Source organism: Dasypus novemcinctus, chromosome 15, assembly GCF_030445035.2.
Source record: "Dasypus novemcinctus isolate mDasNov1 chromosome 15, mDasNov1.1.hap2, whole genome shotgun sequence".
Classification (NCBI taxonomy): Eukaryota; Metazoa; Chordata; class Mammalia; order Cingulata; family Dasypodidae; genus Dasypus; species Dasypus novemcinctus.
The window spans coordinates 98,820,653-99,067,691 of NC_080687.1; the positions used below are offsets into that span (position 1 = coordinate 98,820,653).

Genomic DNA, 247,039 nt, shown 5'->3' on the forward strand with positions numbered 1-247,039 from the left:
GTGTTTCATTCGCTCTGCAGGACATAAGTTCTCCAGTCCTCACTTGACCTAACCTTATAGCACTGTTTTGTTGACCACAATCTCTAGGTCTAGTTCAATGATGTTCTTGAATTAGGCCTTCTTCTCCTTCAAGGTGGCTGTTCCTCCTCCTTCTACCTGTACATGTAGGTATGCCCAAAGCATGCCTTCTTTAAATGCAGGTGGGTTTTTTTAGCACCGTTTATTGGGATCCATTCTAGAATAAAGGAATCAAAATCTCCCGGGGTGAATCACAGGATTCTCCATTTTAAAAAAGCTCCTAAGCAGGAAGTCGGATCAAACAGCTATGGAGAAGACACTCAATTTATGCACACTCTGATTAAGCCTACTTTTAAACAATATACAGTTATGCTTCAGTCACTCAGAGACCTGCTTTTCAGCAATTTTAATTGTCTGGAAGAAGGCCACATCTGGAAGTTAATGAAAGGAAGGATCTCTCCCAGGGAAAGACCATTTGATAGTAAACTGCAATGAAAATATTTCAAGATACCCCTTGCTATATAGCCAGCATCCCTTTTACTGAGTGGGAGAAAAGGAACTGCTCGTTAGCTAACTGTTGATATCAACATCCAAGGACCATGTCCATTGGAGCCACAGAGGAATGGAGCAGAGAAAGGAGAGAAGAGAAAAAGTCAAACAATAAAGGAGAAAGAAGGAGGGAAAGAGCGGAGTGGAGGAAGAGGCGAGGAGATGAGCAGCAGCGACAGGAAGCAATGACAGATATTAGAAAAGGTGAGGAGAACATTCCAGAGACAAAAGAGAGCACCAAAGTGGGGACTCAACAAGTCCCTGGGACTTGTGCGTCTAACCACCGGGTCGCATTCCACGGTCAGTCATCAACAAAAGGTTCCTTTAACCATTGTCCACCTTTAAAGGATTTCTATAAAAGGGTGAGCATTTTAAAGTCTATTTCAAAAGGCAACACAATCAATCATTGAAATCAAGCCAGAGCATGGCTTTTGGTCACATCCATCACCGTTTGGGGAAGGACAGCTGCTGTGTAGGACCCCCTCCCCCTCCAGTCCCAGGCTCTGCCCCTTCCCCAAGTCTTGGGATGGCAACCGCACGAGAGGAGCAGCCCGCGCCTGACGGTAGCATTGTCACAGCGCCCCCAGTCGACTGAGGACTGAGGACCGAGGACCGCGGATCGAGGAAAGCTCTGCTGCGTTCCCGTGTGAGGCTGTTGAAAATTAAGGTAACGGCTTTCCACGCGATTTGACTGGCGTAGAGACCAAGAAACGCGCCTTCCCACCTCCTCCGTTTGGAACTGAAGCAACTATCCGCTCTTGCTAGAGAGCCCGGGCTCCCACTGTTTGGGATTGAAAACACCCAAGCCCACTGGAGTTTTGGTTTCCTTTTCTTTGGGGAGTGTCTCTAGAAGCACCTGCTGGCGTTCGGTCCCGGTGCTTTGGGGAAAGAGGCCGAGGTGTGTCTCTGAGGGGGCGGGGGGGGCTTTTACAAAATGGATTGAGAATTATGTGGGTAGCCTGAGGAACGCCAGTGAACTCCCCGTTTTCTGCCGCGCCTACGGAGAGAGCCCGGAGCGCGGGGAAAGCTGGGGGTGCGGCCCGGGGCGGGCGTGCACGGCCCTCCCGCGTCTCCCGCTCCCCGGCAGCCGCCGCCGGGGGAGCGGGCGGGGGTCGAGGCGGCGCGGGCCGGGGGCGCCGTCGGCGGGGCTCGCGCAGCCGCACTCGGCTCGCCGACGCCGGCTCCTCCTCCCGGCTCCGTAGTAAGCATGGCGGCGGCGGCGTTCGTGGTCCCTCGGGTGAAACAGAAAGCGGGAGCTGCGCGGAGAGGGAGCGAAGAGCGGGGCTGAGGCGGCGCCGTCACTGCCGAGGAGCAGCCCCAACAGTCCCTGCGCCGGCGGCCCCGAGCGCCGGCCTCGCCGCTGAGGTGGAAGAAGCCCCCTCAGGAGCCCACCGGGCGCCCAGCAGGGTGGCCGCCGCAGTCCGCCCCGGAGCGGCGTGGCTCGGAGGTGAGGAGGGGCGGGCGAGACCGCGCTGTCCCGCCCCGGGGCCGGCGGCGGGGAAACCGTTAGGCCGGGTCTGCGCGACCCGGGCGCCGGAGGGCGAGGGCGCCGAGCGGGTCGGCCCCGTCGAGGGGCTCGGCCCGGCCCCTCAGGGCGCGCGGGGCGCCGGCCCCGCCAACTTTCCGGGCACCTGCCGCCGCCGCTGCCGGGCGGGGAAGGGCTTGCGGGGGCGGCGGCGCGGGGGGCGGGGGGGGGGGGGCTGGCGGCCTTCCCCCCTCGGCGCTCCAGTCGTCGCCCCTCCGCGTCCCCGGCGCCGTCCGCAGAGGACGGAGCCCTCTCGAGGCGGCGGCGTCCGGGGCGGGGGGCCCGACGGCCGGCGCCGAACTTGAACGCTCGTCTGAAGTTTCCCCCGCCCCTCGTGGGGTTAAAACCTCGAAAACCCGCCCTTCTGCGCTGGCTGCCGTTCGGCCGCGCCAGGACCTGGCGGCTCCCGCGCCCGGGCGGGTCCACCACCTGTTGGCTCCAGGAGGTCGCGTTGAGGGGGGCCCCGCGCTCGCCCGGGCCTCTGAACTTTCGACACGGCTCGGGGAGGACGGCGCGTGTTAGGTAAAGGGACCGGAGTAGCTAACGGGGTCGGAACGCTGCGAGCCCCACGGCGGCTGTGCTAATTCCCGTCGTCGTTAGTCGTCCTTTTAGGACTGTTAGCTTGCAAAGCCGGGAGAGAGCTGGCCGGGGAGGGAGAGGGGGGCGGGCGCGGGGGGCGTGTGTGTAATGGTGGCTGGCGGAGCTGGGAACCGGGAATTAGAGTTGCTGTTTTTTTTTGAGGGAGATTTTTATAGACGTGGCGGTGGACCCCTCTGATCCCGTATTCGCCAGGGATGACAGGCTACGATGGGGGTGGGGGTTCCAGGATAATCTTCCTGTCCGTGGTCCCTGTGGACTTGTACAGCCGAGCAAGCTCGTGATTTTGCGTCTTGCTGTTGTCTGTTTTTAGTTCTCGAAACCAAAGTTTGGGCGTGTGTTTCTGTATTACAAGAATGAAATACTGACAGTTGAACTTTGAAGTCTTTTCTGTAATATTTTATAACCCATGCTGTCACCAGCACCAGTGCTAAGCATATGCCACTCGGGAGTTTGAGCCATATGTTAGGCAGAAACTAATTGAGTTTTGTGGCTACGATGTTGTTATTGGGATAAATATTTAGTGTTTGTGTATTTGCTAAATCTGTCATTCGTCCCATCGTGTGCATTTTGCTTAAGCCCACTAAAAAAATTCCAAGAGAAATGAATCGCCCTTCCTTTTTGATATTTTCTTGGTTGAATTAATTTTCCTCAGGTAGTGAAATAAGGTTGCGGCTGAGACAGACAGTGGACTTAACAGAAAATAATGATAGACTTTTAATAACTATAAAATATAACAGTTTAGTTCTTAGCTTTTCAGCCCACTAATACTATAAATATATAAAATAAATAATACTTATCAGTAATAAAACCAATTAGTCAGAAGGGATGATGACAGGAAAAGAATTTTTAGCCCTACCACATTAAGTTTTACTATTTTTTTCTTCTTTCCCTTCATAGATTATCTCACTTTTCTCTGTGTAGGTTAGTGGTGGGATTTTTTTTTTTTTTTTTATTCACTTACTGGCTAATTTTAGCCACCTGTGTGCTTCTGAATCAATTCCCTCTTTTTTCCTTTTCCCTTGTATCTGAATCCTCCACATCATTGAATGTTTAGGAAGAAATAAACTCCTGGTTAATAGTGACCTAAGCATAATAGGAGTAATTTGTGACTTTCAAATTAATGACATGCCTTTGGAAAAACAGATTCCAGGATTATTTTCTTTTGGTGACATCTGTGTGATCACTTTCAGGTTATGTGTGAATAATTGGGAGCTGATGTGGTTTTTTTTGTTTTTTGTTCTACCATGCATTTAATGATTACTTTTTACTTATAAAATAATATGAAGCATATTTTATTATTAAGAAACAATTTCTCCCTCTTTGGCCAGCCAGGCAGGTGAAACCTGAAAGACTATGAAACTCCCCCCACAAAAAGAGGGGATGCATTATTAATATTCTCATCGTTATCTTTGTATCTTTACTTAGGTAAAGAACACTTAATTTATAATTTGTCCATTTTTTAGTTTAGATTCAAGGATAACATTTATGCTTGTTTAAAATATGTGTAATTTTTTATACATTCATGCATACAGGTGTTGTGTGCCTTGCGTTTTGCCTATATTTTAAAAATATGCTGAAGTAAAAGGGTTGTTTTGTTAATGTTCTTAGTGCATTTTTTCCATTAAATTGAGTCAAGATGGTGTTTTTGAAAGTGATAAAGGATTATGCACATGATTTCCACTTTTATTAGTTAGGTAATAAAAAATAAGTGGTTAGGGAGCCTGTGTAGCTCAGTGGTTGAGCACCTGCTTCCCATGTACGAGGTCCTGGGTTTAATCCCTGGTACCTCCTAAAAATAAATAACATTTTTAAAAAGTAGTTCCTTTTTAGCAAACTCTAACAGACTTCTGCAAAGTCACAATATTGTAAATCCAAAGATTTGGAATACTGTGCATGACTTCTGTTGAGCTTTTTAGTTCAGTTTATCACATTGTAGGGAAAAAAAGACCTCATATGTATCAGTTTCAAGAGCTACTTGTTAAAAGGAAATTAATAGCCAATAATGGTGAAAAGCACTTTTTTAAACATGTATTGTGAGCTTTTATAAATATCCTAATGTTTTGGTCTCATTTTGTTTGAGCGTATTATTCACTGGTCTCTTTTAAATCTCTTGGTCCTTATTTTCTCTATCGTCCCATTATTATGGTTTTGCTATATATACTTAAAAAAAGATTTATTTATTTATTTATTTCTCTCCCCTTCCCACCCCCATCCTCGTTGTCTGTTCTGTGTCTATTCGCTGCGTGTTCTTTGTCCACTTCTATCCTTTCAGCGGCACCGGGAATCTGTGTTTCTTTTTGTTGTGTCATCTTGCTGTGTCAGCTCTCCGTGTGTGGGGCACTATTCTTGGGCAGGCTGCACTTTCTTTCGCGCTGGGCGGCTCTCCTTACGGGGCGCATTCCTTGCGCGTGGGACTGCCCTACGCAGGGGACACCCCTACGCATCAGCACTGCGCATGGGCCAGCTCCACATGGGTCAAGGAGGCCCGGGGTTGAACCGTGGACCTCCCATGTGGTAGACTGACGTCCTATCCACTGGGCCAAGTCTGCTTCCCTTATATATACTTTTTAAGTTTGCCATGTAGCCTGTGGTCTTGCATCAAGTTCCTTTATGGGTTTCGTCCTTTGATATTTCTAATCATTTTATCACCCATTACCAGTCCACAGACTATTTTTTCCCCAAGATTGAGATGTGCTTGAGAGATCACATGTGTGCAGAGGGTGATGAAATGCTATTAAAGTAGGGATACAAAAGCATTGTGATTTCTTTTTCTATCAAGTAATTTATAAGCTAGTTGGGGATTCTAGACTAACACAGGAAATCATTAACGAAAGTATAAAATGCTATTATTTGTGTGGTACGTACTGTAATTTAAAGAAAAGTGAGACCAGTGAGAGCTAGAACATTTGGAAGGCCTTTGGAGGGAAATAGGATTTGAAGTTTAAGAAGGATTTTGAGAGCAAAGAGAAAGATAGTCCAAAAGAGACTGACACCCAGAGTTGAAAGTAGTAGCAAGGAGACCAATCTGAGAGAACCCAAAGACAAGTATTGGGAGGAAAGAAAAGAAGGGTAGGTAGAAATTTTGATTAAGCCCCAGAACATGGTCAGAAGAGTAATAGGCAGGGCTGGACGAGACAGTTTTGCTGTATGTGGGTGGATAAACCCATCACTAAAAGAACTATATGTATCTGCTTTGACATATTAATAGCTTAAGCTTTATGTATAAGGGATAATTTTTATATTTGCTTATTTTCTATACATTAGGTCAGCAGTCAGCAAAGTTTTCCTGTAAAGTGCCAGATAGTAAATATTTTGGCTTCGCAGGTCACTTAGAGTCTCTGTGGAATATTCTTTTGTGTTTGTCTTTTTACAGTCCTTTAAAAATATAAAAAAAACATTCTTAGCTCAAGGGCCAAACAAAAACCGGCAGGCTATGGGCTCGATTTGGCCAGCAAGCTTAGTTTCCTTACTCCTGGCTAATAATTGACTAGGTAATTGTCCATATAGCACATATTGTGAAGCATCTTAAATCATTTGTTTGTATGGTTGTTTGGTATGTTTTTTGTTAAAACATCATCCCCCACCCCCTGGAATATAGTAAAAATAAACTATGCAGAAATGACTACTGTTTTAATTATTTTGTGGCCAAACCTCTAGTAACCTTGACAGCTTAGAATAGGTTTCAGAACTAGGAAATGAAAGAAGAAAAAACCTTTGAGCCAGGCCTTTAGTGCAGTGAAAATAGCTACACAGTGACTTGATTTAGAATTTGTATAAGGTTAAGTATATCATCTGCCTCTGTGGTTTTACATTTTTTTAAAACCACTTCTTGCATTTTAAAAACCTTGGTTAGGGTGCTGGTAACCTATGAGTGACAACAGGCAGTAGGAAACCTTGTTTTGTAAAGTAGTCTAGGGTAAGTTAGTGAAGGGACAAACAGTTGGACACCCCTTAATAACTCCAGAAGAGTCACTGTATTATTGAATAGTCTGCTGGCTGGTGTTGCATTGATGAGCTTGAGTTATCAAGAAAAGGCTGTATCATGTGCAGTATGCACATTAAGGCAGAGAAGAAAGACTTAAAAATCTCTTTTAAAATATTTCCACTAAGATAGTTTAAAGATAGTTCATGGTAAGTAAAAGGGCAGGTATTAGTTATTTGAAAACTTCGTTTACATGAAACATCTCTTTGAAGTTTCTAGATTTATAGATTTTTTTCCTAAGGTCATTCTATTTATTTCCTTCAGAGGATTAAGTTTGCAATTCATATACCATCACCAGGTAGATAGTGGTGACTTTAGGTTATGGCTGCATCAATCACTTGGCTAGGGTTACTCTTTATTTTGGGTCACCATCAAGAGAACAAGAATATAGCATAAAAGCATTCTGTCATTCAGCAGGAATTATTAAATATGTTTTGTATATCAGAGATAGTATTGGTGCTGGAAAAGTAAAGATGTGTAACATGGGGAATTGCCTGGATAGAATGATATTTCTTCTGCTAACGTTAAACCAAACAAAATATAAAACTTGAGAACATTTGTACTTTTATTTACTGCTAGCATTCTCCATATTTTTTAGATGCATGTACTGTCTTAAGTTTTAAGGCAGTACACCTTCCCAGACTATTTTTCAGCCATCATAAATTATCACCTAATAAAATTATGGCTTGAAAATTCTTGCTTTAAGGAGAAATTAACAATTTATCCTCCTCCCCTTTAATAATTAAAGTGTCAGTGCTTGAAACAGGTTCTCCATTCCAGCTGTTTCAATTTCCTTGATAGGTGAAAAAGTACCTTAGGTGGTGACTCAAAAATCTAGATCTTGGTTCTAGCTTCACCACATATTTTTAGCTATATGATCTTGGGTTAGGTATTTTCAGTTTTCCAATCCTTAAAATGGAGGATAATTACTATCTTCTTTTCCTCACCAAAATACTGAGAGTAACCAAAGAGCCAGGGAACCATGAAAGTAGTGTGCCATATAAGTGCTTACACTAATACTACTATATTGAAAGCAATAGCAGATTATTATTATTGTTGTTGTTGTTGTTTAAATAAACCAGGAACCATGAATTCAAGTTTTATCCTCCAAAATTCCATAAACTTAGTAGGCTTCTAGTAAACATTTAGTTTACTTAAAAATTCAAAATGCTTTCTTGGTGAAGATAATCTATTAAAAGCTTTCCTTCCATTTTTATTAATAATATTTTCAAATGTAGTCCCTATCCGTGCTTCTGTCCCTTTTTGCAATGGAATATTTCCATTCCAGGCAACTTCAGCTGTTCTTTCCAAACTGGAGTAATAATGTTCCAAGAGTGAATTACTTTTCCCTTTTTCAAGGGAAAGACTCTTTCTGTATCTATAGTAATCAATTCTACTTCTTGAACTCCGATTGGCTTTTAGGCCCTGTACTTTACTGTTTTTCAAATCCTATGCAACATTGCCACATAGGTGGTGGTATTCTCATTTTACAGGCTGAGGAAACTTCCACTCCTGACTGACTTCCCATTTCATTCTTCCTCCGTCTCACGCATTTTTTAAAAATACTTTAATTAGAAAAGTTGTAGATTTTTCAGAAAAATCATGTAAAAAATAGTGTCCCCGTATACCCCACTGTTGCTGACACTTTGCATTAGTGTGGCACCTTTGTTAATACTGATTAAAGAATATTAAACTTGTACTCTTAACTATAGTCCATAGTTTGCATTAGGTACATTTTTTCCCATGTGCCCACCCTATTATTAACACCTTGTATTTGTGCAGTACATTTCTTATAATTTATGAAAGAACATTTTTATATTTGCACTGTTAATTGTACTCCATCATTTACATTAGGGTTCATTGTGTTACACGGTCCTAAGTTTTCTCTTTCAATTTTTATTCTAGTATAATATATATACAGCTTAAAATTTCTCCTCTTAACCACATTCATATATATAATTCATTGCTATTAATTACATTCACAGTAATGTGCTACCATCACCAGCATCCATTTCCAAAACTTTATAATCAACCTAAATAGAAATTCTGTACAAATTAAGCATTAACTCTCCATTCTCTAGCCCCAGTCCAGCCCCTGATAACCTATATTCTAGTTTTCTAACCCCATGAATTTACTTACTTTAGTTAGTTTATAAGAGTGAGCTCGTACAATATTGTGCTTCTGTGTCTGGCTTATTTCAGTCACTATGATATCTTCAGGGCTTATTATTATAATATATCTGGACTTCATTCCTTTTTATGACTAATATTCCAGTGTACCTATATACCACATTTTGTTTATCCATTCATTGGTTGATGGCCACTTGGGCTCTGTCCATCTTTTGGCAATTGTAAATAATGTTGCTATGAACATCGGTGTGCAAATATCTGTTTAAGCTCTCACTTTCATTTCTTTTGGTTATATACCTAGTAGAGGGATCTGGGGTCGTATGGTAATTCTATACTTATTTGTCTGAGGAACCGTCTTCCACAGTGGCTGTACTATTCAAATTCCCATCAGCATTGAGTGAGTATTCCTATTTCTCCATATCCAGTCCCAACACTTTTTTAAAAAATAATAGCCATTTTAGTGGGCATGAAATGGTATGGTTTTGATAGGCATTTTCCTAATAGCTATATATATACATATATATGCCATAGATGTGAGGGTCTATTTCTGAACTCCCAGTATGATTCCACTAACTGAATATCTATCTTTATGCTAGTACTATGCTGTTTTAATACCTGTAGCTTTGTAATACACTTTAAAGTTGTGGAGTGTCAGACCTTTAATTTTGTTCTTCTTTTTCAAGATGTTTTTGTCCTTTGGGGGCCTCTTATCCTTCCAAATAAATATGATAATTGGATTTTCCATTTATGCAAAGTAGGCTGTTGGAATTTTGATTGGGATTGTGTTGAATCTGTAAATCAATTTGGGTAGAATTGAATCTTAATGATATTTAGTCTTCTGTATGAACATAGAATGTTTCTCCGTCTATTCAAGTCTTATCTGTTTTTTTTTTTTTAGGAGTGCTTTATCATTTTCCTGTTTACAAGTCCTTTACATCCTAATTTATTTCTTTTTCTTGCCTGACTGCCCTGACTAGAGCTCCATTACAATGTGGAATAACAGTGGTGACAGTGGGCATCCCTGTCTTGTTCTAGATCTTAGGGGGAAAGTTTTCAGTCTTTCACCTTTATGTATGATGTTAGGTGTGGATTTTTCATATATGCCTTTATCATGTTGAGGAAGTTTCCTTCTATTCCTGGTTTTCTAAGTGTTTTTTGTTTTTGTTTTTTTTTTAAGATTTATTTACTTATTTCTTCCCACCCCCTCATTGTTTGCAATTGCTGTGTCTATCTGTGTGCTGGTTGTCTTCTTTTTTTTTTTTTTAGGAGGCACTGGGACCTGAACCTGCGACCTCCTCTGTGGGAGGGAGTCACCTAATCATTTGAGCCACCTCTGCTCCTTGCTTTGTTGATCTCTCATTTATGTTTTCCTCCATGTGTATCTTGTTGAGTCAGCTTGCTGTCTTACTCCTCGTCTTTAGGAGGCATCAGGAACTGAACCCAGACCTCCCATGTCGTAGGCAGAAGCTCAGTCACTTGAGCCATATCTGCTTTCCTTTTAAGTGTTTTTATCAAGAAGAGATATGGATTTTGCCAAATGCATTTTCTGTGTCATTTGTTTTTTCCCCTTTTGTTTATGTGGTGTGTTACCTAAGTTGATCTTTAATGAACTGTCCATAGGACAGTTTACATATGGAACCACTTGATCATGATATATAATTCTTTTAATGTGCTGTTGGATTTGATTTGTTAGTATTTTGTTGAGGATTTTTGCATTTATATTCATAAGAGAAATTGGTCTGTAGTATCTTTATCTGGCTTTGGTGTTAGTGTGATGTTGGCCTCATAGGATGAGTAAGGCAGTGTTCCCTCCTCTTCAACTTTTTGGGAAGAGTTTGAGGAGGGTTACTGTTAATTCTTTTTGGAATGACTACTAGAATTCACCTGTGAAGCCATCTGGTTCTGGGCTTTTCTTTGTTGGGAAGTTTTAGATGACTGACTCAATCTCTTTACTTGTAATTGGTCTGTTGAAATCTATTTCTAGTGTCGGTGTAGGCTATTCCTGTGTTTCTAGGAATTTGTCCATTTCATCTGGGTTTTCTAATTTGTTGGCATACGGTCATGCATAGTGTCCTCCTATGATCCTTTATATTTCTGTGGGGTCACTAGTAATATCCCCCTCTCATTTCTGATTTTTTCTCTCTTTCTCTGCCTTCTCTCTCTCTCTGTCTCTCCCTTCATCATTCTAGCTAAGGGTTTCTCAATTTATTGATCTTTTTATTTTTTTTTAAAGATTTATTTATTTATTTCTCTCCCCTTCCCCTCTACCCCAGTTGTCTGTGTCTGTTTTGCTGCATCTTCTTCTTTGTCCGCTCTGTTGTCAGCGGCACTGGACTCTGTGTTTCTTTTTGTTGCATCATCTTGTTGTGTCAGCTCTCTGTGTGTGCAGCACCATTCCTGGGCAGGCTGCACTTTTCTTTCACGCTGGGCGGCTCTCCTTAAGGGGCGCATTCCTTGCGCGTGGGTCTCCCCTATGCAGGGGACACCCCTGCGTGGCATGACACTCCTTGTGCACATCAGCACTGCGCATGGGCCAGCTGCACACGGGTCATGGAGGCCCGGGGTTTGAACCGCGGACCTCCCATGTGGTAGACGGACGCCCTAACCACTGGGCCAAGTCCACCGCCTATTGATCTTTGTAAAGAAGCAATTTTTTAAAAATTCTTTTTGTTTTTGTTTTTGTTTTTGTTTTCAGTTATTTCTGCTCTAATCTTTGTTATTTCTTTCCTTCTGTTTGGTTTGGTATTAGTTTGGTGTTCTTTTTCTAGATCCCCTGGGTGTGCAATTAGATCTTTGATTTTATCTCCTTCTTTTTAATGTAAAGGTTTAGGGCTATAAATTTTCCTGTCAGCACTGCCTTTGTTGCCTCCTGTAAGTTTTGATATGTTATGTTCTTGTTTTCATTCATCTAGAGATATTTATTGATTTCCCATGCAATTTCTTTGACCCACTGAATAAGAGTTAATAAGACTGTGTTACTTAACTTCCATGTGTTTGTGACTTTTCCATTTCTCTGCCTGTTACTAATTTCCAGCTTCATTTCATTATGGTTAGAGAAGATGCATTGTATAATTTCAGTCTTTTTAATTTATTGAGACTTTTTTTGTGACCCAACATGTGATCTAGCCTAGAAAATGAACCATGAGCACTTAAGAAGAATGTATACCCTCCTGTTTTGGGGTACGACATATTGTTTGTTAATTCTAGTTCATTTATTATATTATTCAAGTTCTCTGTTTCCTTATTGATTTTCTGCCTGCATCAGGGGTTCTTAACCTTTTTTGTTCCACAGACCCCCTTTGCCAGTCAAGTGAAATGAATACTACTGTAATTTGTTTATTGCATACATTCATAAGTGAAGGAAATGCTAGATTTCAGATAGAGGTTAGAAAAAATAAAGATAATAGGTTGATATTTTTTTTTTCATTTCAAGCTCATGGACTCCCTGAAATCATTAAGGGGTCCGTGGACCCCTGGGTAAGAACCCCTGGTCTAGACCATCTGTCTACTGATGAGAATAGTATGTTGAAGTCTGCAACCATTATTTTAGAGGTGTCTATTTCTCCCATCAGTTTTGCCAGTGTTTACCTCATATATTTTGGGGCACTGTTGTTAGGTACATAAATATTTATGATTGTTATTTCTTCTTGGTGGGTTGCCCCTTTATTAATATCTACTGTCTTCTTTGTCTCTTAAAATAGCTTGAATTAAAGTCAATTTTGTTCCAAAACTAGTAGTTATGCCACCTCTTTTTTGGTTACTATTTCCATGGAATATCTCTTTCAGTCCTTTCACTTTCAACCTGTTTGTGTCTTTGGTCTAAGGTAAGTATCTTCTGGTCTAAGATGAATCTCTTATAAACAACCCATAGTTGGATCATGCTTTTTATCTGTTCTGCCAATCTGTGTCTTTTGAGTGTAGCATTTAACCATTAATATTCAACATTGTTATTGTAAAGGCAGTACTTCAGCCATTTTGTCCTTTGATTTATATGTCATATCTTTTTTTTTCTTCTTTATTGTAATCACCTTTTCTGTATAGTTGATGTTTTGTGATGTATCTGACTGATCCTTTTCTCATTTATGTTTCTGCATATTTTTTAATACTTCCTTTTTGGTTACCCTGGGTTTATATTACATGGCCTACATCTGTGACTTACTAATTTGAAATGATGCCTTCTTAGCTTCAATAGCATAGATGTTCTCTGCTCCCATATCCATCTATTTACCCTCTTTATGTTGTTTTTATCCCACTTTACTACTTTATGTTTTGCATGTCCATTGTCAGGAAATATGAAACTCTTCCTAATTTTTGAAGGGTATTTTGCTGGAGAAAGAATTTTTGGCAGCCACTTTTTCTCTCGTAGTACTTTAAATATGTCATACCACTGCCTTCTTGCCTCCTTGGTTTCTGAGAAATTGGCATTTAGTCTTATTGAAGATGCCTTCTACTTGATGAATCACTTTTCTCTTGTTGCTTTCAGAATTCTTTCTTTATCTTTGGCATTTGACATTCTGATTAGTGTGTGTCTCAGTGTAGTTTTTATTCTGTTTAGAGTATGCTGTACTTCTTGGGCATGTATATTTATATCTTTCTTAGAGTTGGGAAATTTTCTGCCGTTATTTCCTCAAGTATATTTTTCTGTTCTCTTTCCCTTCTCTTCTCCTTCTCGAACACCCGTGATGCATATGTTTGTGTGCTTCATGCTGTCACTCAAATCCCTGAGACACTGCTTAATTTTTTTCTGTTCTTTTCTTCATCTGTTCTATGACTGTAAGATTTTGATTGTCCTGGCTTCTAGTTCACTTATTCTTTCTTCTGCCTATTCAAATCTGCTGTTTTTCATGCTTCTACTGGTTTTTTTTTATCCCCATAACTTCTTTTATGTTTCTTTTTTATGCTCACACACAATCTTCTTAATATCCTTTAGGTTTGTATCAATATTTTCCTTCATCACCTTTGAATTGATTTAGGGGATTTGTTTGAAATTCTTTGATTAGTTATTCCAAATTCTGTGCTGCGTGTGAAGTTTTAATTTGTTCCCTTGACTGTCTGCCTGTTTCTTAGTATGTCTTATAATTTTTTGCTGATGTCTGGGTACCTGATTGTCTTAATGAATCAACACTGAAGATCAGTTTCTCCCTTATTGTTGACTGGCTTTGTGTTAAGGTTCTTTGATACTTGATTCCCCTTATTCTAGACCTTTGGAGTAACCCACGTTGTTTCACTTCTAGGAGAAAGCTTCCTGCTCTGGGTATCTTGATCATTTTTTATTGTTTTTTTCATGGAAATTTATTCCCAGCTCCTGTGATTTGTTTAAATTCTTGCCCTCACTCAGTGTCCCTTTTCCCTACACTTTTCAATTCTGGGAACTGTTGTTTATAGCAGTTCAGCTCAAAAAACCCCACCCCACCTTTTTTTTTTTTTTTTTTTTTTTTTAAATCTGTGAGGCTTTTCTGCCTCCCTTTTCTTCTCCAGTAAGGTATCCAGCCTCAGGGAACCTGGTCAAGGTCAATCCAGAATGTTGTGAAACTCCAGAAAAGCTGTTTTGCATTTAAGTGTTCCAGCCAGGGACCTGGGTTGAGTGTGTACCCCTCTTGCCACAAGTTCTGCCATGGTCTTTCTCTTTCTTTGTGCCACCCTGGGGGGCCCTTTTGTATGCAGCACAATTTAGGGGCTTATATTCTGCCCTGAGTTTCTGCACACTTAGGTTGCTGCACCTGGATATGCATGGAATTCTAACTTGCTACTGTTGAGTGGTTCTGTAGTCAGCATCTGGGACTGGGAGGACCTGTGCTACACCAGCCCGCCTCCAGGAGACTAAGCTGTGCTGGACAGAAAGAGGGGAAGGGTTCTGAACTGGTGGGTCCAGCATTGAAATTTCCTACCTAATTTTGGAGACTATTTTCTTTTTCTTCAATTCAGCTTTTGTGGAGTCCTTCTCTGGTCTCTACCATCCTCCCAAGTTCTAAGCGAGTGGAATTTGTCCTTTTATTAGCTGCTTTTCTGGGGATACTTTTTCAAGGAATGTCTTATGTCACAATGTTAATGACATCTCTCCTCTGCTTCATTTTTGAGATTTCTTATGTGTTGCTGGAAACACAAAGTAGATATGATGTTAACTTTGAGAAAAACCTTTGTGTAAAGTTATCTAACTTTGATTAATTTATATAGAGGCTGATTAACACACACTATCAGAAATGTCTGAAAGGAACTATTTTTTTCTTTCCTTCTCAGATTTTAACATCTGTTTGAAGAGAATTGTTTAAAAGGTAAAAAGATTTCTTTACTATACAATTCACCAAGAGAGATTCTGTAATTAATGTGCCAACAGCCACATTAATTTGGGAGGGGAAATAAATTCTTTCTTCTCTGGGGTTTCTAAATAGATGTTTACATTTTAAAGCACTTTTAACACTTCTTAAAAAAATAATTATAGTATGTGTTTTGTTTACAAGAATAGATGCCATATACTGCAGCTACTTCTATTGAAATCTAGCCTGAAGCAGTAGTCATTTCATTTACCTCAAATTGTTTTTTCTCAAGGTTTGCTTAACTAGAAAGAAAAGCTGGGGAGCAGATGTGGCTCAAGTGGTTGAGCACCTGCTTCCCACATGGTAGTCCTGGGTTCAGTGCCTCCTAAAAACAAACAGCAAGGAGACAAATGAAAAACCCAACTCAGGAGCTGAAGTGGCTCAGTGGTTGATTGCCGGCTTCTTGAATACAAGGTCCTGGATTCAAGTCGCTCCCTGGTATCTCAAACAAACAAAACAATAACAAAAAAAAGAAAAGAAAAGAAAAGAAAAACCACAACTTAAAATTTGTGATTTTGCTGTGTTTATTTTTTTTTCTAGAATTTTGGTTTTCTTAGGATAGACACTCTAAATTATGACTTTGTTCTTAAGACCTGAGTTTTTCCTTGTGATATTTTCATTTGCAATATATATATATATATATATACACACTTTTTTAAGAAAACATTTTTATATAATAGTTTATGAAGTACTTTTTTCTTCTTAGTATTTTTTAGGACCAGAGATTTGCTATATTTCAGATCAGTAATTAGTATTCCTCAAAGTCTGTGCTATCCTACCAGTTTTACTTATTTTTTCCTGTTATGTGAGCCTTACTACAATTGACCTAATGTGTATGCTAGACTAGTGTTGGGGAAAATGAAGGGGTAACTGTCCCTTTAACCTATTCCTCAGGCTGCTTCCCGCCTAATATTACAAAAGCATGAATTAATTCAAACATGACCCTGTTTTAGAAATCAAAATCACACCACATTTCCTGCTGTATCAATTCTCTACTGCTTCTCTTTGAGTGTCCATTCTCTGTTGATACCCTGTGAATAATAAGAATAAGCTCTGAATAATGGAAGAAATATTTATCACTCAGATTATTTGCAGTTGATATGATTGCTTATTTAGAAAATCAAGGATCACTAACTTAAAAAATGATTGGATTGAAAAGAGCTTTCAGTAAGCTGGCTGGCTATAATATAAACTTAGAAAAATCACACAAGCAGTAATCAACTATGAAATGCTAAAAGAAAAACTTCCCATTCATAGTAGCAGCCAAAACTATAAAATACTTAAGAAATAAATTTTTAAAATGTAACAACTATGTAAAGAAAGCTACAAGAAGAACTGAATGGATAGAGGTATACTATTAATATATTCCTGAATTTGACACCTTAATACCATAAAAATGGCAGTTCTCACCAAATTAGCTGATAAAGTCACTATAATCCTAAGGAGAAATTAAATGGGATTTTAAAAAATGGAATGTGACAAAACCGATTTTCAAATTTTAAGGGGAAATGCACAAGCGTGGTTGAGTAAATTTGGGGGAAAAAGTATAACAAAGGAGAACTTATCTGTCAAAGATCAAAACAGACTTTAAAATTACAACCGTTAAAATACTAAGAATTTGGAGTAGGAATAGGAATGTTAATCAGAGGAAAAGAATAAAATATTTAGAAGGAGATTCACAAATATAAAGAATTTATTATATTGTTAATTAATGAGTTATGGTTAATGGAAGAGCTAGTCGATAAATGATGAAAGGACAATTGTCTGTCCGCTTGGGATAACAATACCAAAAAGCAATTCCATTTATAAAAAGCATCTAAAAGAATAACATATCTAGGAACAAGTTTAACCAAATGATGCAAAAATGTGCACTGAAAACTGCAAAGCACTGCTAAGAGAAATTAAAGAAGACCTGAATAAATGAAAGACATTCCATGTTCATAGATAAGAAGACTTATATTAAGATGTCGGATTTACCCAAAGTGACATGCAGTTTCAATGCAATCGCTATCAAAATTACAGCAGTCTTTTTTTTCAGAAATGGAAAAATCAATCCTTAAATTCCTGTGAAATTTCAAGTGGTTCCAAATAGCCAAAACAATCTTGACAAAGAAGCACAAAGTTGGAGAACTCACATTTTCCAATTTCAAAACTTCCAACTAAGCTACAGTAATCACAATAGTGTGTTACTGGCATAAGTGTAGACATATAGAGCAATGGAATAGAATGGAGAGTCCAGAAATAAGCCTACATATTCTGGCAAGTTGATTTTCAACAAGGGTGCCTAGTACATTCAATAGGGAAATAATCCCTTCAATAAATGGTACTGGGAATACTGGATATCCACATGCAAAAGAATTAAAATTGATCCCTAGCTCCCAACATATAGAAAAATTAACACAAAATGGATCAACTGCCCAAACATAAGAGTTGAAACCATAAAACTCATCGTATAAAATACAAGGGAATATCTTCTGGACGTTGTATTAGGGATTCTTGAATATGACACCAAAAACACAATCAACAAAGGAAAAGTAGATAAATTGGACTTCATCAAAATTAAAAACTTGGGAGCAGATGTGCCTCAAGTGGTTGAGCTTCCCACATGGGAGGTTCCAGGTTTGGTTCCTGGTGCCTCCTGAAAACAAAAAACAAACAAGCAAACAAATGAAAAAACCAAATCAGAGGAACTTATAATGGCTCAGTGGTTGAGTGCCGGCTTCCCACATATGAGGCAACATATAGAATGGGAGAAAATAGTTGGAAATCACTTATCTGATAAGAAATTTAATACCCAGAATATATAAAGAACTCCTGCAGCTCAACAACAAAAAACAAAGGCAAACAACCTTAATAAAAATTGGGCATGGAAGTGGATATAGCTCAACTGATAGAGCGTCTACCTAACATATAAGAGGTCCAGGTTTCAAACCCTGGGCCCACACGCAATACTGCCATGAGCAAGGAGTGCCGTGCCACTTGGGAGTGTCCGCTACATAGGGGAGCCCCATGTGCAAGGAGCGCGCCCTGCAAGGAGAGCCGCCCCACGCGAAAAAAGCGCAGCTCACCCAGGAGAAGCAGTGCCACGCACACCCCACGGAGCACTGACGCAGCAAGATGATGCAACAAAAAGAGATACAGATTACCGGTGCTGCGGAGAATGCAAGCAGACACAGAAGAACAACAGTGAATGTACACAAGAGAGCAGACAGTGGGGTGGGGAAGAGAAATAAAATAAATCTTTAAAAAAAAATTGGGCAAAGCACTTGAAAAACATTTCTCTAAAGATGATAAAACAAATGGCTGTTAGCACATGAAAAGATACTGAACATAATTAGCCATTAAGGAAATGCGCATCAAACCATAGTGAGATAGCACTTCATCCCTACTAGGATGGCTATTTTTTTATTTTATTTTATTGAAGTATATCACCCACACATAAACATACATAGTAAGTGTATAAAATAGTTGTGAACTTACAAAACATTTATAGCATCATACAGGACTGTCATAACTCACCTGACCACCACTAACTTGCATTGTTTTAAACCTTTTTAACTAATGATTAAAGAGCATTGTCAAAATATTACTGCTAAACAAAGTATTTTTCCCCTAACTGATCCTATTATTATCTTTATATCATATATATATGAACATACATAAATAAGTGTATAGTAAAAGTTGTGAACTTGCAAAGCAAACATGTATCGCATAATACAGGGACCGATATATCAACCCTCCACCAATAGTTGCATTGTCATGAGATGTTTGTTACAAATTATGAAGGAATATTGTGAAAATCTTATTACTAATCATAGTCCTTATCTTAGATTTGGTGTATTTTTCCCTCAACCCACCCTATTATTATTTTTTAAATATATTTTTTTATGACAAAAATTGTAAACTTATAAAACAATCATGCACGTGCAGAATTCCCAAACAACACCCCTCCATCAACACACCACAATGTGATGTGTCATTTGGTACAGGTAACATAATATCATCTGATGGTTACCATGTCCTTAGTGTACATTTGGTTCACATTTTCCATATTACCTCAGTATCAACACAGTATGTCTTTCGCATCCATGCAAGAATATTATATTATACTACTAACCACAGTCCATAGGTAATTCCAGCTGTATTTTTCCCATGCTTCTTAACATTCCCAACATCCTGCAGGAGTGATACACATTTGCTCTAGCTAACAAAGGACACTCTTGCATCTGTACCATCAACCACAATTCTCATCCACCTCTTGGTTTACTGTGCTCTCCAGTTCCTAGATTATGCTCTAGCATTCTGTTGGCATTTACATAACTAGATTTTCAGTCACATCCCGCCTCATAAACCAGCTGTTACTATGTGTTATCTTCCACTCCATACATTTCCACACCTTTACAGTAAAGCTAATTAAAACTTCTACATACATTAAACATTAGTTGTCCACTCAGTCCTCTTCTTATCTCCTTTAATAATCTACCACCTATCACCAGATCTTGAAGATATTTTCCAATAATTTATTCTAGAAGTTTCATGGTTCTTTTATTTTTAGTTTATGGGTCCATTTTGAGTCAATTTTTGGATAAGGTGTGAAATAGGGATCCTCTTTCCTTCTTTCAGCTATGGATATCCAGTTTCTTCAGCACCATTTGTTGAATTGAACAAATTGAATCTATATATCAATTTGAGTAGAATTGACATCTTAATGATATTTATTTATTTGGGCTTTTTTTTTCTCCTTTATTTTCTTTTTAAATGTTACATTAAAAAAATATGAGGTCCCCATGTACCCCTCACCCCACTCCTCCCACATCAACAACCTCCTTCCGTCATCATGAGACATTTCACTGTACCTTGTGAATACATTTTGGAGCACTGCTGCACCACATGGACAGCAGTCTGCATTGTATTCTACACTCTCCCCCAATCCACCCAGTTGGCCATGGCAGGACACACAGTGTCCAGCATCTGTCCCTGCAGCACCATCCAGGACAACTCCAAGTCCTGAAAAAGCCCCCACATTGTATCTCTTCTTCCCTCTTCCTACCATCAGCAGCTGCTGTGGCCACCTTCTCCACATTAATGCTATTTTTTTCCATTACTAATCACAATAGTTCCCCAGCAGAACACCAGTAAGTCCAATCTAATCCATACTCTATTCCACCATCCTGTGGACTCTGGGATGGTTATGCCCAGTCCCCTCTCCATCAAGAGGGGGCTTAGATTCCACATGGATGATGGATGCAATTCTCCTGCTTGCAGTGTAGGCACTCTTGGCTCCCTGGTGTGATGATTGACCTTCTTCACCTCCCTGTTAGCTGGCTGGGGTAAGTCCAATAAACCAGAGGATAGGAGTTGCAAGTCTGCTGAGGCTCAGGGCCTGGCTGTCATATGGACAGTCCAGAGATTCAGGTCCCCTGAGGATATACCAATCCCAATTCCAGCCACAGTTCCGGTAAAAATAACAGGAGAGGCATGTGTAGAAAGGTCATATATCTGGGCAGCGGACTTGGCCCAGTGGTTAGGGTGTCTGTCTACCACACGGGAGATCCACAGTTCAAACCCCGGGCCTCCTTGACCCACGTGGAGCTGGCCCACACACGGTGCTGATGCGCTCAAGGAGTGCCGTGCCATGCAGGGGTGTCCTCGCATAGGTGAGCCCCACACGCAAGGAGTGAGCCCCATAAGAAGAGCCGCCCAGCGTGAAAGAAAGTGCAGCCTGCCTAGGAATGATGCCGCACACACGGAGAGCTGATACAACAAGATGATGCAACAAAAAGAACACAGATTCCCGTGCCACTGACGACAACAGAAGTGGACAAAGAAGAACACGCAGCAGATAGACACAGAGAACAGACAAGGGGCGGGGGGCGGGGGGAAGGGAAGAGAAATAAATCTTTTTTTTAAAAAAAAAAAGAAAGGTCATATCTGAGTCCAACTCCATCACACTCAGAAACACAAACTCCAAAGTAGGGTCTGCTGACATGGCACTGAACTCCAGAGTCATCTGTCATGACCATAGAACCTGTGGGTCTCCGTAGCCCTCAGGAGAATGAGTACCTGGGTATCTGTCTACTTTGGCTGTCTCTGGTACCCTGCTGAGGTGTGTGTAAGCATTACCCCTCTGATGACCTCCCGACTCTTTTTTGGAGACTCATAGCCATATAAACTCTTTTGTCCTTTCCATTTCCCCCTTTTATCCAAAGTCAAAAAGCAGTTTTTAACACCTGATATTACATGTAGGTTGAGATATTCTGCTGGTCTGAGTTGACCCTTTTATTACAGGTCTTTTCCTAGTTACATCATCACCTGGTGCTTGGTAGTAATCCCTCGGTGCCAGGGAGGCTCATCCCCAGGAGTCATGTCCCATGCTGGGAGGAAGGTAGTGCATTTACATGCTGAGTTTGGCTTAGAGAGTAGCCACATTTGAGCAACATGGGGGCTCTCAGGAGGTAACTCTTAGGGACCCTGCAGCTCTTGGCCTAGTTCATATTTCAGGCACACAGGCTCATAATCATAGCCATCAGTATCAAGGGCCCATTGTTGGACCATCCGTCTTTATTGGTCTTTGCCATTGCACTTGGGGATTGTTGCTGTTCCATTGGGGAATGTGGTAGAGCTCCCTCGGCTAGGAACTCAGCACTCCCTCAGTTGTCATTTTTAACTGAAACCACTATGAAAATACCTAATATTTTTATGTACCCTGTATATATGCCTTGGAGAACTCCCTCCCAACCATGTGTCCCCTATCAATAACACCCCACATCAGTGTTCCTCCCCTGCCATAGTCGAACCTCTCTGTAGTCTGAAACTTCTTTAAAAATGACACCTAATGTATTGCCAGGTTCCATTAATAGTAAAATAGAATTCAGTGATGGGTTTAAAGGTTAGATATAGAATACATATTAATTTAGAAAAATTAAATAAAGGAAAAATAAATTGGGGTATCAAAAAATGAAAAGAATGAAAAAGCTTTGACATTTTGCCTTTCATCACTGCTATAAGTGTTGCCCTGTATGTACAGTGGCAAGGCAATTTTTTCCATTTCTTCCTGTGTTTACATCCTTTTTTTTTCTTTTTGTAATTAAGTTTGTCTTCACATAAGTTTTAGATCACAGTAATTCACATATACAATATATGGTACTCCCACATATCCAACATTAAACCCTTTGTCCCTTCCCAAACAGTGATCTTTTTACATGTTCATATTATATTTGCTGCAGCTGATATGCAGATATTGAAACAATAGCTTTCAAACATGGTTCCATTTGGGTTTACATCATGGTTTATATTTTATACTATACAATTTTCTAAACTTTTAGTTATCGTATGTTTTACATTATGGTTTACATTTTAGCCTATAGACTTTTATACATTTTTGTTGTATTTTAACATGTTCTATATCCATCATTGCATGATCTTGTAGAGCACTTCCTTTGTCCCACAGTTACACTGATTCCATCTATTCAATACCTCTTTCCCCCTCACCTCAGGGCCCACTGTGACAATCAATCTTCATTACCTGAAGGACCCTATTCAGAGATACTTGCAACAATGTTGAGGGCTTGACATATTCAACTGCCCTAACCCATTGAGAGCCACCAATTCTCTCGAGAGATACAGTTCCCTCTGTTTGAGAACATCAGTCCTCCCCAGGATGTGGGTATACCTTTACTCTCATTGTATGGGTCTCCACCCAGTGATAAAACCCACTATGACAAAATGAGCACTCACTCCCTAGAAACTTGCCCGGTGTCAGATGCACCCCCTTAAGTATCTTAAACAGGTAACCTTCCGTATTATATTTTCTAAAGAGTTTTCTCTACATTATAATTTCAGCCACATACCTGACAATCTCCTATGTTCAAATGGTCCCCCCCATTCTCCCCCCAATTTCTTGGGCCATCTGGCCCATCCTCCCATCCCTAGCCCCCCCCCCAAGCCCACAAAGCCCCACCCAAAGGTATCCCTATGCCCCCATTTTACCCCTTCCCTGTACAGATACCTCCAGCTTATCATAGATAATCACCCATGTAGGTGTCAGCTTGCAACCTTCCTATACCCTCCATTTACCTTTAAGCCTGTCATCCAGTCTGTAGCTCTCTGAGACAGCTTGATTTACTTATTTCATATGAGAGAGGACATGTAGTATTTGTCCTTCAATGCCTGGGTTGCTTCACTCAACATAAGATTCTCAAGATTCATCCATGTTATCACATGTGTTTGTACTGTATTTGTTCTTACAGCTGAGTAGTATTTCATTGTATGTATATACCATATTTTATTTATCCATTCATCTGTTGATGGTCATTTGGATTGATTCCCAACTTTTGGCAATAGTGAACAATGCTGCTATGAACATTGGTGTGCATATATCGGTTTGTGTCCTTGTTTTCAGTTCTGCTGGGTATATACCCAGCAGTGGAATTGCTGGGTCATATGGCAAATCTGTGGTTAGTTTTTTGAGAATCCGCCAAACTGTCCTCCAGAATGGTTGGATCCTTCTGCATTCCCATCAGCAGTGAATGAGTGTTCCCATTCCTCCACATCCTCTCCAACGCTTGTAGTCTTCTGAATTTTTGATAGCTGCCAGTCTTATGGGAGTAAGATGGTATTTCATTGTTTTGATTTGCATTTTCCTAATAGCTAGTGATTTTGAGCATTTTTTCATGTGTTTTTTAGCCATTTGTATTTCTTTTTTGGAGAAGTGTCTGTTCAGATCTTTTCCCCATTTTTTTAAATGGGCTGTTTGTCTTTTTATTTTCGAGATGTAGAAGTTCTTTATATATGCAGGATATAAGTCTCCTATCAGATAAATGATTACCAAAGGTTTTCTCCCATTGTGTAGGCTCTCTTTTCACTTTCTTGACAAACTCCTTTGAGGTGCAGAAGGCTTTAATTTTGGGGAAGTCCCATTTATTTATTCTTTTGTTGCTCGTGCTTTTGGTGTGAAGTTCATGAAGCGGTTCCTATTACAAGGTCCTGTAGATGCTTCCCTACATTGTTTTCCAAGGTCTTTACGGTCTTGGCTCTTATATTTAGGTCTTTGATCCATCTTGAGTTGATTTTTGTATAAGGTGTGAGTTGGTAATCCTCTTTCATTCTTTTACATATGAATATCCAGTTCTCCAGGCACCATTTGTTGAAGAGGCCATTCTCTCCCAGTTGAAAGGGTTTGGTGACCTTGTCGAATACCAAATAGCTGTATATATGAGCATCTATATCAGAACTCGCAATTTGGTTCCATTGGTCAGTGTGTCTATCCTTGTGCCAATACAGCACATGCTGTTTTCACTGCTGTAGCTTTGTAGTATGTTTTGAAGTCAGGTAGTGTGATTCCTCCAATTTCGTTTTTCTTTTTCAATATGTCTTTGGCTATTTGGGGCCTCTTTCCTTTCCAAATAAATTTAATAGTTTCTCTAGATCATTTAAGAATGCTGTGTTGATTTTTATTGGGATTGCATTGAATGTGTAGATCAGTTTTGGTAGGATAGACATCTTAATAATATTTAGTCTTCCTATCCATGAACAGGGAATATTCTTCCATTTATTTAGGTCTTCTTCTTTGATTTCCTTGAACAGTGTTGTGTAGTTTTCTGTGTATAAGTCTTTCACATCTTTAAATTTATTCCTAGGTATTTCATTTTTTTATTTACTAGTGTAAATGTTATTTGTTTTTTTATTTCCTCCTCAGATTGCTCATTACTGTTGTACAGAAATTCTACTGATTTTTGCGCATTGATCTTGTAACCTGAGACTTTACTGAACTCATAAGTTCTAGAAGCTTTGTTGTAGACTTCTCAGGGTTTTGTATGTATTAGGATCATATCATCTGCAAGTAGTGAAATTTTGACTTCTTCCTTTCCAGTTTGGATGCCTTTTATGTCTGGTTCTTGCCTCAGTGCTCGAGCAGATACTTCTAAGACTATGTTAAATAGAAGGGATGATAGTGGGTAACCTTGTCTTGTTCCTAATCTTAAAGGGAAAGATTTTAGGATTTCACCATTGTAAATGATGTTAGCTGTGGGTTTTTTCATATGTACTCTTTATCATGTTCAGAAAGTTTCCTTCTATTCCAATCTTTTGCAGTGTTTTTATCAAGAAAGGGTGCTGTATTTTATCAAATGCTTTTTCTGCATCTATAGATATGATCATGTGGTTTTTTCCCTTCAATCTGTTTATATGGTGTATTACATTAATTGATTTTCTTATGTTGAACCATCCTTACATACCAGGAATGAATCCCACTTGATCATGATGTATAATTCATTTAATGTGTTGTTGAATACAATTAGCAAGTATTTTGTTAAGGATTTTCATGTCTAGGTTCATTAGAGAGATTGGTCTGTACTTTTCTTGTAGTGTCTTTGTTTGGCTTTGGTATTAGAGTAATGTTGGCATCATAGAATGAGTTAGGCAGTATTCCTTCTGTTTCAATTTTTTGGAAGAGTTTAAGCAAAATTGCTGTTATTTCTTTCCAGAATGTTTGGTAGAATTCACCTGTGAAGCCATTTGGCCCAGGGCTCTTCTTAGTTGGGAGGTTTTTAATGACTGATTCTATATCTTTACTTGTGATTGGTTTGTTGAGATCATCAATTTCTTCTTTTGTCAATGTAGGCTGCTTATGTGTTTCTAGGAATTTGTCCATTTCCTCTAAATTGTGTTTCTTGATGGAATACTTTTTTTTCAAAGTATCATCTTATGGTAGTCTTTATTTCAGTGGGGTCAGTGGTGATATCACCCTTCTCATTTCTTATTTTGTGTATTTGCATCTTCCCTCTTCTTTTCTTTGTTAGTCTACCTAAGGGTTTGTCAATTTTATTGATCTCAAAGAACCAGCTCTTTATTTTTTTGAGGGCTTTCCTATTTTCTGTTTCATTCTGCTCTGATCTTTGTTATTTCTTTCTTCTTTCTTTGGGGTTAGTTGTTGTTGTTTGGTTTTTTTTCTTTTTTTTTTTTTTACCAATTCTTCCAATTATGCAGTTCTTCAATTTTTGCTCTTCTTTTTTGATGTATGAATTTATGGCTGTGAATTTCCCTGTCAGTACAGCTTTTGCTGCATCCCATAAGTTTTGATATTTTGTGTTGTCATTTTCATTAGTTTCAAGGTAGTTACTGATTTCCTTTGAGATTTCCTCCTTGACCCACTGTTTTTCTAAGAGTGTATAGTTCAACTTCCAAATCATGTTGCCAAATCTGGGTCTCTGGCCCTTGCAGATTTCCATCTTCATTCCATTGTGGTCAGAGAAATTATTTTGTATGATTTCGATCTTTCTGAATTCATTGAAACTTTTTGTATGGCCTAGCATGTGGTCTATCTTGGAGAATGATCCATGTGCACTTAACAAGAATGTATATCCTGCTGTATTTGGGTATAATGTTCTGTATATATCTATCAGGTCCAGCTCCTCTAATATATTGTTCAAAGTCTTTGTTTCTTTATTCATTCTCTTTTGAGATGTACTGTCCAAAGTTGATAGTGGTGTATTAAAGTCCCCCACAGTAACTGTAGAGGCATCTATTCCTTCACTTAGTTTTTCCAGTGTTTACCTCATGTATTTGGAGGCACCCTTGTTAGGAGCATAAATGTTTATGATTGTTCTTTCTTTTTGAAAGATTTCACAAATATGTAGTGTCCATCTTTGTCTCTTACAATTGTTTTACCTATTTTGTCTGATATTAATCTGATTTGTCTGATATTAATATAGCTGCTCAGGAAGCGGACTTAGCCCAGTGGTTAGGGCGTCCGTCTACCACATGGGAGGTCCGCGGTTCAAATCCTGGGCCTCCTTGACCCCTGTGCAGCTAGCCCATGAGCAGTGCTGATGCGAGCAAGGAATGCCATGCCATGCAGGGGTGCCCCCGCGTAGGGGAGTCCCACGCACAAGGAGCGCATCCTGTGAGGAGAGCCGCCCAGTGCGAAAGCAAGTTCAGCCTGTCCAGGAATGGCGCTGCACACACAGAGAGCTGATGCGGCAAGGTGACGCAACAAGAAAAAAAAGAAACACAGATTCCCATGCCGCTGACAACAGTAGAAGCAGACAAAAAGAACACACAGCAAATAGACACGGAGAACAGACAACTGGGGCGGGGAGGGGAGAGAAAAAGTAATAATAACAAATTAATGAATTTAAAAATATATATATAGCTGCTCCTGCCCTTTTTTGGTTATTGTTTGCTTGTAAGATTATTTTCCAGCTATTCACTTTCAACCTCCTTGAATCCCTGGATCTAAGATGTGTTTCTTGTAGACAGCATATAGATGGGTCATATTTCCTTATCCAGTCTTCCAGTCTGAGTCTCTTGACAGGTGAGTTTAATCCATTGACATTCAGTGTTACTACTTTCAAGGAATTACTTATATTAGCCGTATTTTTTTGGATTTGTGTTTGTCATATTTTGTTTTTTTTTTTCTGTTTTTGCCTTTTTAGTTGCTCTTACACTCCTCTCCAACTCTGTCTCTTGTTTTTTCCTTTCTTCCTGCAGAACTCCCTTTAGTATTTCTTGAAGGGCAGGATTTTTGTTGGCATATTCTCTTAGTTTCTGTTTATTTGTGAATATTTTGAACTCTCCATCATTTTTGAATGCTAACTGTGCTGGATAGAGTATTCTCGGTCAGTTATTTTTTTGTTTTAGTACCTTGACTATGTCATACCACTGCCTTCTTGCCTCCATGGTTTTAGATGAGAAATCAGCACTTAATCTTATGGAGCCTCCTTTGTATGTGATGGTTCTCTTTTCTCTTGCTGCTTTTAGTATATTCTCTTTGTCTTGAGCATTGGGTAATTTGACAAGTATATGTCTTGGGGTGGGCCTGTTGGGATTTATGCTCTTTGGGGTGCATCGTGCTTTCTGGACATGTACATCCATCTCCCTCAATAGGTTTGGGAAGTTTTCAACCATTATTTCCTCCAACACCCATTCTGTTCCCTTTCCCTTCTCTTCTCCTCCTGGGATGCCTATAATGCATATGTTTGTGCATTGCATTGTCATTCAGGTCCCTATGTCCCTGCTGATTTTTTCTATCTGTTCTACTATCTGTTTGATAGATGTTCTGTCTTCTACATCACTAATTCTTTCCTCTCCCTCTTTGAGTCTGCTGTTATTTACTGACAGTATATTTTTGATTTCTTGAATTGTGCTGTTCATTACCATCGTATCCATTATCTTTTTGTGTATGATCGCAATTTCTTCTGTATTCTTTTGAAGTGTTTTCTTCATGTTTTTAATCTCTTCCTTCACTTCATCACATTGGTCCCTAATATATGTTTTGAGAACTTTAATTACTTGTTGATGTTCTGCTCTTCTTCCTGGTTTTTAGTTCTCTGGATTGGGGCATGTTTTCCTGATTATTGATTTGGTATGTAGTTTTTTGTTGCTGTCTGGTCATCATTTTATCTTGACGGGTTTAATCAGTTGGTTAGCTTCTTTGTCTAGTTTGGGGTTTTATTAATTGTTGTTTTTGCATGCGTGTTAAGTCCTCTCTTTGTCACTTTGTTCTTCTTATTCTATTTCCTTGTTGCCTAAGTTCACTTGAAGGAAAATATTAGGGCCAGAGAAAGCAAAAAGAGTAAGAAAAGAAAATAAATAATAGTAGTATTGATAGTAAATATTAATAGAGGAACCATGTGAGATCTAGGGGAATGGATATTAGACTCACGTAAGGTATGTGAAGTTATAATAGTAAGAACAGCAGAGTACGTATAATGACACAGTAAACTGAATATGGGGAGGAATATAGTGTGAATTAAAAGGCCAATGTGTTCAGGAGAGGGAAAGAGAAAAGAAAGGACAATCATATAAAGAGTGAATATAAGACAGAAAACAGAACAAAGGTATTAGAAATAAAAAGTGAGAAAAATAGGGGGTCAAACAAAGAGAGGTGTAATGTAAGAGAAACAATAAATGATGGAGGATAGAAAGTTGTAGAGGAAAGGGGATAGTGTTGGTGGCTAAAATCAATACACACACAGAAGAGAAAATGGAGGATGAGGAAATATAGCAAATGTGAAGCACTCCCTCCAGCACCTAATGTAAAAAAAAAATTAAAAAGAAGAGAAAGAGAAAAATCAAAGGGATGGGGGTGGGGGGGGAAGCAGGCAAGAAAAGGAAATAAGAAAGAAAGAAAAAAGGGCCTTGGGGGGATAAAGAGGAAGGAAAAATAAGACAAACCAACAAAACACCAGACAAAGTTTCAAGCAGGGAATCCTCTTGGCAGTTAAATAAAACGCTTAGGAATTTGATGTTCCCCCTTTCTCCCTTCCTCCCTTCCCTCTCTCCCAGGGCAACAGGAAGGCTGCCTGAGAGGCCTGGTAGGAGATTCAAGTGGGTCCTTGTTGAACCAACTCAGCACAGAAAACAATGACAATTTCCAGAGAGAGAGCATCCACACCTCACCAGGAATCCCAAGTATGCTATTGGAAGCTTGGAAAGCAGCTCCTACAGTCCCTCTCCCTTATGTGTGCTACCAGAGGGCTAGTTGATTTTCTGACTCCACCTTCTCCCAGACCAAGTTTCCTATCCCAGGCTATTTACATAACTTGGGCTTTCTCAGCAGATTTGCCACTCCTTTCCTCTCAGGCTCTCCCCAGGCCAGCTGGTATGCTCCTCCAGGTGCAAAAAAAAGGGAGGGGGGGCCAACCAGAAAGTTGAACTCACATTCACCTGACCCCTTTTCTGTACCTCCCACTGAATCCCTCCCACTCAAGGAGTCACTCCAAAACTGGAGGGCTGGGGCAATCCCGGACTTCCGGGAGCACTGGACTCGGGAAAGGGAAGTCCAGGACACTGCAGACTCAGGGTATGTAGCTCTGTGGAATGCGGGCTAGGGGATTTAGGGGACACGGACCTGGGGACCACGCAAATGGGGTCATGGGGCCTGGGAATGCTGCCGTACAACCGAGAGTTCTCAGGGAACACTGTGGCCACCAGTGTCCCGCCTCCCCACAGCTTCCGACCTCTCTGCTTGTAACCCACAGTTCTATCTTTAGCAAGCACTACTTCTGTCACAGTCTCTCCAAAGCGATGTTCATACACCTCCTGCCTTGCAAGCCCCTGAAACGGCCTGCTCCAGCAAGACTCCAACTCCACTCGGCAGCTGCTTACAAGAGAGACTGTGAGGTGTGCTCACTCAGACGCCATCTTGCCCCTCCTCTCTTAATGATTTAGTCCTCCAATCCATGAGCATGGAATGTTTCTCCAATTATTTAGGGCTTTTTTGATTTAACATTCAGTTGCCATTTTCTGAATATAAGTGCACTATATCGTTGGTTAAGTTTATTCTTGACTATTTGAGTTTTATCTGTCATATTTTATTTTCACCACTCTTTTGACACTTTCAGTTACTTTTTTTGATATAACCTTTATTTCTAGACTCTCTTCCAGGCCCCTCTCTCCTGTCTTTTCATTTCAGGCTCTCACACACCCTTTAGTATTGTCTGAAAATCTGGTCTCTTGCTTAGAAATTCTCTCAGTTTCTGCTTATCTGTGAATATTCTAATTTCACCCTCCTTTTTGAAAGTAAGTCTTGCTGGATATAAGATTCTTGGCTGGAAGTTACTCTCTTGTAGTATCTTAAATATATCAGACCACTGTCTTCTTGCCTCCATGGTTTCTGGTAAGAAATCACTTAATCTTACTGGATATCCCTTATATATTATGCATTGCTTTTCTCTTGCTGCTCTCAAAATTCTCTCTCTGTCTTTGGCATTTGATATTCTGATGAGTATGTGTCTCGGAGTTGGTCTGTTTGGAGCTTTTCAGATGGAAGTATGTTGTGCTTCTTGGACAGGGATATCTATGTCCTTCAATAGGGTTGGGAAATTTTCTGCCATTATTTCTTCACATTTCCCTTCTGCCCCTTTTCCCTTCTCCTTCTGGGACACACATGACATGTAGTTTGCATGCCTTTTGCTGTCGTTTAGTTCCCTGAGACCTTGTTTAATTTTTTCCATTCTTCATCTGTTCTTTTGTATGTTCACTTTCAGAGGCCATTTCTTCAAGATAACCAATCCTTCCTTTTGCCTCCTCAAATCTGCTGTTATATGATTCCAGTGTTTTTTAAGTTTCATCGATTGCACCTTTCATTCCTATAAGGTCTGCTATTTTTCTATGTATGCTTTCAAATTCTTCTTTGTGCTCATCCAACATCTTCTTAATATCCTTAATCTCTTTAGCCATCTCATTGAATTTATTAAGGAGATTCGTTTGAACATCTATGATTAGTTGTCTCAACTCCTTTTTGTCATCTGGAGGCTTACCTTCTTCCTTTAATTGGGCCATAGCTTCCTGTTTCTTGGTGTGGATTGTAATTTTTTGTTGGTGTCTTGGCATCTGGCTTACTAGAATATTTTTTCTGGGTGTAGTTTTTCTCTTTAGTTTAGGGCTTCCTGTCCTTTCTCCCTTGCTGGTTGTACAGTAGGACCCAAGCATGTAGTTAGTGGTGTAAGCTGTGGAGGCTCAAGCTGCCCTCATTGCGCCAGGGACCAGTGAAGCTTTTTGCAATATTCTCCTTTGCCTGGGGTAGGGACAGAGTCACAGCTATGTGGAATAATCCACGTGCAGGCCTAGGCTGTAGTTGCGCAGAGAGATTGATGAAGCTTTACATCCCTTTCTCCCCTGCCTGGGGCAGTGATGGAGTTGCAGGTATGGGCAGCAATCTATGCGGTGCAGGTCCAAGATGACTGCAGTTGCCCTCGTAGGCTTCTGATTTTCAGTCTCTACTAACCAAAGCCCTCTGTAGTTACCTGGATAGGCCGGTTCAGGGCTCCTCAGCCTCCTCCATGCCAGAGGAGGAGCTGAAGCCTAGGCTAGGGCTGCAGGCTGATCTTTGTGAAAGAAACTGGTTCCTGCTGACACTGAGAGTTTCAGTCAGCCCGGCTTCCCTTCAGGCTGGGGGCAGAGTCAGAATGGCGGCTACTGGCCACTTTCTGACTTGGACTGGTTCTTACCCCAGCTCTTCCGAGGGTTATCTCTTTGCCAGCCAAGTCTACCAATCGGTAGCTGAAATTGTCAGCCAACTGTCTCCTCCTCCCCTATTTCTAGGAAATAGAGGTTCCAATTCCAGCCACAGAATGACTCCTGGGGCGGTTTGTGTCGCCAGAATAGGGTAATCACTAGCCTCCGCGGCTTGGCTGGTAATTTCCTGGAGAGGCTGGCGCAGGTCCCCGCAGCTTCCTCCCTGCTGGATGTGGCACTAGGGCCTAGGCTAGAGTTGCAGTATGATCTGGATGGGAAGAAGCCAGTCCCCACCAGCACTGGGATCCTCAGTCTGTCCCACTTCCCCTCGTACCAGGCGCGGAGTTAAGATAGTGGCTCCCGGCCTCTTTCTGACCTGGACAGGCTCAAATCTTAGCTGTTCTCAGGATCGTACTGTATCCTGCTGAATTTCCTCATCAGTAGCTGAAATTGGTGGCCAACCGTCTCTTCCTCCCACATTTTGGGGAAGTGGAGCTTTCAATTCCAGCCGCGGAACAACTCCCGAGGCAGCTTGTTCCTCCAGTGGAGGATGTGCACTGGCCTCCGTGGCATGGAGCCTCTACTTAGGAGTCTTCTCTGCAGATGGGCAGCCTCCTCCTTCCACTCCTTCAAGGATGTTGCAGGATACTCTTCTGGTCTCCTGGAGCCCCCAAACAGTTGCTTCAGCTAGCTCCAGAGAGCTCTGGGTATTTTCTAACTGCCATGCAGCAGGAGCTGCCTCTGGGAGCTCATTACTCCGCCACCATCTTGCTGGTTCCCCTGGATGGCTTTTTTTTTTTAATGAAATGTAACAACTGTTGGCAAGAATGTAGAGAAATTGGAAAACTCTTGCATTGCTAGTAGGAATGTAAAACAGTATAGCCACTGTGGAAAGTAATTTGGCAGTTCTTCAAAAAGTTAACATGGATTTACCATATGACCCAACAATTCCACTTGGAGGTATGTATCCAAAAGAATAGGGACTCAAATAAATACTTGTATAGCCATGTTCCTGACAGAATTATTCACAATTGCCAAAAGATGAAAGCAACCCAAGTGTCCATCAACTGATGGATGGGTAAACAAAATGAACATATATACATACAATGGAATATTATTTAGCTGTGAAAAGGAATGGTGTCCTGGTGCATGTTATAGCATTGCTGAACCATGAAGACAGTATGTCGATAAAATGAGGCAGACACAAAAAAATAAATATTGTATGATCATATGATCTCACTGAAATGAAATAATTAGAATAAGCTAATTCATAGAGTCAGAAACTAGAATACAAGTTTCCAGGGACTAGGAGCAGGGGGAGTATGGGGAATTATTGCTTAATGGATACAGAGTTTCTTTTTGGAGTATTTGAAAAGTTTTGATAGTGGATGGTGGTGAATGTAGTGCAATGTTGTAAATGTAATTAATACCACTGATTTGTATACTTGAAAGGGGTTAAAATTAGAAATTTTATGTTAAATGTATGTTACCACAAAAAAAAGTAAAAAATGCAGGCAGTAGACTGGGATAAAATATGTTACTTGCTAGACACAGTTACTATCCAGAAAATATAATATATGCCTTTAAATCAATATGAAAAAGCCAACCCATTGAAAATGGTAAATTAAAAAATCAGGAAATCATACAAGTGGAAACAGAAAGCCTGTAAAACTTTGTAGAGATACTCAACCAGAGAAAGGAAACAACTTTTTTAAAAATTTACTTATAAAATTGGCAAAAACTAATAGTAAATGTTGAATTTGAAAATATACCTCATAAATTATTGAACAGAGTATATTATATGGTTGTTCCTTGAAGAGAGACATATATGAAGGAAAATGGAATTGTTCTTCATTAGAATAGTTAAATTATGGTATATCTTTTTCAGTGGACTATTAAGCAGCGAGTAAAAAGCAGATCTAGATGTACTTTTTTAAGTTTAAGCAGCTACAACTTGTGATGTACCAAAAAAACACCAAGAGGGTCTTGGATTTGACAGTTGTGATTGGTCCTTATTAGGATTAACCAACTATGCCTTCTACTTGGCCAACCTTGAGTTATGTCTCTGTTCCATGTGTAATTTTTCAGTTTTAGTGTAGTATAGTATTGGATCTGAAGCCATATTACAGTGGGTTAAAGACTTGAGAAGTACAGACTAATTATTCTCAACTTTTGTAATTATGCTTACCAACAAAGACTATTTTAGTTCTGTTTGTTTTCTGAGTTTCTAATAAAAGCAGTTTTTTTTCCCTCAAATGTTAATAATTATGGGTGTTTTTCAAATCCCGGATGCTTGGATATTTTGGCCCCTCCTCCCTTTTCATATTACAATCTAATAGTTTAAGGAAGTTAGTGGTCAGGAGACATGTCAGCAGATTGAGAGGAAGAGTAAAGGGAAGGACGATTTTTATAAAGTGGTTTGGGAGAAGATGAACCTATTGGAAACAATTTTTTGCTCAGCATAGGAGTAAAAAGAAAAACTGGTTATCTGAGAAAAAAACACTTTAAAATATTGGCTTATACAGATAAACTATCTTGTGGAAAATACAGAAATGTTTCTTGATTTTCTTATGATATAAAATCCTCTGTTTGGAAGAAATTAGACATGTGTTAAGTATGGTGACATTAGAATAATACAGTGGCTTTCACACAAAAATTACCACCTTTCTGTTGTGAACCTAGATGCCAAAATATTACTGTGGGTAGAAAATATTCAGAAACTTTTGGTTTAGTTTAGTTTTCAGTCCACTGTCCAAGTCACTCCGAAGACATAATCAAAAGTTTGAAATTCTAAAAAAGCAAATAATCTAAAACACATAAACCAGTACTTCTAAAAAAGACAATAAAATATTTATATATGAAAATAGAGTTGTCTCAGGTGTGATTAATTAACATTGCCCTCTAATGGTGATCCAAGTGCTGTGAAGACAGCACGCAGCTAGTGCAATACAATAGGCTTTAGGAAGATGTCATTGAAAAAAAATCTGCTGGCCTTACGTGCACACAATTAGTCCTTTAAGAGATTGTGATTCATTTCTTGGAAACAATTCCTGCTTTGTTTCCATAGTTACCTGTCTGTGAAAGTATCATTGTAATTTTTCAAGATTGCTTTTGAAGTCCATTTTAACCGTATTTTCATGTTGTTATTAAGGTATAGTTTCTGGGAAACGGACTTTGGCCCAGTGGTTAGGGCGTCCGTCTACCATATGGGAGGTCCGCGGTTCAAACCCCGGGCCTCCTTGACCCATGTGGAGCTGGCCATGCGCAGTGCTGATGCGCGCAAGGAGTGCCGTGCCACGCAAGGGTGTCCCCCACGTGGGGAGCCCCACGCACAAGGAGTGCACCCGTGAGGAAAGCCGCCCAGCGTGAAAAGAAAGTGCAGCCTGCCCAGGAATGGCGCCTCCCACACTTCCCGTGCCGCTGACGACAACAGAAGCGGACAAAGAAACAAGACGCAGCAAATAGACACCAAGAACAGACAACCAGGGGAGGGGGGGAATTAAATAAATAAATCTTTAAAAAAAAAAAAAAAGGTATAGTTTCTCAGTGGGGGAAATGTTTAGTTAAATTAGTTTATGTTAAGATTATCTGACTAAGGAGGATAATGACAGTGGCTCTCAAGCCCCCTTCTCCCTCTTTTTTTAACCTCTGCTCACTTGGGATAAAAAATGAGTCCAGCCTACCTTACTGGTTAGCCCTCTTGCCTTTTCAGTGGACAAGGAATTAAAGAATAAGATTTTAAAAGTTATAGTAAGTTTGTTGCTATAGTAAGTTATATATTGTTGCTTACCTTATGAGAGTGTGAATATGTGTGTGTGTATACACTTTTATTGGTTTTAGCATGGTGAATTGCAGATAATTGAATGTTTTTTTAACCTTAAAAAAAGTTGTTTTCATATGGTTCAACCTATTACAGTACCAAAGTATGCCAAATCCGCACTGCCCTATATATAAAAGTTACTGCATTTACCATGAAAATATGTTAAAGAGCAGAAATTCATAAACAGCACATCACAAACGAAATGTCACCATACATGCCAAATTTGAAGGTTTTATAAATATACTTGTTTTAGCAACAGAGGTAATTAGCCAAAAATTTTGTGACTGCATATATGCACCATTGTACTCATAATTATATCCTCCCTGAAAACTAAATTCAATGTGGCAATTAATGATAAAGCTAAATATGTAGTAATTTATAACTTAAAGTTTTGTAGTTATTTGTAATTAAAAACTTTCAGGCTTGAAACTGACCACTTTAAAACATACAAAAACCAAGTTAGAACTAATGATCAAAGATAAACTATACTTCCTCCAACTTTTGGGAATCCTAACAATCTGTGTTGCATGGTAACCAAATGTCATAGGGAAATCCTGAAGTTAAGGCCCAGAAAACTCAAGAAATGTATTAATTTCAGTTTATGGGTAACAAGTTTTATTGGCAAGTAAGAACTCACTCCACTGTTAGCTAATAAGAAACCCTTAATCTTACACAGAAATAAAAGTCTAAGGTGAATCTTGAATTAAAATAACAGTTTTAAAGCATAGCCATTTGGGTCCTCCTGATAAATACATTCACCTGTCTGCTGCCCAGTGGGTAAATTAAAATTTATGTGTAGCAAATTGAAGTTACTGTCAAGTTGTAATAGGGATTGGATTTTCCCTTTTGCCTGAAACTATTCAAAATGTAGACGGAATATGTGAAACAATGGCATTAAAGACATTAAAGAATGAAAGAGAGAAAACAGGCAAGGCAAATCCTATGATTGGCCCAGATTACTGCCTGAAGAAAGTTTTTAGGGTTCAGCACAGGGAGGTGAACCCAGTAGACTGAATTGAGGGAGATAGACCTGGCAGTCCAGGGAAACCAAGGTGACTAAACTTTAGGGGATAAAATACCAGAGGAGAGAGCTGCACAGAAAAAGAAAGATGTGGAGAGGCTGCCCTTTTGAGTGTTCTGAAAAGGATACCCTTTGAATATGAAGCACAGTACTGATAATTACTTGTATGTGAGAAAATTACCTAAGGCTGGGAAAGTGCTACCTTAAAGGATTACATAGAACAGTGTCCAGAGCTCTCACAAAGCTAGAAAGAGAGCCTGTTCCCACTAGCCCGACTTAGAAAACCTTGTAATTTGTAGAGTACTCTGGAATGTCTTACTTCAGAAGTGGATGAATATTAATCCTAGACTAAATGTAATTCTGATCTTACCTAAAAATTTAAAAGCAAGAACCAGAAGGATAAAACTATTTCTAAGTAATACAGTCACATCCCAGAACAAAACTCAAGAATATCTTTAGGAATACAAATATCCTATAGCCAACAAGGTACACTTTATTATGTTTGACATTCAGTCAAAATTATCAGACCTGCCTATGAGCAGAAAAGTTCAAACCATAATGAGAAAAAACATTTACTTAGAATGGACCCATGATGAATGAATTAATGACATTAAAGTACTTATGGTTGTATTCTCTATGTGTAGAAGCTATAAGGAAGACTGAATATGTTAAGTACAGATATAGAAGACAGGAAAAAGACCCAAATCAAGCTTCTATATTAAAATCACAATTTCATAGACTTAAAAATAAAACACTGGATGGGATTAACAGCAATTAGATATTACTGAAGAAAAGGTTAATGGGCATGAAGACAGCAATAGAAACTATCCAAAATGAAACACAGAGAAAAGAGAACTTTTAAAAAGGTGAATACAGCATCATTGAGCTGTGGGACTACTTCAGGTGGCCAGATACACTTGTAATTATAGATCCCAAAGGAGAGAGAAGGGGGACTGAAAAAATATTTGAAGAAATAATGGCCAAAATTTTTCCAAATTTGATTAAAATCAACTATAAGCCAGTGCCTTGCACTCTATAACCTTGTGGTGATGGTAGTTTGGTGAGTTGCTGAGGAGGCAAGAAGCTGGGCTGTGGGAGCATCATGGTCTCCTCTGCAGCTATAGCTGCGGAACCACCTCACCAACTGCTACTTGCTGGTCCAGGAGGTGCTGAAACATGCCTGAATTTAGATAAATCTAATTATAGCTCCTTCTCAGGAACAAGGCCTTGAAGTACCCAGTGGTCCTTGGTAACTTATTTAAGTGTCAGATTGAGCTCAACAGGAAAGTACTCGCAGATCTAGCCATCTGTGAACCAAAGACTTTTACATCTTTGGCTGCTTTAGCTAAAAGGACACTTGAGGAAGGATTTGCTCTTGCCTTAGGTGATGGGAAGAAGCCAGGTGTATTTTCCCACGTGGTGTACTACCACTGAAGGCAACTCCCCTTTGCTGCTGGGAGACAATCCCCTGATAAGTGTATCAATTAAAATAGGAACAAAAGAAAAATTCAGTCAACAGTTTGCAAGTTTCATTTACAACTGTGTTTATTTATATTTCATTAATAGGCATTTTAAAAGTCCCTTATTAATAGACATTTTAAAAAGACAGATTCCAAGAATGACCTTATATAGATTGCTAAAGTAAGGCTTGTATGGTATTCAGCAAAAACAGTCACGTAACTATTAACCCACAGTTCCAGGAAGCTCAGAAAGCGTAAGAAATATGAATAAAACTGAACCAAGGCATATAATAATCAAATTGGTTAAAATAAGTGATAAAGAGAAAAACATTAAAGTCATCAAAAGGAAAATTGTACAAAGCCGAGGGTGATAGATTTCTCATCAAAAACAGTGTGCAGAGTGATATCTTTAAAGTGCCAAAAGAAAAAAAAATAGCTGTCAACTTAGAATTCTTTACAAACTGAGAATCTTTCAGAAATAAAGGCAAAGTAGGTATTTTTTCAAACATACAAAAGCTGAAAGACTTCACCATCAGACCTGTATTTAAAGACATATTAAAGAAGAGTTCTTCAAGAAACAGGAGAATTAAACCATATGGAATCTAGGAGCTACACAAAGGAATAGAGATCACAGGAAATGGTAACCTCATGGGTAAATACATGATATTTTTCTTATTATTTTAATATCTTTAAAATACAATTGAGTCATGCAAAATAATAGCGGTTGTGGGGTTTTATAACATGTAAAAATAAAATATGACAGTAGTATAGGGGGCTGAAAGGGGAGACCTTGGAGCTATAAGGTTGTAAGGTTCTGCTACTTATATTAAAATTGTATGGTTTTACCTGAAGGTATACTCTGATAGGTTAAAGAACGTGTACTTTAAACTCTAAAACAGTCACTAAAGTAACGCAACAAAGAATTATAGCCTTAAAGCCAACAAAAATAAAATGGAATAATAAAGTAGATTAAGAGGAAAAGGGAACAGAGAGCAGATGGTACAAATAGAAAACGAATAGCAAGATGGTAGGCTTAAATACAACCATATCTTTTATAACATTACATGTAAATGGTCTACACACTAGAATTAAAAGGCAGAGATTGTTGGATTCGATTAAAAAAATCAAAAGACCCAAGCCTATCACATTTAAATATAAATGTGTTAACAAATAAGTTAAAAAATAAAGGGTGAAAAATATACACCATGCTGACACTATCCAGAAGAAATATGGGCTTGGTATATTAGATCAGCAGTTAGATTTCAGAGCAAAGAATATTCCTAGGGTTAAAGGTGTTCATGTTATAATCATAAAGGGACAGATTCATCAGGAGAACATAAGAATACTAAATTTCTGTATATCTAATAAAAGGGCTTTAAAATGCTTGCTAGAACTGCAAAGAAATAGATGTTCAATTTTAGTGGAGTTCCAATACCCCTTTCTCAAACATTTTGACAGAACAAATAGACTTTGTAAACCTAAAACTATAAAATTTCTTGAAGAAAGCATAGGAGAAAATCTTTGTGACCTTGAATTAGGTAAACAGTACCAGAGGCACCACCCATAAAATACATTGATAAATTGGATTTCATTGTAAGTAAAACTTCTCTTCAAAAGACTGGTGAAAGAATGTAGACAAGCCACAGAGAGGCTTTACCTAAGTAAAGTTTTAAAAATTAAGTAGCTCTACATCGTGCTTGATACATATTTGTTTAATACCTTTAACTCATTACTCTCCCAAGAACTTTTGGGGGGAAAATTTTTTTAAGCTATAGAAAATAGCAGTTTCATTCTGAGAGGATAATTGATTTGAATCTTAGTATATTGATTTGGCTGAAATATCATAGGCCTTATTAATCTTGGTTACTTTACAAATCTTTTTTTCTTTTTATGACAAGTTTTTATCTATTTCTTGTTGAAGAAAAAGAATGTATTATTCACATTTGTAATGGGGCGTTTCAGAATGAGGTATACCTTACTGACATCTTTATCATCAGTTAATAATTATAAAAGGATTAGTTTAATCTTAGATCTGTATAGTTCTGGGACTAGCTGCCTCAGTCTAACCTATGAACCTGTTAGAAATTACAGTTATTGAGCCCTACTCCACACCCATTAAATCAGAAACTCTGATGCGGGCCCACCACTCTGTGTTTAGTAAACTCTGGACATGATTCTGATTGTGCCGAAGTTTGAAAACCCTGATCTTAGAGTGACAATGTGACTTTAGATAATGGTAATGGTAGAATTCAATTTAAAAATTCTCCTATGATTTGATATAACAAAATGTAAAGGTTAGTTGTACCTGTGTGATCTAGTTAATGTCAGTTCGAAGGACAGACACAAATTACTGGTTTTTAAAATGTCTTATTATTGAAGTCATAACAATCAAATACTTACCGGTGACATTATGTGCTATCCTGGATTTGTTTCAAAATAATACACATGGGAAAAATAAGAGGTCTGTATAGATGAAACTAGACTGGCTATGAGTTGAAATGGTGAAAGCTGAGTAATGAATACATGGACATTATACTGTCATGTCTACTTTGGTGTATGTTTGAATTTTTCCATAATCAAAAGTTTAAGAAAGATATTTTAACAAGTTAAAATGAATTTTACAGCATGATCTGAGAACCTAACCACCATTTATAACATGTTTCTATCCGAAAATGTTTTCTAAGTATTTCTGACTTCTAATGAAATGTTCCAAGGCAGCTAGTTTAGGCCTACCTGTTCTTTTGTTTTTAACTTAATACTCTTAGTTGAAGTATTTTCTTACACCAGATATGTACCAGTATTTGTTTTGTACTTGCACTGACAAGAGAAATTAAAAAGTGGACATTGGAGAGAGAAAGGAAAACAAGGAGCAAAACCAGTATATTGAATGTTGGAGTTGTCTTAATTTTTTTCTGTTTGATATCAGTCATTTAAAATCTCTTTACCATCCTTTTTTATCTTCTCTTTCTTTCTCTATGAATGTAAGTATTAAAAGAAAAAGCACAACTGTCTTTTATGTCTTCATCAAAGTTCACAATATGTGGAAATATAAGGGGAACTGAAATAGTACACTTTAATTAATTACATATGTGTTTCAGAGCCATTTTCCTAAGATGCAAGAGGATAATTGAAAGAATTCATTTTGGAAAAAAATATGAAGTTAGTCTATTTTTGTTCTTATTGTTAAATAATAAATAATTGTTTTAGATTTCTTATAAGAAGTCTAGGATGATTTTGCAGACTGATTCCCATCATCTGAGGAGATTTACACTACAAGTGATATAAATTGCCTTTTCTTCTCAACATAGTCATCTCAAATTTAGAATTTTAAATAACCAAAAATTAAAAGTAAAACAGAGGTCTCAGTTGGAAAAATACTTATCAGAATATTAGTTCATGAGATTAATTAGTCGTTTCAATAAAGTCAAAGTTCAAGCAAAATTTATTGAAATTTCCCTGGAAAGGGTATTTAGATGGTTGATAAGTTAGCCAGCTGTTACTCTGTTTTAGGACTGTTAATTTGGGGTGGGGGGGAGGAGAGTTAAGCAATTTTTTTTTATAGCAGGGGTTCTTAACCTTTTTAGTTCCACAGATCCCTTTGCCAGTGAGGTGAAACCACAGACCCCTTACTAAGTCAACACTGTACTGTGTATTATTTAATACATATATCACACTTGGACCAACACGTCACTACAAGAATAATGTGGTTTTTTAAAAATTTTAGTTCAAGCTCACGGATGCCTTGTTAAGAACCCGTTTTATAGCCATCCTTACCTGGTGGCCACTCTGTTAGCGGGGCTGAGCAGGGATTCCAAGTGCTGTTTTTGGTTTTCCTAATGAGACAGAACTGCTAGTTGTGTTCAGCTCTGTGGACACAAAGGGAACTGAGGAGCCTAGTGTGTAGCAAGATATGTGCTTCACAAGTTCTAGGGGTCCAGGTCATGTGAAAGGATAAAAGATTAGAAGCTCAATGATGTGAGCTTCTAAAAGAAATAGGACCAGAGTGTAATCCCTACATCTCAAGCACTTAGCAGGTCCTTTGTTCAACCACCAATGCATTCCTCCCTGCTTCCGCCTTACTGCCCTTGTATGTATGTATGTATGTATTTAATTAGAGAAGTTGTAGGTTTACAGAAAAATCATGGATAAAATACAGATTATAATTCAGTGGTGCTAATTACATTCACAGTGTTGTACCATCCTCACCATCCATTACCAGAACTTTGCTATTACACCAAACAGAAACTCTATACAAGTTAAGCATTAATTTCTCATTTGTGACCCCCACCTCAGTCCCTGGGAACTTGTATTTTAGTTGCTGACTCTTGTGGATTTGCTTATCCTAATTACTTCATATTAAATGAGATCATACAATGTTTTTCCTTTTGTGTCTGACTTATTTCACTCAACATAATGTCTTCAGGGTTCATTTATGTTGCAGCATATACCAGAACTTCATTCCTTTTTACAGCTGAAAAATATCCCATTGTATGTATATACCATATTTTGTTTATCCATTCACCCATTGATAGACACTTGGGTTGCTTCCATCTTTTGGCATTGGTTAATAATGCTGCTGTGAACATGAGTGTACAAGTGTCTATTCAAGTCCCTGCTTTCAATTCTTTTGGTTATATACCTAGACTGGGGTTTCTGAATCATATGGCGGTAATTCTATACTTAACTTTCAGAGTAACTGCCAAACTCATCTCTACTTTTGCATACCTGAGATAAATCCCACCTAATCATGGTGTATAATTCTTATAATGTGCTGTTGGATTCTGTTTGCTTGGAATTTAATGAGGGTTTTTGCATCTATATTCATAAGGGATATTGGTCTGTAGTTTTCTTGTGGTATCTTTATCTAGCTTTGGTATTAGGGTGACATTGGCTTCATAGAATCAGGAAATGTTCATCAACTTTTTGGAAGAGTTTGAGCAGAATTGGTATTAATTCTTCTTGGATTGTTTGGTAAAATTCACCAATGGAGCTGTCTGGTCCTGGGCTTTTCTCTGTTGGGAGATTTTTGATGAATGATCCAGTTTCTTGTTTTTGGTCTGTTGAGGTCATCTCTCTTTTTAGAGTCACTGAAGGTAGTTTGTTTCTAGGAATTTTCCCATTTTATCTAGGTTTTATAATTTGTTGGCTATATGTTCACAGTATGCTCTTATAATCCTTTTTTATTTCTATGGGGTTGATAGTAATGTCATCCTTTTAATTTCTAATTTTTATTATTTGCATCCTCTCTTTTTCTTTTTCAGTCTAGCTAAAGGTTAGTTGATTTTATTGGTCTTTTCAAAGAACCAACTTTTGGTATCCTTTATCCTCTCTGTTGTTGTTTTTAATTCTTTATTTCATTTATCTGTGCTCTAATCTTTATTTTTTCTTTAAGATGTATTTAATTTATTTTTCCCCTGCCGCTCATTGTTTGTGCTTGCTGTCTGCTCTGTTGTGTGCTCTCTGTTTCTGCTTGTCTTTTTTTTTCTTTCCAGGAGGCATTGGTACCCGAACCCGGGACCTCCCATGAGGGAGGGAGGTACACAATCACTTAATCTGTTCTAATCCTTATTTCCTTTCTTCTGCTCACTTTGGATTTATTTTGTTCTTTTTCTAGATCCTTCAGGTAAGAGTTCGATCTCTGATTTGAGATCTTTCTTCCTTTTCAATGTAAGCATTTAGAGCTAAAAATTTCTCTCTAAGCACTACCTTTTCTGACTCCCCTAAGTTTTGATTCATTGTGTTTTCATTTTCATTCACCTCAAGATATTTCTTAATTTCCCTTATGATTTCTTCTTTCATCGATTGTTTGTTCAGAGTACCTTGTTTAATTTCCACGTATTTGTTGCTTTTCCACTTCTTCATCTGTTACTGACCTCTGGCTTTATTCCGTTGTGGTCAGAGACAATAACACATTGTATGAGTCAATATTTTTTTATTGAGACTTGTTTTGTGACCTATCATACAGTCTGTCCTTGAAAATGACACATGTGCACTGGAGAAGAATATATTTCCTGCTGCTATTGGGTCAAGTGTTCTATAAATGTCTATTAGATCTACTCGGTTTATAGTATAATTCAAGTTTTCTTTTTTCTTATTGACCTTCTGTGTAGATGTTCTATCCATTATTGAAAGTAGCATAATGTTAAACTATTTCCCCCTTTAAATCCTTCAATATTTGTTTCATATATTTTCAGGCTCTGCCATTAGTTGCATATGTATTTATAATTATGTGTTCTATTGAATTGACCCTTACCAAAGGGTCAGTATGTAGTCACTTTCTTTGTCTCTTGTAACAGTTTTTTACTTTTAATCTATTTTATCTGATATTAGTTTAACTACCCCAGATGTCTTTTGGTTACTATTTGCATGGTATATTTTTGTTTCCATCCTTTTCCTTATAGCCCAGCCTCCTTTGTCTTTGTATTTAAGGTGGGTCTCTTGTAAACATCATATAGTTCAGTCATGCTTTTTTATCCTTCTGCCAAGCTCTGCATTTTGACTGAAGAATTCAATGCATTTACTTTTAAAGTTACTACTGATAATGCAGAACTTTCTTCTGCCATTTTGCTGTTTGGTCTTTGTAAATCTCAGGCCATGTTTGTCCCTCAGTTCTTCTTCTGTTTATGCCTGCTTTTATATTTATTAGATTTTTTGTAGTATACCACTTTGAGTCCCTTCACATTTCCTTTTGTATATAGTTTTTAGGTATTTCTTTGTGGTTACCATGTGGTTTAAATTTAACATCCTGAATTTGTAACAATCATGTTTTGATCCCTACTTAATTTCAGTAGCATACTCAAAGATTGTTGCTATACTTCTCCATGCTCCTACCTTTTTGTTATACTTGTTACAAATAATATACTTTTACATTATACATCCAAAGACATCAGTTTATCATTTACTTTTTATATATTTTATGTTTTCAAAATTGTAAAATGTAAGGCTGGGAAAAATAGCAATACAATTTTATTTACAATTATCTCTGTGATTGCCTTTACCAGGGGTCTTTATTTGATCCACTGTGTAGTGCCCCTTCCTTTTAGTCTGAAGAACTCCCTTTAGCATTGCTTATAGGGCAGATAGAGTAATGACAAACTCCCTCAGCTTTGGTTTATCTAAGAATGTCTCAGTCTCTCCGTCAGTTTTGAAATGACAGAGAGTCTCATTGGATATATAAAATTCTTGATTGGCAGTTGTTTTTCTGCATTTTAAATATTTTGTCCCAGTGTGTTCTTGTTTCCATGATTTTTAATGAGAAATTGGCACTTAATCATATTGGACTCCCTTGTACACAATCCATTGCTTTTCTCTTGCAGCTTTCAGACCTTTTTCAACAGTTTGACTGTTAGGTGTATGTGTGTATTTCTCTTTGAATTTATCCTATTTAGTGGTCCTTGATTATTTATGTCCAAGTTTTTTCCTAAATTTGGAATGTTTTCTGCCATTATTTCTTTGAATATTCCTTCTGCCCCTTCTTCACAGTGAGTATATTAGTATGATTGATTATGTCCTATAGGTCTCTATGGCTCTGTTCACTTTTTTCCCATCCTTTTATTTTTTTCTTCCCGTTTCCATCCTAAATCATTTCAATTGTCTTGTCTTCATGTTCATTGACTTATTTGCCAGCTTCAATCTGCTGTTCAAATCTTTTAGGGGATTTTTTATTTCATTACTATGGTTTTCAACTCTGGAATTTGTTTGGCTCCTTTTAAAAATTTCTCTATTGAGATTCTCACATTTTCATGATATCCTTCTTTCTCTGTGTTCTCCTTTATCTCCTTGAGCATATTAAAGATCATTTTAAAAAAATCTTTGTCCAGTATGTCCAGAGTCTGGTCTTCTTTATTAATAATTTATTAATTTTATCTTGTTCCTTTGAATGGGCCATCATTTCCTGTTTCTTTGTGTGTCTTAATCAGTTGTTACACATTGTACATTTTAGTAATTTTAAAGTGTTAGCTCTGGGATTTAGTCCTTACAGTCTCTGTTCTTTAAGTTTGTATCCAGGTAGATATGACTGACATTTCCTTTAGTGCCAGGAACCAACAAAAACTAACTAATGCAAAAGATATTTTTCACTGTCTTTGCAAATTGGCTATGTTTTTGGCTGTTGCTCTTTCAGAGTTTAGCCCCCTGTCAAGGCAAAATTCAAGTGCAATATCCCCTCTACTCCAGATGAAATAGACCCTTCCCCCCCACTCACAGGTGCTACTGTTATATGGCTTAAAGCCTTTACTCTTTCACCCCAGGGTTCTTTAATTGTTTCTAACATTGTTCTGTGTCGGCAAGCTGCTTCTGCCTGCTGGGCAAAATCTGACTGGATGAGCTGGAGGTGAGTTCCCTGGTTCATTCTTACAGGCTGCTGCGGGGTAGACTGGCACTGGCATACAGATACTTCATTGTGTAAATAGGGGCTACTCTCCCTCCGGAACAGGGCCAGGGGCCACCAAGGGTGCCACAAGCTTCTCCACCTCTTCCACCTCTTTTAAACCTGAATTTTCTAGATTCAGCACTCAAGAATCACTTACTTTGACCCTTTAACTGTTTCCTCAGTTTTGAGGAAGGTGGTTCTGCCAGTTTTTGCTAGCTGTTCAAAGATTCTTGGGGAGAACAGCTTCCTGGAGCATCAGAAGCTGACATCTTTGTCAACCAGAAGTCTGACGGTTAATTTTTAAATCAATATTTTGTTAATATATGCAAGTGGTTTAGCTATATCCACATTACAGAACAATTTGGGAAATAGAGAATATAACCCCACCATCTTTATGTAATTGCTACTATAATTTTAATAAATTTTTTACCAAAATTATTTTTTCAAAATGTATTTTTAAATAATAGCTAAATTCTACATTTGAATGTGGTATAGTATGTTTGGGCAGTAGCTACCAGCTACATGTCGTATTTACATATAAATTAATTGAAGTTAAATTAAAAAGTTCCTCCTGTGCTCTAACCACACTTCAAGTGCTCATTAGCCATGTGTGGCTAGTGGCTACCATATTAGATAGCAATATAGACTACTTCCATCACTGCAGAAAGTTCTATTAGACAGTGCTATGTTAGAGAATACTGGGATATAAGGTTAACTATGGGATCTTGAAAATCATACAGAAGAATTTAGATGTGTAGTAGAAAAAGAGATGAAATGTTTTAAGCAGGACATTCACATAATTAATACATTTTAAGAATAATCTGGGCTTAGCATTAAAATGTAATCGAGGAAGAGTAGGAAATTTGGATGGAAAGCAATTGAAATAATTCTGCCCTGAAGTCATTAATTCCTAGACCGGTCTGTGGGATGAAATAGATGAATAGACATCTTAAAAGAAAAATTAACAAAATGTGATGATTGACAGAATTGTGCAAGGAAAGTAGTCCTTTGCCAGTACTGCAGTAAACCTGGGTATCTGCCTTCTTCTGAAAATTCCAGGTTTGGGCAGGTCAGAAATCAAGGAATACATAAATAATGCAGTAAAAACAAACTATAATTTCGGATACCAATCCAGTAGAAGGATAGCAGGTGCAAAATACAAGGAGCACATGGCACAGAGACCGCTCCTTTCAGAAAGCCTTTTCTAAGATAACAACCTCTTTGCCTGGAGGCATTTCTAGGGCCTTTGAGCCTAGACAGAATTATAGTAACTAATAGTGACTAAATATGCTGATGGAATTGGGTTTCAGATTTAGCAAGGATGTTGTTTTTTATATTTTTTTAGATTTATTTTTATTTATCTCCCCCCCCCCCCCCGCCCCAGTTGTCTGCTCTCTGTATCCGTTTGCTGCATGTTGTTCTTTTTGTCCACTTCTGTTTTTGTCAGTGGCACGGGAATCTGTGTTTCTTTTTGTTGCATCATCTTGCAGTGTCAGCTCTCCATGTGTGCGGCGCCATTCCTGGGTAGGGGCAGGCTACACTTTCTTTCACGCTAGGCGGCTCTCCTTACGGGGAGCACTCCTTGCACAGTGGGGCTCCCCTACATGGGGGGCACCCCTGCGTGGCACCGCACTCCTTACGCGCATCAGCAGTGGGCATGGGCCACCTCCACACAGGTCAAAGAGGCCCAGGGTTTGAACCACGAACCTCCCATGTGGTAGGTGGACACCCTATCCATTGAGCCAAGTCCGCTTCCCAGGATGTTAAGGACAGAAAATTATACCCAGTTAGTACAATTTAAAGGAAGCCTGGGATTCTTTTTTATTTTAGTTTGGAATTTTTTTAAAAAATTTTAATATTTTTTTAATTATCTTTTTTTAAAGATATATGGATCACACAAAATGTTACAAGAAAAAATATGAGATTCCCATACACCCTACTCACCCCACTTCTCCCACATCAACAACTTCTTTCATAAGTGTGGTACATTAATTGCATTTGGTATTTTTTGGAGCATTGCTACACAGCATGGATTATAGTTTATGTTGTAGTTTACATTCTCTCCCAGTCCATTCAGTGGGTTATGGCAGGATGTATAATGTTCTGCATCTGTCTCTGCAATATCATTGAGGACAACTCCAAGTCCCAAAAATGCCTTAATATCACCCCTCTTTTTCCCTCTCCCTGTCTTCAGCAACTCCTGTGGCCACTGTCTCCACATCAATGATATAATTTCTTCCATTGCTGGAGTCACAATATTTCTATAGTAGAATACTATATAGAGAATACTGTATAGTAAGTCCACTCTAATCCATATTTTATTCCTCCATCCTGAAGACACTGGGATGGTGATGTGCACTCCACCTCTAAATCAAGAGGGGGCTTAGATCCCACTTGGCTGATGGATGGAATTCTCCTGCTTGCAAATGGACGTTTTCGTACCTGTATTTAAAATGTTATGGAAATTACTATAATTATGTTGATTTAATGTATCTATAATGGGAAAAAAAACTTTTAAACGAGCATGTTAACTGCTACTTTGAAACAAAATTCAAACACTTGTTCTTTCAGAAAGGCTTGTGTAGTATGATAAGTCTAAAATATTTTATACTTTTTAAAAATGAAAGCAAATACTATGCTTTTATAATTTGCCAGAAGATTAAAATTTTAAGGGACCCAGTGAATACTTTTGATCTATTTTAATGTTTGTCTTCTCTAATGAAATCGGTACTTTCAAAGGGATTTCCCTTTTCCTAGTATTCATTGCTCCCCACTTCCTTCCAAGTTTTCCCCAGCTATTCCTGCATCAGAAGTTCCAATATTTTCCTTTCTAGTATGTGTTAGGTAATAGATTTGACTTTTTTGTTTTCTGGAGACTGACCTTGTCACATAACCTTGATTTAGTAATTTATATTAATACTGCAGTAGGAGTATTACTGAATAATTATAGGAGTAATACTGAGGGAGGGTGGATGTAAATAGGCTACTAGTTCTTAGTGAATTAACTGTCTAACCATGAAGTTTTATGATGCAATTTAATGCTACTATAAAAATAAAAGTATTAAGTTCCATCAATTTTTGTTTCCAAAGAGTTGCATATCAGAACATAATTTCCAAACTGGAAACTGTTCATTCTTTTCTTTAGGAAGCTGTTTTTCTGCCTTTTACAAACATGATACTATTTCATTCTCCCTGCCCCCACCATGGCTCCCTCATCTGTTTGCTTGTTATTTTTGCTCATTGGTTGTGCTCATTTTTGTCTTCTTCTTCCTCATTGTCTGTTTTTTCTTTTAGAGGCACCAGGATCCAAACACGAGACCTCCCATGTGGGAGGCAGGCACTCAATTGCTTGAGCCACTTCTGCTCCATGTAATTTCATTTCTATTGAGTATTTGGGAGTTAAAGTGAAGTAGACATCACATATTTTCTTTCCCTCCTCACCCCCACTAATATATTTTAAATCTTGTTTCTTAGAGTTAACAGACCCTGGTTATAGTTATAGCCCAGGGTTCAGATTTCTTTGGGGAATGAATTGTGTGGGATGGGGAAGTGAACAGTTAGTTTTAATAATGTCCAGATAGGGAAGCGGACTTGGCCCAGTGGTTTGGGCATCCGTCTACCACATGGGAGGTCTGTGGTTCAAACCTGGGCCTCCTTGACCCGTGTGGAGCTGGCCCATGTGCAGTGCTGATGCGCGCAAGGAGTGCCCTGCCACGCAGGGGTGTCCCCCGCATAGGGAAGCCCCACGTGCAAGGAGTGTGCCCCATAAGGAGAGCTGTGCCCAGCACGAGAGAAAGTGCAGGTTGCCCAGGAATGGCGTTGCACACACAGAGAGCTGACACAACAAGATGATGGAACAAAAAGAAACACAGATTCCCATGCTCCTGACAACAACGGAAACGGACAAAGAAGATGCAGCAAATAGACACAGAAAACAGACAACTGGGGTGGGGATAAGGGGAGAGAAATAAATATATCAATCAATCAATAAATAAATCTTCAAAAAAAATAAATAAATAATGTCCAGATAGTTTTGAGATTATTAGGTAAGAAAAATAGGGAGGTGAGATAAACCTACTTACTCAATCTGGACACATTCCCCTCACATACATACTTTAAATATTGGATATTTTAAGAATTCAGCTTTTGTTTTTAAACATACACATAGCCTGCTTGATGCCGATAATTCTTAATCGTATTAAGGTATGTTTCTTTTTATCCTTTCTGTGGGAAATTAGTTTCGTGTGGTTAGAGTTGGTGTGATACCCATGGGGGAGATGGGGCTAAAGGTAAATTAGTTATAAAGGTAGACTGGGGCAAAATCTGGAAGGCCTTGGATATTACCGAGTTTGGATCTTATTTCCAGGCAAAGAATTTAAGTAGAGAATAAACGGTATCAGATTGATGCTTTGTGAAGATGTGACAATGTAAAAGACTAGAAAAGGAGTAAGTTTGGAGCCAGGGAAGCAGATAGTTTGGCAGAGACCTGTCATGTGTGCCTACATACAGCTCATTGAGCACACTATGCCTTCCCACAGAACCAGGAACCAGTATCACAGTCCTTTAAACTTAGTACTTTCAGAAACTACTACTTATAAATCAGACTGGGCATTTGAGACAAAACATATTTGCTATCTTGGCCCCAAGTAATGAGGTCCTATATCTGGTACTGGAAGTGAAAGTAGAAGATACATGAAAGGGAAGGGACATTTCACTGTTAAGATTTCCAGAAATTAAATGCCAAGGTCAGCCTAGGTCCTTGAGTGACTCTGCAAAGTAGAGCTACCTATCCCGGAGTCTCACCCCCACCCCACCCCACCTCCTTGACTTCGTTGGAATCGGAATTTGAGTGAGAAATAAGGTTGATTGTTATCACAGTATAGCCTCACTTGTAGTTTATTGCAGGATGTGCAAAATGATAAGCATGATAAAGCATGATAGCATATTGTTTAGCAGTGCCTGTAGGATGTCAATGAGATGTTTAATAAAAGAAAACCCAGTTAATAGCCACTGTGGTTGTACTTTCTTTGTTACTAAAATTTAAGTAAATGAACCTTGATATCTTTATTCTTTCTTTTATTTTTTTTGTTTCATTTATCTCAAGATCCTTGTCCTCTTGGAGTTTACATTCCTTTTGGAAGAAGACATAAAAGCATTAAACATAATACAAAAATAAATTTTTTAAAAAACACTCTTGTGGGGAGATGTTGGTACAGGTGTGATTTATTTATTAAATAATACATAGTATAGTGTGGGCTTAGTAAGGGGTCAGTGGTTTTCACTTGACTGGCAAAGAGGTCCATGGAACAAAAAGGTTAAGAACCCCTGGTTTAGGGCCTTTGATTGTACGTCAGTGAGGCGTGACCCAGGTTAGGGCTCTGCCCTCTTGATGGGATCTTTTATAAACTGAGAACTGAAAGAAAAAGAGACAGAGCAAGAGAGTTGCCATTTTTATCTTGCCAGTATAGGAAGGACTCCAGGATCACCTGCTATGACAGAAAGACAAACCCCAAGATGCTAGGCTCATGGAGCAACTCAAAGCTTAAGACATGAGCCCTGCCATGGGCTTGATGACCCACAGCTGGGCTCAGGGAGAAAGCAGCCTGGAGAAAAAGACTGCCGTTTTGCCTTGCCACATGGCATGAATCCAGGACCCGCCAGCAGCCAGTCTTTGATGAGAAAGCATCTGTGATGTTGCCTTGTTTTGGACATTTTCACAGCCTCAGAACTGTGAGCTTTTACCCTAGTAAATTCTCTTTATACAAGCAGTCAATTTCTGGTATAATTGCATTGGCAGCCTTAGCAAACTAAGATAGGGTCCACATCTCAGAGAGGAAGTATTTTGATACCGTTTATCAAGATGAGTTTTCTCTTCAGGAACCCAATAGGTAGATTTGTTGTGATTGTGATGTGTAGGAAGGCATGAGTCTAGAAGCCAACAAGGATAAGTAGGTATAATCTGGCTCACTATCCCTCCAGTGACATATTAGAGGAACTTGTGCTACCCATCCCAACGACTTTGTCCCTGTGCATTTAGAGGCCCCAGTTCCCAGAGGAGTGGGCCATTTCCACTAGAGGACATAATAAAAGTCTTATTTAAATTTAAACTATGGCTGCTATCTGGTCATATAGAGGCTTCATGTGCCAAGACCTGCTAGTAAAGGAATCAACATCTTGGCAAGGTAACTGAGCCTAACATCAGCATATTATAGAGCTATTTTTATAAAAATGGTGGCAAGAGAGAATAAATTTGACACTCGGTTAATTATTGAGACTTCTCTGATTACCTCCTCCCAGTTTTTTTTCTTTATTTTTAAAGTTTTAAATTACATAAATGTTACATTGAAAATACAGGAGATTCCCATATATATGATCTAACCCCTCCTTCTTCCACACTTCCCCCATTAAAAACTTCTTTTATTAGTATGGTATATATGTCACAATTGATGAACACTATTGAAGTATTGCTACTAAGTATGTTCTATACTTTATATAAACTGTCTTTGCGGTATCCATCATTGCAGTATCATGCAGAATGATTCCAGTGTCTCAAAAATGCCCCATGTTACACCTGTTCTTCCCTATCCCTCCCCTCAGAATCTCTGACAACCACTGTCTTTGTATCAGTGTTACAAGTACTTCCATTACCAGGAAAATAAGTCTACTTTAGTCCATAGTAACATTCCCTTCTTTTATGTTTGTTTGTTTCTCTATCTTGAGGATTTTGGCGTGGTATATTAGTCAGCTGAAGGGCCGCTGATACAAAATACCAGAAATGGGTTGGTTTTTATAAAGGGTATTTATTTAGGGTAGGTGCTTACAGATACATTACTTTCCTTACCAAAGTCTCTTTCTATGTGTTGGAGCAAGATGGCTGCCAACGTCTGTGAGGGTTCAGGCTTCCTGGGTTCCTCTCTTCCCAGGTCATCTTCTCTCTGGGTTTAGGGTTCCTTTCTTCCCAGGGCTCTCTTCTTTCCAGGCTCAGGGTTTCTCTCTTCCCAGGGCTCCTGCTTCAGCATCAAACTCCAACATCGAAACTCCCCCACTCTGTCCTTTGCCATGTCTTTTAGCTGAGTCCCCGCCCCTTGGTGGGTGGGGACTCAATGCCCTACTGACACAAGAGGTTTACATGATTACTTAATTAAGGAAACCTATGAATCCAGTATAATGTCATATACCCAGAGGAAAAGATCAATTTAACAGACATAATCCAATATTTCTTTTTGGAATTCATCAATAATATCAAACTGCTATAGGTGGTGATGCCCACTTTGCTTCAGATTAAGAGGGGGCTTAGATCCCATGGGGCACATGGATGGAACTGTCTTGCTTTGCAGCTGTAGATACTCTCTGCTTCTTGGGATGGGTGTTGTCCATCATCATGCTTTTGTTAATCATACTGGGTAAGTCTTATGAACCAGAGAGGAGATGTTGGCTGCATTACTGCTGAAATTCAGGGCTCACCCAGCATATCACAACCAGAAGATTTGAGTCTCTGGCACATGTATTTACTGGTTATAGTGCTAATTATAGGTTCAAATAAATGGGACAGAAGAACCATGTATAGGGAGATTATAAATGAGTCTAACTCTGATATATTGGGGGAGATGGGCTATTATATATTCCAAGGTAAGGCCCACTGATGTGGTGTCAGTTTCCTGGGTTTGTCCGCCCTGCCTGTAGTGTCTAGATGTCTCTAGAGCCCCCCAGGAGCACCCCTGCTTTAATGAGATCCTCCTGAGACCTGCATGATCTCCTGACTCACTTTGAAATCTCTTAGCCATAAACTCTTTTGCATTTAATATTTCCCCCTTTTGGTCTAGGTATTTCCTCTAATGCATCTTAGTTGGCACTTGGTATCAGTTCCTCAGTGCCAGGAAGGCTGATCTCCAGGAGTCACATTCCACATCAGGGGGAAGACAATAAATTTATATGCTGAGTTTGGCTTAGAAAGAGGCCACATTTTAGCAGCAAGGAGCCCCTCAAAAGGTAATTCTTAAGCAATATGTATTACCAGGCCAAGGTTTAATTTCACAAGAACAAGGTTCTTAAGTTACAAGCATCAGTATCAAAGACCTGGCACATTGGTCCATCCTCTTTTGCTAGGCTCTGCCCATGTACACCAGAGATTCTTGCCACTCTGTAAGAGAATGTAGCAGAACTCACCAGGATGGGGCTTCAGTATTCCATTAGTTATTCTCTGGGTCTCCACCTCCCAAGACAACATCCCATGACCACATTAACACACACTCCAATCAAAAGACACAGAGTGGCAGAATGTATAAGGAAATATGACCCATCTATATATTGTCTATAAGAAACTCGGCTTAGACCCAGGGGCACAAGGAGGTTGCAAGTGAATGGTTGGAAAATGATTTTACATGGATACAATAACCAAAAAAAAAAAGTAGGAGTCACTAGTGTCAAATAAATTATGGCAGCGGACTTGGCCCAGTGGTTAGGGCGTCCACCTACCGCATGGGAGGTCCGCAGTTCAAACCCTGGACCTCCTTGACCCGTGTGGAGCTGGCCCACGTGCAGTGCTGATGCACGCAAGGAGTGCCATGCTACCCAGGGGTGTCCCCCGCGTAGGGGAGCCCCACGCTCAAGGAGTGCGCCCCGTAAGGAGAGCCACCCAGCGCGAAAGAAAGTGCAGCCTGCCCAGGAATGGCACTGCACACACAGAGAGCTGACACAACAAGATGACGCAACAACAACAACAAAAAGAACAGAGATTCCCATGCCGCTGACAACAGAAGCGGACAAAGACGATGCAGCAAATAGACACGGAGAACAGACAACCGGGGTTGGGGGGAGGGGAGAGAAATAAATAAATAAATCTTTTTTAAAAATGTACTATCAAAAAAAGAATAAATATGTATGTTTAAAAAAACAAAATAGACTTTAAATGCAAAACTATTGTTAAGAGACAAAGAAGGACACTATATATTAATAAAAGGGTATTCTATCAAGAAGAAAGAACAATCATAACATTTATGCCTCTAATCAAGGTACCCCTTGGCAAACGTTGGAAAAAACCAAAGGGAGAAACAGATGTCACTACAATTATAGGAGGGGCTTTAATACACAGTTATCACCATTAGAACATCTTGACAGGGTTAATAAAGAAACAGAGACCTTGAATAATTAGTTAGAGGATCTGGATCTGATTTCAGGTTTTAAATTCATTGAAGTTTGTTTTATGACCCAAGATGTGGTCTGTCTTGATGAATTTTCTTTCCATGGGTGCCTGAGAGAATATGTATTCTGTTGTTGTTGGGTGGAGTGTTCTGTATCAGTCATTCCCTATTGGTTATGTGAGTAAATCCTTGCAGATTTTCTGTCTAGTGGTTCTATCAGTTAAGACAAAGGGGTTGGTCACCAACTGTGATTGTGGAATTGTCTATTTTTACTTTCAGTTACATCAGCTTTTGCTTCATATATTTGGAAGCTCTATTGTTTTGTGTATATACATTTAGAATTCTATCTTTTGGTGGATTGGCATTTTTATTATTTCGTAATTTTATTTTGATTAATTGAATAGTATGTCTTTTTCCATCCTTTTACTTTCAATCTACTTATATAATATTCGAAATGAGTTTCTTTTAGATAGTATGTCATTGGATTATGTTTGTTTAACCATTCTGTAAATCTGTTTTAGTTGCTTTGTTTAGACCATTTACCTTTATTGTAATTATTGATGTTTGCCATTTTATTTTATATTTCCTGTTTGTTCCCTCTGTTTTTCATTCCTCTGTTTCCCTACTTCTGTCTTCCTGTGAGGTCCTTGAACATTTTTCAGGATTCTATTTTGATTTTGTTTTTGTGGTCTTTTCAGTGGTTGCTCTAAATATTAAATTATACATATGTGACTTATCACAAACTACTGGTTTGTGGTTTTTTTTTACCAGTTCCAGTGAAATATAGAAACCTCATATCTATTCAATTCCTTTTGTCCCCCCCCCATTTTATAATATTATTGTTTTAAATACTTTCTCTGTATATTTTGAGAACCGCATCAGAAAGTGTTGCAGTTTTGCCTCAATTTCAAATGCAATTTCAAAAATACAAGAGGAAAGGGTATGTATTTTTATACTTTCTGTTTTGTTTTTTTTTTTTTTTTATTTTTTTATTGACTTTGTAATAATATTACATTAAAAATATATATGTGAGGTCCCATTCAACCCCACCCCCCCACCCCCCCTCTCCCCCCCCCCCAACAACACTCGTTCCCATCATCATGACACATCCATTGGATTTGGTAAGTACATCTTTGGGCACCTCTGCACCTCATATACATTGGTTCACATCATGGCCCATACTCTCCTCTATTCCATCAAGTGGGCCCTGTGAGGATTTACAATGTCCGGTGATTACCTCTGAAGCACCATCCAGGGCAGCTCCATGTCCCGAAGACGCCTCTACCTCTCATCTCTTCCTGCCTTTCCCCATACCCTTTGTCCATTATGTCCACTTTTCCCAATCCAATGCCACCTCTTCTATGTGGACATTGGATTGGTTGTGTCCATTGCACCTCTATGTCAAGAGGAGGGTCAGATTCCACCTGGATGCTGGATGCAATCCTCCCATTTTCAGTTGTAATCACTCTAGGCTCCATGGTGTGGTGGTTGTCCTTCTTCAACTCCATCTTAGCTGAGTGTGGTAAGTCCAATAAATCAGATTGTAGGTGCTGGAGTCTGTTGAGGCTCAAGATCTGGCTATCACATTGTCAGTCCAGAGATTCAAATCCCCTAAATATATCTTAAACCCCAACATTAACTGCACCTCCAGCACATTAGCATGAAAGTCTTATGAAGGGAGATCCCATCTGAGTCCAGATTCATCACACATAAACACCATTTCCAAAGAGGGGCCATCTGCCCTGGTAGTTAACCCCATCGGCCATGACCATAACTCCCATGGGTCTCTTTAGCCCTCAAAGGAACCAATATCTGGGGGTTGTATCTGCTTTATCTGTCTCTCTGACTCTGCTCAGTTGTGCATGAGGGCAAACCTTCTGCCAGCCTCCAGACTCTTTTTTAGAAACTCGTAGCCATATAAACTCATTTCTCCTTTCCATTTCCCCCTTACTTTAGGTCAAACAGCATTTTAAAGTCATGGTATTTTATGTAGGCATGGATATTCTGCTGATCCGCATTGAACCTTCCGTATAAGGTCATTTTCCAGTTGCATCATCAGTTGGTAGTTGATAGTGGTCCCTCGTTGCCAGGGAGGCTCATCCCCGGAAAAAAATAGGATGTGGAATTTTTTCAAGTCAACATTCTTTATCTAAGTTCTTTATCTAACTTTATCCAAGTTCTTTATCTATCCTTTAAACTCATCGCTATATGCCATTCCCTAGTAAGGGACCATGACATTATATTGGGCTTCAAATTTCGGGGAGTTCTGGATCACAGAGTGTTTCAACAATGGCAATGGAGGGATACTGGTATGGGATACCAATGACAGGTGATATATGACTGACAGGGAGCTGTACAGAACATATGTCCAGGGTGCATGGTAATGTTTGGATATACTCATAGTGGCAACAATTAAAAACCACAGTAGGGGGGGTACTGGGTTCCTGGCCAGTGGTGCTCTGTCGTGGTCCCTAGGGGAGTAGCGACAGTCTCCCAGGTACAGTGGTGGGGACCGGGAGGGAGTGAGGGTTCAACAGTGAGCCCCAGATGCTAATGACTATGCTTGTGAGCTGATAAACCCAAAATAAGAACAAGGCCTAGAGCAACTTTGTGCCTGGGAATTTCCTTCTGTCAGCCTTCATGTTACTCAAATGTGGCCAGTCTCGAAGCCAAACTCAGCATGTAAACTTTCTGTTTTTTTGATGTTCCAAATTTTTGCCTGTATCATTCCCTTCTGTTTGCAGGGATTTTTGTAAGCATTTGTTTTGGAGTAGGTCTGCTGGTGGCAAATTCCCTGAGTTTTCCTTCATCTGAGAATGTTTTCATTTTACCTTCGATGTGGGCTATGGGTGGAAGGCTGTTTATCTCTCCGTAGATAACCTAAGCTGTCTGTGTCCTGACTTGTGGGTGTGGGATGGAAAGAGGCTGTAGTCCTACCCTTGGTGACCGTGGCAACAACTCCAGTCCTGGGAAACAGTTTATCAATGCAAACTCTATAAACTTTAAATATTCAGGGAAAATGCAAACCAAATGTGCTAAAAGCTTATCTAGAATATATGAAGTCCATGCTAAAAGCTTATCTAGGATGTGGAAAATATATGCTAATTCAAGCCTATTGAGCACTGAAACAAAAGAACCATTTCGCCCTTCCTCTCTATATAAAAAGAACTCAAAATTCTTGTTGGGGCTCAGGTTTGAAACAGAAAACTCCCGAGTCTGGCTGGCCATCAGTAAATCATTTTTTCCTTCTCAAAATCATTCCTGAGTCCTGGCCTTTCTATACACAAATAATTAAACCTCTCTCAACTTCTACAACACCTTCATGCCTAAGAATATCTTCATCTGATATAGGATTCTGGTTGACAGTTCTTTTCTTTCAGTGCTTGAAAATGTTGTGTCACTTCCTTCTGAGCTATAGGGTTTCTGATGAGAAATCCACTGCCATTTTAATTGCTATCCTATATAAGTAATGTATCATTCTCTCTCGCTGCTTTTAAGTTTTTTTATGTGTATTTAGTTTTCAGAAGTTTGATTATGATGTGCTTTGATCTGCATTTCTTTTGTCCTTTGCCCAATTTGGGACATATTCAGCCTTTATTTCTTTGAGTATTCTTTCAGCATTACACTTTTTCTTTTCTCTTTCTAGGACTCCAGGGACACAAATTTTATTTTATTTTTTTTTTATTTATTTTTTTAAAGGTACCAGGGATTGAATCCAGGACCTCATACTTGGGAAGCAGGTGCTAAACCACTTAAGCAACATCTGCTCCCCTAGCTCTTTTGTTAATGTCCCACAGGAAGCCCTGTTCATTTTTTAAAAATACAAACAGATTTTATTGGTACATATTAATAAAGCATACAGTTCATCCAAACGGTGCAGTCAATTGTATTTGGTATAATCATATAGTTGTGCAATCATCACTTCAATCATTATTAGAGCACTTTCATTATTTCCATAATAAAATACAAACTAGAAAACTCTTCACCTCTCAATCTCGTTTCCTCTGCTCCAGTCCTGTTCTTTTTTCTTTTAGTTTTTTTTCTTTCACTTGCTCAGAAAGATATTTCTATGTTAAATTTCACTGATACTCTTTCCTTAGTCGTCTCTCTTCTGCTAATGGGCTCATCTATGAGCTTTTAAAAATTTTATGATTATCTTTCCAGTTCTAAAATTTCTACTTGGTACTCCTTTATATTTATTATTTCTTTGCTGAGACTTTTTATTTTTTCACTTTTAAGTGTACTTGTAATTTTCATTGAAGCATTTTTAGAATGGTTGCTATAAAATCTTTGTCAGATAATTCCAGCATCTGTCTAATCTCAACATTGGTGTCTCTTGTTGCCTGAAGTGAGACCAGTCAGTATGGTTGTTTTTCTCTATCACATTCAGAAGCAGGGCTGCAGGTGCAATGTAAGTGCAAAGTTTAAGCAGGGTTGTGGTTTTACCAAACAAATTCAGTGAAGGTAGAGAAAGAGCAAAGGAATCTTTATATGCAAAGAGAGTAAAGACTTCTTTGGGGATAGTGTTGAGAAACTGGGAAAGGTGGCACAATTAATGAAATTTATGTCTTCATAAATTTCTTCATAAATGACTCACTGGAGTCATTGTACTAAAGGAAGTGGGCACTTTGGTTATTACAAAGTAGAATGGTTGAAGTTAAGATTTAGAAAATTCCCACATGGTCAGGAATATAACATGAGCGTAAGAGGCCAAGGATGGAGGACAAGATTGTTGGAGAAGATAAGGTAGCAGGGTATTAGAATATTATGTATCAACTAAAAATTATGACAGTAGTGGTTCTTGAGACAATGACAGTAAGCCAGGAACTAAAATTAAAATTTTCTAAGAATGAGGATAAGTGATAGAGTTTAGCAGAGGACTATAACAAGAGACATTCATGAGTGTTGTAATTTGAGGACATGGGATTCAAAGCTGGATTTCTGGGAGAAGTGTGGGAGAATGTTATGGAAGTGACAACAAGGAACCAGGGGTCACCTATTCCATCAGAGATATAAGGACTATGGGGGGCTCAGAAATACAGGGACTATGGGAGGGGAAAAAACAAAAAAAAAACTACCACTTAAAATATCTTCAGGGAAAGCAGTGGTTTAGGGGGGGTCAGATCTCTGTTAAATTAAGAAAGTGAAAGGCCATTTAGAGAATGGCTGAGCAACTTTCTCCCAATATATTTGATATCTTAGCGGAAATTACCTTAAGTGTCCTATACTTATTAAATAAATTGAAACAATAATTTAAAATCTTACCACACACACAGAAACACAAAAACAAGTTCCAGAATGATTTTTTTTTTTAGTGAGTTAAACAAAAACTTGAAGGAACAGAACATTCCAGTGTTACACTAAGTCCTCTAAAGAAAAATAGGGGGATGCTCTCTAATACATTTTATAAAAGGGTAGTATGAGACATGACTAGGTTGATTTAAATTGAAAATAAGTGCAAGAATTCTAGCCAAGTATTATCAAATTATATCCAGCAATATGTCAAAAAGATCATAGCAACTTGGGTTTATCCATAGAGTTAAAGAGGGGTTTAATATTAGAAAATCCTTAAGTATAAGTAACCAAATTAACAGATAAGAGAGGAGAAAAAGAACATTATCATCTCAAATGCAGAAAAATTTTTTGATAAAATTGAACACCCATTCATGATTGTAAAAATCCCTAATAGACCAGCAATAGAAGGAAACTTTGCTAACCTGACAAAAGATAGCTCCAAAAACCTGTATCAAGCATCATTTTAACTTTTTAAAAATAATTTTATTGAAAAAGTTTAATATACACAGAAAAGTACATAAATATCAGTGTTCACCTCAGTGAATAATCCATTAGTAATTACCATGTAACAACCACCTAGGTCAAGATAGAGCACTACCAGTACCCAAGAGACTGCTTTCATGTCCCATCCCCATCCTCAGTCTCTTTGTTTTCTTCCTTCCCAAAGGTAACTGGTCTTTTAATTTTTAACACCATAGATTTTTTTAAATCTGGTTTTGCCCTTTTAAAAAGAAAAATGTGCAGTATATATTCTTTTGTGTCTTTATTGTATTTGTGAAATTTATCCATGTTGTTTCTGAAGCCAGATTCCTCTAGGTTCTTGGCTATGTTGCATAAAAGAATTTAAGGACATGCTGGTTTAGTTAGGCCAGTTGTTTACTCAAGAAAATGGGGGAAGAGAACAGAAATGAGAGAAAATAACAGATTATGCATCCCAAGGTGTAGGTGTGGGCTGCTCCTGGCAGAGAGAGAGAGATTTTGTTTGTGTGGTTACTTTTTAAGCCATTTATTGTTCCTCCCCTTGCTAATGTTCAGGGGAGGGGTCTTAGCTGTTTGCTGTTCTGATTGATTACACCACCCATCAGTTCCTCAGGGGACCCAGTGATGAGGCCCCTAAAGGATATCCGGGGCTTCCCTTGACCCCAGATGAACTCTTGTTCCAAATGGAGTTCTCATGTCCGGGTTCTCACGGGGTTCTTCCAGCAGCCTTCCTTCTGGTGGGGTCTTTCTCTCGGGGTTTCCAGGCAGGGTTCCATAGCCACATGTTTTGCCGCCATGTTTTTCTGCCAGGTTTTCGACTTGTCTTCCCATTCCCTAAACTAGCCTGCCTCTGTTTCCTGTATCAGTAGTTCATTCATTTTTATAGGTGTTTAGTAATAATGAATTAGCCACAGTTCATTAAACCTTTACTGCCAAGGGACTTATACGTTATGTTTTAGTTTGTTAAGGGCTGCCAGTGCAAAAATACCAGAAATGTGTTGCCTTTTATAATGGGGATTTATGAGGGTAAAAGCTCACGGTTCCAAGGCTGTGAAAATGTGGGAAGGCAAAATGGTGGCTCTCAGTCGGGCCTCTGCTTTCTCCTCCAGCTCCTTTCTCTATAAGCTCAGCTCTGGGCAATCAAGCAAATGGCAGGGCTCCTCTCTTCAGCTTTGAGCTGCTAATGGTCTAGCCTTAGGGGCCTCTTTCCATGACTCTGTGCTCTGATGATTTAGAACACACACAGCCTGTGACCTCTGGAACCTCTCTCAGCCTTTTGGAGCTTCTTTGTCTTTCTGGAAATGGAGGTGATCCTAGAGTCCTTTCTCACATGGTGGGTAAAAATGGCAGCCCTCTTGCTCTGCTTTCAGTTCTCAGTTTATATAAGACCCAACAAGAGGGCAGAGACATCACCCCTCACTGAATTAGTCCACTCAGAGGCCCTAAATCGGTCTAATCAAAGGTGATCTAATTAAAAGATCCCTTAAATGAATCTAATGCAATCAAAGGGCACGACACCCACAGAAATGGCTTAGTTTAAGAACATGATCTTTTCTGGAATTCACAAAAAAACTTCAAACTGTCACAGGTTGTTTACAGTTTTGGACTATTAATGAAAAATTCTGCTAAGAACTTTGTTTTGGTATACATGTGCATGCCTTTCTTTTTGGAATATACCAGGAGTCTAATAGCTGGATCGTAACTGGATCATAGGGAATGTATATATGTTCAACTTTAGTAGATAATAAACTGTTTTCCAAAGTAATTTTATGAGTTTTCTTTCACTTCTACCCCATATGAGTGTGCCAGGTGCTCCATTGCCTCATTAACACTTGATAATGTCAGTCTGTTTCATTTTATTATGCTAGTCAGTTTGTAGTGATATGTTAATTTCCTTTTGCCTAATGATTAATGAGATTGGGAATCTTCTCATATCTTTACTGGCCTTTTGAATTCATACTTTTGTGAAGAGCCTATTCAAATACCTTCTCCATATTTCTACTGGCTGTCTTTTTTTTTTTCAAATCAAGTTGTAGGAGGCCTTTATATATTCTAAATAGGTACTCTTTTTCATTTATGTTGTTGCAAAGATCTTCTCCCAATCTGGCTTGCCTTTTTCATTCTCTTAAAGGGTTTTAAAAATGAATAGTAGTTTTTCATTTAGTGAAGTTCAATTTATCATTTATGTCCACATACACTATCATTTAAGAAGTATGTTTTATACCCTAGAGATCTTTCTCTGTTCCAAGGTTATTAAGATATTCTTCTGTGTTATCTTCTAGAAGCTTTTTTGTTTTACCTTTTACTTAGAGATCTGCAGTCTATCTGGCAGTCATTTTTTTAAAGCATTGTTTATTTTGGTGTAATTTTAGAGTAAGAGAAAATTTGTAAGAATACCGCAAGGATTTCTAGGTATTTTTCACCCAGATTCTCCAAATGTTAATATTTTACTTTATTATTACTACTTAGATAGTTGAACATTGATATCCTTATGAATATAAATAAACTGATATTCTGAAGTCAACTTTTACTTGTGTTCAAAATTCAGGAATTTGCAGGTCAGTATTTAAACCATTGGTAACTTAAAATATTGGTCATGGTAGGAGTATTTACTCATATAAACATTATTTTAAGTCATGGGACTATTAAATAATATAGTGTTCCATACTGTGATCATAAATATAAAATCTTGAAGTAACTACTACCATATTGAATATTTTTAAAAATCATGTAGCAGTTTTTACATATTAAATAAAAAGTTATTTTGATTAAGTCAACTTGTATGAGTGTATCTGCAAAGATTCAAGATTCAAAAATAAATGACTTGAATTTAATCTCTTATAAAAGTTAAATATCTTGACACTTACTACTGAATAGTAGAATACTGCAGACATCCAAAAATGTTTTTTTACCTTCCAGTGTAGATTTGATAACAATTTTTGATTGTTCTCATTTGTGCTCTTTGCTGACATGTAATTTTGACATTGTTTTTGGTAGACTAATGGTGCTTACACCTAGTCTTTAACTTTTCTTTTTATATAAGTGATACTATGTCTACAGTTAAAGATTTTTAAATAAATGTATGTGTTGCTTTGTTGTAAAATAGATGTCATGTAGAAAAGAATAATAAAGCTAGAATAGAGTGGCTAATATCAATGCTTAAAACTTAAAGCAAGAAGATTCTTATCCTAATCTTGAACAAATTTTCCTACCATTTTTCTTTGTCTGAGAAATCAGTGAAAAATCATAATTCTTCTTATGTAGTCCCTAGAGATTGATGGGGAGATTGGGTCTTTGTAATCACCTCTGCTCATGAAAAAAAAAAATCAGTGATATAGTTGCCTCACTCAGTTGTTTTTTAGTGTTTAGCTAAAGTAATCCATAAACTAAATGTGTTTTTTTTTTGTATAGAAATGTATTGGAAAGTAATATAAATAGAGGCTGCTGATAATCTTAGAGTGTACTGTCTGCACTGACAAAACAAGTGGTTAGGTTGTAAGAAATAAACCTGGAAAAGGTCGAGAGTATTGTGGAATTTCCATTGACAGCACCTATTGAGGTTAAAGACTGAAACTTACCTTGAATGTTGTATTGTATTTTAATATATTTTAAGGATATATATACAAATGGCTGTATATATTTTTGTTTTTCAGAGTTGGAGGATTATCCAGTATATTAATGTCTTATTGATAATGGCAGAACATCCACCACTGCTGGATACAACTCAGATTTTAAGTAGTGATATATCTCTTCTATCTGCTCCTATTGTAAGTGCAGATGGAACACAACAGGTAAGGAAATTGAAATACATATTTCCTTGTATCTGGAACAATGTATTTATTTCAGAACAATGCAAATTTGAAAGTAGAACCAAACTTCACGATAGTGTGTTCTTATTTATTTGTGTTTTTAAACTCCAGCTCTAAATGTTTTGGTTTTATAAGATGATAAAATTAATGAGACTTTTTCAGAGTAGCTTCTAAATATCTTAATAATTAATGGTCACATTGTCTTGGGTGTGTATTTCATTGCCACTGAAGTTATTTTTGTCTTAGTTTAGACAAACAATGGATTAGTCCCTGAATGTTTTTTTTTTAACTTAAGTTTATCCTTGTATTCTAATGATTTTATTCATTACTTCGAAATACAATGAAATCATAACTCCAGTGATAAAATGACTGCCTATATTACATAATAATAATGCTGTATATCCTTTTTCTTCCCACTCTATTCTGCTCACCAGATTCCCCCCTCCCAAAATTAAAAATTTGTTTCTCTGGTAACATTGCCTCATCATTCCCCCAGAAATCCTAAAGGAATGGGAATAATGAACTTTCAGAAGTACCTGTTATGTGCCAGGCAATGTCCTAAATTCTCAAAACTACCCTTTACATAGTTAATCACATAGGTGAATAAACAAAGAATAAGGGCATAATAAATAATAATGAAGAGGAAAAGGAGCATTTAACAAATATTGTGCTAAGAATTTATTTATTTTAAGTTTTATTTTTTATTTATTTCTATCCCTTCCACCCCCAGATGTCTGCTCTCTCTGTCCATTCGCTTTGTATTCCTGTTTCCGCTTGTATTCTTAGCGGCAGCACCAGGAATCTGTGTCTCTTTTTTGTTGCATCATCTTGCTGTGTCAGCTCTCTCTGTGTGCGGCACCACTCCTGGGCAAGCTGCATTTTTTTTTGCGCGGGGCGGCTCTCCTTGCAGGGCGCACTCCTTGCACTTGTGGCTCGCCTATGCAGGGGATACCTCTGTGTGGCACGGCATTCCTTGCGCACACAGCACTGCGCATGAGCCAGCTCACCACACAGGTCAGGAGTCCCTGGGTTTGAACCCTGGACCTCCTGTGTGGTAGGCGGACACTCTATCAGTTGAGCCAAATCCGCTTCCTTGTATGATCTCTTTTAATTCTTTTGACAATCCTATAAGATAGGTACACCTGTCCCTATAATGCAGATGAAACAAAAATTTCAGAAAAGCTAGATAATTTGCTTAAGATCACACAAAGTGTGTACTCCTATATATTACTCATACTGCCTCCTTGGGAAACTAAGCAAAACACTAGTCATATTTTGCTATCTCCCTGATTGATGTAATTATAACCAGCTGTCTATGTTTTACCACTACAGTAAAGTCAATGGTAACTAAAGTCCATAAAGTCCATTATTACAGTTAGCCCAGTGCTTCCTTGAAACACTGTTACCTGGGCACAGTTACCTGGCCGAGTTGATACAATAGCCTAATCATCATACTGGCCTCAAGTTGTTTCTAGACTAATGCATAAAAGAATATATTAAGCATTTAATTACAGTACATTGATATAGTTGTTACAGTTGTATACTCTGTTAAGGGGAATACAACAGGCAGAAAGTAAGACCAGGTTGCCTTTTTAAGTCTTCTTCTCTTTTCCCTGCAAAAGGAAATTCTGTTGGCAAAATCTTGAACTCTTGAGGGTGTCCTGGCAAGAATATAGCAGCAGTGGTATGGATCAATAAAGAGCAAGGAGCTGGCAATAGAAAAATCTTCTAGAGCAATATTTGATGGATTAGGTGGGGTCATTGGGTCTAGAGGAAAGAATTTTAGATAGGGTTTGAGAAAAAGAGGTTTCAGGAGTTGAAGGAAAGCCTTGAATTCTAATAGCGGAATGCCTTGTAGTTTGATAGGGAGAGAGATAAAGATTAGTGGAAAAAACACTGGTCTTGGTTGATAGATTTGGATGTCCTAAGAAAAGTTATTCACCTTCTCTGAGCGTTTCTGCTTCTCTATAGTACGGAGAGTGGCTGTAACTATCACAGTGAAATGAGAATGAGGGGGATCAGTCAATGTTTACTGAATCTGAATTGAAACCCTCAATAAATGTTTGAAAGACTGAAGAACTCTATAGCTATTTCTATATCAGTAGTTACAGTAAGCAGTGGATCAGAAAACTAGCAGATAGTTATGAAGAATACATTCTAAAATGTAAACATAAGAAAGAGGACCAGTAGCTCTAATAGAATGTAAGCAACTGAACAGAGGTAGATAACAACTAGAGGTAAAGGTTAGTAACAGACTTAACAACAGGCATTCCATTGTCTCAAGTCAGGAACTTTTTGATATGTTAATAATGTATAATTTGAGAAATATTAAGAAGGTAGAGTTGACAGGAATTGGTGAAACAATTTGGTGGAACAAAAGAGAGAGGAGATAAAAATTTCCCCAGTCTTTATATATATACTTTTTAAATTTTTTTAAAAAAGATGCTTAGATAACATAAATGTTACCTAAAAGAATAGGAGATTCCCGTATGCCCCACTCCCTACTCCTTCCACATTTTCCCACGTTAAGAGCATCCTTCATTAGTGTGAAGCATTTGTTACAATTGATGAACACATTATGGAGCATTGCCACTAAGCATGGATTATAGTTTACATTGTAGTTTTATGTTCTCTCCTGCACAATTTTGTAAGTTATGACAAGATATGTAATGCCTATATCTGTCAAATATTTGAATGGATGGTGTGCCAAATGCCAAGGTAAGTCTTATTTGTCAGAATAGGCAAGGTTATGTTGTGGTAACAGTCTGTAAATCTCAATATTTTGCCAAAAATTTATTGCTCATACCATATGTCCATCACAGGTCAGCTGTGGCTCTGCTCTGCATTATATTATTTGAGACCAGGCTGACAGAGCAGACTCCACATATAATGTTCTTGGTAGGGTGTCAGAGATCATGGCGAACTACATTTCACTGACCAAAGTCAGTCATATGGCCCAGCCTCTCACCACTGGGCTGGGGGAGGATTATGTTACCCTAGGGAGACAGAGAAAATATCTAGGAAAATAATACAGTCTTCTACAATAAGAAAAACAGAAGAAGTTGCAAGTTTGGGGTTTGAGTATGGGAGGAGTTCAGTTGAATTTGAGGTGTTTGGGATATGTAAATACAGATAATAAAAATAATAGCTACCATTTGAGCACTTGTTATGTATCAAATACTGAGTCAAGCCCTTTATGTGCATTATCTCATTTAATCTTTATAACTGTCCTGTGAGGTAGAATTAATATTCCCATTTTATAAAAAGTAAAAATTAGAAAGGTATTATATTATTTTATTACTAGATTGGTAGCATAGCTTCTAAAAACAGAAAAACGAGGATTTTAAAACCAAGTCTGTAAGATCATACATCATGCACTTAATCAGTATGATAGATAAATGAATGGGATTAGTGTTCAGAAGAAAGATCTGACTTGAGCCACAGACATGAAGTTATTAGAGTTCCCTTCACAGGAATGGAGGAGGTAGTTTGTACCAAGGGAGTTCTGATTGGGGTTGAGGGTGGGTGTTAGAAATTTCTGAGAGAACACTCTAGTTTGTAGGTTATACTGCCCTGAATTGTGAACAGTTCTACCAAGTGGTGTTGAAAAATAATTCACTTACTCATCCTGTAAATCAGTTGTTACCATTTCTGAATTGCTTTACTAATGTCAACTGAATAATAATTTATCTAGAACCAAGTGTTTTCAAATACTGAACTTAAATTTAACTTTCTTTATTACTCCAAAGTGAATTAAACCGAGGTTCAGAAGACCTAGATTCTAATCTTAACTCTGCCACTTGATGTATAACCTTGGGTAAACCACCTAAATGTGAGCTTTATTTAGTTTTTCCATCTGTAAAACTGTGAAAATGGACTATTTTCTCTGTATTCCCATCCAGTTTTGTAATTCTATTATCTTACCAAGTTAATTTTTTTTTTCTCTTCAAAAGATACCCAGATTCCCCCACTTTGTTTACATTTCCACAGTTGGTATCCTATAAATCCTCATTACTTTAATGGTTGGTGGGGTACATAGATAATCAGTTCTTCTTTTGGTGTGTCCCACTCCATTCCACTTAATTATATAGTTAGCCAGAATAATTTTCCTCAAGGGTTATTTGCTTGATTTCAGTGATCTAATTTTAAAATTGCATTAACTACCTCTTGCTTTTACCACAAATCCAAAACATAGAATATAACATTCAAAGCCTTTATCAGGTACCCTGTCTGTAATGTTTAATCTCATATCTTTACTTTTTAATTATAAAATATTTCAAGTATACAGAAAGTAGAGAGTATCATATCCATCATTTTCCAAAATCAGCAGAATTATAATGTTGCAAAATTTCTCATATGCTTTCTTGAAAAAGAAATATAAATTTATAGATCATTTCCTCTTAAGTTGAATATCTCTTTAATATTCCTTGTTTTAATATTCTTGATGGACATGCTTTTATATACCCATTATTTTTTTTTATGGTTAATTTTTTCTTTAAGATTATTTATTTATTTCTCTCTCCTTCCCCCTACCCCCACCCCCACGCCCAACAGAGTGCCACTATATGGTATTCCATTATTCTCTTGTATTAGTCACCAAAGTCTGTCCATTTCCCTGCTTTGGGACATTTATATTGTTTCCAGGTTTCTCATTATTATAAAATGCTGCAATATATATGTGTGCCCTTGTATGCACCTATAAGAATTTCTGATGGATATTCATTAGATTTGGGTTATACACATTTTTAGCTTTATTAAATATTGTCAGATATTTAATAAATACAGTTATATCAGCAGTGTGTGAGGGATCACATTGCTTCACAGCCCCATTACATTGTCAGGTTTCTTAATTTTTACTAAATGTAAAACTATCTTTGTTGAGATTTTAATTTGCATTTTTCTCCCTCAAAATATACCTCCAAACTTCTTTCCTTCCCAGACCTTTAATTAGTCTCATGAATCATCCCAAGAAGATTGGGCATGTTATGTATGGATGCTTCGTGACCAACTTTGCAGCTAACATAAAATTATTTCTGTATACCACAGGCAGTCATTAATGCACTAGTTTCTGGACTATATAGGCATATAGAGTATTAAGTGGTCAATTACATGTTTACAAACACATATGAGATACTGTAAAGAATAGCTATTTTATTCAGACATTACCTAAGAGGAAGGCATAATAACTATTTGGGAACTAATTGTATCTAAACAATCTGATACTAATTGTATCTAAACAATCTGATAGTTTATGGTTTGTCACATAGTCGTGATTCCTACGTATCTCTGTGGAGTAGGCACAAGGAAGATATTTAAAATATTGAAGAATGTATCAACGGTGGCAATAAAATATTTTTATAATTACATTTTTAGTCCGAGAAAATGGGAGTAAATATGAAATACTACTACTGATTATTAAACATCAATTTAAATGAATTAGCTAATTTTAAACTCCTCAAACCCAAGTATTTCCAAAGTTGTGTCCAAAAATAACTATTAAGAAGATGGCTCTTCCCTTCCCTCCCTCACATGCACAAAAAACTTAGAAAATGTTTTTATACCTTCATTCTTTGAAATTTATTTTCATTCACACAAGAGTTGGATGAATATTCCTTCTTAAGTTCAAAGAGTACATGCATACATACACCATAATAACTAAAATTAAAATCTGACAATTCCAAATGATGGTTTGACTGTAGAGCAACTGCCAACACATAGTGCTTATGGGACTGTAAAACCTTTTTGGCAGTATGTGTGGAAAAATAATCTTACTTTAAGGAAAGGCAGCAAATATTTGGGGAAGGTAATACAGTCTTCTGCAATAAGGAAGACAGAAGTAGTACCAAGTACCAAGAGCTTGAGGAAGTAATAAAGAAGTTAAGTGAATTTGAGGTGTTTGGCAGATGTATAATTAGAGATAATAAAAATTAATAGCAGCTACCTTTTGAACAAATATATTCCTTATGACTCATGCAGTTCCCCTGTAGGTATACTCAAGAGAAATGAATGCACATATACAACAAAAGCCATGTACAAAAATGTTCTTGAAGAATAGTCAAAAACTGGAAACTCAAATTTCTGTCAACAGATACAGAAATTAAGGTATATTCATACAGTAGACTGTTAGGTAGCAAAGATTATGATATGGGCAGATACCTGAATATCTCACACATATAATGTTGAGCCAAAAAAAAATCTAGATGGAAAACAATACATATTGTATGATTCTATTTATATAAAGTTCAAAAGCTGGCAAACTAATTTTTAGTTTGAGGAAGAGGTACCTCTTTGGAGGGAAGGGAACTTAGGATGAAGATATAAGGGAGGAGTCTTCTAGGAGTGCTGGTCAACCTCTAGTTCTTGTCCTGGGGGCAATAATTAGAAAGGTTATGTTCACTTTATTTTCTTACTGAGCTGTACAATAATGATTTGTGTGCTTTTCTGATGTACTTGAATAAAAACATTTTTAAAAGTTAAACAGTTCAGATAAAGTAAAAATTCCTTTTTATACCTCTTACCCACCATCCCTCTCTCCTCAGAACCACCACTATTATCAGTTTGGTATACATCTGTTCGGGTCTTTTTTTTTCTGTGATATGTGTGTGTTTACATTTGGAATTACATGGTGGTATTTTTTTTTTCTTTTTCTAATTTCTAGGAGTGTTTTTAATTGCAAAAGGAATAAATTTCATATGATTAAAAGTCATTCAAACAGTAAGAAGGTATATAATGAAATGTAAACCTTTTTTTTTTTCTGGCATCAGTCCCTGTTTAGAGTTTCTTGTATATTTTTCTGTCATGTGTGTGTGTATTTTCCATTTTCAAAGTGTTCTTTTTTTTTTTTTTTTAAATCACACCAATACACAATTGCAGGAAACAGATTTATGAGCATTTTATTTGGTGGTAAGGAGGTATACAATATAGCATTATGAACATATTATCACCATAGTTTATTGGTGAAAGGGGTTGTTAAAAAAGTTAGAAGCAAAACTCACCCTCTGTTTATGAAGACATGTATACAGTTTGTGGCAAAAAAAATTTTTGCTTAATTTTAAAATCTTATAACACAAAAAAGTTGTGAGAAAAATCATCTTTGTAAAGGAGCCTCCTTTTCATTTAATAGCTCTTATTGCAGAAGTTTATCAGAATCACTTTATATTAATAGAATTTTCAAGTCTCTGTGGGTAATTTTTAGGTTGATGGTATTATTTAGTGTGGCTTACAAGTTATTACTTCTTTATTTCTTCAACCCAAAATGTATTTCTTAAAAGTTAACAATTTCTACAGGAGCTGACTAACTGCAGTTACCTACTAATCAGACAGGAATTATTCTCACTATAGAATATATAGGAAGTAATGGAATTTCTCTTCCTGATCTTGCAAGATATGACACTGAAAGCACAAGTGAGAAAAGAAAAAATTAAATAAATTGGACATCCTCAAAGTTGAAAAACTTTTGTATTTCAAAGGATACTATCAAGAAAGTGAAAGACCACCTGCAGAATGGGAGAAAATTTTGCAAATTATTTATCTGATGAAACTTGTATCCAGCATATATTTTTGAAAAAAGAACTCCTACAACTCAACTGTAAAAAAGACAACCCAATTTAAAAATGGGCACAGGACTTGAATAAACATTTCTTCAAAGAAGGTGGACAAATAGCTAGTAAATAAGTCTATGAAAACATGGTTAGACATCATTAGTCATTAGGTAAATGCAAATCAAAACTGCAGTGAAATACCACTTCATACGCACAAGGATAGCTAGAATCAAAAGACAGTAACAAGTGCTGGCCACTCTGTGGAGAAACTGGAATCCTTATACATCACTAATGGGAGTGTAAAATGGTGCAACTGCTTTGGAAAACAATTTTGCAATTCCTCAAAAAGTTAAACATAGTTATAAAACCCAGCAGTTCTATTCCTGGGTATATACCAAAAGAACTGAAAGCATGTCTACCCAAAAACTTGTACATAAATGTTCATAGTAACATTATTTGTAGTAGCCAAAAAGTGAAAAGAACCCAGATATCCATCAACTGATGGATAAACAAATATGATATATCCTTACAATGGAATTTTGTGCAACCTTTAAAAAGGAATGAAATAATGTTTGTTATATACTACGATGTGGGTAGACCTTGAGTTAAAGAAGCAGATATAAAAGGCAGCATGTTTATGATTCCATTTATATAAAATGTCCAGAATAGGAAATACATAGGAACAGAAATTACAATCACTTTTGCCCAGGGGCTGGTGGGAGGGGGAAATGGGGTGTCTTTCAGGAGTGATAAAAATGTTCTGAAATTAGTGTTGATTGTTGTACAATTCTGTATATATATGGAAAACCACTCAATTGTATACTTTAAAAGAGCTAATTTTATGGTATATGAATTATACCCTTATTTAAGTATATTTTATATGAACAGTGAATTAGTATTTTAAACTCAATATTAAAATGAACAAAGTAGGGAAACGGACTTGGCCCAGTGGTTAGGGCATCCGTCTACCACAGGGGAGGTCCGCGGTTTAAACCCCAGGCCTCCTTAACCCGTGTGGAGCTAGCCCATGTGCAGTGCTGATGCGCGCAAGGAGTGCCCTGCCACGCAGGGTTGTCCCCCGCGTAGGGGAGCCCCACACGAAGGAGTGCACCCCGTAAGGAGAGACACCCAGCGCAAAAGAAAGTGCAGCCTGCCCAGGAATGGCACCGCCCACACTTCCCGTGCCGCTGATGACAACAGAAGCGGACAAAGAAACAAGATGCAGCACATAGACACAGAGAACAGACAACCGGGGGCGGGGGGAATTAAATAAATAAATAAATCTTTAATAAAATAAAATAAAATGAACAAAGTAAATGATGAGAATGAAAATGCTTTGTTAACATTAAGTAAAACACAACTTTAAGTTGGGGATATTGCAATCATCCCCTCGAGTAATCTTAATACCTTAGACTTATTTTGAGTGCCAGAATGAAAGAAAAGAAAAGTGGTTGAAAATGTATATATTGGTGTTTCACTTAATACTTCAAAAATACTGTTGGGCAAATATTATTTCCATTCTAATAAAGACACTAACATACACAGAGTGAAGTAATTTGCTTAAAATTACACACCTATTAAGTGGAAAAGTAGGATTTGAACATAGAATTGTCTGACTCCAAATCCATAATTTTTCTATGTCACAGTGCTTTTATCTCTGTAAGCAATTACTAAGACATATGAGCCTAAAGAGAAAAGAAAAATTCATAGTATTTTCTAATTGTTCCTTTTCTATCTTTGTATTTGTTTTAATTGGGTATAATTGTCTCTCTAGAGAAGGAAAGAGCAACATTTGTCTGATTCATTGCTGTCCTTAACTCTTCAAACAGTGCCTGGGATATAGCTACTCAGATATTCTTTATCAAATAAATGGATTAAATTGGGGGATGGTTGACAGATCTCATTTTTATATCAGTACGCTGGTACCAAACATATATTCTTACTTCACTTCACAAAAATTATTATCCTTCATGGATTTAAACAAAAAATTCGTTAGTTAAAAAATTGTCCTTTTATTTATAAACATTAATCTCTATCAGCACTTCAGCTAAAATATATCAGGCAGTTTATCTACAGATTGATAGAACCTAGCCAAGTGCAGATAAAGCTTGATTCATAGTTCTTATAGTCAAGTAAATTCAGTAATACTTTAATTTATAAATAATTCAGACTTGTTCATCAATTGGTAGTATATTCAAAGGAAATGAATACACCAATATGGTAGCTAGAAGCTACCATGTTGGATAGTGCAAATGTAAAAAGTTTTCTTCACCACAGTAAGTTCTTTCAGATAGCAGTGGTTTAGAAGCCAGAGGAAAAGATTTAGTAGCCAATTAGAGATAGACAGTAGTTAATTCAAGTATTTTTTCAACTTCTGTTTTGTAAATGTACTGATTTAGTTTCTGTACCTCTTGCCTTGGGATCCAGCAAGGGACTAAACAGACCCAACCCTGTCAGTCTACATCTCTAGTGACCAGGACTGGTTGTTGAGGACACAGAAGTGATTTGTCTTATTTCGTACCCAGGAAAACAGAAGGGACTGCCAGCAGGGGTTGAAGAGCAATTAAACTTGAAGGCTTTTAGCCTCCAGGTAGAATCCTCTACCATGTTGATCCAGTCTTGTTGAAGGGAATATATTCCAACCAGGTTTTGAACTGAGAAGGCTGTAGAGGAGCACCATCTGCTGGCTAGCCAAGGACATGCATGAGAGAAAATTAATAAGTCTTTTTCCGGCCTTTATAGCCTCCCTCCTCAAGGCTTTTGAAGCAGGACAGTAACCCATGACTGGGTTCAGGGCCAGATTTGAGCAACAAACAGGGATAAGCTTAAAGAACCAGAACAGGTTGAACCAAGAATCAAAGAACAGCAGTAACACACAGTCCTCCACCACTAAAATCCCTATGAAAGACAAATGAGCATCAGAGTAAACTCACCATCATAATCAGATGCCTAGACATCAGAAAAAAATTACAAGACATGCTAAAAAATGAAAGAAATGGCCCAAGCAAAGGAATATATCAAAGCCCCAGAGGAGACAGGATTTGAGACAGCTAATCAGTGAGATTCGTACAAACTTCCAAAGTCAAATTAAGGAGTTGAAAGACAGTATGGCTAAAGAGATAAAGGACATCAAGTGAGCACAAGGAAGAATTTGAAAACCTAAATAGAAAAATAACAGAGCTCATGGGAATGAAGGACATGATAGGTAAGATAAAAAACACATTAGAGGCATACAACAGCAGACTTAATGATAGAAGAAAGGAATGATATAGAAGACAGACCAGCTGAAATAGAAAAGAACAGAGAGAAAAGAATGGAAAAAATTGAGCAGGGGCTCAGGGAGTTGAATGATAACACAAAACACAAATAATACATGTCATGGAAGTTCCAAAAGGAAAAGAGAAGGGAAAAGGTGTAGGAAGAGTATTTGAGGCTGAAAATGTCCCAACTTGCATGAAAGAAATGAACTTTAACATCTCCGAGAAGCTCCGCGTACCCCATTCTGAATAAATCCAAATAGAACTACTACAAGACACACTACTCAGTGTTGAACGTCAGTGGTAAAGAGAAAATTCTCAGAACAACAAGGGAGATACAAACTATCACATACAAAAAATGTCCCGTAAGACTTAGAGCATATTTCTCATCAGAAACCATGGAGGCGAGAAGACAGTTGTATGATGCAGTTAAGATACTGAAAGAGAAAAACTCCCAGCAGATAATTCTTTATCCATGAAAATTGTCCTTCAGATGTAAAGGTAAGCTTAAAATAATCACAATAAAACAAGAAAGTTCATAAAAAAGAATCTGCCTTTGCAGGAAATATTAAAGGGACCCTTACAGCTCAAAAGAAAAAGACAGAAAAGGCTTAGAGTGTGGAACCCAAGAATAGCAGAAAGGATAACCAAAAGAGTAAAAAGACAGCTGAAAATAAGATAAGACATGTGAAAACCAAAGGATAAAATGGTGGAAGTAAATAATCCATATATAGTAATATCATAAATGTGAATGGGTTAAACTCTCCATTCAAATGACACAGACTGACAGAATGAACAGGAGCCATCGGTGTGCTGCCTACAAGAGAAATCACCTTAAACTGAGGGATACACAGTGGCTGAAAGTGAAAGGTTGGAAAGAAACACTCCATGCAAACAGTAACCAAAAAAGAGCAGAGGTAGCTATACTGATATCAGACAAGACAGACTTCAAATGCAAAAAGATGCAGGAGGCCATTATATATTAATAAAAGAGACAAGCCACCAGGAAGAAATAACAGACATAAATATATATGTACCTAACCAGGGTATCCCAAAATATATGAAGCAAACTCTGGCAAAACTAAAGGGAGAAATAGACATTTCTACAGTAACAGTTGGAGACTTCAACATACCACTCACATCATTAGATAAAACAGCTAGACAGAAGATCAGCAGATCAATAAGGAAACAGAGAACTTGAACAATATGATAAACGAGGTAGACATAATAGACATATACAAATGTTGCACCCAAACTCAGCAGGTTAGACATTCTTCTTAAGTGCTCCTGGATCTTCCTCCAGGATAGATCACATGCTCAGTCACAATGCAGGTCTCAATAAATATAAAAGACTGAGCTTACACAAAGCACACTCTCAGATCATAATGGAATGAAACCAGAAATAAATAAGACAGGAAAGAGGAAAATTTGCAAATGTGTAGAGACTGAACAACACACTGCTAAACAGTGGGTCCAAGAAGAAAATATAAGTGAATTCTGTAAGTGTATTGAAGTGAATGAAAACAAGAGCATAACTTAGTAAAACTTGGGATACAGTTAAAGTAGTGCTGAGAGGGAAGTAAACGCCACCTATATTAGAGAAGTAGAAAGAGCTAAAATCAAAGATTTAACTGAACAACTAGAGAAACTAGAAAAAGAACAGCAAACCATTCCCAAAGCAATCAGAAGGAAAATAATAAAAGAGCAGAAATAAATGAAATTGAGAACAAAACAAAAAAATAGAGAAAATCAACAAAACCAAAAGCTGACAAACTCTTAACTAGAATAATAAAAAAGACACGTAAATAAATAAAATCAGAAATGAAGGGGAGGGGGGTTACTGCTAATCTCACAGAAATAGAAAGGATAATACGAGGATATTATGAGAAACTAGAGAACCTAGATGAAATGGATAAATTCCTAGAATCACACAAACAGCTTACACTGATGCTATAAGAAATATAAGAACTTACCAAACCATTCACATTTAAAGAGATTGAACCAGTCATTGAAAAACCTCTCAACAAAGTAAAGTCGAGGACCAGATGGCTTCACAGGTGAATTCTACCAAGCATTTTGAGAAGAATTAATACCAATTCTGTTTAAACTCTCCCAAAAAATTGAAGAGGAGGGAAAATTACCCACCACATTTTATGAAGCCAATGTCATTCTAATACCAAAGTCAGAAAATGATACTATAAGAAAAGAAAATTTCAGACCAATCTCTCTAATGAACATAGACGCAAATATTCTCAACAAAATAACCTACAGCAGAAGGGCAGGGGAGGGGTGTATGCGGATGTGTTCATATTTCCATTTGATGCTAACATCAGCGTTTGAGCATCTCTTGGCTATACTGTAGGAAAACATTGTTAATTCAATAGAAACATGTTCTTGCTAATAATTCAGTATAGATCTGATAATGAATTTTCTTAAAAGCATTATACTTATTGTACCCTCTTGCTTTATGTCTCACTTTAAATTGAGCATTATTAAGGGAGCACAGTATTTGTAATTCTGCCAGTATCTATAGAGGCCTGTTGCTATTTTTGTCTTAATAAATTTTTGTCCCCAAGAAAGGAATACATTTTTTTCCCCTGAGATGGTGTCATATATTCTTGGTCATCACAATACCTCTGGCTTTGGGGCTGTGAATTGGTAAATATTCATGATGTGTGAAAAAGCATGATACATTCTGTGAGACCTTGACTAGATAAAAATGTATGCTCCATTGTGTATATAGACACACAGGACCTAAAGGTTATGTCAAACTAAACTGCTTGTGATTCTGGATGACTTTTGTGTTCTTTGATTCTTGTGATTTTCAGTTTTCTATATTGCACAATTAAAAGCTTGAAAAAAAATAAATGTTACTTTAAAAACCTTCAAAATAAAAATACCTACAAACAGAATCCAACAGTATATCAAAAGAATTATGCACCACTACTAAGTGGGATGTATTCCTGGTATGCAAGGTGGTTCAACATAAGAAAATCAATTGATGTAACACACTACATTGACAAATTGAAGGGAGAAACCCACATGATCATCTCAATCATTGCAAAAAAGGCACTCGACAAAATCCAGCATCCTTTCCTAATAATGAAATATAGGAATAGAAGGAAAATTCCTCAATATAATAAAGGGCATGTATGAAAAACCCACAGCCAGTATCATTCTCAACGGGGAAAGGTTGAAAGCTTTCCCTCTAAGATCAGGAACAAGACCAGAATGCCAAGTGTCACCACTGTTATTCAACATTGTGCTAGAAATTGTAGCTAGGGCAGTTACACAAGGGGGAAAAAAATACAGGAAAAGAAAAAGTAAAGCTCTCTCAATTCACAGATGACATGATCTTATATTTTAAAAATTCTGAAATGTCTATGACAGAGCTCCTTGAACTAGTAAATGAGTTAAGCAAAGTAGCAGGTTACAAGGTCAGCACACAAAACTCAATAATGTTTCTGTATACTACTATTGAACAAATCTGAGGAGGAATTCAGGAAAAAACTATTTACAAAAGCACCAAAAGACTCAAATACCTGGGAATCAATTTAACCAAGGAAATACAGGACCTATATGCAGGAAACTACAAAACAATGTTAAAGAAATCAGTGAAGACCTAAACAAATGGAAAGACAGTCCGTGTTCATGGATTGGAAAACTTAAATATAGTGAAGATGTCAATCCTACCCAAACTGATTTATAGAGTCAGTGCAATGTCAATCAAAATTCCAACAGCCTACTTTGCAGAAATAGAAAAGGCAATTACCAAATTTATTTAGAAGGGAAAGTACACCCAAATAGCCAAAAAACATTCTTTAAAAAAAAAAAAAAGCCATATAGGAAGAATTGCACTGCCTAACCTTAAAACATATTACGAAGCTACAGTGGTCAAAACAGCATGGTATTGGCATAAAAAAGACACATCGATCAGTGGAATAGAATTGAGAGTCCAGAAATAAACTCTCACCTCTATGGCCAACTGGTTTTCAACAAACCTACCAAGTCCATGTTAACGGGACAAGAGAGTCTCTTCAACAAATGGTGTTTGGAGAACTGGATGTCCATAAGCAAGAGAATGAGAGAGAACCCCTATCTCACTCCCTACACGAGAATCAACTCAAAATGGATCGAGGGCCAAAATATAAAAGCTGGAACCCTAAAACTACTAGAAGAAAATTTAGGGAAGCATCTTAAAGATCTTATGATACGTGGTGGTTCCTTGGAACTTAAACCCAAAGCATGGGCAACAAAAAAAAAATAGGATGATGGGACCTCCTCAAAATTAAACACTTTTGCACCTCAGAGGACTTTGTCAAAAGGATGAAAAGGCAGCCAACTTGATGGGAGAAAATATTTGGAAATCACATGTCTGATAAGCGTTCAATATCCGTGATTTATAAAGATATTTTACAACTCAGTAAAAATAAAAATAACCTGATTAAATAATGGGCAAAAGGCTTGAATAGACACTGTTCCAAAGAAGAAAAACAAATGGCAAAAAAACATGAAAAAAGTGTTCACCATCATTAGCAATTAGGGAAATGCAAATCAAAGCTACAATGCAATATTATTTCACACTTATTAGAATGGTAACTATTAAAGTGACAGAGAACAAGTGTTGGAGAGGATGTGGAGAGATAGGAACACTTATTCACTGTTGGTGGAAATGTAGAGTGGTACAGCCACTGTGGAGGACTGTTTGGCATTCCCTAAATAAGTTTGTTGTTTTGTTTTGTTTGTTTTTTTGAGATTTATTTTATTTATTTCTCTCCCCTCCTCCCCCCACTGTCTGTTCTCTGTGTCCATTCGCTGTGTGTTCTTCTGTGTCCGCTTGTATTATCAGGCAGTACTGGGAAACTGCATCTCTTTTTTGCTGCGTCATCTTGCTGTGTCAGCTCTCCATCTGTGTGGTGCCATTCCTGGGAGGGCTGCACTTTTTTTTTGCAGGGCGCAGTCCTTGCACATGGGGCTTCCCTACACGGGGACGCCCCTGCATGGCTTGGCACTCCTTGCCCGCAGCAGCACTATGCATGGATCAGCTCACCACATGGGTCAGGAGGCCCTGGGTATAGAACCCTGGACCCTCCATATGGTAGGGTCTCTATCAGTTGAGCCACATACACTTCCCCTCTAAATAAGTTGACTATAGATTTGCACATGACCTGGTAATACCACAATTGGATATATACCCAAAAGAACTAAGAGCAGTGATACATACAGACATCTGCATAACAATGTTCATAGCAGTGTTATTCACATTTGCCAGATGAAGGGGAAAACCCAAGTGTCCATCCACTGATGAATGGATAAACAAACTGTGGTGTATACACACTGTAGTATATTATGCAGCTGTAAGAAGAAATGAAGTCATAAAGCATCTGACAACAGGGATGAACCTGGAGGACATGTTGAGTGAAGCAAGCCAGATGCAAAAGGACAAATACTGTATGATTGAGCCATTATGACCTAAATATATTGTATAATCTCATGGAGTTCAAAAACTTGTTATAAAATTTTTTGTGGTGATGAATACACGGCATTGTGATTATACTAAGTCATTGTTTGTAAACTTTGTATAGATTAATGTTATGTGAATGTAGCTCAATAAAACTTCTTTTAAATAAATAAGCAAGAATAGCCAGAAATAGCAGCTATGTACAGCATGGGAAGCATAGAGATATTGAGAGGTGATGAATTTTTTTTCTGTTTATTGTTTTTTATTATTATTGTAATAACAAAAATGCTCTAAGAAATGATTAAAGTGATGAATGTACAGCTATGTGATTATGCCATATACCATTGATTGTACAGTTTGGATGGCTTGTTTGCTTTTTTAATATCTATCAGTAAAATTAATTTATTTAAATGAAAAAACAATGAGAACTGATAATATAGGAGCTACATGTACATATAGTGCTTACCATATGCCAGTCACTGTTCCAAGAACTTCATGTATGTTAAATCATTTAATCACAGCAACTGCATGAGTACTGAATTAACTCGAAGGCCTTCAACCTTGGGTTGGGGAATTACGTTGCTAAAGATACATTATTATCAACTCTTACTTAGAACTGCAAGATCCAAAAGATTTTTCCCTTTTATTATTGTTATCAACCTCTTTAAGTTGACACCCTCAAACAAGCACAAGTAACAGTTGGATAAAACCAAGCTGGGGATTGGGGGGAGATTAGGCATTACAGATAGTTTTGTTTATGTGCTTTCTGTAATTTTAGGATAGCCAAGACTAATCCATTTGTAACTATTAGAAGGCATGAGTGAAGGCTTTTGAATTTTGGCTTGATCTTTCTCTACCTACTGAATCCTCTGCTTTGTTCTCCTCAGACTTAATGTCACATTGAAGAATATAAATTATATATCCTTTGTGGAGGGGAGAGGAGGGGAGGATAGAGAGGAGAAAATTAAATTATCTCTGTAAAATTGATGCCATACTTAAATTTTTATCCTTTTTTTTTTTTTTTTAAGGTACTGGGGTCGGGGATTGAACCCAGAATCTTGTATGTAGGAAGCCAGCATTCAACCACTGAGCCACATTGGCTCCGCTGAGTTGGGGTTTTTGTTTTGTTTTTAGGAGGCCCTGGGAACCGAACCAGAGACCTCCCATGTAGGAAGCAGGCGCCCAACTGCTTGAGCCACATCTCTCCCCTTTTGTATTTTCTTGAATAGTGATTTTTAGATTTTTTCCAAAACTATAGGTGAATGTTTTTTAGAATTAAGACATTCTTATGTATTTTTAAATTAAGTGAATATTATATAAATATCCCTCAGAGAAAGCAATTTGAACTGTTAGAATTTTGTAGACGTAAACTGTAAAATTACTTCCTAAATTAAAAAGGTAAAATTGTGTAACTGTACAGAACAAATTACTTATAATTACTTGTGGGCTTTTTTCTATTTTTTCCTTTAGAGATTATAAAATATTAGTACCGCCTTATCACTTTTACTGAACTCTTTAGGACTTAGTAGTACTTTTTGAGCAGTTAATAAGCCCATGGTTTTCCTGATGGCCATCTTGGCAGCTTATGAGTAATTGCATTCAAAAAAATGATTGTTTCCCTAGGATCCACCTTACAGGAAAAATACCAGCCCCTGTACCCTTAAGGGAGGAACCTAAATATATATACAGTATTTTGAAAAAGTCCCAAAGTGGCTCTAAGACATCTTCTCTTCCATCTGGTGCACATTTTCTCATCTCATTCATGTTAGTGGTGCTGTGGGGCAGGTGTAAGTTTGTTATTTTTCTCATTCTCATTTGTAAGGAATTTAGACTGACAGCAGTTAAGTAAAGGTGAAGCTGGAAACCAAGAAATTATATATCATTTTTATAATATAAAAATAAATACAACCAAGTTATATTTAACTCTGAATAGTAGCAGTTGAAAATTAGATAGTAAGGTATAATTTGTATGTAGCTATACCTATGTTTTTTAAATACTACTCAATGCTGTATTCCCTTTAAAATATATGCAAATGTTATTAATAAATGATTATGCCTTGACTTTTAGATCAAATTCATTTGTATAGACAAAGCATAAATAACTAAATATTGGCACTTTTTTCCGGTAATTTGCTCTGTTTAGAGGCTTCCTATATCAGGCTTGCTTATATATGGTTATCTGTACCTCCTTGTCCTTCTCTTCCTCACTCCAGGGACCTTTTTCTGCTTTCCTGGTTTTTGTGGAATTTATTTTCTTCCATAAGTAATTTTATATTTGATCCTCTTAAGTTTTATCTGTTTTCTTCTTTAACTTCTCCAAGCTATTGTAAGTCTCTTTATTATTATTTATTAAGGATTTTAGCATTAAATTTTAGTTAGATTTTTCTAGTCTTCATTAATGTATTTGCTAGGTATATTTATATAGCTTATCAGTAACCTTTTTCATAGTTATATCACCTTTTTTTGTGTTTTTTAATATAACATTTCTCTATAAATATTTCCATATATTATTATAGCCCACTTGTAAGAATAATTTTTAAAATCTATGTAGTATGCTATTTTATCATAAATGCCAATCTGCCCGTTGGTGGAAGCCACCTTACACAAAACATGTTTCAAGCATGTGCTTATCTGTTATTCAGGAAGTTAATGTAAATACTAGTAGTGCTGAATAAGTGCAGAACACACATAAAATGTCCACTATCTCCAAATATCTGTTTTCATAGTGTTTGAAGTTGAACCATTGGTAGATATTCAGATACTATTTTAATCAACTGTCTACTGAACCATAACTTGAACCAAGGCTTAAAAATCCCTAGCACAACAAGGGAAAATTGCCTCTTTATCAATGGCATGAGTTGAGCAAGGTCTTCAACATGCCACCAGAGCTGTTGCTAAGGATGTGAAAATGGAAAGAAAACTGAGTACAGAGATATATTTGATTATTTGTATAAATAGTGTAATGAATCAGTCAAATCTGACCTCAGATACTTTAAAGGGACTAAGGTTGGAAGATAGTGCATTTGGCATTATGTACAAACTCGAGCGTGGTCACTTGTTCCTGTGAAATTTGAAGATGTTAAATTTAGTTTTAGAAGGTCCAATAAAGTACTACATAATCTATCTGTGATACTGTAAAAGTAAAATGTGCTCCATGATATACCCCTATGCTAACAGAGGCATCATTGATAAAAATCATAACTGATGGTTAATTTACAAAGGTCTATCATCTGTCACACTTCTGAGAATTATTTTGTTTACAGATTTCTGTGTCACTAAATTAGATAATATATCAAGATGCTCTACTGATGCATCTGTGACTATGTTGGGAACAGTTTTCTGGCATGTATAACACAAGTAAAATATTCTGTCATTTGTAGTTCTTTGCTCCCTTCTTCTCTCACATTGTCTTATTGTTATGATGAAATAATGGAACATTCGATAACATTTGTGGCAGATGAATGTAAAATGGCATAAGAATCCAGATAGTTTGAAGATACATGCATTGGTCATTTTGGAGTATGCCAAAAATCTGTTGATTGTTTGCCAAAAACTGATCAGTGGGCTTAGAATTCAGATGAGCACCTTTATTACAGGGTAGCCCTGGTTTGATCAGTAATGTTGGCAACAGTGCAATGATTCTTAGCCATGCATACCTCTATACATGTTTATTTCCTCAATTAGGTCTTTAAAAAAATAATTCTTAATTGGTATTACTCTGTAGCATAATTTGAATCCTGTAATGTTCCTTCTTCTGCCATGTCATGATGGCAGAGATTTTTGTCTATTTTGCTTACTACTTTTCCCCCATTATCTAGAACAGAGCTATTACATGTAATAAGACCTTAATAAATGTTTGTTGAATGAATTTAAGTGGATGAACAAATGAATGGATTAATTCCACATACCTCCCACTCCTCAGCGTTCAGCTGTTTATTCCTTGAAGAACATTTTTTAAACACCTATTATGAGCTAGACTCTAATAGAGTATAGAGATTCAAGTTCTTTGCTTTCAGGGAGCTTATGTTCAAAGTGTAAATTACTTAATTAACAGTTTATCAGATAAGTGAACAAAATAATTTTGGATAGTGAGAAGTGCTAGGCAAGAAAACAGATTGATGTAATAGAATGTGAGAAATATCTACACCCTGGAATTAGATGGTCAGAGAATTCTGAGGCTATGACATTTGAGATGCCCAAATGATGAGCCAGCCATATAGCTGATCTTGGGAGATGAGCCATACTTTAAATATTCCCCTAAATAAAACACATGTAGAAAAATAAATTCCTAGATTCTATAAGATGTATATAGTCCTCCAAGGTTTGAGTATCTCCTTGGGGAAAAAAATTCCCAGACTGGAAAAAATAATTACTTTTTTCCTCTCTTGGTTATATTTCACTTTCATTCATGTTACAGCCATTGTACCATTCTCCAGCATTTCTTTGTTCTGTGATTCATTATTTCTACTCATTTCCTTTTACTTTAGATCTGCCTTTTCTCACTTAGTAGAACACTTAATACATTTTCCAACTTTTCTGTAATAGCATTTAAAGGGTGACATTTTTGATTAGTATAATTTTGCCTGCATCAAGGTTTTAATCGTTTGGTTACAGTTCACTCTGATTGTTTTCTGTTTTTTATTATGGTTTCTCTCTTAGTTGAAAATTGCTGAAACTTTTGATATTTTTAAGATTTTAAAAATTTATTTCTAACTTAATTATATATAGAAACATAATATTCTCTAAATTTTGTGAGAATTGATCAATGATGTCATATGGTCATTTCTTGTAATTTTTTGTTTCAATTCCATCTGTGATTTAAAAGAACAATACAGTCTAGTTGTTAGGTGCAAGATTCTTTACACAGCCATTAGATCAAGTTTATTAGTAGTTTTGTTCAGATATTCTGTATTCTTGTGTTTTTGTCGATTTGTCTTTTAATTATTGAGAAAGATAATTATCCTATTTATAATAGGAAATTTGGAATTTTCCCCTGGTAATACTTTTTAAAGGATCCAATCTGATTTTCTCTTTTTAATAGGCAGGCTTAGTCTATTTCTATTATTTTATTAATATAGTTGGATTTATTTCTACCAATCTGTTTTATGCTTTCTGTTCGCCCTCCTTTTCTGTGTTCATTTTTCTTCTTTCAACTTCCTTTGAAATGAATGTTCTGTTAGTGCTAAACTCTGAATCTTTGTCTGAAATATTTTTATTTCACTCTTTTTTGAATGACAGTTTAGAAATCTGGGTATAAATTTCTAGCTTGATGTTACTGTCTTTTTTTAAATTTTATTTATTTATTTATTTCTCTCCCCTTCTTCACCCCCCTCCCAGTTGTCTGCTCTCTGTATCCATTTGCTGTATGTTCTTCTGTGTCCGCTTCTGTCAGCGGCACCCAGAATCTGGGTCTCATTTTTTGGTGTTTTTGTTGCATCATCTTGCTCCATCACCTCTCCGTGTATGCAGTGCCATTCCCGGGCAGGCTGCACTTTAACGCTGGGCGGCTCTCCTTACGGGGCACACGCCTTGTGTGTGGGGCTCCCCTACACGGGGACACCCCTGCGTGGCAGAGCACTCCTTGCGTGCATCAGCACTGCGCATGGACCAGCTCCACATGAGTCAAGGAGGCCCAGGGTTTGAACCGCAGACCTCCCATGTGGTAGGTGGATGCCCTATCCACTGGGCCAAGTCCGCTTTCCCAGTTACTGTCTCTTCAGACTTTCAAAATAGTTGTATACTGTATTCTACTGTTGCGGTTGAGAAATTTGCTGTTATTTTGTTATTCCTTTTAAGTAATGTATATTTTCCCCTCTGGATGCTTTTAACATCTTTGTTTCTGATGTTGTACAGTTGTACTATGGTGTGTGTAAGAGTGGATTTTGATATCTTTATTCAACAAATGACTTGTACTTCCTGATTTTGATCATCTGTGTCATTAGTCACTCTAGGAAATTCTCAGCCATTATGTCTTTAAAAGTATTTCTTTTTCCCAGTCTTTGTTTCTTCTTCCTCATGTAACTCCTTTTATATGTATTTTGGGCCTTCTAACTCTATCTTCCTTATCACTTATCTTCCTTTTTATATTTTATATCTCTTTTAACTTTCTATATAGCATTTTAGTATTTTTCTATGATTTTTTCCATTTTTCTCCATCAGTATGTAATATGTTGCTTAAGTAGTCTCTTGTCTTTGTTTAATTTCAATGATCACCTTTTTCATTTCAAGCAATTTTTAGTCAGTCTTCCTACAAGTTTGTTTTAAGATGATTTATTTTATTTCGCTCCCTTCCCCCCGCCCTCTGCCCACCGTTGTCTGCTCTCTCTGTCCATTTGCTGTGTGTTCTTCTGCGTCTGCTTGCATTATCTGGCGGAAAGGGGAAACCGCGTCTCTCTTCTGTTGCGTCTTCTTGCTGTGTAAGCTCTCCGTATATGCTGTGCCACTCCTGGGCAGGCTGTGCTTTTTTCATGTGGGTGGCTCTCCTTGCAGGGTGCACTCCTTGCACATAGGGCACCCCTACACAGGGGCGACTCTGCGTGGCACGGCACTCCTTGTGCACAGCAGCACTGCATGTAGGCCAGCTCACCACACGGGTCATGAGGCCCTGGGGATCAAACCCTGGACCCTCCATATGATAGACGGATGATCTATCAGTTGAGCCTCGTCCACTTCCCTGTTTGGTTTGTTTTTATAGTTTATTTTCTCATATCTTAAAACATTTTAAAATTTTAAGCATCTTTATTTTATTGTTACTATCTGATAATTTTGTTATCTGGGTTCTTAGGAGTCAAATCCTACTATCTTTTTTTTTTCTGCTTATTGATTTATGGTAGGTTAATTCTTTGTGTTTTATATTTTGGGGCTGTATATTCATTGTCACAAATGGGATTTCTTAATCCTAAAAATCTGTGGAATTTCTTAAAAGCCTGGTTTAATGGTTTGTCTGTACAAAGATATTTGTATTTGCTTTTGCCAGATACTCAGTTTGTATTAGCCAGAAACTAACCCGTTGAATCCCTAGGCTATGTGGGTAATATAAATTTAATCTCAGACCCATTTGAAGGTGTTCTTGAATCTTGCAAGAGACTTTTTTTCACAAGCAGAGGCATTGAGAATTCCTTTTCTCCTTCACTGAGGGTAGAAATTTTCTAATGTACTCTTTATTTTGAATGTATAGTTTTCAGAGGATCTGGCTTTACAGGGAACATCTTTGTGTAAACTCACTGCATTATTTGGGACCATTGGCCTTATCTCCTATTCCCTAATGACTTTTGAAATCCCCAAACTCTTTGGTTACCAAAACCATCAATACCCCTTTTACGCCAGATAAACTCTTAGCTTCTGCTTGATGCTCTCATTTTTTTCATTTCCTCTTTGTTCTTAACCCTTACTTATTTGCAGGCTGATCTATAAATTTTTAAGTGTTTATTTTCTTATATGCTGCATTTTTGTGGGGGTTTTTTTTGTAGTGGGGTAATTTGTATGCTATTTAATATATGTATGTTACCAGAAATAGAAGTCCCCAAATAGCTAACATATGTTAAAACATTTGTAATATTAGATTAATTTTCTGCAATCTTATTTATTGTACTAATGGATTTTGTAATACGATTTTGTTTTTTACCAGCAGTGGCCTAAATATATATATTATCTTAGGTTTGAAGAATTAAAACAGATTATTAAAAGCAGTGACTAGTCTATTCCGTTTTGTTTTTGTTAACCAGCACACTTCTGATTAACAGCTCTCTCTGTTATCTGCAAAATAAAAAGGAAACAGGGCTTTCGATAAAATAATCTTTTTCCTAAATATAAGTATCTGCTGACTTTTCCAGGATTTATCTGTCAATGAATTGTCTATGCTTTCACTTAACTCTCTTGTCAAGCTGTTAATATTTTATTTCACCCCATTCTGGTTATTGTAACAATCTTTGACCTGGTTGCTTTGTTCTTCCTATGATTATCATTTTCCCATTTTTTCATTCTGCTGCCAGAGTGGTCTTTGAAAATTGAATTTTCACCTAGCTCCTAGATCTTGGTTTCTAAATACCATTCCCCCCAAAATGAACCAAGGTAAGTACAAAGTGAGTCTGGAACTATTTGTCATGTCAGAAAGTAAGGGAAGTACTCACAGACTGATAGGGACATGTTAGAAGGACAAAGGGGCCAGCCTGAAGGGCTTCCACTAGCCAAACCTGTATACAGTTTTAACATCTGAACTGTGACTGCGCATCATGACAAATGGCAGATCAAGGAACTCCAAGAATCAGACCTTCCACTATAGAAACCATTAAGCTTGTAAAACTTGACAGAACAGAATGAACATTTTTGGAACTCTAGATTTAATAAATATTTTAGAGCCCAGGTTAGAAGTTAATGAAGAAACAAGAGGCTAAAATTTGGTGTTTAAGGAACTCTGTAAGGCCCCTGTCTGACTACTGAGATTAAGAGACTTCAGGAGCCCCACATGACAAGGAATATAATCTTTATAAAAATAGTTTGGGAAAGTCACTAACCAGGCTGCTGAAACCCTCAGCAACAACAGCAAGCCTTGGCAAGGAGAAAGAATCTGATTTCCAGAGTTACCACATTGGATTATTCAAAATGTCCAGTTTTCAACAAGAAATTACAAAACATATAAAGAAATGGGAAATTATGGCCCATTCACAGGAAACAAGAAATTGCTAGAAATTGTCTTTGAAGAAGCCTACATGTTGGACTTACTAGACAAACTTTACATTAACTTTCTTAATTATGGTCAAAAAGGTAAAGGAACATTCTACTGGGATAGATTATATGTTAGGTTATCAAAGTGTCTCAGTAAACTTAAAAAGATTGAAATCATACAAAGTATCTAACCTGACCACAATGGAATAATAAAGCTAGTTGAGATGAACCAAAATGAAAGCATAACATAGCAAAATGTATGGGTAGCAGCAAAAGCTGTGTTCAGAAAACTATATAGCTGTAAAAGCCTATATGAGATACCAAATCAGTAACCTAGCTTTACACCTTAAGGAACTAGAAAAAGAAGAGCAAATTAAACCTAAAACTAGGAGAAGGAAGGTAGAAAAATAAATACTGGAGCAGAGATAATTAGAGGGATTCAACAAAACCGAAAGTTCATTCTTAGAAAAGATCAACAAAATTGAAAAATCTTTTTCCAAACAAGAAAAAAAGTGAAGATGCAAATAACTAAAATCAGAAATGGAAGTGGGGTATTACTGCCTAATTTACAAAAATAAAAGGAGTTGTGAGAGCATACTGTGAGCAATTGTATGGCAATAAAATAACCTAGATGAAATAGGAAAATTTAAAAAACACACGAACTACCTACACTGACACAGAAGAAATAGGAACTCTCAAGAGATCTATAATTAAGTAAATATATTGAATCAAAAACCTCTCATCTCACTGTCATGGACCCTAGGGGAGCAGCGGCAGTCCCCCAGGTGCAACGGCAAGAACCAGGAAGGAAGGAGGACCCAACAGTGGGCTCCTGATACTTATGGTTATGCTTTTGAGCCTATACACCTGCAATAAGAATAAGGCCTAGAGTAGCACTGTGCCTGGGAGTTTCCTCCTGACAGCCTTCATGTTACTCAAATGTGGCCACTCTCACAGCCAAACCCAGCATGTAGATGCAGTGCATTCCCCCCAGTGAGGGACATGACACCCGGGGATGAGCCTCCCTGGCACCGAGGGATCACTACCACATATCAACTGAAGATGCAACTAGAAAAGGACCTTGAATTAAAGGTTCAACATGGATCAGCAGAATATCCCTGTCTACATATAATAACATGACTTCAAAATGCTGTTTGACCTAATGTAAGGGGGAAATGGAAAGGAGAAATGAGAATATAAGGCTATGAGTCTCTAAAAAAGAGTCTGGAGGTTGTCATAAGGAATGCCCTTATGCATAACTGAGCAGAGTCTGAGAGACAGATAAAGTAGATACAACCCCAGATATTGGTTCTTTTGAGGGATAAAGAGACCCACGGGTCCTATGGTCATGGCAGATGGGGTTCACTGCCATGGCAGATGGCCCTTCTTTGGAGCTGGTGTTTCTGAGTGATGGAATTGGACTCAGAGGGGATCTCTTTTCACAAGACTTGCATGCTACTTTAATGGAATTGTAGTTGGTGCTGGGGTTTTAGATATATTTAGGGGTTTTGAATCTCTGGACTGATAATATGACACCCAGGCCCAGAGCCTCAACAGACTTCAGCTCCTACACTTTGATTTATTGGACTTACCCCACTCAGCTAACATCGAGTTGAAGAAGGTCCCACCACATCATGGAGCCTAGAGTGTCTACAACTGAAAGCAGGAGGAGTGCATCCTGTATCCATGTGGAATCTAAGCCCCCACTTGACATAGATGTGCAATGGACACAACCAATCCAATGTCCACAGAGAAAACGTGGAATGGGTGTGGGAAGGGTAGCCATGGTGGCTGCTGGGTTTGGGGAATGGGAGGAAGAGATGAGATGTGGAGGCGTTTTCGGGACGAGGAGATGTCCTGGGTGGTGCTTCACGGACAATTACGGGACATTGTAGATCCCCCCAGGGCCCACTGGATGGAACATGGGAGAGTGTGGGCTATGATGTGGACCATTGACTAGGGGTGCAGTGATGCTCAGAGATGTACTTACCAGGTGCAATGGATGTGTCACAATGATGGGAGAGAGTGTTGCGGTGGGGGGAGTGGGGGGTGGGGGCGGTGGGGTTGAATGGGACCTCATATTTTTTTAATGTAATTTTTTAAAATAAATAAATAATTAAAATAAAAAATAAATTAAAAAAAAAAACCTCTCATCAAAGAAAAGTCCAGGAGTAGATGGCTTCACTGGTGAATTTTACCAAACATTAGAAAAAAACTAATACCAATCCTTCTCAAGCCCTTGTAGAATAGAAGTGGAAATGTACAATTCAGGTACCAAAACCAGACAAAGATATGACAAGAAAGGAAAACTACAACCAATGCCCCTTATAAATATAGATGTTTCCTCAGCAAACACTAGCAAATTGAATGCAACAGCATATTAAAAGGATTATATACCTTATGGTGGTGGGATTTACACTAAGAATGCAAGAATGTCGTCAGTGTAATGTTACCTTTATAGAACAAAGATAAAAAGACACAGAATTATCTCAATTGGTGTAAACTAGGCATTTGACAAAATCCAGCACCCTTTCATGATAAAAACACTTGGCAAACTAAGAATAGAAGGGGACTTCCTCCGCATGATAAAGGGTATTTGTTTAAAAAGAAATGCACAGCTAATGTTATAGTTAATGGCAAAAGCCTGAAAGGTTCCCCCTAAGATCAGGAACAAGGTAAGTAGCTTTCACTATTGCTAATTAAATTTGTACTGGAAAGTCTAGCCAGAGCAATGAGACGAAAAGAAATTTACTTTAGAAATGTAGAAGTAAAATTATCTCTATTTGTAGATAACATATATATTGAAAACCCCCAAAATCTACAAAATGCCTACCAATTCAGCAAAATTTCCAGCCCCACAACATAAAGACAAAAACTCTGTTTCTATACAATAGTAATGAAAAAATCTAAAAAGGAAATTTAGAAAACAATTCCATTTACAACAACATCCAAAAGAATGAAATACCTAGGAATAGATTTATCCAAGGAGATATAAGATTTAAATGCACACGGAAAACCATACAATGTTGTTGAACTAAACTAAAGAAACCAAAATAAATGGAAAGTCCTCTCGTTCATTGATCGTAAAGAAGTCAGTATTGCCTAAAGTGATGTATAGATTCAGTGCAATTCCTATAGAAATTTATCTTTTTTTTTTGCAGAAATAACCAATTTTCAAATTTACATGGAATTGCAAGAGGCCTCAAATAGCCAAAATAATTTTGTAAAAGAAGAACAAAGTAAGAGAACTCATATTCCTGATTTCAAAATTTACCAAAAAACAACAGCAAACAAAACAGTGTGGTAATGGCATAAGGATAAACATATAAACCAATGCAGTAGAATTGGCAGTCTAGAGATAAATTCTCACAGCTGTGGTCAGTTGATTTTCAACAAGGGTGCCAGACCATTCAATGGGAAATTAGTCTTTTCAACAAGTGGTACTAAGACAACTCCATATATACTTGAAAAAGAATGAAATTGAACCCCTACCTCCCATTATATACATAAATTAAAAGCCAAAATCAGGGAAGTGAACTTGGCCCAATGGTTAGGGCGTCCACCTACCACATGGGAGGTCTGTGGTTCAAACCCCAGGCCTCCTTGACCCTTGTGGAGCTGGCCCATGCGCAGTGCTGATGCATGCAAGGAGTGCCCTGCCACACAGGGGTGTCCCCCGCGTAGGAGAGCCCCACATGCAAGGAGTATACCCCGTAAGGAGAGCCGCCCAGCACGAAAGAAAGTGTAGCCTGCCCAAGAATGGCGCTGCATACACGAAGAGCTGACACAACAAGATGACACAACAAACAGAAACACAGATTCCCAGTGCCGCTGATAAGGATAGAAGTGGTCACAGAAGAGCACACAGTGAATGGACACACAGAAAACAGACAACTGGGGGCGGGGTGAGGCGGAGGGGAGAGAAATTTTTAAAAAGCTAAAACCATACAACTCTCAAAAGAAAACATATGGGTAAACTTTAATAACCTTGATAACAGATTCTTAGATATGACACCAAAAGCATAAGCAGCACAAGAGAATATAGATGTATTGGACTCCATCAAAATTTAAAACTTTTATGTGTCAAAGGACATTGCCAAGATAGTGAAGAGATAGCCTACAGAATGGAAGAAATTATTTTCAAATCCTTTATCTGATAAGCATCTAGTGTCTAGAATATATAAGGAACTTTTAAAACCCAATTAAAAATGAACAAGTGCCTTGAATAGATACTTCTTCAAAGAAAGTGCACAAGCATATGACAAGATGTTTAACATCATTAGTTATTAGGGAAATGCAAATTTTTAAAAATCCTACTTTACACTCAGTAGGATGGCTATTGTTTAGAAACAGAAAATAATAAACATTGGCAAGGATATGCAGAAATTGGAATCCTTGTATGTTGGTGGAAATGTAAAATGGAGCACAGCTCTGGAAAATAATTTGTGGGTCCTCAAAAAAAGATTTCACTTCTTGAGTGCTTACTGTGTGTTTATCACCCTATGCTGTGTGCTTTACCTGTACGTTATCTCTTTTAATACTTAAGTAACTCTCTAATGTAGACATAATTGCTCTCATTTTTCAGATTTGGAAACAGGGACCTAAGTAACTTGCCCAAAGTTACACATAGCCATTAAGTGGTGAAGCAAATTGAAAACCCAGATCTGAGTTATTCCAAAACTTATTCCTAATGACTACCTTTTTGCCCTTCCCATAGCACTTTAATTCTCCTATCATAACACTAATCACCTGTCACTGTCAAAGAAATGTCACTGTCAAAGAAAAGAGCCTAGTAATTGAGTTACACCATCAAAAAACAATTTCTAAAGTTACAGTGATTCAAATAATTAAAATATATTTCCAAAGCTACTTTTGCCAGAGTAGATAGTGGTATGGATGAGATAGGCCAGAAGAGGATATTGTGTGCTAAAGAAGGCATCTCAAATTTAGCAAATTGTATTAGTTAGCTGTCTGGGGGTAGGGTTTTTTTGTTTTTTTTTTTTTAAATCTTCTCCCAGGAAATTTTAAGTCCATTAAGGAACTAAATGTAGGCAATTAAATTACCTAAAAACTACAAGAAGATAGAACCTGATATTTATCAAATCCCTAGGTAAGTCATGTCTGATAGAAATATGTTCGTCACAGATTTAATTTTAAAATTTTAGAAGCTACATTTTAAAAAGTAAAAACAAGTGAAATAAATTGTAATACCTCTTTTATTTAACCTAATATATTGTTCTTTCAACACATTAAGTGTAAAAATGAAGATATTTTACTTTTTTTTTGTACTGTCTTTGAAATCAGGTGCGGGCTTTACATTTACAGCACATCTCAATTCAGACTAGCCACATTGCAAGTGCTTGATAGTCACATTGGCTAATGACTAACATTGGACAGCACAGTTATACATAAAGTTAAATTCAGAAGTAATAGAGCATATCCTAGGAAAAACTGGATGCTATTGGCTACATGAAAATAATTATATTAAAAAATAAAGGGGGAAAGACAACCCCCAAGATGGCGGCAGAGTAAGGAGCTCCTAGAGTCAGCTTAGACTACAGGGCTAATCATCGAAAGCTATCTAAAGCACCTGCTTGGGGGCTTCAGGAGACCAGAATAGCATCCTACAATATACTTGAAAGAATTAAAGGGGAAGATACTGCCCATCTGCAGAGAAGATTCAAAAGTAGAGCACTCCACACTGGGGAGACTGGTGCCCATAGACTACTGGCAGCACAAACCACCTCAAGAGCTATTCCATGGCTGGAATTGGGAGCTCCACTCCCCAAAAATGGGGGAGAAAGAGGTGGTTTGGCACCAACTTCAGCTACTGATTAGTAAATTCAGGGGGCTAAAGTATAATCCTAAGAACAGCTAAAGTTTGAACCTGTCCAAGTCAGGAAGAGGCCAGTAGTCATCATTTTAACTCTGCCCCTGGCATGAGAGGAAATGGAGCAGACTGAAAAATCACAGTGACAGGGACCGTCTTCTTTCCATCCAGATCAAATTGCAGCTCTAGCTTAAGCCCCAGCCCCACCTCTGGTAGGGAGGAAGTTGGCAGGACCTGCACCAGCATCTCCAGGTAACTGCAGGTACATTTGGCTGGCACTGACTGAATAGTCAGAAGTCTACTGGGGCAGCGGTGGTCATTTTGGACCCTCACAGTGTAGATTGCTGCCCACACCTGCAGCTCCATCCACACCCCAGGCAGGGGAGGAAGGAGCGTGAATCTTCATCAGTCTCTCTGGGCAACTACAGTCTAGGCCTGCATGATTTAGATAATTACACATGACTGTGGCTCTGTCCCTACCCCTGGCGAAGGAGAAAGGTACAAGAAGCTTCATCGGACCCAGGAGCCATGCGGGCACCTTGACCTCCCACAATTTACAGCAACTACATCCCTGGCTCCTACTATGCAACCAGCAAGGAAAAAGGGCAAGAAAGCCCACACTAAAGAGAGAAACTGAACCCAGAATAAAAGCCAGATGCCAAGACACCAACAAAAAATCCACACCAAGAAGCAGGAAGGTATGGACCAGTTAAAGGAACAAGATAAGCCTCCAGATGACATAAAGAAGTTGAGACAACTAATCATAGATGTTCAGTGAGATGGCTAAAGAGATTCAGGATATTAAGAAGACCTAAGATGAGCACTAAGAAGAATTTGAAGGCATACATATAAAAATAGCAGATCTTATGGGAGTGAAGGGCACAATAAATGAAAGTTAAAATACATTGGAATCCTATAACAGTAGATTTGAGTAGGCAGAAGAATGGATTGGTGAGCTTGAAGAAATGGCCTCTGAAAGTGAACATGTAAAAAAACAGATGAAGAAAAGAATGGAAAAAATTGAACAAGGTTTCAGAACTAAGCAAGAGGTGTGCAAACATATGTGCCATGCGTTTTCCAGAAGGAAAAGAGAAGGGAAAAGGGGCAGAAGGAATATTTGAAGAAATAACAGTAGAAAATTCCGCAACCCTATTGAAGGACAAAGATATCCATGTCCAAGAAGCACAGCTTACTCCCACCCAAATAAATCCAAATAGACCAACTCCAGGACACATACTAATCAGAATGTCAAATGCCAATGACAGAATCTGAGATTAGCAAGAGAAAAGCAATGCACAACATATAAGGGATACCCAATGAGATTGCCAATTTCTCATCAGAAATCATAGCGGCAAGAAGACGATGTTATGATATATTTAAGATTCTGCAAGAGAAAAACTTGCGGCCAAGAATCTTATATCCAACAGGATTTTCTTTCAAAAATGAAGATGAGTTTAGAATATTCACTGATAAACAGAAACTTAAGAGTTTGTAACCAAGAGACCAGCTTTGCAGGAAATACTAAAGGTGTGCTACAATCTGAAAAGAAAAGACAGGAGAAAGAGGCTTGGGAGAGAGTCTAGAAATGAAGATTATATCAGTAAAAGTAACAAAGTCTCAAAAGAGTGGTGAAAACAAAATATGACAGATAAACCCAAAGGTCAAAATGGGTGAAATAAGAACTGCCTTTACAATAATAACATTTAATGTTAATGGATGAAACACTCCAGTCGAAAGACACAGACTGGCAGAATGGTAAGAAAATAGGAGCCACCAATATGCTGTCCACAAGAGACTCACTCTAGACCCAAGGGTACCAATAGATTGAAAGTGAAAGACTGGTAAAAGATATTCTACACATTGAGTAACCACACACACACACAAAAAGCCAGAGTAGCTATACTTGCATCAGAGCAAATAGACTTTAAAAGACACTAGTAATGTGCAATCTGAGGAGGAAGTCAGGGAAAAAAAATTCCATTTACAATAGCGACTAAAAGTATCAAATATTTAGGAATAAATTTAACCAATAGTGTAATGCACTTGTATTCAGAAAACTACAATGTACTGTAAAAAATCAAAAAAGGGGAAACGGACTTGGCCCAGTGGTTAGGGCGTCCGTCTACCACATGGGAGGTTCACAGTTCAAACCCTGGGTCTCCTTGACCCATATGGAGCTGGCCCATGCACAGTGCTGATGTGCGCAAGGAGTGCCCTGCCTCACAGGGGTGTCCCCCCCGTAGGGGAGCCCCACGTGCAAGGAGTGAGCCCGGTAAGGAGAGCCGCCCAGCGCGAAAGAAAGTGCAGCGTGCCCAGGAGTGGCGCCGCCCACACTTCCCGTGCCGCTGACGACAACAGAAGCGGACAAAGAAACAAGACGCAGCAGATAGACACAGAGAACAGACAACCGGGGGAAGGGGGGAATTAAATAAATAAATCTTTAAAAAAATAAAAATCAAAAAAGACCTAAATAATTGGAAGAACAGTTTTTCACAGATCGAAAGACCTAAAATATCATTAAGCTGTCAATTCTACCCAAATTGATATACAGAGTCCATGCAATCCTGATAAAAGTTCCACCACCATTTTTTAAATAAATGGAAATCTTGATTATCAAATCTATTTAATATTCAGATAAGGAGTCCTGAATAGCCAGAAACATCTTAAAAGGAAATCGAAGTTGGAGGACTCTCACTTCCGGACTTTAAATCATATTACCTTGCCTCAGTGGTAAAAACAGCATGGTATTGGCATAAAGACTGACACAGACCAATGGAACCAAATTGATGGGTCAGAAACAGACCTTCACATCTATGGTCAAGTGATCTTTTTTTTTTTTTTTTTAAGATTTATTTATTTCTCCCTACCCCACTGTCTGCTCTCTCTGTCCATTCGCTGTATATTCTTCTGTGTCTGCTTGTATTCTCATTAGGTGGTTCCAGGAACCGATCTTGGGACCTTCTAGACTGAGAGAGATATGATTACTCTCTTGCGCCACCTCAGCTCCCTGTTCTGATATGTCTTATTGTCCCTCCTCTGTCTCTTGTTGCGTCATCTTGCTGTGCCAGCCAGCACTCCTGCATGGGGCTGCATTCCTGCACAGGGTGGGCACACCACGTGGGTAAGCTCAGCTCACGGGCCTGCTTGCCTTCACCAGGAGGCCCTGGGCCTCCTATATGGTAGATGGGAGCCCAACTGCTTGAGCCACATCTGTTTCCCATCAGGCGATCTTTGACAAGCCTGTCAAACCCACCCAGCTTGGGCAGAACAGTCCATTTACAAATAGTGCCGAGAGAACTGGATATCCATTAGCCAAAAGAAAGAAAAAGGACCCCTGTCTCACACTTTATACAAAATGTAAACTAAAATGGATTTTAAAAACGTAAATATAAAAGCAAAAATCATAAAGCTTCTAGAAGAAAATGTAAGAAAACATCTTTAAGACCTGGTGGTAGGTGGTAGATTCTTAAACTGGTGCTTTAATGTATGTAGAAGTTTTAATTAACTTTACTGTAAAAGTGTGGAAGTGTATAGAGTTGATGGTAACACATTATAGTGAGTAACAGCTAGTTCATGAATGGGAATGTGGCTGGGAAGGGGAGTCTAGGGATGTAAATGTCAATTGAAAGAAAGCTAGACAATAATCTAGGAACTAAATAACACCATAAACCAAGAGGTGGATGAGAATTGTGGTTGATGGTACAGATGTAAGAATGTCCTTTGTGAGCAAGAGCAAATGTACATCACTATTGGCAGGGTGGTGGGAATGTGGAGAAGCATGTGAAACTACAATGGGAGTGCCCTATGAACTGTGGTTAACAGTAATAATGTAATATTCATTTATCTATGCCAAAAATATACTGTGTTGGTAATGGGGGAGTATGGAAAAAGCCTGCCAAATGTACACTATGGACCATTGTTAATGGTAATAGTCTGGTGATATCTCATAATCTGTAACAAATGTTCAACCACAGCGTGGTGTGTTGATAGAGGGCTGTTGTATGGGAATTCTGCATATGTGCATGATTATTTTGTAAGTTCATAATTTCTGTAATAAAAAATATTTTTAAATGATAATAGGGTGGGTTGGGGGGGAAATTCACCAAATATAAGATATGGACTATAGTTGGTAGTAAGATTTTGACAATATTCTTTCATAATTTGTAACAAACGTCTCACAATAATGCAAAGTCTTAGTTGTGGGTTAATGTTAGGTACCCCCGTTGATGTTATGCATGTTTGCTTTGTAGTTCACAACTTTTACTATACACTCTTTGTTTATGTATGTTCATGTATAAATGATATAAAAATAATAGGGTGGATTGGGGGGGAAATACACCATCTGTAGATACTTTGGTTAGTAGTAATATTTTGAGGATGCTATTAAATCTTTAGTTAAAAATGTTTCATAACAATGCCAAGGTATTGATGGTAGGGTGCAGTATGACAGCCCTGTATGATGTTATGTATGTTTGTTTTGTAAAATCACAACTATTATTATACACTTACTGTTTACGTATATAGTTTATGAGTAATATACTTCAATAAATAAAAAAGTAAAGGGGGGAAATATTTGGAGCATAGAGTAAAATATTATTTTTAATATACAAAGAATTCACACAAATCACTAAGAATGGTAAGACCACAAAAGAGAAATGGGTAAAATGACATAAAGAAGCAATTTACAAAAGGGCTGATAACAACGATGGCATATAACTCCATTAATAATCAAAAAAGTACCAATTAAAACTATTGTGATCTACTTTATGCATTTATCAAGATAGCAAACATTTTTAAACTGTGATTTCCAGGGTTGCATAAAATATAGTGAAAAGGGTGTGCTCATGGGGTGTGAGGAGGGATTTGGATTATCAAACCACTTTTTAAAAACAGTTTGGCAACAGGTACCATAATTCCATTTCTGGGACTCAATCATGAAGAAATAACACTAATTACAGAGAACAGAAAACTACATACCAAAAATGTTCACTTTAGCATTGTTTATCATGGAAAATTGAAAAACACCTGAACTTCTTACATTAAGGGATGATTTAGTAGTTTATGGTATAGTTATTTAATGGAATACTTTGATTTGAGTAAAAACACAGAAAAGCCTTTTGTTTTGTAGTATTAAGCAAAAGATACAAAATTGATCACGTTATGATCTCTATTTAAGGGGGAAAATTAAAATTAAGTTTAGCATTAAAAAAAGACTAAGCTTTTATCAGAATATTAACATGTTTGTCTTAGAGTAGAAAGACCAGATTTTTTTTCCTGTTTTCTATGTTTTCTGTTTTTCATATGTCATAAAACGAGTATGTCTTTCCTTTATAAGAGATAAAACTACTTAAAGTGATGAGATTGATTTAACTTGAGATATACTAATTCAGCTTTGTTCAACTCATGCTGTACCTGTCAATTTATAGTTTATCTTTAGGAAAACACAGTACTTACCAGCTAATGAACTAAACACAGAGATCCAGATATTGTGTGGTTTGATTCCATCTTTGTTTCAGAGTGAAGTTTACTGACTTTATAATAAAAGTTTGCCACTGTCTTCTTTTTATATTCCTCCACTTTTGGCTTTAGCCCACATTCTAAATGTGTAAGCCTCATTTTTCTTCCCCATATCAAGTAAAATAGCTCACATCGTCTCTCTTACTAGAAACACTTAATATTTTGATATACCGATTCACTCTATTGTATTGATTAATACTACTCTCCTCATTTTAAGGTTATTCTGGTCCAGGTTAACCCAGGGGAAGCCTTTACAATAAGAAGGGAAGATGGACAGTTTCAGTGCATTACAGGTAAGAATAATTTATTGGAGACAAGACAAAAATGTACAATGCATAAATTTAAACCATATATACTTGTGGTTTCTTCCTTTCTCTCTACCATCACAATAAATCATAAACTGAACTATTGCAGTATTAGCTGATTAGTCTCTTTGCTCTGGTTTCTTGATTAAATTTTACTGTAATATATTGTTAATGTACTCCTTTGTTCAAAAGTCTTCAGTGAAGCTACTTTCAGGTTCCTTAGTCTTGATTAAAAAAAAATTTTTTAAGACTTTGATCTTTCTGGTCTTGCTTTCCAGTTCCCCTTCTATATTGCTTCCTTTTAATATTGCTAAGTTGGCTTGTTCTTTATCTTGTATTTTTTTTTTCCATGTACTATTCTCCTTATCTAAAATTCACCTCCATCACCGTCATCCCCAGCTTATCCAAATGCTGCCAGTGTTTCAGAACTGAGCTTGGATCTTACCTTTAAATAATTTTCGATTTTCGTGAAGTTGTTAATGAACATCTCCTCAGCACTATTGACATTTTGGGCTGGATAGTTCTTTTGTTGTGTGGGGCTCTCCTGTCAATTGTAGAGTGTTGTTTTCATCTGCTAAAGGCTGCCAAGGCAATATACCAGAAATGTGTTGTCTTTTAAAATGGGGGTTTATTAACTTTAAGCTTACAGTTCCAAGGCTGAGAAAAATATCCAGATCAAGGCATCAGGTGACGCTCTCTTCCTGAAGACAGGGCTGCTGCTGATCCTGGACTCCTGTCATGTGTCAGGGCACAGTGGTGGTAACTGCTAGTCTCTGCCTTCTCCAGGGTCCATTGCTTTCAGTTTCTGGTTGCTCCTTCTATAGCTTTCTCCCAGGTTCAGTTGATTTCAGCTCCTTTCTCTCATGGCTTTCTCGCTCAGCTTCTGTGGGTTCCTGTCTAAGCTCCTGTGTGTTTTTCTCTGCTCTTTCTCTCCATATCATTCCATTTATAAAGGACTCCAGTAAGAGAATTTAAGACCCACCCTGGGTCTTACTGATGTAATGTAATCAAAAGTCCTTAGCCAAAGTAATTTATTCAGAAGTTCCCACATACAATAGGCTCACACCCACAGGAATGGACTAGCTCTAAGGACGTGATCTTCTGGGGTACACCCAGCTTCAAACTGTCACCGATGTTTAGCAGAATCCCTGGCCTCTACCTATGAGCTATCTCCCCTCTCCAGTTGTGACCAAAAAAATCACTGGTTTTGGAGGTAGAGAGCGAGCCTGAGTCTAAATCCCAACTCTGCCACTTACTAATTATATGATCTTGGGCATATTATTTAACCTCTCTGTAACCACGTTTCTCCTCAGTAAAATGGAAATCAACAATAGTATACCTTATATGATAATTGTGAGGGTTAATTAATTTTTATGTAATGCACTCTAAACCAGACCTGGCATATGCACATAAGGCACATGGTAAATGTGGTGGTGGCTGTTGTAGCATTACTGTTAATAAAAAGTAATCCTGGTCTCCTTTGAAACCCCATAATACCAATTATTGTGCCATTCATTTAGCATATAATTATATTCTTTCTTGTGATATTTCTTCTAATTTTATTTATCAAAAGTTATTTAAATTTTGTATTGTTTAACTCCAAATATTTATTCAGTCTCACCAACTTAGTTGTAAGCACTTGGAGGAAGAATACCATTTTTTACATTTCTTTGTATCCCCTTCTGTTCAGCATGCATCTGTTTATTGGGTATCTAACTAATAGTTGTTGCTTTAATTTGAAAGGAGAGCATTAGTGGTAGGATGGCCATGTACTTTATATATATATATATAAATTATATACATAAAAAATTTTTTAAAGATACTTAGATTACATAAATGTTACATTAAAAATATAGGGGATTCCCATATGCCCCACTCCCTACACCTCCCACATTTTCCCACATTGACAACATCCTTCGTTAGTGTGGTACATTCATTTCAGTTGATGAACACATTTTGGAGTATTGCCACTAAGCATGGATTATAGTTTACATTGTAGTTTATACGCTCTCCCACACAGTTCTGTAGGTTATGGCAAGATATATAGTGGCCTATATCTGTCATTGAAGTGTCATTCAGGACAATTCCCAAGTCTCGAAAATGCCCCCATATTACACCTGTTTTCCCTCTTCCTGCCCTCAGAACCTCCAGTGGCCACTGCCTCCACATCAATGATATAAGTTCTTCCATTGATAGAATCACAATAGGTCTGTAGTAGAATACCAGTGAGTCCACTCTAGTCCATAGTTCATTCCCCAGTCCTCTGGATTATGGGATGGTGATGCCCACTCCACCTCTACTTGAGAGTAGGCTTTGGTCCCATAGGGCAGATGGATGGGGCTTCCTTGTTTGCAGTTCTAGACTCTCTCAGTTCCTTGGAATGGCCCTTGTCCATCATCATCTCTTTGTTAGTTGTCCTGTGTATGAGACCAATGAACTGAAGAGTAGGTGTTGCAACTCCGTTGAGATTCAGGGCCCAGCTGGTACATGGACAACTTGACTGTCTTATTAAGACCTTTAACTCTTTTGTGAAGGTGAAGAGCCCACGGAAGAAGTTTATATAGGAGTATTAACATCCAATTTACAGGCTGGAAAGATCAATAACAGCTGCTATTAAGTGGTCCCTGATAACCCAAAAGTCTTCCCATGACAAACATTGAGAAATGTTTGATAAAGTATAAACTTTAAACTGCCGTGTGGAGCTTCTTTCTCTCTCCCTCCCCTACCTAAGTAAATAAATAAATAAAGGATAAAAATGAAGGTGGGTATAAATACTGTGCAGCAGAAACAAAGGCTTTTTCAATATTTGTTTTTAAATATGTATATTTTATTTCATCTGATGATTTTTGACCATTCCATACCATTGTTTCTTAGTCCTCTTTATTATATGATAACTTTCTTTTCTTAGTTCTTTTACCTAATTTCATCTTTTTGGACCTTGTATTACTCTTAAACATCTACAAGTGTAGTTACCACTTCACAGTTTGTTATTCTCCTCATTGGGTATGCCTAATTCTGACTCACACCTCATTTTTGGCCATCTTAAATCACTATCCATTGATTTCAGCACAAATACATCATTACTATTAATACTTTTGAAATGAGAATACTGTTTTTTATCCCTTTTTTTCTCGAGAGAGGTATTTTGAAACTAATATAACAATTTTAATTTTTTGTTTCTTGAGTGAAATGCATTGATAGCATGTCAAAACATTGCCAAGTAAGCAGTATTATGAAAATTAAGCCATTTTTGCCTTGCAGTATACATAAGAATGTAAAATTTATTGAATGAGTAAATCTTAAGTTGTAATAATAGATTTTTGTAATGTGCTAAAAATGTATTTCCTTTTTTTATTTTGTAGGGATAGGTATGCAGAATGGGGAATTAGACAAGGTTTCTAATTGTGAATTATTGAGAAGGTAATAGAAGCATTTTCATAGAAAATTAGTGGTAAACTCTTTTAAGATCCCGGTTGTATAGTTGGTTCTCCTGGTGATAACTTGGTATCCATCCTTAAGAATCATCTGTTCTGTAAAGCCTTTCCAGATAATTCTTTTCACAGTTTCTCTCCTCTTCTACCCTGAACATATATACACAAATAATTGGAGACAGAAATTAAGTCTTACATATGTTTGTAACCCTGGTTCCTTACATAGCACCCAGCACAGAGAATGCTCAATAAATATTTAATTGAATTGACTAAGGAAGAGAAAAAAATTAACGTTTCTATATGCCAAGCATATACTAAAAATCCCCATTGAGAGACATGTATGGCTTTGTTTATTCCCCTTTCCTTCCCTGACATCTCAAAATGAATAAATGTCACTAAAGAATAAAAATTAACTATCTAATGGCTTGTTATGGAACTTCTACTTTGGTGTGATTCCATGTCAGTATATGCAAGAGAGAAAGGTATCAAAATTTGGAGTATACAAAGCATCTATGCCTTGGATAGCTTTTATATGCCCTGCCCTCTGTCAAATCATATATTTTAGGAAAATAAGCAAAAATAATGATTGTTTAATTTCATTAATCTAATGGGACAGTAGTTAAGCACATGGTACCTCAGTCTGAATTCTAACTCTGCCACTTAGTATTATATCAATCAGATTTTACTAAGCAATTTAGTGATTTTTTTACATTGTGTCCTACTTTTGATTTGTATACATTGTGTGCATGTGTGTGTGTGTGTGTATTTATGTATGTGTATCCATCATGTAGAGCAGGAACATAATTTTGTTTTAAAGATTATTAGGCCGTACCTTTTTTGACACATCATTCCCATCTGTAGAGTGATGAAATCAAGAATCAAGACTGCTGTCAGATGTACAACCCCAGTAACATGGATCATGGAGAAACTACATCAACATTAGGATGATATCTTTTGCGACATGGTTTCAACAGTCACATTTCAGGAGAAACGAAGATCTTAATATTTTTCATCCATTCATTCAGTATTCACTAAGGGACAAAAAATAAATAAACACTATTTCCTCAAACTCATTTGACAGATTTTCTTATATATCTTTATGCAAAGGTGAAATAAGATGTGATCACTGGACCATTGGTAGTGTATGCCTTTTTCTCTCGTTGTATTATCCAGGTCTTTGTTCTCTCAGGCTGTCTTTCTGAGCATTTTTAATCAGTAGCTTTGAGAAAAATAAATGACATGTTCATAAAATTTACATGTCAGAAAGTTAGAAAGGACAACTAATAATATTAGATAAATGTCAGGGTCAACAAAATTGAAATGATAGGTGAAAACCAATAGAATGAAATTTAATAGAAATATATATAAAGCTCTACATTTTGATTTGAAGAATCAACTGCACAGATACTGTATAGGTATATATTAGGGTTCCCTTTTGAAAATGTCTCTGGTTGATTTAACAAAAAAGGAATTTATTAAGATAATATTAAGACTATTTCTCTTCCCACTTACTGCCTAATAGTTCGATTATAAAGCAGTTAGTTGGGGCAGAGCAATACAGTCACTGCACTGGTGGGAGTGGGGAAAATAAGCTGCCATGCCTCGGAGTGAGATGTCACAGCCCAGACTGGATGAAGAGTGCATCGCACAAAAGAACAGCTGTCCTGAGTCAGAGCTAGGCAGGGTGAGAAGGCTATCCTTGATAAGGGGCAGCCTGAATCTGGGGTATAAGAGCCTGGGCAGCAGGGGGAATCAGTGTCCAGACAAGGTTAGAGCAGAGAATCAGTGCACAGGCAGGATGGAAAGGCCACTTGTATGGAGGGATGGCCTGGCATGGGCTGTTGGCACCCCAGCAAGAATAGACTGTCCGTGTGCTGGAGGTGGCCTGTGGTGGAGAGTCAGAACTCCAGTAGAGTAGGTTCAAACCCCGGGCCTCCTTGACCCGTGTGGAGCTGGCCAATACACAGTGCTGATGCATGCAAGGAATGCCCTGCCACACGGGTGTCCCCCGCGTAGGGGAGCCCCACACGCAAGGAGAGTGCGCCCCATAAGGAGAGCCGCCCAGCACGAAAGAAAGTGCAGCCTGCCCAGGAATGGCACTGCCCACACAGAGAGATGACGCAACAAAAGAGACACAGATTGCTGGGGCCGCTGATAAGGATAGAAGCGGTCACAGTGGGACACACAGTGAATGGACACAGAGAGCAGATACCCGGATGGGGGGTGGGGGGGAATAAATAAATAAAAATAAAAAATTTTTTTAAAAAGGGCTTCCACACGGAGGATTGCCTGGTGTGGAGAGCCAGCTGCATTGGGTGTCAGCTCCCCAGCAGAGAGATGGGAGATGTCTGTAGTGGAGGGAGTAGTCATCATGAGAAGGCAGAGCCCAGGCCGACAAGGATATTCATGGGGAGTGAGGTGTCCTGACCTGGGGTGTCAAAACCTAAATGAGATGAGAAGGATAATGTTTACATTGAGGGAAGCGACATGGGGCCCAGCCAGAAGAATCAGATCCTAAGCATGGTGAGGAGGGAACCCCCACGGCAGGTCAGGCTAGCAAAAAATAAAGAGCCCAAGACAGGACCCATGTTAGGACCCAGGTACCCATAGAGGGATGGCCAGGTGTGGGGAAGCATCTATGCAGAGGTGGAGTAGGTGGCCTAGCACAAGGTATTAGCACTTGAAGAGCGTGGCCACGTGGAACCAGTGTGAAAGGACATCCACATGGGGGCAACAAGAAATGGAAATTCAGAACCTTGATCAGGATGAGGCTGATGTCCACCCTGGGAGGGCCATTCAGTATAGGAATCTAAAGACAGTGGGGTTAGAAGAACATCCACCAGAAGAGAGAATGGTGGGAAGATGGGACATGAGGTTATAAGCAGTTATATTAAGGATATTGAGAGTTATATTAAGGATTATGAGAGCCAGGTTTCTTACTATGAGAGAAAGAGTTATAAATTTGGAATGGAGAAAACTAGAACTCAAAGTTTCCATTATAACGTAAACATTTTATATAACTATCCCAAGCCTTGTCCACTGAGAGGACTGAAAGCAGCAATACTCCAATAAATTGAGCACAACTGGTACCCACTTTTTAGCTTTTAAATACCATTTCCCTGGAAAAGGAATCTAAACTCTTTGGAGAAACATCTGGTTCTAGGTCTGAGAAACAGAAAATACAAGATGAGCTTGGAACATTATTATCTCAGAAAGATGTGCTCATAAGGCAGCAGTTGTCAGCACCTCTGTTATCATTTTTCTTGATGATAACAGACTATGGCTACTGCTGCTCAAAACTGCTTTTGCTGCTCTTACCTTGTCTATTCATGTACCTGATCCTGCCATTATACAAGTTTTTTAATTTAATAGGTTTGTCCCAACCTGTAAGTGCCATTTTCTCTCTTCCTCTGTGTGTTCTGGGACCATGGTGAGTATAATCACGTATCTGTCCATCCCCCACAATCAGTCTACTTTCCCAGATTTTCTGCCTACTTAACAGAGCATTTTTGAGCAAGGTCCCCTGGACTAAGCCAGGTTGTTTTTGAGGCCCTCAGTACATATAGTGCTTGGTTAAATACCTAAGAGCCCTGATCCTCTATCCCATTAATCCAAGCTCTTTTACCTCAGAGTAACTGTTCTGCCCTCCAAAAGTTTCAACTCCTGGCTTTCTCTTTCTTCTAGTCTGGATCCTTATGCCCATCCCATAAGATTTGATCAATTCCCAAAGCCATCTTCTCCCTGGATGCCTTAGTTGAGGAAGGGAGAGAAAGGAAGGCATTTGTTATGTAAGTAAGATTCCTAGTGACTTCCCCTGGTATACTGGATTCCCTCAGATGTGTGTACAAATTATTCCTCCACCCCCATGGCTCTTGTTAGCTTTATCAGGGCTTAGATTTTAAAAATAACATTGAACTTTATGAAGAGTTAAGTGATATTTTATCTATCATGCTTGCTACAACTTTTTGCTGAAGTTACTGTATGTAACTAGCAATATAAAATATTAGATATGTATAACTTTTTTTCCTAAATTCAAACAATGAAACTTGAAAGAAATACAGAATATATGAATGAATTAATGGCGCCCACTGTTAAAGGCACAGATCTGGGAGTAAGTCAGTCTGGGTGGAAGTTACAGGTAAACAGACTTTAACTCGGCATGAAGAACTTTCTTATAAACAGAGCTATCATAAAAGGTTTCAGGAATTGGTCAGTTCCCCATCCATTTTTGTAGGTGATAATGCATATGTTGTCTCTTCAATTAATGATGCTATTAGAGGGAACATTTAATATCTTCCAAGTGGGTGGTTGGAGTTGACACCTTTTAAGGTTCTTCACAAGCCTCAAATTCTGTGATTCTATAGCCTTAGGTATATTATTCAACTTCTTACCATTTGCATGTATGTGAAATGAGGGTGAATATAAATAGATTCTACAAGTTCCCACCAGCTCTCAAAACTTCAGGAATTCAACTATGCTAATTTTGCCACATCTTAAATTTATTTTTAAAATAGGGTGATGAATGAATGAATTTTCTAAGGATTTTTACCAAGATCACTGATTATCTTTGGTCCACTGACTCTCCATTACTATAAATCTGACTGAATTTAACCTAGTTATTTAGGTTCTACTGAAATTACAGGTAATTCTCATCAAAACCATATGTAGAAAGATTGCATTCTGCCTGGTTCTTGGTTGTAGTCCCTAGTGGAGCTGGGAGATAGTGGTTATTGAAGCACATTTTGAAAGAATTGGTTATAAAAACTCTAGAAAGAAATTGGATTTGGAAACGTTAACTGACATCCTTCAGTACTAGATCTGAGCCATTCCCTCTGTGAGGAAGCCATGGAGTTGGGCTTAAGAGACCATTTATGACACAGCTGTGAGGAGGAACCAAGGTGAGTGGTGTCTTCAAGTCAGTCATCTTCTGCACTGGGCTCTGACCACAATGGGTTTTGAGACCACAGTTTTGGGAGGTCACATTTACAGCACTGTAACCAGTAAATATAGCAGCAGATGATTCGCCTCTGACCATTGGTGCCAGAAACCACATCGTGGATGCAGGGTTTGGATGGTCTTCTAGATGTGGCTTATTTCTGGTAAAGATCAGCCCCAGGTGCCTTGCATCTTCCAACTGATGCAAGAGGGAGAGTTCTGGTGCCTGGATCAAATCAGAAGAGGAGAACAGTATATTCCAGACCAAAACTCTGTTAATTCTGATCCTCTGGAAGAAAATAAATACCAAAAAAATCTACTTCTTTATTCTTGAGCCTCAAACAATTGAAGATTTTGTGTCTGAGAATGCATATCCTTCAGAGATCTCCAGCATCTGTGTTTACAAGCAAATTGTCTTGTTCCTTGCAAATACCAGAAAGAGTTCATGTTTAGTGGGCCTCACCTTAACCTGTAGAAGACTCAGTTATAAGAAATATATGGATCTCGTAGAGTTTAAGAACCTGAACGAAGAAGAAAAAAAGTAAATTTGTGGAGCAGGTGTAGCTCAGTGGTGGAGCGCATGCTTCTCTTGTTCAAGGTCCCAGATTCACTGCCCCCCCCCAAAAAAAAAACAGACCCTGAATGAGGAAGAAGTAGAAGGAGGTGCTGAGTAATCTCTTCAATATTTATTTGGAGAGAAAGCTTGTCCTCAAACATGATGAATGATTTTTTACCATATAGGAGCAAAATGTAGTCTTCATTTCAGAAATAGACTCTCACATCTATGGCCAATTGATTTTTGTTTTTTAAGATTTATTTTATTTGTTTGTTCTCTGTGTCTGTTCGTTGTGGTCTTATCTTTTTTTTTTTTTTAGGAGGCACCAGGAACCAAACCTGGGACTTCTCAGGTGGGAGGGAGGCACCAAATCACCTGAGCCACCTCCACTCCCTGCTTGTTGTATCTCTTATTGTGTTTCCTCGTAGTGTCTCTTCTGTGCATCATCTTATTACATCAGTTCACCATGCCAGCCCATTACGTCAGTTCATTGTCTTGCCCATCTTCTTCAGGAGGTACCGAGAACTAAACCTGGACCTTCCATGTGGGAGTCAGGCGGCCAACTGGTTGAGCCACATCCACTTCCCCCAACTGATTTTTGACAAGGCTGCCAAGTTTTGTCAATTGGGAAAGAATACTCTCTTCAAATGGCAATGGGAGAACTGGATATCCATATGCAAAAAAATGAAGGAGGACCCCTATCTCATACCATATACAAAAAAATTAATTCAGAATGGATCAAAGACATCATAGGGATGAATCAAAGATCTAAATATAAGAACCAGGACTATAAAACTCCTAGAAGAAAATGTAGGGAAGCATCTTCAGGACCTTGTGTTACACAGTAGTATCTTAGACTTTACACGCAAAGCACAAGCAACAAAAGAAAAAAATAGATAAACGGGACCTCATCAGAATTTAAAACTTTTGTGCATCAAAGGGTGTTATCACGAAAATGAAAAGATAACCTGCTTAATGAGAGAAAGTACTTGGAAACCACATATCCAATTAGGGTTTAATATCCAGAATCTATAAAGGAATCCTACATCTCAACAATAAAAAGACAAACCAATTTAAAAATGGGCAAAAGACTTGAATAGGCATTTCACCAAAGAGGATATACAAATGGCCAAAAAACACATGAAAAGATACTCAGCATCATTAGCTATTAGGAAAATGTAAATCAAAAGCATAGTGACATACCATTTCATACCCACTAGAATGGCTACTATTGGAGGAAAAAAAAAAAACTTACAAGTGTTGGAGAGGATGCAGAGAAATAACACTCATTTGATGCAGGTGGGAATGCAAAATGGTGCATTCACTGTTGAAGAAATTTTGATATTTTGGCAGTTACTCAAAAAGCTAAGTGTAGAATTCCTGTATGATCCAGCAGTTCTTCTACTTGATGTACACCCAAAAGAATCAAAAGCAGGGACTCAGACAGATATTTGCACACTGATGATCACAGTACCATTATTCACATTTGTCAAAAGATAGGAGCTACCCAAGTATCTGTCAGTTGATGAAGGATTAAACAAAATGCAATATATATATATACAGTGGAAATTATTCAGCATTAAAAAGTAATGAAGTACTGATGCATGCAACAACATGGATTTAACCTTGAGGATGTTATGCTGAGTGAAATAAGCCACACACAAAAGGACAAACATATATTGGGCTTCACTTTTCAGGAAGTGTTGGATCACAGAGAGGTTCAACAATGGCAGTGGAGGAATACTGGTGTGGGATGTTATTTGCAGGGGACACATGGTTGGCAAGGAGTTCTACAGGGCATATATCCAGGGTACATAAAAATGTTTGGATATTTTCATAGTGACTACAATTAAAAACAACAACTGAGGGAGTGCTGACTTCCTAGCCAGGGGTGCTCTGTCACAGTCCCTAAAGGAACAGCAACAATCCCCCAAGCGCAACGGCAAAGACCAAAAAAGAATGGAGGTCCAACAGTGAGCCATTGATACTAATGACACTTGTGAGCCTGTGCACCTGAAATAAGAACAAGGCCTAGAGCTGCAGGGTGCCTAAGAGTTGCCTCCTGAGAGCCTCCGTGTTGCTCAAATGTGGCCAGTCTCGAAGCCAAACTCAGTATGTAAATGCATTGCCTTCCCCCCAGCGTGGGACATGACTCCTGGGGATGAGCCTCCCTGGCGCCGAGGGATTACTACCAAGTACCAGCTAATGATGTAACTAGAAAATGACCTTGAATAAAACAGTCACCTTGGACCAGCAGAATATCTCAGTCTACATATAATATCAGGAGTTTAAAATGCTTTTTGACCTGAATCAAGGGGGAAATAGAAAGGACAAATGAGTTTATATGGCTATGAGTCTCCAAAAAGAGCCGGGAGGTTATCAGAGGGGTTGCCCTTATGCACACCTCAGTAGAGTCCCAGAGACAGATAAAGTAGATAGAACCCCAGGTATTGGTTCTTCTGAGGGCTACAGAGACCCACAGGTTCTATGGTCATGGCAGATGGAGTTCACTGCCATGTCAGTTGGCCCTTCTTTGGAGTTGGTGTTTCTGTGTGATGGAGCTGGACTCAGATGTGATCTTTTTTCACAGGCCTCTCCTGTTACTTTTACCAGAACTGTAGTTGGTGCTGGGGTTTAATATATACCCAGGGGATCTGAATCTCTGGACTGACCATATGATAGTCAGGCCCTGAGCCTCAACAGTCTTCAGCTCCTACACTCTGATTTATTGGACTTAACCCACTCAGCTAACATGGAGTTGAAGAAGGTCGACCACCACACCATGGAGCCAAGAGTGCCTACAACTAAAAGCAGGAAGATTGCATCCAGCATCCATGTGGAATCTAAGCCCCCTCTTGATATAGATGTGGAGTGGACACAACTAATCCAAGGTCCACAGGATGGTGGAATAGAATATAGATTAGAGTGGACTTACTGATATTCTATTCATGAACTATAATGATTAGTAATCGAAGAAAATGTGGCATTGGTGTGGAGAAAGTGGCCATGGTGGCTAATGGGTGTGGGAATGGGAGGAAGAGATGAGATGTGGAGGCGTTTTCGGGCCTTGGAGTTGTCCTGGGTGATGCTGCAAGGACAGTTACTGCACATTGTATGTCCTCCCATGAGCCACTGGGTGGAACGTGGGAGAGTGTGGGCTATGATGTGGACCACTGACCACGAGGTGCAGCGGTGCTCAGAAATGTGTTCACCAAATGCAGTGAATGTCTCATGATGATGGACGAGGTTGTTGCTGTGGGGGGAGGGGTATATGGGGACCTCATTTTTTTAATGTAATGTTGAAAAAATAAAGACAAAAAAAAGGACAAACATTATATGATCTAATTCATAGGAAATAATTAGTATAAGTATGTTCATAGAATCTAGAATATGTTACCAGGGGTTAGGTTGGGAGTAGGGATTGTGGAGTTAATGCTTAATTTGTACAGAATTTTTATTTCGGTTGATTTGATTGTAAAGTTTGGAAAGTGGATGGTGGTGGCATACAACATTGAAAGTGTAATTATATAGCACTGAAAGTGGTTAAAATGTGAAATTTTAGTTCATATATAGGTTACTAGAATAAAAATTTAAGTGTAAAACATAGAACTGTAGAACATAGCCCTATTGTAAATGATGGACTATAGTGAAAAGAACAATTTTTAAAATGTTCATTCATTATAGCAAATGTACCACACTAATTGCAAGGTGTTAATAATAGGCAGAGGGGGGTGGGAATGTAAATGCTGTATTTTTTACATGATTTTTCTTGTAAACCTACAACTTCTCAATTTAAAAATTGTTAACCCTTTTGTAGTAGATTCCCATTCCCGTATGAGTAGGCATTATATACTTTTTTAATAATATAGCAAATTAAACCATAGAGAAGTTATATCCTTTCTACATTATTAGAAAGCATTAACTCCCTTTAAAAAATATGCATAAAGTATAATTAATTTCTTCTTACTGGTAAAAATCATACTACTGTATTAAAAAATTTGCCCTTTACAGGTTTTCCTCCTTTTAAGATGAAAACATCAATTCCATTAGAGTAGGTTAAATTCTAGTTTTGAAACATTAATGAGTTCTGTTTGGGAAAATGAATCATAATAGATCCTCCATTCCTTTCAAACCATTCAGGTTAAGTTAATGACTATGAGGCATCCTGAGCACATCCTGTTATAGTTTCAGGTTGTCCCTAAAAGCTACAATGTTACATTTCAAGATAAACCATGTTATATATACTTTGTTAAGAGAAAATTGCAACATTTATGTTAAAAAGGAAAATATAAACAAATTCAATTGTGTCATCAATTCTTCAAAGTTCTAATGAATAAATTATCACCGTTAAGGTTGTTCTCTTGGAAGTAGTAAATCTAAACGAGTTTTGTTAGCGCTGTTAAAATATGTGACAAAAATCTCAATTTAAAACTTTGTAATGAATGATTTGCCAAAGAAAATTAAAATCCCAAAGTATAAATATATGAAATAACTTGTATTAGCTTTTCAATAAATGTTTAAAACCTGCTGTATTTTGCCACTTTTTATATTGGTTGGAGACTAGTAAATGGACATCTCAGGATCTAAGCCTTCTATTGAATTGGTCTCACAAAATTGTATTTTATATTGGCAGAAAAAAATACATAAAACATTTTTTGGGACAAGTCTCTCCTTCAAATAACCTTGTTTTTTCCCTTTTAAGAAGCCACTTATGGAAGGTAGATAAGAGCTGTGAAATGAGAGTAGGAAAGCACATTGGCTTAGGATGGGAAAATAGATTAGATCCTTTTAATGAGAAGAGAAAAATGAATTTGGATGTTTTAATTAGTTAGGGGTGTCAAAAGTAAAAGAATTAGAGCTGCCTTTTGAATATCTAATACTAAAAGCAATTACAAAATAAGTATCTAAATAAAAGAAATTAATGGTTCGTTTTTAAAGTTAAAACATGCTCAACTATGTGTTTAAAAATAATGTTCTAGGTAATGGATAGAAATTTAGAAATGTCCTGTGTTTTCTATAGAAGGAAGGTTTTGCTTTCTTTTCTCATCTCGATTTCTCAAACATTTGTTTCTCCCTAGACAGTTTACAGTAAAATTCTTATTAGAATCAAATTTTCTGAAGGCATCTGATTGGAGTTACCGTCATTAATTGTTTGCTTAAATTCAAGTTAGTCCAATAGATATAGATATAATTGTGTTTACTGCCAATTGGAAATTTCTTTCAATATCCTACCATTTTTAACCTTTCATATCTTAAATAATTCAGGAGATATAGTTTTCTTGAATTCTATTCCTGGCACTATGTAGGCATTCAGTTAATATTTCTTAACTGAATAAATGATCTTAGCAGACAGTCATGTGCAATGTATAGATAATCATAAGTTTTTCTACTACCCATGTTTTTCCCTGAAATGTTTCCTTTAAAATCCCACTTTGCCATGATGTGACTTGGAAGCTGAGACCAGAGAGATGTGTTTGGGATGCTTTAGATTTTACTCAGTTTATACCACTCATCTTGACTCCAGAATTTCCATTCCATGGGAAAATAATTCTTTAGGCCTTTAGTTTTGTTCCACAAAAGTTAAATTAATAATCCATAATAGTAGTGAACGTAATGGTAGTATATAATACTACTACTTCTAGAGAATGGAAATAATGTTTCATTTCTTACTGTGTCACACTCTTACCAAGGTCATCAGTGATCTGTGTTGCCAAAATGAATGGTCAATTCTTAGTTCTCTTCTTGGCCATTCCAGCAGCATTGGACACATTCTGTTATTCCTTCCTTCCTAAAACACTATTCCCTTGACTTCCCTTCTATAGTTTATATACTCTCCTGATTTTTTTCCTACCAGTGCACTAGCAACTCCTCAGTCTTTTTTACTGTGTAAATTCAAAGTCTTTAACAGAGTTTGGAGTTCATAGTTCAGAGACCTGAAATTTGGGCTAAAACAGTGTAGTAGGCAGAATTCTAAAATGCTCCCTGTAGCAGTTTGATATGGTTATGAATGCCAGAAATAGCTATTGGATTATGTTTGTAATCTGGTCTGTACCTGGGTATGATTACGTTATGATTAGGGCTTGACTGAGCCACGTCATTAGTCCCCTTGGTGGGTGGGGACTCATATAAAAGACATGGCAAAGGACAGAGTTGAGGGTTTTCTGATGTTGGAGTTTGATGCTGAAGTCTTAAGCTGGAGCCCTAGGAAATTAGCACAGAGAGGAAAGAGAAGAGAGGGCTTGAGCCAGGACAAGAACATAGAGGAATAGAGACAGCTCCTTAGACACAGTAGAAACCCCAGGGGGAGAGAGAGAGCCATTCATCTGATAATCTACAGCTGACCTTGTGGAGGAAACACAGGAGCTGAGCCCGGAGGAACCCAGAAACCTGAACCCTCACAGGTGTCAGCAGCCATCTTGCTCCAACACATGGGAATAGACTTTGGTGAGGGAAGTAACATAGGCTTTATGGCCTGATATCTGTAAGTTCCTACCCCAAATAAATACCCTTTATAAAAACCAACCAATTTTTGGTATTTTGCATCAGCACCCCTTTGGCTGACTAATACACACACCCAGGATTGCTCCCCTCTGTTGTACATACTCTGCATAATTTCTCGGGTTGTGAATATGATGGATTTTGCTCCCAAGAGTGAAATATATATATACACACACCCCACATATATATAATTTCTCTTTAATAGAGATTGTTTGGGATGAATCTGACATAATCAAATAAGCCATTGAAAAGAACTGGGCTCTTCCAGAAAGTGGAAATTTGAAGCAGGAGAGAGAACTGAAGGGAAGAAAGATTTTCCTTCATGGCTTTGAAAAAGGAAGAGGCCATGTGGAAAGGAATGTGGGTGGCCTCTAGGAGCTCCCTGCCTGCAAGGAGATGGGAACCTCAGTCTTCCAGCAGCAAGAATCTCAATTCAGCCACAACCACATGAGCTTGGAAGTAGACCCCAAACTACAGATGAGAGTGTACCCTGGCCGGCCCCTTGATTTTAGCCATTTGAGACCCTGAGCGAGACCCTAGTCATACTATGCCTGGACTTCAAGTGTAAGCTAATAAATGAGTGGCTTTGTTTTTTTTAAAGCCACTAAGTTTGTGGTAATTTATTAGGTAGCAATAGAAAGCTAATACAAATAATACGAACTTTTTTTTTCATCTCATGCATTATAGTTCAAAGATAAGCACTTAGGATTTGTATGGAATCTGCTCCTCAGGTCATGCAAGGACCCAGTTACTTCTTCTGTCTTGGTCTGACGTCTCTAGGATATTGCCCTCAACTGCATGATCTCGGATGGATGTCCATGTCCCAGCCAGAATAGAAAGAAAAGGGAAGAAGAGATATGGGATATATCCTCTTTCTTTAAGGACCTCCTGAGATTGCACAGATCACTTTCCCTCATATTCCCATTGCCCATGGCATAGAAGAGGGTAAAAGAAAGCCCTTCCTTGAGGTGACAGTGTGTCCAACTGAAATTCAGGAGATTATTACTGTGGAAGAACAGAAGAGTAAGTACTGGGGGGGACGAGGGGGGGGGGTCTCCAACTAAAAGATCCACATACTTTAATTTAAAATTAAAATCTTGAAAGATTGCTGCAATCAGCTCACAATAGGTTGGCTCGAAGGGGAGGCAACGCAGAACTTAAAAGAAATAAAAGGACAGAGAGAGACACACAAAAGAGGAGATAAAGCTGGGGCCAGGGGTCTCACATCTCCTGGAACTGAGAGCCTCTACCCTAGTTTCCACCTCGTTTTTATTGGAAACTACCAAGCCCCTGTTTGCTGTCTGAACTGCAACATCATCTTCAATATTAGGGAACAACTGCAACATCTACAGTAAAGCAACATCTACAATAGAACAGGTGAAACTCTTTTCCCACGAAGGATTTTCCAAAAGTAATTACATTTGATAACTGGTTCATGAAATAAAGGGAATAGGCATGGAGAGCAAAGAAAGTTACACCTTTTTATACTTCGTGCTTTTTGAACCTTGTAAATGTACTTCCTAGTAAAATAATAAGTAAGGGCTGTTATGCAAGAGCTAACCCCCCACCTTTGTTACCCAAACAACTTATCTACCTGTCCTCAGTCTCATTTTACCTGTCAGTTTGTGATAAGAAGATGCTTCCTCTTCACCCCTCCTGAGATTTTTGTCATCTGGGATTTAGCCCACAAACATGGGTCAAAGGAGGCCACATGAGCTATATCAAGGATTAAGTATACATTGGGTATTTTTAAATATTCAATATGTTTAATATACTTTATTGTTATAGAAAATGTATTACACAGTACTTTAACAACATTTTGGACCATATCAGTTTTTGATGATGAGCAAAAAAACCTACTTCCAATTATAAACTTGAGGGTGGATTTGAAATATCCATCTTGTTACTTCACTTCCAGTAAGTTGAGAACTATTTGCATGAGCAACTTTTTCTTATGAAGTGAGGAAATCAAGGCCAGAGATAATGGATTTGATCAAATTCACCTAACTAGTTATATAAATTGGGGACATTTTGACAAATTTACTATATTAGATAGCTAACAGTCTTTAATAAAAACGTCTTGAAAATTTAAGCATATAGTACCCCCAGCTGAATAGTTTTATGGCCTTTTAAGAACATTGATCCCACATTGATTATGATCCAATATTTTACAAGAAAAGCTTGTCATTTTTCTATATTTCTGAAACTACAGAGAATGACCTTACTAAACTACTCCTTTTGTCATCACTGTGCTAAAACAAACAACAACCTTGAATTTCCCCATTTCCTACAGCATGGACCTTTAGCTTAATTTTCTAGGCATTCCATCACCTGGCTCCAACCATTCTTTCTAGCCTTACTTCTAGAAATCTCTCTCTACTCTAAATATTCCAGGATAAGTAGAATTCCTAGTATTTATGTAAGAAATATTGAGATATTTCTTGCAGAGACCCCCCTCATACTTTTTCAAATTTGCTTCTTCTTCCTAGAAAATTGACACAGAAGCATTCATATGTACGCACAAGTACCACACACACAAGTTTTCTGAATCTTTCCCGTCTTTCAAAACTTAATACTAGTCCTACCCCTTTTGAGATTCACGTTCTAACCAGCCCAATGTTGAAGAGTACTCCTAATTCCTATTGTATTCATTGCCTGGCTATATTTCTAATCTGGCATATGTTATTCATTTTTTTCTGAGAGCCTGTCTATTTCATCCTCATTGTCTGCCAGCATTGTACTGGATGTATTATATTAATCTTATTTAAACCGTAAACGAGTGACAAACTCGAGATTCATGAAAGTCTCAGAGCTAGTTGCTGGTGGATCTAGGATTCTAATTAAAGTCTTTCTGATGGTAATGACTAATTTTTTCTTCTGCACCAAAAGACCTCAAACAACTAGGAAGTTTAAATACATAGGTATGTCTGGACCCTTGTTAGTCTTTCTCAAGTGTCTGTGATATAAAATCTTGACCCAACAGCGCCCTACTTGTAGTGTGCTAGGAGGTCTTCAGATTTTTTTCTTTTTCTTCTCCCTCTCCTCAGTAAAATCTATAACTGCCCCTTCCAAATGGTTATTGAAAAATGACTGTACTAGTTACTGTTCCAAACACTGTGTGTGATTAGCATATTTAATCCTCATAAAAACCTTGAGAAATAACTACTACTATCATCTTCATTTTACAGACAAAGACACTGAGACATAGGTTAATAACTTGCCCACAGTTCACAATTACTGAGTGGCTGAGCTGGGAAATAAACTCGGGCAGTCTGGCTACAGAGTCTACATATTTAACCATTACATTACAGTCACTTTTCAAACTTAAAGTACCCAAGATAGTTTTCTGCTCACAGATCAACAATGGTAATTTCCTCCCAGTTGTAATGTATCTACTGCAAGCCATTCAGAATTTTATGCTGGAAACTAAAACCAGATCCCTGGAAACCAAGATGAATTTATGAATAGAATTCTTGAGTTCATCTCTGAAGCCCGAGACCATTCCTCCAAAAAGTACCATTTAACTTTATCTAAGTTGTACTGTATGATACTGTGGGAAACAAAATTTCTTACCACTTTTAATTAAGGTATATCAGAGCATTGAGAGAACATGTTTTATTTCATTTACTAATCCTAATCTTTGAGGAGAGAGTCTACTAAAAATTTTAAAGACTAAGCAGTACCAAATTTTATATTAAAAACACTTAACTATGAGGGTTTGAAAAGGTTCTTTTCCTAATTTTCACTTCAGAATGACCTTTTTTTTTTTTGCTCTAAAATGTGGGTATTTGGGAGGGAGGGAGGAGGAAAAGTTTATATCTTTGATCCCCTTTCTCATTTCCTTGGGACAAAATCTTCATTCATTGGTTTTAAATATTCTTGCTGAAGATGATATTAGTATTAATTACTATAGACATTAAATGTGTGGGCTTTAAACTTTAACTTAGGCAAAGGATATTCTTGTAAATATATCTTTCTGGTAAACTGAAAATCAGGAAACCTTTTTCTAACTTATTTTATTGAATACGTTTACAAAATAAAACACTCAAGTCAATCTTGGGAAACAATATACTGAAAATAATTCAGTATTTTGCAGCACCCTATTTTAATAATTTTAAACATTAATATTTGTTCTATGGTACTATGGTTGTAGATTATGTGGAAGATTGAGTTGAATAAATTAGTGAGTCTAGATTAGAATACAGCCTTAAGATTCTTTTTTAACCCATTCTTTTATTTAGCAAATAATTATTAGGAATTTATTCTGTGCCAGTCACTCTTCCAAAACACTGGCCATTTAGTGAAGAGCAAGATAGACCTTATGTCTGACCCCACCACCTCCCATCCCCCCATGAAGCTTACCATCTCCTAGGGAAAAAAATTAAGCAATTCAATAGACTGAGAAAAGTGCTGTGATTGAAAAAGAACAGGAAGGGTGCTGAGCAAGCTCATAGTAGAAGCAGCCAAGCCAGTCTAGGAGTTAGGAAATAATTCCTAGAGGAGACACAAAGGATATATTTTGTCCTACACACTTTTCCTTCTAAAAATGGAAGATTAAATTTTTTTCTTAATTTGGAATTTGATTTAATCAGAATTTCAATATTGATGGTTGTTTACTTGACTACTTATTAAGGATATCAACAGGATTAACTCTTTATAATAAAAAATGTTTTAATATCCATAGAAAATAATTTTGGTGCATGTCTTTCAAATGGCTGTCCCCAAATGGTAGGATTACAGGAAGTTTGTTGTTTTGTTTTGTTTTTTTCTGTATAATTTGATAATTTCAAAAAATATAAACTGCTTAAATTAACTTAAAAATTATATTTTGACAGATTTTAGATTTGGAAAACCTTTTAAATCATTTAGTCCAACTTTATTTTATAAAATGTATAGTTTTTGATGTTGTTTTTTAAGTTGAAACCCTAAGCTTATTCAGGAAAATTAATGGACAATACAGTGTATTTTGGTGCAGGTAAATAGATTTCTAAACCAGTAAAAATTTCAACATACTGAAATATCACATAGAACATTCCAAGCTTATAAGAACATACTTATAACAGGTCAATTTTCTAAAAATCAAGGAGTAAAGAAAAGAAGAAATGTGTGATTTCACATGGTGATATTGAACTGGCTTAAAGAAATTTGATACCAGAAGGACCAAAAGCCCTATGCAAAAAAAATCTTGGGACACTGAGTATTATGTCAATCCAAGAAAAGTGTCAGTATAAGCTAGGCTGTATTTAGGGGGAACGAAGAATTTGTTTCTGTATTTGACCAAACCATTGATGGGACACTTCAGAAAGAAACCAGCATTTATTACAAACCTCCTTTATGCTTGTATTAGTCTGTCAAAGGGATGCCAATGCCAAAGTACCAGAAATCTTTTGACTTTTATAAAGGGTATTTATTTCAGGTAAAAACTCTCAGTTCCAAGGCCATATAAAGTCCCTTTCTCACCAGAGTCAGCTGCCACATGTTGCAGCAAGGTGGCGGCTATCTCTGCCTGGTCTGTCTTTCCCCACCCGGCTTCCTCTTCCTTTTGAGCTCTGTGGGCCCAGCCTCTTGAGGCTCTGTGCTTAAGTGATCCTGCAGTCCTCTCTCCTGGAATAAGGCTTGTTTCTTCCAGGCCTTCTATATCAGCCTCCGCAGTTCTGCTCTCTTCCCAAGGTCAGCAATAAACTCTCAAGAGAATGGCTCATCTTTCCCCAGGGCCTCAGCTGGTGGAGCCTGCTGCCTTCTGTCACATGGCAGGATTAAAAATGACAGAGCTCTCTCTTCCTCTGTGTCTGTGTGAGTGTTTGTTTATATCAGACCCAGCAAGAGTCAAATCAAAACCTGAGTCAAATCAAAACCTGAGTCAAATCAAAAGTCCAAAACAGTCTTATCAAATAATCTAATCAAAGGGTGCCAGCTGAATTTTATGCAATCAGCGGGTATCACACCCAGGGGAAGAGATTCGTTTACAAACATAATCTTACTGGGATTCATAAAATAATCTCATGCTGCCACAGTGCTTTGTACACATTTTCTTAACACTGTGAAAGAATGTGTAGAAAGATTACCTTCCTTATTAAAACTAAAAATCAGACTCTTCAAGGTTAGCTTCAGTAGAAGAATCTCCTGCTGCTTCTACTGAAGCTGGTATCTGTAAGCTCCTGAATCACAAATAGAGATTTACCCTAGTTTAGCCTTGTAGAAACTGCAACCACTTTCTTGGCTGCAGGTAATCACTAATTAAGCATTCTAACCCAGGCATAAACTTTCTATTTTTTTTTTCCCCAAAAGCATAGCTGGGATAAAGCTAGGCTGTTCAGAGAACATTTATATGAAATGATGAAGATACTATCATGAATTTATATAAGCTGATTTACATGCTTTTGTACCATCTGTAGAGAGTGTCCTAGGAAACAGAAAAGATCTTTTCCTGTACAGCAACATGTCGAAGGTGATTTTTAGAATCTACTCATATATATAGAAAAGGAAAAAAGATCATGCTTTCTCAAATTCACTTGGGATTTATGTTCACAGTTCTCATCTTGCAGTCCTGTTTGGATACATTTTAATTCAGGGAGAAGATACTTTGAAACCTTATATGTACTTATTTATAATAAGCCCTCTTTTTCAATCCAGCTGTAACTGTAAGAAAGTTAATATTTTGATGTCAGAACATAGTAAAATTAAAAGAGTAAAGGCCCAAAGAAGGTGGCAGTGGAAGGAAGACACTGAGATAGCAGTTAGCCAACCGCAGCATGCATTCTGAGGCCATGATATAGTACTCCAAATCTAAACCTTATTTTGTCAAGCATGAAATATTACAGAAAATACTTAATAAATAGTAGCATATTCTGCAAAAGACTTGTCTAGAGAGCCTGGCTAGAGTGCACATTCCAAAGAACCCATGTGTCTGCTACCACCTTAAAACATATTTTTAAAGGTCCAGACTTTAAACTACAGGAGTTGTGAGGAAAACTTAAAGATAAATACAGACTCTGTTATGTGGGCCATCTAGAATTAAAATCTAAAAAGCTTAACTATTATGTAAAAAGAGCCTAACACAACCCTTTCAACATCGGGAATACTCAGTGTACATGTCAGGTGACTGATCTGCCCTGTCATTTGTGCACATTCTTTTCCAGCCACTGTGGCCCTAATGTTTGAGCCTGACAGGATTTGCGTCATTGATCCATATCACTGCCTATGTGATGTCAACGTGTGGGTGTTCAGTTAGTGAGACATAGTTAACCTAATGAGCTGCAGTAAATCCTAAGCACCATTTCCTACTAGAATAACAAAGAATGATTCATCATTGTTCATGTTAGACTAGTACTAAAAATAGTAGTGTTCACAACCTTCTCCATGAACATTAATATCACGGCATCTGCAGCTTTCTAAACAAGAGTACTTAAAAGTACTTTCTTGTTAAGAAACAGGTGCTTGGAAGACAAGTCTCCTACTTAAAGTTTCCCATCCAAATACAGTCAGTTTAGTGCTAAAGGTGGGTTCTAACCATAATATGATAGTCATTTTTCAGACTTATTTTACTTACCATGTTTATCACTGATCCATCTATGTGCTCAGCAAATCTAATTATAGAATTTTCAATTACCTGTACAGAGATAAATGAAATTACCCTTAATTCTGAACCATATTTGAACCCCTAATTTAGGCAGTTTATCTTGTCCAGTCTTCCAAGGAAAAGAAAGGACTCTAAACATCTAAGCAGTAAATAATGACTTGATCTTTTCTCTTTTTTTCTTTACCTTCCTGCCTCATTCTCTTCCCAAATTATGATCACCAGCTTATTAAATCCCAGTTTTGGTTTATGCCAAGCACCTTGGTATCTAACTGATTTAACATTTGCCCTTTACCATTTAACATTTGTCCCAGACTTTTCATTTTTTAACAAAGTAGTAGTAGTAGTAGTAGTTGTTGTTGTTCCATTAAGATAAGCTGTGATGGATTTGGTAGACCACTGTTTTGCATCTTAAGCTTCTGCTATGAGCTTATTTAGTAAGTAGTTCATGCATTAATAGAGTTTTTGCTTTAACATGTGGTTAAATCTTAAAGACAACCAGAATAAATCATTTATCTTTTCCAGACCCTTGTTAGAAGCATGGATAGCGTCAAGGTACTGAACAATAAAATATAGAGCGCTTAGAAATGAAGGGCCAGGAATAGCTAACTCCTTCCAATCTCCTTGTGGTGGCAGTTGAAGAAGTATTTGACGTTGCTGCCCCTGCTGACCACTTGTCACCATGCCGTCAGTTGAAGTGGAAAGCAGTGGGAAGCAGGAATATGTAGGTTAGATGACTGAAATATATGCAGGAAGAAGTCTAACCATTCCCTCTACAGAGTATATAAAAAATAGTCTGGATATTTTACAGTGATTTTTGTCATTTTTTTGTCTTGGGTAAATCTCCAAATATTTATTTTTGGTAATGCCTTTTTATCTTGTGATACACCTCTTCAGCAACAGTGAGTTCAAAGAAGAAAGCCTAAATTTGGTGAAACACCCAAAACCATCATAAATAGAAACAACTCATTGGTTTTTGTTTGTGGAAATATTTGAAGACAGGTATTGTAGTTCCTGCAAAAATATTTGGACTGGAAATTGACACATTTCAATATGGGGGGGATAAAAAAGTACTGAGAATATCCTCTTAGCAGAATTTGCTTCCAGCTTACCAGACAGCACCTAAGAATCAGTATTTTCTAATATGAAATATTATGGTCTTAAAGTATTAGACAAAAGAGCCAATTGAAAGTATCAAGGGCTTCAATTTTATGAAGACATTAAAAATAAGAAAATTACATTAAGAAATAGATTTTCAATTAAATACCATTGCTCTGGAATTAGAGACAGATATAGGTAAGAAATTGCTTAAAGAGGGTGAATATATACCAAGAATAATCTTTTTCTATTACTCTTTAATAGTCACATATTCAGTAATAAAGACTACCGAAAATGTTCTTTAAGGTACTTGTATATATGTTTTTGATAAAAGATTTTGTTTTTTAATATTTTTAAAAGAACTTTTTCATGCCCATCAATATAATAAAAATAATTCATCAGTCAGTGAAGAGTCAAAACAAGTCATGTTATTTTAATGATTTTTAGTTCCCTCTTTCACTTTCAAAAGTATCCCAGATTGTATGATAAAAAATGTGGTCACCCTTCCTATGTACTCTCTCTCCACCCCTAAGAATTAGTCCCAAATCTTTGTCCGTACATTTAGGGAAATTTCACCAGTTTAGGAAATGGAAAAAATAAGGATAATGTAGTAGTTGTTTAATAACCTAAATTTACTCAACTTAAAAGACTTTTTTTTTCAATTCTGCAGTTAAATCTCTCTTACAGTTTTTAAGTTAAAATGTCTTTTTTTTTTTTTTACACAAAATGATGTGATAATAAAGGATAGATTTCCTAACATTTGTCCTTAAGTTCTTCCTACTTTTTCTTTAATGTCTTTACTTGGCCTAATAAAAAGCTGCTAAATTTTACTAGCACTTATATCTAAATGCTAGGGAACTACTATATTAAAACATAGATATATGTCTGTATTGACTGACATCTAGCTTCCCAAACTCACGCAGCCACCCTCACCTCCCAGTCTGTCCAAAATTTATCTGGTCTTAGGATGATCCTCTCAGTTGCTTCCTGTTGGCCTGTATTAGATAAAGTAAAACTTTTGCTAAACTGATAGCTTAGAATTAATAAAGGGGAAAATTACAGAGGTTAAAAAAAAAAAAAATGTTAACTATATGGCCAGATCTACAAATTGACTAAGGCCCCTGAAAGGTGAAAGAGGAAAAACACGGATAACCAAGTGAGAGAAAAGCTTAAAAGGACAAGCGGCAAGATTTTGATCTGTGTCCAAGGACAAAGTTACAGGTTCTAATCCTCCCCTATCCTTATTTCCTAAAATTATTTGCATATATCATTGTCCTTTGCTCCCTAGCAATACAGTCCCTTCATGGAACAGTTGGTTACTGTGGTGATTTGAAGCTGTACGTATCTTAGAAAAACATGGTCTTGGGAAGCGATGTGGCTCAAGTGATAAGGCCTCCGTCTACCATATGGGAGGACCCAGGTTCAGTCTTGGGCCTCCTAGTAAGAAAGAAGAAGGGAAAGCATGCCTGAATGGTGAGCCAAGTGCCTGCCCAGTGAGCCAACTGCTTGCATGGCGAGCCAAGTGCCCATGTGGGTGCCTGCATTGCAAGCCGAGTGCCCACATGGCAAGCCGAATACCCACGCAAGTGCCCGCATGAACCAGATAATGACTCAACAAAAGAGAGACAAAGGGGAGAGTCAAGGTGAAGTGCAGCAGAGACCAGGAACTGAGGTGGCGCAATTGACAGGGAACCTCTCTCCACATCAGAGGTCCCCAGGATCGAATCCTGGTGAATCCTAGAGGAGAAAGATGAGAAGACAAAAAACGAGAAATAGGTGCAGAAGATCTCACAGCAAATGGACACAGACAGCAAAAACAACAGGGTGGGGAGGGGAACGGGGAGGGGAGGAAAAAGAAAACATTGTCTTAAATCTTATCCATTCCTGTTGGTGAAGACCCATTATAAGTAGGGCCTTTTTTTTTTTTTAAGTAGGACCTTTTGATGAGGCAACCTTGGTCAGGGTGCAACCCACCTCATTTGAGATGGGTCTTAGTCCTGTTACTGAAGTTCTTTTAGAGAGAATGAATACAGAGAAAGGAAAAAAAAGAAAAAAAAATCACAGAGGTGGCTTATACTAGTGAACCCAACAGAAAAGGGAGAGAACAGCAGGTGCTGCCATGTGGCAGAGTACCCAGGGATCGCCCACAGCTGGTCTTCAGGAAGAAAGCATTGCCTTGATGATGCCTTGATTTGGACATTTTCCCGGACTAAAACTATGAGCAAATAAATTCCCATTGTTTAGCTGAACAATTTCATGGTATTTGCCTGGAGCAGTCTAGGAAACCAAAATTTTTGGGTACCAGTAGAGCAGGGTGCTGCTATTGCAAATACCAAAAACATGGAAATGGCTTTGGAATTGGGTAATGGGTAGAGGCAAGAAGAATTGTGAGGTGCTTGATAGAAAAGCCTAGATTTCTACAAGGAGACTGTTCATAGAAATATGGATGCTAAAGGTACTTCTGGTGAGGCCTTAGAAGAAAATAATGAATGTGTTATTGGAAACTGGAGGAAAGGCAGTCCTTGTTTTAAAGTGGCAGAGAACTTGACAGAATTGAATTCTGGTGTCAGATGGAAGGCAGAATTTGAGAACAATGAACTTAGATATTTAGCTAAGGAGAGTTCCAAGCTAAGTGTGGAAAGTGCAGCCTGGCTTCTGATTGTGAGTTATATTAAATGCAAGAGGAAAGGGGTAAGCTGAGAACTGAACTCCTGGACACAAAGAAACCAGTAATTGATGGTTTGGAAAATTCTGAGCCTCTGGAAATCAAATCCACAGATAATGGTGTTCCATGTGAGGGTTAACCGAGCATGATCCAGTTGGCCATTTTAGTGCAAGTCAGTATTGGAAATGCAGTTATCCAGGAAGGATTATGGAAATTATTTTTGTCTGATGGTTTGGACAATTGTGTATTACATGTAAAGCCAGCAAGTATTTTGTGAGATCTGTACTAATGGAACCACTGCCAGCCTGGACTAAAAGAGGCAGAAAAGGGAAAGATTGATAAAGAAAAATCACTTTAAGGGCAGAACCATGGAAGCTAATGACTGGACTGAAAATATCGTCTCAGACAAAGAGAGGGGACCGACCTGTGTATGTGGAAAGGGTTAGTATGCTCCAGAGCTTGGAGAGGGAAGGACTTCTACCCCATTGCTCAGGAAGAGTGCTGCTACCCCAGTGCTCTGAGAGGGTGGAACTGTGCCCTGGTGTTCCAGAAGAGCCTAGCTGCCATTCTGGTTCTTATAAGAGGGCAGAGCCTTTGCCCCTGTGTTTGGGGAGAGCATGGCTGTTCTGCAAGCACTTAGAACATATGGGGCTCCCTCTTTATCAGGCCCAGAGGACGAAACATCATTCCACAGATAACTCAGACCTTGAAATCTAATCGACTATGCGCATTGCCCCCATGTTTATCCTATGCCTGTCCCTTCTTTGTAAATTGGAAGCAGATAACTTATTCTGTAGGATTCACAGATGGAGGGAAATTATGCCTCAGTACAAAGTACATCCATAACTGATTTTGATGAGACTTTGTACTAAGCATTGTTTCTGAAATGGCTTAAGGCTTTTGGGATGTTGTGATGGAATGACTCTATTTTGCAAGTAGAAAGAACATGTCTTTTGGAATGTGGTGGTTCGAAGCTGTATGTCCCCCAGAAAATCATGTTCTTAGAGCTAATCCATTCCTATGGATGTAAACCCATTGTAAGTAGGCCCTTTTGATGAGGCTATTCAGTTAAGGTGTGATCCACTTCATTCAAGTTGGGCCTTAATCCTCCTATTGGAGTCCTTTATATACTGAATGAATTCAGACATGAGGGAAAGCCGTGGAAGCAAGAATCTGAAATCAGTGAAATGCAGAAGAAAAGGAAAAGGCATCACCACATGCCTTGCCACGTGGCTGAGAAGCCAAGAATCACTGACAGCCAGTCTTCAGGAAGAAATGATCACCTTGATAATGGCTTGATTTGGACATTTTCCCAGACTCTAACCTTAGTAAATGAATGAATTCCCATTGTTAAAGCCAGACCATTTCTTGGTATTTGCTTGGAGCAGCCTAGGAAACGTAAATCGTTATCCTGTGATCTGTTTCCTTAAATTCTTCACAGTCTTTGCCCAACAGAAATACCCAGGGAAGCACAATCAGCTCAGTCAGTGTAGAAATGATGAAGTAGTCAATAATCAATGTTAAGATAACCACAAGGCTAATTGGGAAAAAAGAGAAAGTTAATTTTTTTCCTCCTGCCTCCTAAAAAAATTGCAAATGAATTAAAGACTAAATGTAAATAAATAAAATACAAATAAACAGGGTTTTTTAAATTTGGGCATATGAAAACCTTTCTAAACATGACATCAAAAAGAGAAACCTTGAAGGAAAAGATTGATAGGTTAGAATACAGTTATCCCTTCCCCATCACGGTTTCAATATATCGTGGGGCAGCATAGGAAATTAAATGTGAAGTTTGGCGGAAACTTGCGAAATACGCAGACTATACACTTAGGCCAGCAGATGACACAGAAAAAGTTTAGGAAGCCAGAGATGCATCAAATATATGTAAAAAGTATTGTATAATATCACCTATGACCAACTACTTAACCCAAATTTACAATAAGGTACTGTAAACACTCCATAAAAGAAAAAAAAATTTCAGCGTTCTTCCCTGGTACAAAGGGAGGGCCAAAAATTTTATGCAGATTTTCCAGATTGTGGGGGCACTGCGACCCTAACCCCTGCAGTGTGGAAGGGATAACTATTTCTGATAAGAAAGTACCATAGACACAGTTACAAGACAAACTGGAAGAAATATTTGTAATATTTATGACAAAGTGTTTACAATCCCAAATATAAAGAAATATAGATGGTATTGTCAGTAGTTGGGTAAAGCACTATGCATACATCCCAAACAGTAATATGTTTTTTTCATTTACCTATCAATTAATAAAAATTTGAAAGATTTACAAAGGCACTGTCATGCACTCTTTTTTTTCCTTTCCTTTTTTTATTTTTTATTTTTTTAGTTTTTTCTGTTTTTGCTTTTTTGTTCATTTTTGTCTTATTTTATCTTTTTTCTTTTTTTTCTGTCACATACTTTTTTTTTTTTTTTCTTATTCCCCTTACCCTGTTGTCTGCTCTCTGTATCCATTCACTGTGTGTTCTTCTGTGTCTGTGGTATTCTCATTAGGCGGCTCCAGGAACCCATCCTGGGACCTTCTGGAGTGAGAGAAAAGTGATCATTCTCTTGCACCACCTCAGCTCCCTAGTTCGCTGTGTCTCATATTGTCTCTTCTCTATGTGTCTTTTTTTTTTTTTTTTTTTTTTTTTGCATCATCTTGCTGCATCAGCTCTCCGTGTGAGCAGCAGCACTTCCTGGGTGGGCTGCACTCCTTGAGCAGGGGGGACTCCTTGCACAGGGGTCACCCTTGTGTGGGGCAACACTCCTTGTGTGGGGCAGCACTCCATGTGGGCCAGTTCGCCACACAGGCCAGGAGGCCCTGAGTTTCAAACCCTGGACTTCCTGTATGGTAGGCAGAAGCTCTATCATTTGAGCCACATCTGCTTCCCCGTCATGCACTCTTGATGGAAATTTATATCTGATTATTTTTAGAGGGCAGTTTTGCAACATGAAGTGAAATTCTACATGTCCATGCCTAGTACACATCTAAAAATGTGTAAGTACACATCTAATGAGACCATTGCCTAAGTTAGTGCAAAAATATATAGAATATTTATTGCCAATAAACTTGTTTTTAAAGATTGCAAACTTACTGCCCTTCGATAAGAGATTTAAACTATTTTCCAGTCATCCAGTGAAATACTATGCAGCTATTAAACATGAGGATTGTTTCTATATTTCCTGATAAAGGAAAATATTTGTGACATTACTGAAGAACATCATGTATAATAGTATAATCCCCATTTTGAAATATTTGTACAAACACATACGCACACACACATCCACATAACAAGGTGTCAGGTGTAATTTATCTTTGAGTGGTGGAACTTTGGGTGATTTTTTTTTTTAATTTTTCTACTTATAATTATCGTATTCTAGACTTTTACAAAATGGCTCTTTTATAAGGGATTAGACAAATTCATTAAATAATTTTTTTAAAACTGCCTCCAATACACCAAGGATAGAAGTGTTTCTTCCTTATCCTCCTTTATGAATTGTGCATGGATGGGAATCTATTCTGTACATACTCTGTTCTGATAAATGGTGGACTTGCCCTCCTACTCTGATATTTGCTGAGGATTGTCCATGGAAGAGAGGAAGAGATGGAATCTTAAAGCAAGTAGGATTTTGCAATACATGATAAGCGACATGGTAGGAAACCCTACTGAGTTTTATCAAATTTAAAGCTATTAAAAATGTCTAATTGCCTTAAAACTCAAGTGTAACATATCCCTATATGTTCTATTAGATTACTAATAAAGGCAGGTTCTGGAACACCGTGATCTACATTTATTTAGTTCACTTCTCAAACATTGGCAATCCCAGACTACTTTTTAATTATATCCTGATAACCTTTCCTTGTTTGAGTTAAAGCCTCCATGGACATATCACATTTAGATGTTCAGTAGCAGTTTGTTGGCTTAAAGGACTCTAATGCTTATGAATTTATCTCTTTATCAGTTGTATAATGGCCTGTATCTGTCATTCCAGTGTCATTTAGGACAATTCCCAAGTCCCAAAAATGCCCACATATTATACCTGTTTTTCCCTCTCCCTGCCCTTAGAACCTCTAGTGGCCACTACCTGCACTTCCTTATAGTTTTGATGTAACATTTATGTAATCTAAAGCTTCTTTAAAAATAAAAATTTTTAATAAAATGAATAATTCCATGGTATTTAGTACAGTGACAATAAATATATCACATTTTGTTTATTCATTCGTCTGTTGATGGACACTTGGGTCGCTGCCACCTTTTGACTATTGTAAATAATGCTGCTGTGAACATGGGTGTACAGATATCTGAGTACCAGCTTTCAGTTCTTTCGGGTATATACCTAGGAGTAGAATTGACCAATTCATATGGTAATTTTGTTTAACTTTCTCAGAAACCACCACACTCTTTTCCACAGTGGCTGCACCATTTTACATTCTCACCAACAGTGTACAAGGGTTCCTATTGTTCTGTATCCTCATCAACACTGGTTATTTTCAGTTTTTAAGTAATAGCCATCCCCATGAGTGCAAGATAGTGTATCATTGTAATTCTAATTTGAATTTTTCTAATGGCTATTAATGATGACCATGTTTTCATATATTTACTGACCATTTGAATATCTTCTTCAAAGAAATGTCTGTTCAAATTCTTGGCCCATTTTTAAAGTGGGTTGCTTGTCCTTTTGTCGTTAACTTGTAGAGTTCTTTATATTCTATATATTAAACCTTTATCAGATACATGGTTCGCAAATTTGTTCTCACATCTTTAAGTTGTTTTATCAGTTTCTTAGTAGTGGTCTTTGCACAAAAGATTTTAATTTTTATGAAGTCAGTTTTATCTATTTTTTCTTTTGTTGTTTTGCTTTAGGTGTAAGATTTTAAAATCCATTGCCTGTTACAAGGTCCTAAAGATAATTCTCTATGTTTACTTTTAGTATTAGCACTTATATTTAGGTCATTGATCCATTTAGAATTAATTTTCATATACAGTGAGAGGCAGGCATCCACATTCATTCTAGTATTTTAACACATTAAAGATTCCTGAACTGCTGATTTTCAGGTAGGCTTGTCAATGTAAGCATGGACATTATACTTGTGCAATATTGTTTATAAGTACTTATTGTGTATTAGGCATTGTTGTAAGTGCTTTACAAATATTAACTCACTTAATTTGCATAATATGCCTATAAAGTAGAATAACATATCCATTTTTAGTTAGGTAACTAAGATACTGAGAGGTTAAATAAATTCCAAGGACACATAGCTTTTGACCACCACAGGGTGGTGACCCCCTGTGGACCCCAGAAAAACACATTCTTAATCTTAATCCCTTTCTATAGGTGTGAACTAACTTACTGTAAATAGTACCTTTTGATTAGGTTACTTCAGTTAAGGCGTGGTCCAACTGAATCAGGATAGGTCTTAATCCTATCACTGGAGTCCTATATAAGCAGAAACAAATTTAGACAGAGAGAAAGCCAAGGGAAAAAGCCTGGAAGTCAGCAGAACCCAGAGAAGCCAGGAGAGGCTGGCTACCATGTGCATTGTCGTGTGACAGAAAAGCCAAGGACTGAGTATTGCTGGCACCCAGCCCCAGAACATGACAGTTTTCTGGAATAAAGACTTACCTTGATTTTGTACTTCTAGCTTCAAAGCCATGAGCCAATATATTCCAGTTGTTTAAACCAAACCTTTGTATGGTTTTGTTTTCTTTTGTTTTTTAGCAGCCAGGAAGCAAACAGGTTTTGGTCCCAGGAGTTGAGTGCTGCTATTAGAAATACCTAACTTGTGGAAATAGCTTTGGATCTGGGCAGTTGGTAAAGGCTGGAAAAATTGTGAGGTGCTTGATAGAAAAAGTTTAGATTGCTTTGAAGAGACTGTTGGTAAAAAAAAAAAATACGGACGCTAAAGGTACTTCTAATGAGGCCTTAAAAGGAAATGATGACTGTGTTATTGGAAATTTAAAGAAAGGTGATCCTTGTTTTAAAGTGGCAGAGAACTTGGCAAAGTTATATTGTGGTCAGATTGAAAGTGGAACTTTTTAGCCATGAACTCAGGTTTGTATTTAGCCGAGATTTCCAAGCTAAGTGTGGAAGATTTAGCCTGGTTTCTCCTCGCAGCTTATAGTAAAATGAGAAAGAGAAGGGATGAAGTGAAAACTAGATAAACTCTTTAAGCATAAAGAAACCAGAAGTTGATGGTTTAGAAAATTTTGATCCTATCCAGACAGTGTGTTCTGAGAGTAAGGCCAGAAGCAGTTCTATCAGGGAACTTCCTGAGCTTCTAAAAAGCAAGTCCCCAGAAAATAGGGCACCCTGTGAGGGTTTAACTTCACCTGGATTTAAGTCAGCCATTTCAGTGGAAGTCAGGATTGTAAGTGCAATTAGGAAGGAAGGATCTGTGGAAAGGCCTTTGTTTGATGGTTTGTATCCCCATGAACTGCATGCAAAGCCAGGGTTTTTGCAAAATCTCTTTGAGCAGAAACACTGCCAACCTAGACTGGAAGGGACAGGGAAGGAACAAAAAAGAATGACTTCAAGGGAGAACCTTGGAAGCCAAGGTCTGAACCAAAGAGAACTCCTTGAGCCATGAGAGCCGGCCCATCCATGTGTGTGGAAAGGGCAGGTTCACCCCTGCGTTTGGAGGGGGCAGGTATGCATCCCATTGTTCAGGGAGAGTGCTGCTATGCTACCCCAGTTTTCAGAGGTTGTCGGGCCTGTACCCTGGCATTTGGAGAGAGCCTGGCCATCAGGCTGATGCTTGGAGAGGTTGGGGTCCTCAATCTAGTGTTTGGGGAAAGCAAGGCAAACATTTGGGAGAGGTGGGGTTTCTGCTCCATCAGGCCCAGAGGACAAATTATCAAACCATAGATGACTGAGACCTTGAAATCTAATGGAGTTAGCCCTACTAGGTTTCAGAGTTGTTCAGGACCCATGACCCCTGTTTTCCTTCTCATTTCTCCCTTCTGGAATAGGAATTTTTATCCTATACCCTTCTGTTGTATATAGGATGCAAATAAATTGTTTTTTGAGTTTCACAGGTCCACAGACAGAGGGGTATTATGTACCGTAAGTGATTTTGATGAGACTTTGTACTTAGCATTATTACAGAAATGGCTTAATTCTTTGTGGATGTTGTGATGGAATGAATGTATTTTGCATGTGGAAAGATCATGCCTTTTGCGGGGTTCTAGAAGGCAGAGTATGGTAGCTTGGAACTGTGTGCCCCAGGAAGACATGTTCTTAAATCCATTCCTGTGGTTATGAACCCATTATAAGTAGGACCTTTTGATGAGGTTATATCAGTTAAGGTGTGGCCCATCTCAGTCAGATGGGTTTAATCCCATTACTGAAGTCTTTTTAAAGCAGATACATAGAAAGCCACAGAGGGAGCAGGTGTGACTCAAGCAGTTGAGCGCCCACCTCCTACACAGGAGGTCCTGGGTTTGGTTCCCTGTGCCTCCTGAAGGAACAGGAACAAACAACAAGCAAAACAAATGAAGGAGCCAGCTCAGGGAGGCCAATGTGGCTCAGTAGCTGAGTGCTGGCTTCCCATATATGAGGTCCCAGGTTCAATACCAGGCCCCGGTACCTCAAAAAAAAAAAAGCCAGAGAAAGAAGCCAGATGTCAGCAGAACCCAAAGAAGCCAAGAGAGGCCACAGTGTGCATTGCCACAAGACAGAAAATCCAAGGAACAAGAATCACCAGCCATCAGCCCCAACATGCCACTGCCTTCTGGAAGAAAGCATTACCTTGATGCCGGCTTGATTTTGGACTTAACCTCACCTCAATACCACGAGCCAATATATCACTATGTTAAAGCCAACTCATTGTATGATATTTGTCTTAGCAGCCAGGAAACTGAAATAGGTAGTAAACTGTGATTGGATGATCTTACTCTGAAGACCACACTCTTAACTACTACATTATGTTGCTGTGGTTGTTTAGAATATTATGTATCCATATATATATATAATTATTATAAAATAGCAACACAATAATACCAAAATTCATTTGGAGATATATTTATACAAGTGGGGAAAAGTTGTGATTCATTCAGTATTGAAAAGGATAGTCCAGTGGTTTTGTTTGTTTTTGAAAGATTTATTTATTTCTCCCCCCTCTCTCCATTGTCTGCTCTCTCTGTCCATTCGCTGTGTGTTCTTCTGTGTCTGCTTGTATTCTCATTAGGCAGCTCCGGGAACCAATCCTGGGACCTTCCAGAGTAGGAGACAGGTGATCATTCTCTTGCGCCCCCTCAGTTCCCTGGTCTGCTGCTGCTTTTATTATCTCTCCTCTGTCTCTTTTTGTTGCATCATCTTGCTGCACCACCAGCTCACCACACAGGCCAGCTTGCCTCACCAGGAGGTCCTGGGTATCAAACCCTGGACCTCCTATATGGTAGACTGGAGCCCAATTGCTTGAGTCCCATCTGCTTCCCAGGCCAGTGTTCTTATCCATTTAAGTGGCACCACCCCACTGGCAACATCATATATTTATTTGTTTGCCTGTTTTGAAATTATATATGATTTTTTTGGTAATTATTTTGGTTTGTGGGATTTGTACTCTTCAAAATTATTAACATAAAATAAAATTTTATTAGTATGTTTATATAGCACTATTTCAGATTTACAAAATTCAAACATATAAAATGCAGCCACCTTATAAATATACACATGGGGTATAATGAAGAATAAGTGCTATTATTAAAGGCTGTAAAAGAAATGAAGGGAAATGGACTTGGCCCAGTGGTTAGGGCGTCCGTCTACCACATGGGAGGTCCGTGGTTCAAACCCCAGGCCTCCTTGACCTGTGTGCAGCTGGCCCATGCACAGTGCTGATGCGCAAGGAGTGCCCTGCCACGCAGGGGTGTCCCCCACGTAGGGGAGCCCCACACGCAAGGAGTGCGCCCCGTAAAGAGAGCCGCCCAGCGCAAAAGAAAGTGCAGCCTGCCCAGGAATGGCGCCGCGCACACTTCCTGTGCCGCTGAAGACAACAGAAGCGGACAAAGAAACAAGATGCAGCAAACAGACACAGAGAACAGACAACCGGGGAAGCGGGGGGGGGGGGAGGGGGGGATTAAATAAATAAATAAATCTTTTTTCAAAAAAAAGGAAATGAAGCCACGAGTGGCCAGTTGACCCTAAAGAGGTCAGAAAAGGCTTCAAAGAGAAGTAGAAGATAATTCTCTTTGAATAAATACCTGCTACATAGGTAGAGGTTGAGGATGGGCAATCCAAGTATACAGAACTTTAATGTTCAAGGAACTACAAATATTTTAGTATGCTGGAATGAGGGGCAAGTTGGGGATAGGATGTAGTATGCCACCAGAGCTAACTGGAGAGGCTGGTAGGAACCAGGTTCATGGAGAGCATGGTAGGCCATGCTAACACACTTGGACTTTACTCATAAGTAATAAATACATATTTATGGGTTTTAAGAGGGGATAAAATGATCAGATTTGGGTTTTTTAGATCATTTTAGCATTAGTATGAAAAATGTATTGATTGCTGGGGACCAGGGACAGCTAGACCAGTTAGGAGGATATTAAAATAGTTCTAGAAAGACATCATTACTGCTAAGACAGTAGCAATGGAAAAGGAGAAAATATGGATTTGGGAGAGATTTGGAAGATAAAATAGACCAGAACTGCTAACTGGCTGATGTGGGAGATGAGGAAGAAAATACAGTCTAGGTGACTCTCAAGTTTCTGTCTTTGTGGAGACATTTACTTGTCATGGGAAATACAGGAGTTGGAGTGAATATTGAAGTTGCATGTGGATTGAGTATTAAAGATTTGGAGCTCAGGAGAGTAGTCTGGATGAGACGGAATTTTGAGCTTTGATGAGAGTAAACAAGGTCATCTTGGGAGATCACGTAGAGCAAGAAAAGAAGGCCAAGAGCAAAACTCCCAGGAAAACCAGCATTAAAAGATAGAAGATAAGAAGCATGAAGGAGACCGAAAAGGTATAAACCAAAAGAGACAAGTATTGCAGAAGCCAAGGAAACTAGTTAGGAAATTGTCAGAAATATTAGTTGAATTTGGCAAATAAGAGCGACCTTACTGACTTTTGTCAGAGCAGTCTCAGAGTAGACTGGACAAAAGCCTGACTGAGTGGGTTAACATGCGATTTTGAAGACTCATTTCCAGCTATTTGGTAAACTATATTCTCTGGGGAACCCTCATCCTATAAAACATTGCTGTGCCCACAAAGTAAGAGAAGTATCCTAGGGGGGTGGGAGAGCAGGAAACAATTGCTAGGACAATTGGTTATCCATTTGGATTAAAATGAAATCAGATCCTTTCTTTGTACCTTAGCCAAAAATCAATTCCTGAAGCCTCAGAGACTTAAAGGTGAAATGGTTAACTTATAATAATAAAAGATTATTTTATCACTGTGGAGTATAGATGGATTTCTTAAGGTATGTGCATGTGTGCACACACACAATGCTAACTATCAAAAGATTAGTAAGCTTGACTCCATTACAATTAAGAACTTCTATACAGATTAAGACACCATAAAATATACTAAAAGACAAGCCAGAAGTTGAGTAGAAGGTATTTGCACCAAGTATCCAGAATATACAAAGAACTCTTAATAATCTATAAGAAAAAAGACAACCCAATAGAAAAATGGACAAAAACATAAATTCTGGAATTGTAAAAATGAAATCTCCATTTAGATACCTAGTGGTCAGGAAATCTCCATTTAGATACCTAGTGGACATTTCAAATGTAACAGATCCAAATCTGAACACCTCATCTTCCCAAGTCTTCTCCATTCACAGCATTCCTCATCTCAAAAGGAAATTTGACAATATGTAAAAGAACCCATAGTCCCTGGCACTTATAGTTGAAGCTTAGTAAGATTTTTGGTGAATTCTCTTTTTGATACTCAGCCAAATTACTCATTAATACTAAGATAGCTCTTGAGATACAGAAAGCCAGTGACCGTTAAATTACTCTTAGAAGTAATCTGGCCTTAATTTAAAACTGGTCTTATTTCTCTTGAGTCCAAACGCAGAATTCAAAAGATAAGTTGTTGAATGCTGCTGCTTTTCTTGCCTAGAGGTATAAAGCACCTCCTTTCCCTTTCACTGTTTAGTCTTTCCCTCCAGCATCCACATACTGGTTTCTTTCCTAGTGTCCACTTGTGCTTGAGTGGAGAGACCTTTGAGCCTGGAAATGAAGGTCTGGGTGTTCATATTCACCTGCTTGTGCTGCCTTTTCCTTTTTGTCTCCTGAACCAGAGCTCATGGATATAGGCGAGAATACCATCCACCAGGCATCTATATTAATGTCCAGATTAAATCTTAAAATAAGTTAATTAATTAAATGAGAAAAAAATAAAGTAAACCCAACAATAAAAGTAGTAGCCTCTATTAGCTTGAGAGGCAAATGACAGCCACAGTTGCTCAGGCATATATGCTATTCACAACTCTTTGTATATTGTGGGCATTCCTTAAGAGTTGCTTATGAAGAATAGATCACATTATATATTGATATTTCAAACTATACCTTTTAAATTAATAAATGTTATATTTATCCCAAATGCTTAAAATGAAGAAGGTGGGCTGAATGAATAAAATATGAATTATAAGAACGGGGTATCAGAGGAAAGTGAACACAGAATAGTTTTAAATCAGGTATATTTTTTCTGCACAATATTTTGATAAGCTTTTGAATTGGTTCATAAGGAAGTCTGAGAGATGCCCAAATCGAGGGCGGTGGCAGTAGGAGACATACATCTACTCTATCAGAAACGCTGCGAACAGAAATGTTTCCCTTTTTTCCTTCCTACCCCCCCCCCACTGCGAGTCATGTGACATCTATCATGTGACTCGGCCAAAGGTTCTTCCGCTTACTGCTTTGCCAAAAAAAAAAAAAACCGAAACCATTCTCCAGTTAAAGCTGTTAACGTGTACTATGCTGTTTCCTTGTTAGATTTTCTTCTCTGCTGCTACACTAAAAACAAAATGAGTGGTAAGATTTTTAACGTTTTGCTTTTATTTTAAAACATAGCATTGTGTTAATCTAAAATCGTGCCGTGTTTTTTTTTTAATCGATGCCAAATAATAGCGGTAAAAATATTTTAAGTTGTTGCCATTTAATTATAAAAAGATTAGATTCTTTTAGAGTTGGTCTGATTTTATATTCCTTTACAGCCACTCTATTTTGCTAGACTTAAAACTGAATTCTGAAAATCGGTATCAAGTGTATTTGGAAGCCATTGTGAAAGCTTGCTTAGAAAAAGAATGTGTAGCAGTTCAGCAGCCCTTTGGATTTTAAGAACTTAAACTCTTGGACAAATTCAGTTTTGTTTTTAAATTTTTAAAAGTTTAAATGTGAATATATTGCTAATAAAGGGAGAAAAAGAAAAATTTGACTAGATGAAACATTCTTTTTTTAAGTCATTGATGGTACTTTTTAAGGAATTGGAGTGGGGGACTTTTCAAATTTCTCCTCTAGAAGAGAATTGTTTTCTCTTCTGCAGGGTGTTGTTTTGGATTAGGAAGTATGCCCACCAAAAATAATCAATAGCTTTATGATTTTGCACAGATTTTGCTCAAGCAAGTAGAGTAAGGAGGTGTAGCTACTACTCTTGTGCCACGTGTGCATTTATTGTAACTAATTTAGCTTATTCCTTGGAGCACAATCTCCCTTACTATATATGAGTTTGTTAGAATTTGTAGTTAAGTTACTCTTTCAGTACTTCCTAAATTGAAAAGTATTGTAGGAACTAAGTAGGTAATCAAACATTTTTGTCATTAACTATGCAAGGCTTTAGGGTTTTGCCTGAGTGGACGCAGGAATTGCAACAGAATGGGACCTGTAAACATTTTACTTCTAAATAGTAATTCTTGTATTTGCTATGTTTATACAATGGGGATTTTATGTGTTCAGTGTTGAATGTTACCTCACATCAGTAAGTTAGGATTAAATATTGTACTTATGAATTGTCTTTAAAAAGTCTGAATGTACCATTTCTGCTCAGGATGTGAAATTTTATTTGCAAGAGTGAAATCATTACTTTGTACGGAAGCGAGTTAATCATTATTATTCTGGACTACAGCTAGTAATAATTTACTGTTTATTTTAGGTTAAGTTTCTTTTCTGTTTTTCAGTATTGCACTTAAATATAAAGGATAAAATAGAATAGTAAAATTTTGTACCACTAAATTATAAACTATTTTAGCAGGTGTCCAAAATAGAATATGATTTGAATTATAACTGCATAGTTGTTTAAATATTAATATTTCTAGAAAAAGGGCAACTCAAAGCAGTTATGTAATTTTACAATTTTAAACATAATCAGTTCTTTGTTTTTTTACTCTGGCTAAAAATGAAAATACCAACTCTAAAGACGATATGAGGATTAAATTTGACAATATGGCAGCGGACTTGGCCCAGTGGTTAGAGCGTCCTTTTGCCACATGGGAGGTCCGTGGTTCAAACCCCGGGCCTCCTTGACCCATGTGGTGCTGGCCCACACGCTGTGCTGATGCACACGAGGAGTGCCCTGCCACGCAGGGGTGTCTCCTGTGTAGGGTAGCCCCACGCGCAAGGAGTGCGCCCCATAAGGAGAGCCGCCCAGTGCAAAAGAAAGTGCAGCCTGCCCAGGAATGGCGTCGCACACACGGAGAACTGACTCACAAGATGATGCAACAAAAAGAAATACAGATTCCCGTGCCACTGACAACAACAGAAGTGGACAAAGAAGACGCAGCAAATGGACACAGAAAACAGACAACCGGGGTGGGGGGGGTAGGGGGGAGAAATAAATAAATAAATAAATCTTTTATAAAATAAAATAAATTTGACAATATGTAAAAGAACCCACAATCCCTGACGCTTGCAGTTGAATTTTTCTTCATTATATTATAGTAAATTTCCTTTATTATTGATAAGATTTTTGGTGAATTCTCTTTTTGATACTCAGCCAAATTTTTCATTTATTAATACCAAGATAGCTCTTGAGATGCAGAAAGCCAGTGATAGTTAAATTGCTAGAAGAAGTGATCTGGCCTTAGTTTAAAACTGGTCTTATTTCTCTTGAGCCCAGAAAGTAGAATTCAAAATGTAAGTTGTTGAATGCCGCTTTTCTTGCCTAGAGGTATAAAGCACCTCCTTTTCCCTTTCATTGTTTAGTCTTTCCCCTCCAGCATCCCCATTTTCCTACCTTCACTTTTCTCTTTCCCTATCTCTCACTTCTTTTCTTCTCCCCAATCCCCCAGTCTTTACCCCTCCCCCCTTCCCAGAAAGAGGAGAGTGGCTGTAATTTGAACTTGCTGTAACCTCCCTGCTCCTCATTTTTTTTCTGAAGTTTGCGTAATTTTACCAGTGGATGTGTTTGTTTTCTACCCTACAATTAAGCTTTTCCTTCTTCATTTATTTATATAGAAAATGAAATCTGTTTTATGTTCTCTGCAAATTAAAATTCTACATGTAAAAAAGAATCATCCCCCCATTGCATTCTTCATCAGATTCGTATGGTGTACACATATATCCTTAGAATAAGTAAGGCTCCTTGAGAAGGTTTCATGTTCAGATTATTAAAAAGCAGTGGTTAAGGGGACAGTGCAGTCTACAGTTACAGGTAAAGAGGATCTGAAGGTGAGATACATTTTTAAGAAGTTGTGTAAAGCAAATAGGATTTTGATTCCTAGAAAAAATAAAACACACCTTTCAAAAGTGTATTTTATTTCCAGAATGGCCAAGAGAGTAGGGACACAGATAAAATGCTTAACAAAGTTATTTAGAAAGTATAACACTATCAAATGAAAGAAAATACAGAATAAAATGAGCTGAATTATCTTGGGTTTTTTGTTTGTTTTAAGATTTATTTATTTCTCCCCACTTCCTCCATTGTCTGCTCTTTGAGTCCATTCACTGTGTGTTCTTCTGTGTCTGCTTGTATTCTCATTAGGTGGCTCCAGTAACCAATCCTGGGACCTTCCAGAGTGGGAGAGAGGCAATCATTCTCTTGTACCACCTCAGCTCCCTGGTCTGCTGCATCTCTTATTATAAATTTCTCCTCTCTGTCTCTTTTTGTTGCATCATCTTGCAGTGCCAGCTCTCCACGTGGACCAGCACTCCTCACAGGCCAACACTCTGTGTGGGCCAGCTGACCACATGGGCCAGCTCGCCTTCACCAGAAGGCCCTGGGCATTGAACCCTGGACTTCCTATATGGTAGATGGGAGCCCAATTGCTTGAGCCACATCTGCTTCCCTTGGCTTTTTTTTAATTTGTTTGTTTTAGAACTTTCCAGTGTAAGAAACAGTATTTCCCATAGGTAAATGCACCTGTAGAGAGCATTTCTCTAACTTCGTTCTCAAGCTCCCTTAGACATGACTTACACAGTACACAAGAGTCTTTTTAACCCTGACAAAGGAAATTCCAAATTTCTAACTATTCTTCCCCTTTTTCTCTTGATTCTTCCTATTGCTTTATAAATTTTTACCTTTTGTAACTTTCATTGGTTTTTTTGTTTTGTTTTGTTTTAAGATACATAGATCACAAAATTTTTTATTCATTGGTTTTTGTATTATTTTAAAACTTTATTATTTATATCAATGTTACAAGTTATTCAGTAAGCACAGGGTAATAACTATAATAATAATCAATCTGCTTTGGTCAGTGGTACACTTGCCCCAGCACACACCCAATTTTGTTCATTCCTCAATCTTGAGGGTTTGGGGTGATGTCTTTGACTGCCTCAGGCTGAGAAGGGACATAGATATTATAGCACAGAGGAATTGAACTCCATTCCACCATTCTTTTGCTTGCAGTTGAAGATACTCCTTGTTTTGAGGTGGAGTTAGTCCATCCTCATCATTTAGTTAGTTGTCCAGCCTTTCATTGATTTTATTTTATTTTTTTTTTTATTTCTCCCCCACCCCCACCCCCGTTGTCTATTCTCTGTGTCTATTTGCTGCGTGTTCTTCTTTTGTCTGCTTCTGTTGTTGTCAGTGGCACGGGAATCTGTTTCTTTTTGTTGCATCATCTTGTTGTGTCAGCTCTCCGTCTGTGCGGTGCCATTCCTGGGTAAGCTGAAGTTTCTTTTGCGCTGGGCGGCTTTCCTTACGGGGCGCAATCCTTGCACGTGGGGCTCCCCTGCGTGGGCACTCCTTGCTCGCATCAGCACTGTGCGTGGGCCAGCTCCACATGGGTCAAGGAGGCCCAGGGTTTGAACCATGGACCTCCCATGTGGTAGACGGACGCCCTAACCACTGGGCCAAGCCTGCTTCCCTCATTGATTTTTATATGCAGTTTAATTTTTCTCTAGTTCAGTGTTTTTATGCTTTCAGAATCATAATTATCACCTGGGATATTTCAAGTAAAATATACTGATTAAGAACCTATTGTAGGAAACCCTGGAAATCTATATGTTTAAAAAGCTCCCCAGGTTGGGGGAAATTGGATGAGTGGGGCATGCAGTATATGGGAATCCCCTATATTTTCGATGTAACATTTATGTGTAATCTAAAGCTTCTTTAAAAATTAAAAATTAAATAAACAGAAATAAAGCTCTTCAGGTGACTGTAATAATCACCAAGCAAGTTTGAGAAATACCTGTATGTGAAGGGTAGTCCATGTACTCTCTTATAGCAGGTGAATCATCTGAATTTCTTTTTGTAGTAATTACAACTATTGTTATCTGGAGTCTTAAGATGAACTAGTCAAGGTATAATTGAAATTGTTTGCAACTTTAGTTTGCTCAGCAATCATGGATTAATACATCATTTCTGTAACCCATTCAGGTCCTGCTCAGGTTCCAATGATGTCCCCAAATGGTTCTGTGCCTCCTATTTATGTGCCTCCTGGATATGCCCCACAGGTATGTGTTGGTTTTTTCCTTTTTATATCTATATAATAGTGTTAATAAAGTTACTGTTTAACTTCGATTCTGATGTAAAAAATGCCGTTTAAGTGCTTCAGTGTACCAAAAATATGCCCTATAATATTTCTTCAGTAAATCTAATTTATTTCAAGTATTTTAGTACATTTGGAAAAAGAAGAGGAAAAAATTATGTTGGCAGCACTCATCATATGACCTTGTCTTTGAATATTGAATTATAAAAGACAATTCATTCTAGAGTTTTATGTCCCTGAAAATGTGAATACTGCAAGTAATAGCTTATATTTGTAAAGGCACCTACCCTAACATTTTTTAAAGTATTCATTTCTTTGAAGTAACCCAAGACAGTGCTTTCAACCTTACTCATACAGTGGCATTCAGAAACTACTGAAAATTGTATGACAAGTTGTGGAAATAAAAGAAAATGAGAAGCTCTGACTTAAAGAATAGAGTATCACTAACTTACTTGGACAAGCAAGCTGAATTAAACTGTAGGATCTACAGGTGTTCAGTGTCTACTGAGATTCTTAGTAGTCTGCACTCATTGCTTCAAATCCTTTTTGAAAATAGCCAGTTTCTTTTCCTGGCATTGGATTTACACTTGAAGTTTTCTTCTGACCCTCTCTTACACTGGAATATTAGTTGGCTATTGTGATGGATTCTCTGCCTACTATATGAAGCCCACCACTGTATGAAGAAGAGCAAGAGGACACCGTGCTGGTAGGTAAAATGGAAGTATGTGAGATTTAGAATCAGAAAAGCTGAATTCATATCTTACTTCATACATGGCCATGGGAAAATCACTTCCTTGAGTGTCCATACTCGTGAGGTAATGTATTTGAAAGTGCTTTGTAAACTTTTCAAGAATAATTTATACTTGCTATCTCTACTTTTGTAAAACACTCTGATTGCTTAATTTATTAGTCTGCATTCTGCCTTCACTACTCTACGAAAATTGCCTGCTATGTACCAAATCCAAAAACCTTTTCTCCAGCCTGATACATCCTCTTTGACCTCTAAATATCTGACACCATTGATATGATTTGCTTGACACAATGCAGTCCTGATTCTCTCTTCTGCTTGCTGCTTCACAGACCTTTCTTCACTTACATAAAGACTATACCCGGTTCCTTTTCTGTCTGGCATAGTTCATTCAACAAACATTTATTGAAGAGCACCATTTGCCAGGCTCTGTTGGGTGCTTGCAATGTAAAGATGATTAAGACAAATTTTTCATCGCAGTAATAGGGTATCCTGCTATTCTTTCAGCTTACAATACCTTTCCTTGTATTTATTTAATTTTTTTGTCTTTATTCATTTTTTAATATTACATTCAAAAAATATGCGGTCCCCATATACCCCCCACCCCTCTCATCCCACTACTCCCCCCACAGCGACATTCTCCTCCATCATCATGAGACATTCATTGCATTTGGTGAATACATCTCTGAGCATCGCTGCACCTCATGGTAAATGGTCCACATCATAGCCCACACTCTCCCACGTTCCATCCAGTGGGCCATGGAAGGACCTACAATGTCCGGTAATTGTCCCTGCAGCACCACCCGGGACAATTCCAAGTCCTGAAAACACCTCCACATCTCACATCTTCCTCCCATTCCCCACACCTAGCAGCCACCATGGCCACTTTCTCCGCACCAATGCCACATTTTCTTCGATTACTAATCATTATAGTTCATGAATAGAATATCAGTAAGTCCACTCTAATCCATATTCTATTCGTCCATCCTGTGGACCTTGGATTCGTTGTGTCCACTCCACATCTATGTCAAGAGAGGGCTTAGATTCCACATGGATGCTGGATGCAATCTTCCTGCTTTCAGTTGTAGGCACTCTTGGCTCCATGGTGTGGTGGTTGACCTTCTTCAACTCCATGTTAGCTGAGTGGGTTAAGTCCAATAAACCAGAGTGTAGGAGCTGAAGTCTGTTGAGGTTCAGGGCCTGGCTATCATATGATCAGTCCAGAGATTCAGATCCCCTGGGTATATATTAAACCCTAGCACCAACTACAATTCTGGTAAAGTAACAGGAAAGGCTTGTGAAAAGAGATCACATCTGAGTCCAGCTCCATCACACAGAAACACCAACTCCAAAGAAGGGCCAACTGACATGGCAGTGAACTCCATCTGCCATGACCATAGAACCTGTGGGTCTCTGTAGCCCTCAGAAGAACCAATACCTGGGGTTCTATCTACTTTATCTGTCTCTGGGACTCTACTGAGGTGTGCATAAGGGCAATCCCTCTGATAACGTCCCAGCTCTTTTTTAGAGACTCATAACCATGTAAACTCATTTGTCCTTTCCATTTCCCCCTTGATTTAGGTCAAAAAGCATCTTTAACTCCTGTTATTATATATAGACAGAGATATTCTGCTGGTCCGAGTTGACCCTTTTTATTCAAGGTCATTTTCTAGTTACATCATCAGCTGTTACTTGGTAGTAATCCCTTCGCGCCAGGGAGGCTTATCCCCGGGAGTCATGTCCCACACTGAGGGGAAGGCAGTGAATTTACATGCTGAGTTTCGCTTTGAGACTGGCCACATTTGAGCAACACGGAGGCTCTCAGGAGGTAACTCTTAGGCACACTGCTGCTCTAGGCCTTGTTCTTATTTCAGGTGCACAAGCTCACAAGCATAGTCATTAGTATCAGGGGCTCATTGTTGGACCTTCATTCTTTTTTGGTCTTTGCTGTTGCGCTTGGGGGTTTGTTGCTGTTCCTTTAGGGACTGTGATAGAGCTCCCCTGGCTTGGAAGTCAGCACTCCCTCAGTTGTTGTTTTTAATTGTAGTCACTATGAAAATATCCAAACATTTTTATGTACCCTGGATATATGCCCTGTAGAACTCCCTGCCAACCATGTGTCCCCTGTTAATAACATCCCACACCACTCTTCCTCCGCTGCCATTGTTGAACCTCTCTGTGATCCAGAACTTCCTGAAAAGCAAAGCCCAATATATTGCCAGGTTCCCTTAATAGTAAAATGGAATATAGCAATGAGTTTAAAGGTTAGATATAGAATACATATTGATTTGGAAAAATTCTTCATCCTATCATTTTCTTTTCTTTTTTCTAATTATTAAGCTTATCTTCACAAGAGTTTTAGATCACAATAATTCATATATACCATATACAGTACTCCCACATATCCAACATAAACCTTTTCCCTTCCACAGCAATAATCTTTTAACATATTCATACCATATTTACTGAAACTGAGGTACAGATATTGAGACAATAGCTTTCAAACAAGGTAACATTTGTGTTTACATTGTGGTTTATATTTTAGACTATACAATTTTCTGTCTTTTTATTTTTATAGCACGCTTCTCCTCTTCTCATTTCACTCAGTCACTGCCTTCTAGGAGAAGCTTTCCCCTGAGTTTTTCCAAGTGCCTTTCCCTCAGGCTCTCATGGCACTTTATGTTGTATATCTTTTTTTTTGAAGATTCAGAACACTGACTTTTATTGAGAAATATACGCCAAATGCTACTTAAATAGAATCACCACATTTTTCAGGAGACTTACAAGTCATTTAGGCATGCTCCTCCTTAAAGAAAATGGATAGTTGGCCAACAAAAAGAGTCAAACAGGTGACCAGTCTAGCTGTCCATCATTCTTCGGAACCACCCACGAACATCCCAGAGAAGAGGTAGACAGAGCTAGATTCTAGAGGAGGAGGTGATGATGAGCTAGACCCTCGGGAGGTGGCCGAGATGGCACCATAATCTCAAGCTTCTCTGGTCCTAGGAAGGTCTTGAGAGAGGGGGCTGGGCAATAACACTGGTCTTCACAGAACGACAGGCCTGCACTAGGCTGGTCCTGGGTCTCCTGCTCTGGTTGCACAGTGGACGCCTCCCTCTGGACTGTAGAATGGACCACAGCGCAGCCGGGGTTCCTCCTCATACCAGAGCTGCTCACTGAAGTCAGGGAAGAAGCCTGCACGCTCTCTGTTGGCTGAAACCAGTCTGAGCAATGAGTCATGTTGCGGGTGTCAGTGAGACCAAAACTCCCCCAAATTGAATCTGAGGCCATGTGGTATGCTCGAAACACTTTGGTGGTCCCATCAGCGTCCTCCAGAGCTGGGTGGCATCCTTGTGGGCAAGGATGTAGGCTCGGATTGGCCCACGGCCTTGAACTCTACCAGCTGCTGATAGAAAAACCTCCGTTTGTGTTCTTGGTACAACCTTTGGCAGTTTTGCTTGATCCACAATAGTTCTCTCATTCATACAATAAGGAACTGTTGCTCAGAATCCACTGATAACAGCCTCCAGAATCAGTGGGTGAGTGCCTGCTTCCGGCTTGATCAGGGCTAGAGTAAGCTGGAGGGCCGGAGGCTTTCTCAAGATTGAGGCCATCTCACTCATGTGAGAAATTGAGCACTTCTGCAGGAATAAGGAAAGATAATCTGGTGGAACCCCTAAATCAGGCTTTTGAGAACCCCAGTTTGGTCGTCGTCTGGATTCACTTGGTCCTCTTTTAATGTATTTATAACACTGTGTAATTAATTTTCTTTCCTAAGAAGATTATGAGTTCTTGCAGTTCCTATTTTCAGCAGTGTTTAGCAAATTATGTATTGAGTGCTAATATATGCCAAGCACTTTTCTAGGTGCTTAGGATATAGCCATGAGTAAAAGAAGCATAGACCCTTGTTCTTTTTTTTTTTTTTTTTTAAGATTTATTTATTTATTTAATTTCCCCCCCTCCCCTGGTTGTCTGTTCTTGGTGTCTATTTGCTGCGTCTTGTTTCTTTGTCTGCTTTTGTTTCTTTGTCCGCTTCTGTTGTCGTCAGCGGCACAGGAAGTGTGGGTGGTGCCATTCCTGGGCAGGCTGCACTTTCTTTTCACGCTGGGCGGCTTTCCTCACGGGCGCACTCCTTGCGCGTGGGGCTCCCCCACGTGGGGGACACCCTTGCGTGGCACGGCACTCCTTGCGCGCATCAGCACTGCGCATGGCCAGCTCCACACGGGTCAAGGAGGCCCGGGGTTTGAACCGCGGACCTCCCATATGGTAGACGGACGCCCTAACCACTGGGCCAAAGTCCGTTTCCCAGACCCTTGTTCTTGAAGAGTCTACATTCTGGTGGGGAAAAGCAAACAAGCATAATACATGAGTAAATTTTATAGTGTTAGGTGATGAGTGACATTGGAGAAAAACAGAAAGTAGAGCTCGTTTCATTTTAAAATAGGGTGGTCAGGATAAGCTTCATTGAAAAGGTGACATTTGAGGAAAGTCTTAAAGGGCAGGTGGAAATTAGCCATACACATATTTAGGGAAAGAGGATTCTGGGAACAGAAATAGCCAGTGCAAATGACATAAGTTGAGAACATGCCTGGCACAACAAGGAGGCCTTTGAGGCTGGACTGAGTATGGAAGACAGAGTGCTAGTAGAGGATGAAGTCGAAGAGAGAATGGTCCCTGTCGTGAATGAGGGACTTGATAAACATGTGAATCATTCACATAATCATCTAAGTTGAGGTTCTTTGTCTTTAGGTCACCAACAGACACCAACAGATTATTGCCAAATAATCTTGGCAATACTTTTCACTTTTGTGCTTTTGAAGAGCCTTTAGTTGGTGTTCTTGTCCATCAACTAAAGTCTAGATTTCTTAACACTTAAGGCCTTACACAGTTCTGTCCTAGTTTTTCTTTGCACCCTTTACTGATATTTCCAATCACACACCATTTTTGCAGCTTAGCATGACTTCTCGCATGTTCACTTGGTGTTTTCTTTTCCTCATGGTTTTGTTAATGCTGTTTATCTCTTAACTGAAATGCATTTCTCCGTCCTAGCCTTTTTAAATTTGACCCATTCTGAGAGCCTAGATCTTTTATTTTCATCACTTTTTGGTGGTTCACTACCTGTGTATATGATTTTTCCCTACAGGATTTTAAGTTCTGTGAGTATAGGAGTTACATGTGTACTTCTGTACAGTAGTGTCCCATAAATAGTTGTCAAATGTACAAATCAAATTTAACAGCAATTTTACTGGTTTTACTGGAAGGATTAAGTGAAGTTAATGGACTACTGCCATCAATCTTAATTTAAAATCAAGATTATTTTTTAGGAAATACGTCATTTGCAAGCATATAGGGATAATAAAAAGACAAAAATCCAGTCTCATCATTATCAAAATAATGTGACAATGTGCAAGACTGTCTTCTAGTTTTTTCCCATCGTTATAAAAACCACCCCCCACCCCAGCACATAATTTCTGATATTAGAAAATACTGGGAAGCGGATGTTGCTCAAGGGGAAGCAGATGTGGTTCAAGTGATTGGGCTTCCACCTACCACATGGGAGGTCCTGGCTTTGGTTCCTGGTCCTCCTGGAGAAGGCAAACTGGCACTGCAGGCAGGTGCACTGAGCTGATGCAACCAGATGATGCAACGAAAGAGACACAAAGAGGAAAGACAGTGAGAGACACAGCAAACCAGGGAGCTGAGGTGGTTCAGGTGATTGAGTGCCTGTCTTCTACATCAGAGGTCCTGGGTTCAGTTCCCAGTGCCTCCTAAAGAGAAGACGAGCAGGTGCAGACAGCACACAGCAACTGCAAACAACAGGTGAGGGGGATAAATAAATAAAAATCTTTTAAAAAAAGAAAGAAGATATTATCATTAAGCTCCAGGTTCTAACATAGCTAAATACTCGGTAATTGTCCAGAACTTGATACGTAAGCAAACAGTGTTTGCAAATCTGGAAGCTGCAAACTGAGCCAAGTGTTAAGATTATTTAATGGATATAATAAGTGCAGGTGGTATTTAGCTCAGCAGGAACCAAGTGACACACCATACTAAACCCACAAATAGCTGCCATCTATAGTCGTCTTTTAAGCGTCATGTGTAGATCTCATCTTATTGCAACAAGTTTATCATTTCTGTCCCTTGCGCTTGTATGTATCTGTTGTTTTTTTGTTTTTGTTTTTGTTTTTGTTTTTTTATTTTATTTAATTCCCCCCCCTCCCCTGGTTGTCTGTTCTTGGTCTATTCGCTGCGTCTTGTTTCTTTGTCCGCTTCTGTTGTCATCAGCGGCAGGGGAAGTGTGGGCGGCGCCATTCCTGGGCAGGCTGCACTTTCTTTTCACGCTGGGCGGCTTTCCTCACGGGCGCACTCCTTGCGCGTGGGGCTCCCCCACGCGGGGACACCCTTGCGTGGCACGGCACTCCTTGCGCGCATCGGCACTGCGCATGACCAGCTCCACACGGGTCAAGGAGGCCCGGGGTTTGAACCGCGGACCTCCCATATGGTAGACGGACGCCCTAACCACTGGGCCAAAGTCCGTTTCCCTGTATCTGTTGTTTAAGGCCACTGATCCCAGAAGGGTCAAATGATGTTTTTCGTATATCCCTGTTTCTGATAAGTCAGAACTTACTAAAAAGATTGAGCAAATTTATGTGTCCCTAAGAAGTTTGGTCAGACAAGCAAGGACTGAAAAAATTAAAATCCAGTGTTGTAGCTGCTTGGATTCCTCACTGAGGAAATAATAATGCTACATACCCAAGTGCATATTGAGACAGAAAAATGAAAAGTCCAAAAGATGAAGTGGATACATAGATCATTTAAGATCAAGATTTAAGGAAAGTACTTATATTGGAGAAACACATGAAGAAAACATAATTTACCCAGGATAAATCAACCTTCAAATTTCTGGTGTTGGTACCTAATTCTGTGTCCCTGTTAAGTAGGAGCACTTCAGATATGAACTCACCATCATCTCATATCTATTTTACCTTTTTTTGTTGTTTTTTGGGTTTTTTTTTTCCTTAAGTTTAACTTTTTTTTTTCTTCAGTAGAAAAATGTTTATTTCAAATGTTAAGCATTGCCGAGTAAATTTTATGTTAACACTAAATGTAAAGAATAGAATACAGGGAAACGGACTTGGCCCAGTGGTTAGAACGTCCGTCTACCACATGGGAGGTCTGCAATTCAAACCCCGGGCCTCCTTGACCCGTGTGCAGCTGGCCCACGCACAGTGCTGATGCGCTCAAGGAGTGCCCTGCCGCTCAGGAGTATCCTCCGCGTAGGGGAGCCCCATGCGCAAGGAGTGAGCCCCATAAGGAGAGCCGCCCAGCGCGAAAGAAAATGCAGCCTTCCCAGGAATGGCGCCGCCCACACTTCCCGTGCCACTGAGGACAACAGAAGCGGACAAAGAAACAAGCCGCAGCAAACAGACACAGAGAACAGACAACCGGGGCGAGGGGATTAAATAAATAAATAAAATCTTTAAAAAAAAAAAAAAGAATACATTAAAAGTTTTAATAACAATATTATATTTCAGGGTTTGACTCATTTCTTTTCTTAGCATTTACTTATTGGGCTGTAAAAAATATGAAACTGATAACTACAGTCTTTATTTTTTTAAAGATACATAGATCACACAAAATGTTACACAAAATGTTACATTAAAAAATGTAAGAGGTTCCCATATACCCCATTTCCCACACCACCCACTCCTCCCACATCAACAATTTCTTTCATTAGTGTAGTACGTGCATTGCATTTGATGAGTACATTTTGGAGCACTGTTACACAGCATGGATTATAGTTTACATTGTAGTTTACACTCTGTCCCAGTCCATTCAGTGGGCTATGGCAGGATATATAATGTCCTATATCTGTCCCTGCCAAATATTATTCAGGACAACTTCAAGTCTCAAAAATGCCCCCTACCTTCATTTTTGAAAATAACATTAAGTAACTTCAAGAGTAATTGGTTCTGTTTTCCTTGTTTGAAATTTGTAAAGTACACACCTGTTATTAAAATTGCCTGTTGCATTGTACTCCCTTTGCCTTCCTAATCAAGAGTTTTGAGGTATTGTTAATTTTTCAACTTTTATATTATTGCTCTGATACTTTAACATTCTATGCAACAATAATGTGGAACTGAATTACTTTATTCTGCCAATTTGAAGAGGAAGTTGTTGTTACATAGGTATAAAATATTCCTGTCACCAGTAGGGTAAATGGGAAAAATAGACTTAATTTTTCAGTTATACACATAACTTTTATTATTGGATCAGAAAGATGGATTATCATTTTAAATAATCATTCTTTTAAAGTCCTTTACAAACTGACGGTGTAGAGGATAGTGCCCAGTATGATATAAGGAGGCCTAAAGCTAAAGATAATATGCAAATAACAATGAAATTATTTATTAGAAGTTCTAATATAAAGAAGAAATATTCATTTTGTGAACAGGCCAGTGGAAAATATATTTAGTGATAATGCTGTTTTTTATCACTAAATTTTTTTAAAATTATTTTTTCTGATCACAGTTATTGTAGAAAACTTGGAAAATATAGAAAAGGTTAAGGAAAATAGTTTGCATTGAATGTTTCAACCCAGAGGTCCTCTCCATGACCCAGAGGTTCTCTCCATAAACATTTAATATATTTCCTTCAGCCTTGATTCTAATTTTAAAATTACAAGCATTTTGTACTTATAGAATATAATATTACTGTTTCCCATACAATTAAATATATTTCATATATATATATATATATTTTTTTTTAAGATTTATCCATTTATTCCTCCCCCCTCCCTCCCTCGTCCACTCCCTGCATCCACCTGCTGCACGCTCCTCTGTGTCGCACTCCCATCAGACGGCTCTGGGAATTGATCCTGGGACCCTCCAGAGTGGGAGAGAGGCAATCATTCCCTTGCATCACCTCAGCTCCCTGGTCTGTCGCATCTTCCGTTGTCTCTTCTCTGTGTCTCCCCCCATTGCACCATCCTCCTGCATCACCTCTCCACTTGGGCCACCACTCCTGTGTGGGGAAGCATTCCCCGTGGGGCAGCTCACCACACAGGCCAGCCCACCCCCACCAGAAGTACCTGGGCATCAAACCCTGGAACTCTCATATTGTAGACAGGAGCCCAACTGCTTGAGCCACATCCGTCTCCCTATATATACTTTTTAAAGCCTATATAATATTCTCTTATATCAGTAGATCTCAGCTTATGTCATTATTTTATATTGTGATTATTTAGGTTCTTTTCAATTTTTCTTTTGCACTTGTAAGGGTACGTTGAATATGTGCACAAATCTTGTTATTTGTTATTTCCTTAGAATAAATTTCTGAAAGTGGAAATGCTCACTTAACCCAACAAAGATTATTAGGATATAGATTACTGTCTATATCTTTTCTTTTTTACTTTTTTATTTTGGAAATTTTCTAACTAATAAACAGTAGAATGAGTAATATAATTCACTCCCATGTATCCATAACCCAGCTTCAAAAATAATAAACATATTGGCAGTCTTAAAGCAGCAACCTCAGTTGTTGCCTGTCAAATAGAAAGTACAAAAAAAAAAAAAAAAAAGCCTCAGTGCAGTCTATTGAAAAGATAGTCCATATGCCAAGGTTGTCTGCTTTACTCATAGATAAGCTCCATAGCCATTTCAGGGACTTATTCCTTCTAATTTTAGACATAACCTTATTGATCTTTATTATTGCAGTTTTAACAAATAGAGAAGAAAGGGAAAATGGTGAGAGATTAATATACTATACAGAGCCAGAAATATGTTTCAACAGAAACTAAGGCATCAAATGGGGAAATCAAACGAACAAAAAAATTTGCAGAAGTAGGAGGAACTTAATTCACTGGTAAACATTAACTTAGTAGTCCCTAAGAGTATCAGTTGCATTGAAGGGTAGAATAACAGTTGATATGTTAGTGATGAAGTTAATGATTTGTCAAAAAAAAGTTATTAACTACCTGAGTGGGACTCCTGAAAGGCAACGTCAAAAGTTTCCTCCTCCTGCCTTTCTTGTAATGGCTCCCCTAACTGTTTTTTATGGAATGTGGGTTGTTATGGTGATGAGAGTGTACCTAACAGGAGAGGATTACAGATCTCATAATTTGGGGGAAAGGCCTTTTTAACATCAGGACAAGTTTCAGGTTACTTCTTTGAGCTTGGCCTAATATTTCACTTTACATTTATATTCACCACACAGCAGTGAGGTCAGTAAATTTTTTTAAAGATTATGCAAACCAGTCCAATCTCTTGGGGGGGGGGGTGGAAGGTACAGGGGCTCAGAGGTTTGTATGAGAAAGAGTTGACTATCAGAGTAACAGACAGAGAGCTGGAGAAAGAGGAGGTTTTGGTCACTTACTGACATTTTATATGTGTGTGTGGTTTTCTATATATGTATAGTGTTTGTTGAATGAATGGTTAGAAATATATGTATTATTTGCTTGAGAACTTGAAGTTGGAGTAATAGTTCAAACTTCAGGGTGAGACCATAAAAAGTAGGTTGCAAAAAGTAGTGGGGAGGCAGACAAATTGTGAAAATCACAGAATCCTAAAAGCTTGGTTTTAAGGGGGGGTGGGGGGGGTGGATAAATGTAGCATTCTAGTAGAATAGAATGCATATATTTCTGGCCATAAAATTTGTTCAACAAATACTTTTTGGGTATTTGCCCTGTACTAGGTACTTACTGTTCCAGGTGCTGGAAATAATAAAACAGATATATCATGGAATTTATATTCTGGTGGGGAACACACACACCATATAAAGTGTCAGATAGTAAACACAGCCTGCCTTCTCTGCAGCCCCTTTCAGTTATGTCTGTGTTAAACAAAGGAAAGTAAACAGAGCTTTACCTAATAAGAAATTGGTTGACATGTGGTTAGGTTGTCAGACTAAAGCTGACAGCCCCGTTTAATTATATTTAATTATCTTATCTATGTGTTAATTTTTTATTAAAAGATTCATTTAATATCTTTTATCTCTTATTTTAAATGTTCTTTCTCAGAAAAGTGGTTTTAATTCATAACTAATTAGACATTTCTTTTTTTAACCAAATGAGATCCCAATTATGCTGTGAAACAAGACATTAGAAGACAGGTACCTATGGGTTCTGTAACCACAAAGTGGATAAGAACATGGGATCTGAAACCAGATTGCCTGGGTTCAGACACTAGCTTCTCTACTTACTGTGACCTTGAGAATGCTATTTAACATCTCTATACCTCAGTTTCCCCATAAGAAAAAATGGAGAGAATAATACTGCCTCATTGTTAGGAAGATTAAATAAGTTATGTCCCTTGAGAAACTTACAGTTGAGTTCTAGAATAAAACATGCATCTGAAACAAACACTACAAGGTTGTAAATATCAAACAAGTGATGCAGAATAAATACAATACAAGATTAAAGGAGGGAGAGATCACTGAGATGTGGTGACAAGGAGAAGATTCATGGAGGAGCAACCAGAAGAAACCTTGCACAGGCTTCTAGCCCTGCATCGCTGCCAGCATCTGCAGTTATGTGCTCTTGCTTCTCATCTGTATCCACATACTATTCTTCCTCATCTGTAGACAAACCTGGCTCCTGTCTAGATCCAGTGCCCCCATTGGAGTACCAGCTCCCATCCCCATTTGACTCAAGAACATTACTCTAGGCGGTGGGGTTGAATGGGACCTCATATTTTTTTAATGTAATTTTTAAAAATAAATAAATAATTTAAATTAAAAAAAAAAACATTACTCTAGCATTTTTCCTCGCTCACGCTCTCTTCTACATCAAGTTCTTTCTGCTGGATCATTCTCATTTTAATATACCGCACATTATAATTGCCCTCACTAAAAAAAGTTTCTCACCTCCATGCTCCTACCAGCCACCATCTTATTTCTCTGTTCCCCTTTAGAGCAAAACGTCCCAAAGTTGTGCTAATATTAGCTGTCTCCAATTCTTCCTGCTTTCTCTCTAAAACCTACTCCAGTCAGCTTTTTGCCATTAGGATTACACCAAAATTGCTCTTGTCAAGTCATAAAAACCTCACATGTCCAAAACTGAAACTCCAGCCTTCCTTGTTAAAATTGATGGACCTTCATCGTTATCTTTTTCTTACTTCCCACATGTAATCATCAGCTACTCTTGTTGTTCTACCTTTAAATATTTTTAAAATGTACACCACTTCTCATCACCTCCACTGCTACCACCTTGGTACAAGCAGCCATCATCACCTGCTTGGATTACTACAGTAGCTTCCTGTATAAGTCAGGGTTCTCTAGGGAAACAGAATCAACAAGGGATATCTGTCAATAGTAAGAGATTTATCAGAGTCTCTCACGCAGCCGTGGGGATGCACAAGTCCAGGTTCTGCAGGCAGGCTACAAGCAGGAGCTGTGATGAAAGTCAAATGAAGATTCTTAACGAGTTCCGGGAGATGTTGGCTGTCCAAAGAAGAGCTGGGAAATTCTCTCTCAATGCTGGAATCACTTCCCCTTTTAAGGGATTCAGCTGATTGGGTTGAGTGTCACTCATTGACAATCTCCCTGATTGATGTAATTATAAGCAGCTATCTATGATTTACCACTTCAGTAAAGTCAATGGTGTCTAAAGTCCATAAATGCCCTTTTATTACAGTTAGCCCAGTGCTTGCTTGACCAAACAACTGGGCACAGTTAACCTGGCTGAGTTGACACAGTAGCCTAACCATCACACTTCCTAAAATGGTTTCCCTTAACCCCACTATAGCCTATTCTCAATTCAACAGCCAGAGTGATTATATCAAATGTAAAATTATATCAGCATTTCTCAGCTTCGACACTGTAGACATTTTGGGGCAAGGGAATTTTTGTTGTAGAGTTGTGCTGTGAATTGTAGAATGTTTAACAGCATTCTTGGCAAGCAACATCCCCCAATTGTGTTAATAAAAAATATTTACATTGTTCGAGGTCCCTTAGGGGTGCAAAATTGACCCTATTTAGGAACCATTGGGTTATGTCACTCCTCTGTGTAAAACTCTGGTGGTTCCCCATTTCTCTGAGAGTAAATGCTAAATTTGAAGTTTTTAGTGTCCTGGACAGCTCATCCTGACCTGGCTACTACAACCTCCTTTTATCTTTGAGATCTTTCCTGCTTCTGTCTTTTTTCCTAATCAAGACTTTGGACTGCCTTCCGTTCCTTAGGTACACTCAGCCCTACTTCTGCCTTAGGGGCTTCGCTCTGTTGGTTCCCTCTGCCTGGAACAACCTTCCAGATTTACGCATGGCTAAGTCTTTCACTTCAGGTCTTTGCTTAAATTTCATAATTTGAAATAATAAGACCTACCCCGAAATGTTTTACTGTACTCTGTCTCCCTCCCACAGTACTTCTAGTCCCCCTTACCTGCCTTTTTTTCCATAGTATTTTTCACCTTGCAACATGCTGAGTAATTTACTTATTTATTGCTTATCTACCTCTGATAATATGTGTGCCTCACAAAGACTTCATTCTGGTGTTTTTCCTCTTCTGCATCATCACTTTATTGGTTTTAGGTAGAACAGTACCTGGAAGATACTCAAGTGGGTGCTTAGCTATTTTTAAATGCATGGAGAAGGTAAAGTTAGTGCTAGATTTGGAAGGAATGATAGGATTCAGCTAGTAATAAATTAAGGCAGGAGACAAGGAAGAGAAAAGCAGAGATACAAGATGAAGAAATGTACAGGTTAATGTGAAAATAGATTATGAACCTGGCCAGAATTAAGGGTCCAGGATTTGGTGAAGAATGATATGGCAAGGAATATGGGTTGGAATCAGATTGAAATCTGGTTGAACACTGTGTATTGTAATCTTGTCAGAACTGGGGGGACATTTAAGATTTCTGAGTTGGAGTGTGATAAAGGTGAGAGCGATACTGTGGCAGATACTGTGGTTTGGCTTATTCAGAATCCATTCCAACCTCCTTCATTAATATGCTTTTCCTGCCAAGCAGAGGCTGAAAAGCTAGAAATGGTCCCAAATTTCTTTTAGCTAGGGTTCCAGATAATGATAATTTCTACCAATCATACATTTGTCTGAAATTTGAATTCAGAACTGAGTTAGGTAGGGAGAAGATGGGGTATGGGACATCTGTGTTGGTGGAAGCAAAGCATTTGTGGCTCTGGAATCAACTTTTCTGAAGTGAATTGATTTGGTTTTCTACTCTAAGTCATATCTTAAACACATAAGGATAGTTTATTCTACTTAATAACAACTTTTTTTCTAATGCAGTCAATTCCTCACCTGTTACAAAGTCATACATTTGTAATTTAGGCTTATTTGTATGCAAATAAGTGTTTTCTAGTACACTTATATCTATCAAGCAATGCATATCTATTTAGAAACTTTACTGTCCTTAAACATAGTAAAACAACTTTTCTAATAATGTTATCAGGATTTCCTTTAACTTAGTAAAGTATATTTTACTCATTTCTGTTTCCTAAGGAAAGGTATTATTAGCTTTTGTTTTATCTTCATAGTCACTTAAGCCTAAAAGAATAAAGGCCATATTTTAGTGGAATGACTTGGGAAGCCTAATCTTGAGATAAAATCCTATAGCCTTTTAAGTTTCCCTTTATGTTCTAAGCAATTGCAGCTCCAGTGAGATTGAAAGAGAATGAATCTCTTTCTTTTTTCAAGTCTGTTTGCCAAAGCCACAGATATTTTTCTTAAGGAAAATATTTTTTTTAAGAAAATGGAAAGTATTTGCTTGATCCTATTATGTCTAAACCAGAATTTCCTGAGTCTCCCTTCATTTTTATTGCATCACTAAATGCACTTAACACATAGGGTAAATACTTACTTTTCTTGCTCACTGTTTGTTTATTCTGTTATTTAAATAGGTTTATCAATGTTTAGAAATTCTTTTCCTGTTGATTCTTTTACATAATAACATAGTTTTACGTAACATATGTTATGTAATAACATATTTCTCAAGAAGAGCTCACGTATTAAAGAGTCTTTACTATTCCTTTTGTAGGTCATTGAAGACAATGGTGTTCGGAGAGTTGTTGTGGTGCCCCAGGCACCAGAGTTCCATCCTGGCGGTCACACAGTAATACACCGTTCTCCCCATCCTCCTCTACCTGGCTTCATTCCTGTCCCAACCATGATGCCCCCTCCACCACGCCATATGTACTCACCAGTGACCGGAGACATGGCAGCACAGTACATGCCACAATACCAGTCTTCTCAAGTATATGGAGATGTAGGTAAGGCATCCTGCAAAGCTCCTCTTCACTGAATTAGATATTCTTTGTTTATTAATAGGTGTTGTCACTATATTATATGAAAAAAATTAGCAGAAATGATGTCCCATAATTTTCTGTCATCAAGTACTATGGCAAGTGTTCCAGCCTCGTGATTATCCGTCCTGGCAGGTGGGCAAACAGGAAATCAAAGAGGGGAAGTAACTTACATTACTCAGCAATATATAGTGGGGCCATACTCACATGAGACAACAGGTCTAGCTGTGAGGAAATTTCCAGCACAGAATAATTATGCTTTTGGTAAATCCCAAAGGCTATGATAATACTACACAAAATTCTGGGTTTAAGAGATTAAAAAAGTGTCAGACTCATATTTATGTCTTCAGCCAAAACCTGTCCTCTGAGCCCCAAACTTACGTTTTTTACTGCCTTCTTGATGATGTCTCCTGCACCTTAGGTATAGCACTCCTAAAATGTAAATCTCGTCTTGGACCCCCAGAACCTTCTTCCCTCTGTCGTCATCTCGGTGTCACTGTCCACTCAGTTTGCTCTTTCGACCCTCACATCAATTGATAATCAATTTTATTTTCTTAACTTTCCCAAATTTATCTATTTCTTTTTCCACTGCTACTCAAATCCAGTCCACCATCCTCTTTTACCAAGTGAACTAAAACAGTTAACATTCTTTTCTGCTTCCATTCTTGCCCCTAACAGTTCATTCTCAGCTAGAGTTGTCATTTAAAAATGTAAATCAGATCTTTCTCCTAAGATTTCATTGATTTCCTACTGCATTTGAGAATAAAACCAGCCCTTCCTCTAGATCAGGGTCTTGACTGCAGCATTACTGGCACTATTTTGGGTGCTAATTCTTCATTGTGGGGGAAAGAAGAACTGTGCATTGTAGGATCTTTAGCAATATCCTGGCCTTGACCATTACATTCCAGTAGTAAACACACCTCCCAGCCATCAGTTGTGACAACTAAAACTCCCCAGACATTGCCAAGTGACCTCTGAAGGGCAAATTTGATCCTTTTTGCAGACCAAACCCCTAGACAACAAGTACCTGCAGCTTGTGTCCTAGACCACTTTCCCATATCCCCTTCCAGCAGTTTCTCAAAACTCCCAAGCTCTTTCTTGGCTCAGGGCCTCTGCACATGGTGTTCTTTCTGCCAGGAATAACTTTCTTCCCCTTTTCCATGACAGACTGCTTTTCATGCTTTAGATTTCAGCTTTCAGAGACCTTCCCTTGACCCCACCTTATCAGTCTTTAGCGCTGAAACCTGTTTGTTTCTTTCATAATATTTAAAACAGTTTGATTTTGAGGGGCATTTATTTGTCTTTTTCCCCATTTGACTATAAACTCCATAAGAACTGAAACTGTTTATCACTGTTTCCCTTGTACCTATCACATAATAAATGTCTGGTAAATTTGTAGAATTGATAACTTGTAAATATAAAATTATTCAGCACAGCCTGTAAGTGGTAAAGTACATCAGTATTTTTCAAACTAATTTCTGCTGCCCAAGTAAGTAATATATTTTTATTGTATCAAATTTATAAAACACAATACACAAAAATTTCCCATAAACATATCACCCACAGTACTTATTAGTAACATGTATGTTTTGTGGAGATTTTTTCCATCATAAGTATCTTTTTCAAAAAGGAATTATAAATTGTATTTTGGGCCTTCATTTTTTTAATGGATAAAAATATCACAAATACTTTAATGTCAGATCAGTTACCTGAACATCACCAGGAAGAACCTATATCGTTCAGATAAAATCTATAGCAAGTAAAGATCTGGTACTTTTCACAAAAGTTGGTAGGTATTTTCTAAACCAGTACTTGCAAACTTTAATCTACTTACAGACGACATGGGTATTTTGTAAAAAAAATGAAGACTGATTAGGTAGGTCTGGGTGGCTCTTGAGATTCTTCTTTCCTAACAAACTTCCAGATGATGCTCATGCAGTGGCCCAGGGAACACGCTTTTGAATAGCTAGAGTTTATCCTACAAATCAACCTCATCCTTCCATTTTGTTTACTGCTAGTTTTGACTTAGTTTTTTTAAATGTTTTTGAGAAAATTATAAGAAAAAACTAGACTTGACAATTAATTGCTACTTTGTATTGTTTTTTGTTTTTTTTTTTTAAGATTTATTTTACTTATTTTTAATTCCCCCCCTCCCCTGGTTGTCTGTGCTCTGTGTCTATTTGCTGCATCTTGTTTCTTTGTCCGCTTCTGTTGTCGTCAGCGTCAGCGGCACGGGAAGTGTGGGCAGCACCATTCGTGGGCAGGCTGCACTTTCTTTCGCGCTGGGCGGCTCTCCTTACGGGCGCACTCCTTGTGCGTGGGGCTCCCCTATGCAGGGCACACCCCTGCGTGGCAGGGGTGCGCGCATCCGCACTGCGCATGGGCCAGCTCCACACGGGTCAAGGAGGCCCGGGGTTTGAACCGTGGACCTCCCATGTGGTAAATGGACACCCTATCCACTGGGCCAAGTCTGCTTCCCTACTATGTATTGTTAAAACCCATTGTCATTGAGAAGGACATATGTGTTAGTCCAAATACATGGATATGATTCACAGTAATGTGAAGGAAAGTGAAGGGCACAAATCCACAAACTCACTATCTACCGATGGGAGAGGAGTCATATTTTACTTGAGGCTATAAGCCAGGAATCCACCCACATTTACCTACTAACAACATCCTTCATTACTGTGTTTCATTCATTACAATTGATGAACACATTTTGGAGCATTGCCGCTAAGCATGGATTATAGTTTACATTGTATTTTACACTCTCTCCCACACAATTTTGTAGGTTATGGCAAGATATATAATGGCCCGTATCTGTTGTTGCAGCGTCATTCAGGACAATTGTCAAGTCCCAAAAATGCTCCCATATTATACCTGTTTTTCCCTTTTCCTGCCCTCAGAACCTCCAGTGGCCACTGCCTCCACATTAGTGATATAAGTTCTTCCATTGCTAGAATCACAATAAGTCTATAGTAGAACACCAGTAAATCTATTTAGTCCACAGTTCATTCCCCAATCCTGAAGATTCTGGGATGGTGATGCCCACTCCACCTCTAATTGAGAGGGAGCTTCGATCCCATAGGGCAGATGTATGGGACCGACTTGCTTGTAGTTGTAGATTCCCTCAGTTCCTTGGAATGGTCATTGTCCATCATTATCTCCCTGTTAGTTGTCCTGGGTGAGACCAGTGAACTTGGAGAGTAGGTATTACAACCTCGTTGAGATTCAGGGCCCAGCTGGTACATGGACAGCCCAAAGATTTAGGTCTCTTGACATACACCTACCAACCTAGTACTAATTACAGGTTCAAATAGAAAGAAAAAGAGCCATGTGTAGAGAAACCACAACTGAGTCCAACTCTGTCACACTGGGGAGCATAAATTCCAAAGTAGGACCCACTGGCAGAGCACCAAACTCCTGAGCTGGATGATTTGCCTTTTTTTTTTTTTTTTGCAATCATAAGGGAATTTGGCAGGTTGTGCTTTTTTCTTTCTTTTTTTTTTTTCTTTTTACTTGTTTCATACATTTGAACTTCAAAGAAGTGAAAAGTAATGGCTATAAAAGAAAAGAACCTTAGATAATTCAATTTGGGTCTCATTACCATCTGCAATAATCATAGCATACCACAAAGCTGTTTCTGTAGAGAACTACTAGTTGAGAAAAGATGAAGTAAAAAAATGTCTCTATAGATTTATTTGATATATATAAAATAGTCAAGTCACAAAGCTGGGTTCTCTCAGTTTGTAGAGACACAATTTTGTTTTGCAAAATTACCCTTTGAAATATTTTATGATAAATTCTGTATTGTATAATGATAAATTTATTTCCTATTTTTTCATACCATAAATGTATATGCAAAATGTGACCTTTTTCTTTCTAGATGTTCACTCTACACATGGAAGGTCTAACTTTAGAGATGAAAGATCTAGTAAAACATATGAACGTTTGCAGAAAAAATTGAAGGATCGCCAAGGAACACAGAAAGATAAAATGAGCAGCCCACCGTCATCACCCCAGAAATGCCCTTCTCCCACCAGTGAACATAATGAACTTATAAAAGGGCAGAATGCCAGTGCTACAAATACAGGATGCGCAAAGAACAGATCAGGAAAAGGGAAAGGTGGTGCACAGGTTGATACAGAAACAGAAGGTAACTAAAATTCTAAATTAATCTTATTGAAACTTTCCCTTTTCATTGTTATTTAACCTACTGAGAATACATTCTAACCCTTCAATCATTTCTTCCCAGTCCAGAATAAACTATAGCTTAATAGCATAACACTTACTAAATATGAGAAATGATTTTAGGACCTAAACTGTTAAAAGGAGCCTTCATTTGGGGAAACTCAGTAATTTCACCTATATACTAAATTTTTCTGACCAAGAGAAATTTTTGTTTTATGGGAAAACTCAGATACTAAGTTAATCCTAGATCCCATTTCTTCTGTTTCCAGGCCTTATTTTATAAGGCTATACTGATTTTATCAAAACTCTATTTCTCCCAACTTCTTTATGTGTAAGCCCCTCATATCAACTCTTTATTCATTCACTAATCTTTCTATATACTGTCTAGATTAGGATAGAATATTCACCATCCCTCCTTTCAAACGTTCTTTTCTCTTAAAGTCCCCTTGTTTTCCTTGATTCCTTCCCCTGGCCTGTGCATTCTGCCATGTGAAATCTGAGTACTGCTCTTGTACATGCTAGACTCAGTCTCTGTATGTAATTTAGATATAAGCGGGATTAATGGCCTGTCTTCATCTGTCCTGCAATGTGGAGTAAGTACCCAGGTACTTTTCACTGCGATGTTAAGTATTTTACTTACTGCTTGTCTTGTGTAGTTTATCTCGACTTCTGTAGTTTTTGTATGTATAACTTTTGGGTATCTTTGACACTGACCATATCTGTTTTAACTTCTAAGGGTGGTCTGTGTCATATTTACTTGTGACTTCAGAATCTAGAACATCATACGGTGCATATTTGCAGATTCTGTAAATACTGTGTCATAGTGATTTTAGGAAGTGATTTTAATACCCATTTTTGTTAATATGCTTTTAAGTTTTTTTAAGCCCATTTTAAAATAGTTTCACCAGCAATGACTCTAAAGCATAATTAACATGTAATTTAACAAACACCAATAACCACAACTCTTATCGGTCTTTGGCTATACTTATCTAAATTGATACTCCTGATTCTTAATTATATTGAATTATCATTTAGTGCAGCTCATCAACATGTGACTAAGAATAAAAATGTTTACAAACTTTGAGGGAAATATGAAAATATAGGTCATCTTAACTCTCCCCACCTTCCTTTTTTCCTTAAAGTTTCCATTTCTATGAATAAATTTTAAATACGTTTTAACAACCTCTTGGCTTATATATTAGCAATACTTAAAGTCAAGCTAGTTATACTCCTGTTTGGGAAAACCACAATTAAGGCATGTCATAAAACAAATACCCAGTTCCCTTATTAAAAGGTATGAGATTGACAGATGAGAACTTTCCAGAGAGAATTTTTTTAAACTACGACTAAAAATACACTTTCCTAGAAGATAAAACGTCGATCATTTATTCACTGATTCAGATCTATGGCATAGTAGTATAATTAGTAGTCACAGTTACGTTGGAAATTAAAGCTGAAGCAGAAGACTGCTGAAGGGCCATGTATTAGCCAAAGGGGTGCTGATGGAAAATACCAGAAATTGGCTGGTTTTTATAAAGGGTATTATCTGGGGTAGGAGCTTACAGATACCAGGCCATAGAGCATAAGTTACTTCCCTCAGGAAGGTCTGTTTGGAGCAAGATGGCTGCCGGCGTCTGCAAGGGTTCAGGCTTCCTGTATTCCTACATTCCTGGGGCTTGCTTTACTCTGGCTTCAAGGTTCCTTCCGTCCTGGGGCTGGCTTCTCTTTCCTCTGCGTGCTGACTTCCCAGGACTCCAGTTTAAGTCTTCAGCGTCAAACTCCAAAATCAAAACTCCAACATTAAAAGCCCTCAACTCTGTTCTTGGCCATGCCTTTTATCTTGGTGGGTGGGGACTAAGTGCCCTAATCATAACTCAGTCGTGCCCAGGGACAGATCAGATTGCAAACATAATCCAATATTTCTTTTTGAAATTTATCCATTTATCAAACTGCTTCAGGCCACAAACTGCTAAATCTGAACTAAGTATAAAGTCAGGAGCAGAAACTAGAAAACAAAAGTCTCAAATACCAACCTAGCCTCAGGAGACTTAATGGGGGTAGGGGAAAGCAGAGTGCATATAAGTTCATATTCTTAATATTTAAAAAAAAAAATTTTTTTTCTTTTTTTTTTTTTAAGAAAAAAATGAAGAAACTAAAGCATTTGAAGCACTTCTTTCCAACATTGTCAAACCAGTGGTAAGTAGTTTATGCATTTTCTTGTCATTCATATTTAGCATATTTATATAAAATTGGGGGATATTTTTGTTCAGGCTTTATTTAAAACTTATGTATTAAAATATGTGGCCAGTAATGGATCATCATGGATCTGGCATAAGAGAGGGCAGAATATTCAGCCAATAATCTATTATTTAAACAGGGATTTAATATATGCTGAATGGCATTGCGGATCATTGAAGCAGGCAGAGATCTAATAAGTAGTGTGGATACAACTGATTATCAGTTTTTTAAAAATCCATTTATATTATTTCCTCATAAAATATACCCAATTAATTCCAGATACAAAAAAAAGAGTCATATAAAATGAACTACAGGGAAAAAAAGAGAAGAAAATTAGTATTTTCCAACCCTTTATAAGCATAGATGTAGTAGAAGAAATCAGAAAAGGATATGGCAGCAGAATTAGCTCAATTAAAGTTTCTGTTTTTTTTTTAAGATTTTTATTTTTTATTTCTCTCCCCTTTCCCCTCCCCTCCCCCCCATTTTCTGCTCTCTGTGTCCATTCGCTGTGTGTTCTTCTGTGTCCACTTCTGTTCTTATCAGCGGCACCGGGAATCTGTGCCTCTTTCTGTTGCGTCATCTTCTTGCATTAGCTCTCCATGTGTGTGGTGCCACCCTGGGCAAGCTGCACTTTTTTTGCGCTGGGCGGCTCTCCTTACAGGGCGCACTTCTTGTGCATGGGGCTCCCCTATGCAGGGAACACCCCTGCGTGGCACGGCACTCCTTGTGTGCATCAATACTGCGCGTGGGCCAACTCACCACATTGGTCAGGAGGCCCTGGGTTTGAACCTTGGACCTCCCATGTGGTAGGTGGGTGCTCTATCCATTGAACCAAACTCCACTTCCCTCTGCATATTTTTAAAACAATTAAAATAAAGGCTATCCATCCTCCTAGGAAAATTATTTGCATCAGATATGACAAAAGATTAATATTAAGAAAAAAGCTCATTCAAGTTCATGCTGTTGTTTTTTAACTCATTAAGACCCCTAAAGGTTCTTGGGAAGCAGACTTGGCCCAGTTGGATAGGGCGTCCATCTACCACATGGGAGGTCCGTGGTTCAAACCCCGGGCCTCCTTGACCCACGTGGAGCTGGCTGACACGCAGTGCTGATGCGCACAAGGAGTGCCGTGCCACGCAGGGGTGTCCCCGTGTAGGGGAGCCCCATGCACAAGGAGTGTACCCTGTAAGGAGAGCCGCCCAGCACGAAAGAAAGTGCAGCCTGCCCAGGAATGGCATCGCACACAGGAGAGCTGACACAACAAGATGACACAATAAAAAGAAACACAGATTCCCGTGCCGCTGACAACAACAGAAGCGGACAAAGAAGAACACGCAGCAAATGGACACAGAGAACAGACAACTGGGGTGGGACTGGGGGAAGGGGAGAAAAATTAATTTTAAAAAAATTTAAAAATTAAAAAAAGACCCCTAAAGGTTCTGTACTGGTAATCAAAAGAAATACAAACTAAATTGTGACCCTGTGAGAGGTCCCGTTTCTTGATTACAAAGCTACACAGGCAGAAGTATTTGTTGTGGCATTAATGTCAACAAAAAATTAAAACACATAAAAGGGATGCAAGGATAAGTTGTGTATTTTTCCTGGATGGAAAGATGTAGCCATAAGAAGTATGGTTATAAGACTGCCGAAATACGCAAAAATGCTTTTAACAGAAGCAGGAGGAAAAGCTTTGCCCCGTGTGCAAACTATTTGTACATTGTGATTAGTCTTATAAACAAAAGGTTGTTGTTGTTTTTTTAAAGATTTATTTTTATTTATTTAATTCCCCTCCCCTCCCCCGGTTGTCTGTTTTCTGTGTCTTTTGCTGCGTCTTGTTTCTTTGTCCGCTTCTGTTGTCGTCAGCGGCACAGGAAGTGTGGGCGGCGCCATTCCTCGGCAGCCTGCTCCCTCCTTCGCGCTGGGCGGCTCTCCTTATGGGTGCACTCCTTGCGCATGGGGCTCCCCTACGCAGGGGACACCCCTGCGTGGCAGGGCACTCCTTGCATGCATCAGCACTGCGCATGGGCCAGCTCCACACGGGTCAAGGAGGCCGGGGGCTTGAACCGCGGACCTCCCATGTGGTAGGCGGACACCCTAACCACTGGGCCAAAGTCCATTTCCCATAAACAAAAGGTTTAAAGAAAACCAGGAAAGGACTAGAAAGAAAAACACCAAACTTAACACAATAATTGTTCTAAATAGTGTTTTTGTTTCTTTGAGAGCTGCAATTTGACTCCCATTTTTTTAAAAAAAGGAAGCTAAGAGAAGCATTAATGATTAAGATTAAATCTTGAATGAATGTTTTTATTATGAATATGTGAACTCTCTAATTAGTCAGCCAAAGGGGTGCTGATGCAAAATACCAGAAATTGGTTGGTTTTTATAAAGGGTATTTACGTATTTATTTGGGGTAGGAGCTTTTATAGATACCAGGCCATAAAGAATAGGTTACTTCCCTCACCAAAGTCTGTTTCCACGTGTTGGAGCAAGATGGCTGCCAGCCTCTGTGAGGGTTCACGCTTCCTGGGTTCCTCTCTTCCCAGGGCTTGCTTGCTAAGCTCTTTTCCTCTATGAGCTTACTTCCTGGGGCTCCAGCTTAAGGCTTCAGCATCAAACTCCAACACCAAAATGCCTCCAACTCTGTTCTTTGCCATGCCTTTTATCTGCCAGTCCCCACCCACAAAGGGGTAGGGACTCAACACCATACTGATCTGGCCCTATCAAAGCCCTAACGATACTTTAAACACGCCCAGGTACAGACCAGTTTACAAACATAATCCAGTACCTATTTTTGGAATTCATAATTATATCAAACTGCTAGAACTCTCATGGTTCTTTAAATAATATATAGAGTAAAAATAAATCTTTTACACACTCTTCTAGTTTAATCGATTTGTTTCCTGTCCTTTTTCAGCTCAGGTGTGTGAGTGTGTGTGTCCATCTACATATAAATTTTTTCTTTTGTCATTTTATGAAAATTTGGGTCTTACTGTTCTCTATTGTGCTGTGACTTGCATTTTTCGTTCATTGTGCTATGCCTTAGTCTTTCTGTCATTACATTATTCTTTGAGGAACAACACAGTCTATTCATGCATTCAGTCAGACAATATTTATCGTGCCCTTACTGTATACAAATACATAAAAAGCAAACGTTCAAACAGAATTGTATGATAGTGAAAAGTGCTATTACAGAAATAGAATGATGTGATGAGAATTATTGAAGATGGGGAAGTTATGTTAAGTAAAGCAATCAGGAAAGCCCTCTGAGCAGAGATCTGAAGAGTAAGAAAAAATGAAAAACTAGGAAGGAATGGGAGCATGTAAGCATCATGTGACATAGCTGACAGAAAGAACAGTTATAACTGCAAGGTAATAAAATGGGGCAAAGAGTTGTGTAAATTGTGTAGAGGAAGTAGGTCAAGACCATAGGGCTCTTTTCAGCCATGGTGAGACCGTTTATTAACACCCAAAAAAAACAAGTCCATGATAAAATATTTTGTGCTAAATTACTCGAAATACGATTTGCTGAATTTTTGGTGAAAAAACAGACTAGAAAAATTGTTGTTAACACATTCTCCACAAAGGCCCCACTTAGTTCTGCTTTTTCTGACTGCCCTAAATAATAGTTTTGGATGCTCTAGCTTTCTTTCTTTAATTTGTTTTCTCTTAAGAATTGAGCATATGTAGGTAAATTAAGGTAAACAGAATTATTTCATAGTAGCTAACATGAATTTACTAGTGCCAAGCTGTTTCAAAGTGCTTTGAATGCATACAGACATTGTCTTCTCTAATCGTACAACAATCCTCTTGTGTACCTATTTTCCCTGTTTTCCAGATGAGAACACTGGAGCAGAGGGAGGTTTAATTAGTAGTGGAGCTGGGATTGAAACTCAGGCAGTATCCTTCCAAAATCTGTGTAAATCCAAATGTGAAACTCTAGGTGTGTGTACTAAAAAGGAATTTGGTAGTCTTAATATATGATTTGATGAGTAATGTAACAACTAATTTTAGCAGCATTTACTTGTTAACATTTATAATATTAAAAGGTATAATTTTCAGGCACAAATAAAATAAAGCTTTAAACAATTCTTTTAAAGAATTTTTTGCCCAGCCTTATGGGGAAGATGTAATTTAGCACAATAATGAGCCCTGTGTCATAATACTTAAGTAATGCTGATGGTTTTTGTTTTGTGTTATTTTGTTTTAGTTTGTTTTTACAGTTTGAGGACTTTGTCTCTATTTGTGCGCTGAAAAGTACAGGTCAGGGTGTGTTGTTTGTTTTTCTGTGTGTGTGTGTTTTTGCATGTTTTAGTTCATTTAGAGCACTAAATTAAATGTATTCATTCATTTATTCATTCCATAAATATTTGGCTATTATCAAAATACCAGATGGCTGAGCTAGAAACTAGAGATAGAATGAAAAGCAAAGAACAGACATGGTCCCTACCCTCAGAGCTTAGTTTAAGCATCATACAACAAATGTGAAATAACTGTGTCAGTCCAGAACAAAGAGTTAATACTGCTGTTAAGAGTGTAATACGAGGATTAAACCTTAACAGGGTTGTCCGGGAAATTTCCCTAAAGAAGGGATGATTGAACTGAAATTTTTTTTAAAAGTAGTGGTTAGGCATTGTAAATAACAGGAGGAAGTTGTGGGGGCATTATTCTTAGCAAGTTACCACCATTGCCGTGTGAAAGGAAAAAGCTCATGTGGCTTATAACACATGCTCTAGTCTCAGCTGTGCACTCACGGGTAGAGTGGCCTTGGACAAGGTACTTTATCTTTCTGAATCTGCCCTTTCTTCTGTAAAATGGAGTGTAACTGCATTGTATATATTTATATGCTTGAAATAATTAACTGTGTTGCAAGTGTTTGGCTTATCACTTGAGCTAAACTTCATATCCAGACAAGTAACAAGGATTGCAATTTCTTCAACTTTAGTATTTCTGGAAATTCAGAAATGAGACACTCTCATTTCTTATGTCTAAATCTTTGTCAAAAGCCATACTATATATATATGGTTCTGAACTTTTCACAGCTTCCTAGTTAAACTTAATTGAACGTATCAGGCAGCCATTCCCCAAGGACGGTTTCAGTTACCACCTGACGAAGAGTCTGCCTTAATAGTTAATACAGGCTATACATAATCCATCTACCTTAGTTAGCATCTGTTTTCATTTTGCCTCCTAATGTGTAGTCTTTTTCAATACCATACATATTTTTATATGGTCTTTGGGGGGGGGGAGGGTTATTTGTTTTTTTTTCTCAAAATCTGCCTAGAAGTAGTTTTAGGATGAGAGCCTTGTGCATTGTGTAGTGGGGAAAGACCTGGGTTAGGTCCTAGTCACTAGTTGAATGACCCGTCAGGCAAGTCACTTAATGTTTATGAATGTTGTTCTTCTAGAATATGAAAATAGTTAGGCCTTACTTTAGTAAGGATCAAAAGAGATGGCTATAAAGGCAAAATTTAATTCTAAAGTAATATACCAATAAAAGACATATTTCAGATAATTTTAAAATCTGTGTTTTCAATCCTCATTAATTTACCTCATCCTCTAGAGCCACATCTCCTAAGGCATCCTAAAGAATGTTCAAGTTTGGTCATTTTGCCAGCAACTAGAACTTCATTTAGGAAACCAAATCCTTACTCTTCTTTCCTCAGCTATTTTCTCCATGTTCCTCTAAAATGAGGAGGGAATTGGATATAATCCCTTCTCTTTTCTGTTTCCTTTTAATATTTCCATCAATGGAAGACTTACCCATCTACATTTCCCTGGATCATAGGATCAATTTCATCTTAGATTTCTCCTTTACCTTTAATTTTCTCCATGCCAAATTGAACTCTAAACTCTTGCAAGGATAAGCTTTGGAAAAGAAATTACTCATTCCTATAACCAACCATCTCTTTTCCACCAAATATACCCCATCCCAGGTTCTTTAAAATCCTGTACAAAATTCACTTTTCACAATGTTTTCCACAGTTCACCCCAGTCTAATCACTCCTTCTGTGCCTTTAACATTTATGTACATGTAATAAAACATCATTTAGTAGAATGGGTCTATTAAGTAGAACGTCTGGAATAGTTGAAATTAACAGTATGTCTTAAGAAATTTGTTTCTTTAAAACTATCTTTGCAAAATTCATCATGGTATTTTGGTTTGGCTTCTGGAGCAGAAAAAGGACATTGGTCAGGAAACTGGTGTACTCCAAGTAAAGTTTATAGTTTAGTTAATAGTATTTTACCAGTGTAAATTTGGGGTTAACAAATGTGTATGGTTAACATTAGGAGAACTGGGTGAAATGAATAAATATGGTAAACAAATGATCTCACTGAGCCACTCATTTTATCGATGAAGGCCTGAACCCTAAACGTTTGAGTTTTCAATATTGCTGAGCTAATTACTGAGAAGTCTTTTTTTCTTTTTTTTCTTAATAAACTTTTTTAATTTTTATTTTTTAAAGAAACTTAGATTACGTAAATGTTACACCAAAAATATAGGGGATTCCCACATGCCCCGCTCCCAGCCCTCGTTTTCCCACATCAGTAGTGGCCGGTCTTATGCCTCCCTCCTTAATGTTTTTTTCTATTGCATGCATACACGCACATGCTCTTCATAATGTGGCTAGCACACACACGGCCTGGTAAAATAAGCTCACAAAGTAGATGCCAGTGGTGGTATTGACTGACTCACCTTCCCAGTACTGTTCTCTTCACTGTTCCTCACGGTTTAACACAGCTGAGGATATCGCATATGTAAATTGTCAAGGGCTGAGCTACCAGGTCTAAATACTTACATTAAGACAAATAATAGTCAAGACTTTAATTTCCCTCAGTGTTCCATTTTTCCTCATGGAACAGAGCTGGGTGAGGACTGGTGAATCAACGCAGACTTGTAGGAATTGACTCACTGAAAAGGGGATTCAGAGGGAAGAAGAGTTAAGAAGGGCCAGGAGTAGAAAAGTACTGAACAAACAAGCCTCCTCAGGGTCCTCTCCCACCTCCCAAATGGAGGGCTCAGCTCAGCAGGGGTGCATGGGGAAGACCGTGACAGAGGGCCCCCAATAAGGAGGTCTCCAAATGGGGACACCTGGGCTAGGCATACAGAGATGCATAGGAGCATGGATGGCCAGGGGGGCTGAATCCTTGACAGCAGTCCCCTCCAAATACACCAAGTCTTGAGAGGGCAGTTTTCCCCCTTAAGGCTTGCCAGGCAAAGCCTTTATAATTGCATGAAAGATCACGTATAGGATTTTAGCCTAGAGCCAGATGTCTCATATGCTAACAATATGTCTGTTTAAAAACATAAACAAAAAAAAAAAACTCCATTATTAAATCCATTGTAAATGAAAGAAAAGTATCAAGACAGTATTATAGTAAGTAAAAAATAGCATTTCTTGTTACTTAACAGAAGCAGAATGAATACAGTAATCTCCTGTTAAATTTATTCAGACTTTGAGAACTTTTAAAAGGGAAAAAGTTGTATTGTTTATTCTGCCTAATTCAAGATAGGGGTGATTCTCAGTCCCAGCAGTTAGGGTGTGTGTTTGTTTTTATGTTCAGTAACAGTAAGATAATCAAACATTAAATGCAGACGATTTTAAATGAAGCTTTTACATAAATATGTACATAAAAAATGATACCTTTCAATCTTTAATCTAAATTGTATCTAATTCCTAGGATTGTTTTTTCTTTATTAGGTTTTTACTATAAAAGTAATACATATGCATTTGATTAAAATCCTCCTGTTCTTTCATAACTCATCCTACCACACATGCATACACACAGTACTGAAAGATAACAATTAGTACATTAGTACAGTACATTTTCATGATTTAATGCATTTCTTAAATTGTTTAACACAACTGAGATCATATATATACTGCTTTGAAGCTCTCCTGTTTTCATTATTACATAGTACCAATATTTTGAGAACATCGTTAAACATCAGTACATGCTTCATTCTTTTTTGAGAGCTACATAATATGTTAAGAGCTGTACCATTGTTTGGGTAGTCAGTGCTCTATGTTTTGCCATTATTAACAGTGCTACAGTGAACATTCTTAAATCCGTATCACTGCGCACTTATGCACATTTATTATCTGAAAAGAAAAGTTCCCAGAAGTGGAATTGCTGAATCAAAAAGTAAACACATTTAAAATTTTTATAATGGTTCCCAAGGTGCTCTCTACAAGGATTGTATTAGTTTACTCTCCCATCTACATTTAAGAAAGTGCCCATCTCTCCAGATCCTCAACACAAGATATTATTATTAGCTTTTTAGTTTTTCCATATCCAGTGGATAAAAAGTGATGTCTTGTATTAATTTAATTTATTTCATTATGAATGCCTTGGACATCATTTTTATGTTGTCCAATTGTCATTTTTCTCTTGAGTTTTTTTGTCATTTTCTTATTTTATTGTAAGATTCTAAATTGAGGAAATTAACTCAAATATGTTACAAGTGTTTTTTCCTGCCTATTTTGTTTTTTTGGCTGTTTGTAAGTATTTGCACTAATAGTTTTGAATAGCCTGAAATGGTCTTTAAACTTTTGTTGAATCCATCCAACCTTTCACAACAAATTGTATCCTATCTACGAATGGGCTTGTTGCTATTAGTGAGCCATTGTATTTAAGTATATACAGATTTAATCTTGAATCCCCATTAGATAATTCAGAGCTCATTTTGCACAAGACAGTATTTTCAGAAGCTTTATGCATGTTTTTTGCAGGCCTCAGACATCCAGGCAAGGGCAGTAGTGCTTACCTGGACACCTCCTTCCAGCATCATGGATGGCGAAGCAGAGGAGATCACCATACCAGAGTTCTATGGATACGAAGTTCTGGTTTCAAGTACTGGAAGAGACGGGAAATATAAAAGTGTATATGTGTAGGTATTTGTTTTGCTTCCTCCTATTAAGTAAGTTAATGGCTTATAAAGAATTTAATATTGCTTTTGCTCTATTTTTCCCTTCCTCATGCTTTTATTTTGAATCTACAAGTTCACCACTGATATAGTTATTTCAGTGTATATAGTCCAGAGGTAGGCTGGTACACATTTCTACAAGTACACTTCCTCAGAATAATCACTTTCATTGGCCACAGTGAACTTTGCCAGTTCAGTAGGCTTCTTAATAGATGTTCCAGTTCTAACATACTCTCAGGACATAAACATAAATTGAGATGTATAGCACCCAGCACTAGAAATGAAGAAGCTTGATTGCAAGCTCATAAAGTGCGATATTGGTCCTTTAAGGACTTGGATTTACTGTATGTACCAGTTCATGTCTTATTATAAGTAAATTTAGTGCCAGTCTTCCTCATTTGTATGTTAATCACATTTTGAAAAATCTGTCATAGTTCTTTTTCCTTGGTCCAAAAGTATATTACACATCAAATAGCTTTAGTAAAACTTACTGGCTAAAATTGTGACATTTATGCTTGACATTTGTAAAATTACTTCCTTTTCTGTCCTCTCTTATATAGAAGTTGCTTATTTTAATGAAAAAATAAAGGGTATAAGTCAATTATTATTTATAAAGTAAGAACCAGGAAGATTGTAAAGGGAGGTGGTTAGTCATTTGAATGCTCATAGTTTAACTAAACACCAGGTACGTTAGCCATCTTTTTTCCAAAACGTAACTGGGAAGGGGAAAAAAGGAAAGTGAAGCTGCTCCAGTGACTATCGTCTTGAAATATAAGTTTATTAAAAATTCCCGCCTCCTCTCTTGTAGAGATTATTTTGTGTTTATACCATTCATTTTTTTCAAAAAAAGAGGCAAGTACAACTACATAAGGGGTAAAGGGAGAGAAGGGGTCACTAACATAAAGGTTTATTTTTAAGTTAATAGCTCTTTCTACTTAAATAGGACTGCTTGCTAAGAGGAAGGATTTCTCTCTATTTCAGCCTGTCCAGAGAGCTCAGGAGGAACACTCCTCTGCCCTGTGTGAATTAAGGTCTCTCTCTGAGGATGCTGTTCCAGCTGCCTCTTAATTAAAGGGTCCATCATTGAGACATGTTTTCTTTTCCATAATATTTACTGGCTTCAGTTTGAGGTACAGGATAGCCAATGGGCAAGAGGACTGGGGGAGGGTAAGAAATCCATAAAGTGGAGAGAGAAGAGAAACTTGGTTGAAAAAAATGGAACAGGAAAACATAAGAAAAAAAGGAATAGAGAATACACTGATTTGTGACTACATACCCAAATAAAGGTTTGTATTAAATGAAACCAGACTATTTTTATAAGATATATGCTAGTGTATTTGAAAACTCAGTAACGGCTATGGGAAATGCTTTCCATTAAAACCAATGTAAAAAATATGGTAATTTTCTTTTCAGTAGATGTTTTATTTAGCACTTTAACACTTTACAAAATTATTTTTTTATTGCAAATGGCACTATTTCTTCAGTAAGGTAAATATCTTCTCTTACTCCACTCAAAAAAAAAAAGGTCAGGCTTATGCAGGTGATTTGCTTAGCACTTTTTTTTGTTTAAAGTGCTGTGTCGGTATATACTTAAGTTTGGCATATGTCCTATTTGCACATTTCCATATTGGTGGAATCTGAATTAACTTACAGTTGGTAAAGTTAAGGAGTGGTATAGTTCCATAAAGTACCATAAACTGATAGTGAACATAATGAACATATCCTCGGTAACTACTTAATTTTTGTCAGCCAAAAATTGCTACCTTTTTTCCCCCAGTGGAGAAGAAACATCTGTCACTGTGAGTGATCTCAAGCCAGCTACAGATTACCATGCCAAGTAAGGAACACTGATACGGTGCTTTTATATAATACAGTATCAGGCTTTTTTTTTTTTTTAATGATTTCCTTAAAAATATGTATAATGTAAATATTTATTTTGCATTAAAAAGATGGACTTTGTAGACTTTGGTTTTGCTACTGGTACAATTACCATCTTTTTCCAAAATAAAAATTTTAACTTATATGTTATAGTGAAGGATTAATCACTTTTTCTGTGGGACCTAGGGATTGGAATGTGTCTTTGAATATGTCTACAGTATCTAATATAGTACTGGAAAGGTGTGAAAGCTTTTGAAGGCACAAAAGAAAATCGAATAATATTTGGCTTGTATTGCTTTGGAAAGGATTTTGGGAAACAGACTCAAAATTTTACAACATTTAGTTGGGGTAATAGACATTGTTTTTACTCTGTACATTTTACTCTTCCAGTGTAATTTGCCAAAACTTTATAGACTCTTTAAGATCTCCCCAGCTGAGGCCCAGTATAATACAGTTAATTTACCTGCATTTTAAAAAATAGCACTTATGGTTGGGCTTATTCCTATTAAACTATTAAATTAAGTCTTCCAGGATGCTTTATTTAAATTAACCCAAACTAAACTAGTATTATTCAAACTGGATTTGCCGTCATTAGTCAATCATAAAATTTTGTGGATTATACTCAGCATTTGTTAAATAAAGAATCAAGTAGAATACAAAGATCATTATATCACATCTAGTTAAGGGTTTGTTTCAGGAAACTTGTTTTGTGTGTGTGTTTGTATAAGTAAATACATATATGTAGACCCACAGATGTCACAGTTTAAAATGTACTTCTTTGGGTTGCAGTCAAAATATGAAAGCCACTGGTCTATCCTTTTTTTTCTTATTTTAAGGACCACCCTCTATCCTAATATTCATGTTTTCTAGAGAGCACCTTATAAACTTGCAAGTATTTAAGAGTGTTGCTATGGAAGGTGGCTAGGATAATTCCCCAGGGTAAAACTTTATTTTATTGCCACAGAGTACAAGCAGAATACAATTCTATAAAGGGAACTCCTTCAGAAGCTGAAACGTTTACCACCTTGTGCTGTGAACCCGATATACCTAATCCACCAAGAATAGCTAATCGGACCAAAAATTCACTCACTTTGCAATGGAAGGTAAGAATATTGATTGTTGAATATTTCCAACAGAACATTTATTTCTTTTTTCTGTAGTGTTAAATTTCTGTTGTTTTTAAAGAGAAAAAAGAGTATTGCATTACACTACTAAATTGCTCTTACTCTTTATGTCTATTAAGTAGGTATTTGTTTCTCATATCTTAAATAACACTCTTACTGGTTTTTCTTACTGTATGTAAATATAGAAGAAAAGAATTGATTTATAACTAACCCTAACTATACCACACATATAATAATGTTAAGATTTGTGGCAGTGATGTCTTTGCTATATTGAATTTTAGCCCGAAATGAAATTCATGATTACGTAACTAGACTTAAAGTACTTTTAAATGCCTTAACACTCTGAAAAACTTTTAATATCACTTACGCACACCCCCTAATCATCAGTCACTCTCCCCAAGGGTAATGATCAAAAAACATTCCCTACAAATTTTTAAAACATCCTGTAGAAAAGAGTACTACCCCTATTAATAACTGTTGATTTGCACCGAGAAAATAAATAGTCATCTTGGTTTAATTACCTACTCTTAGCTCAAGAGCAAAAGTCAGGGCTACCTTTTCTACTGCAGCTTTGGAAAATTGGGGGCTTACTACTTGTTCAGCAACTTATTAGTTTTTATGATATTAGATACTTTGTGTCATTAAAAAATACTGTTAGCACATGTGGAGTATGCAAGCAAATATGGATATATATACATTTTCATTAATGATACACAAATATGACTAGTAATATATCATGCCACAGTAGCATTTTATTTATGAATATGCTTAGATCCTTTCCTTTGGTAGGAAAGTTGGGGTAGAGGTTCAGTGACCTTTATGTAGATTAGGTCTTCTATAGCAAACTTGGTCATTATTCTGAAGATTAAGTAAAATTCAACTCTGAAATTTCTTTCTTTAACAGTATCTCATTAGACATATAAAAGATGCCAACAGTGTTTCCTCTTCAAATTGTCCATACAGTTTACCCAGACATGCACTCTTCTAGAAATGGCCCTGTATATAAACAAGTAATCAGCATGGTTGGATATGTAGATATCTTTAATAGTTGGTGGTGTTTTTTCTTCCATTGACCAACAAGAATCATTGAAAATAACAGAAAATGTTTATGTTTTAGTTGGGGAAACACAACGTAATAATATTTGCTGTTAGTAGCTCCCTTAAAAATAAAACATTCTCATATTTCTTTGTGACAACTGAAATGAGACCCTTTTTTACCAGATGTTTCTTTCAATTGAATATGAGGAGTAAAAAAGAATTTTGAGCATGGCAACCTAGCATTTTAAGAATAGTTTCATTGAGTTCCTACTTATTTATTGTGCTTAACTAGAATTGAGGTTCTTTTCAAGTAAGTGAATTATCCTGATAATATAAATTGACCATTTCAGTGCTAATATGCACATTTCAACTGTTTTTAAGTAGATATTTCTAAAAGTTTTCCTGTTTAACACTTCATTTATCATGTCATCGTCTCAGAGCATTTGAAGTCAAGAGCCAGGAGAAAAGACACTAAAATAACTGAAATAGAAACCACAAAATCTATAGCAATAAAACATGTATTCATTCAACAGTTCTTTATTGAATACATAATGTGTGCTAGCTACACAGCAACTTGCATTTATTTTGCTTTTTATTGTCTTTAAATCCTCTCATTTTAATCCCTCTGACAATGATTGAGATAGGCTGTGTATTTGTAATTTATTAGCTAGGGCCACACATGGCCTTAGCAGTCTGCAAATATGGCTTTGAATCCTGACTTTTGATTATCAGCTCTGGGTCTCTTATTTTCTCATCTGTAAAATGGGGACAGTATTATGTACCTCAGAGTTGGTAGAAAGATTAAGCTTATAGCACAATGCCTGGAACATAATAAGCATAACTATTATTATTTAATTTTCAAGGTGAAGAAACCTTTACCTAAAGTAGTATAGTGAGTTAAATATCAGGTCTTTTGACTCTCCTGCCTCACATAATCTAACCAAATTACTTTGGGAGTTAGCATGCTATAAGAGCAGTGGCCTTGTTGAGGTAGCAGTTGAGAGAAATATGTTATCAACTGATCTTGTTTAGAATTGCCAGCATGTGCTGATAGTAAAAAGCCGACTGAAGTCAGTTTTGTACTCCCTTCGTTGCCAGGATCTGGGTACACCTCCCACTGCTCAGCCCCTGGTACACTGCTGGGTAGGAATACCAATTTTATGGTCAGATGTACCAAATTCATGCTCCATTATTATGACCATGGGATCTGGGGCAACTTATTTAGGCTCTTTGAAACTTCTGTTTCTTCATTTATAAAGTGCAGCTAATGGTGCTTCATTGAGTTGCTATGAGGATTAAATGAGATAAGGGTAATAAAACCCTTTAGACATAATAGTTTCCCCTGTAACTTAAAGAAAGGTGGACATTTCAACAGCCTCACAAATCTAAGACCTCAGAAATAGGTAAGAGCAGCCTGGAGTCAGGAACTGTGGGGAAATATCTTTACACTCCTCAATTCCTGGTAAGACTTGGGATCTTCTCCATCTTTGGATCCTCTTCCTTAAATGTGTAAAAGCTCGAATTTCCCAGATTCTTTTTCCTGCCCTCTTCTCATTATATTTACTTTTCACTGCCATTGCTTTGCCAGTCAGTTATAACTTAACATAGAAACTTCTGGTCACACTAACCATTTTAAAAATACAGTTTAAAAAAATTTTTTTTAATTTTAAATGACTTTAAAATTTTAATGATCTTAAAAGTTAAGATTGTTTAATTTTAACAGGAGGAGCTTAGAATAATTGTCTTCAAATATATGAAGTTATAAAGAGAGTGGTAATCATTTGTTCTGCATTTGTGTGAAGCCAATAAGAGGAAATGGTTTTAAATTGTAGGGAAAAAATTCAACTAGAAATAAGGATGAAATTCTTGATTTCGAGGGTCATTAAATACTGGAATAAAATGCCAAGGAGTTTGACCCTAAAGGTCCTAATAGATTGAAGAATCAGTGGTCTCACATAATCTAGAAACAGAGGTCCAGACAGCATGCCTGGGTAATCCAGTTGGAGTTCCTTTCAGCACCCTAGTTATTTCATTCATTGATACATTACAGAATATTACTTTTAGATTATAAAATGAGTTTTAATGAAAATTAAAGGCAAAAACCTTCTGATTGAGAAGCAAAGTGACTTTTCATAAGAATTATAAAATTTAAGATAGTTCTGGCCAAAAGGAATTATTTAGTGCTTAGAAAAACTTGAATAGCCACTGGCTTTGTTTTCTTTCTTTCCATTTAAAGGGATTTTAGTATACCTTGTATATAATACTTATATTTTTTTATTCTCTGTGCAGATTTTTCTAGAATTATGGCAGAGGACATGTGCAGCACAGATTTCCTTAGATTAATCATCACATGTTTTACAAACATACTAATTGTGGGGCAGGTGTAGCTCAAGTGGTTGAGCACCTACTTCCCATGTATGAGGTCTTGGGTTTGATTTCCAGTACCTCCTGAGGAAAAAAACAAACAAAAACTGGGTTTGATCCCCAATATCTCCTTTTAAAAAAACAAGCAAGTGAAAAAACCGCATCTCATTGGGGAGCAGGTATAGCTCAGTGATTGAGCATCTGCTTCCCATGTATGAGGTCCTGGGTGTAACCCCCAGTACCTCCTCCTTAAAAAAAAAAAAAACTAATAAAGTACTAATTGTGTTCATTTTATTTGTGTTGTTTGTTTGTTTGTTTGTTTTGGGTTTTTGTGTGGGTTTTCTTTTTTCTTTTAGGCACCCAGCGACAATGGTTCTAAAATCCAAAGCTTTATTTTAGACTGGGATGAGGTAAGTAATATGAATCTCTATATTTTTTAATCCTCAAAATGATTAAAACTGTGTGCATATCATCGGACCAAAACAACCTAATTGTTTTAAATGTTTTGTTGTGTTTCTCTTGAAAAACATTATGAAGGGAAGTAGATGTAGCTCAAGTGATTGAGCGGCTGCTTTCCATGTACAAGGTCCTGCATTTGATCCCTAGTAGCTCCTAAAACAAAACAAGAAAGCAACAAACAAATGAAATATATATATGTGTGTGTGAATGATTTCCTTGTGGTATTTGAGTAAATTGGTGGCTTTCTTAAAAAACATTACTGACTGAGGTAATTACTTGATAAAGGTAACAGTTTTTCCCATATCAGCATATCCACCTTATATAGCTGCAGTAACAAATTACCACATACTAACTGGCTTAAAAAAACACATTTATCCCTTACAGTTCTGGAGGTCAGAAATTCAAAATAGGTTTAACTGGTCCAAAGTCATGGCGTCCACATGGCCATGCTCCTCCCAGAGGTTCTAAGGGAGAATGCATTTCCTTGCCTTTTCCAGGTTCCAAAGGCTGGCCTTCTGCCTTGGGTCATGAACCTGCATCCCATCACTCCCCCCCCTTCCCCCCGCTTCCATTATCACATGGCTGGCTTCAAGTCTCCCTCTGCTGTCCTTTTAAGACCTGCTTACATTTCGGGCCCACCTGGATAATCCGGGGTACTCTTCCCATCTCAAGATCCTTGGTTTACTCACCTGCATAGTCCTGGTACTATACAAGGTAACGTTCACAGGTTCCAGGGATCAGGACCGAGATCTCTTTGACGGGCCTTGATACAGGCTACCACAGCAAGGCTACTGAGCTTTATTGTTCAGTGCATTGTTTTGCTTTCAGTAATCATGTTCTGTCCTGCCTTGATGTATTACACCATAGCTAAGAAGAAAGACCAAAGAGAGTGGAAGAAATCCGTTTGATAATTGGGGAATTCAGCAGTATATTCAAAAGCATAATGACGCACATCTAAGTAGTTATAGTCTAGAAGTGTTGAGAGAGTTCAGAATTAGGAAATATATTAATGTACCACATAAATAGAGATGAAAAAACATATCTTGATAAATGATGAAAAGATATTTACCACCATTACTAAATAAAAAGACATTTCTAGTCAAAGCAGAAACAAGTCACAGTTGTGTGTTAACTACCTTTAACATTTTCCAGCACTACCACTCCTCCATGAAAATGGCTGGTCCGTCCCCTAAAACCAGAGGTGTAGCATTTGCTGAAACATGATATGTAATTCAAGAAGGTTTACAAAGATACATACTTTCCAATTTTTGAATTCTGTTGATGAGCTAAATCATATAAAGACGTGAGGTATCTCAATCTTTTTTTAAGACCTAGGACTTAACTTTTAATGGGCACTAGGTTATATGTGACTCTGTCAAGTAGCCATTGATGTGCATTTATCTATTTACAGTAATTTGCATGAACTATAATAATCAGCCATTTATTTTAGGGAAAAGGAAATGAAGAATTTTGTCAGTGTTACATGGGCCCACAGAAGCAATTTAAGATTACTAAATTGTCACCAGCAATGAGTTGTAAATTTAGACTATCAGCCAAAAATGACTATGGTACAAGGTAAGGAATATTTTATACAGTAATAACAGCTTTTTTAGATGATCCAGTCAACTTCATTTGTATAAGTTATTTACAGTCCAAATTACCCAGTAAAAATTCTGCTTTATCTTTATCACTTTGTTGATATAGTATTGCTATAGTTAAGACTAGCCCAGCAAAAGCTATGATAGAATGCCTTCATTACATCGGGACCACTGGAAGGACAAAGACTAGCAACTTTACCAAGATTTTCCAATAATATTATAAATCAGATCTTTCTTTGTTGTTTTTTTTTTTTGTTTTTTAAACCGAGAGGTTTTCCTGTTGATCCTCATCGTACTGGATTTCATTATTTCGTTAAAAGTTTAGTGAATTCTAAGAACATCAGAGATACCCAATTTAAATAGAAATGCCACATGCCCTTCAAGAGTTGTTTTGAAAGATAAACCAAAAAAAGAACAAACAACAGCAACAAAAAAAGTTGTGTTGAAATTATTTTTGTTTTATAGATTTATATCCTCTTTATGCGAACAGATAGGTTTAATTATACAACTGAAAATTTAGGTTTCTGTTTCACTTAGATGGCATTATAAGAAAGTGTACTTACAAAGTGTTAAGATTTATACCAGTAGAAGAGTGTTATTATTGTATTCCTACTTTTTCTATAGGCTAATTTATATATTTTTTCACTGACTGGAAAAAATAAGATAAAGGTTAAAAATCTGAACATAACAGCATTTTTAAAAGAATACTAATTCACGTTAGCCATCTGATCTAGTTACCATAAAGATACTGGCAAATCCAAGGTACATTTAGATTGTAATTAATTATCAAAACTTAGTTCTTTAGTTATAAAAATCATTTTTTTCATTCCTTGTTTAAAACCTTTGTTTCAACAGTGGTTTTAGTGAAGAAGTCTTATATTACACGTCAGGCTGTGCCCCCTCTATGCCAGCAAGTCCTGTACTAACTAAGGCTGGAGTTACTTGGTTATCCTTACAGTGGAGTAAACCCTCGGGAACACCATCAGATGAAGGAATTTCTTACATTTTAGAGATGGAGGAAGAAACTTCAGTAAGTATCAATATGTATCTTAAATAGGGCATTTAAAATATATTTTAGGGTGGCATTAATCCTACATATATATATATTCTATTGTGCCACAATATTTAGCTCCTTCCCCCAGATCCTTTGAAGTCTTGGTTTGTTATTGTTTGGGAAGGATAAGGAGTTTCTGTTTCTTGATGTGTAGGAAGGGGTTCTCTTTTTCGCATGTTTGTATGTATGCTTGTGCCTGGAACAACATAGACTACATTTTAAATGTGTAGGTTCTGGGGGGATCAAGGGAGAGGAAAAGAGCACCACAAACTCCTATACTAAAGCAGCTTTAAAAGGAAAGGAAATAATGTGTTTCTGCCTTCTCATAGTGCTTCCCAAAGGCCACAGAATATTTGAAGAGTCTCTGTAGTGCAGTTGAATATAGTTCTGTACTGGTGGCTCATCTCCTATGAGACATAATCTAGCTGAACAAGAGTTAGGGTGTCTTCTGTTGCTTCTGTATATAGTTCCATGACTTTTCAGAACTACTTTGAAGAAATGTAGTTAAAAAAAAAAAAAAAGCATTGGTCCACTCCTATATACCCAGAAGAATTGAAAACACATGTTCCATAAAAGTATGAACACAGGTGTTCATAGCAGCACTATTCACAGTAGCCAAAAAGTGGAAACAATTCAAATGTCCATCAACTGATAAATGGATAAACAAAATGTGGTCTATCCTTAAAACAGAATATTGTTCAGCAGTATAAAGGAATAAAGTACTGGTAACACACCATGACATGAAAATATTGTGCTAAGGAAAGAAACAAGTCACAAAAGACCACATTTTATATGATTCCACATTTTATATGATTCTATTTTATATGAAATGTCCAAAATCCACAGTGAAAGAAAGTTTATTAGTAGATGGGCTGGTGGAGTATCTATTAACAGGTATGGGCTTTCTTTTTAGGGTGATAAAAACCTTGTGCATATACCCTTTTATGTGGTGAATTTTATAATATGTGATATATATCTTTTTAAAAATTAAAAATAACATTGGGAATATAGTACAGCATTGTCCCTGAAGCTATAAATAGCAATTTCAAAGCTTAATTGACATTCTCATCAACCAGCATAACCAGCCATTCTTTTAGTCATTTAAACACAGCTCTGTGTTTAGGGTAGGTTAAATATGGTAAACAGTTATAATTCTGTTTAGCTCTTGCAACATCTCGGGGAAATTCCTGTTATTGGGTTGGTGTAAAAGTAATTGCGGTTTTGCATTGTTGAGATTTGCCGTTTGTTACTGGCATACATTATTAAATAAATGCGGTTATGTTATATATCATTTTAATGTGCATTTCTCACTTTATGTTTTTTTGCTAATGACGTTACTTACTGTTTATATTTATTTTTGACTGTAGAATTGACGTTAGACAAAAAGCAAATTCAAGTGGTTTTCTTATTTGAGTTCAAAATGCGTTGTAAAGCAGCAGAGATAACTCACATCAACAGCACATTTAGCCCAGGAACTGCTAAGAAACATACAGTGCAATGGTGATTCAAGTAGTTTTGCAAAGGCGTCGAGAGCCTTGACGGTGAGAAGTGAAGTGTCTGGCCATTGGAAGTTGACAACAACCAATTGAGAGCAATCATCAGAACTGATCCTCTTAAAACTCCAGGAGAAGTTGCCAACGAACTCAACATTGACCATTCTGTGGTCATTCAGCATTTGAAGCAAATTGGAAGGTGAAAAAGCTTGATAAGTGGTTGCCTCATGAGCTGACCGAAAATCCAAAAAATCATCATTTTGAAGTGTTATCTTCTCTTATTCTGCATAACAGCAACGAACTATTTCTTGATCAGATTATGACTTGCAATGAAACGTAGATTTTATACAACAACCAGCAATGACTAGCTCAGTGCTTGGACTGAGAAGGAGCTCCAAAGCCAAACTTGCACCAAAAAAAACATCATGGTCACTGCTTGGTGGTCTGCTGCTGGTCTGATCCACTACAGCTTTCTGAATCCCAGCAAAACCATTACATCTGAGAAGTATGCTCAGCAAATCAATGAGCTGCACCAAAAACTGCAACACCTGCAGCCAGCACTGGTCAACAGAAAGGGCCCAATTCTTCTCCCTGACAATACCCAACAGCACATCGCACAAATAATGCTTAAAAAGTTAAATGAATTGGGCTACGAAATTTTGCATCATCCACCATATTCAATTGACAACTTGCCAACTGACTACCACTTCTTCAAGCGTCTCGACAACTTCTTGCAGGAAAAACGCTTCCACAACCATCAGGATGCAGAAAATGGTTTCCAAGAGTTCATCAAATCCCGAAGCACAGATTTTTATGCTACAGAAATAAGAAAATTTATTTCTTGTTGGCAAAAATGTGTGGATTGTAATGGTTCCTATTTTGATCAATAAAGATATGTTTGAGCCTAGTTATAATGATTTAAAATTCACGGTCTAATACCGCAATTCCTTTTGCACCAACCTAATAGTTCTAAGGATAGTCTTACTGATAATGAAGTTATCATTGGCACTGACTCTTTCCAAACCTTATCCTTCAACACAAAGATTTTCTCTTGGTTACTATATTTACTGGTAAGAAGTGTTTAGTAACATTTCTGGGTCCTTCCATTCAACATAAAGTGTCAAAATGAGGTTTACATGCAGCAGCATGAATCACACTGCATGTAAAGAAGGGGAAGAAGAACCTGGATCTCTTCACATATGCATTATTCCCCTATTTTTGCTGTTAGGCATCTTCTAAAGACTTTATTTTCCCTTTCCAGGGATATGGTTTTAAACCTAAATATGATGGAGAAGATCTTGCTTACACAGTGAAAAATCTCAGACGTAGTACAAAGTATAAATTTAAGGTAAGCTTTGAAAGCTCTTAAAATATTTGCTTCTTTTTCTTAGTCTTATTGTTCTTGTAATTTTAAAGCCAAAAACGTGTCTTACTCCTTTGGTTTTAAATCTCGAATAGTTTTGGCCTTCTTTAATGAACTTTATTATTTTACTGTCTTATATAACAGGACTTCTTTTTTTTTTTTTTTTAAGATTTATTTATTTATTTAATTCCCCCTCCTCGCTTGGTTGTCTGTTCTCTATGTCTATTTGCTGCGTCTTTGTTTCTTTTTCCGCTTCTGTTGTCATCAGCAGCACGGGAAGTGTGGGCGGCGCCATTCATGGGCAGGCTGCACTTTCTTTCTCGCTGGGCGGCTCTCCTTACGGGTGCACTCCTTGCGCATGGGGCTCCCCCACACGGGGGACACCCTTGCGTGGCACGGCACTCCTTGCACGCATCAGCACTGCACATGGGCCAGCTCCACATGGATCAAGGAGGCCCGGGGTTTGAACCGCGGACCTCCCATGTGGTAGACAGACGCCCTAACCACTGGGCCAAGTCCGTTTCCCAACAGGACTTCTTAAACAACATAAATTTAAAACCAGTTTTAAGGTTTCACTGGATTTTTACTTTCATAAAATATACATCTTTCAAAAAATGGAACATACCCACATATGCATTTTTGGCAGGGATATCTCAGAAAATAATGCTGTTTTTCAGTGCAAAATAATACCATGGTCTCAGTGCAGCATACTGGGCAGTGCATTATTTCAGTGTGAAATATTACTGGTAGACACTAGATGAAGGTGATGTCTACTCTGTTTCTTCACTTTAAATACTAATGTACTGTGTAAATATCTTGTTCCTCAGCAAACTTTCACTCACTAGTTTTAATACCCATTAATGACTATTGCCCGATTCATGCATTACTAAGACTGACAGTTGCCAAGCAGTGATATTTCAATTTTATTATTCCTTCTACATTTACTAGTTGTCATTCTGCTCTATGAGAAAGCTTTCTCTTCTCCCATTTACTTATATCAACATGACCTCATGGAATCCTGTTTATTCAATGGGTTATATTTTGTTCACAGTTGTTACTGATTTTGAAACTCAAAATGCCCATATTTGGGAACCTCTTCAAGCTGCTTTCTGAACTTCTTCATCATTCTTTGAACAATTCCTTACTTTCTAGCACAAGACAGTCCAGCTCACCTTGTACTTTCCTTGTTTGGCCATTTCTTGACACACTCTGGTTCCTTTTAGTGGGCAATGGTATTTAGAAGCCAAGTTCTAGACATTAGTTGTGCTTACAGCTATAGGGATATTGCTGCTCTCAGGCACCCTCTCAGTGGACAGAGCTAGAAACAAAATCTGTATGTATATGTTTTGTCTATATATACACACACTCACATAATTTTTGTGCACAAACACATTTACATCTTTTTCTCTACATGTCTTTTTAAAATCCTGAGTTCATATCAGAAACTTCCAATGTTAATCCAACACTACAGCCTTTTTCTAGTTTTCTCCCTTTCATTATTTCTAACTCGATCATTAGTGAGAAACTTTGTCCCAGTTATATCCAGTATATTTATTAAATCAAATTCCTCTTTGATTTCACACCTTCACCAAGGCCCTGTTCAGGGTACTTGAATTCCTCCTAGGCAGCTGGAACAAATACTGATCTTGCTCAGTTTGCCTGTTAACCTTGTGACTAAATAATTGCAGGAGGGGTGGGAGACTACATGTCATTCTTGGATGCTTGAGGCAGTAGCAAACTGTGACAATTCTTCTACTGTGGAGACTCCTGAAATATCCTTCCTAGTATAGAAACATTCTAGGATATTTTTTGGCTCTTTTACGTCATTGGCTATTTCTTGGCAGAGAGTAGTCTCTGCTTGAATTAGTTAATGTAACAGTTAATATAAGCCAGCTTACATATTTGTCCAGGAGTTTTCCCAAAAAATATAACCAGATGTGTATTAATGATAAATTCAGTGTTTACATTTTGTTACCAGTGCTTGTTTAATCAAATCAGTTTAAATAAATGGTAGAGGGAAACGGACTTTGGCCCAGTGGTTAGGGCGTCCATCTACCATATGGGAGGTCCGCGGTTCAAACCCCGGGCCTCCTTGACCCGTGTGGAGCTGGCCATGCGCAGCGCTGATGTGCGCAAGGAGTGCCGTGCCACGCAAGGGTGTCCCCCGCGTGGGGGAGCCCCACGCGCAAGGAGTGCGCCTGTGAGGAAAGCCGCCCAGCGTGAAAAGAAAGAGCAGCCTGCCCAGGAATGGCGCCGCCCACACTTCCCGTGCCGCTGACGACAACAGAAGCGGACAAAGAAACAAGACGCAGCGAATAGACACCAAGAACAGACAACCAGGGGAGGGGGGGAATTAAATAAATAAATAAATCTTTAAAAAAATAATAATAATAAATAAATAAATGGTAGAAGCCACTATAAATTGTTTAAAATATTAGAAAACAAAGGTAAATTTCATTCCTCCTTTTAAGCAAACCTTACAAAGAATTTTATTAATAATGGGAAATTTATATAGTATATAATAATTATGTTAAGATTTATTTTATACATTAACCTTATTTTAAAATACTTCTGGTAACACTGGATCATTTTAATTTCCAAATACAGTTTAATATTTACAAGATTTATAAAATGTATAGAAAGCATATATGTTTTTGTTTTTCTCTTATTTTGCATTGTACTTTTGTTTCAATAATGACTGTCATACCAACAGGTCTTCTAAATAGTTAAGTTGCTAATGTCCTTATTAAGTTTAATTACAATTCTTAGAATTCTGCTACTCTGTAACACCAAGAAGTTTTTGCCACAGCAAAACTAAAATGCACACATACACAAATGTGGTTACATTACTTACTAATACACTATAAGCAAATCACATATATTTTTTATTTAAAACTATGAAATTGCAGGGTAGAGGAGGTCTGCAACCAGAGTGGACAAGGAGACAGCTCTTCAAAAAAGCACCCCCAAGAAACATGTAGAGGTTTGCAAAGCAATGTCCTTATGCCACCTCTTTGTGAATCACTACATTAGAAGAAGGGGTTATATACTGGCTTACTACTTTAAAAATTAAAATGGTGGTAAGATCTGGTTCTCAAAGTGTGGGTACCAGCATTACCTGGGAACTTGTTAGACATGTAAGTTCTCTGGTCCTATCCCAGATCAACTGAGTCAGAAATTCTTGGGATGGAGCTCATCAGTTTCTCTTTTAGCAGACCCTCCAGGTGATTGTGATGCTTGCCGAGTTTGAGAGCCACTGATCTAGAGAAGAAAAAAGAATAACAGGAAATAGAAAATGATGATTGTATAAAAGTGCTGGGAACTCAGACACTTATTTTGAATCTGTCTTGTGATGGGGACCAGTTGAGGGGGATTTGAATCATTAATCCCATTGCTATGTCTCAGTCTTCCATTTCTAGCTTGACATTTTTCCTTCAAACAAACATAAAAATAAAATCTTAAAACTCTAAAGAAATCTTAGAACACTAAGCAAAACCAATAAAATACTAAAATATTAAAAAATAATGAAGTAATGACTACATAGCATATTATTGTTTGTAAATAAATAAGCACATGATTAACACAAACTAAAATTCTAATATGACCAAGTTTTTCAAATGCCAGAGTCCCAAGTTCTAAGAACAACCTAAGACACTCAAAACTCCCAACAAAACTGAAACAGTGAAAAAGAGGACAAAAAATTATAAAGCATAATTCTTAAAATCAGTTAAAATTGAGAGAGGGAAGCAGATGTAGTTCAAGTGATTGAGCTCCTGCCTACCGCATGGGAGGTCCCAAGTTCGGTTCCCTGTGCCTCCTGGAGAAGATGAGCAGACAGTGAGCTGGCGTGATGGGCTGGCAAAGTGAGCTGACACAAGATGAGGCAACAGGGAGACACAGGAAACACAAGGAGATGACAAAGCAGGGAGCAGAGGTGGCTCAAGCGATTGAGTGCCACTTTCCCACATGGGAGGACGGGGGGAGGGGGATAAAAAGAATTGAGAGGGATAAACAAGCAATTCTAATTCCCATCAAAGAGTTCATTGGATGCTAGGTTAGATCCTTGTATTCAAATTTTATAAAAGGTTTCAGTGGAAAATAAAAAGATTTCAGTGGCCAGTCCCTATAACTCTGGACCACAAAAAGCAGATGTCTTGCTTCCTGACATTCTGAGTTGTGCAAGAAGCAAAGCTTCTAAAAGTCAAGATATGAGCACTTTGAAGGGAGTGGATGTGGCTCAAGCAGTTGAACGCCTGCTTCCCACGTGGGGGTCCCGGGTTTAGTCCTTGATACCTCCTAAAAACAAACAAGCAAACACGAAAAAACCAATTCAGGGGAGCTGATGTGATTGAGCACCAGCTTCTCACATATGAGATCGGGGCTTCAATCCCCGGCCCTGTTACCTAAAAAAAAAAAAAAAGATAGTACTTTGAGCTTTTTTTTTTTTTTCAGATTGTTCCTCATTTTTAAGGCCTTTTCATAGATGGAAAACATCAGAATAGTTAGTATCTGGGGCTGTCAACTTCTATTATGTTCTCTCTTTGTAATTCATTTATCCATCAGCATCTTTGACTGTACATAGTCATCTTCCCTTCCTGCCTCTCATCTTGTCTAGTGTCATTTTTTTATCTGTCTTCTTTCTCCTCTGCCCTAAATCTAAGTGTACCCAAATTCAGTCCCTTAGTCCCTTGGATAATATCATGTCTACCTTAACTGTCACTTAAGAATACTTAAATCTCCAAAACTCTTCTGTTCTGTTCACTCTCTTCACTCAGCTTCCAATCTGTTGTATTCTTTTTTTTTTTTTTCTTCTTAAAATTTTTACTCACAAACACTTCCCATCTCCTTACCCTCCATTTCTCCTGGTAACCTCTAATCTTTCTAGCTTTGCAGATTTGCTATTTCTAGACATCTTTTAAAAGTGAAATAATGCAATTTTCATCCTTATGTGCCTTGTTTATTTCACTGAGCATAATGTTTTCAAGGTTCCATGTTGCAGCGTGTCATATCTTCATCCTTTCCTAGGGCCAAATAATACTTCATTTTATGTGTGCGTACCACATTTTGTTTAGCCATTCTATCTGTTGATGGGCACTTGTGTTGTTTCTGCCCTTTGGCTATCATGAATAATGCATTGGTGTACGAGTATCTCTTTGAGACCCTGTGTGTTCACTCTCTTTAGTTATATATCTAGAATTACAATTGCCAAGTCATACTGTAATTCTGTATTTAACTTTTTGAAGAACCGCCATATTGCTTTCCACAGTGGCTGGTACCATTTTATATTTCTACCACCAACCCACTAAGAGTTCCAGTTTCTCCACATCCTAACACTTAACTTCTATTTTTTTAATAGTAGCCATCCTTGTGGGTGTGAAATGGCATTTCATTGTGTTTTTGGTTTACATTTTCCTAATGGCTAATGATGTTGAGCATCTGTTCATTTGTTTATTGGCCAGTTGTATATTTTATTTCAAGAAGTGTCTATTCAAATCCTGTGCCCATTTTTTTTTTTTTTGGATTGTTTGTTTTTTTGCTGTTATATTGTAAAAATTCTTTATATATTCTGGATTTTAAGCCCTTATCTGGCTTATGGTTTGTAACTCTCCCATTCTGTAGGTTGTCCTTTCATTTTGATAATTCCCTTAAAGACACAAAAGTTTTTTATTTGATGAAATCAAATGTATCATTTCTTATGTTGCTTATGCATTTGGTGTCATATCTAAGAATCCTTTGCCAAATCCCAAGTCATAAAGATTTCTCCTTATGTTGTCTTCTAAGAGTTTTATAGTTTTAGTTCTTAAGTTTAGGGCCTTGATCCATTTTGACTTGATTTTTGTATATGTTGTGAGGTGTAGGGGTATAATTTTATTCTCCCTCTTACAATAGGATATCCAATTTTCCCAACAGCATTTGATGAAGAGACTATTCCTTACCCACTGTGTGTACTTAGCACCCTTGTCAAAAATCAGTTTTCTACAGATGAGTGTGTCTATTTCTGGACTTTGAACTCTCTTCCATTGAACTCTTTGTCTAAATGTATGCTGGTACCACACTGCTTTGATTACTGTAACTTTGTAGTACATTTTGAAGTGTGAGTCCTCCAACCTTGTTCTTCTTTTTGACGATTATTTTGGCTATTCAGGGACCCTTGCTGTTTCATATTTGAGGATCAGTTTCTCCATTTCTGCAAAAAGTGCTGATGGAATTTTGATCGGGAATATGATGAATTTCTTTATATTGCTCTGGGTAATGTTGGCATATTACCAGTGTTAAATCTTCCAGTCCACAAACATGGGATATCTTGCTATTTATTTGGGTCTTCTTTAATTTCTTACAGCAGTGTTTTTAGTTTTCATTATACAAGTCTTTTGTATCCTTGGTTAAATTTATTCCTAGATATTTTACTTTTTTAGATTGCTCTTATAAGAGGAATTTTCATAATTTCCTCTTCATATTGTTCATTGCTAGTAGATAGGAGCACAATTGATTCTTGTGTCTTGATCTTGTACCCAGCCCTTTTGCTGGACTCATTAGCTCTAGTAGTTTTCTTGTGGATTTCTTTGAATTTCTTATATATAAGATCACATTGTCTGAAAATCGAGATAGTTTTACTTCTTCCTTTCCAATTGGGATACCTTTTATTTAAAGTCCCTTCTAGTTGTAAGGTTTAAGCAGACACTGTCCACCGTGTTGAGAAGTGATTTGAACCCCTTTGTTGTGTAATTTGTAAATAGCAAAGTGAAAAAACATCCTGAAAATCCATCTGAACATGTGGAAGGAATGAAGAAATCTGAGTAAAATCAAACAATTCAACTTAATTTTATAGTGTTCTGATGGCTGGATGAGGTATTTGGAGCAGTAGATAACTCAGATCCATGTCTATATCATGTTGTTCATGTAGTGCCAGAGCAGACCCCATCTATGAGCCATTCATTCAGCCAGTAATTAACCAAGGGTCTACTCTGTGCCAAGGATTGTTCTAAACACTGAAATAAAGCAGTGATCAAAACAACTAATATTCTAGGGGAGAAAATAGTAAATAAGTAAGCAAACAATTATCAGATATTAATACATCCTAGACAGGTTATTAAAGTAGGTGAGGTGATAGAGCCTGACTGCGAGTCAAGTAAGTCTTCTTTGAAATGAAATTTAAGCAGATCTGAATAACAGGAAGGAAGTAGCCATGTCAGCATTCCAGGCAGGGGACATTAACTGCTAGTGCAAAGACCCCGCAGTCAGGTAGTCAGAGTGAAATGATATAGGCTTTGTAGGCCACGATCAGGAAAGGAGACTGTATCCTGACAGTGTTCTGTCCGAACCCTGGAGTGTCCTGAGCAGAGAAGTGTACAGGTTCCTCTGGCTGCTATGTGGAAAGGTGATGGGTTTCTGGGTAGGAATGGCAGCTGGAAAACTAGTTAGTGCATTGCTGTCACACAAGAGAAGGGATTGGGACACTTTGACTTAGGTGGTGGTAGTACAGAACAGAGAAGTGACGGTAGACTTGACAGAATTTACTAGTTGATTTGAGGTGGAGGTTTAGAGAAAGAAGAATCAAGGTGTCTCCCAGATATTTGCCTTAAGCATCTAGGTAGACGGTAGTTCTTTTTACTGAGGGGGAAGACCAAGAGAGAGGTGGATTTTGGAGAAGAGAAGATCATGGTTTGATATTGTACTTGAGCTTTAAATTCAGTAGAGGAGATCGAGTTTAAAAATGTAGATAAAATGGCATATAATAACACCTAGATATGAATAGTATTTGTCTTCTGCAGCTGCGTAACAAATTGCCCCAAAACTCAGTGGCTTAAAATGATGAGCGTTTATTATCTCACGGTTTCTGCAGGCCAGGAATTCAGGACCAGCTTAGCTGGATGATTCTGTTGCAGGGTCTCTGTGAGATTGTAATCAAGATGTAGACTGGGCTTAACTGGCACTGGAGCAGCTGCTTCCAAGCTCGCGCACATGCTTGTTGCCAGGAGCCCTCAATTCCCCGCTGACTGTTGACTGGAATCCTCACTTATTTATGACATGGGCTTCTCCATAGGGAAGTTACACACCATTATTTCTGCCCATTTTGGTCACTGAAAATGAGTCATTAAGTACAACTCACACTCAGGGAAGGAAATTAAGCTTTACCTTTTAAAGAAAGAAGATTCACAGAATTAGAGGATATAACTTTTAAATCCCCAAAGAATATTAAAAGCATAGGTAGAACAAGCCCAAAAATCTGTCAAGAACCATCAGATTATAGCTTTCTCCTGTGATGACTCTCTTGTTTGGTGTCAAAACATTAGATTTACACTTTTATTCCCAGGACTGACTCTAATGAGGGAATATTCCTGAATACCCTCCTTATAGTCTGAGTCTTTATTGGAAACAAGTCATTCTCAAATAAATAAGCCTTCATAATCAAGAAACCTATCATTGTTTCATCTGATTGAGCCTGTTTATCATCACTTCATTCATTAAACCTATACCCATGTTAGGTATCAGTCATATTATTTAATGTCTTTATATTCTCATCACAGGTTATTGCTTACAACTCAGAAGGTAAAAGTAATCCAAGTGAAGTCGTAGAATTTACTACATGCCCTGATAAACCAGGAGTACCTGTAAAGCCTTCAGTTAAAGGAAAGATACATTCACACAGTTTTAAAATTACTTGGGGTAAGATATTATGCATATTGATACATTATTTTGTTTGTGTTTTATTAATTTCAATATGAAGATAATTCTAAGATATTTGAGTAAATTTGTTGGTTAGCTTAGACTAGTCCAGAAAGAAATATGAGAGTCATTCATTGTTCGGGGATCTATTTGTGAAAAACTGTCTACTCATACATACTGAGTAGTTCAGATTGGACAGGAGAAACTTGAGATGCACAACAGAATTATGAGCAGTAGCAGCACTGTATGAAATGAAAAAGTGCTGAATTTTTAGTCATCTAGGCTTACCTTGGCTTTCATGAGAAATGAGAATCATTCATTTAAAACAAACATTAATTGAGCGCCTGCTTATGACTAGATACTGGAAAAACAAAGATCAGATGAACTTGGTCCTTTCCTGAAGATTCAGACCAATGAAAGTACTTCAGTGATATTTATAAAATAGCCCAAAATTTTAAATAACTTTAAAAAGTGAGGGGTTGACTTTAGAAATTGATACTAGCTATACAATAGAATATTCTGCAGCCATTAAAATTTGTTTATAGAGAGCCATATTTATAAAATGGAAAAAAATATGGTAAATTATGTAAAAAACAGGTGACATAACAGCAGAGTAATGAAATGCTGACGCTAATAATAAGGCATTACAGATAATACTGTTTTTTTTTAAAAACTCCTACATTCTATATTCTATTAGGATTCCTGTTATTTAAAAATTGTAAGTATTTTACCTAATACCATTTTTGCTTATTCGGATAGACCCACCAAAAGACAATGGAGGGGCAGCCATCAATAAATACGTAGTGGAGATGGCAGAAGGTTCTAATGGTAAGAATAACTTTAAAGGGGTTTTGATTGATAAATTTATACCAGTCAGTCTGTCCCAGCTCTTCAGGATTTATAGTTTATCTTTTTTTCTCTCCTCTTGGTTTTCATTTGCTATAGTAAAAGGATGTTTTCTTCACTTTGAGCTGTCCTTTATTTCCTCCTTTGTGTACTAGTTAGGATTTTGCCTATTATGACCCACTTGAAATTATGATCTCCAGAAATACACTGAATCAAATGTAACTGCTATACACCTATATTATACCTTTACATTTTTCTTATTTTTCTCATTTGTTTACATTATGCTTAGTGTCAGTATACCTAGACTAAACTAAGATACTGTTAAATCTTCTGAAGTTCGTTTATTCAGTTAAATTTATACTAGATGCATCAGAGAAAAATTATCTTCTGAAATTTAATTCAAATTATACTAGTTTTGATAATAAATTTTATGCCCAGTGAACTTTATTCTTGAATCACACATTGAGCAGTCTTTTTTCCTAAGAAATTATCTATTTCCTACAAAAAAATAAGGATGCTTTTAAATTGTCTAAATTTCCTATTGGTGCTTTCATGCTTTGTGTTAAAATGTTATTACTGGACCAGTAAACACATTTAAAATGCTTAATTAAAAGCAAATTATCAATCTAAGCCAAAGTCTATACAGAGTTACAGAGATATTTCACTTCAACAGAGCCATGTAGATTTGTCTAGGAAGCTGCACATGAAAAGAAAATTAAATCATTTCCAGGAAACTCAAAACAAGCTTAGATCGTTTCTGACAAATTACATTAACACTTATTTAGGGAAGCTAGGATACCTGCCGCGTCCATGATACCAAAACGTTAAACATTACCTTGTAACTGATTGCACATAATTCTTCGCCTTACAGGGAACAAATGGGATATGATATACAGTGGAGCTACTAGGGAACATCTTTGTGATCGATTGAATCCAGGCTGCTTCTATCGTTTACGAGTTTACTGCATCAGTGATGGGGGACAGAGTGCGGTAATACTGATACGTAGTTGTTGTTTTTTAAGTTTGACCTAATGGGATGTGATCAATCACCAGGTGCCACCTCAGAGTTGAAATGTATTCACAAATGTGTAACATTAATATCTATATCCTGGGTGGTTAATTTTATATGACCAGGCTATTTCAGCATGGTACTTAAGCTCATAGTAAGATTCAGTGAATATCTACTGTCTGCTTGTTCGCTACGGAAAAACAAATATAAGAAAACATTGGAGAAAGTTCTATTAAGATAAATTTAAGAATAATAATAATCATATCTAGCAGAAATAGAAATAAAATAATTATAGACTGATTCACTGCTCCACAATGCATGAATGTGTCAGGACAAACATAAAATGTCATTTTACTATTTAAAAACATACTTTTTGAATAACATTTAAAATAAAGAAGGAAAAAAAAAAAAAATAGATATCTATACTCTAACTGGAAGACAATGGAAGTGTTCCACAGGATCTTGCCATGATGGATATGAGATGTTAAATTTCACCAAAAATGTATAAAAGTGTATAGGCTAAAATGTGTAAACCATAATGTAACTGAGATTTTAGAAAATTGTACAGTCTAAAATGTAAACCATAATGTAAACCAAATGGAACCATGTTTGGTAGCTATGTACATCAGCTGCAGCAAATATAACATGCACATGTAAAAAGATTATTCTGGGAAAGGGGGAAAAGGATTTGATGTTGGATATATGGGAGTCCTTTATATTGTATATGTGACTTTACTGTGATCTAAAACTTTTTTTAATTCAAAAATTAAAATTTTAAAGTAAAAACAAAACAGATTCTAATGTTCAGAACAGTTGGCCATTATTTCATTATTAGGAGCCCAATAACCAAAATAGCCTTTAAAATGTGTCATTATTATATAGGAGACATTTGCAGTGTTCTAGAGATGGGTGATTTTAATGTGATTTTTTTTTTTTATTAATTTAACCAAGAATGAATTCTTGGTGCAGTCATAATTTTTTATTTTTCAAACGAATTGTATTTTTTGAAAATATATTGTGAAATTTAGCATTAGTCCTGCCCAGTTGATTTGTGATCCAATTAATAAGAAAATCTCTCTGGATTAAAAAAAAAAAAAATAGGCAATTCCCATCCCCTCAACTCCAGCCTTCCGCAAAACAAATGCTATGATTCTAATATAGCATTGTACCATCTTATATCAGATAACCTTCTGAATAAGTCAGTGACTGAGTATCTTGATTGTGTCTAAAAGGGATGCTTACTGTAAACATTACTGTATTATAGGCAAGGACCTGGCACTAAATTTGCAAAAGAATTTTTAAGGTAGTATCATTTAAAAAAAAAAAAAAGTTTTTTAAAAGCAATACCAAATATTTGGAAAAGCTCACCTGATTTTGAAATTATTTTTAGGTAGTAAGAAACACTTTTACTTAAATTTGTATTTAAGTTAAGAATTCAGTGTATAGTGAAGGAGTCAAAGTGGTCTAAACCTCCTGAAAACAAGGTGGACAGCATTTACTGAATGTCAAAACACCCTCCTTATGAAAGAAGCGATTTGTGCGTGGATCCATTTGAACAGAATCAAAACTCGTGTCCATCAGTTGTTGGTTTGGGTTTTTGTTTTGTTTTTTGTTTTGAGGTGCCGGGGCCTGAGGATTGAACCTGGGACCTCTTATGTAGGAAGCCTGTGCTTAACCACTGAGCCACATCAGCCTCACCTCAAGTTGTTTTTAATTACGGGAAGAAGCAAAGGAAAGGGTGCTTTCCCCCGCCCCCCAGTAAATTGCTTTCGTGTGTAGTAGTTGCATAGTGTGTCTTTATTTTCTTTCTCTTTATAAAAATATGAGCTTTAATGGTTTAATTAGGTTTTGATTTTATTCTTTTTTTTTTTTTTTTTTTTTTTGGCTTTTCAGTTGACAGTCAAGTATTGGTGCAGTCTTTGTTTTTCCCTTTAACAAAAGGAATCTGACTTTTTGCTTTGGGGAATTTTTGTTTTGTTTTTGCAGGTATCTGAATCTTTACTTGTGCAGACTCCAGCTGTGCCTCCTGGCCCATGCCTCCCTCCCAGGCTACAGGGTAGACCCAAAGCAAAAGAAATACAGCTACGATGGGGTAAGTCCAATTTGGTAATAAATTATGATTATCTTTGTACTAAACATACTCATCTTGTTAAATTGCATAAATCTTTCCACCTTAGGACCACCTCAGATTGATGGTGGATCACCCATTTCCTGTTATGGTGTGGAAATGTTTCCTGTAGAAAAAGATGAACCCAGAGAAGTTTACCAGGGCTCTGAAGTAGAATGTACAGTGAGCAACCTTCTTCCTGGAAAGACATACAGTTTCAGACTGCGTGCAGCTAACAAAATGGGGGTAAGAAGAGCTTGCTAATTGAGTTAAAATCACAGTGCTGTTTCATTTGAACTTATTATTGCACCCATTGTTTGGCCATTTTGCTTCCAACATGTGACTCTAAGTCTTAGAATTTATAAAAAGCCCACATTGATAAATAAGAGGTCAATAATTTAATTATCGTGGAATCCCAGTATTTCAAACCCTGGTTACAACTTGTGACATTTTGGACTTAAGGTGGGCTGAAGTTTGCCTAGGCTGTGCTAATATATGGTTTACTTAGCAAATTTAAGAGTAGAAACAACATCATAAGTTGAAATACTTGCAGTACTTGAGTCATTTCTGGCTGATTTCACACAGCATTTTCTTTCAGCTGGCAGCAACTAATCATGATTCATTTTTTGTCTAAGGAAGAAAAACTTAACTGTTGCTTAAGCATTTCTGTTTTCATAGAGTTTTTAAATACATACATATTCATATATACATATATAATCTGTGTATCTGTACAGCTCCATAAAGTGGACAAAATAGTGCTATCTCCATTTTACAGGTAAGAAAACTGGGCCTCAGAAGAGTTAAATATCTTGCCCACAATTACACAAACTAATAAGTGACAGAGATAAGCCACACATCTAGTTTTATCAGACTTGCAGAGCCAAAACTCTTTCCATTCCTTGGGACACCTCTCATCTCTCTGCATTAAAGCCATTTCCCACAAAGCGGATATGGCTCAAGTGATAGGGCTTCCTCCTACCGTATGGGACTACCCAGGTTCAATCCCTGGGTCCTTCTGGTGAAAAAGAAGAGAAAGCTTACCTGCTTGGTGAGCCAGTGTCCGCACAAGTGAGTCACACAGCAAGGTGATGATGCAACAAAAGAGCGTCGAAGGGGAGAGTGAAGGTGGAGCACAGCAGAGACTAGGACCTGAGGTGGCGCAGCTGACAGGGAACCTCTCTTCACATCAGAGGTCCCCAGGATCAGAAACCAGTGAATCCTAGAGGAGAGAAAATGGAAAGAGAAGACCAAAAAGAGAAATAGATACAGAAGATCACACACTGAATGGATACACATAGCAAGAATAGTAGGGCAGGGGGAGGAGAAGGGGGAAATAATCTTTTTTTAAAAAAAGCCATTTCCCTAAGGATCAGGCAATAATCTCTCACCCAATTGAATAATACTGTTTATTTAAACTATTCTATAATTAAAATTTTACAGAATTTACTGACAAGTCTCTTCCCTCCCTGTTACTTCAGACCCATACTACATTTCCTGTGCTATTTCCCACCTGAGTTCTCTGCTCATATCTGTGTATTTTTAAATTTCTTATTTCAGTCAAATTCATTTGTTTACTCACCTTACCAAACTCATTCCTTTTTGCCTGGCATCATATCTTCTCAGCCCCACAAGACTTCAGGACCTTGGGATGGCATCCTTAATACTAGTATCCTTGATCTGTATTGTCAGGTTTGCGGTCATTTTGTCATAACAGCCTTACGTTAATATTTGCTTTCTGTATTTCCAGAGAATATACATTTTAGACCCTTCTAAAGCTATTCTAATTTCTAAAATATAATTTATGCCCACCTTTTCCTGTACTTTTAATTGGTGTCCATTTCTTTGCTTCACACATAATTTCTTCTGACTTAAAGTGTCTCTCTAATTCCCTGACACCTTGACCTTCTTACCAAAACAGGTCCCTGAAGGAATAAGCAGCAAGAGAAATAAAGTACAGGAACTTAACAATACAGAAACTTAAAAATTTTCCCATATCTTTACTTCCATGATCAATAAATCTTTGCTTTCTGTGACTGCTTATAAAATTGTATTAGGACTAGTGAATCTTGGAAGACAGGATAATGCACTTAATTATTAATGAATTTTCACATATGTAATGCTGTGCAGTCAGTAGGCATTTCAACGTGAAAATAAGTACTGGTTATATTTGTTTTTCTAGTTTGGACCATTTTCAGAAAAATGTGATATTACCACAGCCCCTGGGCCACCAGATCAATGTAAACCCCCTCAGGTGACATGCAGATCTGCCACTTGTACACAAGTGAACTGGGAGGTATTGTAATTTTCATTAACTTGTGTTCATTTTCTTACACAAATATTTTATATAAAAATATGTAGAAATACATATTCTTTTATGTAAAAGAATAAAGCAACTGTTCGTTTATTTTTGCCTCTGAAGTTATGCAAAGATTAAGTCCTAGTTAAATTCACATGGTAAAAAGTTAATTTTTTTTCTTCCTCAAGCATTTAAGTAAGGTATATTTCACATTACAAGTATTTAGACTCTTGTTCATAATATGCTTTGTATTGTATGAAAGGCTTTTGTCTCCCAACACTGAGATATTTCACCCACTGTTGAGCTTAATGTTCAGAACTAGCATTCTTTAGGAATTAGTACACTGCTTTTCTCTTACATTAATTATCTCCAGTGTATTGTGTATAGTTATAATCAGTAATGAAATTAAATTTTCAGTGTCTTTTGAAATTTAACAAAGAAAATGCTCTTGTATGGTTTAACATATATTAATAGGATTACTTTGAAATATGTTTACCTTAAGATATTCTTTCTAAAGTGATACTTATAGTCATATTCCTACTTCTAATTCAAAACAAAGTTATATTTTTTACCTATCTTAAATTCATGAAGTCTCAGTGAGTAAAAAATGTAGACTTGAACAGTTTTAATTGCGCTTAATTAAATGTTTTAAAGAAATTCAAAAGCAGTCCAGTTTTTGGTGTGCTCAGAGAACTACTTTTGCCCAAAAGTTATTTAATCAGTATCAAGACTTTGTCCTTTTTTTAATTTAAAGGTCCCGTTGAGTAATGGAACTGATGTCACTGAGTATCGATTGGAGTGGGGAGGTGTTGAAGGAAGTATGCAGATATGTTACTGTGGTCCTGGTCTCAGTTATGAATTAAAAGGACTTTCTCCAGCAACTACCTATTACTGCAGGGTCCAGGTACAGGCATTCAGCACCTTGTCGCTGGTTCGCTGGTGAGTGTTGTGTGTGCTCAGCATTCTCATGGCCCTGTCTTTGTGAACTCACAGGCCCTGAGTGCTGTCGGCGCAGGTCCGTTCAGTGAAGTGGTGGCCTGTGTGACTCCACCCTCAGCTCCTGCCGTTGTGACGTGTCTTCAAGAAATAAGTGTTGACGATGTAGAAAGCCCATATTATTCACCTTCTACTTGCCTTGCCATCAGCTGGGAGAAGCCTTGTGATCATGGGTCTGAAATCCTTGCCTACAGCATAGACTTTGGAGATAAACAGCCCCTGACAGTAGGAAAGGTTACAAGCTATATTGTAAACAACTTGCAACCAGATACAACATACAGGTACATTCTAAAAACTAGATGTTAATTCTTCCTAGGTTAGAGACGTTTTAAATAAAATAATCCTAATTCTCTTTTTTTTTTTTTTTACTGTGGCACTTAGAATAAGAATTCAAGCCTTGAATAGCCTTGGAGCTGGTCCTTTCAGCCACACGATAAAATTAAAAACTAAGCCCCTCCCTCCTGATCCACCTCGTCTGGAATGTGTTGCCTTTAACCACCAGAACCTTAAGCTGAAATGGGGAGAGGGAACCCCAAAGACATTGTCAACAGACTCTATTCAGTACCACCTTCAGATGGAAGACAAGAACGGCAGGTAGGTTTTTTACAATTGCTTCTCTATGTAGTTTCTTAGGTCTCAAGTATGTAAAGGTTTATAAACTGTAAAAGTAAAGTATGTTTTTAAAAACAGTTAAAATTACCATAAGAAACAGCTTTTGAGTGTGCATTTTCAAAACATCAGAAGACATGGAGGTTTTCTGTTTATAACTTGTGAGTGGAATGCCAGGAAAAGAAAATTAAGTGAGCGATTTTTGGCTGTCTCATTCACACTCTTTCTACTAGTGGAAAAAAGCTTAATATTGGCTACAATGGCTCTTGAGTGTTTATTTCCACAGTAGGTGCTCCCCGAGGGCGGGAACCAGGTCCCAGCCTCCACCCTCTCTGTCTCGGCCTGCCTGGCCAAGGGGGAGCAGTTCAGGTCTTCACTATCAGACTGGCCATAGGTTCTGAGTCCCTATCCCATCCCTGTTACTCTCCCTCTCTTGTAGGTTGTATTTGTGCTGCCAGCTTTTTCATTCTCAGTATTCACATCCTGAGATTTTCTGCATGCCATGCCAGATACTGCCCCACTAAATCACACTAACTCGGGGTTGTTTATAAACACAGCCATGTGCCTTCCATAGCTGTTAAGCTTTTAGTATTTTTTAAGAATTTTGAGCTTTACTTTTCTGCTTCTCACCAATTTATTAAACAATTTGCCTGTCTGATAGATACAGAATACTTGTAACAGTTGGTTTTTTGCATTAGGCCTGTTTCTCTGCCAAGTATTCAATAATGGAATACTCAATGGTACTTTTACATAAATACTCTCTATCAAAAATATTTACACATTTAAAATAACATACAGAAGTATTTTGTATACTGTTACACCAGTAATAGATATATTTATAATATATATAACTATTGCTGTGTGAATTCTTTAAATTCTTTTCATCCCCTACCTAACATTTATAACTGAGGAAGTGCAAGAGGGCTTACTGGAGACAGTTCTCATTAATGCTTGGTTAAAAGACTGGAGTAAAGATTCTATTAAATATAGGCTTTATTATAGTCTATATTATAGTACTTGAGGCTCAGTGACTATTCAGCTAGCACATGGAGAATTGAAGAGTATGAATATGGCTCATGACCTTTGGCTATGGAAAACAAAAGACCATTTTATGATATTGCACATGTAATATATTTAATATCTTTGTTTACTTTCCTTCCCTTTGATTTTTTCACAAATGTTTACACTTTTTTTTTTCCTGTTTACACTTACTGATGGGCTGGTGTCAGAATGCTGTTCCCTGACCACAGTTTTTACCATTGTTCAGTTTCAAAAATGGTTTTACCACTGTTTTTTTCCTACCATTAAAAAATACATAATTTCAGGAATTAAAAAGACAAGGCTTATCCAGTTACTGCTTGTTGGAAACAGTGTTACTTTCAATTCATTAAAAATTTTTGCATTTTTAACCTGACTACAGTTTTCAGACTGTTAAAACTATATGAGCACTCATTCATTCCTCAGTTTCCAATTTTTTTTTAAAAACAGCCCATCAGAAATATTGGGTAAAATTCAAATATAGATACTGTATCAGGAGAATGCATATGACATTATACTTCATCTCAAACAGTTCAAGTTGGATAATTTATTGGAAATTATATTTTCTCTCATATTATTATATGTAAATCTCTACAGAACATCACAAAGTTATCTAAAAATTATGCCTGGAAACTGAGGATTATCTTCTTTCCAGATAAAGGCAAGGGAGATTAAAATAGAAACTTAAGCTCGGTGCTTAGACCTCATCCTATCGTTGACAAACTGCATTCATGTTTCTTAAGTTAAAAGTAATTTAAAATGAAAATTAAGTATGATATTCTGAGTTTCTTTAAAAACATGTATAGTAAAACAGCAACTGGAAACCATATAGAGGAAATAAAGTAGAAGTCTGAGAAGAAACAGTTACAGTGATTGGACATGAAATATAGCAACAAATTTTGAAGAAACCATGTCAAATTTGAAAATTTACTGATTCTGCAGTTTTCATTTTCTAATGAAAAAACATACAGGTGTATCTGGAGTGTCAAACTGTTCCAGGCATTAACCATTAAGAGTTATTTAGTATTCCTAAATAATGCCCCCAGCTGTACTTTTTTAGTAGTTGTAAGAACAGTTTTCATAAGGTAGTCCAAGGTTTATTTTAATATTATTTCCATTTTAGGTTTGTATCCTTGTATAGAGGACCATGTCACACATACAAAGTACAAAGACTCAACGAATCGACATCCTATAAATTTTGTATTCAAGCTTGTAATGAAGCTGGGGAAGGCCCTCTCTCCCAAGAATATATTTTCACTACTCCAAAATCTGTCCCAGCTGCCTTGAAAGGTAAGTACTATATCCTCCAGCTGTTCTCGTCAATAATAAATTAATTTTAAATGCATTTTTATAAGGTGCTTTATTGTTATTAAAATCTAGCATCCAGTGTGTGTCAAATAGTTGTATTATAAAAAAGAAATTACATAGGCAAACCCGCCTGGGAGTTTGATGCAATAACAAAAGCTGTTTTATCTGGCTCATTCTTTCTTGGACAAGTACTGATCTTTGCCCCTGATCTTTTTAATCTAGCATGAAAATATTCAATTGAATAGACAGGCCAGCTTTCTAATAGGGTCATTTGCCATTTCTGCTATTGTTATTTAAAGGAAAAAAGTCACAACCTCTGGTTGTCTCACTGTTTTGTGTTGTCATAATTTTATTCACTTGGACTTCAAGAGGAGAGCAAGGTCATTTGTTAAGCAAAACATAAGTAAATTCTTAGTTTACTTGGATTTTTAATTAAATTTATACACATGCATGCGTGTGTGTGTGTGTGTGTGTATATATATATATATATAACTAATTTCATAGGGAAACTTATATTAAAGTATCCCTGCTGGCAAGGACTGTACTCTGCATTTAGTCAAAAAAGACTATGTAATTCATTGCAATCTGAGGACAAAGCAAAGACTTGTAGTACAACATCCCGGATCATGTACTTAAATTTGTCATTTGATTAGCAGATCCATAGTTAGCAGGACTGATCTTAAATAGTCTTTCTAATAATGTTGATGAGTTTCACTGAGTCATTTTTCTGTTCACTCATTGAACAAGTATCTCTAGCCTTAAGAAGATGACAGTGATTTTAACCCCTTTGTGCCTTTTTATTGAGTGATATACCCTCAAGAAACTTTGGGAGTATTTTCAATTCACTTTGTTAGGAGAGTTCTTAAATTTAAAAATTCTGTGTTTTAGTTAAGCTCTTAAAGTGCCATAAAAGTTGTTTTAGAACTGCTATATCGTTCCATTGACTTTTCACTTAATGAAAACAGCATAAACCTTGATAGAAGTTTTATCCACTCTGGCTGTGGTAGGACATGTAGTTTGGAGACAGTAAGAGTGGACCTTGGCTCTACAAATTTCAAAAATACACTGATACTTATTTCAAGCTTATAATAGTGTTTTAAAGATTTATTGACTGACCTAAACAAGTGTTTGTTTATAGATTTTATTTATATTTTTCCCTTGCAGCCCCCAAAATAGAAAAAGTAAATGATCACATTTGTGATATTACATGGGAGTGTTTACAACCAATGAAAGGTGATCCAGTTATTTACAGTCTTCAAGTTATGGTGGGAAAAGATTCAGAATTCAAGCAGGTATATGCTAATATATAATTCTGTGGATACATGTTTTATGTTTCTTTAATTTTTATGTATTTTCAATGAAGATTTGACCATCTTTACCTTATATATTCAAAAACATTCAGTATTGTATCCCAAAGATACATTATCTAAGGATTCAAAATCTTTTGGAGGTAAGAGACACTTAAACAGGTTATTCAGGTATTTGATAATTATCTGTTGAACAGCTCCTCTGTGCCAGGCACTCAGTAGCAAAACTGTCCCTGGGGAGGAGCCTACATTCTAGTGGTGAAAGAGACACTGAAATAAAAGCATATAAACACATCAGTATCTTGTGTCAGATAGAGATTAGTGCAGTGCAGAAGAACCCTGGGTAACAGGAATAGGAGGTGCTGCAAGCAGTCTGGTGACATTTGAACAGAGACCCAAAGGAAGTAAACTTGGGAAGAAGAGGACTCCCAGGGTAAAGGCCTTGTGGTGGGGGTTATACTCAGTAAATTTGATGAACAGCAAGGAGGATAACATGGCTAGGTAGAGTGAGCAAGAGAGAGGGCTGTAGGTGGGGCCAGGTAGTAATGGTAGTGGGTTTATAGGTGTGTGGAGGTGATGCAGGGCAGTAGAGGCCGGACTATGGCTTTTACTCTGCAAAACGAGAAGCTAGGGGAGGATTCTAACCAGTCTTGACGTGACCAGACACAAGGTCAATTTGGCTGCAGAGTTGAAACTAGATCGGAGTAGGACAAGGGCTAAGCAGTCTTTTGCAGTAATAGTAATAGTCAGAGTTCTTATACCGTGCTATAGCTATGACAGTCAACGTGGTTATTACAGAGACCTGGTGGAAGGGTCACCTCCCAGCCTAGAGATTCCAGGGAGAGCTTTGCCGAAGAGGTGGTGAATGAGCTGAGGGAGAAAGGATGAGATGATGGCTGGAGTTGTCAGTGCTCCTTATAGGCTTTTTAAAGAATAAGCTTTTGCACAATTCAAAAGCCAAGTTTCTATAAACACTTCATTGTGGGTTTTCTAGCTGCCTTTTTTTAATTTCATTTTAGTATCTTGTCTTGTATTTTCTTTTCCCACTAGAAAACCTATCATTCATCTGTTTCATCCTATTTGTTTACTGTTACAACTATTAATAATAGAATTTTTTCAATATATTCAACATACATATAATTTTCTCCTTTCAAGTTTTGTTAAATATGGAATTGCAGTTTCTTAACTGAAATTACAAAAGGCCCCCAAAGATGCAAATTAAATTTGGCATTGGGTTGTTTTTCTTTATTAAACCATCTGCAAATTGACATGATAATTAGATTTGAAATGTAATTTACAGATAAGCAGGTTTCCTTCCAAGGAGGAAGCAAAATTAATATTAAAGAAAATGTAATTATGTTACATGTTTAAAGGAAGTAGGGATCCCATATTTTAGTACTGTATGAATCTTAATACACTTATGTCACTGCATGAAACAGCAAAGCTAATTAAATGCTAAATTAACCCTATCATAATTTTCACTGACTTTGGATTATAAAAGTAATCCAGAATTACTTAAAATATTGATTTCCTTAGAACTTCATCCTGTATGTGTTCATCCGAATCCCTTAAATCTTTTTAAATTCTATGACTGACTTGCAAGTTATGTCAGCAGTTTAGAGATCTTTTTTTTCAATTTCGTTTTTGGAATGTAATATTTTATCTGTAATTTATTTTATACTTAACACACATGTATTAAGTACTGCGTACAATGATGGGAAACCTACCTTATTTAATAAGTTAGTGTTTTGTTTTCATGGAAATATTTTAGAGTCTAGTAAACAAGGGGGAGTCAGACATCCCCTTCAAAACCAGGTTTCTGTTTGGGGGGGGCGGGACGGGTGTTTGTACCCGGGCCTACTGGGTGGGGGGGGGGGGCGGGACGGGTGTTTGTACCGGGCCTACTGGGTGGGGGGGGCGGGACGGGTGTTTGTACCCGGGCCTACTGGGTGGGGGGGGGGGGCGGGACGGGTGTTTGTACCCGGGCCTACTGGGTGGGGGGGGGGGGCGGGACGGGTGTTTGTACCCGGGCCTACTGGGTGGGGGGGGGGGCGGGACGGGTGTTTGTACCGGGCCTACTGGGTGGGGGGGGGCGGGACGGGTGTTTGTACCGGGCCTACTGGGTGGGGGGGGGGGGGCGGGACGGGTGTTTGTACCGGGCCTACTGGGTGGGGGGGGGGGGGCGGGACGGGTGTTTGTACCGGGCCTACTGGGCCTATGCGGTGTGTGTGTTCCCTCCTTCAACTTCCCAACTCAGAGCGCAGATCCTCAAGAACACTGTTCCTCAAGTCCCAAATGATTCTTGGCACACTGCTCTGGAAGCTCCATGTCGTCGTTTTTACATCTCCCTCCGCAATAATGGAGAGAAAGAAGGGGAGAAACATGAGCTCTGTAGTATTTATGTTCAGATATTTCTGAGGATTTAGTAACACTTTAGTTTTTGCTGTTCTCTTTATGTGTTGCTCACTACAAAATAGTTATTTGCAATAGTATATTCATAAATTACAGAAGGATCAGATTTTGTGACCAAATGTGCTAAATTATATGACAACATATGTCTCATTATATGTAATAATGAATAGTTATTTTTAAATGCAATCCAGTGTATATCTTAGGGAAAAATAAAAGTATGAGTTCAGTCCCAAAGCAATCCACTGCTGAAACCTTTGCCTTATGTTAGCTGCTATGAATAATAAGTACTGTACATATTAGTACAAACTGAGGTTATGGATATATAGTGTACACAAAAAGTAATCATAGCTGAACAAAACCTGCTCCTCTGTAATGACAGCCTCAGCGATGGAAAAGTTTGACAGTAAAATTATCCTCTTATCCTAGAAAAGTAACAAGGACTATTTTTTAGATTGGTGCAAAAATACATACAAACAGGTAAGATACTGTTTTCATTTTTATTGGCTCCATTTCTACAATTGGTATTTTCTCCATGTAGCAAAGTATTCACAAAGTTTAAAATAAGGACAAAAACCAGTTGATGAAACTATACTTTCATTAAAAGTTTTCCCGTAAAATTGTTACAGTAGACATGCTATTTGAAAGCTCTTGGCCAGCTGCAAATGCACAAGCTCCACCAGTTTAAATTTTAATCTGTATTTTTCAGCTAAAATGCTAAGAGTAAACAGTAATCTACCATTTTCTTAACAGTGAATCTGTATTAACTGCTCCTTGCCCCATGCTGTCTTTAAATGGATAATTGATTCATAGCAAAGGGGCTGTTTTGTTTTAATTATATGTGAGCAATAGCTAAAGGCCAAAAATTTCTACATTTAGAGTGTTTACTTGCTCTTCACTGTGTATTAAGGTCACAACAGTGTTACTTTTGACAATGTTGAGTAGGGGCAAAAATGGTATTATTCATTTTAATTCTTTTTCCTCATTCTAAGGTCTTACTCAGCTCATGTCAAGCATAAGCCTTATTTGAATAGCTTCTCTCAAATATATAAGCCTCTCAAGTTAGCTTTAGCAAGTTCATCTGTGTTCCTCAGTCTCTGTGTCTACGGTTGCCTGTAAGACGTCTTTCTCTAGGATTTAGATCCTCCCAACACCTGACACATAAAATGGAAAACTCGGTCTCATCTTCTTCCTTCCTGGTCTCTCCCCTCCAGCTTCTTCCTTCCTTCATCAGTATCATGTTGGTCAAGCTTTAACTCCTCAGAACAACTTTTTTTCCTCCCCACCTCTTATTCAGAAGTCATTTCTAGACCTATAGCAACTCCATAAGGGCCTCATGGCCTCATGCTCACGTCCAGCAGGAGCCCCTCCTGCCCAGCGCCCTTCAGCCCTCACACAACCTCACACTTAGGATTCCTGAAACACCGCTTTGATGTCATACAGTGGAAGCGGCTCCCTGGTGAATTAAACCTAAACTCCTGCGACTAAATTATAAACTTATTCTTCCTCTCTCTACCAAATTTTTCACCTATCACCTTCATGCTGTTCGTTGGTTTTTTCCCTTACCCATAGTGTTACCATCTCATTTGGAGTCAGAAGGAAGGAACATTTTAAAGATACAAGTAACCCTTTAGATCCATAAGACAAATATTTTTTTTTTACTAAATTGCCTTCATTAAATGTGCACTATTTCACATTCTTTTTTAATACAACCATCTGTTTTATTTAAGTTAATGCTTTTTTTAAGGAGGTACCAGGGACTGGAGGAAGTACCAGGACCTTGTTCATGGGAAGCAGGTGTTCAACCTCTTGAGCTACATCTGCTCCCCTAAGTTAATCCTTTTATCATCATCTTTAAGGTCATTTTAAGGCACCTTCAATAAATGTTCCTTTATATATATTCTCTGCATCCATTCACTTAAATTTTAAAATAAGTTAGTCTCTGATTTAGTGGTCTTTCAGTACCTGCTATATACTTGATTCTGGAGACACAAATAAGACAGAAATCTTTTCTTTGCTCCTGCAGTAGCAAACCAATATATAAACACTTAGATTTACAACACAGAAACAGTTGAGGCAGCTGAAAGTGCCTGAGAGTATTCTAGCCCACATGTTAGCTGATCTGACTCAGAACCCACAGCAGCTGGAGGACTCAATTGAATGCCCTTGGTTTCATTTACAGGATGAGGAGTTGAACTGAAAGGCACTCATGAAAGTAGGCACTTTACTAATAACTGCTTTAACTAGTTCATTTCATCCCCAAATTACCTACAATATAACCACTGTTAAGCCTCTTTTCCTAAGGTATTGGCTAAGATCACATGGGTGTGAAGTGGTGGAACAGGGCTTGAACCCAGGAGTGAACCATTCCAGCAGTTACCCTCTTAATCACTAGCACACCGCTTTGAAAATATTTGGAATTCCATTCTTGTTCTTTCTCTTCTAAGGGACGGGAAGAGGAGTTGGGTTTTAAGATCCTATCGTGATTCTAAGTGCTCTCTCTGAAATTTATAAAATGATTTGCCATACACAGAGATTGAGCACCTTCCCCTCAATCCAAAAGGTCCCAGGATCAGTTCCCGGTGCAGCCTAAAGAGAGGACAAGCAGACACAGAAGAACACACAGCAAATGGACACAGCAGACCATTGGGGGGGGGGGAATTGGATCAATAAATCTTTTTTTTGAAAGTGCTTTGCCATAAACACTTATAGAGGCCCTCATTCATTCATTCCTTATCTCCTCCACAAGCGTATTGAAAAAATTTACCAGTTAAACAAAAATGTTGTAGGGAGCATCTGTGCCCCTGCTTTCATAGAATGATTTCACAAAAACCCTACACTTGAAGAAACAAGGGACATGCCTGTGAGTTGATTCTGCTTGTTTTCTAGCTGCTTTGGAGGCATGTCTTCACTTGACGGGACCATAAGCTCTGTGAGGGTAGATCATACCTGATCATTTTTCAGATTTATAGAGCAGAGACATACTTCAGTGGATAGGTATATTTAAAATATCATTTAAAAGATAAAATGAATGGCACTCGCTTTCAGGCCAAAAATCATTCTAAAACTGGTCAGCCTTAACATTGACTTTCTGCCCAGTCTTCACACAATCCTTCCTTTTCCTGTTTTATTAACAGATTTACAAAGGTCCTGACTCTTCATTCCGGTATTCAAGCCTACAGCTCAACTGTGAATATCGTTTCCGTGTGTGTGCCATTCGCCAGTGCCAAGATGCGTCTGGGGGGCATCAGGACCTCGTGGGCCCCTCCAGCAGCATGGCGCTCTTCATCCCCCAGAGGACCGAGCCGCCAGCGGGCACCAGAGACACTGTGAAAAGCACCAGGGCCCCGCGGGCACTCACCGACGAGCAGTGCGCGGCTGTCATCCTTGTGCTGTTTGCTTTCTTTTCCATCTTGATTGCCTTTATCATTCAGTACTTTGTAATCAAGTGAAAATACAACTTTATTTTACAACACGTTACTACACTTTGTTTTGTCATGAACTAAAGTTATTTCTGTATTGCTTTTACAAAAAACAGTGGCATTTGGCACTGGCGTTGAGGCTACAGCACATCATTTTTGCCATGACAATGCTTATATTGTTAGGTAGAGGCTGGCACTTTATCAGAATGCAAGCCACAGAAATATCAGTTTGTTTTATTTGGTTAGGGTTTTTTGCTTTTGACTTTTTGGTGGGTTTTTTTTTTCTTCTTTTTTTCTTTTTTTCTTTTTTTTTTTTTTTCTTTTGACATGCCTTCTTACAGAACAAACTTTCTAAGAGGCAACAGTAGATAATTGACATTTTGACCAGTGAAGCATGAGTGTAACAGTGATAACCTGATCTGCTTTTTTAAAAGATTATTACCAAGTGAAAAATTCAGAATGAAAAAAACTTACACTAACATGCTATATAAAAATGTTAAAAGTCTGATGCTGTGAAAACAATCTAGTGCTATATTTCTACCTCCTCATTTGTCTTAATTATTTGGTAAGTGGGATTATGATGAATAACTGGAGGGCTTAGTAAGCAAAAATCTGAATGAAAAAATATGCATGAAAAAAGAAACTTCCTGTTTGATAAATGTGGAGTTCTTCACTGCAAGTATATATTCATAAATTCATAAATAAGACACTTAAAGAAAGCACAGATAGTTTACTCGGACTAAAAATACTTCAGTGTTTACTCATAAAGTACCTCTTCAGGTCTTGAAAACATGAAAAAGAAGAGGGAAGGCTTTTAGAGTGTTACTTCTCTAAAGTAAGCATAACTATTTTGAAATTTCAAACCTATTTAATTTGGCTTCTGTTCGGTGAGCCCTTGAGCTACATTTATGGGTTTATGGGTATATATATAAACCATACATAGGAAGAGTATAAATAAATGAATATACACACAGTACATATTCATGTCTATTTGGCATAGGCCAGTTTTGAAGAACTCCCACAAGTTTTGCTGCTTCTCCTGTAACTACTGCCATCGCCATCAGAATTCCTAATCAAACCTAACGTTTTTGTTTGGGGCACCAAATCCGAAGACAAAATTTGCACCAGTAAACTTCAAGCTGCTTTCTTTCTTGAAAAACAAATGTTTAATGTAATGTCTGTTTGGATACTGTTCCAAATTGTTGATTGCATGTGGTTAATGTTGCATTAGAGCACTTTGCAATTGCATAATTCATTAATGTTTTATGAGCTTGCATTTGTGAGTTATTGGATGATCAGACTGAATTTTGTCAAGTACTCCATTGTACATCTTGCCTAGATGTCAATGACTGCCAGTAATATATGGTTTGAAATGAAATTCTCTAAAATTCTTGTTTTATCATACCTGTTATCTGTAAAACACTTGTAACTAGCTCTTTTTAATTTATTATTTGAATTTTAGGATAGTGAATCACTAATTTTTAGTTGCTGAGGTTAGCAGTTTAGTGATTACTAAGCACTGTCGGTCTTTGGAAAAAAGAACATGTTTTGTGCTTTGAAGATCTCTGAAGAATCCCTTATTAGAATGGGCATGTATTGTAACTGTTCTATGTCACATGATTCGTGCTGTAGAAGAAACATTAACTTTGTTCAAAAAAGAAATGGATAAACTTGGCCTTTCCGAGTGGTAAGAATGATCTGTCACTATAATATACTATATGTTTACATTTTATTTAAATTCAATCTCGTGTGTAGGCTGATGACCATCCCCCGAAACAACAGTGATTGCAATTGTTTTCTAGAAACTTCTTTAAAGTGCCACATTTGGCTGTAAAAATGTGTTTGAGTGTAATAGCCCAGAGATTTCTATATCGTTAAATGTCTAAAACAGTGAAATGTGCCACTGTGGCAAGTTACAGTGGCTTATGTTTTTCATAGTAAACTCAAATGAACTCCTATTTTTGATAGTAAATGTCATTTAATAGTGTATTTGCCATTTGAGACTCACTGCAAAATTAATGCAGAGGAGAAAATTTTTAATGTAATCTTGATTTTACCTCATATATTGTACATTCCAAAAACTCTAAACTTTTTAAAGATTATAGATACACTACCAAACATATAACTTTAAAATTGTGTAAGGTTGAACTTCATACAAATGAAAAAATCTCATAAAAAATAAACTATGTAGCGAAAGTGTCTTTAAAATCCAAGGAAAATAAAAGTTGTATCATTCTTTTTTGAGATATGTTTTTTGTATTCATATATACATTCATTATTTGCTACCTGTTTTAGAAAATGAAGTGTTAACATCTCTCTGCTTGCAATGGGCATAAAACAATTTTTCAGCTGTATCCAAAATCTGTAGTATGAGAGGACCCATGATCATTTTAGAAGATAAAGCCCACCAGTAGACTAAAGAATGAAATTAGAAGTTTGATCCTAGTGACTTGATTTTGTGGATTAATTAAATGTCTTGCTTCCTTTACATATATATTCAGAATAAGGGTAGGTCCAATGTAACATTCCCAGTTGGAGGAGAAAAATCTACCTCTCTTCACCTATATCGTGGTACCTTCAGTCTCTCACTTCTGGGGCCCAGAACTTTCCACTTGTCCTGTCATCTGCCCCAAAGTCTACCTTCCAGAAGGTTCAGCATTTCCTCACTAATCCCATGTCCTTGTGCCCTGTTAACATTTCTGTCCCATGGATTTCCTCCGGGGGATGCAATGCTTGTTACAACCCAGGTGGATCTCTCATTGCCACAACTGCAGGTACCACAGTGTTAGGCTGGGGAAGGGGAGAGATTTGGGATATAGACACATCACTCCACAGAGACAACCAAGTTAAGAGTCCAGCTTTGAGTAGGATACAATACTGATTTACAGCATGGGACATGTTGCCTCCATAATTTTTTCTGTAGATTGGAAATTTTACATGTTAGTAGTTGTCCTCATCAAATTCTATGCCTGATTGGTGCCTTCAAATATTTAGATGCTGTACGATGGCTTTTTCATCTCAAAATCAAAATAGAGGACTTCCCTGTTTCTGCTTGCTATGGCAAATTTGCCCAGAGAAAGGGGCTTCAAAACAATAGATTAAGTCACATGATTCATTCAAATCATAATGGTAGGGAGCAAATATAGCTCAAGTGGTTGAGTGCCTGCTTCCCGTGTGCGAGGTCCTGGGTTTGATCCCCAGTATCTCGTAAACTAAAATGAAAAAAACAAACTCATTAGGGAGTGGCTTTGGCTCAGTGGTTGAGTGCCTCTTTCCCATGTATGAAGTCCTGTGTTCAATGCCCAGTACCTCCTAAAAAAAGTCATAATGGTGAGCATCCATAACCACTTCATATGTGCTAGGCTTTGTGTTCAGTGACTTGAAGGTAATTATCTCATATAATGTTAATTGCTCTATTAATAAACCAAAGAACAGAGAAGTCATGCACTCTGCCAAAGGTGGTGTGGCTAATAAATGACTGATGGGTTTTGAATCTCCACGCTTGACCACTTTCTTAGCTGTTCACGAAGTCCAGAATTTTAAAGAAGGAAATTTTTTAAGATTTATTTCTCCCCACCCCCTCATTTACACTTGCTGTGTCTGTTCTTTTAACTTGTTTTCTAGGAGGCATCGAGGACTGAACCTAGGACCTCCAATGTGGGAGGGAGGCACCCAATCACTTGAGCCACCTCTGCTTGCTGCTCTGTCTCATTATGTTTTCCTCCTTGCATCTCTTGTTAGCTTGTGACATCAGCTTGCAGTCTTTCTCGTCCTCTCTAGGAGACACCAGGAACCAAACCTGGAGCCTCCGTGTGGTAGGCAGGAGTTCAGTCGCTTGGGCCACATCCACTTCCCAGAAGTCAAAATTTAATATTGATATTATAATTATAAAAATATTATGTTTATGGTAGCATTTATTGATTACTTCCATTGGGCTAAGCACTTACACATATCCAAAGCACCCCACAGCCCTCTGCAGGTTGAACAGAAAGAAATCAGATGAGGAGAATCTCCAGGTCAGGAAGGGTACTGGACTGTCATGAGAAGCCCCAATTTCTTTCCTCTTGAGTTTCATCTTCTGATACTTTGACTCTCATTTTGAGTCCACAATCAACCCAAGGAGTAACTCATCTTCTTAAATTCTCCTTCATGCAAGATTAAAAATACTTTCATTGCCCCTTACCACAAAGGAGCAGAATAACGTACCCAATAAGGGAATATAGCTACAACATGGATGAGTCTCAAAAATACACTAAGTGATGGAAGCCAGACACAAGGTCACATGCTGTGTGGTTCCATTTATGGGAACTGTCCAGAAGTGGTAAATCCATTGAAACAGCAGACTGATGATTATTGGGGCTGGGAGGGCTGGGGTGGGAGGCCTAAGGAATAAATGCTTAATGGGTGCAGGGTTTCATTTGGGAGCGTTGAAAATGTTTTGCAACTAGATAGAGATAATTGTGCAACATTATGAATGCACTAGCACTGGTTCATTTTATGTTAGTGTGAATTTCACATCAAAGTTTTTAAAAGGGAATGTAAGATGTAGCATAAGACAAGCCTCCTGGACATCAGTGAGGCAGTAAATCCATTTTACTAAGGACACAGGCCAGCTTCTCACTTCCTTTTCAAACGTTGCAGACTTCCATGGTGTTCACACCCCTTTCAGTGTTCTAGTCTGTGGGATGTTCCTGGTTTACAATTGAATTTTTATGGATTTTTAAAATATTTTTTTAAGATACTTAGATGACAAATGTTACATACGCCCCACTCCCCACACCTCTCACACCCTCCCACATAAACAACATCCTTCATTAGTGTGGCACAGTCATTGCCATTGATAAACGCACCCTTGGGCACTGCCACTGAGCATGGGCCCTGGTTCACATTGCAGTTTACACTCTCCCACACAATTCTGCCTGTTATGGGAAGATATAAAATGGCTTATATCTGTCGTTGCAATGTCATTCAGGACGATTCCCAAGTCCTGAAAAAAACCCCATATTACACCTGTTTTACCCTCTCCTTGCCCCCAGAGCCTCCAGTGGCCACTGCCTCCACATCAATGTTGAAATTTCTGCCATTGCTAGAATCACATTAGGTCTATAGTAGAATACCAATAAGTCCACTCTAGTCCACTGTTCATCCCCCAGCCCTGAGGATTCTGGGGATGGTGATGCCCACTCCACCTCACTCCCATATGGCTAATGGATGGGACTCTCTTACTTGCAGCTGTAGACTTTCTTGGTTCCTTGTTATGGTGGTTGTCCACCCTCACCTCCTTGTTAGTTGTCCTGGGTGAGTCCAATGAACTGGAGAGTAGGTGTTGCAACTCAGCTGAGGCGCTGGGCCCACCTGGCACATGGACAGCCTAAAGATTCCAGTCTCTTGTACCAACTCCAGCACCAGCTATAGGTTCAAATAGAAGGGACAGATGAGCCATGTTTAGGGAAGCCATAACTGAGTCCAAATCTGTCACTCTCAGGAGCACAAACTCCAGAGCAGGGCCCAGTGGCAAGGCACCGAACTCCAGAGTTGTCTGCCCGGACCGTGGGACCTGGGTGTCTCCTGAGCCCTCAGGAGCTTTATGGATGTTTTCTATAGTTCATTTGTGGATGTTTTTTGATAGCTGCTGAATGATTTGCTCCGTCCAGGCCTCAAGTTTTCATCTCTATCTCAATATTTCTAGGGTGACCCAGTGATCTTAGAGAAGAAATTATCTTTTACAGTTTCACATTTAAAAAATAAGTATTCAATAAGAATGTTTCAAATACAGTAGCAGTAAGAGCTATTTTCTCAAAGTCTATATTCTGCAAACTAATCTAGAAAAAAACCTTAGAGAAAAATTCATGTATTAGGTGCTCAAGTAATAATGCTAACAGAATTAATTTATGACTCCATAAATTTGGTACAGACCCATTTAAACCAGGATGAAGCCTAGTGTCCAGTAGTAAGTCTGGCTCAAAATGGCCTCTGAGGAATGAAAAGAGGAAATTGCAAAGGGTCCAGGGGGTGCACAATTCCAGAAAGAGCAACGAACAGTCTTTGACAATATAAATAAGGATGAATTTTTTTTAAAGGGAGGGCACCAAATTTTAAATGCTGTCCTAAACCCAATGTAAATAAGAATGTGGTACTGTCATTCTCATGGACATAGAAAAACTCTGAAAAAGCACTAAGCTAGTTGTTGGAAACTGAGGCACAGTGGCCTCACAAGGGGAGACGTGCTGTCTCCATGCTAGTGCTGTCTCCATGGCTACGCTGGCACCCTAAGGAATGCGGTAATTAAGAGCTCCCGCAAATGGGATGAAGCTCTTAAAGGCTGAAAGGAAAGATGAGCTCATACCTTGTGTAGTGAATAGAACACTTTGACTTTGTACCTTGAGATAAGATTTTTTTTAATTCCTTAGACTATGGGTAATGCTGATAGTTGATACGTGTTGCTGCTTAATGTCACATACGCTATGTTTGTGCTATGTTTGTGCTTATTGGCATGTAGGCTATATATGCCTGCTTCTTGGCACGTACACTGGGGTATATGTAGAGCCCTTTGTAAACAATAAAGTTGTCTGAGGAGTTATTACTCGCAGACCCCCTAATCCCAGCTCTCTCATTCTTTTCTTCTTCTTTTTTTCACTTTCTTTCATTCCTGATACCCTTTGGGTCCAAATCTCCAACAGCTAGTCCCACTAAATTATAAAGACTCAGTAATTTAAAAATATAATACCAGCACAGAAAAAGCAAAGGAACAGAATAGAAAGCCCATAGTCCCAAGTATATATAGGAATTTAGTATTTGAGAAAGCCAACACCTCTAACCAGTGGCATAAAAAGGAACAAGTCCATAAATGAGGTTGACACAACAGGATAGCTATATTTTTTAAAAATGAAAGTCGGGTCCATATTTCACACTACATCATGACGAATTCCAAATGAATCCACCATTTAATTGTGAAAAAAAAAAAGGAAGTAAATAAAGTGGAATGTGTGAGAGATTTCTCTACCATCTTGGAATAGGTAATGGCCTTTCAAGTCATGTCTCAAAGAAGCCATAAAAGGAAAGGTTTATCCTTTCAATGCCATAAAAATAAAATCTTCTGCATGGCAGTAAAGACCAAAGTCAAGGCAAACAGCAGAACAAGAAAAAAAAATTGCAACTCAAACCCCAGAGGAGGGCTAATCTAATCTCTCTAATAAAGGAAAACATAATGAGTTCCTAAATGTGGATGCTAACCAACAACACAATATAAAAACAGGCAAAGGTACACAACAGTTCACAGAAAAGGAAATTGAAAGAACACAAACCATATGACAAGATGTTCAGTCTCCTAAGAGTAATGCAAAATAAAACGCTAACAACCCATTTTTCACTATCATTGGCAAAAATGTAAAACTTTGATTATATACTTTGTTAATAACACTGTAGGAAAACAAGACATAGGTGAAGTTTAAGGTGTGCAGCCCCTTTATCAAGGGAAACTACAAACTGCATATACCCTTTAATCTGACAAATCCGCTGATAAGAATTTATCCTACAGATAACATTCACCCACTTATGACATGTGGGCAATACCATCCAATTTGCAGAGCTGTAACATCAAAAGATTGGAAATTAAGCTAGCAACAACTGAAAACTGGTTAAATAAATGACTATATATCCAAGCGATGGCACTGTGCACATGAAGCAAAGAGAACAAGGCAATTCCCCTCTATGAATGATCTGGAAAGCATACCAAGAACTTGAGTTAAAAAGCCAAGTGCAAAATAAAGCCTTCAATGACTCCAGCTTCCAACTGCCGAGTCCCTCCCAGCCTTTGCGTCTCCGCAGCTGAGGTACCAGACACCATGGAGCAGAAACAAGCTGTCCCCAAATCCTGACTCACAGATTTAGCCAACACAATAAAGTGTCGTTGTTTTAAGCCACGATGCTTCTGGGTCATTTCTTAGACAGCAATAGTTATCAGAACACATAGCTTTCAACTTCCAAAATATAAAGTCCTTGTGGCAAATATTAGTACCAAATACTGTTCTCCTAAGGACACTTTCCTCTTCCCACACCCAAACTACTGAACTTAGAAGAGGCCATGTGAGTTCTTTTGGCAAATGAAATGTGAGCAGAAAAACACGTGTCCCCATACCTAGTAGGGTTTGGTCAGGAAAACAGATGCCACGCCAGGTTTTTAAAGGATTATTTAATATTGGGAATTGATTTAACAAGCATTAGAGGACTGAAAAAAGAGCAGGACCGCAGGAAATAACTGCAAACGAAAGCTGCTTTGGAGGACTCTCACTTCTGGACTTTAAATCATATTACCTAGCCTCAGTGGTAAAAACAAGATGTTACTGGCATAAAGACAGACATATAGAGCAATGGAACCAAATTGATGGTTCAGAAACAGACCCTCACATCTATGGTTAAGTGATTTTTTACTAGCCTCCCTAACCCACACAACTCAGGCAGAACTGTCTATTCAATATAAACAGTGCTAGGAGAACTTGGATATCCTTAGCCAAAAGAAAGAAAGAAGACCCAAATCTCACACCTTATCCAAAAATTAACACAAAATGGATCAAACACCTGAATATAAAAGCAAGAACCATAAAGCTTCTAGAAGAAAATGTAGGAAAATATCTTCAAGACCTGGTGGTAGGGGTGGATTCTTAAAGGAGATAAGAGGAAGACTAAGGTGGACTACTGATGTTTAACATATGTAGAAGTTTTAATTATCTTTACTGTAAAAGTCTTGAAATGTATAGAGTTGATGGTAACATTTTATTGAGTTACAGCTGGTTTAAAAATGGGAATGTGGCTGAAAAGGATGTAAATGCCAGCTGACAGAATGCTAGAGAATAATCTAGGGACTGAATAGCACAGTAAACCCAGAGGGTGATGAGAATTGTGGTTGATGGTACAGATGCAAGAGTGTCCTTTGTTAGCTAGAGCAAATGTATATCACTCTTGCAGGGTGGTGGGAATGTGGAGAAGCATGGGAAAAATACAGCTGGAGTGACCTATGGATTGTGGTTAACAGTAATAATATAATATTCATGTATCTATGCCAAAGATGTACTATGTTGATGATGGGGGAGTATGGAAAAAATATGCCAAATGTATGCTATGGACGTGATAATAGTCTGATGATATTATCTCATAATCTGTAAAAAACGTTCCACCAATTGTGTAGTGTTTTTTGTTTGTTTCTTAAAGATTTATTTTTTTATTTCGCTCCTCTTCCCCTCCTTCACCCCTCTCCCCCCAGTTGTCTGCTGTGTCCATTTGCTGTGTGTTCTTCTGTGTCTGCTTATATTCTTGCCAGCAGTACTGGGAATCTATGTCTCTCTTTTGTTTTGTCATCTTCCTGCATCCGCTCTCCATGTGTGTGGTGCCTCTCCTGGGCAGGTTGTACTTTTTTGCACTGGGCGGCTCTCCTTACAGGGTTCATTCCTTGAGCGTGGGGCTCCCCTACACAGGGGACACCCCTGCATGGCAAGGCGAGCCTTGCACGCATCAGCACTGTGCAAGCTCATCACATGGGTCAGGAGGCCCTGGGTTTGAACCCTGGACCTCCCATGTGGTAGGCAGACGCTCTCTTCATTGAACCAACTCCACTTCCCTGTGTGGTGTGTTGATAGAGGGGTGTTGTATGGGTATTCTGCACATGTGCATGATTGTTTTGTAAGTTTACAACTTCTGTCGTAAAAACATATTTAACAAATAACAATAGGATGGGTTGGTGGGAAAATGCACCAAATGTAAGATACTTTGGTTAGTAGTAGTATTTTGAGGATGCTCTTTCATCATTAATTAAAAATGTTTCACAATGCAAGGTATTGATGGTAGGGTGGGGTATGAGAGCCCCGTATGATGATATGCATGGTTTTTTATTATTTATTTATTTTAAATTTAAAAAAAAAAAAAAAAAAGCTGCCACTCCTTGGGTTGGGAGAGCAAAGGGAAGTGCTGAGGTTATTCCACCTTAGAAGGCAAGAGGAAGGACCCAAGAGCGGGGCCTCACCCCAGAGCAGCCGCTGCAGCTGGTGTCCCTGTTCCTGTTGAAAAAAGCTGGAGGCCGGAGCCCGGGCTGCCGGGAGGCCAAAGAAGACCCGCTGCCGGGATGCCCCCAGACCGGCCACAGCAGACAGGACGCCTCCTGCGCCCCAGGCTCCCTGCAGGCGGCTAGGGGAGCGTGCGCCGCCGGGCGCTGCCGTGGGGTCCTGCACCCTGCAGCACTGGGACGCCCAGGGGGCGCCGCTCCGGGCCGTCACCCAGACTTGAGGCCGTCTTCACAGGAGCAAGCCCAGCCCGCGAGCGGGAACCGCGGGGCCTCGGCAGCCCTGCCCGGCAGGGGCGCCGCCCGCGGGGCAGGCCGGGCCTCAGAACCCCCCCCAGGGGCGCCGCCCGCGGGGCAGGCCGGGTCATAGACCCCCCCCCGGGGGCGCCGCCCGCGGGGCAGGCCGGGCCTCAGACCCCCCCCAGGGGCGCCGCCCGCGGGGCAGGCCGGGCCTCAGACCCCCCCCCAGGGGCGCCGCCCGCGGGGCAGGCCGGGCCTCAGACCCCCCCCCAGGGGCGCCGCCCGCGGGGCAGGCCGGGCCTCAGACCCCCCCCCCCAGGGGCGCCGCCCGCGGGGCAGGCCGGGCCTCAGACCCCCCCCAGGGGCGCCGCCCGCGGGGCAGGCCGGGCCTCAGACCCCCCCCCCAGGGGCGCCGCCCGCGGGGCAGGCCGGGCCTCAGACCCCCCCCCCCAGGGGCGCCGCCCGCGGGGCAGGCCGGGCCTCAGACCCCCCTCAGGGGCGCCGCCCGCGGGGCAGGCCGGGGCCACAGACCCCCCCCCAGGGGCGCCGCCCGCGGGGCAGGCCGGGCCACAGACCCCCCCCAGGGGCGCCGCCCGCGGGGCAGGCCGGGGCCACACCCCCCCCCCCAGGGGCGCCGCCCGCGGGGCAGGCCGGGCCACAGGAGCCCCCCCCAGGGGCGCCGCCCGCGGGGCAGGCCGGGCCTCAGACCCCCCCCCCCAGGGGCGCCGCCCGCGGGGCAGGCCGGGCCTCAGACCCCCCCCCCCAGGAGCGCCGCCCGCGGGGCAGGCCGGGCCACAGGAGCCCCCCGGGCGGGTGAAGGGAGGGTCCCCGCGCCCCCTCTGCTCAGAGGCCGCGGCGTCGAGGGCACCGCAGGGGCCTCCACAGGAAGCCACGCGAGGAGCGGGAGTCTGCTCGGCGACGCCCCCCAAGGGCGCGGGGCGCGGGGTGGAAGGCCGCAGGCACGCAGGAGGCCCCCGGCGGGAGAAGGCCCCACCGAGGGGCCCACGCTCGTGCCGGGCCCGGAAAGGACGAGCGGAGGGCGACGGCGGGGGGACCCGGAGCACGCGGCGCTGAGGGAAACGCGCCAGACGCGGCGGGACGAACGTTTCTCGTGCCCTGACAGGAAGCGCCGAGCGCTGCCCCTCAGAGGCCCGCTTGCAGGGCCTGCGGGCGGGCAGCGAGGGGCGCGGGCGGCCGCGGCGCTCCGCGGGGAAGCGGCGGGGTGCGGGCGGGGCGCGGCGCTCCGCGGGGAAGCGGCGGGGTGCGGGCGGCCGCGGCGCTCCGCGGGGAAGCGGCGGGGCGCGGGCGGGGCGCGGCGGGGCAGCGCGGGGCCGTGCGGAGGGCCGCTGACCTGCACGCAGAGGCGGCTGGAAAGGGAAAGTGCGCGCTGTATGCGTGTTACCTCAACAAACATTTAAATGGAAACCTAAGGGGAGTCACGCAGGTAAGGAGGGCTCTGGGCTCTCCCGAGACAAGGCCCCCATCCGGCGGGGCGCCGGGAAACCTCCTGCCAGGGGGCGTCTTGGCACCTTTGAAGGGCAAACGGCTGGGATCTTGACAGAGAAAGCTGGAAGGAGCGACAACCGCAGGGACCACCGAGAACGGTGCGGTGGCATCTAATCCAGTCACAGGGAAAGCCTCGTCCTTTCGTGACTGAGAAGAGAGGCTCAGAGGGACGCAGGGTGCGCGCGCTTCCTGGCTGCTTGTCGCCGCAGCCCCGTGCGGAGGCCTCTCGTTAGCAGCCCTTTTTACAGGTGAGGGGTTGGAGCTCAGAGACGTCACGCAACCTGCCCAAGACCCCAGCCGGCTCTGCCTCCTGAGGCAAACCCACACCCCACCCACCCCACGCCCACCCAGGAGGTGCCCCAAGGACAGCGTCCTCCAACCGCCCTTCCGGCCCGGAAGCGGAGGGGAGGCGCGCACCTCCCTAACTTCGAGGCGGAAGAGCAGGCTGCGCGCCCGCAGGGCTAAAATGGCCTCGAGCAGCTCAGTGGCCGGAGGGGCACCCGCAACCTCGCCTTGTTACCTCAGTCGAGTTTCTCTCGCTTTTGTGCAAGGCCTTCCAGGCACTCCGATTTGGTTCTGTTGGGACCTGAACAGCAAGCAGACTGGGTTTTGTCATGGTTGTTGTTGAATGTATTTATTTCCCCCCTCCCTCCCCTCCCTGCTGTTTTTGCTGTGTCCATTCACTGTGTGATCTTCTGTATCTGTTTCTCTGTCTTCTCTTCTCATCTTTCTCCTCTAGGATTCACCGGGAATTGCTCCTGGCGACCTCTGAGGTGGAGAGATGTTCCCTGTTAATTGTGCCACCTCAATTCCTGGTCTCTGCTGCGCTTCACCTTGACTCTCCCCTTCGTCGCGCTTTTGTTGCATCGTCATCTTCCTGTGTGACTCACTTGCACCGGCACTGGCTCACCGTGTGGGCACTGGCTTATCACGCAGGCACGCTTTTTTTTTTTTTTTTTTTTAACCAGGAGGAGCCTGAGGGATCAAACCCGGGTCCTCCCATATGGTAGGTGGAAGCCCAATCATTTGCGCCACATCTACTTCCCCAGATTGGGTTTTAAAAGGCAGGGAAGTGGGGAGCAGATTACCTAGAGGTGGTACTTGCAGGTCTTCCCAGGCGATATTGCAATTCAAGTCATTTGCAACATTTTTTTAAAAGTTTATAATTTTCCTTTATTTTGTTTGCATGGGAATGTTGTGATTTTTACTATTCAAGTGCTGAGAGAATTGTGACCTGGATCTCACTGTCTTCTTCATTTTTCAGTTTGTACCTCCTTTCGAGCAATGGCAGCTCAGTTCTCCAAGCTTGGTTGTGATGAGTCAAGAGAGTTTAAGTGTATTCTTGTGGCTTATGGGTATATCAGAGGCCACTGAGCCACATGCAGGCCAAGGGGGCAGGTGGATGGAGCCCAAGCAGGGCATAGGGTATCTGCTGTGTTGGGGGAGCCAGGTGCTCGTTCCTGACCAAGCAGTCACCTGGGGCCCAGAGGGGAGCCCTGGAATCTCCAGGAGGGGATTCTCCAAGCTCTGTACCCTCTTCCCTCACAGGCTCTCGCTCCCTCTCCACCCACACCGAACCCTTGTCACAGTGAACCTTTATCTTTCAAGAGAAACTGGGGGAGAAGTGGCTCAGGGCAGTTGGGTGCCTGCCTCCCACATGGGAGGTACTGAGTTCAGTTCCCAGTGCCTCCTAAAGAAGATAAGCAACACAGCAAGCCGACACAACAGGCTGGTGTGGCAAGCTGGTGCAACGAGATGACACAACAAGCTGATGCAATTAGATAATGCAATGAGGAGACAAAACAAGAAACACAACAAGCAGGGAGCGGATGTGGCTCAAGCAGCTGGGCACCTCCCTCCCACATGGGAGGTCCCAGGTTTGGTTCCCAGTGCCTCCTAAAAGAAGATGACCAGACACAGAGCAGACAGCGAGCACAAACAGCGGGGGAGGGGGGACAAATAAAATAAGTAAATAAATCTTTTAAAAACAGAAAGGGAGAGAAACTGGGACCAAGAGAAAAACTGCCACAGCAATAGTGGCAGAGTAATAGGAATCCATGCAGCCCATTGGCCCTGGCAAGCCCCTACTGTGCTGTGGTCCTCTCTGATCCTTGGTCCCTCTGTCAGGGGTCCCCCTTCTAGGCCCAGCTTGGACTTCTCTGCATTTTACTAGATATAATGTCATTTCCTGGCACCAGGGGTCTCAAGGAGCCAGCAGATCATGCAAATGAAGAAGGAGGTTGGGTGTGGAGTGGGGGGGACTGTGGGGCTCATGCCGAGGGGTCCCCATCTAGAGGCAGCAGCCGCTACTCACTTGGACTGCCACCTTTGGGGAATGTGGGCCCAGAGCTGCCAGATGTTCCCATTTCTCAAAACATGCTGGAAAGCTGCCACTTTTGGTAAAATATCCTGAGTGGGAAAAGCAGGCTCAACTTTTTTCCAAGTTCATGTCAATTGCCTTGTGCTCTCAGTTTTCATTCTCTGCCTCATACCTTCCTCTTTTGGGGAGAAAAGTGTAAAGAAACCGGCAGAGTTTTTGCCTTTCAACAGGTAAACTGCGAGTCATGGATGTATCATGATGCTCTGTAATCTTCCTTTACCCTTCCATTTGTCCACAAAATCTGGTTTCTGGAAAATGAACTGGAATGCACTTTCCAGGAGCGTCTGGATCAGACCCGCAACCAAGGCCAAGGGCACTTCGGTCTCTGGCAAAAGGCAGCAGGGTGCAGGGGTTACCAAGAATGACCCTGGAAATGGAAGGCACTGCCCCTTCCAGCAGCATGGCCTGGGGCTGACTCATCCATACAAGGGAATCACCACGAGGACCCACCTGGTAGAACCCGTGCAGGTGCTCGAGCAGTGCCTCACCCACAGAGTGTCACCTTTTTTTTTTTTAGGAGGTACCAGAGATTGAACCCAGGACCTCATACATAGGAAGCAGGCGCTCAGCCATTGAGTTTCACCTGCTCCCTCCTGTTTTTTTTTTTTTAAGATTTATTAATTTTCATTTACTTATTCTCCCCCCACCCCGCTTGTTGTTTGCGCTCGCTGTCTGCTGTCAGATCTCCGCGGTGGTAGGGGCCATCAGCAGGCCAGCTCCCCTTCACAGGAGGCCCCGGGAATTGAACCTGGGGCCTCCCACATGGTAGACAGGAGCCCAATCACCTGAGCCACACCCACTTCCCTGTTAGCTTTATTTTTATCGAGGACATCCCAGCCTGCCGAAAGCCAGGTGTACTGCCTCTGGCCAGGGGCCCAGGCCCTAAATGACACCAACCTCTTTCTTGCAGGGCCACAGGGTCATGCCAAGCCGCACCTAAGCTCACTGCGGCCCCCCACTCTGGAGGTCTGTGGCAGACTGAATTGTGCCCAACAAAAGGCATGTTCTTAATCTTAACCCACGTTTCCATGTGTGTCTGAAAGTGTATTATCTGCTAAGTATTACTAGTGGACTCATCTGTGAACAGGATCTTCTAAGATCCTACTTAAGGGGGGCCAACCTGAATGAGGGTGGGCCTGCATCCACTTTAAGAGAGGACTCAGAGAGTGCTGCAACCAGAAGTCAGTGGAAACCAGAAGAGAAGACACAAGGAGGGAAGTGTCTTGGGAAGTGAACGTGCAAGTCAGCAAACCCGAAGAGTCACGGCAAGACAGCCCAGAGGCTCTACAGACCTTGGGGAGAAAGCCTGGCCTTGCCAGGGCCTTGACTTTGGGACTCAGCCTCTGAAACCATGAGCCAATATATTCTTGTTATTTAAGCCAATCCACTGTGTGGTGTTTGTTATTGCAGCCTGGTAAACCAAGACAATGGACCGTAGAAGGAGAAAGGTGGCCACACACCTGGTCCACTGAGAACCTCTTCCTGTCCTCCAATGAAACAGGAAGGCAGCAAGTTGGTGGATGACCAGGGAAGGACAAAGCAGAATGCAGATAGAGTCACTTCTCCGGATAGCTGGTCCCGTTTCTTCCTAAAACAAGGACTGCTGTTAGAATGAGCGCAGCTTCTTGAACCTCCCGTACCACGTTAGAGGAGAAGGTGCCATGGCATCCATCTGTGCTGGCCAGTGCTCTATTGAACCCGGTGTAATCAGTCAGCACTACCGGGCACCACTGCGATCTGAGGACTGCACTTGCTGCTGCGATCATAAAGAAAATAGTGGTGCCTGGTTCCACAGAAGCAGCTTTGCTCACTCCTGGCATTAAGTATTTATTAAGTTCTCATTTTGTACCAGGGACTGATGCCGGCAGAAAGGAAAGAGTATGCCCAAAACTGCCTTCTGGAGCAGGTGGTATGGGAGACAAAGGGGGACAGAAGAAAAACCAATAAGAAGGCAACTCTCAGTTTTACCAAGTCACATGGAGAGAGAGACACTAGAGAAGGGCCCAGATGGCGCCTGGGTGGAGGGTGGGTCTCGGTGGTCACAGGGGCAGAGGGGAGAGTTGGTGCTCGCGATCCTGGGTCCTGAGCCCAGGCTCGAGAGCTGGAGAGAGCACCTGGGAGCCTGCCGGGGGGGTGGGGAAGGAGAGAGGGGCCCTTTGGCAGAGGCTGGGGTGGACCAGCAGGCTGTGAGCAGAATGGAAACCCTGGAGGGGCTGGGCAGGGGCACGGGGTCAGTGAAGGGCAGGGCATCAAGTGCGCCCAGGGGCATCACCGGAGTCACAGGCAGGGCCCACGTTCAGCCACCGCGACCGCTGCCACCAAGGCCAGCCCGGTGACCGGCAGGAAGGGCGCAGCGGGGCGGCCAGGGTCCCCGAGGAGCCCCATTCCCTGAGGACAGGCAGCCAGTGGCCTCTCCTCCCGCACCTGAGCACTCTTAGGAAGGAAGCGGAAGCGAGGGGACCTTGAAAGGGGATCCGCAGTTCATCCCTGAGACGCGCCACCTCCCAGGGGGCTGCTGATGGGGCAGCCTGGGGCCCTTGGACTGGGGATCGATTCAGAATGTTCTCTCGCTGCCCGGCAGGTGAGCGCTCAGGGGAAACCGAGTCAACTACAGGAGGCGGGACCGGAGGAAGTGAAAACAGGGTCTACAGGAAGGCGCTGGAGGAATTTTGCTGAAATGATCCAGAAGAGAGGAAAACGTCGGTGATGCTGGGGAGAGAGAGGGAGAGGACTGCCAGAGCAGCGGGAGAGCTGACCTCAGCCCGTTCGGGCGTCTGGAGGACTGAAAAAATGAGCAGGGGGTGAATGTGGTGCAAAAGTTCTCTTCTGACTGCTTTTTTCAAAGACAGAAATAGGCCGCAAGGGTCCGAGCTAAGAGTGGTGGCAGGAGGGGTCTGTTCAAGGAGGAGGAAATCTGAGAGCAGCTGGGGAGGCGCGGAGCAGAGGCCTGGAGCGGCGTGGGCAGGGGGTGCGATTTGGAATCAATCAGCTGCGGGGTGTAGCTATGCCTGGGGGGCGCGGGTGCCTGGAGGCGTGGCGCCCGCCGAGGCGGTTGAGCTGGGTGAGGGGGAGTGAGGACGAGAGCCTCGGGAACCGGGAGGAGAAGGCCCGCAGGGCTCGGCCGGGGCTGAGGGATTCCTGGAGCCGAAGGAGGAGAGACAGAAGCTAGAAAGGGGGTGCGGCTCAGGAATCGGGGGGCTGCCGTCGGACGCGGGCGGGCACCGGTGGTGAGGACGAGGGGTAAGGAGAGCCCCGGGCGGCGGCCGGCAGGGGGGCGGGAGCGCGGGCCCGCCTGCGCCACCAGCGCTGGGAGGCGCCCAAATCCTCAGCAGCGAGGGCGACCCCGGGCGGGAGCCCGACGGGGGGCGTCCACGCCCAGAAGCCAAGCCGGGGGCCTCGGGAGGCCGGGCGAGCGCGTCCCGGAGAGAGCCGGGGTTTCGCGGGAGCAGGAGGAGGGCAGCAGGGGAGCGGGCGACGGCGGCGAACGGCCCCGCGCGCCGCGCGCCACGCCTGGGCAGGCCGGGATCAGGAGTCCGCGTGGCCTCGAGGCATCCCACCGTCCTCGTGGGTGGAATGGGCGCTCGAGGATGTGCGGGGAGGTGGCACCCTGAGCACTCCGTGAAGGCCACCCGCGCCACTCGGACCCAGGGCAGCGACGCTACAGGAGCCCTGACCCGCTGCCGGTAAGGTCCTTCCCTCTGGTGTGCACCAGCGGGCGGCTGCACGTTGCTGGAGTAACGTGAGCTGAAACCATTCGGCCCCCAAGCGCGCACCCCGTCGGCGAGGTGCACAGTCGGGAGCGGCGCGCACCAAGACGGGAGGGCGGTTAGGACTGGGAAGGGACTGGGTTCGACTCCGGTCGCCACCACTCGAGAGCCGCCGGCCACCCCCGCGCCCCTCCCGCGCCCCTCCCGCGCCCCTCCCGCGCCCCTCCCGCGCCCCTCCCGCGCCCCTCCCGCGCCCCTCCCGCGCCCCAGGCCCGACGGGCTGGTGCCCGACGGCCCCGCCTTCCCGCCCCGCCCCCTCCCTCCACGGGCCTGCCCGCGCCCCGGCGCGCCCCTGGAGTCGGGCGCCCACCGCGCGGGGGCTGGACTATCGCTTCCCGGGCGGGGGTGGGGACTGCGCGCCGCCGCGTCCCCCCGCGGGGCCCGGCAGTGCGGCCCGGGGCGCGGCCGGGAGGAGACCGCCGGGCGGCGACGTGCGCCCATGGGCAGCCCCTGGAACCGCAGCCACGGCCCCGAGGAGGCGCGGGTGCCGCCGTGGGCCGCGCTGCCGCCGTGCGACGAGCGCCGCTGCTCGGCCTTCCCGCTGGGCGCGCTGGCGCCGGTGACGGCCGTGTGCCTGGGGCTCTTCGCCGTGGGCGTGGGCGGCAACGCGGCGGCCGTGGGGCTGCTGCTGCGCCGCCGCGCCCCGCGCCCCGCGCCCCGCCTCTGCCTGGCCAGCCTGGCCGCGGCCGACCTGCTCGTGCTGCTCGGCCTGCCCTTCGACCTGTACCGCCTGTGGCGCTCGCGACCCTGGGTCTTCGGGCCGCTGCTCTGCCGCCTGTCGCTCTACCTGGGCGAGGCGGGCACCTACGCCACGCTGCTGCACGTGACGGCGCTCAGCGTCGAGCGCTACCTGGCCGTGTGCCGCCCGCTGCGCGCCCGCCGCCTGGCCACCTGCCGCCGCGCGCGCGCGCTCCTCGCCGCGCTCTGGGCCGCCGCGCTGCTCTCGGCCGCGCCCTTCCTCTTCCTGGTGGGCGTGCAGCAGGACCCCGCGCCCGCCGCCCCCGCCGCCAACGGCACGGCGCGCGCCGCCCCCTCGCCCCCGGGGCCGCAGGCCGCCGCCGCGCTCTTCAGCCGCGAGTGCCGGCCGAGCCGCGCGCAGCTGGGTGCGCTGCGCGTCGTGCTCTGGGTCACCACCGCCTACTTCTTCCTGCCCTTCCTGTGCCTCAGCATCCTCTACGGGCTCATCGGGCGCCAGCTCGCGCGCAGCCGGGGGGCGGTGCGGGGCCCGGCAGCCTCGGCCCGGGACAAGCGCCACCGGCAGACCGTCCGCGTCCTGTGTAAGTGGCGCCAGCCCCGCGCCAGACGCCCCGGGCGCCCGACCTTTCCTTGCCCGTCGCGCCCCCAGCTCGCACCTGGCTCTCCTTCCCGTCTCCAGGGAGAACCACCTCCCCCCCAGCTCCGAGGGAGGGCGCCCCTAGAGCGAGGGTGCCCCGGAAGGGAGGGCTCCCCTGGAGGGAGGGCGTCCCTGGAGGGAGGGCTCTCCTGGAGGGACTGCGCCCCGGGAGCGAGGGCGCCCCTGGAGCGAGGGCGACCGGGAAGGGAGGGCGCCGCGGAAAGGAGGGCGCCCCTGGAGGGAGGGAGACCCTGGAGGGAGCGCGTCCCTGGAGGGTGGGCGCCCGGGCTCTGAGAAACTGATGACCGTCCGGAGCCGCCGTAGTCGGCGGGCGGGACAGAGCCACCTGCTGGTCTCTTGCGGCCGCGGATGTGGACAGCTCCCAACAGCACCCTTGAGAAGACGGGGCGGATGACCTTAGGCTCATTTCTTCCCCTTTTTCCTTAATGTTAAACTACCTTGAAGGCCAAAGGGAGCCATGCCCTATCAAAAAGCGCAGAGCCGTGCGCAGTCCTCTTCAGCGGAGGACAGAGAGCGTGCCCCGGCGAAGGAGGCCGCAGAAGGGCCGGTGGCAGCCCTGACGTCCAGCCCTGACGCCGAGCGTCCGGCACCGGGGTCGGGGTCCCGGCAGCGCCGAGGCCGCGCCGCCGGCCTTCCCGTCGTCGTGGGGGGCTGTGGCCGGGCGGGGCCCCGCGCTGTGTCGGGGCGCGGAGCCGCCGTCGCCAGCGCGGGCGCCCTGTCCTCTCTTGCAGTGGTGGTGGTCCTGGCCTTCATAGTGTGCTGGCTGCCCTTCCACGTGGGCAGGATCGTCTACATCAACTCCGAGGACGCCCGCACCATGTACTTCTCCCAGTACTTCAACATCGTCGCCCTGCAGCTCTTCTACCTGAGCGCGTCCCTCAACCCCATCCTCTACAACCTCGCTTCGAAGAAGTACCGAGCCGCGGCCCGCAAGCTGCTGCTGGCCCGGCAGCCCCGAGGAGGCCTGTGCCCAAGCAGGAACCCCGGGGCGGCGGCCGGGGGGGCCACGGGCACGGGCGCCGACGGCAAGGCTCCCGGCCCCGGCAGCGGCACCCGGCCAGCCGCGGCGCCCCGCGGTCCTGGGGCTTCGGGGGAAACAGGTCTGTAGAGAAGTGAGGACTGAGTGGAGGAGGGGCCGAGGCCACGAAGAAGGGCAGGGGCGGTTGGCTAAGAAAGCTCAGCCGCGTTTCCCACCAGGACATGAGAGCCAGCGTCCTATTTCCCCTTTCCTGTACCTCCCGAGGAACGTTCGGGATTGTGGCGCATCACACACTATCTGCCCTGGGGGGTTCCCATGTCCTCACCCTCCTGGTCCTTGGAAATATGCAGTGCTTGCTCCTTTGACAGTTAATAAATGATACCCAGAAACGCTGCCATAAAAATGGTCTTCTCTGAGATCAGGGGTGTATTGTGGTCTTGTGTTTTGGCGTTGTGCAGAGAAATATAAGACGGTATGTACAAGGAACCTACAACAAGGAGCGTTTTCATCTGAGAAATTACTTAATGCCTGCTGGCGAGAGCAGGAATTCTGCGGGGCCCCCGTTGTGCAGGGGTCCCACCTCTCAAGCTCGGAGAAATGGTAGAGAAGAGGCACAACACGCCTCTCTCAGGACTGTGTGGCGCGACTGGGGTGCCACCTGCTGCTTCCTGCGCCGGCCCGGGAGGTGCTCCCAGCGCCCAGGTCGGGACACAGCACACCTGCCAGCCGGGAGCTCCAGCAGACCCCGCTAAGACGCGCGCCCCTGGCACGTCACAGGCCTCTGGTCCCTCATCTCGCCTCCCTGCTGGGGTAAGTCTCACCGCATTTCCAGTGCACTCCACATTTCCATGGACCTCCCATATGGTAGGCGGATGCCCTAACCACTGGGCCAAGTCGGCTTCCCCTTTGACTTGTCTAATCACGGTACCAACCACTCCAGCCTGAACCTTTGTTTGAACCTCACGGACTGAGGCACGCTGTCGGGGACACTGACGCAGGGACACTCAGTGGAGGTGCCTGCCTCATGCCCTGAAGCGCCTCTGCTCCGTTGCGCTGCGTGGGGCTGAGGTGTCACACACGGTCTTTCTCTCACTGAAGCTCCGTTCTGGAGCAGTCGGCGATGGCCTCTGCCTTGTGGAAGGTTGCAGGTAAGAACCTTATTGATGGGATAATAGTATAACTTTTGTTTCAGTTATACATTTGTCAGTTCTTTCCTGGCTCAAAAGTGAAAGGTATTCTCACCAGGAGTTATGGTCCAAAAAGCTGGAAAAACTGTTGTAAGATGTACCTTCCCCCATGGAGAGTGGCCTTTTCCAGCACTGAACTGGCTATAAAAGTGAGCATCTGTGGACAAATATCCTCAAAGAATTGAAATCAGGAACTCAAACAGGTATTTGCACATTGTTGTCCATAGCAGTATTATTCACAATTGCCAAAAGGTGGAAGCAACCAAGCCTCCATTGACAGAGGAGTGGATAAAGAAAATGTGGTACATACGTACAATGCCTAGCTGTAAAAAGGAATGAATATATTCAGCAGGAACAAATCTTAAAGATATCATGTTAAGTGAAATGAGCCAGATGCAAAAAGGGCCAATTATGTGTAATCTCACTTACATGAAATAACTAGAATATGCATATTCATAGGGGAAAAGATCACAGGTTACCAGAGTCAGAGGGTGGGGCTGGAGTGGTGGAATGGGGAGTTATTACTTAATGGGTGCAGAGTTTCTGTTTGAGGTAATGAAAAAGTTTGGGCAATGGCTGTAGGTGATGGTCACACATTTTAAAGTAATTAATGCCATTGAATTATACACTTATGAGTGGCTAAAAAGTAAATTTTTTGTTGCGTATAGGTCACCACAAAAGTAAGAATTAAAAAGTGGGGGGAAACGGACTTGGCCCAGTGGTTAGGGCATCCGCCTACCACATGGGAGGTCCGCGGTTCAAACCCCGGGCCTCCTTGACCTGTGTGGAGCTGGCCCGTTTGCAGTGCTAATGCGCGCAAGGAGTGCCCTGCTATGCAGGAGTGTCCCTCGCGTAGGGGACCCCCACGCACAAGGAGTGCGCCCCATAAGGAGAGCCGCCCAGCGCAAAAGAAAGTGCAGCCTGCCCAGGAATGGTGCCGCACACACGGAGAGCTGACACAGCAAGATGATGCAACAAAAAGAAAACACAGATTCCTGTGCTGCTGACAACAACAGAAGCGGACAAAGAAGAACACGCAGCAAATAGAGAGAACAGACAACTGGGGGGAGAGGGGAAGGGGAGAGGGGAAAAAAAATGTGGGGACCCCAGGGGTCACCCCAGACCTCGCTCCCCATGGGCAGTGTCATGAAGTCTGTGCCAGGGACCCCTGTTTGCCCCCATAGGAACAGGTGCTGTCATCCCAGCAAGGTTCTCTATGAGCCCGTTCTCCCCTTCTGCCAGCCAATCTCCTTTTTGGTAGATGAAGTGCTAACCTGGATAAAGGGTTTGTAGATCATCCATTTGCTTGGCAACTGTTTACCCAACAACTATAATGTACCAGGGCATGTACGACAAACACACTCGAAATATTAGTCTGTGTCATGATGTCAAAACTGACTTCTTGATAGCATTTTTTTGTTTAATAGGTGTAATTGTTTCATCTAGATGAACTGTAGAGTCACCGGACAGGTGAATAAAAGAACATATACATCGGCTGGGAGTGCAGAATGTCAGGCTAGAGTTATCCCAAAAGAGAAGTTCCTCCTCTTTTCTATATGCCCTATTTCCACTTCTTCCGGAAACATTCTGAAAAGCTCCTAGGAACCAAGAGTTCCCTGGAAGAGGCTCTCAAGGGGACAAAGAGTAATGTGCTAATGGTGGGGAAAAGTTTGAACACGTCTTCTCCTGTCCAACGCTAATCATATAATAACATTGGCCAGTACATGGGAGCTTTTCATATACAGGTATTACTGTCCAGGTGTAGTGTTTTCAAAGTGGAACTTTAAAAAGCCATACCTAAACATAGATATGATGCAATTTTTGACTGTGAGCCAACTCTCTAAAAATCCCAACCTCCAAATGCTACTTTGATCCCCGCCAAGGCAGAGCAGCCGTCAAAATCAGCATTTCCTCCCCCTGGGAGCCCAGAATCGTCACCGCCTTTGAGTGGGCATGTGCTCCGTGCCGGTGCTTTGTGGCTCATCACAAGGGGTGAGAGAGGCGGATGCTCCTCAACGCCCCCTTGAAAAAACACACTTTCTAAAGAATGACGAGACCTGGGTATTGAGGGCTAAAACGTGTCAGCCACACCAGGAGAATTCGGTGCGGCAGGCGTTTGGGGACCCCCGGTGAGCCTCGCTCACAGCGCTGAAGCACGTTCCGTCGCAGGGGGCCATCTCCCCCTGGCCTGTAGCAAGCTCCCTGCGGAAAGGGGCTCTGCTTTTGGCTTTGCATCCCTTGTGGGTAGACAATGCGTGTTGAACCTGACTGGCTGCACGGGAGGAGGTGGTGAGTTTCACTTGGAAGGGTGGATAGAAACAGAGGCTGAAAAAGCAGACGTTCAGGACTTGATTCCAAGCTACCGCGCAGCAAAACAGAAGCAGAGAAAGGAGTGACAGTGGCAGGTCCTGGGAGGGTGAGCTGACTGGAGTGGAGGGAGGGGCCAGGAGGAGGGGGAGGTGGTGGAGGAGGGGGAAGACAGGGGGAGAAGGGGGAGAAGGAAGATGTTGCAGTTCACTAGGCTGCCAAAATGCAGAAACCATGAAATCAGTTGGCTTTTAACAAGGGGGATTTATTAGCTTACAAGCTTACAGTTCCAAGGCTCAGAAAAATGTCCAAGTCAAGGCATCACCAGGCGATGCTCTCTCCCTGAAGGCCAGCTGCCGGCGATCCTGGACTCCTCTGTCACATGGCAAGGCACATGGTGGCATCTGCTGGCCTCTCCCTTCTCTTCCAGGTTTCTTTGCTTTCTTCTTGCTTCCATGGCTTTCTCTTTCTTTGTCTGAATTTCATTCTCTTATAAAGTACTCCCATGAGAGGATTAACACCCACCCTGGGCCACGCCTTAACTGAAATAATCTAATCAAAAGTTCCAACCTACAAAAGGTCCACACCCACAGGAATGGATTAACTCTAAGAACGGGGAAGCGGACTTGGCCCAGTGGTTAGGGCGTCCGTCTACCACATGGGAGGTCCGCGGTTCAAGCCCCGGGCCTCCTTGACCCGTGTGGAGCTGGCCCATGCGCAGTGCTGATGCGCACAAGGAGTGCCCTGCCACGCAGGGGTGTCCCCCGCGTAGGGGAGCCCCACACGCAAGGAGTGCACCCATAAGGAGAGCCACCCAGCGCGAAAGAAAGAGCAGCCTGCCCAGGAATGGCGCCACACACACTTCCCGTGCTGCTGACAACAATAGGAGCGGACAAAGAAACAAGACGCAGCAAATAGACACAGAGAACAGACAACCGGGGGGGGGGGGGGGGGTGGTGGTGGGATTAAATAAATAAATAAATCTTAAAAAGAAAAAAAAACTCTAAGAATGTACTTTTCTGGGTTCCATACAGATGCAAACCATCACAGAGAAAAGGGAGACAAGGGTGCTGATGTGGCAGGGCTAGAGTCTAAAACAGCCCTAGCAGAGGAGAGGAAGGTGGTCGGGGAGACACCTGGGACCAGTTATCTGTTCTAACTAGCACCAGGCTCTGTAGGACAGAGCAGATGAGCGAGAAGTAAGTTTGGGGTGGCCCGTGCTGAGATCCCCAGCGCATCTCGGCCCCTGAGTGGCTCCCCATCCTTGAGTGCCAGCCCCAGCACAACCCACTGGACTTGACTTCATCTGCACCACCTCTGCCCCTCCCCAGCTGGAAGTAGAGCCAAAGTGGAAAGGGCCACCGTTGCACACCTCCTTTACCTCTCCTATCCCAGCTTTGAGGCAAGTATGCATGCCCAGAATGGTTCCAAGCTTTCTTCTGCCGTGATGATTTGGGATAGAACAAGGTACAAAGAGTGACCACGTGCAGGTCTCCAAGTTGTCCCAAGTCTTTACAATGGGACAGTTGCAGGGATAGCCTGTTGGTAACTAGAACCAGAGCTCTACCTGATCTTTCTTTGCTCCTGTCTTAACTCCCACAGTAATTCATCCCTTTGTCTTTACAGTGAATATCAGCCCCCTTCCCTTAGGCTTTTTATTCCCGGTCAAACTCTCCAAAACAGAGGTTCTCAAACTTCAGCATGCATCAGAATCACTTGGAGGACTTATTAAAAAACACAGGTCCAGGGAAACAGACCTGGCCCAGGGGTTAGGGCGTCCGTCTACCACATGGGAGGTCCGCGGTTCAAACCCCGGGCCTCCTTGACCCGTGTGCAGCTGGCCCATGCGCAGTGCTGATGCACGCAAGGAGTGCCCTGCCACGCAGGGGTGTCCCCCGCGTAAGGGAGCCCCACGCGCAAGGAGTGCGCCCCGTAAGGAGAGCCGCCCAGCGCGAAAGAAAGAGCAGCCTGCCCAGGAATGGCGCCGTGCACACTTCCCATGCCGCTGACGACAACAGAAGCGGACAAAGAAACAAGACGCAGCAAACAGACACAGAGAACAGACAGCCGGGGGAGGGGGGGAATTAAATAAATAAATAAATCTTTAAAAAAAAAAACACAGGTTGGGGGAGCAGATGTACCTCAAGTGGTTGAGCGCCTGCTTCCCCATGTACGAAGTCCTGGGTTCAATCCCCGGTACCTCCTAAAGAAAAAACACCCAGGCCGCTGGGCCCCGCCCTCGGAGGGCCCAGGAATTTCCATTCCTAACAAGCTTGGCCAACCACTACTGTAGCTAGATCTACGACAAAGTGACCCACAGCACTAGCCTCACCCAGGGGTTTCCGTGACTGCTCGCCACAGCGGTCTTACTTGTATGTGTACTTGTTACTTTAGCTTATCCTTCACTTGCTATTTCCTACACTTGTGGTGATTGTTTTGTATTAACTGAATGATTTAGAACCGTGCTCCCATGTCTCCTCCTTTACAGCCAGTTACCTCGAGGACTTCTCAGGCCCAAGCTTGCTCCCTACTGATTGTAGACAAGCGATGCAGCCAACCAATACAAACTAACGTGCATACTTAATTTGAATTTATACACCACCTGTCTGTATACAGTACCTGGACTCCTTAATTTGAGTATATGTACAACCAGTCACATCACTATCCCCACCTCACTTTGTTTACTCTCATAAGAACCCTAAGCACTTCCAGCTCTGATAGCTCTGAGGCTTTGCCTCCTTGTACAGTGCCCTGTAATAAACCTCTTTCTCTCTTTGAAACCCCAGAATCCCAGGATTGGTTTACTGTGCACATTTCCAGGGTGCAGACAAGCTGGAGAACCATCAGTATAAGCTCTCCCTTACAGAGATGGCTCGCCTTCTACACCCACTTGTCTTTTTCCACCCTTTCCCTGGGTTTATCTCAGGATAAGGTAGAGAGTGATTCTAGAGTGGGTTTGCAGGGGTGAGGGTTCATATAGAAGTCATTTATATTTTAGCAGGTCGTGGTCCAATAATGATTCCCAGTCATTATCCCAGGCCCTTCAGTCCCATGGCCGGGACCCCTCAGCCTCTGCCTGTGGGAAGCCCCAGCCCTTCTCCAAAGCCGAGGCCCCGCTCCCCTGGGCTCAGCGCGAAGCCCTCAGATGGCACACCAGTCTCCAGGTCTCTGCCATGTCTCCTGGTCTTCAAAACGCGATTTCTTTGGCCTTGATACCTGGTTTGGTTCTTTGCCCTGTTCCTTCATTCCTCCAGGAGAGGTCCTTCTTTGTTTCTCATGACCCTCTTGGAGGCTTGACTCCACGGCAGCTGGGACCGACTGCTGGTAGCCCTGGTGTTATACCCCTGCCCACCGGGCTACTGCCTGGTAAGGTTAACCCAAGATGGACCGGCCTCCTGGCCCCAGTGAAGGGCCACCTGTGGAGCCTTGACTCTGACAGGCCATGACAACGGCTGGCTCGATCCACAGCAGTCACCTCAGGTCTCCCTTTCAGCACTACAGTGACTGGACCCCTAAAATGTGGAGGCTGACCTAGGAGATGAAGTCATGACTCCAGTATTTTCAGCCAAGGTAAAATGAACTGTCAGAAGTAGAGGTGATTTAGAAGAGAAGGTAATGAAATCCATTTTGATTACTTTGTTTCCAATGAAGCCATCCACCTGGGCATGTTCTGTTGTTTTCCAGAGTCTCCTGGAAGTACATCTCAATAGTCAAATAATTTTAAGAACTTCTGCAATATTATATAAATCCCTTTTGATTATAGGACTATTTTTTCCATATTTTAACATTTTGCAGAACACTCCAGTTTGAAATATGAGAGAGGAGTTTGGGTATGAAGTCAGGGTAGAGATGAAAATTTGTGAGTCAATGACAGAACAAACCACTGGTCCTCAAACTTTGGTTTGCATAAAAAACACATGGAGAGCTTCTTAAAACATAGCCTGCTGGGCCCCACCCTGGAGTTCTGATTCTGTAGGTCTGAGCTGAGGCGGGAGGACTTGTATTTCCATTGAGTTCCAGGTGATGCTGAGGCTGATACAGGTCTGGGGACCACTCTGAGAACCACTAATTGGAGTGATGGGAATAGACAGCCTCACCAAGGGGAAAGCTTAAGGAGAGGCTGCGAGATACACTCTAACCATCCCAACACTGGCCACAGAAGTCACTGAAACAGCAGGAGTAATAAAAGGAACAGCAGAGAAGTGTACATGATATAACCTGAGGGAAGAGAGTTTCAAGGAGATCGGGGACCATGAGGTCAAATCCAGGGAGAACACAAGGAGAATGAGGTGGGGATGCAGGACACCCAGTTAAATATAAATTTCAAATGAACAATACATTTTCTAGTGTAAGCTTCGAAAGTATGGCATATTAAAAATATCATTTGATATTTATCCTAAATTCAGTTTAACTGGACACCCTGTATTTTTATTGGCTAAATCTGGTCATCTTAGAATGAGGGCAGTGGAAAAGCCACAGGATTTGGCAAAAGGAAGTACCGTCAAGCATGCCTTTCAGTGGAGTGTTGAGAGGCCAGCAGCTGGAAAGGTGAAGAGCTGGCTGCTGGACATCAGGGCTCAGCAGCCGATCACGGCTTTGCTGCTGGCACTGTCTGGACTTGTACCCCCACCCAAGAGCCAGCCTCTCGTGCATTGGCTTGCACGAGCCTCCTAAGAGAAGAAAGCACCTACCAGCTACTATGTGTTATCTGCGTATCGATGGTTTTTAAAATCATAAAACCAAAGAAGCAAATGTCTGACTCAGTACCTCCTGGAATGCAGTGAGTCATAAAAATTTGTTGAATGGAATAAGGTAAGTTATCCGTAACCATTCCTGAGTGTTTACATAGACTTACTCTATGTAAACACTTAATAATAAAAGATTTAATAATAAACATTTAATAATAAATATTTAATAATAAAATATTGTATTTATTTTTCCTTGCTGTAAAAGGGATTGAAAGAAATGAAATTTTGTTGAATGACCAATTAACTCACAATGCAAGGAGGGGGGTTTCCCATTCTGAAAAATGTAACTCTTTGTGACAGTTGAGACCACAGAGAATAATGAAGTAATATTTAAATGTGTGTAAAGTACCTAGCACTGTGTCTGGCATGTAGTAGATCTCAATAAGTACATTTACATGTGTGGAGGACACTACACAGTTTGGGCAGGGAGACTGGTTTCTTTAAAACTAAGTACATTGCATTATTATAGTGTATTATCATGATATATATATAATTATACAATTATTATAATGAATATGTAACATATAATAATGCAATTTACTTAGCACACTGTCCAGTGTTTTATTTTCCCAGCTACTTAAACAAATATGAGTTTGCTTAAACAATGGACGTTTATTGGTCCATGCTTTTGAGGGAGGAGAAGTTCAAAATCAAGGTTTTGGCAGGGCGGTGCTTTCTTCCTGAAGACGGTAGCACTCTGGGGCTGGCTGCTGGTGATCCTTGGTCCTGGGCTTTCCTGTCACATGGCAGTGCACGTGGTGGCCTCCTCTGTTTTCTTTCTATCTGAATTCCAGTAACCTGGATTAAAGTCCAGCTTGATTCAGTTGGGCCACAACGTAACTGAAGGAACATCCTTGTAAGATTTATTTACAATTGGTCCTTACCAGCATGCAGACCAAGACCAAGAAAGTGTCCAAACGGGCAAGCAGTTCAGTCCACCACATCCAGCAGGTCGTAATGGTCAGCAAACGTGAGCTGGCATTGTTGTCCTCAGTTCATACCCTATCTTCCACTTGTTAATTTTCAAGATTCCAAAAGGGGTGGCGTCCTCCATACACACGTGGTGGGTGCTGATCACGGAGTAGTGTTGTCTCAGGTATATGTGGGTAGATCTCCTTCTCAAATGAAAGTCATGGCTACCAGGCTGTTTGAGCGATATTCCCAAGGTATCTATGCACTCCACTCTTCTTGGAAGGTCAGGGCTTCTTGTGGGAGTATCTTGCCTTGAGAACAACTGAGGAAGAACGTTCTTTTCCTAGCATCCACCACAACTGCTTTTCGAATTTGATAATGTAATATCTGCCCTTTTTCAGAGCAGTGAAGAAAGGCGTGATAACCAAAGGAAATGGGCCGTTCTCAATATGCAGGCAGGCAAGATGCTTTTGAAATGTAAGTGGAGCCTTGCAAGCACTTGTTTGTATGGAGACTAAAATAGATGAAATAGCTTCAGCTGGATAAGCATTTGTGCTCTGTAGTGCATTAACACATTTTTGTTTCATTGGTTTCATTTGTTGTTCTTAAACATGTGCTGCTATCTTTAGCAAGAGCCTTTGGAAAAAAATGTCCAGCAGCAAACTTCTGGTGTCTTCTCGACAGCCCACAGCTTGACTGTAGTGTAATGCTCACAAATGAAGTGATGGATAATGTTGGAGAAAAATGGTGCTTACTGGGAAATAGAGACTGATATGACCGCAGGCAGAGAAAGAATTTATTGGGAAGCTCTCCCAACAGAGGGGGTCTGAAGAACAGACTTCAGCCCCACCACCAGCATGGTGGGGGTCTGAAGAGAGACTTCAGCCACTCCTGGAAGGGGGGATTTGATTTATACAGAACGTCCTAGGCGGGGAAGTGATAGTTAGTGGGAGGGGGTCGAGGTGTAGTGGAGTGAGGTGCAGGCACCAAGAGGTGAAAACTTTCCCTGACAGTGACTAGAAGATAGTGGGTTAGGGAGTTATGGTTTCTTGGAATGCTGCAGGAGCAGATGTTTCTTTGATGTGTAGGGATTTTATTTCCCTCTGATATGTAGGTAGGGAAGGTTTCCATTTCCCTTTACTCCTGTCCCTATGTGGTTTCTTTGTTTAACCTGTGGGGAAGTGTCATGCCCTTAGACATGTAGGCATATGGGGGATGGGGTTAGCCTTTCCCCAGTGCATATTAGGGGAAACTGAGCTACAGCTTGTTAATCATTGCAAGCCTCTAACAGATAATATTGAATTTTATTGATTTTGGGTATGAGGAAATGATAAAAGAGGCAACTAAACTTGATGTTCTAATGAAACTTCCTGGGAAGTTCTTGGGGATCCATCAAAGTAACCTAGAAACTCAACTAATCTTAGAGCTATTATAAACAGTTAGTGTTCCAGTGATGGAGCACATTATTCAGTAACATATATTCTCAGAGCAGCGTCTCAGAGTGCTTACATTAAGATATGGGGCATGGGAAAGCCTAAAATATCAGAGGAACACTGTGCCAATGTGTACAGTGACTTACCAATCTCCATACACTCTGCAGAGCTTTGTTGTGGGAGAACCAAGTGGAAACAGAAAGAAAAGAGAAGAGATTCTGTCCACAGTTTATGATGCTCTAGATCTGCCTGAAAAGGTTTCATTCTATATTACTTAAGGCCCTGTGGATTCTTCCCAGGATAAAGATTTAGAATGAGCATTATGAAAATGGATGCAAGTATCACAAAACACACCCAGCAGATGCTGCCAGCACATAACTTTTATGACAAAGCATGATCTAGATTTAATGATAGACACATGTAGCAAGCTCACTACAAATGAATCAGTGCTTTTTTTTTTTTTAAGATTTATTTATTTATTTATTTATTTCTCTCCCCTTCTCCCCCACCCCCCGCCCTGGTTGTCTGTTTTGTGTGTCTATTTGCTGTGTCTTCTTTGTCCGCTTCTGTTGTTATCAGCGGCACAGGAATCTGTGTTTTTTTTTATTACATCATCTTGCTGAGTCAGCTCTCCATGTGTGCGGTGCCATTCCTGGGCAGGCTGCACTTTCTTTTGCACTGGGCGGCTCTCCTTACGGGGCGCACTCCTTGCGCGTGGGGCTACCCTACATGGGGGACACCCCTGTGTGGC

The 247,039-nt window shown here is 39.4% G+C and overlaps 2 protein-coding genes, 1 long non-coding RNA gene and 2 pseudogenes across 9 annotated transcripts; 4 read left to right on the top strand and 1 right to left on the bottom strand.

Annotated features, from left to right (window-relative positions):
* The first annotated feature begins 1,152 nt into the window (after positions 1-1,152).
* Positions 1,153-217,668, top strand: FNDC3A (fibronectin type III domain containing 3A). 7 transcript variants are annotated; one of them, XM_058276710.2, is made up of 27 exons: positions 1,833-2,014; positions 15,042-15,076; positions 65,318-65,455; positions 101,961-102,036; positions 145,573-145,649; positions 161,420-161,651; positions 165,571-165,840; positions 168,013-168,071; positions 176,846-177,003; positions 178,817-178,876; positions 179,882-180,020; positions 183,800-183,853; positions 185,353-185,477; positions 186,356-186,530; positions 189,309-189,395; positions 197,939-198,077; positions 198,837-198,905; positions 199,795-199,913; positions 201,919-202,024; positions 202,110-202,285; positions 204,219-204,332; positions 205,090-205,239; positions 205,329-205,612; positions 205,713-205,925; positions 208,102-208,268; positions 209,451-209,578; positions 215,140-217,668. In XM_058276710.2, exons 3-27 carry the CDS (start codon positions 65,357-65,359, stop codon positions 215,452-215,454), a joined length of 3,591 nt encoding a protein of 1,196 aa, XP_058132693.1. In that variant the 5' UTR covers positions 1,833-2,014; positions 15,042-15,076; positions 65,318-65,356; the 3' UTR covers positions 215,455-217,668. The 7 variants fall into 7 exon arrangements, with proteins under 7 accessions (XP_058132692.1, XP_058132693.1, XP_058132696.1 ...); XM_058276712.2 differs by lacking the exon at positions 1,833-2,014 and adding an exon at positions 2,481-2,614; XM_058276709.2 differs by lacking the exons at positions 1,833-2,014; positions 15,042-15,076 and adding an exon at positions 1,153-1,234.
* On the top strand, positions 107,077-111,091 carry LOC139436603 (arylamine N-acetyltransferase 2-like; annotated as a pseudogene).
* On the bottom strand, positions 149,500-150,057 carry LOC139436604 (nucleoside diphosphate kinase 6 pseudogene; annotated as a pseudogene).
* A 9,373-nt stretch (positions 217,669-227,041) lies between the features above and the next one.
* Positions 227,042-230,984, top strand: LOC131273471 (uncharacterized). Its single transcript, XR_009180714.1, has 2 exons — positions 227,042-227,469; positions 227,961-230,984. It is a non-coding gene; the product is annotated as an uncharacterized lncRNA (long non-coding RNA).
* Positions 230,985-233,807: 2,823 nt separating this feature from the next.
* On the top strand, positions 233,808-236,113 carry MLNR (motilin receptor). The gene is made up of 2 exons (XM_058276891.1): positions 233,808-234,645; positions 235,454-236,113. The coding sequence occupies exons 1-2, from the start codon at positions 233,808-233,810 to the stop codon at positions 235,828-235,830; spliced, it is 1,215 nt and encodes a 404-aa protein (XP_058132874.1). The 3' UTR covers positions 235,831-236,113.
* The last annotated feature ends 10,926 nt before the right edge of the window (positions 236,114-247,039 follow it).

What these genes read in the sequence shown, in the direction of transcription:
- FNDC3A (XM_058276709.2), top strand. Translation starts at nt 65,357, where the DNA reads ATGGCAGAACATCCACCACTGCTGGATACAACTCAGATTTTAAGTAGT. An exon ending in GGTTGATACAGAAACAGAAG is followed by an intron (nt 165,841 to 168,012) that starts GTAACTAAAATT and finishes TTTTTTTTTAAG; the next exon opens with AAAAAAATGAAGAAACTAAA. An exon ending in AAAAATGACTATGGTACAAG is followed by an intron (nt 185,478 to 186,355) that starts GTAAGGAATATT and finishes TTGTTTCAACAG; the next exon opens with TGGTTTTAGTGAAGAAGTCT.
- MLNR (XM_058276891.1), top strand. Translation starts at nt 233,808, where the DNA reads ATGGGCAGCCCCTGGAACCGCAGCCACGGCCCCGAGGAGGCGCGGGTG. An exon ending in GCAGACCGTCCGCGTCCTGT is followed by an intron (nt 234,646 to 235,453) that starts GTAAGTGGCGCC and finishes CCTCTCTTGCAG; the next exon opens with TGGTGGTGGTCCTGGCCTTC.